The sequence below is a fragment of the Prionailurus viverrinus genome, chromosome B3, assembly GCF_022837055.1.
Source record: "Prionailurus viverrinus isolate Anna chromosome B3, UM_Priviv_1.0, whole genome shotgun sequence".
NCBI lineage: Eukaryota > Metazoa > Chordata > Mammalia > Carnivora > Felidae > Prionailurus > Prionailurus viverrinus.
The window spans coordinates 56-282,316 of NC_062566.1; the positions used below are offsets into that span (position 1 = coordinate 56).

The following is a 282,261-nucleotide window of genomic DNA, read 5'->3' on the forward strand; positions in this document are numbered from 1 at the left end:
TGGCGTGTTAGTGAAGTGAAGGGCAGGTGGTAGGGGCGGGGACAGAAGCAGGGAGAGTGGAGGAGATTCAGTGTCTGGTGAGGAGACTAGGGTGGCTTGTGGTAAAGGAGAAGGGCAGCAGGGCAGGGCTGGGACGGGGCGAGGGGGGCCAGCTGGCAGGACTTGCTGACGGGCCAGAGGCAGCCAGGAGCAAGGGAAGCAGAGGAAGGGAGGAAGGAAGGGAGGGAGGGAGGGAGGGAGGGAGGGAGGGAGGGAGGGAGGAAGGAAGGGAGGGAGGGAGGGAGGGAGGGAGGGAGGGAGGGAGGAAGGAAGGGAGGGAGGGAGGGAGGGAGGGAGGAAGGAAGGGAGGGAGGGAGGGAGGGAGGGAGGGAGGGAGGGAGGAAGGGAGGGAGGGAGGGAGGGAGGGAGGAAGGAAGGGAGGGAGGGAGGGAGGGAGGGAGGAAGGGAGGGAGGGAGGGAGGGAGGGAGGGAGGGAGGAAGGGAGGGAGGGAGGAAGGAAGGGAGGAAGGGAGGGAGGAAGGGAGGGAGGGAGGAAGGAAGGGAGGGAGGAAGGAAGGGAGGGAGGGAGGGAGGGAGGGAGGGAGGGAGGGAGGGAGGGAGGGAGGAAGGGAGGGAGGGAGGGAGGAAGGGAGGGAGGGAGGGAGGGAGGGAGGGAGGGAGGGAGGAAGGAAGGGAGGAGGAAGGAGGGAGGGAGGAAGGGAGGGAGGGAGGAAGGGAGGGAGGGAGGGAGGAAGGGAGGGAGGGAGGAAGGGAGGGAGGGAGGGAGGAAGGGAGGGAGGGAGGAAGGAAGGGAGGGAGGGAGGGAGGAAGGGAGGGAGGGAGGAAGGAAGGGAGGGAGGGAGGGAGGAAGGAAGGGAGGAAGGGAGGGAGGGAGGGAGGGAGGGAGGGAGGGAGGGAGGAAGGGAGGGAGGGAGGAAGGGAGGGAGGGAGGGAGGAAGGGAGGGAGGGAGGAAGGGAGGGAGGGAGGGAGGGAGGGAGGGAGGGAGGGAGGAAGGAAGGGAGGGAGGGAGGGAGGAAGGGAGGGAGGGAGGGAGGGAGGGAGGGAGGGAGGGAGGAAGGAAGGAAGGGAGGGAGGGAGGGAGGGAGGGAGGGAGGGAGGAAGGGAGGGAGGGAGGAAGGGAGGGAGGGAGGGAGGGAGGGAGGGAGGGAGGGAGGAAGGGAGGGAGGGAGGGAGGGAGGGAGGGAGGGAGGGAGGAAGGAAGGGAGGGAGGAAGGGAGGGAGGGAGGAAGGGAGGGAGGGAGGAAGGGAGGGAGGGAGGGAGGAAGGGAGGGAGGGAGGAAGGAGGGAGGGAGGGAGGAAGGGAGGGAGGGAGGAAGGAAGGGAGGGAGGGAGGGAGGGAGGGAGGGAGGGAGGAAGGAAGGGAGGGAGGGAGGGAGGAAGGAAGGGAGGAAGGGAGGGAGGGAGGGAGGGAGGGAGGGAGGAAGGGAGGGAGGGAGGAAGGGAGGGAGGGAGGAAGGGAGGGAGGGAGGGAGGAAGGGAGGGAGGGAGGAAGGGAGGGAGGGAGGGAGGGAGGGAGGGAGGGAGGAAGGGAGGGAGGGAGGGAGGGAGGAAGGGAGGGAGGGAGGGAGGGAGGGAGGGAGGGAGGGAGGGAGGAAGGGAGGGAGGAAGGGAGGGAGGGAGGGAGGGAGGGAGGGAGGGAGGGAGGGAGGAAGGGAGGGAGGGAGGGAGGGAGGGAGGAAGGGAGGGAGGGAGGGAGGGAGGAAGGGAGGGAGGGAGGGAGGGAGGGAGGGAGGAAGGGAGGGAGGAAGGGAGGAAGGGAGGGAGGAAGGGAGGGAGGGAGGGAGGGAGGGAGGGAGGGAGGAAGGGAGGGAGGGAGGGAGGAAGGAAGGGAGGGAGGGAGGAAGGGAGGGAGGGAGGAAGGGAGGGAGGGAGGGAGGAAGGGAGGGAGGGAGGGAGGGAGGGAGGGAGGGAGGGAGGAAGGGAGGGAGGGAGGAAGGGAGGGAGGGAGGAAGGGAGGGAGGGAGGGAGGAAGGGAGGGAGGGAGGGAGGGAGGGAGGGAGGGAGGAAGGGAGGGAGGAAGGAAGGGAGGGAGGAAGGGAGGGAGGGAGGGAGGGAGGGAGGGAGGGAGGGAGGAAGGGAGGGAGGGAGGGAGGGAGGGAGGAAGGAAGGGAGGGAGGGAGGAAGGGAGGGAGGGAGGAAGGGAGGGAGGGAGGAAGGGAGGGAGGGAGGGAGGAAGGGAGGGAGGGAGGGAGGGAGGGAGGGAGGGAGGAAGGGAGGGAGGAAGGAAGGGAGGAAGGAAGGGAGGGAGGGAGGGAGGGAGGGAGGAAGGGAGGGAGGAAGGGAGGGAGGGAGGGAGGAAGGGAGGGAGGAGGGAGGGAGGGAGGGAGGGAGGGAGGGAGGGAGGGAGGAAGGGAGGGAGGGAGGGAGGGAGGGAGGGAGGAAGGGAGGGAGGGAGGGAGGGAGGGAGGGAGGGAGGAAGGGAGGGAGGGAGGAGGAAGGAAGGGAGGGAGGGAGGGAGGGGAGGGAGGGAGGAAGGGAGGGAGGGAGGGAGGGAGGGAGGGAGGGAGGGAGGAAGGGAGGGAGGAAGGAAGGGAGGAAGGAGGGAGGGAGGGAGGGAGGGAGGGAGGGAGGAAGGAGGGAGGGAGGGAGGGAGGGAGGGGAGGGAGGGGAGGAAGGAAGGGAGGAAGGAAGGAAGGGAGGAGGGAGGGAGGGAGGGAGGAAGGAAGGAAGGAAGATTCCTGAGTTTTGTCTGAACACTTCATGGAAGACGATGGTACCATTTCCTGAGAAAGGGAAGAATCAGAAGCAACCAGGAGGGCGTCAGGGCTTGGTGTGATGGGTTTGAGATGCCCCTTAGGCACCCGAGTGAAAGAAAGGTCAAGGCGGCAGTTGGATGGGTCAGACTGGAGTTTGGGGCGAGGTCAGGACTGCAGCACGGGGTCTGGGTGACACATAAAACATTTAAGCAACAGGGCTGGTGCGACGCCCCCCAGAAGAGGGCCCAGGCTGCCAACATGGAGGCTGAAATGATGTCGATAATCCTCAAAGATTATCCCCTTGGGGAAAACGAGGCAAAGAGCCAGGGGTCTAGGTCAATGTGCCCATCAGCCTGCTCAAAGTCAGTTCACCTTAGGCAGCTCAGGGCTCCATTCACCTAAATTTGTACTTTCTCAGCAAAAACGCATGGAGCACATTTGCCACATTTCGTTTAAATAAATGCTTTTGTGTTTCAGCATTCCTTTCTCTTTGGTCTCATCTTAAACATCTTAAGGGATTTGAGACAATTTATCGGAGAGCACATTGTCTTAATTGGCTTTAAAAAAAAAAAACACCTTTGGGGCGCCTGGGTGGCGCAGTCGGTTAAGCGTCCGACTTCAGCCAGGTCACAATCTCGCGGTCCGTGAGTTCGAGCCCCGCGTCAGGCTCTGGGCTGATGGCTCAGAGCCTGGAGCCTGCTTCCGATTCTGTGTCTCCCTCTCTCTCTGCCCCTCCCCCGTTCATGCTCTGTCTCTCTCTGTCCCAAAAATAAACGTTGAAAAAAAAATTAAAAAAAAAAAACACCTTTGAAATCAACACACTGATATTATAACCAAAAAGATGCAAATATTCCCCAGTTTCCTAAGCTGTCCAGTGAAACGTGGCAAACCGCGGCAAGCATGTCTTTTGGTGACTCTAGTGTTGGTCCGATGGGCTAGGACCTTGGAACGGGCTCTGGAACCCAGGAGTGCTGGGCCTTCTGGAAGGAGCTCAGGACTGATGGGTGCCTTAGAGTCACGTTTACTTTGGAAAATACATTTCAGATATAGGGAGGTGGGTGGCGGTCGCAGGGGTGGGGCGGGAGATAAGATGATGTCGTGTAAGGAACCCTGACCAGGAAAGAAGAAACTTGGATTCTAAGTCCTGATTTATGCTGCGGGGTCCTGGCAAGCTATTCCCACTCTCAAGCCTGTTTCTACGTGAAGGGAGAGAGGTGGACCATCTGTAGATTTTGTGAGTCTCTAAGCTGATAAAGACCCCGAGGCCTCGGGAGGTAGAAGGTGCCCGACAGAGGCCACCCTCCCTGGCACGACCCAGGCAAAGAGCGCGTCCCCGAAGGGAGCGTCTCTGGGACAGCGGCCTTTGGTGACCGTGGGAGAAGTGCCGCGCGTCTCTTTTTCTGACTGAATAGGAGCCACGGGGACCCAGGACACCCGCCCTCCTTGGAGATGCTGCTGGTGAGCGTGGGGGCAGGGCGCTGCAGGACCTACCTGGCTCACAAAGATGTTTCCAGCCACACTCAGGGTCTCAGTGGCCATGGTGCCCATGGTGGCCTGCATCAGCCAGCTGATCTAGGAGGCAGAGTGCTCTTTGTGGGCAGACGTCGGCAAACCCCAGAGTTGGAGAGAGTCAGGGGCGGGGTGGAAATACCGGATAAGTCTTCCTCCCAACTCCCAGCCCAGCATAGCCACCCCTCACCTACATTTCTCCTTCCACACCTCCACTGATGGGGGCTCTCCTCTTCCCGAGGCCACCCATCCACCCGCGAGTAGCTCCGATTATCACAGCAGTGCCTTTAAAAAGCTGTCTCCATACAAAAAGAGTCCCTGGACGAATATATCTGAGAGTTGCTGGACACACACATCGTGGAGGATACCAAATACGTATCAGCTTAGTAAAGACTCTGAGAAGCCCTGTACGAAACTTATTTACGTTCGTCCGGTCCAGCTTCGCAAAAGTATTTGACCACAGGATCCCTGTACCCAGTGACATGTGTTAACCTGCGGTGGAGCAGGAATTTGGGAAAAAGGCTCTGGAAAACATTGTATTAGAGACGGTGTAGACCCTGGGAGCAGGGGATTCTGGGAGGGTGTAGACTCTCGGAGCAGGATTCTGGGAAGGTCCCGGCCCTCAGAGAAGGGGAGTTGGGGGGATTTCGGGGTTGGGTTTGGAAGCAAGGCATTCTGGGAGAGCATGAGCCCAGTGAGTAGGCAGGCGTGGGAGAGCCCGGCCGTGGCATTGGGAACTCACCTTCTGGATCACCCACTGCATGAGGCCCACATAGTAGAGAACCGACATGACACAGCTGAAGAAGATAACGATGGGCAGAACCTGCCAGGCAAGAGCACAGGCCCCAGGGTTAGAGGCAGGTAGACCCCAGACAACCCACTTTGTCCAGGGCCGTGCCGCTCAGGGACCTGACAGGGTCCAGGAGGAAGCTCTGAATTCACTGCCTGAGGACACATTCGGGGCCTCCTTGGAGGCACTTTCTGTCCTCTCTGTTCCGCTCGGAACATCCCCCCGGCCCCCTCCCCCCACAGACGAGGCCTGTGCCATGGAGGAGAAGCAGGACTCGAGTTCACCCCTTTTATTACCTCCTCGTCTGTAAGGTGGGGATAAATGCCTGTTTCTCAGGTTCTCGCGAGGGTTAGAGGAGCTGGCTCAGGGCCTAGCACCTTGCACAGCGTGCACCCCCTTCACGAGCGCGGTCCCTGGCCCACGAGGACCCCTCCGGTGCTTTGGGCCCGAGTGACAGTCTCTCCGGCACAGCACTTCCACTCAGGACCGACGAGCTCAGAGCCAGACCCACGTGGGCCCGGCAGCCGGTCCCTCACGCTGTCACCACCTCTCTCTGCCAACTCCAGGCCTCGTCAACTCTGCCTTCGAAACTTCCCTCGCAGTCCTTCCCTCCTCGCCAGGGCCCCGGCCCCCAGCCCGGCGCCTCTGCCCTGCGGTCTGATTTATCTCAGCGAGGCCTACAACCACTCGGATGTCTCTCGGTGGAGGACGGGTTTCAGGACCACGGGATGACCACGAAGCAGCACACGGAAAGTCTGGAAACGAGACTGAGGGGCTCTCCGTGGGCAGTTAGGGAGAGATTTCCGAGCGAGAAGAGGGAAGGCGTGACCAGGCGTGTGCTGTGCTATCCGGTGTCCAGGGGAGCACGGGGATGGCATTGTGCGTGGGCCTGTGTGGGCACGGAGTGTCACTAAAAGGGTGTGCAAGGGAGGCAGTGGCCTTGGGGCGGGAACTAGGTGACTGTCCGTGTGGGAGGGAGACTTGCTTTTTACCGCCTCCCCCTTTTGTGCTGTTGGGATGTGTTCTCTGTTCCAAACGGTTCTAAAATAGGTTATGCAGAAGGGCGCCTGGGTGGCTCAGTCAGCTGAGTGACTGACTCTTCATTTCGGCTCGGGTCATGATCTCGTGGTTCGTGAGATCGAGCCCCACGTCTGGCTATGCGCTGACAGCGTGGAGCCTGCTTGGGATTCTCTCTCTCTCCCTCTCTCTCTCTCTCTCTCTGCCTCCCTCCTGTTGGTGCTCTCTCTCTCTCTCAGAATAAATAAATAAGCATTAAAACAATGAGTTACGCAGAATTGGTAATGGTGGGCGCACCCTACGCCGAAACGTTAGGTGGGGAAGCTAGAGCATCGAAAGTGTAGAAAGGCTGGGAGACGGCGTGCCCGAAAAGCTGCTCTGTGTGCTGGGACTGCAGAAAGTTGGGTTCTTCCTTCCGTATTTCCCATTTCTCTTCTACTCCTGTAATTTTCTGTGATAGGTGGCCTCTTCTCGAGGCGGGGAGCCTGGGCGGAGGGGGGGTCTGGGCCAGCTCAGCAGCGGGGTTTGGGACTTGCTGGGTGTGAGATGCCTCTGGGGCAGCCACGGGGTGGGGTGGGGGGGCAGATGGATAAAAGGGTCAGGAGCTCAGGGGGGAAGGTCTGGGCCAGGGATGGATTGGGATGCATCTGCACGGAAGTGTAGGTTGAGACCATGGGATAGATGCGATTCACCGAGGAAACGTCCCTGAGTGAGGAGAGCAGTGAGGACAGAAGACAGGGGCCTGGGGTCAGCATGGGAGGGGGGAAGGGTAAGAGGGGGCGCAGGGAGGGGACCGAGAAGAAACAGAGAGGTTGGAGGACCTCCAGGCGAGGCGTGTGTTGGAAACCGAGGACGGCTGATCAAGAAGGGTGGTCGATCAGCCGTGCCAGACGTGTCAGAGAATTCCAGAAAGGTGAGGCGCGCGATGGACCACTGGCACCTAGCAATTCAGGGGTCGCGGTGGAGATAGTGAGTGCAGGCAGCTGTTTCTAGAAGCTTAGCCGTGCCGGAAGGAAAGGTGCCCTCGGGAGAGGTGAGGGTGCAGGGAGAGTTGTTTTTGTTTTTAATACGGAAAGTCTCGTGTGATCACATTCAGGCTCTAGCTCAAAATGAATCAGGAGTGCGGGATGGCCCCCGAAGAAGACAGAGGCTCCACCCCGGGCAGCCCCCCTAGAGACGAGAACAGGCCCCAAGGTGTCCCCCCTCCCTTCCCAGATGGAGGCTGCGGCTGGATGTGGACCAGCTCCCCTCCGTGGGCCTCACCGCGGTGGGGGCTGTCACCTGACAGGGAACGCAGGCTCTGGAGGTCCTCCTGTCCCGTGACTCGTGCTGACTGCCCAGTGCCGGGCACACCCCCAACACGAGGCTGCTGACGTCATCCGCCCTCCCTCGCGGGGAGACACAGAGACAGTCACGTACTGTCTAGACTGCTTGTCCAATTTATCATGAGGGACTGCTCGGCAGCCTGGCAGGGCGGCGGCCGTGGCTCAAACCAGGAAGGACCTGACTGCAGAATTGGGACTTTCTCCGGGCAGCCACCAAGAGACATTGCCTACCCGTGAGATGCGGGTCTTTGGTGGAAGGGAAGCTGGGTTTTGCATGAGGCGGCGGCTCTCCGGGGAGGGAAGATAAATAGGAGAGAAGACAGGTGGCCTCCCAATTTTCTAAGGTGGCACAATTCGTCCTAAATAAGGTCCCCGGGACCCATCCGATCTCCCAGCCTGGGAGACGACTGTGGGGCCTGTAGCCTGCAAGGAGGCGGAAGGCAGGATGGGCAGCTGAAGACGGCGATGCCGCGGTCGGGTGGAGGGGGGGAGTGCCATCGGGTCCTACTACGTGTCCACACGCGGTCCTACTCTGCGGCAGGTGCAGTGCCCAGCCTGTGGTGATTCGTCGATCCTCAAACCAACGGAGGTACTTGTAAATCCGCTTCACCAAAGGGGACACTGAGACCGTGAGACGTTGGCTGCCCGCCCAAGGTCACACGCCTGCAAAAACAGAGCGCTGCCCGGCCGCTGAGCTGGTTGCCAAGGCCCTGCCATGAGCCTGCGGACGTCTGCCCTGTTGCCTATTCTGGAAGCCCCACTTCTCTGTCTCAGGAGAGGCATTCATCTCCGGGAGCGAGGGTATAGCAGCCATACACACGTCCTCACCGCCACACGGTGGAACCCAGAGCCGGCTGGTCCCTCTAGTGTGACTGCTCACCCATAACCGAAGGAAGAAGGGGCCTCCAGTTTGCCGAGGCCAGTGGTTCTCAAAGCGCGGTCCCTGGACCAGTAGCATCACCGGAGAATTGGCGAGAGATGCAAATTTCGAGCCCCACATCTGGAGTTTCAGTTTCAGCAGGTCGGGGGTGGGCCTGAGAATTTGGGCCTGAGCGTTTCCAGAAGCTGTTGGTGATACAGGTCTGTGCCACTCTGAGAACCACTGGTCTAGAGTTTAGATCATACGCTCGGAGCAAATGTCAACTTGTTATCAGGAAACGGGGTTCGAAGGCAGGACCAGACCCACTGAGGACACGGCCCTGATGCTTCCTCTTCCTGGAGGAAGCTGAGCCAGGCTTTCGATGACTTCCTGATAATGAACCCTCACAGTCCAAGCTCCAAAGGCCTAAGCACTGCAGACCGGGTCCTGTCGCCAACCCCACAAAACCCCACAAAAATCCCGAACCACAGAATCTAAAGTCGGTCAACAATGCATTAAAAGGATCACATACCATCAGGGCGCCTGGGTGGCTCAGTCGGTTGAGTGACTTCAGCTCAGGTCATGATCTTGTGATTCATGAGTTAGAACCCCACATCGGGCTCGCTGCTGTCAGCACAGAGCCCGCTTCAGATCCTCTGTCCTCTCCTCTGCACCCTCCCCCCCGGCCCCCACCTCTCAAAAATAAGTGGCTCAGTCAGTTAAGCATCTGACTTTGGCTCAGGTCATGATCTCACGGCTCGTGGGTTTGAGTCCCGTGTTGGGCTGACAGCTCAGAGCCTGGATTCTGTGTCTCCCTCTCTCTGCTCCTCCCCCAGCTCAGGCTCTGTCTCTCTCTCTCAGGAAATGAATAAAACCATTAAAACAATAAAAAAAAAATAAACATTTTAGAAGGATCATACACCATCATCATTTGGGATTTATTCTAGAGAAGCAACGATGGTTCAGCATCCACAAGTCCATCAACATGATAATACGCCACATTAACAAGACCAAGGATAAAAATCCCCCCCCCCCCGCCCCCATCATCTCAGTAGGTGCAGGAAAAGCATTTGACAAAATCCAACATCCATTCATGACAAAGCTCTCAGCCAAGTGGATGTAGAAGGAATGTACCTCAACATAATAAAGGCCACATATGACAAACCCACAGTTAACCTCATCCTCAATGGTGGAAGGCGGAAAGGTTTTCCTCTGAGATCAGGAGCAGGATAAGGAGGTCCTCTCTCTTACCACTTCTATTCAACATAGTATTGGAAGCCTTAGCCAGAGCAATGAGTCAAGAAAAAAAGAAATCAAAGTTATCCAAATTGGAAAGGAAGAAGTAAAACTGTCCCTATTTGCAGATGACATGATACTACGTATAGAAAAACCCTAAAGGCTCCACCAGACAGCCATTAGAACTGACAAATGAATCAGTAAAGTTGCAAGATACAAAATTAACGTACACAAATCAGTTGTGTTTCTGTATACTAATAATGAGCTATCAGCAAGGGGAATTTTTAAAAATCCCGTTTACAACTACATCAAAAAGAATAAAATACCTAGGAACGAACTTAACCAAGGAGGTCACCTGTACGATGAAAATTATAAGACGCTGGTGAAAGAAACTAAAGATGACAGAACTAAATGGAAAGATAGCCCATGCACATGGCCTGGAAGAATTGATACTCGTAAAAGGTCCATGCTACCCAAAGCAATCTACAAACCCGATGCAGTCTCCACCAAAATACCAGTGGCATTTTTCACAGAACTAGAACAAATCATCCTAAAACTTGTGTAGAACCACAAAAGACCCCGAATAGCCAAAGCAGTCCTGAGAAAGAACAAAGCTGGAGATCACAGGCTCCCTTATTTCAAACTATACTGCAAACCGGAGTAATCCAAACAGTATGGTACAGATGCCCATGCCACCACCGTTACAGAAAGGCAGAGGGGACTTCCTCCAAGGCCACGTAAAGCGGACATGCCTCCTGATTTCCGACTCCCTTGGTCCCTTGCCCAGAGGCCCTCACCACTCTGCCCCTCGTGGTCATGGCCAACTGGCTGTCAAAGTGTCATTCAGAGACCTCTGCAGATACCGGATTCTCCTAAGATCTCTCCTGGTCCCCTCGTCCCATCTCTTTCTTTCTCCCTCCTTCCAGCACCACGCCCCAGCTTTCACTTACTCACACACTTCCCACTCCCTTCCCTGCTGATCATGATCACTGAGCTCACGAGTGACCCCTTAATTACTAACTCCAATGGCACCTCTCCCTCGTCTTTTTTTTTTTTAACATTTATTTATTTTTGAGAGAGACAGAGCATGAGCGGGGGAAATGCAGAGAGAGAGGGAGACACAGAATTCAAAGCAGGCCCCAGGCTCTGAGCTGTCAGCACAGAGCCCAACGTGGGGCTCGAACCCACGAACCAAGGGATCATGACCTGAGCCACAGTCGGACGCTTAACTGACTGAGCCACCCAGGCGCCCCGTCCTTTTCTTATTTGATTTTTTGGGGCCAAACTTGGCATTGTTGACCATCGCGGATGGCCGAGGCTGCGTCAGGCAGACACCCCAAAACCTTGGGAGATGGAAGCATTGTCTTTCACCCAGATGTTCCTCAGGGAGAACATGTGAGCAGCACTCCTGGGCGCAGTATGTGGATGCCCGTTCCAGAGGCCGGAACAGTGGTGAAGGAACAAGTAAACACAAGCTACTGGTCAGCCAGACCCAGGAAGGATGCAGGAGCCTCGGGGGAGGCGGCTGTGTGGGTGGGATGTTACCAGAAGGGAGGCGGAGCCAAGGCAGAATGAGTAACCAAGACGATGCAGCTAAGAGGTGGCTGCCGCGTCCAGTTCATGGCGCTGGACTCCAGGCCAGGAGAGGGGGGCGGCCAAGAAGCCCCAGGCAGAGGCTCGACTTCCTGGACAAGGGACGGGCTGGACCGTGGCCCAGCAGGAAGCAGCTTGGACTCTGAAAATCTGAGTGAGCTCAGAGAAGACTTCCCCGGGGCCAGCATGAACCAAAGGCCTTGGACTAGGTCCACATGATCCAGGGAAAGAAGGTGAGGAAGGCTCCTGCGTCTTCCGCTGGACTTAGCACCAGCAAATCCACCCCAGCTCGAGGACCCGTCCTAAGCTTAGGAAGTGCTGTGCTTATGTGTGTGTGTGTACATGTGAGTGTGCATGTGTGTGAGCATGTGTGCATGTGAGTGTGCGAGTGTGAGTGTGCGCACGAGCTGTTGTGTGCGTGCGTGAGTGGGCTGTGTGCACGTGTGTGCATGTGTGTGCACGTGTGAGTACATGTGAGTGAGCGTGTGTGCATGTGTGAGCATGTGAGTGTGCGTGTGTGTGCATAAGTGTGCACGTGTGCATGAGCGTTTGTGGGCGTGTGTGTGCATGTGACTGTGTATTGTGAGCACGTGTGCATGGGAGTGTGAGTGCATGAGCATTTGTGTGCATGTGTGTACGTGTGTGCGTGTAAGTGTGCATGCGTGCGCGTGTATGTGAGCGTGCGCGTGTGTGCATGTGTGCGTGTAAACGTGTGTGCATGTGTGAATGTGAGCGTGCATGTGTGTGAGCATGCGCATGTGTGTGTGTGCGTGTACGTGCACATGACACAGGGAGGGAGTGGGGAAGCTGAGTAAATTTTGTGATTAATGAATCTTGTGAAGAGGGAAGTCAGTTCCATGGCCATGGAGCATGTAAGTCCTCCCTGATCTGGTCTGTCTTCGCCAAGGAAGCCACTGCCTAATGCACTAACGCTGAGGTTGGCCCAAGGACAGGGCCTCCCAGGGTCCCAAGGACAGTTAGCGTGTGACTGGGAAATGCTGGGGCTGCCTATTGATAAACCCACCTCTCTTGTTTCTTCTTTCTTGACGGGATATCCAAACTCAAAGTCTTTAGCAGCCACTTAATATGTTTTAAATTTAACATTATCGTTATTAGGGCTCCTTTCTGTATTTGGAAGGGAGACGGGATGTCACTGACTTCAACTTACAGGATGAGGCCGAAAACGCCAGTGTCCAGTCAACCTGTTCCAGCCCCGGCTCTGCCCTTACTCACCGGGTGACTGTGCCCATGTCACTGCTCCTCTCTGGGGTGTGGCCTGACCATCCGTAGGGACCCAAAGATCAGTCAGCTCCCTTCCAGCCCGACAGTCTATGAAAGCGTGGTTGTAAAGGGTGATGTGGGGACAGAGACGGGCAGCAGTTGCGCCCACAATCTTCTGGAAAGGGAGAGAAGGTGGAGGACACACAGCTGACTCTGGCGGGAAGATGGGCAGAGCAGCAAGCAAGGTGACCGTTTCGGCGCTAGTCTGTGGGACAGGCAGGGCGGGGACGCCGGCAGACAGCGGCTGTCTGGTCTGCCTCGCGCCCCTTCCTCCGCTCCTTCTGGTGACAAAGATTCAGCATCCCTTTGGGAAACCACGCCCTCCTCCACTCTCCCCCGACGGGCTTCAGGTTTGGCAGATCAAAGCCAATTATTCTCCCTGGTTACAGTTCAGAGACGGCATCTACTCCAAGCCAGGCCAAGAAGGGCCCCCTCGCGGGTTTCCTGCTAGAGCTAGTGGAAATCGGGCTCTCTCTCTCTTTCTCTCTCTCTCTCCTCAGGTTGGTTGGATGTAAGCCACCCCCTCGAGGGAGCCTACCCACGACTAAGACTAACACCAGTACCCAGAACACAGAGCCAGGATACAGGCCAGGTGGATCCCAGCTGATGTTCGGTACCCTGGACTTTTCAGTTACAGAAATTAATCTTGATTTCTGGAGGTTCTGTTTCATTTCCGTGTTGGCTTAAGACAAATTTGAGTTGTGCTTCTGTCACTTACCACTGACTAAGTCAGGAGCTAAGCACCCAGGTCAGGAAGTACAGCCGAGACTCCCAAATGTGGCCCCAGTTATGGCTGGGAGGGACCGTCGATGGAAGGATCTGTGCCATCACTTTTTCTCCCGGGGAGGTATGCCAGCTGTCACCTGGGCCCTGCTCCTCTACCAGACCACAAACGCTCGCTTGGAAAACGACAGCCCCCTGAAAATGTAGCTAATCACAGGGAGCTGCCTGCCTTGTTTGCTATAATGGAGGTTAGCAGAACCACTCTCCTGGGCAATGCCTCTTGGAACGATGGCCTTCTGAGGGTGGCTCGCACTCAATCAGGCCACCTGACCCCCTGGCTGTGGGTGGGAACGCAAGACCCCCGGCGTTCCAATGGCAGGCTCCCACGCCCCGGCCTCGGTGATTGGTCCCAGGATGGTCACGTGACTGAGGCTGACCAATCTGAAGACCGCTCCTAATGCACTCTAACTCAGGCTGGCAGAGAAGAGTTCCCTTCACTTGGGTGGGGGGGGGACCATGCTGTAAGCCTGAGCATCTGTTACTGCTGAGGGCCAGGGGAAGATGGGGTGCTCAAGAGTAAAGCTGACGCCCTGGCGTCTCTGGGGCCCGGGGTCCAGCTTGCACCAGCTCAACCTTGCCTTCTAGTGTGTAAGCCAAGAAACAGCTTCCCTCTCTCCTCCCTTTAAAGCAATATTTTTTTCAAGTTTATTTTGAGAGAGAGAGAGAATACATGCACACACGAGGGAGGGACACAGAGAGAGAGAGGCAGGGAGGGAGGGAGGGAGGGAGGGAGAGAATCCCAAGCAGACTCCTGTCAGCACAGAACCTGATGGGCGGCAGAGGAGGAGGCTAGAACTCACATACCAGTGAGATCATGACCTGAGCCGAGATCAAGAGTCAGACACTGACTAAGGGGGTGTCTGGGTGGCTCAGTTGGCTAAGCATCCGACTCTTGATTTTGGTTCAGGTCACGATCCCACATCAAGCCCCACATCGGGCTCTGCGCTGACAGCATGGAGTCTGCTTGGGATTCTCCCCCTGTCTCTGCTCTTCCCTTGCTTGCACTCTCCCTCTCCCTCTCTTAAAATAAATAAACTTAAAAAAAAATAGACACTCAACCAACTGAACCACCAGTCACCACCCCCCCCTTTAAAGCAAGGGTTTTTTTTTTAATTTTTTTTTCCAACGTTTGTTTATTTTTGGGACAGAGAGAGACAGAGCATGAACGGGGGAGGGGCAGAGAGAGAGGGAGACACAGAATCTGAAACCGGCTCCAGGCTCTGAGCCATCAGCCCAGAGCCCGACACGGGGCTCGAACTCACGGACCGTGAGATCGTGACCTGAGCCGAAGTCGGACGCTCAACCGACTGAGCCACCCAGGTGCCCCACCCCCCCACTTTAAAGCAAGTTTTAAATGGGTTTCTGTTACTTGCAACCAAAGAGTCCCAAAGAATACTCTTTTCTTCTAAGCCAGGGGGCAAACAAACATCTAAGGCCCCTTTGTCACCACTGCCTACTAAGGCAAGTGCTCTGATATCAAGGCACAGAAGCCAATAAGCAAGAGCTTCGGTCCTGGGTTCCAGTCTTGATCCCAGCCCTCCCTAACTTTGACACTTCGCAAGCAACGACCGCTCCGAACCTCAGTGTCCCCATCTGTGAAAAGGGGGTAATGATAGCACCGCCACGGGTGGTCGTGAGGGTGAAGCGAGGGCCAGGCACACGTGCTGGCTGCGTACCTAGTGGCCGTTATTATGATTTCCTTCTCCCTGCACTTTTCTTCTCTGTTCCCCCGAGACCTTGGGTCTAGAGGGCGACAAAATGGTTTCCGGTGGCCCTGGGGCTTGCTGCAAAGCTTGTGTGTAGCTCTTGGCTTCCCTCTGGTTGGGAAGGTCCGGGCCCTGCCGGGGAGGTTTGGAGAAAAAGGAGTTCAGCGGTGGTCTCGGGCCACCGGGAAAGCCGCTCAGGACCACGGTCATGGGAACGGTGGCCCAGCCGGGGACGGGGGCCTGGACTTCCCAGCAGGCACAGGGGGACTTCGGAGAGCGGTGTCCGGGCACTGGGCGGGGCTCTGTAGGGCTCAGGGTCAGTTCAGGGACACAGGATGAGTAAGACCCAGGCCTCTCCTCCTGCAGGTCCCCTCAGCCTCCGTTCCCCACGGTGACCTCTCTCCTGCCCTGTGACAGCCTGGTGGCCCCGGGTCATCATGTGGGTATGAGGCAGCCTCCTCAGGTCCTCTATTCCAAGCCTCCTGGCTACAACCCTTCCTACCCACTATTTTCTTTAAAATGTTTATTTACTTGACATAGAGACAGAGAGAGCGTGAGCAGGGAAGCGGCCGAGAGAGAGGGAGACACAGAATCCAAAGCAGCTCCAGGTTCTGAGCTGTCCGCACAGAGCCCGACGCGGGGCTCGAACCCACGAACTGTGAGATGGTGACCGGGGCCAAAGTCGGACGCTCAGCCCACTGAGCCCCCCAGGCGCCCCTCTTCCTGCCCACTATTGACATGACGACCATCCCAAATCTCCAAAAAATCCCTGCCTGCTCAAAACTCTTTGATAGCTCTGTTTCCTGGGGACCAAACCCAGGTGCCTCCTCCTGGCATTTAGGGCCCTTCAAGCTTCAGCCCCACCACGCTAGCCGTTCGCGCCCCCGCCTGTGCCCCCCCGCCGGCAAAGGGAGCTTCGCCCTGTAGACGACACGCCCGCACTTTCTCCCCTCGGTGCTCATCCCAGGGGCTCCTTCTTCTTGCCTATCTGCGCGTCCAAAACTCCCGTCCTGCATGTCCCGTGGTTCCACGTCAAACACCACCTCCCTGGGGGAGTCCTCCTCACTGTCCCTAGTTTAAACAACCCCCCCCCCCCATGGACGCTTTCGTTTGTGCCAACTGCACTTGAACCTGGCCGCCCGGGGAGGTCGGACTGCAGAGTGTCGTGTGCTTGTCCCTGCAGGGTGACAAGATGCTGGCTGCTGTCTGTCTGTCTATCTGGTGAACGTAAGACGTCATGCCGGAGCCAGTCTTCACGACTCCTCCCTGAAACCTGGGAGGCCCCTACTTGGAAATAGGACTGGGAGGGAGCAGCCCTCCCCAGCCCTACAGGATGGTGTCAGGGGGCCTCTGGAGGGCCCCCCCCGTCCCCCTGTAAAACTGCTCTCAGAGCAACGTGATGGACAAGTTCGTCCCAGGCCACACAAGACTCCGAGAGGACAGGAACCCCGTCCCCTCGCTCCTTCCTCCCATAACTGACATTATTTGAACCACTTGGATAAAGTGGACGCTTCCCCGAGGGTCGCTGACACCAACAGACGCTGTGCGGACCCTCACCACAAGCTGGTGGTGGGGACAGAGGGGCTGGAGACGACTAGACTCGCAGCCTGGCCCAACGTCAGCCCAGAAGTGCATCGCCGAGCCCGTGGCTCAGGCTGGAAGCCTCCGGGGGCCCCAACAGCCCCCACGGGGTGGGAAGGCTCTGGAAACAATGGTCAGAGGCACAAAAGGCAAAAACCTCCAGGAGCTACACATGGGCCCCTGCACAGCAGCCCCGGGGGGGGGGGGGGGGGGCAGGCAGGGAGGGCGCCCTGGAGGAGGCAGCACGGATTCCCGTGGCAGTGCCGTGGCAACGGTGGCAGGAAATCACCCCCCCTCCGCCTAGCACTGGAAGTGGAGCTGAAGCCCAGAGAGGGTCTTTTGACAGCTTGGGCGTGAGGCCAGCAGAGGGGAGCCCCTGAAGGAAGCGCGTGGGTCCGCATTTCCAAACTCAGAATGGTGACGTGGCCACACCACGGCAGACCCGGCACGGGCTGCACCGTCTAAACTCAGGGTTGGGGCTCTACTGTACACAGTAAGGCCTTTGAGTCTCTACGTCGGTTTCCTCTGCAGCAGGGGTGCAATAAACCGTCCGCAGGACGGAAGGAAGGAAAGAGGGAGGGAGGGAGGGGCTGTAGGTCCAGAAAAGTCCAGAGAAGGGAGTCACAGTGTACAGCTGGGTGACAAGGGCCGGCCTCCTGCAGAGGTGACCCTCGAGGGCCTCGATGTAGAAGCAGCCTGAGAGGGTCCTGTGGGCTTAAGAGTTCCCGGGAAGTGTCCCTCAGAGGCCTCGGGGCCCCTGCGGCACATCGGGGGCTGAGGTGAAGGCAGGCGCCGTCCCCGTGCCCCTGCCCTCTCTTCTTGTCTCACGGCAATTCTATCGTTTGGGGATTCGTCTTTAAGGAAAAGAATACAGATACCTCTTACTTGGCAAATGTTACAAAGCACACTGACGACATGCCGGCGGGTGAACGGTGTCGGGGCCCCTCTCGGCACCCCGAGCCCGGAGCTTCGTGGACCTCAAGCGCACGGCCCTCCCCCGACCCGGACCTGGCCCGCGCAGCTTGCCCAGACGTGCCCCGGCCACAGGTACCGGGCAGCCGCTGCTAAGGCCCTCGCGGGCCAGGAGTTGGGCTGACCTGAAAGGCAAAGACTCCCTTGACCATGGCCTCCCCAAACACGAAGCTGGAGCCCGCGTCCGTGTAGCTCAGGAAGATCTGAAAGCAAAAGACAAAACAATGCAAAAACCCGGAGTGAGGCCAGGAGGGGAAGGGGCACAAACAGTGGCCAGAAAGCCAGGCCGGGTGAGCCGGAGGGACGTCGCCTGCCGTGGGCCCATCCAGCAGCCCGTCCAGCAGCCCAGTGCGGGGGAGAGAGGGTCACCGGGCCTCCCGGGCCTTGCGGGGGTCGGGCACCACCCAGCAGTGCACTTCGTGAACACACGTTCACAGGGGTTTGCTCCCCTGAGCACATTCTCCCCGGGAGACACCTTTTCTGGACACTTTAAGGGAGCACCCTCAGGGGCGCCCGGGTGGCTCAGTCGGTCAGGCGTCCGACTTCAGCTCAGGTCATGATCTCATGGTTCGTGGGTTCGAGCCCCGCGTCGGGCTCTGTGCGGACAGCTCAGAACCTGGAGCCTGCTATGGATTCTGTGTCTCCCTCTCTCTCTCTCTCTCTGCTCGTCCCCGCTCACACTCTCTCTTTCAAAAATAAATAAACATTAAAAAAAATAGGTGCAAATGATCAGTTTTGTGGTATGTGAATCTACTACAACAAACAACGGAGAAAACAACTTCAAGAGGCACCTGGGTGGCTCAGTCGGTTGAGTGACCGACCTCGGCTCAGGTCATGATCTCATGGTCCGTGAGTTCGAGCTGCGCGTCAGGCTCAGAGCCCGGAGCCTGCTTCAGATTCTGTGTTCTCCCTCTCTCTCTGCCCCTCCCCAATCACACTCTGTCTGTCTGTCTCTCTCTCTCAAAGATAAACATTAAAAACTTAAAAAAAACACATAACTTCAAGAAACAACATTATTTTTAAATGCACACATACGACAAAGTAAATCAGTTGTAATTTTTTTTAGCACTTTTAACTGTCACGTGTTCCACGTCACTCATGACTGCTGAGGGCCACATGCCTTGAGCCCTCAGTACCCAAGAACCCTCCTGTGCTGAGATTCTTTTCCGCATCAGACCAGCCGCTGGAAGGACAGCTGTCTGCAGGTGGCCCCGGGCCTGGGGGAAGGAGTGGCCACACCGCCCAGCCCCTGCTGCTCACGTGGCCTGGGGCCCAGCGCACCCCCACCGTCCCGATCCCAAGCCCCTCCTTACGGCCCCACCCTCCCCTTCCCCCAGTACAGCGGCTTTTCCCTGGCAACCCGAGTTCCCCTTGTGCGCACCTGGATCTGGTTGCCCATCCACTGGAATGCAATAAATCCTGGCTCTGTTCTGATGACGAAGAGTCCAAGTGCAAACTGTAGTCCGAGGCCCCAGGACACAGTCCTCCAGGATACCTGGCACCCGAGAGAAAGGTCCTGGTGAGCTCAGCTCCTTAGGGGATGCACAGGGAACGGCAGGCGGAAAGGGCAGAGAGCACAGTGCTGCTGAGGGGCTTGGGAGTCTTGGCCTCGTCTGCAGGATAGGACTGGACCCAGCCATGACCCTGGGCCTGTTGCCGATGGTCCCATCCACCCTGCGGTCAGAATAGGCCACACTCTTGGCAGTAATGGGCCTGGGGCAGTGGGCAGGGGTGGGGCACGGTCTAAGGACCCATTGCAAGACTCGAGCCGCCTCGAGCAGGCCATAGCGCTCGGTCCCGGTTCTCACCGGGCGGCTGTGGCCTCCGATTCCAGTGTCAGTGTAGCCTCTGTCTGCCCGGACCTCCCCCCATCTCTCCTCCCCAGGCAGGGCTCCCAGCTGCCCTGACCCCCCGCTCCCCGGACGCCCCACCCCCGGCAGAGGACTGCTTCTGCTTCTCAGCATTTAAGGACTCCTCAGCGGTGACCTTCGAATGCAGGTGCGTGAGGATCTCTGGGAGGCCTGGCTGGAGCCTGCGGGGAGATGTCGGCCACACCGTGAAGTGGGGAGGGATCCTGGTTTCGGGAGGCAGGGAGGGAAGGGGCTGCGGCGCACTCTGGGCCTGACGACTGAGGACTCACTGTGCGGTGATGCTTTGAGCAGGCGAAGAGGAGGCAGATGAACACGCAGATTCCTGCAAAGGACACTAGCTGCTCGGGTCGCTGGCAGGTGTCCAGAACCAGCCACGAGACCAGGCCCAGGAAAGCAGCGAGGGCCAGAGTCCTGCGGGGGAGAGGCAGAAAGCCATCACCCTCAGCATCTTCCCCACCCCTACACAAGGGCACCCAGGGCTCCAGGGGAAGGGTGCTCAGGGCTGGGGGGAGGAGAGAGCTGTGTGACCTCACACGGACCACCTAGCCTCTCTGGGTCTGGCATCCTCATTGGGCAAATGAAGCCGAAGCCCCACACTTCTCCTGGTTGCCAGGAGGACTAAAGAAGAGAATGTGTGTGCTGAGCTTTGCACGGTGCCGAGCACATGGCTCCATCAAGGGCAGGAATTCTCACAGATGCAACGATGCTCAGCCCAGCCTCTGACCTTGCCAGGGTGAGGTGGGGCCTGTGGGGCCCAGGGCTCTGCTTCCCAGAAGCAGTAATGTCAGTCTGGGCAGGTGAGCCGAGCTCCTAGGACCAAGGCTGGGAAGCGACGATTTGTTTTTTATTTATTTTTTTTAATGTTCATTCATTTTCAAGAGAGAAAGAGACAGCATGAGCGGGGAGGGGCAGGGAGAGAGGGAGACACAGAATCCGAAACGGGTTCCAGGCTCTGAGCTGTCAGCACCGAGCCTGACATGGGGCTCAAACCCAGCAACCACGAGATCATGACCTGAGCTGAAATTGGACGCTTAACGGACTGAGCCACCCAGGCACCCCTGGAAGCAACATTTACAGCCCTGCTTCCCTCCCTGGGGCTGGAGTTGGCTCACCTGGTGGGGGGGAGGGTCTGGGCCTTGGGTGCTCTAGGTCCACCCCCGACCCAGTCACTGACTCACCTGGTCCTACTAATAACAGCAAATGTTCACTGAGCACCTATTATGCGCCAGGAACTACACCCAGTGCTGGGAGACATACCGTCCCCGCCCTCATTGTACACACGAAGAAACTGAGGCACAGCAAGGTGAAATGACTTGCCCACGGCCACCCATCTGACAAGTAGCAGATTTGAGACTTGAAGCCAGGCACCCGGCAGAAGTTTATTCTTTTCACTAGCTCTGTGCACGACCACTGGTGAGGGGTGGACCCAGGACCAGAACTCACACAGGCCAAGCCCAGAGTTCACTGCTCACTTCTGCCCGTGTTTCTAAGCGGCTAACACCACTGGTCTGCTGCACAGTTTCTGCCCGTCTCTGTGCCACTTGCCTTACTTACTTACTATTTCTGTTTATAAAACTTTATAAAACCTTAAGTGCAGGGGCACCTGGCTGGCTCCTTCAGCAGAGCGTGCAGCTCTTCGTCTCGGGGTCGCGAGTTCAAGCCCTACATGGGGTGTGGAGACTACTTAAAATAAAATAAATTAAATTTTAAAAAAAGTCAGTGCATGTTTTGGGTTGGGTTTCTGTTGTCATTTGTTTTTTTTTTTTTAAGTTTATTTATGTATCCTGAGAGAGAGAGAAAGCGCAAGTGGGGAAGGGGCAGAGAGAGAGAGAGAGAGAGAAAGAATCCAAAGCAGGCTCCTCACTGCCAGTGCAAAGCCTGATGCGGGGCTCCATCTCATGAATCATGAGATCATGACCTGAGCCGAAACCAAGAGTCGGACGCTCAACCGACTGAGCCACCGGGTGCCCCTGTCATTTGTTTCTTAATGCCTTTATAGAGGTACGACTGGCATATAATAAATAGATGTTGAAAGTGAACAATTTGGTAAGTCTTGATGTGTGTACTTACGTACCTTGAGACCGTCACCACAGTTAAGACACCCAAAACGTTCTTCGTGCCCCTCTGTAATTCCTGGCCCCCTCCTCGTCCCCAGGCAACAACTGATCCATTCTCTGTCACTAGATTAGTTTGCATTTTCTAGGATTTTATATAAATGGGATCATAGAGCACATATCCTTTTTTTATCTGACTGCTCTCACTCGACATAACTATTTTGAGATTCATCCATATTTTTTCATCTATCAGGAACTGGTCTCTTTTTATTGCTGTGCAGTATTCCATTGCGTGGATGGACCATGCTTGGCTTATCCGTTCGCCTGCTGATGGGCATTTCGGTGGTTTCCAGCCTTTGGCTATGACAGACAAAGCTGCTAAGAACATTCAAATAGGTACGCGCAGGTCTTTGTGCAGATTTACGCTTTCATTTTCCTTGGGTCAATACTACTTGGGTGATGCTTTGGTAAGTGGAATGGGTGAATCATGGTAAGTCTAACTCTTTAGGAGACCGCCAAACTATTTCCCAAAATTATTGCACAATTTTACACACCCCCGAGCAGGATGTTGGCGTTCCGCTTCCTTTACATCTTTGCCAACACTTCGTAACGTCTATCTTCCGAATTCTAGTCATTTCCAACAGACATAGAGCAGTACCTCTTTGTGATTTTAATTTGCAATTCTCTAATAACTAATGCTGTTGAGCATCTTTCCATGTGCTTATTCACCACTTACATATCTTCTTGAAAGAATTGTCTGCTCACATCTTGAGCCCATTCTTAAATTGGGGTGTTTTTCTTATTATCGAGCTTTGAGAGTGCTTAATATATTCTGGATACAAGTCCTCGCTCAGATGTGTGATTTGTAAAACTTTTCTCGGAGTCGTGCCTTGTCTTTTTTCTTCTCTTAAGCATGTATTTTGAAGAGAAGTTCTTAATTCTGATGAAATTCACTTTGTCAAAAATTTTAATAGATTGTGATTTTGGTTTTGTTTCTAAGAAATTTACTCAACTCAAGGGTCACAAAGATTTTCTCCTATGTCTCCTTATATTCATTTTATAGTTTTAGGCTTTCAATTTAGGTTTATGATTTCCCGTTGTCAGTTAATTTCCCAAGTACTGTGAGGCGTGGGTTATTATGTCATTATTTTGTTTTTCCTCTTCTTCCTTCTGCCTATGAATATACCACGGTTTTAGCATAATTTGTCAGTATGATTATGTCTCCTTTGAATTGCCTCAGCACCCTTGTCATGAGTCAATTGGCCATATACATGTGGATCTATCTGGACTGTCTATTCTATTCCTATTTGGTCTCTCTTGTCTGTTTTGATTCAGATACCATATTGTCTTGATTACTGTAGCTTTACAGTAAGTCTTAAAGACACATAGTATAAATTCATCAAGCTTATTCATCTTTTTTACAGTTGTTTTGGCTATTCTAGGTTCTTTGCATTTCTATATGAATTTTTAAATCACCTTACCAATTTCTACCCCAAAAGCCCATGATAATTTTGATTGGGATATTAATAAGAATTTATAGATTAATTTGAGAAGAACTGATATGCTGACAATACTGAGTCTTTTGATCCATGAACCTGGTATATTGCCCCATTCTTTAAGTTTTCTTTAATTTCTCTCAGCAGTGTTTTGTAGGTTTCAATGTACAAGTCTGCACATCTTTTTCAGATTTTTCCTTAAGTAATTTACGTTTCATGCTATTCTAAACGGCATTTATAATTTAATTCATTATTGTTTATTGTTGGCGCCTCAAAATACGATTTTTTTTGTATGTTGATCTTGTATCCTGCAACCTTGTTAAACTGACCTGTTAGTTCTATTAGCTTTTTTGCTAGATTCCATAGGATTTTCTGTGTAGACAATGTTGTCTGTGAACAAAGACAGATTTACTTCTTTTTCAATCTGTATGTCTTTCATTTCTTTTTCTTACCTTATCACACAAGCTAGAACCTCTAGTACAATGTTGAATAAAAGTGCCAAGAAGGGACATTCTTATATTCTTGATCTCGGTGGAAAATCATTCAGTCTTTCCCAGTTACGTATGATGCCAGTTATAGATTTTTGTTATTTTGTTAATTCTACTTTGCTCAGAATTCATATCAGGAATGGACGCTGAATTATGTCAAATGCTTTCTCTGAATCTATTGGCATAATAATATGTTCATTTTCTTTTTAATCTATTAATGTGACCTATGATAATTTTTTAGTGTTAAACCAACTTTGGATTCCTGGGATAAACCCCATTCATTCATGTATTATTCCTTTTATATTTTGTCACACTTGGTTTTACAAAATTTTGTTAATAATTTTTTACCTCCTTATTCATGAGGGATACCGGCCTGTACATTTACTGCGATTACTGGTTTGGGAGGAGGGTTTCATCTACCATCTTGCTATTTATTTTCTATTTGTGCCATCTGTTCTTTGTCCCCTTTTCCAATTTTTCTACCTCCTTGCAGATTGACTATTTTAAAATGAGTCTCTTTTACCTCTCTCACTCTCTTTTTTAACTTGTTAGCTATAACTCCTTGTCATGTTATTTTAGTGGTTGCTTTAGCATCATAGGATATCTTTTTTTTTTTTTTTTTTTTTTTTTTTTTTTTTTTTTTCCAAAACGTTTATTTATTTTTGGGACAGAGAGAGACAGAGCATGAACGGGGGAGGGGCAGAGAGAGAGGGAGACACAGAATCGGAAACAGGCTCCAGGCTCTGAACCATCAGCCCAGAGCCCGACGCGGGGCTCGAACTCACGGACCGCGAGATCGTGACCTGGCTGAAGTCGGACGCTTAACCGACTGCGCCACCCAGGCGCCCCTAGGATATCTTTAACTTATCACAATCTACCCTTAAGTCATATTACACTACTTCACGTGCAGTATAAAAACTGCCTAGCAACAGAATTTCACTTCTTCCCTCCTAGCCCTTGTGCTATTGGTGTTTACTTCTACATATCATATAAACTCCACAATACATTATTCTTATTCTTGGTTTATAAGTTGACTACCTTTGAAAGAGATTTAAATAATAATAGCCATTATTTTTACCTATGTAGTTGCCATTTCAATGCTCTTCACTCTTTTGCGTCAATATAGATTTCCCTCTGATATCGTTTTCCTTCTTTTTGAAGAATTTCCTTTAGCATTTCCTGTAGTGCAGGTCTACTTTTTTAGGTCTGAAAACCTCTCTCAGCTTTTACATACATAAAAAAAGTCCTATTTCTCCTTTTTTGAATGATGTTTCACTGGTAAATGATTCTAGATTGACACACATTTGTCGTTTGACTGTTCCATTGCTTTTTCATTTGTGTTGCTTTCGAGAAGGAATCTGCTGCCATCCACATCTTTGCACATATTTTCTTCTCTAGCTGTTTTTAGAATTTCTTCTTTTATCACCAGTTTTAAGCAATTTGAGAAAAAATTTTTAATGTTTATTTACTTTTGAGAGAGAGAGGAAAAGAGACAGAGCATGAGCAGGGAAGGGGCAGAGAGAGAGGGAGACACAGAATCTGAAGCAGGTTCCAGGCTCTGAGCTGTCAGCACAGAGCCTGACGTGGGGCTCGATCTCACGGACTGCAAGATCATGACCTGAGCCGAAGTCGGACGTTAAGCAATTTGATTATGATTTCTTGTTTCTTGCACTGAAGATTTGTGGAGCTTCTTGGATCTAAGGGTTTATAATGTTTATCAGATTGGAAATTTTTTGGACATGATTTCTCCGAGTATATTTTTTCTTCCCTCTTTCTCCTCTGGAGACTTCAATTACATGTTTCCACTTAATGTGGTGCCATGGTTTACTGACATTGTGTTTGACTCTTTCAAGTTTTGTTTTTAAGATTTGTTAGGGAAAGCCTGAGCAGGGTTTATTCTATGGTTAATTTTTCTGTACTACTGTCCCAAGATCTTTAGTACTGTAAACAATGCCCCGTGAAATTATGAAGTTTCCACTCTGACTGTCGAAAATAAACACTATTTCTGGCCCTGTGTGGTTTCCAGGCATTCTTCCTCTAATCCTTGTGGATGGGTCTTTCCCAGGCCTTGGATAGTTTTCTCATATGCATTCACTGACCAGAACTCAAATTCTCAGGGAAGACCCTCTGTAGATTTCTGGAGTTTTCTCTCTGTGCCATTGTCTTCACTGGTATTCTGCATTACCAACTCTGACCACCTTCGCTTCCCTGGATTCCCAGCTCTGTATCTTCAACCCAGAACATATGCTGGCCCACCTTCATTCCCTTTCCCTGCACTGTGGCCTGGAAACTCTCTCTGTGCAGTAAGGTGTGGGCTTACTCATAGGGCTCATCTCCTCTGTTCCCTGTTTCTCCAGGATCACTGTCTTCTGGTGCTTGATGTTGAGTTTCTTAAGGGCTATTGTTTCATATATACCTGTCCCAGTTCTTCAGTTGTTTCAAGTGGAAGGATAAACATGGTCTCTGTTATTCCATCTTGACTGGAAGCCAATATCAAATACATGTATTTTTTAAGTTGAAACAAAATTCACATATCACCCAATTTGCCCATTTAAAGTACACAGTTTAATGGCCCTCAGTATATTCACAGAGTTGTATGACCATTATAACCATCAACTTTAGAATATTTTCATCATCCCAGAGAATAACCTAGCACCTCTAGCCATCACCCCCCAATCTTTCCATCCATCCCCCCCAACCTTAGTCAAGGTTTAGATTTGTCACTTTGGACATTTCATGTAAATGGAATCCTATGATACGTTGTTCTTTGTGACTGGTTTCTTTCACTTAGTATAATATTTTCAAGCTTCATCATTATTGTAGTATGTAGCTTTCCTTTCTGTGCCAAATAATATTCCATTATATGGATATACATATTTGACTTACCCACTTATCTGTTGATGGACATTTGGGTTGTTTCCACCTTTTGGCTATTATAAACAATGTTACGGGCTGCCTGGGTGGCTCAGTCGGTTGAGCATCTAACTCCAGATTTTGGCTCAGGTCATGATCCCAGGGTCATGGGATTGAGCCCCAATGTCAGGCTCCATGCCTAAGATTCTCTCTCCCCACCTCCCCCCTCTCCCCTGCTTGCGCTCTCTCTTCCTCTCGGCTCCAAAATAAAATAAAAATAAAAAGAGAAATAAATAATGTTGCCATGAACATTTGTGTACAAGTTTTTGTACGGACATATGTTTTCATTTCTCTTAGGTATATACCTAGGAGTGGAATTGCTGTGGATGCCAACTCCAGTTCCCACATGATAACTGAATGTATAGTATTTTGAGGAACTAATTAATTTCTAACGCAGCAACAGTATTTCACATTTCTATCAGCAGTGGATGAGGGTTCCAAGGCTTCAACATCTGGACCAACGCTTGTTATTATCTGTCTTTTTTGTTATCATCCCAGTAAATGTGAAGTGATATCTCATTGCGGTTTTTAATTGCATTTTTATGACGGCTAATGATGTGGAGCATGTTTTCATGTATTTACTGGCTATTTGTATATCTTTGGAGGAATCTCCATTCAAGTCTTTTTCCCAGCCTTCAATTGGGTTATTTGCCTTTTTATCGTTGGGTTGTAATTCTAGATACACATCCCTTATCAGATACATAATTTGCAAATATTTTCCTCTGTAGTGTGGGTTGTCTTTTTACTTCCTTGATGGTGTCCTTTGAATCCAAGTTTTTACTTTTCATGAAGTCTAATTAATCTAATTAATTATTGATTAATAAGAATGTGTATTTTAAAATATTTATTTACTTACTTATTTATTTTTAAGTAATCTCTATACCCAACATGGGGCTTGAACTCACAACCCCAAGTAGCATGCTCTACTGACTGAGCCAGCCAGGTACCCCTAAAGGAAATTTTATATCAATACTTCAAAAGGAAAACCAGTATCAATGATTTGTCACAAACAGATGACTGTAAAAATAAATCCCTTTATAAATCTATTTATAAATTTAATTATTAAAAAGGATAAATTTTTTATTTTATTTCTTTAAGATTTATTTATTTTTGACAGAGAGACTATAACACGGGAAGGGGCAGAGGATCTGAAGCGGGCTCTGTGCAGACAGCAGAGAGCCCAATGAAGGGCTCAAACTGACAAAGCGTGAGATCATGACCTGAGCCGAACTTGGACACTCAACCAACTGAGCCACCCAGGTACCCCAATGATACATTTAAAAAATTTTACTCACATTTTAATTTATTCATCTTTAAATTTTATTTAATTTATTTAAAGTGATACTATTATAAAGAATAATGATTATTACTATATATTTATTGATAAATAAAATGAAAAAATGTGTTCATCCATAGGCTGGCTCAAATAGTTAGTCTGTGGTACCTCCATAGCTTAGTCACTGGAGACCTTTGAATGCCAGTTTCTTTATCTACAAAACGGAGTCCTGATATAGACTGGGGGGTCTTCAGATTTTTTTTAAGTCATAGAAACATTTTTTCCAGCTCCCCCCCACCCCAAACCTTAGTTTATAAAACAGGTAAAATAGGGTTTACTGGTTGAAATGGGCATTTGGGGGAGGGAGGTCTGATATTTCCATCTCCAATTTCTCCCTCCTGCCCTACGGCACCTCCAAGGTCTCCAGAACCCTAAGGAACCCAGTCTGAAAATGAGGAGATCCCAAACTGTCCGGGAACATGGCTGGCTACAGGAGAACCCTCTGGGGGCTACCCAAATTCACTGCCACCCGGCCCCCAATCCTGCCTGCTGAGTCTGACCCCAGGCGTGGCCCCAGCAGCTGTCTCACACATGCCCCAAAGGATCTGATAGAGGCCCTGCCTCTCTGGATGGGCTGGAATCCCTGAATTTAGGAAACTGTGGAGTCCTGTTCTCAGTTCCTGATCTCAGTCACCTGTCGTAACTGGACAGAGAACCAGGCGGAAATGGCAAACCATCACAGAGAGGGCTGCGGCCGTTGAAGCCACCCAGCCACACCTGCCCGGGCCCCCCCGGGTGGAATGTCCCCCATTGCCCAGGAACTGTCTGGGGCAGATCAGGACTGAGGCCCTGCTCACCCAGGCCTGGTGCCGAGCCAGAGCTGACTCAGAGGCGTCAGCCGGCGGCCATGAGCTCACTCACCTCTCAAACCAGACGTTCAGGCGGCAATGCCCCAGAGGCTTGAAACACCTCAGCAGTTTGGGCCCCAGCAGCCTCTTCAGCAGGCTGTGGGCCAGGAAGGCGAGGACCACACCGGTGAGGACGAACAGTGCCAGGGCCCTCTGGAAATCCAGGAGGCCGGCGACCAGCAGGAAGGCAGCGAACGCTGGGTGGGAGTGAAACAGAGAGAGGTCACTGACGATGACGTGGGCCTGCCGCGGTGCCCTCCAGCTCCACCTTGCGCCACCCAGGGCACAGAGGGCAGGGGAGTCGCCCCACCTCTCTGAGGTTAGGGTTAGGGTTAGGGTGGGCGCGAGACAACGTGCGTCTCTGAGCACCTGCGGAGGGCCTGCTGCGTCCCAGACTACACTCCGCTCCATGGCGGGCAGAGATGGGCACATCAGTCACTCCAGGAAGGAGTTTGCTCGTGTGTCCAGCATCCTGCTCTGAAAATACGGGCCATTTTCTTCCTAGACTCGCCTTTTCCCTGCCTGCTCCTCGCCTCTTGTGCAGTTAAGCCAGTGTGTGCTCTGCCTCAAGAAAGGGATGGGATCGTGGAGAGCAGAGGGGGAAGTCTCTCCCCGGCTCATGAATTTCAGAAGCCAGGGCCCTTGAAGAATGGAAAGAACTTAGAGGTTTTCCACCAGGCAAAACATGCGAGCTGCAACCTCATGCGTAAGTGTAGGTCCTACGCTGCCCACCCTGCCGCCAGACTGGTTAGAAGACACTGGCTGGAAGACAGACGTTTCGGGGACGGACTAGCTGGAGGACGCTGGTGGAGCCAGGGGGAAGGGATCCGGCCTGGGGACAGAGGAGCCCTGATTCCTCTGTCCCCTGATTCCTGGGGACAGAGGAGCCGCAAGATTCCAAAGAGGGGGCACCCGGGCAGTGTGTGGGCAGGCAGATCATAGAAAGCTTCTGAGGTTCTGCACCCCAAGGCAGGTGCCAAGGCCGCAGGAGTCATCTCTGAGTAGCCCGGAAGCAGAGAGGGGAGAGGAGTCCAGGAGAGGCCCCCGATGGAGACTGGAGACGGGGACGTCTCCATGGCTACCTGCAAGGGCGGAGAACCTGGGAGCAGTTGCAGGAGTGGGCAGGTCTGTCCACACCTGAGGACAGACAAGCCCCACTGGGGCCTCCTGGGGAAAAGGCGGAAGGGCTATTTCACACTGACTGAAGGTAGGTTCATATTGCTCGGTTGGGATGTTGAAATTGGAGTAGAGTTCTGAGAAATGAAGCTACCTTGCTCTCACACAGATGATCGTGGGCTGGGCCTCAGACCTGCACGGGTGTCACTGAGAGGCACGCAGGTGTGGCCCTGCAGGGGTGCCAGGGACGCGGGCATAGGGCCACGGGAGGCCGAGGCAGGGGCCAGGGGCGCACACTCGGCCCTTCCTGGGCCTCCCAGGGCTACTGCTCATAACCACCGACAGCTGGGTCTGCACTGATCCCATTTAGAGACGGAGCACCTGAGGATTCACACCGGGAGGAAACTGGGCTAAAATTCCTACCCAGGTCTGTCTTGGGGTCTGTGACTCGGGGGACTGGCACACTGTGCAGGACAGGAGGCAGTGTAGACGACTCCCCCAGATAGGGCATGGAGAAACGTGTCTTAGGAGTTGTTTGTATTCTTCTAGGATCTGTTCACCCCTCTGGTGACAGGACTTGTCTGTTCCTTTTGGGCACGTCCCCACTCTAAGCCCATGTTTTCCAGTGGAGTCTGGGCTACATTAGCAGTGGGAGACCAGAACGGGCACAGGACCCCCGCCAGGCCAGGCACCTCTGGCGACTTGGCCGGAAATGTGGGCAAGAGGCACACCGTTCTTCCGAGACTGGAAACACCAAGGCCCTCCGTGGCGGCCAGCGGCCAGGGCTGTCTGGGCACCTATGGAGAAAGCCCACCTAACATGGGGACACCATTGCTGTGGCCCAGGCCCAGAGCGCTGAGAACGTGGGCTTCCTTTCTCTGCCGTACCTACTCTCAGAAGGTGCGCGAAGGGCCCCACAGAAGACATGATACAATAATATTATCAAAGAGCCACAGGAAATCAAAACCACGCAAACATGGAGGAAATGGAGAGTGGCCATTGTAAAGGATAATTGACAGACTGACAGCCACCACAAAGGCAGAGACAGGATGAGATAAGTGATTTTCATCATCTCCTAGGAGGAGTTCAGTCATTTCTACAAACGAAACCAATGTGGGTCTGAGTGAGTGTGGAAGCGAGGGGAACGGAGAAGGCCCAGGCTCAGATCCAGCCAGAGGAAGACTTCACCGTCTCAGACATCTCTAGAAGGAAGCTGCAGGGACCATGAGCCAGCCCATCTCAGCCTTCAGCCCTGCTTTCGCTTTCAAACATGAAGACCGGGGCCATTGCCGTCACGGCTCTCGGTGTCCTCACCTGCGGTGACCCTCCTTCCCTGGGCTTAGGGGTGCCCCCTGCACCTGCCATCTGTCCCCATGTCCTTCCCCTCCTCTACCACCTCTCCACCCCACTCACAAACACAGTCCAAGTGTCTCCTGTCACAAACACACCCCTTCCTCGACACTGTCACACCCTCCTTGTTAATATTCCCACCTGTCCTCATAAAAAAATCCTTCCAAAGAGCTGTCTACACTTGCTGTCTACACTGCCTCTCCTCGCATCCATTCCAATCCAGCTTTTCACCCGTGCCCTAAGTTGCTAGTGACTTCCTTGGCTCTAAATCCCCCGGGACGCCGCTCAGTCCCTGTTCCGCTGCTCCCCTTACCACAGAGATGCTGCTGTTCACCTCTCCCTCCTCCTTGAACTGGTGCTCCCTGGTCTCCACCCCTCCCCCCCATCTCCATGCCCCCTCGGGCTCTCTCTGCCCCTTCCTCTGCCAGCTCCCTTGGTGTGGCTGGTCCCAGGATGCTGTCACTGACCTACCTCTCGATTCATTCTCCAGGCGTCCCTGGAGAGGCCCCTGCCCTTCTCGATGGCCTGGCAGACATACCTCCAGCATCCCATCCCAGACAACTGGCCATCCCTCTCCCCTCCAAGCCTTCCTCCTCCCGCGCTCCCTAGCCACGGAGGCACCATCATGCACCCCGTTGCCTGAACAGAGCCCCGAGGCACCCCAGATTCCAGGGTGTCCTTTGTCCTGCACACTGGCTCGGCTCCCAAGTTTGGTTGGTGATGCTTCCCGAGGGTCACTCCAAGCCGCCCCTGTCCGTCCCCTACTCTTCGTCTTCTCACACATGTACTGCCACCCTGCCTGCCTCTTCCAGGCTCCCACAGTGCGAATCTGGCCTCAAGGCTTGCCTGTTAATTCCTTCAGTGGCTCTCTCTGGCTTTGAGGGCAAAATTCAAGTCCCTGAGCTGCCTGCCCACACCATGCCAGGTTTCACCTTTGCTCCCATGGTTCCTACCTGGAAGTGCCTTCTCACTCCGTCCTGTCCTTCGGATCCAGCTGGCTACCTCCTGCTCAACCTGTGAGGCCTGAATGTCACCTCCTCCTGGAAGTCCTCCCTGATCACTTCCATCCCTCCTTGGTGTTCCCAGATGGCTCACTGCCTTACGTGAAAATATTGTTCCCCTCTCCCTTACTGATCAGAGACAGCTTTGGGAAGAAGATCTGGTCTGACTTTATTCTGATGTCCCAGCTTCCTCCATGGAGCTGGCTCTGAGATGATTGTTGGATTATTGGATAAGTGAACGCCCTGGGACATGGATGGCCGGGGCTGAGGTGGCTGAAACCCGGGTGGTGGTAGCTGGGGTGGGAACGGCGGTCTCCCAGGAGGGCTGGGCCCCAGGCTCACCAGTACAGAGCAGGCCCGTGCAGATCCATCGAAACAGCTGTGTGTGCTCCCGGCAGAAGCGTCTGGCCCTCAGAGCAGGCTGCAGGCTCTTCCTGGGGAGAGCGCCAGTGGGGTCCGCGAGTCAACTCCCACCGTCAACAGCTCCAGGTAGAAGCTACTCGGGTACCGCCCCCCCCCCCCCCAGGGCACTGGCCTTGGCATCACAGGACTAGGGCAACCCCAGCCCAGAACAAACTAAGGGTCGGCTCAGGCCACCCCCCTTCCAGCATCACCACTGCCCTTGAGTCCATTCTGCCCTTGGGCTTGGGAAGGACTTAACTGAGATGATGAGTAAGAACCCAACCAAATGCAGAAATGCACGAACCATGATGGCTGCCTCCCTCCCCTGTCCCCGTGTCCCCCCTGTCTGTGGGGCCGGGTGGAGAGCTCCTAGCTCTGCCTTGTTCCCCGGGGACCCGGAGACTTACCCTCCGAGTCAGCAGCTCCCCCTGCAAGAGAGCGTGTACACAGCCCACCCCCTGCCCGGCGGTCACCACCTGCCCCCCACCTTCCCGCTGGTGCCAATGCCATTCTTGCCTGGTCTTTTGGTCGCTTGTCTATCCCTGGAGAAAAGGCTGGCACTTGGCCTCTGGGGACCCACAGGCCACACTTGTAGGAGCTTCTGTTTCAAGGAATGCCTCTGCCCCTCTCTGGCCCCAACACCTGCCCCCCTAAGGGAGGCTCTTCCCCAATCTCCCATCCAGAGAGACAGATGGACTCCCTCCCCTCCACCACCCCTCCTCTCCTTGCCGTCCTCGGCTCAGGATCTGGCCAGCGGGGACCCCCAGTGAGCCTGGGCATCAGCTCTGGGTCACCAGCCTCCCCGTGGGAAACAAGGGGACTGGACCGCTCTAGGGGTTTTCAAACTAAGCCTCGAGGATCCCTGAGGTGCCCCAGGGACTGACTGGGGTAGAAGGCAGATGGGGAGGTGGAGAGGGGGGTCAGGCTGGTTCAGGACCCCCTCCATCCAGCTTTAGTCAGAACAGACCCCCTGTACACATTGGGGCTCCTGACGTGGTTGCCTTCTGGCTGCTTCAGAGCAGGCTGGCCGCCCCTCGCCCGGCTCACCCCGAGGCAGAGGCCAGCAGAGCTCCCTAGTCGGCTAACACGTTTGTTCCTTTCTTCGACCAAGGTTCCGGGAGCCCCTTCTCTGTTGTCAGGGGCCCAGCTTCCCTGTCCCTGCTCCCCACGGTGGCCTCCTCCCCGGGCCAACGCACGTCCCTCCTGGAGAGCACCTACTGTCCTGACAGGGGCTCCGGGCTGGCCTCGGTCCAGATGTCCCCACCCTCCGCACGGCTTGAGTCGTTGCCAGGGGTCCGGCCTTCCTCCTAGAGCGACCAGAGAGTGACCAGAGGGTGCCTGCGGCCCCGAGTGAGAGCGGAGGGAGACCCTGGCTGCCGCCAGTGTGCCCACGGGCACCTCGGGAGTGGGCTGGGGTGGGAGGGCGGGGCTTTTGCCCAGGAAATAATTAGAGGGCGACTTAGTTAAGTTCCGCAAACCACACACCGAGCACCCACAGTGTGCTGGACTCAGTGCTGGGTACGCCCTGCCCTCGGGGTCCTCCTGGCCTGCATTGGGAAGGGACGCCGGAGCCTCAGCTGTGGCTGGTTGGAGAAGGCCCAGGCGGGACCACCTCGTCGCATTTGCCCTCCGTTGGTCTATGCAGTCGTGTTTGGGTGGGCAGGGGGTTATTCTTGCAGATCACAGAGAGAAAGGCGCACCCTGGGGCTGTGCAGTGTGGTGAAGGGGCAGGAGCTTTGTCGGGGGAGGCTGGGCGGGAAAAGGGGGTCACATTAGGCTCCAGAGTTCTGGGTGGAGGGCCTCTCCTTGAGCCGTTCCAGAGCAAGGACGAGAACGCCAGCCCCTTGAAGGCTGAGACCTCACCAGAGATCCACCCCTCCCCTCCTCCAGCCATGTGGTTCCTCCTTCCTATTTTTTAAGTCGCAGCTCAAACGTCACTTCCGGGTTGAGCCTTTTTTTTCCCTGACCCCTCAGACTAGCGCGGGCTATCCTGGCACATCACAGGTGCACAGCAAACGGTTGCTGAGCCAAATAAAGGGGCTGCTCTGTGTCGAGGAGGCCAACACGTTTGGGGGGGGGTCCCTAATTTTTCAAGCAAAGAGGTAGAGGGGGTGAAGGAAGGAGGCGAACAAAGGGCCCTCCCACCAGGGGGCCAAAATGAGGATGGGGAAGGGGACAGACCAGACTTTCCAAGAGCTCGGCCCCCATGTTCTCCAGACCATTGGCCACAGGTGTGAGAGAGATGAACTCTCTTCCTTTCGGGCTGTTGCCCTCCATGTGCCGGACCTCGCGGCTGAAAGACAAAATCAGGGCCCACAGCTGAAAGCAGAGGCGGCACAGGACCCAGGAGAGGCCCCTGGAGAAGGGGGGAGGATGGGAGAGGGCCGGAAGGGGGTGCCTGGCACAGCTTTTCCCATCCCGGAGCTCAACCCTCCTTGAACTTGGCTGCCTCAGAGCAAGGCGCCCCTTCCTGCACCCACCAGCGCTCGGCCTGGTAAGTCTGGGAGGCCCAGGCAGGCACAGGGCAAATTCTGTCCGCCTCGCAGGGAAGGCAAGGCAGGAACTACGTACCACACATGTAGATACCTGGTCCCGGAGTTTTCCTGAAAAGAGGCCCTAGCTTTTGTCACTCCTACAGCAAATGAAAGCCAGTGCCGTTGAGTGATATTTTCATGGCATTATACTTTCCCACCTCCAAAAGAGGGGAAACTAATCTCCTGAAGACTCTTCTAGTCCCTGGATCCACCTGGACCTAAAACCAGTCCTGCTACTGGAGTTTTCAATTCTAAGAGCCAATATAGTCCTTTTTTTTTCTTTCTTTCTTTCTTTTGCTGAAGTCCATAGGCCTAAGTCCTCTGAATAAGAACCCCATCCCTCCCCACGCCTGTTTCCTGTTTCTTCCCCCGTGGAGCACCCTAGGGGGGGTGCTTTCCAAACCCCGGCCTGATTAAGCTCACGCGTTCAGAGGCACATACACACGTGTGCACACACGAGCGAGGAGACAGGTGGAAACACATACACACAGGGGAGGAGGCCGGGAACGCCCGCTACCTGTGCACACACACCCACAGACGCGCGGCTGCACGGAGAGAGGCAGGACCCCCTTCCTGCTCACATATTTGTGGTCAACAAGTCACCCTCGAGGGTGGGCAGAAGCACGTATTTCCACAGGGACAAAATGAATTCGACCCGCTTGCCCTTTGGCCAGTCTTCTCCTTCCAGTGCAAACTCCTGGGCAGAGTCCAAGTTGGGATAGGTTGGGCCTCCCACCCAGCTGTGTCCGGCACCCCTGCCAGAGGGCCACGGCCGGGACAGGGACCCCAGCCCCTCTCAGGGAAGAAGGCTCCTGCCTTCTAACTTAATCGGCCTTCCTTGGCCAAGATGCCCTTCTCTCCACTCTCCCCTGCTCCTAGACGAGCCCACCCCTTCCAGGAAGCCTGCCTTCAGTATTCTCACCCCCTCCCCGTCCCCTCCTGTGCCCTCCCTTTCCACCCGCCGTCAAGGTTACCCAGTCTCTAGGATCCTGCACATTAGCTTTCGATTTGCATCTTACCGGTCTTCTTCCCTCACGGAATCAGGAGTTATTACAGCAACGTCTCTTCCCGAGTTCGAAGGTTAAGGAAACCAGTACAGCTGTCACACGTGGCCAAGGTGTTTCACGCCTGAGCCTCAGTGGTCAGGACAACAGAGCAAAACCGCAGTTTGTCCCTTTGTTGCTGCTGCTGCTTCTTCTTTTTAACATATAAGTAATTTACCTTTTATTTTTTTCTTTTGTCAAGTTTTTGTTTAAATTCCGGTCAGTTTCTTCTTTTTTTTAACCCACACCTGAGCATCGGTGTGCAGAGTCAAGGGACAAACACTTTCGTGTTTCAGTCCTCCAACTAAACATTAAACTACACTGACAGGGTGGACAACATCTCTTTAATAATTAATAATGTGCACTCAGGACAGGACCCCATATGATGCATAAACATTTCCTGGTAACACAGGCTGTGGGGTTACCTACACACGCTGGTTGTTCTGGAAGTTTGGAGAGGATGATGGATAGAGGGTGTGGGGCTTCCCTTCTCTTTAAAATCATTTTTTTTTTTGTCTGTCAGAATACCAAAGCATTAGGGGCGCCTGGGTGGCGCAGTCGGTTAAGCGTCCGACTTCAGCCAGGTCACGATCTCGCGGTCCGTGAGTTCGAGCCCCGCGTCGGGCTCTGGGCTGATGGCTCAGAGCCTGGAGCCTGCTTCCGATTCTGTGTCTCCCTCTCTCTCTCTGCCCCTCCCCCGTTCATGCTCTGTCTCTCTCTGTCCCAAAAATAAAAAATAAAAAAAAAAAAAAAAAAAAAAAGAATACCAAAGCATTACACATGCTTCATGAAACATTTAAACATTATACAAATAGAACACAGCGAGTTAAAAACCCCTCTAAGCTGAGCCCCCCGGAGACAACCACCACTGACTTTGTGGAATTGTTCTCCAGACTTTGTCTTTTTTTTAAATGTTTATTCATTTTTGAGTTGCGGGAGGGGGGGGGTGGTGCAGAGAGAAAGGGAGACCCAGAATCCAAAGCAGGCTCCAGGCTCTGAGCTGTCAGCACAGAACCCGACACGGGCCTCGAACCCACAGACCGCGAGATCGTGACCTGAGCCAAAGTTGGACGCTCAACCGACCGAGCCACCCAGGTGCCCCAAGACCTTGCCTTTATGTGATTCCTTTTACAAAGGGGCTCACCCTACACCAGCTTTGCTTTTGCAATTTGGGGCAGAGATCCACACCCTGCCTCACTCACGCCGTCGGGGACCCCTGTGCTGCCTTGACTGTAAACTCAATGTCCACGGTGTCACCTGTTTTATCCTGAAAGGACCCCCGCCTCCGTGTGCGGCCCCTACAGGGATGGGCTTGGAGCCGCCCTGGCAGAGGACCCGTCAGGCCCCAGTGAGGCCTCCTCCACCTCCCCTCCCTCTCCCCCCTCCCCCTCCCCGCTGCCTGCCCCTTCCCCTTCCCTCCTCCCGTCTCCCCTCCTCCCTCAGTTTCTCCTGGAGCCCAGAGGGAGGCCAGGGGGCATAACACATCCAGTGGCAGCCAGGCGTGTTTCAAAACATTCGCTGTGTTCACCTTAAACCCTTGGCGGTCTTGTGGGCCCTGATCTAAACCACGGGTTTAATAGGCTGTGTGTCACTGAACCCTGAGCTAGCGCTTAAAGGTCTGAATTTAGTTCTGACTCTGAAAGTTAACTTGTTTCCTTCAAGTTAACCGGGTGGGGGTGGGGGTAACAGTGCCTACCTCGTAAATAAATATTTATGGGGATTAAAGGCGCTAACGCAGGTAAGGCGTTCGGCAGAGAGCCGGGCACCATCGGGCTGGCAGGCGTTACCGCTGTCACGAGGTCCAACTCAGGGATGTCTTCATACTGCTCTCCTCCTCCAGGCCGGGAAAGGCTGTGTTCCTCCCCTGCTCCTCCCCTCGGAGTGACCCCGGATCCCCTCAAGTGCTCCTGGACCCCAGGAGCCAAATGCTTTTTTAGGTGGAGCTTGGTTGAGAGCCACAGGCTGGTGGTTGGGAGGCTGGGTGGGTGAGGACGAGCCGCCCCCACACAGACACTCATCTCCTGTTGTGACTCTACCATTTGGGCATGCATGGCAAAGGCCAGGAGTGTCCTTCATCTGCATGGGTGGCGTCTCCTGAGGCTGAGTGTGTGGTATAGCTACTATTCCTCAAGGAAGGAGCCATTTGTGATCCACGTCAGTTCTGAGGTCAGAGGACAGTGCCTCTGGTGTCATTGGGGGCAGGGGGGAGCGCCTCCTACCCTGAGCAACTCCAGCTAGGCAACCACACCTCCTGCACACAGATACTCCCGGGGGCTGATTTCCACCAATGTCATGTTTAGCATCATAATCCAACAGTGGAAATCAAAGTTGCCCGGCTGGATGGGATATGATCCAATTTTTGATAGGCGGTTCCTGAGGCAGAAGGAGTTGGGGTCCCTCTGCAGGCACTTTTGTGTCAGGTAAGAGCCACATTAATGACCAACAGAGTTAATTTAAAGGAAGGTCACCACCGGACAGTCTCAGGGGGACCAGTGCCACCCCACCCCCACCCCAGACAACTGCAGACAGACCGTCCTTGTCTATTCACGTCTGGTAGCAACGTCTATGAATAAAATAGGTGAATGATAGATAAATGAATGGGTAGATGGATAGATAGATGATTGACCGATAAAAGTATATAGATGCTATTTTTTATTTTCGATTTCAGACAGTCTCTGTTGACTCTGCTATAGAAAACCCAGATTCAGCTCTCCGATGCTTGACGGCTGCATTACCATTTTGATTCTTCCATTCATGCCGTTGCACTTGGGGTCAATTACTACTGCTTGAGTTAGCAGGGCAGAGAGCTGGAGGAGCCTTGGCTTTGACATCATCCTACAGCTTCCATGCCAGCCCCAGGTGGACCGTGTCCAGATCTCCTAATGCCCACGGCCTTCTTCCTGAGGAAGAAGTTGTCTTGCTTAGGACTGCTGTCACACGAGGCCTTCTCTGTTGTGTCCATAACAGCGGATCCTAACCGATGTACCACTGCTCTCGGCGTCCAGTGCAAATGTCCCTCCCTGGCTTGGCCCTGCCCCTCTCGGAGCCTCATATCGCAATACCACAGTCCTCTTTACCAGGCACTAGCCACATGAGCTTTCACTCCACGCCTCTGATACGCGCCGACGAGGAACTACCAAGCCACTCAGAGTGGCTCCGGAGAGCCACAGTCTCATTTGGGTCCCACATCCTGCTGGCATTCTCTTCCATTCTTCTGCTTGGTAGTTCTCCACACATATATTCGCCATTATACATTTATTGGTGGGTTTGTTGAAGGTTTGCCTCCCCCACTAGACCGTAAGCTCTCTCGGGGAGGAGTCTAGGTCTGTTTTGTTCACTATGATGTGCCCAGAACATAGAATTGTCGCATACGATTGGCAGTCTCTAAGCACTAGTAAAACGACTCAAACAACAATGAGGAGCTCAGTTCAGAGAATTTAAGCAAGAAGCTCCAACCCCTATGGCTAGGAAAGCTGGATTTGAACTGAACTTTGTCTTACTTGTTTGTTCTAAGCCTGTCAAGCAACTTCTGGGAATCTGGTTTCCCTTGAGCGACTTTTCCTTTCAGAAGAAGGGAAGAATTCGCTTTTCAGCTTACCACAAGTGTCCCGTCTCCCGGATGGTTAAATTTCTCATTAAAAATTAGCGAGGGGCACCTGGGTGGCTCAGTTGGTTAAAGTGTCAGGCTCTTGGTTTCAGCTCAGGGCATGATCTCATAGTTCATGCATTTGAGCCCCGCCGGGGACTTTGTGCTGACAGCGGGAGCCTGCTTGGGATTCTCTCTCTCTCCCTTTGTCTGCCCCTCTCCCTGCTCGTGCACGCTCTCTCTCAAAAATTAATAAACTTTAAAAAAGTTAGTGAGATGGGTTTTCAGTGTGCAAATCTCCCTTTCCCATAAATGAGACAGCCTCCCTGAGTTTTATCTCAAGTCACTGAGACCCAAACCCTGCCTCACATTACACTGTCGATCTGCCAATAACCAGAATGCACGCTCAACATAGCTCCGGGGACGCGCAGCAGAGTCCGGTCGGGAAAAAGAAGAGATATCCCCAGAAGAAACTGTATGAACTAGCTAATACGCCTTGTCAAAAACCATAGGGAAAATCTATGGGGACTTGTAAAAGCCTTTTGGACCAAGAGAGGTGGAATATAATTGTGGTTCAGGTGATATTTATTGATATGTTTGCTCACCGGAGATTCTACATTGCATGTAGGAGCCCACACAGCTTGATACGGTTTTTATCCTTGGGGGGTGGTGGAGGTGGGGGGTGAATAATCCAAGTCTGGACCAAATGTTGAGCCATGCTGAATTATATTTTTTAAAAGACCAAATACCCGAGAAAGCAGGAAATCACAGATCTCAGGAAACAAGAATGCTTTATTGGGTCCCTTGCATGCCTCCAGCCCATCCACCCTCTCACTGTCCCCTGACAGGCCCCAGAAGATGGTCTCGCTCCTTGCCATGAGAAATACATGTGTGAGGCGCTCCTGGCTTTCCTCTCTAGTCTGGAAGGCTGGTTGGAAGAGATGCTGTGAAAACGAGCTTCCTGATCTCAGCAGCAGAGATAGATACAAGGAACAAAGTAGATGAGTCATCAAAATGGTCATGGGCATGGAAGCCAGATCCCTGGCTGTGGCTAATCGATCACCGGGTCCCAGGAATGAAAAAGACCAGACAGTCCCTAAGATATCACCTAGTTGTTACCGTAACCAAAGACTTCTGGTTGGGCAGACAGGTCTGTCTCAAGCTGCCAAGGTCACGTCAAAACCTCCTACTAATTTCCAGACCTTCAATGGAGAGCAAGTCAAACATCTTGGAAGGGAAACCTTACTTTGACACTTAGATATATATTGCGAACCTTCCTTGGCCTTCCCCAAAGGGATCTGTGTCCATTTATCTGGGAACTAGACAAGGAAAGGGAAAATATCCAAACGTGGGGAGAGGGGTTCTGTAAGACACTGGCTCCAAGCCATGGCCATTTTCTGGGGACAACAGAAAAGTATGCGACCTGTCAACCAATGGGGATGATTACTAAACCAAATTTGCACCAGAGTAAACACACTGGAACCTCAAAGGCAACCAAGGATTATTTTGAGTGAAGAGTTGAAAGGGATATGTTTTTGAAATAGGCATCGCTCCCACACTGGCGCTCTGATGTGTGGGGTGAGAGCAACAGAATAGGACAGGACAAGCACAAGCCATTGGAATCCCCCTCTCTACCAGAACAGTAAATCGAAAGCAGGACCGCATTCCTAGGGGCAATGTAGAAATTAGTGTAGCTATCAAAACCTTGAGGGGGAAGTCATAGCAATGCCTACCACAGGTCAGCTGGGCCAGTGCACAACACCGAGAGGTCTCCGGATTGCCTCAAGTTTTAAAAATTGACGTCTCCAATGGCAGGTGCTGTTCCAGAGACGGTCTTCCTGCTAAAGCAAGTTCATCCAGCACTTGGTATGAATCCTTTGATCTAGTGAATTCATGTTTTTCTTCTACTTTGATGAACAAAGAACGTCAGAAACGATTCATCTTCACTTGGCCTGGGGTATATTGCTCTGCTGTCCTGGCTTAAAGGTACAGAACATCTCAGCCGTCCAGCTCTGTGGCTCAGCCGGCTCACAGGGACGCTGCCCTCACCGCCACCACATTCCCTCACACTGATGGCATCACGCTGATAGAGCCTGGAGGTCAGCAGTGTCCCTACGTGCCTTGAGAAGACATATGTGAATCAGAGGTGGGAGACAAATCACGTGAAAAAAAAAAAAGGTCTTGATAAAGTTCCTGGGGGTGAAGGGGTCTGATTAGGTCAGAATATTTTCCCCCATAGTGTAGAACAAGTGACTGCGTTTCGAATCCCTTAACACGAAGACCCAATTCCAGGCAAAAATGCCATGTTAGGGCATCTTGCTCCAACCCACGTGCTCACTGACCCAGAAGGCCACCAGCTTTGGGGTGGGCCCCGAGCACGTTCTCCGGTGGGGAGAGTCTTTAGTACAAATGGTTCTCCTACCAGGCCACGTGACAGGACAAATGTCGTGCCTGAGGTATCTGTGCGTCTGTGGTGTATTGGGGAAGCATGTGGGGCCTGTGGCCCAGCACAGCATAATGATGCTTCTGGCAAGTCCTAACAAGCATGGCAGGGGAACCCAGGGTTCAGAACCAAGTGTTGCTCTGGCCAATAAGTAACTCTTATCCTTTTGAGACAGGGTCCTCCGGCTGGCCACCGGGCTCTGGGGCAGCCTAAATGCTCAGCTACAGCATAGCAAGTGGCCTCACGAACCGGGTTATCCGAAGCACCCAGCCATAGTGAGCCATGTCCAGAAGCACTCCATCATTAAGGGGATGCTCTGAAGGCACAAGTGTGGCCGCGTGTGTGAGTGCCTCACTCATCCTTCCACGATGCCCCCTCCCGCCCTGCTCCTCAGCCCCCCCCCCCCCCGGTCTATACCTATCACCTCAAGGGGGCAGGGTTTGTCTTGACCACTATGGGTCCTTCATATCCGGCTTTGCATTGACTTTCCTTCTCCAACATGCCTCTCCCACCATCATCACCCATGGAATTCTCGAATGCTGTAAACGTCACTGTGGTATCCCCACACAGTGCATTCAACCCAAGGATGCACTTTACAGCAAAAGTAAAGTAATGGGTTGATGCCTGTGGCATTCCCTCATCTTGTCAGGGTCCCCACAGTCCAGAAGCAGTCAGCTTCATGATATGGTGAGATAGTTTGCCGAAAACTCAGTGATGGCCCGGGTTGAGAAACGATACCTTGAAAGGTTGGGCCAGACCCGCAGGATGTCGCATAGGCTCTGAACTGGCAACCGACTCATGGTATTAGGTCGCTCTCACAGGCTGGGAAGCAGGGTGGAGATGTGCTGTCACCACATCTCATTACTCTTCACATACCTGAGCTTTGGGATGAGGCTTTAGTCTCCAAGGAGACACATCCTCAAAATGTCATAATAATAAGCTGAATTAGAAGCTAAGGCACCTGATCATTTCAGGCTCCTTAAACCTCTGAGAACACATAACAAGAGGTCGTGGGAGTCGTAAGATGGTTAATGTTATCGAGGGAAAATATTGTCGCTACATAAAAGGAGGCGGGGGCACAGGTGGATGTGGGGTGAGTCCTAGGGTGCCCCCCCACTACTGCCAGGTCCTATGGTAAATAAATGCCCACCACGCAGGCAGGACCACCGAGGATTTGGACTTCTGAAGTTTTGGGTCACGCCAACGGGCAAAGCATCCCTCGTCATGAACACTAGTTCTCATGACCTATTCTGGAAATGGACTGCAGCCTTTACCCATGCTTCCTTTCTTGCTGAGTCCAAGGATTTGGGTTGAATACAGTTACTTTCACCACTTAATCCACAGGTCACAGAATTTCAAAATGGAATTATATAAAAGAGAGAAGAGTGTCACTAGTGACGCTGGACTTGGGACAATGGTAGCCCTGGTCACTACCCCTTGGACTTAGTCATCGGATGTGACCTTGAATGGTCTCCCCAAGCAGAGAGGAACTTGTTCTTGGTTGTATGTGAGAGAGTCGTGATACATCGGGTGGGGAAGAACAGTGTGTGTGTGTGTGTGTGTGTGTGTGTGTGTATCCTTGTTGCTGCCACCAAGCCTTTCCTACCGTTCCATTCTCCACCATCCTTCTGGTAAGTATCCCTATGCTTTGGGAAACTGCCACTGCCCTGCTCCATGATGCCCTGAGCTCTAGGACAGGAATCTGAATCTTGCATGAAGGGAATCCCATTGGAACCAATGGGTGGTTGGTGAGTAGAGTAGCTCTGAAGCTACTCCTCAAAGCCAATCATCAGCTATTCCTTTGGTTCTTGGAGCTGCCCCAACACCTTTCCCACAAGCCCCTTCTCCTTGCTTAAGTTGGTCAGAGTCCATTTCTGTGGCGCAAAATCCAAGAAACCTAACGCAAAGAGGCTCCTCTGATACCCCCTCATGTATCTTTGCCTCCAACAGCGGTCAACTCAGGGTCTGGCACAAAGCAGGTGCTCAGTGTACGTCTGTTGAATGAATGGATGAATGAATAATATTCCAACTCTCAGTTCACCAAGGCGGTCTGGATATGCAGACTGGGAGGGTTGGGGGCACACTGGGACAAGAGGAAAAGGTGGGGAGAGTCACCTGAGCACAAGACGAGGTAGAGAGGTCAGAAATGTCAAAACGGAGGGGCACAAATGACAGGCAAGGAAAGGCCTGGGTGGTGGCATGGGGTTGTTTGAGAACAAGAAGTCTCTGCACCTGGGGAAGCAGGAAACGGTCAGCGGGCGGCTGAGAGGGGGATGCTGGTTGTGCCCTGAGCTGGCCTCGTTGCCGTGGAGAGAGCCAGACACACTGGGCATCTCCCCAAGGCCTCCAGCTCTGTTCTTCCTTCCTGGGTTCCTTCCTTTGTGTTCCTCTTCCAAAGGAAGGAACAATTCCAAAGGCCTCTGTCCCCAGGACCCTGTTCAGGGACACAGCCATCAGCCTCGCCGTGCAAGAAGCACAGACTGTCTAGCCGTGGCCACAAAAGGCTGAGACTGAACGTCAATCCAGGAGCCAAAACCTGGTTTTATCATTCCAGAGGGCCCAGGGGCTGCAGGATCCCCTCAGAGCACCTGCCTGGGGAGAGGGGACCCTGACTCCGTATACCCACAACCACACCAGATAAGGGCAAGCGGGGTACACAGTTGCTGCCTTTATTGCATTCCAAGGGGAGCAGACTAGCACCAGACCCATCCCGCCCCAGGCCTCAAGGAGGGGCCCTCGGGAAGGACCCAGGGTGCTGGGCCGAGCACAGCAGTTCCTCGGGGGCCCCTATGTGAAGCCCAGAGCTGGAGCCCCAGGATCGAGAGCTAATGGCTGGGGGCACACGTCCTGATTCCCAGGCACAGAGACTCCCCTCCACCCCAGCACGCGGGTGGGCTTCGCCCTTCCTACAACTCCCAAGGGCGTTCCCCCCACCCCACCCCCCAGAGAAGAGCCTAGCCCTCCGGCCCCCGTCTAGAGGGGATGTGAAATTCACTGTGACTGCGTCTCCTTTCCGTATGGAGCACAAGGTCCCTCCAAGTCAACACCTTCCCTCTGGCCACAGCCGATGACACAACCCTCATGCCACTTCTCGCCTCACAGGCAAGGGGTCTGGGAGAGGCTGGGGAGGAATCTGGCTGGTGGAGCCCCTGGGCATGGGGACGCGCAGGGAGGCAGCAGAGGCAGGACGGGCGGGCTGTGACAGGGCTCAAAGCTGGGGATGGAGATCGGGGTGCGGGAGCAGAGGATCCAGGGGAGTGAGTGTCTGCGTGCTGGGAGAAGGAAGGGCATGAACACACGTCACCAAAGACCACGGCACAGGAACACGACAGGCTCTGGAAGGGCACTGAGCCCCACGTGGGCTCAGTGACCGGTTAGTTGTAGGGCAAGCTGGGAAGAATGAAGCCACGTAGCTGGAAAGGGAGTCACCAGGCCACACACGGCTGGGGCAGTCTGGAGCCCCGAGGACAGATCGGGGCCAAGCAAAGGAGAAGGGTAAAGGCTGGCCTGCGTGCCCCCAGGGTACAACATTCACCGCAGGGTCCGGCAGGGCGGGGGGCTGGGTGCGGAGCTCATGCAGAGGACTCGGGAGCCTCCGGCAGTGGCCAGTGTAAACTTCAAGAAGGGCCTGGGCCGCCAGACACTTGGGGCTGCGGTCCGGGAGCCCCGGGTGACGCTGGCACCAGGAGAGGCCACTGGGTGCCACGCACAAAAGCCGTCTGCTGAGGAGCGGATCGAGGAGAGGCTGCCCAGAGAGGCCCCCGAGTGGTGCCTCCCCGGTGCACCTTCCCTGGTTAGTTCCGTATTGGGCAAGTCTCCATCAGTTCAAGCTGCTTCCTTGTTGGTCTGCTGCTGGGCGGAGGCCCCGAGCCTCCCGTGGGGGGCTACCGCATGCCCTGGGCCTTGAGGCCGCCCTCTTGGATGGGAGGCTGTCCCAATAACTGGGCGGTGAGTGCCTCTGAGGCCTGAGGGGTGGCCTTGGAGCTTGGAGTATTCTTCCGGGTGCCCTGGGGACTGGGGGGGCCTTTCCTCTGGGGCTGAGGACTCAGCTGGGCACCCTTCCTGCCAGTAGATGGACTCTTGGAGCCTTTGGCCTTGGCTTGAGGGTGGGCGGCCTCGGGGCCCTTGAGGGGTTTTAGCCCCAGCATCTCACAGAAGGTGTTGCACTGGTGGGAAGAGGCAAACTGGTCCAGCAGGGCCGGGAAGCAGCTCTCCTTGAGGCCTTGGTATCTGCAGCCAAACAGGAAGAGCTGAGTGGGAGCTCCCCCCAGAGTGAGAGCCCTTGGGGGGCCTACTCTGGGGTGGCCAGGGCCAGGGTCACGCCCTACCCTTTCAGGGGGGCTGGGAGTCCAGCTGGGCACTACCTCACGGGGCAGCATCCCAAACCTCAATTTTAAACTGAGGCCTCCTTACGCCGCGGCCCAGGAACTCATCACATCCACGCTAATCGGTGTGCGGATGACCTACCTTTTCAGTATTAAGTAGAGCAGACTCCACATCACCACTTTCCTCCCAGGGCCCTGCTCATCTGCACCCCGATGAGCTTTCTCAAGCGAGAAGAAAGAGGAGCCCAGGGCTGCAGGTGAGCAGGTGAGCCTGTGTGCGGGCGTCAGTACTTCTGGTCCAGGGGCGCCTGGGGGGCTTAGTCGGTTAAAGTGTCCGACTTCAGCTCAGGTCATGAGCTCATGGTTCATGGGTCCAAGCCCCATATCGGGCTCTGTGCTGACAGCTCAGAGCCTGGAGCCTGCTTCCGATTCTGTCTCCCTTCTCTCTGCCCCTCCCCCACTCATGCTCTGTCTCTCTCTCTCTCAAAAATAAAATAAACATTAAAAATAAGTTAAAAAAATAAATTTAAAAAATGCTTCTGGTCCAGACCTGGGGTCAGGGGCACGGGGGTGGGGGACGGTCAGCAGTCCCTGGGACATTACTATACGTCCGCCAGGGCAGCTAGGACCATTCGGCCACAGGCCCAGTACCTCAGGGATGGAGAACCAGAAGACCTTTGACAATTTCACACCCCGAGAAGATTCTCAGAGGGCCTCCTGTCCCCAAGAACCACTCACCCTCGTAGTTTGGTAGCAATCTGCACATCAGTCATCTTCCAATCAACCCCTGGAAAGAGAGAGAGCTGGGAGTTGAGCAGCCCGGGCCGGTTCCAGGGCCCCCACCTCTCCAAGATGGGTATCATTGAGCAGGAACTTGCCAGGGTTCAGGGCACGCCATCACCTCTGACCTGTATCACAGGTGGTGTGGGCAACTCTATGTTTTTCGTGGCAATAATAACCCATTCTCACGGGTGAGGAGATAGGCTCAGAGGTAAGGGACCGAAGCAAGGTCACATTCATTCATTCATTTGACAACTGAGCACTGACCATGGGCCTTGGCCACTGAGTCAAAGTAAAAGTTCAGTTTTTCTTACTCCTAGATCCCAAACTCTTCCAGCTGTTCAATCCTGCCTCTGTTGGATCACACTAGGCCACAAACTGGGCTGGCCTCTGGCTTTGAGCTAACCTTTGCTCCTTCCTCTTACCAGATTAGCCTATCTGGGCAAGAGCGAGGAGGCGGAACATGAAAGTCAGTCAGGCTGGACCAGCAGAAAAGTAACACTGGATGAGACTGGGTTCCACGTACTCACACAGACAGCAGGCAAGCATCCACACAGGACTAGAGGAAGGCAGTGTTGGGAGAACAGACACGGAGGAACGGTCCCCACCCTGGTCAGTCCACCCAGCATCCCAGCGTCCAACGTTAGAGTAGGAACCTCTCCCCACTTTCCAACTGTCTGGTCACACCCTTGTGGGAACCCGCCTGTCACTAGCAGGGCTCAGTGCTGCATGTGACAGAGGGACACACGCGTGGGCCTGAGAGGCGGGCACACCCGGACTGATTTCAGCCCCGTCCCTTCCAAGCTGCGAGAACTACCCCCGACCCTCAGCTGTAAGAGTGGGGCAACCCTGCCCACCTCGCTGGGGTATTGAGAGCATCATGGGGAGTGCAGGGCTCTGATTTAGTGTCTGAAGCACAGAGGTCATACAGGAGACGTTAATCTGTCTGTCATTTCTCTCTCAGGGCCATCACCTTGCACTCTGCCCCACACTAGCCATGATCCCTTACGTTGGCACAGAATTTCAGTTTGCAGAAGGTGCCCGTGGACACCACCTCACTCAGGCCTCGCAGCCAGTCTGGGAGGCAAGGAGGATACTGTCACCCCTTGGGGGGGAAAGGGTGGTGAAACTCGGGGAGATTAAGGGGCCCACTCTGTCTGTGCTTTGGCTTTCCCTTGGGTTTACAGAGACCAGCAGAAAAGCCATGAGATGTAGACTAAAGCCTAATTTCTCCAACCCCCAGCTCTTCCTACTACATTGCATGATCATCTCGTACTAGAAACTGCTATACTTATCACAGCTTCCTGAGGACAGTAACGATTCCCCATTCGCCTTTTTAGCTTCCCGATGTTGGGTAGATGTTGGATGGATGGAAGGAAGGATGGATGGAGTCAACAAACAGAATGAATGACAATAGCTTAATGTGCTACCGGTTCCCCCCCCCCCCAATATACAGAATTATATATACAATATTTGCGTGCAGTTCAATCCCAACGAAAAGCACACTTGAGCCGGTTTTCTGTCTCCGACCCTTGGTTTTCTCACTAATGCACACTGGGGACTAGATGAGGTCGTGTGCGATATTCCCAGCATCCCTCTCCTCCCACTGTAGAGAAAATCTCTTTTCCTCCCCCCTGCCTGGTTCTGGTTAGAGAGTAAGTAGGCCTGGGAAGGACTGATCAGGAAAAGGAGGAGGGTTTGTGCTTTGCTGGCCTTTGTTGGAGGGGGAAGTCTGAGTAATGGGAGAGATAGAAATAAAAGGAAGCCAGAGAGACTAAGTTGGTTCATGTAATACAGAGCTAACAAAGTAGAGGAGGAAGAGGAGGAGGAGGAAAGGAAGAGAGAAAGGAGGAGGATAGGATGAGGGGAGGAGGGAGAGGGAAAGGAAGAGGAAGAGAGGAAAGGAAAGAGGAGGGGGAGGAGGAGGGGAAGAGGAGGAGGGGAAGGAGGAGGAAGAGAGAAGAGGAAGAAAGGAGAGGAAGGAGGAGTAGGGTAAGGAGGAGGAGGGAAGGGGAAGAGGAAGCGAGGAGAGGAAGGAAGAGGGGAGGAGGAAGAAGAGAGTGGGGTAGGAGGATAAGGGAGAGAAAGAGAGGAGAGGAAGAGGAGGGGAGGGAAGGAGGAGGGGAGGAAGAGGAAAAGTGAAGGAGGAGAGGAGGTGAGGGGGAGAGGGGGAAGGGTAAGAGGAAGGGAGGAAAGGATGGTGGAGGGGGAAGAAAAGGAAGAGGAAGGAAGGAGAGGAAGGAGAAGTAGGGAGGAGGGGGAAGAGGAAGGGAGAGGAAGGAGGGCAGGGGGGAGGAGGAGGAGGAAGGAGGGGAAGGAAGAGGAAGGAGGAGGGGAAGGAAGAGGAAGAGATGAGAGGGAAGAGCCGGGGGAGGAGGGGGCAAGGGGAGGAGGGGAAGGCAGGAGAGGAGGGAGAAGGGGCAGTAAGCTAGTGAGCGAGGATGGAGGGGAGAGTTTGGGAAGTAGGAAGAGGGGGAAAGTCCAGAGCAAAGCTGGAGGGAAAGGAGGAGGGGAGATTCTGAAAAGGTGGCTGTGGCGTTTTAATTAGCCCCCACATAACGTTCTTTGAAATCCATTCCTTTTTCATTTTAACGGGAGCCTGGAGCCTGCTCCTTTACGCCCCTGCCGTTACAGAGCAGGCCGCGCGAGGCCCGCCGGGTGTCAGGGCCGCCCACAACACGGCGCCTGCCTCCTCGACCCCACGAGGTCGCGGTGAAAAGCCAAGGCGAAGAAATAGGAGAGCGCATGCGCCGGCCCCGCCCCCCCGCCCGCCCTCTTGCACCCGCGCAGGCGCACCCCCCGCGCGCTCTCGTACCTGCCAGATCCGTGACGAGGAAGCTGCCGTTCGTCCACAGGTAGAGCCAGTGCTGGAAGGTCTGGCATTTCTGCCTGACCTCAGAGCCGCTAGGTGCCTCCGGAGCCGCGGCCGGAGCCGCGGCGCAGCCCCATTCCCGCGAGCAGTAGGGCTGCAGGGGCTTGCCCAGATCCTCCTCCAGGGTGGCATACGGGATATTGTTTGCGGGCCGGTAGATGAGATACAGTGGGAGGATCCTAAACATAGTTCCGCTGTGCTGTGAGCAGGAAGTATGGCCCGAGAGACTCCTCCCTCCATCTCAGCTATCTCTACCCTTGGATCGCAAAGGAGGGCCCTTCCGAGAAGGGAATTGTCAGCCCTGACGCCAAAGGACAGAAAGAGAGCGGAGCTCCGCCGAGTTCAGGAAGGGAAACGGGGGCCGTTGGCTTCAGAGTCCTGTCCGTTCTCCGAGGTCAGTGGCGTTAGAACCCAACGGTGCCATGGCCCCGGGAGGACGGGCTTGGGTGAGGGACCAAGACCAGCATGTGTCAAACGGAAAGGATCACCTCCAGAGAGGATTCGGCCAGACTGCTCAGCGCCAACCAGACCCCGGTATTCGAGTCAAGAGTTCAGGCCTCAACATGGAAACGATGACCATTTCTAGCTGACTCCTACGAGGCCCTGCACTGACGCTGTCTGCCCACCCAACAGTCCTGGCCAGGGTGCCTGGAAGTCTGGCCTACCATCTCCCCTTCCGAGAGTCCCAGAATCTGCTGTGTGGAATTCTGCAACCCAGCCAACACTGAGCTAAGGGGTGGGGAGTTCCTCAGAAGAGCAAGCAGAGGCTTTTCTAAAGTGGGCAGTTAATCTGGAGGTGTTTATTTCTAGACTTCGTGGGACCATTGAGCAGAGCGTGGGGTTAGATGAGGGCCCATTTGCACAAGCCCCCCACCCCCACCCCCCAGGGGCTGTGAAGTCACTGTTCTGGGCCGAAGCTCCAGTCAACGGGTCTGAGACTGCATGACCCCCTCTCTGTGCACTTACTCGGGCACCTCCCCAAAGCCGGGTGCCGCCTGGGCTTCGGCCGCAAAGATCTTGCAGTACTCCCGACTCATGTTCTGGATCTTGCATCCCTGTGGATTGAGGAGAACCCAATCTGGTCAGCAAGGAAGCTCTCCTGTTCTCCATCATGTCCGGCTCTAAGCGGGAGGGCCGCCCACCAGAGGACTGCAGGGAGGATTCCAGACCTGGGGAGGGGGGTGGTTCATGCCTCCCCTGCTCCCTACTCTGCAGCTCATTGTTCTCGTTTGCAAAACAAGAGGCCTCAGGCTTGTTTTCAAAGTGGTTTCCAGACTGCGTTTCCTGGAGCCCCAGCCAAAGGTGGCAGGGCCCCGTAGGCCACGCTTTGGGGAGTGAGGGAGACCTAGACTGTCCACCCCACCCAGTCACTCTCCTTTCACCTCACACACAGGCTCCCATGCAAGATATGTGTGAGGGTAACAGGAAAGGTTTCTGCTCCAAAACTATGGTTTGAAAACAATGGCCCCAAAGACAGAGCCTGGGCTAAGTCTCAGGCTCTCCTCAAGACCCATCCCAGGAGCCTCGTGAAGTTGACGCTGAGATGGTCTGTGCCCCACACTGGGCCTCCCAACAGGACCTGAGCCGGGAGGGGGAGGGGGGGGAAGAGCGGAAGGAGGGAAGGGGGATGGGGCGCAGTACCTGGATGGTGACGTCGTAGTTTCTGCCCAGGAGAGAAGTCTCGCTGCTGGGCCCAAACACAAGCAGGCTGGACACCTTGATGATGCACGTGCGGCCTGACTCGAAGATGGGCTCCAGCCCATAGATGACCTTGGCCTGGGAGGCCTTCCGAAGGCCATACCCGTGTCCACCCCCTCGTAGCTCCTCGCTCACCAGGCGCCCAAAGAGTTTGTCCCCCCAGCAGCCCGAGTCGGCCAGACCCTTCGCAAACACCATGGGGGTCATCTCAATCTCCTCTCCAACTGAAGGGGAACAGGAAACGTGGAAAACTGGAAGTTCCTGCCCAACTGAGGTTGCCCTCTTCTGCAGGGCAGGAAGAAGCCAGAACCGTCTCCTGCCCACCACGCTGGCACGCCCACTCTCCGTGCATTCCTGCTCTTGAGGTGTATGCACACCACGGGTCCCAAACCGGACCGTGAACCCCCGAGGGCAGGACTGTGTCTGACACAACCCCCATTGTGTAACAGTGCCTGCGTGTACCCACACATCACAAGGACTCTGTCAGTGTCTGGAGGGGAGGGGGGGTTCCGTGGACATCACAATTGGTACACGACACCAGAATTCCTTTATCTTGGAATTAGGTGTTTTGCTCAAATGAAGAAATGTCTCCATCTCAAGCAACATGTTTGACTAGAACAGAAAGTCTGCAGGACCAATCCAGCCCTGGCGCTCAAACTGTGATCCCTGAAAACCATTTCCCTCTAAAAGGAACCAGAGCTCCCTAAAGAAACAGTTGATTCCAGGTCTGTGGCAGGAAGTATACTCGACGGACATACCTTGTCGGACCAGAGAGCAAAGAAGCTACAAAAATGACCAGAGGCCAACCTCCAAGAAGGACACAGGAGCCAACCTCCCAAAGGGGCTTCCATTGGCCCAAATCAGACAATCTTACCAACTAAACACAATGGTTTGTACAATGTGGTGAACGTACCAAATATGTTTTAAAAATATTCATAATTGTAGTTTAAGAAATACTCATTCCTCCCTCAAAAAACCCCTCGATCTCACTGGTGACCTTTGGGGGATGCTAGGACACCGTCTCAGGGCAACCAAGTAACAGAAGAAATCAACTGATGAATGAAGAAGTGACAGAATTAAGATACTCTAGCTGTAAATCCTAACGAAATAATGGATTTAGGTAATAATTGGTAACTGCAAAAACCCCTAGGTAACAAGTATCGGGTACAGTTTTTAAACTCTTCCAAAGGACAGATCAGGCAGAAACAACTGAATGAAGGCAGGAATCAATCTTAATGTTACTAAAGTATGACAAGCTTTCTGTGCCTCCAGAGAGGATGCGAAAGGAAAGACACGGCACGTCTGTGAAGTGTTCTTACCCCCTCCCCCCAAAAGTGCACCTGAATCTGACCAAGCTCTTGCTCTAATTACAAGTTGTTGTTTTTTTTTTAATGTTTATTTTTCAGAGAGAGAGAGACAGAGTATGAGTGGGGGAGGGGCAAAGGGAGGAAGACACAGAATCTGAAGCAGGCTCCGGGCTCTGAGCTGTTAGCACAGAGCCCGATGCGGGGCTCGAACCCACAGACCAAGAGATCATGACCTGAGCCAAAGTCGGGACGCTTAACCGACTGAGCCATCCAGGCGTCCTGATCTAATTATAAGTTTAAGGGAAGCACATGAGTAGAAGAATGTGTGAAATGGTGTTAAATCAACAAAATCTAGAGCATAAGCAACTCTACACATCAAGCAACTTCAACAAATAAATGGCAAAAAAAGGGGAACGATGAAGAACAGTCATATATTAGAGGCTTAACATAGATCAGCCCAAAGTGGTGAGTGGTTCCTAATCCAAGTAAACCAACACCTGGGAGACAGCTGGGGAAACGCAATTGGATGTTTGAGGACATTAAAGAACTACTACGAAGCTTTTAGGTGTGGGGTTATATTTGGTATCAAATAAACTTGACAACTGAACAGAGGCACTAGTTCAGTCACTGGCTGATCAAATGAGTGAATGAATGAATGAATGAATGAATGAATGAATGAATGAATGAGTGCACTCGTTGGCAGTGAAGCTCTAAACATCTACCATCAGCTGCCTTCGCAGTCCTGACCCTTAGTGCGTCTCGGACAGAAGCCTCACAGACTCTTCCCCTCATGTTTGGGGAAATGCCTTATAACTTGGGGACGTCACAATCACCAGAGAGCCTACTGAAAATGCAGTTTTCCCAGGTCCTTCCCCAGACGTTACGGTTAAGGGTATCTGCGGCAGGGCCCAAGAAACTGCATTGTTAGCAGCCGTGCCGTGTGCATCTGATGCAGGAACCCACAGAGCACCGTGAGAAGCTCTGGGAAGGGAGCAAGCAGGGTAAAGTGTGTCCTAGCGGCCAGTCCCGCCCTTGATCAAGGGCTCCGACGTGGGCCAAGGGCACAAGGCTGGATTAATTTCCTGTGCAAGGGCCTCTTAGCCACTCCTCCTCCCCACCCCATCTTCCCCAACCCCCCCTCCTGAGCCCTATCCTAAACTAGGAGGCAAAGGGCAGCTGGTGTGGAGGTAAACTTGGCATTTGGAATGGATCCCGTGTCCTTAAAAGAAGGCCCTCCCTGTGGACCGCAGGGGTAGGGGTGAAGGCCCGCCCGCTCCTCCCCTGGGGTGGGGTTGGGGGGGGCACCATACCTTCGCCTTCTTCTCTGGAGACAAATCCTGACAACACTGTGGAGAAAAAGAAGAGGAAGCAGCCACCCTTAGGCTGGCTGCCTGCACCGTCTCTACAGAGATGCCCGTCGCCCTCCCGCAGGGGACGCACCGGGCGGGGAGCCCGGGAGGGGCGCGCTCACCCTCGGGGCTGAGGCAGAAGTCCGTAGAGGCCGAGCCGTGCTCATTGTGGATGGTGCATCGGTACACGCCGCAGTCCACGGGGGACGCCTGCACGATGGCCAAGGCCGCCGGGCCCTCATCCCCTGCACTGCAGGGAGGGAGACCCTCCCCGTGAGGACCATGGCCACGTGCAGCCCAGGGCCAGACTGTGGTCCCCGGGACCCTCCCACCCTGCCCTCAGACGCTGCCGGGGATCCCGGCACCGAGAGCTCGAGCAGGTGGCCAGACGTGCTGAGGTTAAGAGCTGGGCCTGGGTCACACAGGTCTGGTCCGCAGTCCTGATCCTCGCTAGCTGCGTGACTATGGGCAAGTGACTTAATACTTCTGAGCCTCAATTTTCTCCTCTCTGCTAAGGAAATACTAGAACCCCCCCCGCCACTGGGTTACTGTGAGCAGAAGATGGGGGGCACAGACCCAAAGTGTGAGGACGATGCCCCACTCTGTTAGCGCCATAACCAGGGAGTTGGTCAGTGGAGGCACTACCCAGCCGGCTCACCTCCTGCCCACCTCGCCCACTGGGCGCTGATCCTTGGCCCAAGTCAAGACGGAGTCACTCAGGATGTTGAAAAACTGACACCAGAGCTTCAGGCTGCCGGAGGCATCAGGAAACTGCTCTACCCGAATCTTCCGGATCACCTGTGGGGCTGAGAGCAGGGGCCCAGTTGAGAGAGACAAGCCACTTCCCCTCGGTCTTGTGCCCTCGCTGGCCCTACGCCAGCTTCCCTGGTTGTTCCTGGTGGGACAGGTGAGGGAAAACAGGATTCAGGCTTCCACACAAACACACTGCTTCCTGGTCCCCAGCTGCGTCCCTCCCCTCCTCCCCCCCCACCCCGCCCCCATATTGCTCTGACTCCGAATCACACAGCCGAGCTGGAAAGTTCCCACTTCTGTGCTCCTCCCCCAGGCCTGGGGGAGCCTCAGAGCGGAGGACACACACAGCAGTTAGGAGAGGACCCCGCCCTCGTGGGGTGCACAGCATAATGTGCATTCTTGAATCACTGCCTCATATACCTGAAACTCATGTATCGGCGTGTGTCAACTAAAATTACAAAAAAATTTTTTTTAAGTTTATTTATTTTGAGAGAGACAGCGTGAGCTGTAGTGGGGAGGGGCAAGAGAAAGAATTCCAAGCAGGCTCCACGGTGTCAGCGTGCAGCCCGATGTGGGGCTTGAACCCACGAACTGGGAGACGGCGACCTGAGCCGAAACCACGAGTCGGACACTGAACCAACCGGGCCACCCAGGCGCCCCAGGTGTCAACTAAAATTTAAAAAAATGAAAAAACAGAAAACAAAATCCATGAGAGATTAAACAGATGAATGGAAAGCAGAAACAGAGAACCCAGATTACCAGAATCGGCAATTGTCATACCAGAATCATGTCCGTACAGAGCCATCAGATGGTAAACGTATTGTGGAGGACGCTATGGCAACTGTCTGTCTGACAGGTGAAAAGGGAGAATTCACTGGAGGGACACTAGCTGGGAAAGCCCACTCAAGAAGAAACAGATTTTACACGAATGGCCTTAATATCTCTTAGAGGAACTGAGTTCACTAAAAACAGCAAAGAAACAAAACAAAACACAAAGTTTTTTTCTCAAAAGGCTCTTGTGGCATTAAAAAAAGAGAGAGGGGGGCACCTGGGTGGCTCAGATGGCCCAGCGTCCAACTCCTGATTTCAGCTCAGGTCACGATCTCACGGTTCATGAGTTCGAGCTCTGAGTTGGGCTCCATGCTGACAGCATGGAGCCTGCTTGGGATTCCCTCTCTCCCTCTCTCTCTCTGCCCCTCCCCCACTTGTGATCTCTCTCTTAAAATAAATAAACTTTTTTAAAAAGAGAGAGAGAGAGAAGAACTTCAGTGTGGGCTCTAGGCCCGCCTCTGAGTCCCACCCCTCCTGTTCAGGACTCATGTGACAATTCTGCACAGAGGGGACGGTGGGGATGTTGGCGCTCCACCTAGAGCACCGTGGGAGCCAGGCCCCATCTGAGGACCTGATTTCTTCTATCCCACTTCCCTCTCGATGGTCCACAGCTGGTGCTATTCCCAATCCTGAGGGGCAGAGCCAGGACAAGAACGAGGCCTCTAGGACTCCACGACCGGTGGGGTCATTACAGGAGAACGCCCTCAGTAACCCCTCTCGGGCTCGTGTCCCCCCACCCCTGCAGGGCACTCTCCCCGCATCACTCTCCTGGGAGGTCGGCCCCCACCCTCCCCACTGCTCACCTTTTAGCAGCTCTTTGGCTTTCCTGGCTTTGGCCGGGGTGTCCTGCTTGCCTTCCTCCGGGGCCAGCTCTGCGTCCAGGCCGCTGGCCTCCTCGGGCCGCGGCACCTCCAGCATGCCTGCCTTCCTGCCCTGGGTAGGGGAGCGTTTCTCCCGCCCGGGAGTCCCCGGGGACCCGGGCGCGAGGCCCTTCCTGAGCCCCCGGGGGGAGACTGTGGGGCTCTCCCTTTCTTCAGGTTTGGCCGCCTCCCCATCTCCTACCGCTCTGACCTTGGGGAGAAATCTCTTCCTCCGGGCCCCCAGAGCTAGTTCCTCGGGTGTGGCTGCAGGGAGACCTGTCAGAGCCTCCCCTGGGGCCTCCTCCTCTCGGAAGGCTTCCTGGGCCCCTCTGTCTGCTGAGAGTGGTCCCTGACCAGAGGCCGTGGGCCCACCTGCCTCCCCCAGCGGCCCCCCCATGCTGCTCTCCTGGGACGTCCCCAGGAGCCCAGGCCCCTCGAGGGAAACCTCTCCCTCGCCCTCACTGGATCCTTCTGAGGCCAGCCCAGGGCCCTCCTCCTCGCCCACCACGATGGCAGGGACGGTGAGGGTGCTGGGCGCAGGGCCCCGGGCTGCGGCCAGGGCCTGGCGGCCGGCCTGCACCTCGCGGTCCAGGAGGCCGGTGAGGCGGCGGGAGGTGCAGGGGCTCAGCAGCAGGGTCTGTGCGCTCTGCACGAGATGGTTGTTCTCCACGCGCTCCAGGATGCGTCTGGACGTCCTGGGGCTCAGACCAGCCACTTCCACGTTGGGGACCAGAGTGGGTGAGGGCACCGGAGCCCCGCTGGCAGCCCCCTCCTGGGACTCTGCGCCCCCGCCCCCCGTCTCTGTGCTGGATAGCTTCAGCAGCAGGAGCAAGTAGTTCTTCAGGGAGTCTATGAGGCCAGGGTCGCAGCTGCGGGGTCCTGGGGGCCTCCCCTCCACATCTGGCCCCTGGGCGCAGGCCCCCTCACTGTCGGCTGCCGCGGTTGCTTGTGGGTGACTCTGGGCGGGGGTCCCTGGCCCCAGGTGCAGTGGCGGGGCTGACCTCAGCAAGGCCTGGTCCCCAGAGGGCGGGAAGGCAGTGGCACTTATGTGCTGAGAGGTCGGAGTGCTGGGCCGTGCCTCCTGAGAGCTCTGGGTCAGGCCCGGCCCCGGGAGAGAGGGCAGAGTGGGCGCCTCTGGGCTCCTGCCAGCCAGAGGACAGCCACCCACATCCACTGCCCCCGGCTGCTCCTCCTTGGGGCACGGGATGAGACCATCCTCTGGCTTGCCCTTGACCGGGCCCGACCACTCAGGCCCTTGGCATCTCACCCCTCCCCGCTGCTCCAAACCCCCCTGGGGAGGCTGCTGTGCTGGGAGCTTGGGGCCGCCTGCTGGGGCACCCGGCACAGCCGTCTCCTCAGATCTGAGCACAAGACCAGGTTCTTCTGGGACAGAGGACCCTTCTGGGATCTGTTCAAAACACTCAATAATCTGGGGAGACTGCGGACCCTCTGAAGGTGGGCGTTCAGGGGCTCTGGACTGTGGGCTGAGGCTGGTCACGGATCCCTTCTCTGACTGACCTTTTATGGCTGCGGACATGCTCCCCTCTGACCGTGTCCCCTTGTCTTCCTGGATCCTTCTCTCTTCCTGCGTCCTCTCATCTGCCTGCGTCCTTTCCACCTGCGTTCCTTCCCTTCCCTGTGCCACCACATCCTCCTGGGAACTCCTGGCTGACGCCGTCCTCTCACTGTCTCGTGGCTCAGTGTCCACCTGTGGCTCCCTATCTGCCTGCGTCCTCTGGGTCGTTTGTGTTCTGTCTCCCTGGGTCCTCCTAGCCACCTGCCTCTTCCCGTCCGCCTCTGTATTCTTCTTGCCTCCGGCTTGCTGGTCAGCAGATGTCATCCTCTGATCCGCCCGGGTCTCTGTGTCCATGGGCTCGATGACGCCCTGGCTTCTGGAGGAGACCGTACTGGCGCTGTTACTGGCCAGCATGGTAGGAGCCGGGTTTGCCTGGGATTCCGGGACCTGAGCGACACGGACAAAAGCAAGAACTTGGCTACATGTGCCTTAGGATCCCTTTCACCCTGGCCTCCCAGCCTGCTCTGACCTCATCCAGAAGTGCCCTGACGGGAATCCCGCCACCTGCTTCCTCAGGCCTGCTAAGCACACGTGACCAAAGTCCCAAGCCCGCCCACCCCGATCCCTGATGCCAAGAGTCTGGACCAAGGAGTATCCAGAATCCAGGTCTCGCTCTGGCCCTTCCCACCTGTCCCCAAAGAAACCCTGCCTTTCCCGAAAGACCTTGCTCATGTATCATCCCACCCCTCACTCCTGCCATTTGGAGGAGGGGATCCTCTCTCCAGGGCTTCTGAGCAATCGATCTGCCCCTCTTTTTTGGCACTAACGGCCAGCGAATAGAATTATGGGAAAAATGGGAGGGAGCCAAAGGGTCTCCCCATAGTGGCCTCAGTGACAGCATCCACCATTAACGCTGAGCGAGTGACATCCAGACAGAGAAGGTGAAAGTAATTATGAATGCCACCTGTGGCGGAAAAGTCAGTGAAACATTGTGCTATTGCCCTTTTGAACACCCACTATTCGCAAAGCACTCTGCTAGGTCCCTACTTATTATATACATATTGCCTCACTCCTCACAGTATGAAACTGTTGTGAGCATTATTTCCATTTTAGAGATAAGAATACTAATGGCTGAGGGAGAAAGTGATCGTCCACTGTCAGAGAGTGAGCAGGACAGGTTAGCTGAGAAGGCGCGTCTAGCTTCAAATCCCACATTCTCTGCTGCGAGACTAGAATGGTGCCCAAATATAATTGAAGGGTTTCTGGTCCAAACATGGTGGCATCAGACAGTAATTTGCCTCTTTTCCTCCTGATTACGATCAAAATCAACAACGTGAACAAGAAAATAAAAGCAAACTTCGTGCTGATTCATAGGGGCACATGTACCCCAATGTCTCTAGCAGCACTTTCAACAATAGCCAAATGATGGAAAGAGCCTAAATGTCCATCAACTGACGAACGGATAAAGAAGATGTGGTTTAGGGGCGCCTGGGTGGCGCAGTCGGTTAAGCGTCCGACTTCAGCCAGGTCACGATCTTGCGGTCCGTGAGTTCGAGCCCCGCGTCGGGCTCTGGGCTGATGGCTCAGAGCCTGGAGCCTGTTTCCGATTCTGTGTCTCCCTCTCTCTCTGCCCCTCCCCCGTTCATGCTCAGTCTCTCTCTGTCCCAAAAAAAATAAATAAACGTTGAAAAAAAATAAATAAATAAATAAATAAAAAGAAGATGTGGTTTATATACACGATGGGATACTACTCGGCAATGAGAAAGAATGAAATCCTGCCATTTGCAGCAACGTGGATGGAACTGAAGGATATTATGCTGAGTGAAATAAGTCAGGCAGAGAAGGACAGATATCATATGTTTTCACTCATATGTGGAACTTGAGAAACTTAACAGAAGACCATGGGGGAAGGGACGAGGAAAAAAATAGTTTCAAACAGAGAGGGAGGCAAACCATAAGAGACTCTTAAATACAGAGAACAAACAGAGGGTTTATGGGGGGGGGGCAAGGGAGAGAGGAAAATGGGTCGTGGGCATTAAGGAGGGCACTTGTTGGGATGAGCACCGGGTGTTGTATGTAAGCGATGAATCACGAGAATCTACCCCCAAAACCAAGAGCACACTGTATACACAGGAAAGGAGAGTAGAACACCCCATAGCAGCAATCTCAGACAACACCAGCAAAAACAGGCTGCTGAAGCAGAATCCTGAACATCTCTAAGTTCGGAGAATGGCTTTTGCACATACAGGGATTTAAGGAATATCGTTCCCATGAGCTCCACTGAAGGAAACTACCGGAGAACACACTGCAAACCAAAAGGTGATTAGGGAAACAACTGGCGGGGAGCATCAAATACTTATTAACCATAGAACCGAGACGAAAACCGGAGGGGCTTAGAGTAACAGAGCAAAATGTGAGTGCTGTATGCCCAGACCCGGCAGAGATTATATAACGAGTACAAAAATGGAAGGAGGAAGAAGGTGAGTGGATAAGCTCCTTGACTGTATCACCTACACAAACCAGGAGCCAAAGGTTTGCTCAGAGCTGAAAAGCCAGGTGATAGTAATAGAGGATTTTTAACTAAACAGAGATAATCACCACAATAAAATGTGGGGGCTAATACAAGATAGCAAATGACAGGGGGAAAGGGTAATGGAAACACTTTATCATAGCTCATCGTAAAAAAATTAAGACACCGGGGAATGCCTGGGTGGCTCAGTCAGTTAAGCGTCCAACTTGGGCTCAGGTCATGATCTCGTGGTCCATGGGTTTGAGCCCCGCATCGGGCTCTGTGCTGACAGCTCGGAGCCTGGAGCCTGCTTCTGAGTCTGTGTCTCCCTCTTTCTCTGCCCCTGCCCTACTCACGCTGTCTCTCTCTGTCTCTCAAAAATAAATAAATGTAAAAATAAGAAAGAAAGAACGAAAGAAAGAAAGAAAGAAAGAAAGGACCTTCAGTTAATTCCTGGTGCTCTAGGAATTAGGAACCACTAACATGACATGAAAACTATAAAGAAAACGCCAACTTCTCACACAAGACTGATGAGAACAGAGCTTTCATGTTTTTTAGAACAGATTTTATTTTTTGGTAATCTCTACACCCAACATGGGGCCTGAACTCACAACCCCAAGCCCAAAAATCGCACGCTCCACCAGCTGAGCCAACCAGGTACCCCCAGAGGTTTTGATTAAAGTTATCTTCACTCCCCCATCCCCGAGCCTGATCAGTCCCTGAGTCCCAGTGAACCTACTTCCTCGGTGTCCCAATATCCATCACCTTCTCTGTCTCCACTGCCGACTGCCTAAACCACACTGCCAACAATTCTGTCTTGCCTAGACACCTGCGAAGCCTCCTGACTGGCATTCGTGACCCTCGCCTTTGCCTCTGCTCAACACCTACCCTCACTGCAGCCCAAGTGATCTTACCAAAATACAAATCTGATTGTGACACTCCCCTGCTTAAACACCTCTCAAGGGCTTATCATCATTTACAGGATAAAGCCTAAAAGCCCGAGCCTCAAAGAGCAAAAAGTTTAAGAACATTCTGTTGGCCAGGGAATGGGGAAACAGGTGTCAGCACAGCCTCTACGGACAGTGATTTGGCATCATCGAATAAAACTAAAAATGCTTATACTCTTTTAAATTGCTTTTTGATCTTTATTTGTTTTTGAGAGAGAGAGACAGAGAGCGAGTGGGGGAAGACATAGAATCTAAAGCAGGCTCCAGGCTCTGAGGTGTCAGCACAGAGCCTGACACGGGGCTTGAACTCACGAACCGTGAGATCATGACCTGAGCTGAAGTCGGATGCTTAACCGACTGAGCCACCCAGGCACCCCGAAACACTTATACTCTTTGACCCAACAGTTCCATTATGAGGAATTTATCCTATAGCTATACAAGATAGATACATAAATGCAGACGGACTTATATACAAGGATATTCACTGCAGCACAGTTTATAACAGCAAAAGACTAGAAATTACCTAAATTCCATCCACACAGAACAGATCCAGTGAATGATGGTACATCCATATTCCAAATAAATAAATATCCAAGTAGAGGGGTGTCTGGCTGGCTCAGACAGTTGAGTGTCTGACTTCTCGTTTCAGCTCAAGTCATGATCTGGCAGTTCATGAGTTCAAGCCCCACATGGGGCCCTATGCTGTCAGTGCGGAGCCTGCTTTGGACCCTCAGTCCCCCTCTCCCTGCCCCTCCCCTGCTTGTGCTGTCTCAAAAATAAATGAACATTTTTTTAAAAACAAAAAAATATGGGCATCTGGATGGCTCAGTCGGTTAAGCATCTGACTCTTGGTTTCAGCTCAGGTCATGATCTCACGGTTTGTGAGTCTGAGTCCCACATTGGGCTCTGTGCTGACAGTGCAGAACTTGCTTGGGATTCTCTCTCTCTGCCCCTTCCCTGCTATGCTCACTCTCTCTCCCTCTCTCTCTCTCTCTCTCTCTCTCTCTCTCTCTCTCACTCTCTCCCTCTCCCTTTCCCTCTCTCTCTCCCCCTCTCCCTCTCTCGAAATAAATAAACTTAAATAAATAAATAAATAAACATCCAAATAGGAAAGCAAGGTGTGGACAGAAGGTACAATATGCAATCGTTTTGCAGCAAATATACAGACACACACATATTTTTAAATGCATAGAAAATAGTTCTGGAAGGATGCCCAAGAAACCAGTTCTGGCAACTAACTTCGGGAAGAGGAACAGGTGGGGGGTGGGGTGGCGAGGCAGGGAATTGAGGAAGACCATATTCTCCATATACCTTTTCTACTTTTAAAATTTCATACCATGTGCACACGACACGTATTTCAGCAATTTTCAATTTAAAGCCAAAATAAGTAAATAAAACCTCGCGTGATCAACGATGCCCCTCCTTCCACAAGGATCCCATCTCTCTCTCTGCGTTCATCTCTTGGGTCCCTCTGCCCAACATCAAGTTACTGTACTGACTACAGGGTGGTTTTGTAACTACTTTGTGTATTTTCTCTCTAGGGGACAGTCTCAGCCTTCTCCTCACTCACCTGAAGGACTTCTCATCCTTGAAGACCGCGCTCAAGTTTCTTCTCTTCTTTGAACACTGTGAGTTCCCTCCTCCACCTCACCCCACCCTCCAAAAAGTTAGTGGCTTCCTACCCTAAGCACCCATGGCAAATGTACCTAATTTATCAGCATGCCCTCATTCTGCGTCGTAGTTATTTGTTTCATGCACGTGTCACCTGCTAATGTGTAAACTCTTCCCCTCTGAAGAGGTGGACCCAGCAGGGTCTCAGAGTTAGAGACTCGGTGCTCAGTAACTATATGATGAATGATCAGTTGGATACTTTCTGAACACTTCTGCAAAGGCTGACCTCTCTAAACACTGTGGGGTGTGTGTGTGTGTGTGTGTGTGTGTGTGTGTGTGTGTGTGTCTACATTTGGAACTATGTGGAGATACAAGACTCTTGTGTATTCCTTTAAAATAACCACTGTGTGAGCAGTGGCGAACCCAGCTGGTTCTGTGTGAGCTTCTTCACCACAAAGAACATCCGTAGGTTTAATTTTCCATCCTTACCGTCTTCCTCATAAATTCTCAGAGATTAAGGACTCAGTCTGATTCACCTTTGCATCCTGCACAGACTCAAGCACATTGGAGGATCCAGGAATCAACTACTGACTGAGAAATACTATAGATTCTAACCCTCAAGAAGGGGCGTGGCCCTGGAGCGATGGTTTGGGGAAGCCAAGGGCCGGGGGTGGGGGGTGGGGGTGCAGAGCACAACCAGAAGGTTAACAGGAATGGTGAGGGCAGGGCCTAGGATCTGGAATCTCCTTCTCCTGAAACCCAGACCCAGAGCTGATACTGAGGTTTCATCATTTTTAAACGTTTGGTAGAATTGCCAATAAAACTATCTGGCCCTAACAATTTCTTTTTTTCTGGAAGATTTTTGACTACAAATTTTATTTCTGTAACAGTTGTAGGGTTATTCAAGTTGTCTCATCGTTTGCATGAGTTTGGGTAGTTTGTGGTTTTTAAAGAACTGGTCTATTGCATCTAAGTTTTTGAACTATGTGCACAGTTTTTCATAGTAGCCCTTTATTATCTTTTTAATAGCTGCAGGGTCTCTCGTGATACCACCTGTCATTCTTTTATTATTATTATTATTAGAGAGAGAGCACACACAAGCAAGCCCGGGAGAGGTGCAGATGGAAAGAGAGAGAGAACCTCAAGCAGGCTCCAAGCTCAGTATAGAGCATGCCACAGGGCTCAATCCCACATCCCTGGGATCATGACCTGAGCCGAAATCAAGAATCGGACGCTCAACCCGACTGAGCCACCCAAGCATCCTGACCTTTCATTCTTTTTTTTAAAAAATCTTTATTGAGGTATTAATTGACAAAAATGCTATAATTTAAGGTGTACAGCTTGATGTTTTGATACACCTGCATACAGCGAAAGGATCACCAGTCAATCAAGCCTTTCTTTCATTCTTGGTGCTGGTCATTTGTGTCTTCTCCCATTTTTTTTCTTTGTGAGTCTTGCTAGAAGTTTATCAATATTACTGATTTTTTTTTCAAATAACCAGATTTTGGTTTAATTTATTTTCTCCACAGCTTTTCTGTTTTCAATGTCATCATTTTTCTGCTCTTTTCTTTATTATCTCTTTCCTTCTTGTTTCGGGTTTACTTTAATCTTCTCTTTCTAGTTTCTCAACATGGGAGTTTAGATTTTGCCTTTAGACCTTTCTTCTTTTCTAATATAAATATTTAATGCTATAAATTTTCCTCAAAACACTGATTTAGTGGCATCCAAAATTTTGATGTGTTGTATTTTCGTTTTGGTTCAGTTAAAAATATTTTCCGAGGTGCCTGGGTGGCTTAGTCAGTTAACTTTCCGACTCTGACTCAGGTCATGAGCTCACAGTTTGTGGGTTCAAGCCTTGAATTGGGGTCTGTGCTGACAGCTCAGAGCCTGGAGCCTGCTTTGGATTCTGTGTCTCCCTCTCTCTCTGTCCCTCCCCAGCTCATGCACATGCTCTCTCTCTCTCTCTCTCTCTCTCTCTCTCTCTCTCTCTCTCCCCCTTCTCTCTCTCTCAAAAATAAATAAACATTTACAAAAATGTTTGATATTTTCCAATTGTCCTTAAGACTTTCCACTTTGCTGTGAGAGTGTATCGTAAATATTTTAAAGTGTTTGGAGATTTTCCTATTATCTTTCTGTCCTTGACCTGTAACTTAATTCCATTTTGGTCAGAGAACATACTTTGTATGATTTCAATTATTTTATATTTGTTAAGTTTTGCTTATGATCCAGGATATGATCTACTTTGGTAAATGTTTTACATTCACTTGAAAAGCATGAGTATTCTGTTGTCACATGGAGTATTCTAGGAGTCTGTTAAACCCAGTTGGTTGATAATGCTGTTCATCCTCTGTTCTTATTCTTACGGATTTTCTGTCTACTGTGATTACTGAGAGAATGTTTAAGTTTCCAACTGTAATGGCCGATTTGTTTGTTTTTCCTTCCAGTTCTTCATATATTTGGTAGGTCTGTTGTTAGAGGCAAACACATTTTTTTAAAATTATGTTTTCTTGAATGGACCTTTTTCTCATTATGTAATTCACTATTTTGCCCCAGTAATTTTCTTTGCTCTGGAGTCTATTTTGTCTGAAATTAATATGGTCACTCCAGTTTTCAACTGATTACTGTTTGTGTAGTGTATATTTTCTATTATTTTACTTTTGACTTACCTATATCATTATAATTGAAGTCAATTTCTTATAAAAAGCATAGAGCTGGGAATGTTTTCGACCCATTCTCCCAATGTCTTTGTGTGTTTAGACCACTTATATTTAATATAATTATTTATATGTTTGCATTTAGGTCAACTATGTTATTATTTGTTTTCTATTTGTTTCCTCTGCTCTTTCCTTCCTCTGTTTCCCCCTTCCTATCTTCTTTTAGATTATTTGAAAATTTTTAGCATTCCACTTTAATTTATATACTGTGAATTTTTTTTTTTTTAAGTAGGCTCCCTGCCCAGCATGGAGCCCAATACAGGGCATGAACTCACAACCCTGAGATCAAGACCCGAGCTGAGATCGAGAGTCAGATGCTCAACCAACTGAGCCAGTCAGTCACCTCTATTGTGGTTTTTACTATATTTCTTTGTACAGTACTTTAATTGCTGCCCTAGGGCTAACAATATAGATACTTAACTTCTCAGAGGCTAGAGTCAGTATTTTACCTCTTCAAGTGAGATGTAGTGATTTTGCCACCATATAGGTCCCTTACGTCTCCTGTTTCTGTTGTATGTCTACCCAGACATTTAGCATTTCTGTTATTCTTCTTTCTTTCCTGATGATACACGTTCCCTTCTGGTATCATTTCCCTTCCATAGGAAAAATGTACTTTAGCAATTCTTTTAGAACAGGTGTGTCAGTGAGTTAGTCTTGTAGCTTTCTCTTATCTGGTACTCTTTACTTCACCTCCAATACTGAAAGACATTTTGACTGAATGTAGACTTATAGAATGAAAGTCTTCTCATTCAGCAGGTCTATTATTCCACTTCCTTTTGACCTCCATGGTTCCTGATGAGAAATCTGTAGTCATTTCAATCATTGTTCCCCTACAAATAATGTGTTTTCATTGATTACTTTCAAGATTTTTGCATTGTCTTCACTTCTCAGCAATCTGATTACTGTTTCTCAGCAGGGAATTCTGTGGGCATATCTTTTTTTTAATGTTTATTTATTTTTGAAGGAAAGAGACACAGAGTGTGAGTGGGGGAGGGGCAGAGAGAGACGGAGACACAGAATCCGAAGCAGGCTCCAGGCTCCGAGCTGTCAGCACAGAGCCCGACACGGGGCTTGAACTCACAAACCGCAAGATCATGGTCTGAACCAAAGTTGGACGCTCAACCAACTGAGCCACCCAGGCGCCCCTGCGGGCATACCTTATTTGGGATTAGCTGAACTTCTTGCCTGTAGATTTGTGTCTTTTGCCAAATTTGGGAAGTTCTCAACCATTTTTTATTCTTTTTTTTTTTTTTTTTTTTTTTTATGTACCACACTTTCTTCTCTCCTTGGTTTCCAATGACACAAACATTAGATGTTTTGATATTGTACCACAGGTCCCTGAAGCTCTATTTGTTTCTTTTTCCTATCTTTTCCCCTGCTCTGTCATTCACATTAAATAATTTCTGTTGATGTATCTTCAAGGTCACTGGCCTTTTCCTGTCATCTTCACTCTGCTATTATGCCCAGCCAGGAAGTGTCTTCATTTCAGTTATTGCACTTTTCTGCTCTGAAATCAGAATTTGGTTCTTTGTACCCTGTATTTCTTCGCAGACACTTTCTATGTTCCCATTTATTTCCAGAGTATTTACCCTTACATTTTGTCACATTTTTATAGTAGCTGATTTTAAGTCAGATAATTCCAACAGTGCTGCCATCTTGACATTGGCATTCTGTAACTGTCTTTTCCCAGGCAAGGTGAGATTTCCAGGCTTTTCATAGGCCAAGTAATTTTCATTGTATCCTAGACATTTTGAATATCATGAGACGCTGGTTCTTATATAAACCCTATGGATAATGTTAATATTTGTGTCTTATCAGATGATCAATCTACTTGGTTGTGTTCAGGCTGCAAGTTCCATTCAGCCTTTTGAAGTTCTAGTGTCAATGCCAGTTCCATTTATCAAAGCCTTTGCAGGGCTATTCAGATCTATCTGGTGGGTATGCCACCCAGTGGCCAGTCTGGGATTTGAATGATAGTTTTTTAGTTCCACTGTCAAAGTTTTTGATACATGGGCCAAAACTAGATCCATGCATGCACGAATAGCTTGGGAAAAAGCCCAGGAACTTATAAACAGCTTAAGAAGTCACTTCCCAAATGTTCCTTCTCCATGATTTCCCCTGTACTTTCTGAGTCGATAGGGCCCCCTTTTTCAGTCTTCTGGCCAGATAGCTGGGCCTTCATTTTCTCCTCTCTGTCACATATTTGCACAAAGGAACCTGTGTCCTAGGCCAGGAAGAGACTCAAAAGAGAGCAAGAGGGAGAGCGAGAGAGAAAGCAACAGAAATTCATCCTACCCTCTTGGGGACCACAGCTTCTCTGAATAAAGGAAAGATTCCCCTCCCTCAAAGTTTGACACCTATGGCCTCTTACTGTCACTACCAGCAGATTCCTTTCCTATTCCTCAAGCCTGATCTAGAGTAGAGGGCTTCTCCTAAAGTAAAGCTGATGCTTACTTCTGAGCTTCTGATTGCATTAAGACCAGGCCAGAGAATAGTCGATTTAAGAAACAAACAAACAATCAAACAAAACAGTAAACACTGCTGGTTCTGGGGTACTTTGAATTCTGGTCTTCTTCCCCAATCTACCTGTTCCTGTTTGCTTATCAAAGTCATCAAATGGTCCCACCATGCATTCTGTCCAAGTTGTTAACTGTATTCAAGGGGAGACACGGGGTGAGTGTGTTTGCTCCGTCTCATTCAGAACTGGAAGTGCTATACCCATAACAACTAGCTTCATACTAGTCATTGTATTTTTCAGTTCTGGATTTCTAGTTGGTTGGTTTTTAAGTCTATGCCACTTTTTAAAGTTTCTAGGGGCGCCTGGGTGGCTCAGTCAGTTAAGCGTCCGACTTCAGCTCAGGTCACGATCTCATGGTCTGTGAGTTCGAGCCCCGCGTCGGGCTCTGGGCTGATGATGGCCCGGAGCCTGGAGCCTGCTTCCTATTCTGTGTCTCCCTCTCTCTCTGACCCTCCCCCGTTCATGCTCTGCCTCTCTCTGTCTCAAAAATAAATAAACGTTAAAAAAAATTTTTTTTAAATAAATAAATAAAATAAAGTTTCTAGTTCTCTGAAATTTTCAAACTGGTTTTTTTTTTTTTACCTTCTTTGAATACAGGAAAAAGAGTTTTAGTTTTATAGTTCATGTCTAATAATTCCAAACGTTAGAATAGTTGGAACCCCCATGGACACATTATATTATCTGCTGGTTTTGCTACTTCTTTTTCACATTTTCCTCTCTTGGTGTGCCTGCTTATCTTCATTTGGATGCCAAGTGTTAATTTTTTTAACATGTATTCATTTTTGAGAGTGAGAGAGACAATGCATGAGCAGGGGAGGGGCAGACAGCGAGGGAGACACAGAATCAGAAACAGGCTCCAGGCTCCGAGCTGTCAGCACAGAGCCTGACGCGGGGCTCGAACTCACAGACTGCGAGATCATGGCCTGAGCTGAAGTTGGACTCTTAACCGACTGAGCCACCCAGGCACCCTAGATGCCAAATATTATATTTGAAGTGCTTTTTAAAAATAATTAGAGGCCAGGGGTGCCTGGATGGCTCAGCCAGTTAAGCATCTGACTCTTGATTTTGGCTTAGGTCATGCTCTCACAGCTTGTGGGATTGAGCACCGTGTAGGGCTGCACACTGATGGCACAAAGCCTGCTTGGGATTCTCTCTCCTTCTCTCTCTGCCCCTCCCCTGCTTGTGCTCGCTCTCTCTCAAAATAAATAAATGAACTTTAAAAAATAATTTGAGTCTTAAAGTGACACTATCGTCCTCCAGATGATTTTCGCTTCTTCCAGGTGCTTGAAGGCACCAGGTGTCTTGAATCACCTTAACCTAACTTCAGGGATTGGGATATGTGTTTGTCACCTGGGTAACTTAGAGCTAAACCTCAATCCCTGTGTGGGTAATTTACTTCTGGCTCACTATTCCTTCAGGGTCCCAACCCAAAGACCAGGGGGTTGACCAGGGCTACTACTCTTGAGACCACAGATGCCAACCTTTGTGTCCCTAGTCCCATAAGGCTGTGTCTAAAACACTGCTGAGTCTCTCATTCTCCTCTCCTGGAGTGGCAAACAGCTGCTATGACAAACACTGGGTTTGTCACCATTCTGGATTTCCATTTTGTCCCATATCCCGGGCTGCTAACCCTTCACTTTGTCCTTTACTTGCTGTCCTCTGTAGGGAAACTGGTCTGAACTATCTAACCTAGCACTACTGGAAGCTGATATTCAATAAATGTTAGTTCCCCCTCCTTTCCGTCTCATGCTCGAGCCTAGGTGATGTTACAGTTCATGCTAAACCAACCAAAGCAGAATACAAGACATAGAAGAGAAGAAAAAGTGTTGAGATGCTTTGAAAGCATCTGGGCATTAAGACTAGGACAGGCAGGGTTGCATTCCTGGGCTAGCCCACCATCTTACTTTTGCTTCATGCTCCCTGTCCTTCCCAGAATGGCTTCCTTCCTCTCTCCCACCTATCTGAACTCTTTCAACCTGGGGATATCATGGACACTCTTCCAGATCAGAAAAATTCGAGCTGATGCTTTTCTACGATGGTATTTCCAGCAATGAATCCTGTACCTGCTGCCAACCAGCCTGGCCACGTCCCAGATGCCTTCCCTGGTCACTGTGGACTACTTCACCCTCCTTCCCTGGAAACCTACTGCAGTAACCATTCACCACACCCTCTGTCCTTGTGGTTTGGTGTAGGTCTAATGCCCTCGATTCACCAGAGAATTCCTTGAGGCAAGGATCATGCCCCTCCTCAAGTCCCCCCTCTCAGAAAATACTTGTATTCACGTATTCTCTGAAAACCAAAGATGCCTGGTTATGGGAGGGGAGTTTCCAAATCTCGGTATGATCATCCCCAAGTCTGAGATCGCAAGGCGTTCAGCAGCGCTCTCCCATGTCTACACTGTCCCCTCCAGAGACCTGGGAAGATGGGGCATTCCACCATGTCCCCACACTCCAGTACCTCAGCTCCAGAGATCTAAGCCAGTCTCAGGAAGATCTCAGGTTAGAGCACTAACAAGCAGCCTTTGAGGATACTGGAGGCCAGTTCCCACTCATTAAGTACCTTCAGGGAAGACTGCTTCTGCCTGGGGAAAGAGCTGTCTACACAGCATTACTGGGCTTAGGGGCAGGGGAGCATGATGTCTAGACATTCTTAACAACCCAAGAGGCCTCAGTCCCAGCACCTGCTCCTCATCCATATCCAATATGGAAGCCTCATCTAAACTGTCAGAGATGTCCCCTATCTCCAGGAAAGGAAATCAAGACAAAGAAGGGAGCAGTGGCATCAGAGCCCTGAGTCAAGATCCTTCAAGTATAACCCTAACAAGAGACATGCTGAGCCCGTATGAAGGAAGCATCAGAACTTAAAAAGAGGTATGAAAGAGGCTTGAATAGTGGAAAGGAATACCATGCCGTCAGGTGAGAAAGCTAAATATTAAGATATGGATTTTTCCAAATTAATTCTTCTACTTACTATAATCCCAATCAGAATACCCATGATATAGAGACAGAAAGCACGTTAGTGGTTGCCCGGGTCTGGGGGTGGGGACACGGGTAAGCTGCAAAAAGGAACAGGGATCTTTTTGGGCTGATGGAAATGCTCGAAAATGGGATTGTGGTAATGCCTGCATAACTGTAAGTTGTGTATATTAAATTGCACATTTGAACTAGGTGAATGTTATAGTATATATATGACATCCCAATAATGCTGATTAAAATATATATCTAGCAAGTTTTACTAAAAGATCGTTCCAAATGCAAATTGCACTTCCGTTTTCCAAGATTTAATAGGCTTTTGATCTTGTTGAAAACAGCTTACCACTTTTTTAAATGTGATTTAAAAAAAAAAAAAAGGTAAATATAGAGGTACCAAAAAACTAGTATGTGGGAATTTAAAGAATTTCAAATAGTGATTCTATAGTTTTCCTAGAGGAATGAACAAGAGAGAATAGCTAAGAAAAATTTAAAAGACATCTAAGAGGGTTGCTTTGCCAGAAATTAAAGCTACGATCATTCAAACAAGGCCATTCTGTTGTAAGAATCAACAAACACATTAACAGATTAAGATGAGTATATATACAGGAACCAAAATCGGCCTTAATGTGTATAAAAATTAGTATGTCAAGAAAGAATCACAAACTAATAGCTAAGAATTAAATATTCCACAAATGATACTGGGGGAATTACCTACTTGCTAACTAAAAGTCAAGCTGGAAACTGATGCTATATTATATACTCAAATCAATTCCGGGTTAATTTAAAAGTCAAATGAAGACATTCAAAAAACAAAAAATTACTTAAAATGTAGACGAATACTTAATGAACCTTAGAACAGGGAAGGAATGCATAAACTATGAAAGAAATGGTTAAAATATCCATATGGTGGCACCTTATTGCAACCATTAAAGTTTTCTGGATAATTTTTAGAAACCATGAGAAGATGCTCATGAAATACTCAGAAGTGAAGAAACCAGGTTATAAAACTGACTCAGAAGAACAGCACACATTACATTTTAAAAACAATAGGGGCGCCTGGGTGGCGCAGTCGGTTAAGCGTCCGACTTCAGCCAGGTCACGATCTCGCGGTCCGTGAGTTTGAGCCCCGCGTCGGGCTCTGGGCTGACTGTTCAGAGCCTGGAGCCTGTTTCCGATTCTGTGTCTCCCTCTCTCTCTGCCCCTCCCCCGTTCACGCTCTGTCTCTCTCTGTCCCAAAAATAAATAAACGTTGAAAAAAAAAATTTTAAAAAAAAACCAATAAAACTACATATACGGAAAGGTTGGTACATACACCAAGAGGCTTCTGGGTGGTAGAACTATTGTTACTTTCTCCATCAAACTTGGAGGGCTCCCCCCTCCCCATATTTTTCACCATGACCGTGGGTTTCTTTCATAATCAGAAAAATAAGGGGTTTTTTTTTCAGACTTGGGAGAATAAGAATATGAAAAAACATGGGGCGCCTGGGTGGCTCAGTCGGTTAAGCAACCGACTTTGGCTCAGGTCATGATCTTGCAGTTCATGGATTTGAGCCCTGCATGGGGTTCTGTGCAGACAGCTCGGAGCCTGGAGCCTGCTTGGGATTCTGTGTCTCCCTCTCTCTCTCTCTGCCCCTCCCCAGCTCATGCTCTCTCTCTCTCTCTCAAAAATAAACACACATAAAGACAAACAAACAAAAAGAATATGAAAAAACAATCAAATTCGGCCACTAAAAAGCAGCAGCTTCAACATGCACATAGATGTTAAATGTGTTTCTCACATGTGTGATCTATTTCATGAATTTTTAGAGCACAGAAGAATGAAAGACACACAAGCATTTTGTGGGAACAGTGGGACTGGTGCACCTGTCCCTCCTGAGAGGCAAGGAGGGCCCTGCCAGGAGGTGCAGCCGGCCCGGCTGTGGCGTCCCCACCCCTGTGGGCGGGGAGGCCACCTTCACTCAGACTTGGCTGCGGGCCTGGTCACTTCCCAAACGAGCTCCCTCGGGGCCCATGAGGGCCATCCCTGCAGCAAGGCCCTCCTGTCCAGCCTGAGGACTGTCAGGCACACAGAGTAGCCCTGGCTGGGCCACTAGGAAGTCACCACACCGGCTGCCAACATCTCCAGAGACCAAGAGTGAGGGGTGAGTCATGAACAGACTGAGTCTGGTTTGAGGTTCACTCCACCCCAAACCCTCTGAACTACTGTCCCCACAGACTCACTCAGCACCACTGGAAGAAAACCAGTTCCCCTGATCACCCTTAAAACTGATCTCTCCCTGGGGTGCCTGGGTGGTTCAGTCTGTTGGGCATCTGACTCTCGATTTCAGCTCAGGTCATGATCTCACGCTTCATGAGTTGGAGCCCGAGTCAGGCTCTGCGTTGACAGCATGGAGCCTGCTTGAGATTCTCTCTCTCCCTCTCTCTCTGCCCCTCCCATGCACTCTCTCTCTCTCAAAATAAATAAATAACTTAAAAAAAAACAAACCTGTCTCTCCCTCCTTTCCCAATGGAAGTTCTCTCCATGGGAAAGGCAGCCCCCCCCCAACCCCGTTGTCCGTGAAGCACCCCTTCCCTGTGCCCTCCATGAGGTCTGGGGGCAGGTGGCTTGTCCCTTCTGTCGTCTGCCCTGGGTTTTGAAACGCCCTTCCTTTCTGCCACTCAGAAGGAATACTGTTCACTATAAAACCGCCTGCCGAAACTCCTGTGAAATAGTAATTGCCCTCTGCTCCCTGAAACAAGATTAGCACGGACCAAATGGGACAGTTTCTTCTGTCGTGCCTCTCAACCCTGCCCTCCCCAGTCCCCAAACTCCTTAATGCTGTCGCCCCCCTGCCTCTCTCTTTGAAGAGTGGATATCCCCATCCCTACCTCCACACAAAACATCAACTTCCCTCTCTCTGCTGGCTACCCGACCCCTGAAAATGATGGCACTCCTGTTCCCACATGGAAGAGTTAGCATCTATATCCCTGGTAGTAGTTATCTTTTGTCTCCTGCCATTTATTTAGTTCTTAATATGCATCCGGCCCTGTGCTGAGCACAGACTCTCAGTAGCCTTATGAAGCAGGTAGTATTTTTATTCTGATTTTACAACGTGCCCAAATCACAAAATGTTAAGCATATAGTCAGCTTAAACCAGAATTTCCTGGACAGTTGCTATATGTTTTTTAAGTTTATTTACTTATTTTGAGAGACAGCAAGCAGGGGGAGGGGCAGAGAGAGGGAGAGAGAGAATCCCAAGCAGGCTCTGCTCTGTCAGCACAGAGCCCAGTGCGGGGCTTGAACTCACCAACTGTGAGATCGTGACCTGAGCCGAAGTCGGACACTTAACCGACTGAGCCACCCAGGCGCCTCTGACATATATTTTTTTAATGTTTTTTTTTAAGTTTATTTATTTATTTTTGAGAGAGACAGAACAGTGCAAGTGGGGGAGGAGCTGAGGGAGAGAGGGGGAGGGAGAGAGAGACAGAGAGAGAGAATCCCAAGCAGGCTCCGAGCTGCCAGCACCTATGCAGGGCTCGAACCCACCAACAGTTGATATTTTTAAAAATCTTCTGCTAAGCATCCAGGTCGAGACCCCCTGCACACTACAGTGCGCTCCTGTTCCTCAGTCTCCCCACGAAACGCTGCTGCCTCAGTATAGCCCACAGAAAACTCTCCACGGGCTCTTTCCCCACCAAAGAACATCATTTTCCTCTCCCTCCCTCTGGGACACGGTCCCTTGGCCCTGAGCCCCCATGCTGTCAGAGGAGAGGGTCAGAGTCAAGCTGTGCTGCCCTCAGGCCTGGCATCTGGAGATTGGCTGGAGTGAGGGCCAGGCCTGTGGTCCCCTGCTCCTGGCGGGTACTCCATCACCACCTCACCCCCTTCTATAAATAGCCCACTGCTCGCTGGCCGCCGAGCTGCTGGAGCAGGAGTTTCCATGAGGTCAGCTTCCCAGAGCAGCCTCTAGGCACCCAACACCCACACTTACCTCTCCTGGAGTCCTGTGGCCTCCTCGCCCCTGCAGGGGGCTGTCCCGGGTGCCGTGTCTCCGCCGGGCAGGGGGTGTGGGCACTTGGGCAGAGGCCTGAGGTGAGGCCTTGCCTAAGGGCTCTGGAGCCTGGCCCAGCGAGGAATCGGGCATGCTGTCGGTGGCAGGCTCCTCTTTGGGCTTTGGCGGAGCAAATCTCCTCCTGTTGAAAGGCCTAGCCGGCTGGGGGGCTGAGGATGGGGGCTGGCCAGGGGCAGCAGGCCCCCTTTCACCCCCGGCCTCGCTGGGTACCTTCCCCGAGGACGTCTCTCCGGGCGCCCGGCCACTTGGGGTCTGGGGCCCCTCCTTCCCCTGAGGCCTGCCCCCCCGGGTGCTCTCCAGATACATGTCCTTCAGGGAGAAATACGCTTCCCGGTCTGCACCTGGGGCGGGGGCCTTCTGGGCCCGGTCCGGAGTGCCCACAGCCGCGCCTGGCTTCCTGGGGCCATCCACTCCCGAGGACGCAGGCCCCCGTGCAGCCCTGCCTCCGGGCCGGGTCTCTACCTGCTCCACATTCACGGGCCCCTGTGTCCCCGGGGGCTCAGGCTTGTCTGAACTCGGGGCACGGTTTTCAGAAGAACGGTGGCTTCGAGCTGCCTTCTCTAACTCTGGCTTCCGCAGACCTTGCTTAGGTTCCTCGTCTTTCTTTTTCTTCTTGGCCCCAGACTCCTTCTGGGGGGCTCTTTGAGGCGCCAGCTCCATGGCCTCATAGATGTACGTCAACAGGCCGTGCTCCCCATCCTCCCCGTTCTCCGGGACAGCCTCCCCGTTGGTGGTCACCTCTCCGGGCACAAAGCTGTTGATCAGCCCCAAACCGGGGTGCCCACCAGGCTCGGTCTCTTCCACCTGCCACGCCGCCGGGGTCCCGTCCTCAGCCTCCTCGGTCGGGCCCGGGGGCGCAGGCACCTCAGCCCCGCTCAGCCGCCGCTTCCGCTGGAAGCGGTCGGGGCTGAGCTTCCGCAGGGTGTCGGCATCTCCCGCCACCTCCTTCCTGGGCTTCCAGCTCTGCTCGATCTCCCGCAACTTTGCCGCAGCCTTGCGCTTCAGCTTGGCGAACCAGCGCTGGTGGATCTTGTACTCGGTCATGGTGCCCACCTCCAGGACCCCCGAGCAGGACACGATGCCCTTGGTGTTCCGGGCAGACGCCTGGTAGATGGCCGCATCTTCCTCCTGACACCTAGACGTAGGAGCAGGAGATGCCGACCCGGCCCTCCTGCCAGGCGAGAGGCCCCACGCCCCACAGCCAGCGCCTCCTGGAGCTGAGCACGCTGCCCCGCCCCCCACGGGTCCCGCCCTGAGCGCCACCCCCCACCCCCAGACATCACCGTGTCATCCAACGTACAGATGGGGAAACCGAGGCCGGCACCAGGGAGGGAGCTGGCCCAGGTCATGCTGTTCCGGGAGGGGATTAGACTTGGGGCCTAGGAGAGCTCCCTTCAGAAGCAGGTGACCCGCATAGCCCCCTTGTGAAGTAAGGATGACACAGGAGCCTTTTTTTGGCAGCTGACCTCATGGAAAATGTTTCTACGGGGCGGGACCTCCTCTGGTTGTGCTCCACTCTCGGGCTGTCAGAAACGCTCCCACCCCGGCCAGAGGGGATCCCAGGCACTGGCGGGCAGACACGCCTCGCCAGCAGCGGGTTCGACTCCGCAGCAGAAACCAGCCCCACCCTCCTCCACCCCTGGACCCCGCCTGGGCATCCGCGTCCCGGTGGGCCCACTTCTGACGGGGCCACGGGACCCTCAGGCGACCAGAGAGGCGGCTTTCCCCTCACCTGTAGAGCTGCAGCGTGTGACGGTTGCCCTGATGCATGATCTCGTATTTCGGCAAGCCACAGTAGCGGTCTAGCTGGACATCATCCTTGTACCAGGTCACCTCCGGCTCTGGGTATCCTACGAAGGGGGCAGGAGACCGGGTTGCGGGAAGGCCAGTTCCAAAGCAGCGGAAGGGGAGCGCAGAATGCCCCGGCTTCCCGGGACCACCGGAAGCACCTGGGCTGGCCCGCCTGCCCCACCCGCCGGAAGAGAAGGGCTATCATTTGGCTCAACTCATTTGCAGAAGCCAGGCCACGTCAGGGCTGAAAACTGTGCCCCCTTCAGCAGCTGGAAGGCAAAGAGGGAGGAGAAACTTCCTCGCTTCCTGGTAAGAAGGGAAGCAAGAAGTTTCCAGAAAGCCTTGGCTGGTAGAAATAAGCCTCCTTCCTTCAGCGTCCTGTTCCACATCCTCAACCGTGGTCACAGTTCTATCCTCAGAGACGCCCCCACCAGTACCCCAGCACCAAGAGCCCTCTACTTCCTGCCCAGGTTGCTGAGCTGCTGGTATTTTTTGATGACATGGCTAAAACACACCCATCCACCCATCCATCCACTCATCTATCATCCATCCATCCCTAACTCCCTACCCGCTCCCACTGCCGTGAGGCTGACCAAGGTGTCTCCCCAGCCCCTCTCCCGGGGTGGGGGTGGGGGCTTCTGGGAGAGCTTCCAACTGTCAGAGTCACGGTCCCTGCCTCCATCCCCACGTGGCTGAGGGGTCCAGTGATGGACACCAATCAGCTAATCCAATCCAGTTACTTGACCTAGGTCTTAGGAATCAATATCTCGAGACACTCTACCCTTGGGTCTGGAACTGTAACCTCAAAGGAGGGGGCAGCCCTGTTGTTCTCACGGACCAGCCTAGAGCAAGATGGAAAGACGAAGCTCGTATTCAGAACAGAATAAGGGATCAGAGACAGACAGACAGTCTCAACACCCTTCCACATATTGAGTCCACGCCTTGCGTGGACACAGCTGCACTCCTCAGTCCCACAAGAAGCCCGTCTAGCCTTCCAGTGAACTCGGCTTCATTTTTTTTTTTTTTAATTTTGTTTAAAGAGACAGAGTGTGAGTGGGGAAGGGGCAGAGAGACAGAGAGACACACAGAATCTGAAACAGACTCCAGGCTCCAAGCTGTCAGCACAGAGCCTGAGACGGAGCTTGAACCCACGAACCGAGAGATCATGACCTGAGCCAAAGTCAGACGCTTAAAAAACTGAGCCACCAGGCGCCCCGCCTGCTTCATTTCTTAAGCTAACGCCAAATGATTTCCACTATTTATGAGAACTCAGAGACCCCTAACACACACGCCCTCCAACATATGTATTCTGTGTGTGCTGACTGCCAAGCGAGGATTATAAAGATATAGAACGTCACCACCAGGGTCTCTGCTCTCCGGGAACCCACCGAACAGTAGAAAAGATCACACGGGGGGCGCCTGGGTGGCGCAGTCGGTTGAGCGTCCGACTTCAGCCAGGTCACGATCTCGCGGTCCGTGAGTTCGAGCCCCGCGTCGGGCTCTGGGCTGATGGCTCGGAGCCTGGAGCCTGTTTCTGATTCTGTGTCTCCCTCTCTCTCTGCCCCTCCCCTGTTCATGCTCTGTCTCTCTCTGTCCCAAAAATAAATAAACGTTGAAAAAAAAAATTAAAAAAAAAAAAAAAAAAAAAAAAAAAAAAAAAGAAAAGATCACACGGGGCTCACCTGCTCTGTCTGCCCTGCCGTCTCCGGGTAAACTGCCCACACTCCTACCTCCAGCCGACCCCACTGGATCCCATCTCCTCCTGCCTCGTCAAGGACATCTCTCCAACAGTCGCTCCTGCCCCCTCCTGTGTCATCGAACCATTCCCCTCCACTACATGACTCCCGGAGGCATGCAAGCCTGCTGTATGGATTTCACAGAAAAGTGCTTCAGAAGTGCCATCCGCACTCTGTCTCCTCTCCCTCCCCATCCAGTTGGGCTTCTGTGCTCCCAGGCAGCAGCAGAACTGTTCCTGTCGAGGTCGCTCACGACTCACACATTGGCCAAATCTACGGGCAATTCTTTTTTTTTTTTTTTTAATGTTTATTTATTTTTGAGAGAGAGAGAGACAGAGCAGGGGAGGGGCAGAGAGGGAGACACAGAATCCGAAGCAGGGTCCAGAGCCCAAAGCGGGGCTTGAACTCACGAACCGTGAGATGGCGACCTGAGCCGGTCGGACGCTGAACCCACTGAGCCCCCCAGCCGCCCCCAACTGGCAATTCTCATGCCTCATCTACCGAATCTGTCAGCATTGTCCCCCCACCAACCCCGCTCCATTTCCTGAAAACTTTTCCTCACTCTTATGGAGTGCTCTTCCTCTTTCCTCGTCTGTCTCTTCTCCTAGACCCATGTCCCATGAGGGCAGGAATCCTATCCTCTTTACTGCTATATCACCGCCACCTAAGATCGTGCCTGGCACGTAGTAGTTACTTAATAAAACCCTGCTGGATGAGTGAGTAAAGGAGTGAGTAAGGACACGAGCAAACAAACAAGCAAGGGACAGATGGGGAGGGTGTGCCTGACGTAGGAACCGTAACAGTACGGTGTGGGGGTGGAAAGTAGAGGACACGCCGGGGAACGTACAGGAACAGGGAGCAAGGGAGGCGAGGCGGCAGCTGAGGCGGCCAGGAACAAACTCTGGGCAACCCTGACTGTAAAGTGAACCCCATGTTTCCACTGTGAGCTAAAGTCCCTGGTTACATCACCGCGTGTGGCCGGGGCCAGCACAGGTGTCCTCACCATCCTGTGTGATGATCTCATCCCTCCGAGAGCCCGGCTCAGAGCCTCCCTGCCCCATGATCTGCCCAGTAGGGCCTCAGAGTCCAGGGCACCTGAGTCCAGTCAAGCTGGGGCAAGGAGGGAGATACTGAATGGGCCTCACAGCCCGAAGGCGGAGGCCTCAGCCCCCGTGCCATCCGCGGGGTGCCTCTTCGAAACACGGGGGCCAACCTGACAGCTTAGGGCTCCGTGGCAACAACGGGTTTGGATGGAAAACATCTCCTTGTCCCCTGGATGATACGAACTGTGTTCCAAAACACACAAAGGCAGGAAAGGTCCTTCCTTCCGAGCGGCACACGCGTGTGCCCACGGGCAGGCATGCGCACACGGATACAAGCTGTAGCCAGGGACACCCCCCCTCCCCCCGTGGTGCTGCAGGCCGGGACCTCTGCCTCACAGCCGGCAGGCCCGAGTCTGGGACACCAGCCCGGGGACTTGCAACCTTGTCCCCACCATCCCCAGTTTGAGAAGCTCAGATTGAAGAGAGAAATAACGACAGATGTCAATGTAGAGTTTTCAAAGAGCTTTCAAATGTAGTTTCGTTTGGCCCTCCCGTGAAAACAACTGCCAAACATTTATGGAGGACTTTCTCTGTGCCAGCTACTGAGCTGAACGTTCTTCGTGCGTCATCTCGTCGGATCCTACACAGATCCTACGGGAACGTACTGTTATTAATCCCAGGTGTAAAAGATGAGGCAATCCAGGCCGACGAAATTAAGGCTTCTGCCCCAAACCATCCAGCTGATACGCAGAAGACCCAAAGTCAAATCCCTCTTTTGTACAAGACAGGCGGGTCAGGTGTTTCAACCCCTGTTTTCCACAAGAGGAAGGTGAGGCTCTGGGAAGCAAAGGAACTTAGCCAAGGTCACAAAGTTGGCACATGACAAGGCACGTGGCTTTTCCGTTTCCCTCTACCAGCGCCCTTTCCAGTGAGGACTGCGGGACCAATATGTAAGTGTTTATCCCCAGTAATCATTACACTGGACTCATTTCTCTACGAAAGGGCCTTTTTCAGGAATGTAGTTCTGTCTAAAGGCTCAGTCTTCTTCCTCCTCCTGCCCCAACGTTTGTGCATGCACACACACACACACCAACATAAAATCCACAGAGTCGGGGCGCCTGGGTGGCTCAGTTGGTTAAGCACCTGACTTTGGCTCAGGTCAAGATCTCACGGTCAGTGAGTTCGAGCCGCCCCGTGTGGGGCTCTGTGCTGACAGCTCAGACGACGATGGACAACCTCAAGGACACCAGCATTCTAGCCAGAGGGGCCCTGGGGGAGACAGCAGCCAGAAGGCCGAGTCAAGGCGAGCTAACCCCCCATATGCCCACTCTGAGGGGGAAGAGCCTCAGGGCTGTCCATCCCTTCTCCAGGACCCCGAGGGCTTCCCTCAGAGCTCCACGAGCAGGACAACCGGCACAGACCCCTCTCCCTCACGTGCTGTTAGGTTCGGACCCACCGGAAAGTATCACCTGTCCCTGGCAGGGCCCTGGCGGGGCTGACTCATCACCACCTAGCTCAGGGGATGCTAGCAGCAGGGTGGGAGGCAGACAAGCACGTGTGGTCACTCCTTCCCCACACACACCAGCCGGGAGCACCACACGAGTCCCACAGGGAGGCCAGTCTCAGCCATAGGTCTATCCACCATCTACCTCTCCAGGTTGGGAGACCCAGCCCCTGTCTCCTTTGTTCTCTGATTTTTCTGCATCCCCCTTTGCCCTCCCCTTTCTTCCCCATACAGTCCACATTTTCTCCTTGCTCACTGGAAATGGCTTACCTACTACGGTGATCGCAGAGACCCCTTCCCTAATCTGCTACATAAAATTCAGGTGACCTGAGATTGCTTGGCGGGGGGGGAAGGGGCAACAGCGGGGAGGAGGAAGTTAGTTACAATAGAGGACTGAGGCATGGATGTTAGACACAGCTAGAGCCCTGGAAATCCCACAGCCCCAAGTGGGAGTCCTGTAGACCCGAGCACGGCAGGGGCTCCCGAGCAGAAAGGAGACCACGGTCATCTGGTGGTCTCATGAGACATGGATGTTGTCTCAACTGAGGGGATAAAAGTTTGCTCCTTTGCGTGGGGCTTAAAACAGGGCAAAGCCTCGTGATGACATCGGAGGCACTTAATAAAATGCCCCAGGAGTCTGTAAGTCAGGATCCTGTCTGGCTTCTCCACTTTGCTCTCAGAGTCCGTGGCTCCGAAGGGCAGAATGGAAGAGGGAGAGGAGGGAGAGCCGTCCCTGGTGCCAGCCCCTCTCCGGTGGCCCAAGCCTCGCAAAGGAATGGGCATCCGGGCTTGCTCCAGAGAGACCCGGTGTGCTAGCTTTGTGCTCTACCCTCTCAGATCTCACAGGCTTCTTGGAGGGAGAGATGTGCGAGCAGGAAAACAGATATCGCGAGAGCTCTCCGTGGATGTACTGGAGATGACGTCCTAGAGGAGAAGCCTTTTGGGCTGGACTTGGAAAGATGAGAAGGAATTTTCCAGGCAAAGGAGTAGGCTTCTAGGTAAAAAGACAGAGTGAAAACTCTGTCTACAAAACCCACTACAAGTACTCTAAAGAGATTTTGTATTAAAAGATGTGAGACCACAGGGACGGGGAGAACAGGTGAGGCCAGCAGAAGGAGGAACAATAGTTTGAAGGTCGGAAAGCAGATGGACAAGCAGAAACAGACCCGGGACAGCTGGCCTCTTAGGCCGCGGCGGGGCCACTGAGAGCTACCCTTTGAACATGGGCGCATAAGTGCTGGCAACCACTTGCGGGGAAGGGGAAGGAGGAGAGATTATAAGTTGCTTGAAAAGTGATCAGATCTCTGGATCCCCTCACCCCGTCCATACCACCCAAGTAACGGCTCCTCCCCCCTACGCATGGCCAAAGGTGAGGTTGATTATCTGGAAAGGTAAAACTTTAGCCTGAGGGTAAGCCAGCACTGCTGAGGGCAGGACTACTCCAGGGAAAACAGAAAAATGTGATGACTGTGCATAAAATAAATGCTCTCTGGTGACAGCCCACCCAACCCTCTAATCTGAATCCGCACAGTTCCCAGAACATCTTTACCCTCCGGGCAAGATACGGGAAGAGCATTCACTAGGGACTCTAGCCAGTCCACGATGAAGGAATTAAAGAAACTCACTTTGTCAGTTCCAATGCTGCCAGATCACCCACCCTACAACGAAGCCCCAAGTTTTCAGGCCCCTCCCACTTGCTCAGAACTACCAGCTTTTTAGTCTCCACTCTTAACCACTACCTGACAGCCAAAGACCCCTAGGTATCTAGGAAAGCCTATACATAGAAGATGAAGGACCAAAACCATTAAGTTAAATTTTAAAAAAGCAAATTGGAAGAAACCCAAGCTATGCAGGGAGAAGGAAACTTTTAGAAAGCCATCATTACTAGTCTCAGAGATCTAAAAGAAGACATTACATTCATAAAGAAAACAGGATACCACAGTAAGAAAATTTTTTTTTTAATTTTTTTTTTTCAACATTTATTTATTTTTTTTAGGACAGAGAGAGACAGAGCATGAACGGGGGAGGGGCAGAGAGAGAGGGAGACACAGAATCAGAAACAGGCTCCAGGCTCTGAGCCATCAGCCCAGAGCCTGACGCGGGGCTCGAACTCACGGACCGCGAGATCGTGACCTGGCTGAAGTCGGACGCTTAACCGACTGCGCCACCCAGGCGCCCCAGAAAATTTTTAAGGAGCTCTTAGAAATTAAAAACCCAGTGAAAGGGGTGCCTGGGTGGCTCAGTCAGTTGACCGTCAACTTTGGCTCAGGTCATGATCTGGTGGTTCTTGAGTTCGAGCCCCACGTCGGGCTCTGTGGTGACAGCTCAGAGACTAGAACCTGCTTCAGACTCTGTGTGTGTGTCTCTCTCTCTGCCCCTCCCCTGTTTGCATTCTTTCTCTCTCTCTCTCTCTCTTTCTCTCTCACTCAAAAATAAATTCAAATAAGTAAACATTAAAAAATTATAAACATTCAAAAAAACAGTGGAAGAGTTGAAAGATAACACTGAGGCAATCTGGAAAGTGGAGCAAAAAAGACAAATCAATAAAAGGAGGAAGAAAGAATAAGAAAAGAAGAGAATGAGTCTAGAGAAGCAGATATTCACATAACAAGAGTTCCAGAAAGAAAGAACAGAGAAAACAGGAGGAAGAAACCAACATCACAGTAATCTCAAATTTCCCAGAACTAGAGGCCATTGGTTACCAGATTGAAAGTGTCCAAGCACGCTCCAGGATGAAAAGACACCCATATCAAGATACATCATTATGAAATGCCAGAACATTCTTACAAGCCTCCAGAGAGGAAAAATAAGTTTCCTGCAAAGAGTGAGGAGTAAGAACCGTCTTCCTGCTCTGAATGGTAACACTGGGAGCAAGAAGGCAATGCAGCAATGTCTTCAAAATTCTGAAGGACAATTATTTTCAACTTAGAATCTAGACCCAGCCTGTTAAGTTTCTCAGGACCCATGATGGGGGGGTGGGAGGGAAGGGAGGGTGGGTGATGGGCATTGAGGAGGGCACCTGTTGGGATGAGCACTGGGTGTTCTATGGAAACCAATTTGACAATAAATTTCATATATTAAAAAATAATAATAATAAAAATAAATTGAGAGTTTAGACCATAAAAAAAAAAAAAAAGAATCTAGACCCAGCCAAACTCCCCATCAAAAGTAAAATAAAAGAGGGGCGCCTGGGTGGCGCAGTCGGTTAAGCGTCCGACTTCAGCCAGGTCACGATCTCACACTCCATGAGTTCGAGCCCCGCGTCGGGCTCTGGGCTGATGGCTCGGAGCCTGGAGCCTGCTTCTGATTCTGTGTCTCCCCCTCTCTCTGCCCCTCCCCCACTCACATTCTGTCTCTCTCTGCCTCTCAAAAAATAAATGTTGAAAAAAATTTTATTTAAAAAGAGTAAAATATAAAGAGGGAAGAAAAAAAAAACCATCCTCAGACAGAAGTTGTCTAACATTTACTTCCCACATACTCTGCCTAGGAAGCTACCAAAACAAGAATGCAAGTCAAGAAAAAGAAAAACATGGAATAATATAGAAAACGGGAAACCCATCACAGGAGAGAGGTAAAGGGAATGTGTAGGATGATGGTAAAGGGAGATCCCAGGATGCCAACTGCGTCAGACGCCCGGAACAATGGTATCAGCCTGGAGCAGAATGGCTCAAACGAGAGGCAGGTGGAGGGCTCGCCATCACCATGCCTCCCACTGTCGTGCCACCTGGGGTGGAATGGCTTTTTCACCTGATGAATCTACTGGAGGATGTAGGTCAGTAAAGCCGGAGAGTAAACCCAGAAAAAAGGACGACATGGGATCCAGGAACCTGACTCAAACCCAGGAGAAAGGCCAAGGGAAACCCCGGGATAACAGCTGGGTATGGGACCTAAAAGGCCGCCAGTTCAGACAGAAGAACGGTGATCTCCAAAAGGGGTGTCCCCAAGGAAAGCAGCTAACAAGAGTACCGATGGCACTGACCTTGCAGAAAAGTGGTTTTTTTTGTTTTTGTTTTTTTTTTTTGGCAGAAAAGTGTTTTAAGAGGCTATCGGATGGGATAAGAAAAAGCAGCAATACACAGCAAAAAACCAATTCGGTGAAAAATTAAAGAAAGTACTAACTTGAATAAAGACAAAAGAAAGTAACATAGTATACTACAACGTTGGTATGAATAATATCTCATAGAAACAAGATAAACAGTAAATATTCACTCAAACAAAAATCATGATACGACCATATTGAGAAGGTAAGTGAAGAGAAACAGAAGGAATGAAGATAGAGAGAGCCAACTCGCTATCTACCATAACAGGAAGACCAGACAGCAGGAAACTCCGAAGTCCCCAAAGTAAGCCGTGGTCACATACTATTCAGCATCGTGGAAATGCAGACACCAGAAGAAACAGCTGAAAGGTGAAAATGGTTGCTTCTGGGAAGACAAGTTGGGGCGGGGCGGGGAGGGATCTTCTGTATTTTGATACGTGCCTTTTAGTATAACGCGAACACTTAAACTATGTGCTTGTATTAATTTGATCAAATAAAAATTAATTTCTTTTGAAAGGAAGGATTAAGGACTTTCTGGAGGGGGAAAACAGCGCATGTAAAAGCACAGATCTGTGAAAGAGTCGGGTTTTTCAGAACACCGTCAGGATCACGGTCACGTAGCAGGCATCAGTCAGATGCCTTAGAGAGCAGTAGTTACCTCCTCCTTGCACGTCACCTAACCTACTTTGGCTTCCTTCTCCGTAAAACTTGACTAATAATAGCACTTACTTCACCAGGTTTTGTCAGAATCCAATGACAATGGAAACAGATGAATGTTGCAAAATGTGTTACGCTGTACAAAGGTAAGGAATAGATGCACACCTCTGTGTCCCCTGGAACAGACAGTGTTCTCAGCCTGGCACTCGGAGGGTTCTGGGTAAGGGTGGGAACTGCCCAGAAGAAGCCGATCCCAGAGAAGCTGTTTAGCTGCTGGCTGGGCCAGACAGGTGCCCCGGAATCAGGGCACGTCACAGTTGGAAACCACCAATGCCCTTGATTTACTGGAAAAAAAAAAAAATGGGCTCTCAGAGGGAACCTTGACCTGGGCCCGTTGGCAGACGGCTGCACAGCTGGGAGGGGTAGTCCTGCAGGCCCGCCAGCAGGTCAAGGTGGTGCAACAGGAGACCCTGCTGGGAGGTCTGGAGGAGAGGCACTCCTCAGAGCCGGCTTTCCAGTACTATCACTCCACCAGCCTCCTCTTCCAAGGAGTATCACTCTACTCCCTGTTCTGCCAAGTCCCGCCATGGAGCTCAGAGAAACGCAAATAATAATAGGCTTAATTTCCAACACTTGTATGGTACTAACTGTAGCCAGGCGCCATTCCAAAGATCTCGCAGGTCTTGACGCATTCGGCCCCACAATAACCCTAGGAGGTTCGCGCTGTGGTCATCCCTGCCTCACAGATGAGGCGCTGAGAGGTCACGCGAGGTTAGGCAACCTCTTCGGTATCACATAACTGGAAAGGGGATGAGCCAGCATCCCAGCCAGCCGGTCCCTCTCCAGGGTCTGCAGTCAGAATCATGATACACCACCGTCTCTCAGGCTTGAGATTCACAAGCCTCAGACCACTCAGCTTAAAATGGGGATCTTTGGGAAGATGGCCTCCAAAACCTCTTTTGGGGCATCTGGGTGGCTCAGTCGGTTGAGCGTCCCTCTCTTGATTTTGGTTCAGGTCATGATCTCACAGTTTGTGGGGTCGAGCCTCACATTGGGCTCTGTGTTGGCAGCGTGGAGCCTGCTTGGGATTCTCTTTCTCTCTCTCTCTCTCTCTCTGCCCTCCCCTTCTCTCACTCTCTAAATAAATAAATAAATAAATAAATAAATAAATAAATAAATAAATAAATAAATAACCAACCTCAGGGCACCCTGGTGGCTCAGTTGGTTAAGCATCTGAGTTCGGCTCAGGTCATGATCTTGCAGTTCTTGAGTTCGAGCCCCACATCAGGCTCCCTCGCTCACACACTCACTCACTCTCTTTCTCTTAAAAATAAACATTTTTGGGGGCGTCTGGGTGGTTCAGTCAGTTAAGCGACCGACTTCGGTCGAGATCAGGTCATGATCTCACGGTCCATGAGTTCGAGCCCCACGTCGGGCTCTGTGCGGACAGCTCAGAGCCTGGATCCTGTTTCAGATTCTGTGTCTCCCTCTCTCTGACCCTCCCCCATTCATGCTCTGTCTCTCTCTGTCTCAAAAATAAATAATTGTTAAAAAAATTTTTTTAAAAAAACGAAAAAATAAAAATAAACATTTTTTAAACATTAAAAAAAAAACTCTTTCAATTGGACAGCTTCTTTCCTTGGAGCTAAGATTCATTAATCATATGTCTAAGGGTAACGAACTACACTGAAGGTAGGCTTTTGAAGAGAAGCAGGCTGTAGATGTGGCTCCAGAATGGGAGGAAAAAGGGACCCCAGCCCACGCAGGGAGACTAAGCTGGAGAGAAAGCTAAGAAACAAATGTCAACTTGCACAGTTTTGGGCACACAGCCAACCCCCTCCATGCCGGTCCCCACAGCCCCTTTGGACCCTCCTGTGTGCTGTGACCCTGGTGTGGCTCGTACGGATGGCCTCATTACCTGTGACGATGCAGGTGAACCTGACGTCGCTGTCCTCGGACACAGCCCGGGACTTGAGCGTGGTCTCGAACAGCGGCTGGGTCTCCTCTGTTAGCTGCGCGATGATGGAGCAGAAGGTGCTCCTACGAAAGGCAAAGAACGATTCAGAGCGGCTCTCCCCCCGCCAGCATCTCCGCTGGTGTCCAATCTGGACCGGTGTTGTCCAAAGCAGCTTAAATCTTACCACGTCCATCCACCATCCTGTGGCCACGGCCCCAGTACCTGAGCAAGTCTTTCTTCAAGGGAGCCAGATCTCTTGGCCACACTGGGGGCAGGGGTGGTACCAAGGGGCTGAACAGAATCCCGATACAGACCCATTCCAATAGGCAGGCTTCTGACCATGGGCCAGGATCCTAAGCATGCCAAACCACCAGCCCTGCCGTCCCCTTCCCATCCTTATCGGAAGGCCTTGCTTCACCCTCGACCATCTATCTCCAGGAAAGCTCGCACACGGGGGAGGCACACATATGGATAGGTCCGGCCTCAGAGACGGGGACCCCAGCACAGCAGAGCTTCCATTCATGCTAAAGAGGGAAAAGCCAGTCAACTCTCAAGGACACACAGCTCAGGGGCCTCTCCTAAACGTTGCGCTCAGAAGAAAAGGCCCTGAATTTATGAGCAAAGACCGGAGTAGAGGAAGAAGAAGCCAGCCAATTCCAGGGGTCTAGACCCAAAGGTAGACTCTAATTCACAGGGGTGTCAGGAAAGAGAGTCTGCTCTTGGGGTCCATCCCCGGACACCACGTGCTCAGGTGAATACATGGCGGCCAGCTCCAAGACCGACCAGCACGACCGCCAAACCATCAACAGATCCGTTCCCGCAAAAGCCAGGACTTGTAGTTCCATAGGGACAATCCGCCTCCCAAAATTCAAGGGCATTTGCGGGCTCGCTGAGTCCAGCACAGACTCACCGACGCTGCTCAGCATGTACAGTCCTCTCCTTCCTGGGCACGGGAAGCAAACCACCATGCCAAACCCTTTCACGGGCCAGCAGAGACACAACGCGTCCCGAGGCGTGAAGCGTAACCACACGGCCGGGTTGTGTGGTGCACAAGCCGTGCCCAGCCCCCCTCCCCCTCCCCACTCACACACCCCGTGGTGAGCAGCAGTGAGGACCAGGAGGGGAGAAGTGAAGAGAAGCAGGGGGAACTGGAGACACACAGACAAAACATTCAAAGCTGCCTTTCTCTGTGCCTCGGAGGAGGGGCGGCCACCTGGGCAATGCGTCTGCCCGTGACCTCTCCGCCAGGGGCAGGGGAGCGTCCGTGGGAACACGGCAAAGAGGACTTTTGCGGGGAGGGCGTCCACATTCAATTCATCATTTCTGTGGGTGGCATTCTGGAGTAGAGTTTGAGGAGAAAGGTGATATCCCAGGAAGAGCGTCCGGGATCAGGTAAGATTCTGGATCAACAGGGGTCCAGCCGTGGTGTCTCCAGGGGCATGCAGACACCTGGGCCTCCAGGGAACTGACGGGAGCCCTCGCCCACAAAGACTGCCCAGAAAGGGGACCCTAAGCGCTCACGCACCTGAACGCTTGAACTGGGCGTGTGGTCGGGGTTCCATAACACCCGCTGTGATACTCTCATCTGGACCTCCTCTATCGTGCTCTGCCTTTGCCTTTACCCCACTCAGATACAGAGGGCCCTTCAACTCCCTGACACTCAGGAGACACAACATCTGAACACGTTTCTTGCTTGTACTCATACCGACCGCATATTTCTGGCTGGGGAATACCAAATCGCAACCAACCGTTTCCAGAGGAAAGCGCCGTGCCAAAAGGCATCGGGCTTCCAGGCTTCTGCAGCTAATTCAGAACATCCCTAATTACGTCCTCCCTGCAAAACCAGAATCCTATCTTACTCAGAAGCACGAGCCTGGATCTAATACTCAGCTTAGGCTCTTAAGGATGAAGCTACTTGGGCAAGTCTAAGGAAATAAGCTACAGGAAAGAGAAAAGGAGGAAATGATGCTTCAAGGAAATTTTCTTCGGGTGTTCATGCTAGATATTCAGTAGCAGGTAGTTATTTGATTCCATTACTTCTCTTGACTGGGAAAGTACACTCATCTTCCCAAAGCCACTAGGTTTTAAGTTATATTATAGAAAATGCTTGCATTGGAAACTCATGCATAACTGCCAAAAGGCATGACTAGATGAACACCCTCTGCGGGGTGGGGCTGGGGTGCGTTAGGGCAGGGAGAGTCACTGCATATGCGGTCAAGGTCCACCCGCTTTCTGTCCCCATCCTCCAGACCACTTGGATAGACTCTGAGCAGGGCTGCTTCCAGTCTCCTGGAAAGCCAGAAGTCCACACATCTGGAAACAGTCTGGTCCCACCCTGACACCTCCAAGTCCTTCCAACTCTGTGACTTCATAAGGAGAGCACAGCCTAACTAATCGCGTGTTTCTAAAGAACACCAGAACCGTGGGCTTATCACAATGCGCAAAGGACCCTAACTGTGCCCTTAGACTTGGTTCTTTACCGTGCTTTAAAGAAACTTCCAAGATCCTTTCTCTGTTAGCACTCACTGCTCCCCTCTGAGTTGGCTGTGATCCCCTCCCCTCCACCCCCTCCAGATCATCAACCAACCCAGAACAAAGGCTCTTTGATGTTCTCCTATATCAAAGGAAACGTACAGGGTAGGCGCTAATCATGTCAGTAGACATGATTAGCTACTCAGAGACCAGTTGCCTTCTCAGAAACCTTTCTCTGTGTAAAGAAACCATAGGCGACTCTCCCCAGACCTACCAGAGTCTGGGATGGGGCCCAAGGGGTGGGAGATATCCAGGAAATGTTCCGACTTTTATGATAGAAGTCAGTTCAGCCCGCGGGAGAAAGCTGTCCCCAGCTCGGGAGGCAAGAGAACAGGCACTCGATGGGCGAACCCCGACTGTGAGCCTGATGCTCAGGTCCTGCCTGGCTCTGGAGCAGATTCCGAGACCATGCGAAGGCAGGCATACGCTAGCGTGTTATTCCCGGACCTCAAAGAGTTCATAGTTTCGCAGGGATGGAGAGAGCCCAAAGGGAGGGAAATTGGAGAAAGAGGCGGTAGAAAAGAGAAGATACTGAGAAGGAAACGCTGAAGTCATTAACCTTGCGTCAGAAGATAGACAATGAGGTGTCAAATCTAGACAGGGGATCACAAACACCGCAGACACCTAGGATGGGTCAGTGGGTCACATGGCTGGTGGCTGTCTGTCCTGGCCCCATGGTGCCTCTCCAGGGGGCACAGACATACAGTAACAGGCATCTGGGGAAGCCTTGCTATTTCTGGGTCCCAGGAAGCCTTTCAGCGGTCCATGCAGGCGTCAACTCTGGCCCCTGTGAGACCCACGCTCACGTGAGTGCCCTCTCACACCTCCCCCCCTTCCCGCCCTCCGGCCCTCCCCTCACCCCATGCAGCCCCATTAGTGCACAAGCAGTCACCCGGAGGCCCTTCCGTGCCCAGACCCGAGAGAAAAAGGCAGTCAGAGAAATGTAATGCAATGTGCGTTTACCTTCCAGAGCTGGGGTGAGACAACCGGTTGCTTGATAAGCTAAGCGAAAACAGCAAATGGAATCATTAGGCCAGAAGAGCAAGGAGAGGAGGCAAAACCAACAACAGTTTGCAGGGTATTAATTGGCCACCATCTGGGGCCCGGAGGCCTTTCTATTAAAAGGGACCAGCTGTCTTAGTTGGCCTGCTCCAGTTAGCAAGTGGCCTCACCACCAGGCACACCGGTGTATCTGAAACGGAGAGCTCGTTAAATGCGGCAGAGTCCAGGGGAATGGTTAGGCAGGAAGGAAGGCCCCGTGGGGCTGCGCTTGGAGAAAAATGTGTCCCAGGCCACTTGGGTCACTGCCCCCAAGAGAGGGGCTCACGGCTGCCTGGCGCGTGTCCCCACCCCACAGCACACCAGCCTGGGGGCAGCTCCCACTTTGGCTTTTGGGGGGAGCAGAGCCCCCATTCCTCGAAATCCCCTAACGGGCTAGGAAGGAGACAGGTGGCTTGGAGGACGCCCATTAATAGGTTAAAGTACAGTTAAAGGGGCCACACAAGGCAAACCAGCTGGAAGAGAGAAGAGGAGAAAAACAAAGCGGTTAATTCAGCAGGAGCCAGGAGGCACCCAGCTCGGTCAGACCAGCACAAGGGCCCATTATGTCTAGGGGCCCTGATCACCCCTCCTGCCCCGGGTGGCTGAAAGGGGACACTAGCTGGGGGCTACGGATCCATCCAGGGAGGCCACCCCACCCGCCCCTCCCTCCACCTTTCTTCACACAGACACCTCCAGGCGAGGCCACCCCCTCCACTCTTACTCCCTTCAGCTGCCCCTATGAGGACAGGGATGGTCTGTCCCTTTATAACCCAAAACCCAACCTCAACCTCTACCCCAAAACACGGCTTCCTCTCAGGGGCTCCTGGGTGTGTGGCCACCTCCAGCATCCTCCCAAACTCCAAACCGTAAATGTGCCATTTTGGACCCCTCCCTCTCCTCCAGGTCCCAAATCCAGCCGGTCAACAATTCTCGGCCCTGCTTTCTTCCTTTCGCTCTACCCCTGCTGTCGTGTTCTGATCGAGACCCCCACGGCTCCAAATCCGATGACCACCTCAGCCCCCTTCTCCTTCGCCCCGCAGATCACACCACTTCCCTGAAAAAAATGTGACAGTCCCCGCCCCCCCCCCCCCCCCCATTGTACATGACACTGAGTCTCAACTCCCTAACTGGGCGGGCAAGGCCCTCCCTGATCTGTTCACACACCCCCTATGACTACCGTTCTCTCCTTCCCAATACCATGTTCCACTGGAACCAGACCTGTCCCTAACTGCCATGGACATGTCCACGCCCGGCCTCTGAGCCCATCCTTCTGGCCTCCTTGCTTGGAAAGCCCTCCCTCCTTCCTGCTGCCCACCCAGCCTTCAGACCTAGCTCCTTTTGTAGCTTCCATACTCCTGGCACAGTGCTCAGCTGACCGCAGCCATTCAACAGCTGCTTTGTGGAAGGGAGAGAGAGGGAAAGAAGGTAGAGAGAGGGAAGGCAAACGCATCTCTCAAAAAGGAAGGGTGCCGCCCCCCAGAGGGAGCTGCTGCTCCAGAAAAGATGGAAAGAGGGAGAACGCAGCTGCCTCTGCTCAGAGCTTTAAAAATCCTCTGGAGGCCGCGTGGGCAGAACCTCTCATGGTTCCCAGACACTGGCCAAGTCCATCCTTTCCTGACCATGAACTTCCTTTGCCTTTCACCTCGTAATTGAGAGATTTGTCCTCTGGTGGGTCTGGATTTCTTCCCTGGGAAGGAGAGGGAGAGAATCAGCTCTCTAATTCCAAGAGGAGAATGACAGGTGCCACCTGCAAGGAGATAAGGGACTGAGCTGCGATGGTGACCCCCTCCCTGGCTCTCTCTAGGGCTGCTCTGTTCCCTGTCCTGCGCTCTCCGGGCTTCACCCCTACGCTGTCAGCCAGATCCGGCAGGAGGAATCCTGTGCCACGGAGGCAGCTTATCTTCAGAAAGTGGGAGCGCTGCCCGTGCCCTGCCAACTGGGCCAAAGCTAGGCTTAGGGCCCCATCCAGGCAGGAAACTCTCCCTTTACCGCCTGTGAGGAGGTCAGAATCAGGGGCACCAAACGCTGGTGCAGAAAGCCCTGGAACAGTTCTTAGTGCCACCTTCATTTTACAGGATGGGAATTCAGGGCCCAAGAAGGAAAGGCCTCATGGTAAAGAAGGAAAAGTGAGCCTGGAGGGAGCCAGGACTGGCTGTGGAACCCGGGGCCTCCCATTCTTCTTGGCTTTCACATGTTCTGGGATGTAAAAGGCCCTTGGAAAGTCCTAGCCTGATGCCTCAGTTTCCCTGAAAGCCTGAGACAACCTGCCTGACCTAAGCGGGACAGAAGAGGTGTTCCAAAGATGTCTGTAGCAAACACCATAGCTTCTGCTGTTCCTCTGAGCCCCCTTGGGCCAGGGTCTCCAAGAAACGGGGGGACAGAGACTCCTAAAGCTCCTGAGTGTCCCTCGGAAGGTAGTTAGTCATAACTAGACCCACCCGACTATACCTCCTTACCCTGCTCCAGCCTACCCCAGCCCCGTCTTCTACAGGGGTGAGGCCCTAGGGGCTGGACGCCCTAGGAGGCTGGGCCTATAGTTTGCGGGGACCGTCCACATGCTGGAACTCTGCCCCCAGCGGGCGTTACAAATATCCTTGAGCTGACTACTGACTGGAAACCACTTCAGGGCTGTGGATTCAGGGGAGGGGAGGTATGCGCAGGGATCCAGGCTCTAGACCTGGGCCAAAGCTTCCCATGGCCCAGGCCCCAGCCCAGCTGTCCATCGGTCCCCAAGGGGCAGCCCGTCCTCACAAGGGCCCGTGAGAACAACGCCTCGTGAGCTCCATGCATAGAGGGAGACCCAGAAAATGGTGGAGCCAAGAGTGAGTGGAACAGAACTTGCCTCTCAGTCAGGACTCTGGGATAGTCAGGGTTCATCTGGGCTGGAGCCAAGGACAGCTGGCAAAGTCCTCAAGGGACCCTCTTTCTCCTTCATGTCTTGGGCCCTCTTCCCATCCCCACAGGCAGTCAGGCTGTTCTGAGGGACAGAAGACTGCATGGCCGCCTGCTCTAACGCAAGAGTCAGGCCTCGCTAGAGAAGTGGGAACTGCCGCCCCTCCTCTCCCCAACACAGCCCCATTCACATCCACACTCTCCCCTCTTTGGCCAGAGGCTTTTCCGGAGGTGAGATCAGTCTGGCCCTCCTTGTCCCTCAGGACCTGTCGGGGTCTGTAGCCAGCCGGCAGGGGCAAAACCGGGTCCACAGGCCCGGACTAGAAAACCCTCTCTCACACCGCCCCAGCCCTGCCTCCTCCAAATGCTTGATGCAAAGAGTATCCTTTTAAGAGCATTCTCATTTAGGTTCAGGGGACTTGAACCAGTCACTCCCATCCCACCTGCAGTTCTCAGGCCGGCCCACTGCTTTGTGCTCATGGGTTAGGCAATTAAAATGTATCTACCATCAAGGTAGGTGTCCTCTCTCCAGCTTTTTCTCGAACAGTCCAGATCCACTGTCTTCCCCATTCTGCCTGGTTTTCAAGCCGCCCCTGCTTCCCTCCCTCCATCACTGCCTCTCTTCTATTTGTTCTGCCGTATTGACAAAGGCCAGATGCAGGAGGCAAAGCCCAGGCAAGTCACTGTGACAAGTGGGAGACAAGAGTGACGCTCCTACAAGCAAGTCAGCTTCCCCCCACAGGCTGGAGTAAATGTCCCAGGTTCATTCCAGCTTTTCGGTAGAGTCAATGGTTCGGAGGAAGGGGCATTCTTTCCTGGCAGCCAGGGGCCTTGTCCAGTCTGACTCAGTCACCGATGCCAGCCCTCAGCCCTGCCCCAGACATGTGACACCATTTGACGAGTTTTATGCAGAAACCGGTTCCGGTTACATTTGAACTTTTCCAACTCCAAGGTCAACAGAACTCAGCCAATTCACGAGGAAGTGCCTGGGACTTTTCCTGAACGTCCTTGATGCCTGTTTTGGTGCTGTTTTAGGAACGGAGGACAAGAGGTCCCCAGACAGCTTCTCAGAGGAGTGGCTGTTTTCTGCATAACCCACAACAAGCCAAGTTCTGGGGCTGTGACACAGCCACTGTCCCAACAGCCAACCATCACGGTTCCCTTTGGAGAACAGGCTCCAGAGTTGGAGGGAAACTGACCTGCCCAGAGGGGGCAGGAAATGTCCGTCTCCATGGCAGTACATGTGTCCCTGGGTGTCCACCTGCCATGTAGTGCTCGTATGCCTCTCTACTGACCGACCGTGTGTCTTTGTCTGTGGGTAGTCTAGCTCCTAAAACAAAGAGAGCAGCCACACCTCTCACTCTTGACAGAGGAGCAAAGGGCTCATGGCCGGACTCCTCCCTTGGCATCCCGCTCCCCCAACCTGGGCAGGGCAACTGGCTCCCCTGGGAACCCCAAGCTCTGACTCTTCAGACAAGGCCAACCTCACCCCACCTCATCCCCCCGCCCCCCTTCACCTCACCAGCCCCACAGAGATCCTGGGGAAGACCACAGCCCCGGGCCCAGAGGAAGAACCCATCTGCCCAAAAAGAAGAACCTTAATTTTTTCCTGGTGAACACCACCCCCAACACCACCACCCTGAGCTAAGTATCCCCCACTGCAGGGGTCCCCCTAGCGCCCCCTCCCATCTCTCCGGTCCCCCCACCCCCTGAATACTCTCCCCTCCCTTCTAGCCAGGGAGGAATTTCAGCCACTCCGGTCCCTTATCCCCTTATCGCTCACTGTGGAATCCGAGGCCAGGGAGGAGCCGCTGCCGGGTGAGGGTGCGGGTGGGACCGTGGGCCCCGAGGGAGGAAGGGAGGGGACAGAAGGGAGGCCTTTGGGGCCCCGCGAGACCTCCCCCTGAGTGGGGCCCTGCTCCTCTCTCTGCCCGAGGCCTGTGGGCCCTGAGGGGTCAGGACAAGAGGAGCCGCGAGGGGCCTCAGGGCCACTGCGCCTGGACCCGAGAGGCGGGCGCCCGGGTGCCATCGAGGGTCCCGCCGCCGGCCCCCCACCAACCACCCCACCCCCACCCCCCGGCGCGCCGCTCACCTGGTCTCGGGCCTCACGCTGAGCAGGTAGCTGCGGCTGGCCGGGCTGGGGATCCACACCGGCCCGTCGTCCTCGCCGTCGCCGCCCGCCCCGGAGCGCCAGCCCGCGCCCCAGCCGTGGCCGGGGTCCCTGCGCGACCCCATCCCGCCGCCGGCCCCTGCAGTGCCCCGCTCGCCAGGCCCCTGCCCCGCCGGCCGCCGCTCCCGCCCGCGGCTGACGCGCGCCCCTATTTATAGCCCCGCGGCCCGGCCGTCGTCACCTGCTGCTGTCCCTCCCCCGGCCCCGGGCCGGCGAGCACGGCCTCCGAGGCGCAGGGGGGCGCCGGGCCTCGCCCGAGGGCCCGACGCCTCCCCGCCCGTCCGCTCCCCGGGCCCCGGCCCCGCGCGCCCCACCCCCCCAGCCGCCCCGGCGTCGTCGGGGCCCGGCCCCGGGAGGCCTCCCGCTGTGCCCCCGCTCCCACGCCCCGGGACCCCGGCTTCCCGCCAACCCTCCTTCCCCGCCCCACCCCCGCCCCTTCGCAACCCTGCAAGCGCGGGCTCCGCCGAAGGTGCGGACGCCCCCGGGGAGCTGCGGGCCCGGCAAGCGGCGTGGGCGCCCAGGGGGTCCGGGACCGGCCCCCTTCTCTTTGCTGACAGCCCGGCTGCCCCTCGCCTCGCCTCGCCGGGGACTGCAGTTCCCCCCCCCCCCCCCCTTAGGCAGACCCACCTGTCTCCGTCGAGTGACCCAGGGAGGTCAGAGCTCCCCCGGGTGCGTCTTGTGTTCCCGTCCATTATCCAGCAAGGACGAAGGGCTCAAAACCCACTGGCAGAATAATTGCAGCTCCTTCTCCACCCAGCCTCGGTTTCCCAGCACCCGTGGGGGGAATGGCTGCGTCCTGACGCCCAGAACACAATTGAACCGGGCGGGGATTCCCAGAGCAAGGTTGTAAGCACTGCCTAAATCTGGTTCTAAATGTTGGGAGTGACCAACATTTATCCATCCTTCTTTCTCCTTTTTCCATGAAAGCACTTTATGGGGGAAGTGCCTGGAGCTGGATGGCTACGGTCATTAGGAACTTAGAGCAAAGGAGAGGGGCACCTGGGTGGCTCATTCTGTCAAGCGTCAGGCTTCCGCTCGGGTCATGACCTGATGGTTCATACTTCAGCTCAGGTCATGACCTGACGGTTCATACTTCAGCTCAGGTCATGACCTGATGGTTCATACTTCAGTTCAGGTCATGACCTCACAGCTCATGAGTCTGAGCCCCACGTAGGGCTCTGTGCTGATAGCTCAGAGCCTGGAGCCTGCTTTGATTTCTGTGTCTCCCTCTCTCTCTCTACCCTTCCCCTCCCCCAGTTGTGCGCGCTCTTGCTCTCTCTCTCTCTCTCTCTCTCTCTCAAAAATAAACACTTAAAAAATTAAAATAAATTTTAAAAAGAAGTTTGGAACAAAGGAGTACAACCCCTCTGTCCTAGAAGCTGCATCCATGTACCTTCCCAGTCCTTTTGGAAATGGCCCTTCCCCCACTCTCACTGTGTGATTCCGAGATGAACCCATCCCTGGCCTCAATCGGCTGACTCAAGCCACCCTATTCATGGTACCTATCTCCCTGACCACAAAGGGAAGCATCACACCCAAGCCAAGTCAAGCCAATCAGAGTTCTTCACGAAAATGTTTTTAACTGGAATTGGGAGAGAAAAGCAGTCTCTCTGTGCTGGGAAGCTGGGAGCTGGGAGGTCTCTGACAGAGAGAAGCAAAGCAAGGGGCTCAGAGTCCTGGCGACTTCCAGGTACATTGTGTTCCTGAGATCCGGCTTTGTCTCTGACCTTCTTGTGGGTTGGCAGTTCAAACATTTCACGGACTCGGGGTACCCAGAAAGTTCTTCCTTTGCTCACGCCCCTTCAAATGAGGCTTCCGTTGGTGGAATGTGAGTCCTGACCAACACTAAGGCAGTTTCTCCTCGTGAGCCCAAATCCATCTCCAGCCACATGTCCCCATTTATCCTTGTTGTTGGCTCTCTCTGCAGGTGCACATATCAGAATCTCTTCAGGCAGCTACGGACGCTCCTCCAAGTCTTTGGAAGCTTGCTGGAAGTTTTGGGTCATTTGTTTAAGCTGTGTGAACACCCATGGATCAGGCTAGGGCAGTGTGATGCAGGCAGAAGCCACAGGATCTGTGATTCCAGGAACCTTTTGTCAAATAGGAAAGACTGGCATATGAACAAAATGCGGTGAAGGTGAAATGCACAATTATAAAACTAGGTAGAGGGGGAGCATAAAAATATAGAGCAAAGAATGGGCTGCCAGGGGTTTTGGTTGGGACAGTTTACGAGGCAGTAAGCTTGAGGATTTTGAAAACTGCATCGGTGCTCACGAAGTCGACTGGGGGACGGGAAAAGGATAGACAGACTAGTCCAGATGGAGGGACTAGTGTGGACAAAGATAGGGAGGTGCACAATAACCCGGTGGGCATGTTGCTCAAGTGTAAAGGAGATGGGGGAAATGGACAATTAGGCAGGGCCAGTTCCAGAAGGTTTCGTCTGGTACACTGAGGAACCTAGACTTCCCTTCGAGCCCATCTCTCACAGGACCACGGATGTGGTCCCACTAGTCACCCTGGTGGCCCTCCAATTTATCAATTTCCTTTTGAAGATGTGACCCACACAGAGGTCACCCCACAGCAGCCTAGAATTGAATTAGCACCTCTCTGGGTGTGTGCCCCACGCCCTAGCAACGGCTTTGCCGCAGCCAAATGATTTCATTGATCCTGAGCCCGTGCATGTTCAGCGTGAACCACCGCTCACCTAAGTCCTTCCCACTCCTGCTTGTAAAGCCTTTTTTACCCTAAGGGCAAACTTGTACCTTTTTCCAGTTAAAGCTCACCTTCTTATTCTTAATCTCGCACTCCCTCTCCTCCTTGTCTGAACCGTTTCGGGTTCTGTTCCTGCCATCTGGTGTCCTTCCAGCTTCTTGTGGCTGTCTGCCAATTTAATAAGCAAGACTTTCATGAGGATGGGGGCAGAGCCGAGGAAGGGGCGCTGAGACACCCAGGGATGGAGAGGTCAGAAAGGCACAATCTCTTTCCTCTCTAAGTTTACAGTCTAGCCGGAGAGAGAAAGGGCACGTCGAGCGGTGTCAACCAAGTCCAAGGCTGGGAGTCCAGCCTCTCTCTAGCCGGGAGGCTGGAGACTCAGGTTCTAATTCTCCTCCGCTGCTGAGTGTGACCTTGGGCAATGGCTCCCCATCCCTGAGTGTGAGCTTTCCCCTTTGGAAAGAGGAGTGAGGCGTTCCCTTTATGATCCTGGAGGTCGTAGGTGTTCATTCAGCAAGTGTTTGCTAAGTACATGCTGACTCCTGCACTCCAGGCATCGTGCCAGGCGCTGAGGGTACAGGGATGAATGTTCTAGTCTGGACCCTGGAGAACCTCTCCAGCGGAAGAAAGATAGAACCTCTGATAGAAGTTTGCACGTGGTGCTGAAAGAGCACAGAGAAGCTCATGCCGTGGTTTTGCATTTGGAAATAACTGCCATCCAAGGTTTGCTATTGGATGCGCCCTGATGAAGTGTTGCAGGAATCTGTTAGTGGTGCCAGGATCCTCTCACCCGGTTGTTTTGAACTTCCCAGGGCCCTAGAGTAACCGGGTGCTTGCAGTAGGAAAATCTTGGGCTACTGCTTTTTTTGTTTGTGTTTTTAAAGGTGTTTTGTTTTTTTTTTCATTTTGAGAAAGAGAGAATGCAAGTGGGGAAGAGGCAGAGAGAGAGGGAGAGAGAATCCCGAGCAAGCTCCACACTGACAGCGCAGAGCCCGACGCGGGGCTTGATCTCACAAACCACGAGATCATAACCTGAGCCGAAGTCGAGAGTCGGGTGCTTAACCGACTGAGCCACCCAGGCGCCCCTTGGGCTACTGATAATTAACGTATTTAGCTCAGCAATGACGGGGGAAGTTGTTCCCTGTCCAAGAATGGCAGGGTCTCCCAGGACACTCTGACCCAATTACATTAGCCCCTCTCATCGAGGCGTAGAAGAGTTTGAACACACCTTTTGTTCCGACTTAGTTCCACTTCTTCCCCTTCTTACTCAGCTCTCTTTCTTCCAACACTGACAAAAGTCAGAGAGAACAATCCACTCTCCTTTGAAGCACTGGCCAAAAGCACACATCACCCAACATTTATTAGCTATCAGGACACCATTCCACACTCCTCACCATCTTCCCCCTGAACTTACTGAGCTCGGGCCACCGCACGTTGAGCGTCACTGTGTACCAGGCTCCGGTCCCCTGCCATCATCCCTGCCTTTCTAATAACTCAGCCAACACACTGGCAGCAGGTCCGCCTCGCTCATCCCCTCAGAGACCTTCACCCTCACTTCCTGTAGCAACCCAATCAAATGCCATCCCTTGAACCCAGTCAGAGGAATTTCTCCAGCTCTAAAATGCCATTTTGTTATCATCTTTCCACCTACGAAGCCTGCCCTCTGCCTTAGGGCGACTCCAGACTCCCAGCCCCCCCCCCCCGACTTCTCCACTCATGAGTTTCTTCTTGGCTTCTTTATCCTCCTCACACCATCCCCGTCGACACACAGGCATAGCGTGGGGTAGACAATAACTTCAACTACAACTACACTGTCCTCAGGGATCCCCTTTCCCTTGCCCCTTGACCTTCTACTCACTCTCCCTTGCTGGTTCCCAACCTGGGATCTGGCCGCGGCTTCTTGCTCCCAGTCTGGCCAAACTTCCTGGTGTCCAACCTGAGTCTGATCTCAGGCAACTTGGCAATCCCTTCCCAATTCCCCAAGCTGACCTTCTCCTTTCCCTACAGCCACGGTTCCAAACAAGCTCCAACCTCCCCATCCCCCTCCTCGCTTGCAATGGTCAGCAGGGAAAAGTGGGAGCATCGGACAAGAACTTCAGCTTTGAAGGAGGACAGGCTATCTCCATCATCTCTGAGTCATAGTAACCTCTGCTTCAAAACGTCTATTGTTCTTTCCAGGGCTCTCGAACTTCTGCTCCGTCAGCTCTCCCTGCCCTCCCCCTGCCCGGCCTCCTTCCTCACCACCCACAAGGGCGACAAAATGTTTGCTTTTCCTGGACATGTTCACCCCAACTCTCCCTTCCCTCCCTGCCTCCGCATCTCAAAAGAGCTCGAAGGAAATCAGGCGCGTCATCAAGCAGTAATGAGTTGCCAGAATTGGGTTATAAAGTGCAAGCTTTGGCCTTCTGGAGCAGACACAGACCAATGGCCGGAGCCAGGCCCGCCCAGCAAGAGTGGCCAGATGCCAGTCCCTGAGTGCGACAGTGGTGCTCCTGGGGGTCAGAGCCGGCTCCCTGGCCTGGAGCAGGGACACGTCTGAGTGGCAGAACATGTGGCCCCAGCCATGTGGAGGGGAGGAAACGAGGGAGTGGGGGCAGGGGGTGGGGCGGGGATTACCCAGAGTCGGCAGGAAGGGGACCGGGTCATCCTGTAGTAACCCCTCCACCTCTCACTGGGAATAAATACGCTACTTCTCAGGCAGCCCGTTTCATTTTCAAGAGGATTTTCCTTTTATCGAGTCTAATTCTGTTCTGCCCTCTGAGGCCACACAGAGGAAATGCGACTGGTCACAGAACACTTCTTTTCTTGATGAGATTTCGAGTTCCTTCAATAGCTCCTTGAATGAGATGGCACCGAGGGCCCTACACCAGACTGGATGCTCCACGCTGCGAACACGTCCGCTTTGCCAGTGTCCGCCTTAAGCTACTGTGCCGTTAACCTTACGCCGCACACGTGAGCTCTTCCGGGCTCCGTACCACCATCACCAATGTCATTCTGCTCAATAGACTGTCAAGATCTTATTTTGCTGTGTGGACTCAGGCTGAAGTAGCCTTTTCCACAAGCCATGGCACAGGGATTGAGTTCAGAGGTCAGTGAGACCTTCCTTATGAAGCCACGTCAGCTTCCACGCCGTGCTTCCGAGCCCCCCAGGCCTGTGGCCCCTCTTCAGGGCAAGTCGTTAATAGCACGGTAGGTTAATCGAACACATGTCCACCCCTCCAGTTTCTTCTTTCTGTTTTTCCTTCCTTTGATTCCATTCATTTTAAAGGTCTTAGCCCTGAGCTCAACAAAGCCCTGGGTTGTGGCTGGTCCTGCCCTCCCGTGAGGCCCTATAGCTGAAGCTGTCCTTCCGGCAAGCCAATCTGCAGTGCTCTCTGGATGGCTTGTCTGGCCTTCCCCCAAGGGCCCTCAGAGCTCCCATCTCAGGCAGCTGAGCCCCTGACCCTGGAGGGTGGAGATCCTGGGCCCTCCCTTCCTGGGTGAGCTGGCCACTCTGGCTGGCACTCCAGGGACTGGAGAAGTGGCCACATCTGCGCTGGAGTAAGTGGACACCAATTAGAGGATTCCTGGCTACAAGAAGCCACTCCTGATTCTGGTTTGATTGGGAGGGGAATTTGGGACCTGGGTAGAGCTGCCCCAGCCGGGTGCCCTCCCCAATGCACCTACTCTCATTCCACAGCAGCCCTGTCCAGAATAAGGCAATCACGAGATGAGAGGGTGACTCTGTGGTCAGGGGGCAGGTCACTCAGGCCCAGGACACAAACGCCACACCCTCAGAGAGACCAGGAGAGCCATCGCGTTCCCCCCCCCCACCTCCAGCCCAGGCCTGTCCTGGTCTTCTTACAGCAGGAGCAGGTAGGTCCTTCTCCTCCCCTTCAAGTCTTTCTCTAAGGAACCTCGTGTGTCTCAGCCAGCCCTCCATTCCACAGCAGCCACATCTCACCGTCCATTCACAACTCTCAGCAACAGCAGCCGCCAGGACCGCTCACCCACGGGACACCGCCAATCATTTTTAAGATCATTTTCCAGCTTGCTGGCACCCACCATGTTTGCCTGTAATGGACCACTCCTAGTGTGTGAGCCCGTCACGACCACCACCCTTGCCCACCCGCAAAGTCAAGTGCCATCTCCAGGCTCTAAACCCTCCAGCTGCCCAAACTCTCCTGCCTGACCTCCACAACTTTCTGCCCTTTCCTTGCCAGCCCCTCCCCCTTCCCCTCCTCAGCTGCCACTCCCCACCCCTCCCAACCCCACTTGGAAATCATATTCAAAGTCCTCCTCCATAGAGCATAGAGCTTCTCAGGAAGCAAAACCTACCCTCCTCCTCAGATACAAAAAATATTCAGCCCTGTCTATGCACCATGGGTCCTAGGGAGAAATTCCAAGCAAATTGGTGTGAGGACCAGAAAGTCCCAGAGGAAAATGGGAATTGTATACACAGTGTGCCGTGGGCTATAACTGAAAGAGGGGGGCTGAGAAACAGTGGAGCTTCTCAGTTTCATAAATGAATGTCCCATCAAGGAGCAGTCGAACCACTCTGCAAGCATCAAAGGCATGAACTATCCCCATCTTCACAGAAAATAGAGGCAAAAGACACACACACACACACACACACACACGTGTATATATGTACATAAACACACACATATATATACACTACACACATACACACGTGTATAAATACATACACACACGCGTGTATATGAATACGTATATACACAAACGCATACACACACGTATATATACACACATACACATGTATGTGTACATACAGACACACGTGCGTATGAATACATATATACACGCATGTATATGAATACATATATACACACGTGTATATACACACATGCATACACACGTATACATATACACGCGCATGCACACGTGTATATATATACATGTGTATACATATACACACATATATACATACGTATACACACACGTGTATATAGGTACATATACACACACAAATACCACGGCCACCTATGAAACGATGGTGCTGCCGGACCTCTGTCATGTGAGCACATGCCAGGATGGGGGCTTTTCCCAATCAGAACTAACCTAAATGGCTTTACCATCCCTTTGCCCCATTCTCCATACAATCAATCATATAGATATTGACTTTTTTAGTATTCATGCATTAAAAACTCAATTTCAATTTGCAATAATAAATATAAAAATAAGAGCATTTTCAAAGGCCAATGCACTACACAATGAACTAGCTCAAGAACTCATCTGCACCTAGGTCCCTAATGAAAAGAGGGATCTGAAGATGCTTCTGAATTATCACGTGAATGGTTCAAACTTGGAAAGGCCTGACAAAAGCCCAAAGAAAGATACTTAGAGAAGAGCCAGACTCTGTCTGAAAAAGCATAAATCTGATGGAAATGATAATAGAAACAAATGCAAACAAGTGATACTGCCTTTGAGGGGAGGGGGTGGAGAGGGATCATTTCCATTTTTTGTGTGTGACTAAGGACCAAAAGTCAATAAATAAACAAAACAATTGAAAAGGAGAAGAAATGCAGTTAAGAGTTCTTGCCTTTAGGGAGGTCTCCTCTCTTTGATATAAACCTATAAGGAACAAGAAGGTAAAATCTAGCCCAGCTCAGGATCCTCAGAGATTTAAGCCACCACCCCCTCCCCCCATTTGACAGATGGGAGTATTGAGGCCATGAAAGATCAAACAACTTAGTTATAGAGCTTCTGGTTTCTAGTCACTGGCTTTCTTCATTCTAGCACATTGCCAGGGGGTTCAGTCAAGGAAGTAGGGGTAACCCCCTGAGGAAATAATTCTGCAGAAGCAGAAGTCTGTATGCCCGAGACTCTTCCTTGCACTGACGAAGAGGGAGATTTATTAAATGTTAAACAGGAAACGGGTTAAGTAAATTATGTTGATTTGAAAATGATTACAATGATTGAAAATGAGGATTTAAGGGCTATGTAGAAACACGGAAAATGCCCAGATACAATGTTAAGTAGAAAAAAGTAGGGTACAGAATCAGAGGCAATGTGGTGCTCCTCGCACCTGAGTGAATCCCAGCGTTGCCCGCAACGAGCTCTGTGGCCTTAGGGAAATTACTCAACCATTCTGAACCTCCAAAGAATCCTAGTGTTTTGAGTTTTGAGCCTACATAAGAGAATGAATGGAAGAATAACGTCTGTCATATGGAAATTTTCAATTTCCGGTTGTTACCATAATCATATCATATTCAGCTATGAGCTGAACAAGAGTCCAGTTGGAAAAGCGGTTGGAAAGAACTGGAAACTGATAAGGCAGTAATAAAAACAAATGCAAAAGTAAGATGGGATTATAAATACACATGTTTTTTATTTTCTCTAACAATGTGATGTCATTTTCCAATAAGAAAAATGCATTTAAAAAAAAGAAAGAAAGAAAGAAAAGATAAAAGCATTTTAAATAGGGACCTCAAAAAAAAAATCCTATTCTTGGGACCTGGCTCCCAGTTTGCTCCTTCCTCCAGAGGGGCCCAGGGTTCCCAGCACCTGGTTCCTAAGGCTGCTGTGGCATCTGTTCATGGAAAAGGTCAAGAATGGCCTGGATCCCTTGGAAAACACGGCTGGGGAAGGGGGGCGGGTAATTGAAGGGGTGATGACACGGCACATCCTAGAATCTAGAACATTCTGTCTTGCTCAGAGTAGACCCTGAGACAACTTTGTAGCGACCAGTTGAATCAGACTCTTTCATTCCCACGTGCATACGTGCGTGCACTCACTCACTCACTCACTCGAACACTCTTGGGACCGCTACGGTTTGCAAGGAACCGTGTGAGGAGCTTTCAAAGAATTAGACTGACCCACTGGATGAATTTGAAACAATCTCCATTGCAGAAGTGGAAAAAAAAAAAAAAGCAAGCTTCAGAACACTGAATAGAATGCTACCATTTGTATTAAAAATAGATATATAAATATACATATTTATAAACTTGTAAATGCATAGAATTGCTCAGAAAGGGTACACAGGATCTAGGTAACAGTGATTAGTTCTGGAGGCGGGCTGGGGAACTGAAGGCTGACCTCCGATAGGAAGCTTACTTTCCATTGTATACTCACTCTTTTGTATTGTTTGGATGTCTTACCGTGTAAATGTATTAATTTTTCAAAACAACAACAAAAAATTTAAAAACGAGTTAAAGAAAGTGCGCCCAGAGCGGAATATACAGTGGTGAACAGGGCAACCAGGGGTTCCTCTGTCTCAGGGAAGGCAGAGTGTGTCGAGAACTCGCTAAGCCACAACTGTGAAGTTTTCAAAACCAGACTGTTTACATAAGTTAAGGGCACAGTTCTTTCTACACCAATTATAGTAATTCAGCACATCATTTTACAGAGATAAAGCAGTTGGAAAATAAATACGAGTCATTTGTCAAGCCTTAGAGTGTATTAAGTTGTAGTTTCTACAAGGGTGGGATCTTATCTGTTTAACTTGATCAGCAGAGTGTTCACTCCGGCTAATGTGCAGATAAGTGCTTGTTACAGCAAGCGTTTTCTGATGATAACAAACGATATGATAGCACACCCATTAAAAACATCTGAAAAAAAGAAAAGATCGGAAGATATTGGACCCTGAGGGAACCATGTTTTCTGGGATGGTCCCCCCCGCCCCCGCCCCGAAAAACAGTCTTCAAATGCAAGATATACCCCAATGTGAATGGAAGGTCGGGGAAACACTGCCCGGGCTGCAGAACATCACGCACGGAAGTTTCGCGCAGGGCTCTCCTTGGGGTGACTTGGCACAGACTGACTGCAAAGAGAACCTGGCGCTCCGTGGGCTACCCGACCACAGGGGAGGTAGGAAGGCAGGTGTGTGGGTGGCTGCGGAGTGCCACTGAGCTGGTGGCCAGCCAAAGCAGCCGGGGCACTGAGGAGGCACAGGGATTGACACCGTGGACTTGAGGATCCCGCGGGTTTGACTCGGCACCAGCACTTACAGGCGGCCCAGCGGGTTATCTGACCTCTCGGAGCCTCGGTTTTCTTTCTGTGAGATCCTCGTGAGGACTAAATGGAAACCACCGGCAAGTATTTAGCAAGATGCAGGGCGCGCTAGCAGGGTCTGAAGTGCCATCGCCATCACTGTTGCTACATGATGGATACGTGTCCCGGGCAAGTTATCACTGACCATCCGCATCCAAACCTGAACAGCCGGTGGGGTGCGCCCCACCCTCCATGCCCTAAAGGCAAGAATCCTTTACGTTCATATAGTGTTTCACAAACTTAGAAAAGGTCCCACACTCCTCATCCCACAAAAGCCTGTGAAGCGAGATGGAGGGGAGTCACCAGGACTATCTGGAAGGGGGGTGGGTTTGCTAAGAGCCGATTAGGGGCGGAACCCAGGCTGTGGCCCAGGCTTCCTGGCGAGGAGCTCGGTCTTTTCACCCCACACCGCTCCCGGGAAAGAGAGCTGGATGTGGGTCAGGACAGGTGGTCGTCGAGGCTGCGAGGTCACTACCCCCTCCCCCACTCCACCCACCGCTATTTCTGAGCAGGAAGAGAGGCAACAATCCATGTCAAACCCTTCTCAGGGCCTCCTCTGTGATCCGTCCCTGCGAATGGACCATGGGGGGCAGGGCGGGCCCCGCAGTGGAACCAGGAAAGGGATGACAGCCCACGTGGGGTGGCCTCAGCGTCTGCAGGTGGCCAGATAGGGCCGAGCTTGCCTCACTGCCTGCCTGGGAAGCAGGGACGGTAGGGTCTGAAACGGAGGCGGGCTCTTAGCGGTGCCCCGTGCCGTTCGCATTTCCACTGGGATCTGACAGAAAATGTACTTTTTTTCAATTGTGAAAAGGTCAGGCGTGTTTATCTGACAACTGATAGTGCCTCCCTTGAAAGAGCACCTGTAAGAACTCAGCCAGCACCCGCCTCCCTCTGCTGCAATGGACGCCGCCGGACCAGCCCCACACCCCGGCCATGCAGGGCTGCAGCCACGGCTTGGGTCAGAGCTCAGAGGTCACCTCCACAGGGCCCCGACTCTGCCAGCAGTGAAGACGGCCCAGCCTCCCGTCTGATCCCGAATCTCCACACCAGAGAGGTCCCTGTGGCAGCAGCAACAGCAAGGCCTCCCGAACACAAGATAACTACAGAACATCCCCCCACCCCTCCGCCCCGCCCCGCCCCACGGCCACCGGTTTGTAGGAAAGAGAGAGGCGCCTGGAACATTTCAGTGGGCCCTAATGCCAAGGCTGCTGACCCCGGGGAGGCCTTGCAGATGATGCTTGACCAGTACAAAGACCCTCCCCTCACGCCCTTGCAAGGTTTCTAGAGGACCAAGTTCCGAGCCGCTGGTTTCCTAACCACGGCTCCAAGAATCTGGGGAGGACCTTCCTGGGACGGCAGGACACTGCTCTCCCCTAGAGATGGGACAGTGACAGAAGTGTGGGAGAGACTCTTACACGCAGCAGGGTAGGGCCAGGCTCACCTGAAGAGGAATACAAGAGCCCACCTGCATGGTAAGAAGAGTTTTTATTTGAAATATAGTCTGAGCAACATGAGAATAGCCAGGAGGAGGAGGGGCCGGCCTGCCCGGAGCGGCGGCCTCTCTAATGGCACAGGAGCGAGAGTACAAAGATCCCAGTGTCCGTGTGCCCCCAAGCCCACTTGTCAGGAAAGGCGGAACAGCAGCAGAACAGGGGCGCACGGCTCCTTCTGAAGGGGGTGTGCCTCTCGGTGCCTGCCTGCCTGGGCCGCGGCGCCTGCCCTCCCGGGGTCCAAACACCAGTGTGCTGCACAACCTTCTCCCACCCGCACAGACAGGAGGGGCCCGGGTGACAATTCTCCAGGACCGTTTTTGGGGGAAAAGAATCCGAGAAGACAGGAAGGAAGGGCAGGGTGATTGAGGGCCCTCCGCAGGCCAGCCCGGGCGGAGCTCCCCAGGAAGGACCGCGCCGGCAGCCTCACCCCCTTCTCCGGCTCCGCTGGCAGGAAGCAGAGCAGCCCGTCTGCAGCCCGCGAGAGCTCCCAGGAGAGCCCTGGCTGCAGGCAGCGGGCGGGGACCTCCCGGAAGAGCACAGCGCCCAGGGGTTTCGGGCCAAGACGACGGCGCTGGGGCCGGGCCACGTACGCGGCCTGGGGTTGGAAGGACACAGACAAGAGCTGGGGTACCAAGAAGCAGCACAAAGCCATAAATAACAGAAGCAAATTCAGAGCTGTCAGGGTCCCGGGTGACCGCACACTGCCCGGGGCTGGGGGACACCCAGACCCCACAGCTCAGGGCGGGCACTGCTCCAGGGCACACCGGGGCAGAGCCTCGTATCTCCCACCGTCCCCATGGCACGCGGAGGACGCCCGGGGCACCCCTCCGGCCACGCACGCTGCCACACCTCCGGTCACACCTGAGGGGGCGGAGCGTGGCTGTCCTGGTCCTGAGAGGCCTGTGGTTGACTCTGAGCGTCCTGGGCTCCGTCCTCCTCAGGAGCCGGGCCTGGCGACCTCGCCTCTGTGTCGCCCAACAAAGGCTCTCCAGCACCTTCTTCCAGTCCGTTCTCCCTGGTCTCCATGGACACTTCCTCCCCGGAGCCCTCCTCTGGCTCCGCGGCCTCCGCGGCCTCCGCCACCGCCTCCGCGTCCTCCTCCTCCTCCTCCTCCTCCTCCTCCTCCTCCTCCTGGTCTCTCACCTTGTGGACGATGTAGAGGTGGCGGCTGAGGGAGCTGGCAGAGGTGTAGCACAGGCCGCAGAGGAGACACTGGGCCGTGGAGCTGTCCGCCTGGTGCTGAGGTATGTGGCTCTGAAACTCGAGCCCCGAGTCTGTGGCAAAGCTACATTTCGCACACTGGAACAGGGACTTGTGCCTTTTGGTGGAAGAGACGGCCGCGCCATTGCTGGTGCCCGGAGCGTCCCCGGCTCCGCTGCCCGGTCTTTTCAGATGGCTCACCTGGAGGGGGAGGCAGGGTGAGTGGGGTCCCAGCCCAGCCCAGGCCCCAGAGCTGAGCCGCACACCTGAACGGTGCAGCCCCTGCACTCGCAGAATCACCCCGCGCCCCCCCACACGTCCCCCCCCAGGCCAGGCTCGCCCTGGCCCCGAACCGGGTTTAGATCTGGTTTCTTTCAGGTTTTTCTGTTGGCTGGTGCTTTGTCTAATGTAACGTATGTGTGCGGCCCCACATTCCAAAGACACGGGACGGGCATGTTCTCTGCTCTCCACAGAACACCCTGCCACCTGGCTTCTGAGGCCCCTCCAAGAGAGAGTCTCTGTGTGCACAAAGATAAAACTGTCATCTTTGGGGCACCTGGGTGGCTCAGTCAGCTAAGCATCAACTCTTGGTTTCTGCCCAGGCCATGATCTCAAGGTTCATGAGATGGAGCCCCACGTCGATCTCTCCCTCTCTGTCCCCTCCCCCCCTCCACGTGCTCTCTCTCTGTCTCTCTCTCCCTCTCTTTCAAAACAAATGAACATTACAAAAAGTTTTTTAAAAAGACTGTTGTTTTCTACAAAATGATAGCGCTACATGCACACTCTTTCTCCCCCTTTTTCTACTTAATGACATGCGTTGGCCATCGTCTGCATGAGGGCATACACAGAGGCTTCCTTCCTCTAACACTGGCAATGACGAAGCATCCCCGCTGGCAGACATTCAGTTGTGTTCTGTCATTATCACTGCACACAGCCCCGCAGCAAATATCCTTGCACACACCTCCTCAGGCGCGAGGCCGAAGCTACAGGGCAGACAAACCCTAGGGACGGAATGATGGCTCCAAGGGCACGTGCATTTGGAGGGGGGTGTGCGTTTTAATCACAGGCAGATGTTGCCAGAATGTCAACTGACACTCCACCTGCTCTGTGCGGAAGGGCCTGCCGACCAACGCCCTCCCTGAGTGGCTGAGAAGGAACGCCCTGGAAGTCCAGGAGGCTCTCAAATTCCCCGGAACATGCCTGACCCTCTGAGAAGCAGCCCTCCCCACCATGGAGCAGGAAGGGCCTACAGTGGAGGGGAACCAAGCAGTTCTAGAAGTTCAGCAGAAATAATGGGAATAGGGCACGAAATGGGGGCAAGGTCACGGGACGAGGGCCCAGGCTAGCAGGGGTCTGCACCCAGCCCCTCCCACAACGACTGTGTGTGTGTGTGTGTGTGTGTGTGTAAGAGAGACACTCACTGCCGTCCTCGCCTGACAGGCAGCCCTGCCCTTCCCCCTGACCCAGGACTAGTGGGGCAGAAACAGGACAGTGAGTGTGAACGCACTCCAGTGTCCACACAACATGACACACAGCTGAGGAAAGCATCCCAGTGACAGGGAAACCACAGGAACAAAAGGCTGATGGGCCGTCTCACAGATCTTTGTCCCTGTCCTTTACCTGCATGCAGTCCCCAGGTGGGTCACGCGTGACTAGAGAATGGCCTACATTGAGGGAAGCTGTGGCTGCTGGTTGCTCCCCGGAGCCCTCCTGCCGGCCCTGCAGCTCAGGGGGCTCACTGAGCAGGCGCCTCCAGGGGCAGGGGCCCCCGCACTCACCTGAGGGGAATGTCCACCCGGAGGTCTGACTTTGGACGTCTGGCTCAAATCAGGGTTTCTGATACCGTGCATAAGGCTGATATGGCTCTCCAGAAGGGAGGGCCGAGGAAAGCTGGGGCTGTCCTCTGTGCAGTACCTGCAGCCGAAGAGACTACGTAAGAGGACAGGCTCCGAGCACCCCTGGCAGGAGCTGAAGCTGCTCCTGGCTCCAGGGGACAGTCTGGAGCAGGCAGAGAGCTGGCTGGGTGGTCATCGGGCTGGCTGGGCGGTGCTGGGCTCCCAGAGAAGGTCAGCTGACGAGCCGGCCAAGGTGGCAGACAACAACAGCAGGTCTCACAATATCTGTGCTGGCCCTAAGCCAGGTCAGCAAGGAAGAGGCCAGGCTATGTCCCGAAGCACAGACACGATGCGGAAGCCTCTCGGCCAGACGGGGCACAGTGACACCGCCAGCCCTCCGTCAGAGCAGCGGGCAGTGCAGCCCAGGGTCAGGGAGGTATGAAGGGGGAGGGCTCAGGGGCCAGCAGGTTCTAGAAGCTGGTTCCCTACCAGCCCTGCCTTCTGACTTAGCCACAGCGTTTTCCCATTAGAAACCCGCTCGTATCATCTTGCTTCCGACCCCTGATCTCACAGCAGAGAACAGCCCTGGACGGACTTTGTGAATTTCAGGCCTCCCGGCTCCCACCTCCAGGGACTCACCCGCAAGTGTAGACTTTCTTCACGGTGTCGTGGTTGTTGCGGATGTGTTTGCGCAGGCTGTTGGGGGTGTGGAAGGACTGCTCACACTGCCGACACGGGTACCGCTTCAACGTCTACGGGAGATGACGGGATGCAAAGCATCAGAACCGTAAGACGGTTCTGGGTGTATCTTTCTACTCGGGTGACGCAGGCAGAAAGGGGGTGCCCCAAAGACCTCGGGATCTGTGGTACCCACCCTGCCCCAAGCACCAGGAACCCTAAGGGGTCAGCCACACAAGGGGGCTCTGAGCCCACAGACGTCCAGAGAGTCTGGCACTGCACTGTGACGACGTGACGACACTGACCCGACCGTGGCTCTTCTTCATGTGGGACACGTAGTTCTCCCGATCAGGAACCCACTCCTGACACTCCTGGCAGGTCCAGCCAGTGTTCCTCAGCCGGGGCCTGGCCTCGGTCCTGCGATGGGCCTCGGGCCTGCCCCAGCGGCCGGAGGGCAGGGAGCTGCCCCGAGCGGCCACGCTGGCGGCCGGGGGCTCGGTGGGAACTCGAGAGCCAGGCCGGCTCGAGGCCGTGTCCGACGAAGACTGGAGGCTGGACAGCTCGTCCACGTTTCGGGGAACACCGTGGGTGCTCTGGGGATGGGGAGAGCGATTACTGACTGGGCGAGGGGAAAGGTGCACAGAATCAGACCCCCCGGCCTGAGGCGCGCGTCCTCCTCCCCAGCCTCCTTCCCTAGGGCACCCCACCTTGACGTGCTGCATCAACTCCGGCTTCTGCAGGAACAGCAGTGGGCACTCAGGGCACTTGAAGACGCCCACCTGCGTCTTGCTGGCATTCTGATAAAAATGCTGCTGAATGTGTCTCTTCTTGTTGAAGACCATTTCACAGGAGCACTTATAAATGAGCCTGACGAGACAAGCCCCAGGGCGTGAGGTGGCCAGGCTCTTGTGGGCACAACCTCCACCCCGACTCTGCTCTCTCTGAAACGGGGTCCACTCCGGGGAAACACTACTCTGAGCCGATGTGGATACTCCCCTGCCTCAGGATGTCTTCAGTGACCTCCAGGCACCTCTTCCGCCAGCCCCGGCTCCCTGGTCCGTCCCGGAACCTCCCCCCCGCCCGTAGCACCTAGGCCACTGAGCTCCACCCCACGGGCCTGCTGACCCTGGAGCTGCACTCACTGGGAGGGTCTGTGGGGCTGGGTGGGGTGCTGAGAGGCGCTGTGGTCCGCAGTGCTGCTGGCAGTCTTGAAGGCCATGGGGCAGAATGCACATTTGTGGAAAACCTGGCAGTGTCGCTCCTGGATGTGGCTTTTCAGCAAGGCCAAGGTCAGGTGGACGACCCCGCAGTGGATGCACCTGGATGACAGGAGGGGGCGGGGGTGTCAGACCCAGAAGCAGCGCTGGTAAGGGAGGGATGGAGAGCAGGGACAGAGCCATCTCCGGGACTCTCTGTGTCCCCCTCCCTTGGGCACTGTCTTCCATCCTCCACACCTATGTCCTGAGAGCCTGCCTGCTGCCATCTGGCACAGTGCGGTCACCCAGGACACCCAAGCCCAAGGCTATGCCTGGTAGAGAAGGGGGGAGAAACCCGCCCCTCCCCTCACCGGCCACAGGCTATGCTTCTGCAAACCAAACATCTGAGCCCAGCTGAGAGAAGCTGGCGGGAACGGAGAGGGAGAGGAATGGTTCCAAAATGACACAAGCAGCATCCTTTGACGTGTGACACGATGGCAGGGGTCCAAGGGAAACTCCGGGAGGAGGCTACAGGAAGCCTGTGCCTTCCCACAGGCTGGTACCCAACGTGCAGGGACGGCCACTTAATAAAAAGTGCAGCTAGAAATGCGGCGCTCAGCACGGCAACAAGCACATTCAAACACACAGCCCTCAAAGCCCAGGACGGAACCGGCCAGAGCCTGTCCGGGGAGCTTCAGTGGCGGCGGGAACGCTCTACGCTGTACTGGCCACATGGCAAGCGGATCTAAATAAAATAAAATAAGACACAGTGGCCAGTCATGCTGGCCACACGTCAAGGGCTCCACAGCCAGATGTAGGGGGTACCATTCTGCGCTGTGGGGCTCATGACTGTCGCAGTGTCTCCTGGGTGGCACAGTGGATAACTTTTTACTTCTTCTCCCAGGTTGTATTTCCTGAGCTTTGTTGGGTGAATGTATCACTTTTCTAATGTATGAACAGTCTTAGGCCATTTTTTCTGAAATGGAGGCATTCTGAAACTTTCAACTTCAAAACCTCTCTCTATAAACACCGCCTTTTCTTTTCTCGGGATCACAGGACCATGTGACCTGCATGGCATCCTGCATCCATTCCAGTCCCTAGACACACACCCAGGTCTCCCCTCCATGAGAAAACATCTTCCCTGCTCCTAGCCACTCCTCTCAAGATAACTTCTTTCCTCCTTTCGTTGCAGTATTACCTGACCCCATAACCCTGACATCCCAGTAAGCACTAGAAGAGAGGCTATTGCTTTACTGAAAAAAAGGACATGGCTTCACTTAAAAATTCTTTGGCTCCCAAATACAACCCCTCAATTCGGTACGTGAGCCCATTTTCACAGTCCACATAAATCATCACAGAATCCTTTTCTGTGCGTTTAGGGGGGTGGGCGGGAGATGGGACCACCTTTGCGAGCTTAATCAGTTACGAGAAGCAACCCAAAGAACCAGAAAGCTGTTGGCAGTGATCTCTGAGGTGCGCTCACTAGTAAATCTGTACATTCTTTAAATTAAGTGTTTCTAATGCAAACTACTTAATTATATTTTCTTTTCTCTCCTGCTAAACAAAATAGTGACCAACTTCTAGCACACAGAAGTACTTCCATACCATAAGGCATCATGAGGAAAAAAGGCCACACATTTCCAAATTCATCCAAAGTGGCCGAGTACACCTGACATGTGGAAAGGATCTTAAGTAACCATATTTGTGCAGTTTGACCAAACTTCAGCAGGGGGAATATACTCTTCAAAAATGCAAGGGAAAATCCATTCTATTTACCTTACAGACATTCTTCAAAGAAACCTCAATGAAAGTAAAAACATGAAGGTTTAAAGGGACATACATCAGCTTCAGTGAAAGACTGAATCAAGTAGGGTTTACAAATTGATGAAAAAGCACTCAGAAGACAAATGTGACCCCACAACACAGCTCTTCACCAATTTTTTAAGAGAACATAGATAATTATGGAATCATATGTTGCGAAATATGTAAAATTTTAGAAAAAATAGTAAAATACTTAATTGTCCTAATAATCACAAATAAGAAAATGACATATCATTAAGAACAATCTAAATTTGCTCCTTTATGACATCATTGGTCGCTCTCCAAATTTTCAACAAAGAGCAGAATAATTTATATAATTCTAAAATATGTATATAATGTATATACCCCTTTTACATAAAATACATACACATAAAACACATACAAAATGTACAGGACTTTGACAATGTCTTCAAGAAAAAGCAGAAATAATACAAAACAAAGTAATATTGTAAAACCCAATGAAATGGAACATAGGTACATTTTCAGAATTTACTAAAAAATATAATACCCACACGATGGGAGAAAATATTTGCAAATCATGTATCTGACAAGGGACTTTTACCCAGAGTATACAAAGAACTCTTATAACTCAACAGTAAGACAATTAATAATCCAATTTAAAAATGTGAAAAACGACATTTCTCCAAAGAAGATACGCAAATACCAAACAGAAAAGATGCTCAACACCACGAGCCATTAGGAAAATGCAAATCAAAACCATAACGAGACACCACTTTATACCCACAGGGATGGCTATCAGAAGTCAGACCATAACAAATGCTGGTGAGGATGCAGAGAAACCAAAAATCTCCTACCCTGCTGGCAGGAAGATAAAAATGGTGCAACCATTTTTTAAAACAATCTGGCAGCTCCTCAAAAAGTTAAACGTAGAGTTAGCAGTTGACCCAGGTATTCTAGTCCTAGGTATATACCCAAAAGAACTGAAAACATATGTCCACACAATAACTTACAAGTGAATGTTCATCAGCGGCATTATTCGTAACAGCCAAAAGGTGGAAACCCAAGTACCCATCAACTGGTAAACGGATGAACAAACTGTGGTGTATATACATATACAATGGAACACCGTTCAGCCACACAAAAAAAGAATGAAATGCTGATATATTACAATATGCATGAATCTTGGCTAAGACTACATATTATATGATTCCATTTCTATGAAATGTCCCAAAGAAGCAAATATAGGAGGCAGAAAATAAATTAGTGTTAGGGGTGGGGGAATGGAAGGGTTATGAATATAGAGTTTCTTTTTGGATGATAAAAATGTTCTAAAATCTGTGGTGGTGACTGTACAGCTCTGTAAATATACTAAAAACCATTGAGTTGTACCCTTTAAAATGGGTGAATTGTATGGTGTGTGAATTATGTCTAAATAACGCTAATACAAAAAATATACGTGAATAGTTGAAGATCTTAAGTGCCACGAATACTATGTTAGCATACACATCTTCTGAGTTCAACCACGGATCACTGAAGATTTTACTGTCAAAACCGTCAGTAAGCCATCTGGCTGAATCGCATTACATTTGTGTCTGATGTTCCTTACAAGAAGGCTTGATAAACTGAATTGCTTTTGAGACACTATGTTTCCTTTTAGTCTTACAGAAGAAAGTAAAACAAAACATTGAATTAAGAGACAAAAAAAAAAAAAAAAGCCATGAATCCATATGCTATTAGAAATGCCTTGGATTTAAAATTCAGGGGCGCCTGGGTGGCTCAGTCGGTTAAGCGTCCGACTTCGGCTCAGGTCACGATCTTGCGGTCCGTGAGTTCGAGCCCCGTGTCGGGCTCTGTGCTGACAGCTCAGAGCCTGGAGCCTGTTTCGGATTCTGTGTCTCCCTCTCCCTCTCACCCTCCCCTGTTCATGCTCTGTCTGTCTCTGTCTCAAAAATAAATAAAACGTTAAAAAAAAAAAAAATTTTTTTTTAAAAAATTCAAGGACAAAAACCCAAGCATTGCTTGCATTTTTATTGGGCTGGATTTGATCTTGGAGCAAGCAGCACACGCTTAAGTCAAAGTTGGAAAGGTGTTTTCAAATGTTACACCACACTGTAAAAACACACATTCAGGTGTTTAGTTTAACAATGTGGCCCGGGGGGTGCCTGCCTGGCTGGCTCATTGGGTGGAGCACACAACTCTTGATCTTGGGGTCGCGAGTTGGAGCCCCACGTTGGGAGCAGAGATTACTTATAAGAACAAAAAAGGACTGGGAGCTGCCGAGCACTGCTCCTCTGCAGCATGGTGGTGAGGGCTGTGTGACCCCTGCTCTGTCCTGCTCCTCCGGCACAGCAGCTTCTCCACTTCCCTAACGTGCACGAGAAACTAGTCCACATTTCAACATGCTTCCACCAAGACAGAAGCCTGGGAGTCGCCACTCGCCCCTCCCCACTCTCAGCCTGGTCTACCAGCTCCCATCAAGCTCTAATGCTTTACTCCCTAAAGCCTTCCCAGACCCATCTTCTCTCTGTCCCCACAGCCAGAGTGCTGGGTGCTTCATCTGGACTATCACACTCGCCCCTCAGCCAGCCTCCGGGCTCTCCCCTCTCGAGCACACGCATCAGCTCCCCAGAGTGATCTTCCTGAAGCACAGGCCTGCAGGGACCACTGCCCTGTTACAAATCTATCTGTAGCCCCTCACTGTCCCCTGGAGAAAGTCTAAACGTCTGCCAAGGAATACAAGGTCTTGCCTCGGCCTGGCCCTTCCAATGCCCTAGTCTCTTTTCTCTCCCCCTCCCCCGCCCAGTTCATCTCCACCCCCCCTCTACAGAAATGCCCTCTACAGGGCACATGGTCCCTGTAACCTTCTCTGTGCTGGATAACACACAGAGACACTCTCCCCTTTTCTTTGGCCTGAAAACCTCCTAATACCTCCACTCTGAGGCTGTCCTGACCGCTCCTCTCCTGGGGCACTTCCCATTCTGAGTTATAGTCACCTGGGCAGCTTTGTGACCCATCAGACAGAAGCCCCTGGATCCTGAGTGTCTGGCATGCTAGTAAAGGCAATAATAAGTACTCAGAAAGAAAGTTACTAAATTAACTAAATCAATATTTTTTTTTTACTACCAAAGAGAAGAAAACCTTGCTAAATTGGTGCCGAATTAACTTTCAGATGTGAAAGTTATTAAGTAAACACATCAGAAGATGTAGAAACTCTCAAATGCAATAAATCAGTAAAGGGGGCCCGACTGAGCTGATGTAGAAGTTACAGACCGATGAGTCTGGGAGGGAGTGTTCTTCCCCATTTTGATCTTTTTCCTGAAAATGACTTCTTGCCTACATTTATTTGACACATGGGGAGGAGATTCAGTTTAAAATAGAGTTTTCTTGGTTTTACTTTGAGACTGATCACTTTTTCCATCGTCAGGTTTTGCTGGTTTCTAACAAACTGACAAAAACTAGTCAACATAAAGACACCAGAGGTCTTTGGGTTTGGTGTCTTGCAGTTCCATTTGGTAATGGAAACTGAGAACATCTGAAGTACGACAATTAGGAAATGTATTATCATGATGGTACTGTAAATTTAATATGCCAAACACAGAAGCTTTATCAGCAAATCAACTTTATATACTTTTAAAAAGCAAACGAGGGGCTCCTGGGTGGCTCAGTCAGTTGGGCGTCCAACTTCCGCTCAGGTCATGATCTCGCGGTTCATGAGTTCGAGCCCCGTGTCGGGCTCTGTGCTGACAGCTCGGAGCCTGGAGCCTGTTTCGGATTCTGGGTGTCCCTCTCTCTCTGCCCCTCCCCTGCTCACTCTCTCTCTCTCTCTCTCCCTCGAAAAATAAATAAACATTAAAAAATAAATAAAAGTCAAACTAATCTCGCCAAAACTTCTCCTTTAAAGCTACATTTTAATGTTTAATTTTAGCTCTTTATTCTTGTCCCCCTTTCTCTTCTTGTTCTCTACCACATGAAAATGCCTGTCTCTATTCCAATCAACATCACTGTCTGATGAGGTGGGATCCCAGGCCCCTGAAGACCGAAGGTCATGCTGGAGCACGCTCTGGCCCAGGAGCAGGACCAGCGCGGGGCAGCACCCACCTGTAGCCCACCTTGCGGGCATAGTGCAAGCAGTTCTCCTTCACGTGGGTCTGGAAGTAGGCCGAGCGACAGAGGGCCCCGCACTCCGGGCAGCAGTAGGGGGACTTGTGGGCGTGGATCCGCTGGTGGGCACAGAAGCTGCACTGATTGGGCAGCAGCATCTGGCACACCTGGCAAGTCTAAGAGAAAACACCAAGAAAGCCGTTCACGCAGGTGCCGCAGGCTCACGGCTCTCCAAGCCCCGCGGTCTGGCTCCCCTGCAGCGAGGGTCAGAACAGCCCCCTCCTCCCGCCAGGCTCTCCTCCCACCCTCCTAGGACACTCGGGGCCCCTGGGCCTCGTGACAGGTGTCCACCTGTCACCCAAGCAAGCTTCGCCTCTCACCTTATTCGTCAGAGACAGGACTGACGCTACATCCCCACAGACCAGTCCCGCTTCTAGGACTGCGAGTGTTTCTTCCCTCAGGCTGAGCAGAAGACCAGCTTTTCCCCTCCAGAGGCCAAAGGCGCTTCCCGAAGCCTCAGACCCCACTAGCTCCCAGAACCGCCAGGGCCTCAGCCCTTGCTCAGCAGAGGCAGTTCCTGCGTGACACCGCTAGCCCGTTCAGGGACTTCCAGAGCAGACCCGATTGGCTCTCGGAAGCCCCGGGGCCAGGCGGCCGAGTGGCCTTGCCAGCGCCCACTCCCTCGGCCGGGTTTGCCCGCTCAGGGGTGTCCTGAGCCACAGCCGACCACACACACCTGCAGGAAAGGGCAGGACGGGCAACGGCTCCTTCGCTCCCAGACTCGGGAGAGAACCTGGGGGGAGAAAAGTCCTGCGGCCGCCCCCTGACGCCCTCGTGGGCACAGCCCCTCTAGTGGGCACAGCCCGGGGGAAGCAGCAGACTGAGCTGGCGCCCGAGGCAGGGGCCCTTCTGGGTCGGAAGGAAAGCGCAGCACTCGCTCCTCGCTGCGGCGGCCACTGACCTGGGCCCAGAGCTGTTCAGAGGGCCAGGTCGTTGGGGAAGACAGGAAAAGCAAAATCCAGAACGTGGAGCCTCGACAGGACATACCACCCAGTTTTTTCAACAAATAGATTTCAAGGGAAAAACAGAGAGAGAAAGGGAAGTTACAGATCAAAAGAAGTTTAAGAGAAATTTTCAAATCGCAATGTAGAGCACTTATTTGGATCCTGATTCAAGCAAGCCAACTGTAAAAGAAATGAGACAATCAGAGATACTTGAACACTAACTCGGTGATAATACTGGGAAGTTTGACATTTAATACTAAAGTCTGATAAGAAGAAATTACCATTATGATTAATTTTGAGATGTGATGATATGTCTATGGTTTTGGGGGAGGAACCTCATATTTTATAGATACATACTGAACTATTATAGATATCGTGATGCTGGGATTTGTTTAAAAATAATCCGGGGGGGGGGGGGGTTAGAAAATACATAAAACAAGATGGACCAGGAGTTGATAATTGTTAATACAGGGTTCGTTATGCCATTCTGTCCACTTTTATATGTGTTTGGGACATTCCATAATAAAAAGGCTTTAAAATTTTTTTTTAAGTATTACTTTAGATGTAGAACAGTAAATAAGTAAGCTGCACCCTTCTGTGTAAGAGACGGAGGAAGATGACCTCACACACACACACACACACACACACACACACACATAGGCACGCACATGCACACGCACAGACATACTGATACGTATTTGTAAAACAGAGCCATGGAGAGATAAACCGAAAGTGAACAGAAATGGTTACATATGGGGCAGGAGGGAACAGAGTGAAAGGGACAGAGACAGAAGCAAGACTTCAGAGTGGACTCTGTCATACAGTTTTTAAGTTTGGAATCACAAAAATGTTTCACATAGTTTTAAAATAATAAAAAATTAAACTAAGTAAACAAAAGCATTCCCTAAAAATTGAAAATCAGAAACTAAATAATCTAACAATGTATCAAGCTGGTGACATAACCACATAGAAAAAAATAACTGTTCCCAGTATGACCTTTAAAACACAGCATTGGGGCGCTTGGGTGGCTCAGTGGGGTAAGCATCCAACTTCGGCTCAGGCCGTGATCTCACAGTTCGTGAGTTTGAGCCCCGCGTCAGGCTCTGCACTGATAGCTCGGAGCCTGGAGCCCGCTTCGGATTCTGTGTCTCCCGCTCTCTCTGCCCCTCCCCCCCAAAAAAAAACAAATGTCAAAAAAATTTTAAACACAGCATATTGACTTATACATCTTAATGTGATCTAAGAGCAAAAAGAACTGGAAACACATCTTCAATTTTATTCAGTTGTTCTAACATTAGAAATAATATTGGTATTAATGTTTTGAAATTTACGTGTATGTACGTGTAGTAGGCAAATCTGAGGAACCAAGATTTTCCGTATAAAATCAGTTACGTAAAAACTCTAATTTGGGGCACCTGGCCAGCTCAGTCGGTAGAGCACACGACTCAATCTCGGGGTCATGACTTCAAGTCCCATGTGGAGTGTAGAGACTACTTAAAGAAATAAAACTTTAAAAATACATACATACTAACAACCGTACAGTAAAAAAAACATACACTTCTTAGCTCAGGCCACAGCAAAAGCCTAGTAGCAGATGAACCCAGTGAGCACCTCTGGCGTCCAGAAGGGGCCTCCTAAGCATCATTCCTCACTTCAAGAACCCTGGTTCCTCAGAAGGACGGCCGACTCCTAGTTTAGCACAAGAAACGCGCCCAGTACATCTTTTGGGGGCTGAAAGTAAGGAAGCTTCTCAGGCTTTACGAGTTCACGTCCAGAGGGTGCAGGAACCAGCCTGACGGGGCCCCACAACCAAAGACGTGGAAAAGTGACTGACCCCAACATACCAAACATGTGAAAACCACTGCTTCCATGACAACGGCAGGGGAGGCCACCTCACACCCACTAGGATGCCTCCCGTCAAAGGCAAACAGACGCACAAACAAAACAGAAAAAGGTGTTGGTGAGGATGTGGAGAAACTGGAACCCTCGTGCTCTGTTGGCGGGAACGTGAAATGATGCAGCCGCCATGGAAAATGGCATTGGGGGGGAGGGGGCGGGGATCCGTAAAAATTCTGAAAGAGAGTTTGCCCCTGGTCGAACCATTCTACTTCTTTATTTTTATTTTTATTTTTAATGTTTATTTATTTTTGAGAGGCAGAGAGAGACAGAGAATGAGTGAGGGAGGGGTAGAGAGAGAGGGAGACAAAGAATCTCAAGCAGGCTCCAGACTCGAGCTGTCAGCATAGAGCCTGATGTGGGGCTTGAACTCATGAGCTGTGAGATCACGACCTGAGCCGAGGTCAGACGTCCAACTGACTGAGTCACCCAGGTGCCCCCTCGCCATTCTACTTCTGTGTACACACCGAAAAGAACTGAAAGCAAGATCCCCGAAAGATGTGTGTGCACCATGTTCACGGCCGCGTTCTTGACAATAGCCAAGAGGTGGAAGCGGCCCAAGCGGCCCAAGCGGCCGTCAGGGGATGAACGCAGAGACGGAGGTGGTCTAAACACACAGTGGAGGGCCAGGCAGCCTCAAAAAGGAAGGAAACGCCGTCACGTGCTACAATACAGCCGAGCCTTGAGGACACCATGCTAAGGGCAGTAAGTCAGTTGGGTAACTGACAAAACCAGTACTGTGTGATTCCATTTGTACGAGGGACAGAGTAGTCGAATTCATAGAAACAGAAAATAGAAGGGTGGTTGCGAGGGGCAGGTGGGAGGGGGGAAGGTGGAGTTGTTTCATGGGTATAGAGTTTCAGTTTTGCAAGATGAAAAGAGTTCTGGAAATTGATTGCACAACAGTGTGAATGTACTCAATGCTACCGAACTGCACACTTAGAAAAGGGTGAAGATGGTAAACTTTAGGCTATGTGTGTTTTACCACAATTTTTTAAAAGAACAGAAAATCGTGGGGCGCCTGGGTGGCTCAGTAGGCTGAGCATCTGACTTCAGCTCAAGTCATCATCTCACGGTTTGTGAGTTTGAGCCCCGTGTCGGGTTCTGTGCTGACAGCTCAGAGCCCGGAGCCTGCTTCACATTCTGTGTCTCCCCCAACCTCTCTCCCTCTCTCTCTCTGCCCCTCCCCCGCTCACACTCTGTCTCTCCCCCTCTCTCTCAAAAATAAACAAACATTAAAAAAATAAAAACCAGAAAATCTTAACACACTACTTGAGATTGTTTGGGCATCAACTCACTACTGCAAATACTGTTAACTAAGGGAAACAAATTAAGCATATATCCCATTTTCCAGCATAAACTATATTTCAAGGTAACCAAATAGCCCTCATCAAAGAGGAAAAGATACTTTATACAGAACTCCAGCTAACAATGGAGAAAGAAATAATAAAATTACAAAACACCCTTACGCAACTCCTAATAAAATGACTGACTCAAGGAGCAGTTATTAATGGATACTAAAATAATAACACGAAGTATAGGGAACGTTACAATGAAGGGATCAGAACATCACCACCTGGACTCACTGGTCATACTGAGCATCGTCAAAACAGAGACAGGCAAGGACTCTGTGCCTCCCTGAAGTCAAGAAGTACAAAAGGCGCGGTAGTCCCCCTCCTCAAAACTGCCAATTTCTAGTCTACCCCATAAGATATGGCATATTGAAGAACACGTTAATTGTATGAGGAAGCACAGGTCAAAGCCAGAATTGTCCTGGAAAATTCCCAGGGCCCAGGGACCTGTTTCTTTAGGAAATCAGGGACATGAAAAGTAAGTGGGGGAGGGGGTCTGGTGGGGTGGAGTGGGAAACGGTGCTGTTCTAGAGTGAGAAATGTAAAAGACGTAAACGAATGTTAACACGTGGGTCCACGTTTGGATCCCCATTCAAAACGAGCCCAACTATAAAAAGATAGTTTTCGATACAAAAGGAAAATTCGCATATGGACTTGTATTAGACAACATGAAAGAATTGTCATTCATTTTGTTAGAGGTGACAATGATACTATAGCTGCATAAAAGCTTAAGACCAAGAAAAAATAGTCTCTCTGTGCTGACATCCTGCCCAACAAGGCCACGTGGAACACCAGAAGCCCTCTGGCCCCTGCAGAGGCCGGCACACCCAGGGAGAGCTCGCAAGGCCCTCCTGCTGCTCCTGCACCAGAGTGAAGCCCGTCTCCCCCCTCCCCGCATGTGGCCTGAAGCCTGGCTACTGTCTCGGGAGACTCAAGTCCCCCAGCCAACAAGGCTAGGTTTGGATCCCAGACCTCAAACCTTACCCTTTGCCTAAGACTCGGAGACCACACTTAACGGCGGGACTCCTCGTGAGGGATTTGAGCTGGGCTGAGAGAAGCCCGACAGCCTTCCTGGGTACCCTCTCCCTTCTTGTCCGGGGGACCTCTGGTCCAGCTCCCACCAGAGGAGAGCGACACACAGAAGAAGCAGGATGGGAAGGGTGTCAGCCGGGGATCCTATACCCTGACGTCTTCCTGCACGGATTTTAGAAGGCGGGTGAAGAACAGTGTGGAAAAACACCAAGCATCAGAACTCTGCGGAAAATGGTTCTGATCACACGACCTAGAAGAAGAGGTCCTGGCCCGAGTCAGCCATGTGGGGACAGCCAGAAGACCAAAGCCCCCGGGGAAAGGGGCCGGGGTCGCCCCACTCCATCGGACTCACCAGAAGCAGAATGCAAACTGAGGGGAAAAGGCGCAGAGGAGAGACAACAGCCACCCCACAGCACCTCGCTGGCCCCGCCCCGGGGGCTGCAGAAGGTCGACAGGCCACCAAACTCCGCCACTCCTCTCCTCCGGCCACTGAGCCGAGCGCACTTTGCACTTTCCCGCACCTTTGTTCCCGGTACTCGGAACACCCCGGCCCCTCCCCCTCCTCCAGACTCTTCTCCAGGGTCCAACTCAATCATCCTGTCATTCCCCACGGCCCCCCGCCCTCTGCCTGGCGCCTCCTCGCGTCAGTCCCTCTCAGGCACTCTGTGCCACCTCGTCTACAAGCCTGTCAGCCCCAACCTCCGTCTGCCTCTGCCTCACATTGTAGCAGGGGTGAGCCCTGCCCCCGCTGAGCCGCGGGAAGCCCTGGAGGAGGGGTGTGACTCCCTCCCCACCCCCTACAGCACCCCTGTGCTCCGCGGGGGGACCGGGCACTGCGGGCACACAGTGCGCACAGGAACACCTGTGGAGAGCTCGTGGGCCACCAAACAGGTGTGCGGCCCCTGCTGGACTAAAGTAGAAAGAGCTGCTTTTTCTCCTCCCAGGCCTCGGTGGCCCTGGCTCAGGGAGGCTGGGTGAGGGGCTGGGCTTGGCTAGGTCGTGAAGGGAGTCACCTGGAGGAGGAAGGAGAGAGCCTTCTGGAGGCACGTCTGGAGGCCTGCTTTCACAGGGCCTCGTGAACACAGACAGCCACCAACACAGCCCAGACAAACACGACTCTCGTCAAGAGCTGGAACACGCACGTACGCGTGGCTGCTCTCCTGGAGTGGGAGGACACAGAAGGGAGAGGCCCCAGAAGCTTCTGCCACGGCCTGCATTCCGGGCCACTCTCCTTCCTCAGCCCGACCCTGGGGAACAGCTCAGGGGTGACGTGGTTCCGAGAGCACTGGCCGTGGTACCGGGCGGCGAGGCCCCCCACTCGCGTCCCCAAGCTCTCCGGGCACGTGAGAACACTGTGTGGACCCCTCCCAGGGACCTGGGGGCCGCCAGCAGAGACCCACCCAGCGGAGGGGGGGCTGAGTGGCCACAGATACAGCGGGCAAACCTTCAGAGTCTCCCCGGGGTGGGGGGGAGGACCCTTCCCCCAATAAACACCAAGCACTATGCATTCAGGAGGGTCACTAACCATCAGGCCAGACGTCCTCTTCTAAGACTCCTAAGATGCCACCAGTGCCCCCGCATCAATGAGCTTTCCTCCATGCCCAATCATGGAGCTCGTGTAAACCAGGGGCCGACGGCCAGCGCAGGAAGGGTCTGCTTACCAGCCCCTCGGTCTCCTCCGTCGTTCTCTGGAAATGCGCAGCCATGGCCATGTAGTCGCGTATCTGCCTGTGACACTCGAGACACTTGATCCCGTGCCGGATGAGCCTCACGGGGTCCGGGTAGAGCGGCAGAGCCGGAAGGGCCGGGCCCGCACCGCCCGGAGCCGGGCCGTGTTTGGGGGAAGCGGGGGCAGCGGGGGCGGCGGGGGCGGCGGGGGCGGCCAGGGCCGGGGAGTTCGCGGGGGCGGCCGCGAACATCTGGTCCACAGAGATGGGCTTCACGAGCAGCTGTGAGCACTGCATGACGAGCCCCTTGCTCTTGTGGTCGCGGGCGTGCCGGAGCAGGCTGCACTTGTTGAAGAAGAGAAGCGTCTGGGAGCACAGCGTGCACAGCACCTCGATGTGGACGCTCCGCCGGCCGTAGTGCTGGCTCAGGCTCTTCTCTAAGGCAAACGCGTCCCCACACTCCAGGCAGCAGTACCCGCTGGCCGGCACGTGGATCCTGCTGTCCGCGGGCGGGCTGAGATTGGGCGCATAGAGGGGCACGGGGTTGGAGCTGTGGAGGACCTTGTTGAAGACCTCCACGGCCAGCGGGGCGGCCTTCTTCACCTGGTGGACCAGGGGCACGGACATCTGGGTGAGCTGCGGCTGGCTCCGCCGCTGCGCGGAGGACTTGGCCGTGACTGACGCGGCGACGCTGTGGGGGACCAGGTTCAGGTTGGCCAGGTGCACGGCCTTGGGCAGGAGGCTGGCGGGGGCCGGCGCGGACACCTGAGGCGCCGCGCTCTGCTGCTGCTTCCTGCCCGTCTGCGGGCCGGGGGCAGCCCCCTTGGGGGCCCGAGACCCGGAGCTGCAGCAGGAAGACGAAGATTCGCTGGCCTTCGGCGCGCTCTCGTCCCCCTTCTTGTCACCCTGGGGGCTCCCGGCGTTTGCGCCCGCCTCAGGAGAGCGCTCCACCGCGGGCAAGGCCGTGACCTCATCCTCTGGCACCTCGCTCGGGGCCTCAGCGACGGCACTCCCTAGAGGGGACCCAACGGGGGACTTACTGGGATCGTCAGGGTCCGGCAGGATCCTCGTGACGGTCCGTTTGATTTCCCCCGATGACGTCTTAATGGTTTTGATCCTGACTTTGGGAATTGCTGGTGGGGAGCTGGCAGCCACCGAAGGGGAGCCTTTGCTGCTGCTGTCACTGCAGATGCTCCGAGGGCTGTCCGAGGGCTTGATACTCTTTCTAGTGGCCTCCAGGGGGCTCCGGGGACTCTTTGGTGACTTGGGCATTTTGGGGCTGCCTTTGGAGCCCTCTTTAGTGGGCCCTGAGGGTTCCTTTGTGTGGCCAGGCTGATCCTCCTTGGTGACACTGGCCACTCTTTTGGCCTGCAGGGCCACCAAGGCTGCGACACAAGAGGACAGCTTGGAATGAGCTGGCTTCAGACGTTGCCTAGGGGGGACTGACGAGCAGGTGCCGAGCTCCAGGGCAAGCCCCTTAGGCTCTCCAATACTGTTGCTGGGGTGGCTGTTGAATTCCAAAGCTTCCCCAAAGAATCGACTGGCATCCAGCTCCTTGTGAGGCTCCCCCACCTTCTGCCCACCTCGCTCGTGTTCCTGCTGACTCCCCAAGGGCAGAGGTTCTGGCTTGGGCTCTTTCTTACAAAAGTGATCAAACATATGCAGCTCTGGGACCGGAAACTTTGCCAGAGCCTCCAGGACTGGGCCCCCCACAGGCCCACACCCAGGAGGGGGTGGAAAATAACCGTCAGAGTGCTTGGGCTTCATTCCAAACCCATTATCTTTGATGGCATCCTCAGGTTCTGGGCTGGAGATTGGACTGAACTGGTTAAAGGTCGGTAACGGCTCTGACTTGGAAGGTTCTAGCTTGCCGGGGAAACTCCTGGCACTGTCTCCATTCATGAAAGTTGAATCAAATTTCCCACAGTTGTGACCCAGGTTGTGGGGATCTGGAGGCAGGTCTGAGCCCCGGAATCCATTGTGGAGGAGGCTGGGAGCGATGTGGTCCTTCTCCGCTTCGAACGACTCCTGGCGGCTGGTGTTCTTGACGATGACACTCACGGCCGGCACATCTGAGGCTGATCCTGAGTGAGACAAGGACACGCTCTCATCCATACACATGCCTGCGGGTTTGAGGGGACTCTCATTGTCCTCACTGGGGGTCTGGATGGCCTCCTTGGCATCAAGGCTGGTGGGGTCTGGGATGTCAAAGGCAGCCAGAAGGTCATCAAAATCTGGAGTTTTCATATCCCCCATGGCTGGATGCTGGCAGGGGCTACAACAGAAGCAGAACAGGATCAGTGATCCCCGGGGTCCCCCTGGACTCTGTTCGGCATCATCTTCATCACACGCCCATCACACTAACACACACGCACACAGCCGGGGTGCACGCTCGTGAACCCCACGGCTGAGTTTTACCCCAACAGGTTTCCAAAATGCTGGGGACATTGGGGGACGGATGGAAAGAGAAGTTTACACGCAGTGACAAGGCCACCTGGCCGACCCTAAACATCAATACCTGGAAATTCCTAGCTGGTTGCATAGCCAAAAGGAGAAAGCACTCGTATCGTGCCCCCTCAATTTCTCAGGGACTAGCATGACTCCCTAAGCACGTGCGCTAGTAAAAACCCAATCACCGAGAACTAAAAACAAACTAAAACAAAAAACAAGAAAACAAAGGTATGGCTCAGCGCCTCCTTTCTTTAGAAATCTTCCGATTCATATATGAGACTTGGCGAGGACTTCTGCTAATTTGCCTCCCACTATTTAATCATGAATTTTGTATAGCTTTGTGTTTTTTGTTGCATGAATTCAGTCAAATCTAAGATGATTTGCTACTGCCAGGATGTATGCTGTCTCATATATAAACTAAACTCCAGCAAATTGTATCACCTCTCAGGCCCTTTTTTCTCTAGTCAGTGTCTGCTTGCCGTAATTTTCACCTAAAACTGTTATTGGCTGGTAAGTGGACCACTAATGTGAGGTGCAGGATGACTCTCAAAACGGCAACCACATGGTCATCAGATGGGCTGGAGAACGGTCTTGGGGAAGCCCCAAATTTCATTTTAACTTACTACTCAAAGACAAGATCCACCTGTCTCCTTCATGCTCTGGAGAAGGAGAACTACGGCCCTGCTGTGACAGGAAACCCGGGGCCCTAGGAAAGAGGCCCTCTGTCAGGACATCACTGTGACACTCACACTCAGATGAAACAGAAGCTAGCTGCTTCCCACCTGCTGGAAAGAGGAAGGAAAACCCCACCATCTCCCTTGTTCAGCCCACAACTCCCGCGTCTGCTTCGGCATCCCAGAGCCTCGCTTGCCTGCACATTTCTTACACGTTTATACTGAAAACCTGTCTGGATGAAGAAAGACATGACTCTTAGCAAGCAGGAGAGCAGCTGCACAGAACCAGTTACGTGACAAATCCTCGGGTCCAGGGACCCCAAGGCCCATGGTCTTATCCTAACAACAAAAATTCCCAAAAGCTGTATACGGAAATATGCAGTATGATTAAAACAACACAAAAGGGACAAACACGCACAAAAGAATCTAAATGTCCGAGAACAGAGAATGATTAAATCATTGACAGACTACTATGGCAGCCAATAAAAATCCTAATTATGAAATTCATATAGCAACATGGAAAACTAGTGATAGTGTTGGAGCCCCTGTCTGGCTCAGTCAGGGGAGAGTGCAACTCTTGATCTCAGAGTTGTGAGTTCAAGCCCCATGGTGGGTGTAAAGATTACTTAAAAAGAAAAAATCTTAAAAAAAAATTACTTGGGGCACCTGGGTGGCTCGGTCAGTTCTAAGTGTCCAGCTCTTGATTTTGGCTCAGGTCATGATCTCACGGTTCATGAGTTCAAGCCCCACAACGGGCTCTGCGCTCACAGCAAGGAGCCTGCTTGGAATTCTCTCTCTCCCCCTCTCTCTGCCTCTCTCTCCCTCCCTCCCTCCCCCAACTCTCTCTCAAAATAGATAAATATACTTCTAAAAAATTACTTACAGTGTTGTTAAAAAATTAATAGAAAATGCTATTAATACAAAGTTGAAGTTAAAAACTTAATACAAAAGTGCTGCTAGACTATAGCCAAGTAAAACTAAGTATGCAGTTGAGCCAAGATTAAAAGAAAGAGAAAAATAATTTGCAGGGTGGTGGGATTACTGGCGGGTTATTTTTTCAAAACTCTTTTTTGTGCTGATAGATTGCTTTTATAATTTTAAAAGTGGGATATAAACACGGCAGCGGGTGATGGGGGGGGAATACTTAGAACCATGAGGGAGCAGGTGGCATAGCACAGGTGTATCTGTTCCCACCTCCTGGGACCCACAGGTTCGCAGCTTTGGTCTCTTGCCCCTCCCCCAACCCCCAACAAAACATATCTGCCTACTTGAGAGTTCTTGCAGAAAATGAAAAATACCTTCCGCTCTGGGAATATATCTAATTATGGTAGATAATAATAAAGTGAAATACCAATTATCTACACTAAATATGGGTTGGCAGAATATCTCTTTGAAATGTGATATAAAGTTCCTGGACACAAACGACTGTCTCCTGGAAATAGGAGCCCATAAGCAAGGGGAACGGACTGGGTACTGTGCAAAGCACTGGCACCCCAATACCAAGTCACCCACTATGCAGGCTAGTGCTAACTGTAAGGAAACACCTCTGTGATGTCTGTGTGCGTTTATTTCCTTCCCCCTCCCACTCCCACCCCCACTTTTTACAGTCTAGAGGGAAAAAAAAAAAAAAGAGATGGAAGGAGAAGGGCAGAATAGACCAGTCTTTTTACGGAGCTGAGACCAGCACATGAGGGAGGAGAGGAAGTGGTTGGTGGTGTGTGTGAGGATAACGTGAGGTCACAGGAGCTTAAAGCAGAGAGAGGTTACATCAGAAGAAAGCCAGGTCCTCCACATCGGGGAATCTCAGAGACGGGCTGAGATCGGTCAGGAGGAAGGTGAGGTAACTTTTGCAGGGAAATGGGGTGGCTGCTCGACAGCAGAAGCAGGAAAAACCTTTATAACCTTTGGACCTTAAACACCAAAGCTGACACTTTTAAAAGCCAAAGACCAGGCCCTGTTTTCTATTTACTTGTAGTAGGGAAACCAAAACCAGCAGCGATCAGTAACGGTGAATAAGGGGCTAACGGCGTACCTGTTCCCATTTCTCTAAACCTTGCTCTAAAGTAAGCATCACATTGCTTATAAGTAGAATATAGAAACTAAGCAAAATGTAACCTATTATAAAAGCAAAGGAAGAAAAAGACTACCAACAAAAAGTTCTACTCGTCAAAAACCTGCCAGCACAAGGTTCAAAGACAAACAACAAACCAGCAGGAATACGTGCAACACAACAGTTACCATCATTAATGTCTTTACTACAGAAAAGGCTCTTACGAAGCAGTAAGTAAGAGATAAGCAGCCCACTTAGAAAATGAGCAAAGGTGGCGAGCACATAATGAAGAAAAACACAAGTGGACAGCTATTCCATAAAAAAAAGCTGCTACCTCCCAAGAAATTAGAGGAATACAAATTAAAATAATGAGAAGCCATTTTGGCTTACCAAATTGACCCAAGTTTTAAAAAATAATAATCCCCAATATTGGCAGAGATGTAGCAAAAGAGGCATTCTGAAGGAAGTATAAATTGATACAATTTGTCTTAGCAGCAAGTTAGCGATGCCTACGTAAGCCTCAATAGTTCCACTCCCAGGGGCGCCTGGGTGGCTCAGATGAGTGTCCGAATTCAGCTCAGGTCATTATCTCGCGGTTTGTGAGTTCAAGCCCCGCGTCGGGCTTGGAGCCTGGAGCCTGCTTCGGATTCTGTGTCTCCCTCTCTCTGCCCCTCCCCTGCTCATGCTCTGTCTCTGTCCCTGTCTCTGTCTCTGTCTCTCTCTCTCTGTCAAAAATAAATAAATATTTTTTAAAATAAAAAAAAAAATAGTTCTACTCCCAGAAATGTGATATTTGCATGTCGCAAAGATAATCATTGCAGAATTTTTTATAACAAAAGTATTTCAGGACAAAAAATGAGACACAACCAAAGTTCCAACAATAGAAAGCTGGTTCAATAAGTTATGGTATATTAACACAATTAAATACTAGACATCATAAGACAATATTTATGTCTATGAGAAATGCTCCTGATACAACGTGGAGGCAGGAGGACGCTGTAGTGTATACATGGTACAATCTCTATTTAAAACAAAAAATTTTAATGTACGGTTTTTATGTAAAGGGCTAGAGAAACACTCTAAAATCTTAAAAGTGTCTCAATAGATGATGAGATTCTTTTCTTTCTCTGCATTTTCAAATTATTTATTCAAACTATTTCATGTTGTACTGCTTATATAGTTTCATTAAATTATATTTTTTAATATAAAAAGAAGAAAAGGGACACCTGGGTGGCTCAGTAGGCTGACCGCCCAACTCTTGACTTCGTCTCAGGTCATGATCCCAGGGTCGTGGGACTGAGCCCCGTGTGGGGCTCTGCGCTGAGTGTGGGGCCTGTTTGAGATTCCCTCTCCCTCCCTCTCCCCACTCACACATGCACTCTAAGCAAAAATAAAAAATAGGGGCGCCTGGGTGGCTCAGTCAGTTGAACGTCTGACTTCGGCTCAGGTCATGATCTCGCAGTTTGTGAGCTCGAGCCCCGCGTTGGGCTCTGTGCTGACAGCTCAGAGCCTGGAGCCTGCTTCAGGTTCTGTGTCCCCCTCTCTCTCTTCCCCTCCCTCGCTCGTGCTCTGTCTCCCTCTGTCTCAAAAATAAGTAAACATTAAAAAAAATTTTAAAGGAAAGATAAAAAATAAAGAAAGAAGAAGAAATTAGAGAGGCCAAAACACTTGAGAAGCTTCTTACAGAGGACTCCAAAAATCACTAATATAAAATTCTCGAAGCACACCTGGCATGACTCAGCAAGGGACTGCCAGCTAGAAAATTGGTGAAACAACTTAATTAAAATAAAAAGTGTGGTCAAGACGTAAAGCATCAGCGTGCCGGCGTCTGCAGCCCATCGCGGGCTGGGAAGCGCAAACCTCAGACCTGCTCTGCCGGGGGACAGCCTTTGGGACCGGAGCCTGGTTATGGCCTCTGCCCCGTGTCCACCAACACCAGCCCAGACACCTGGCGCAGCCCAGAGAGCACCGGCTGGGCTCACCGCGCAGCATCTGGACGGGCTAACGCCAGGCGTGGTGAGCCCGCCAGTTCTCTGTGGCCTAGGCTAACCGTGCGACATTATGTGCAATCCCGTGCGGGTAAAGAGCAAGTCCAGGACTGTCAGACTGACGCTATGTCCTCTCTAAAGAAGTTTCTCCTCAGGAAAGTAAATATAAATCCCCATTTTTTTTTTTTTATTATAGGGTCTACTACTTGACCAAGAAATTTCATCAAACACTTAAATATGTCAGTGGATGAGAGGGGGGGGAACACCTTAACTCTGGAAGGGCCTCAGGAGGCCTGATCAGCCTATTAGAATTCTTTGAGGGGATATAAACAATATGATTATGGCAGAACTAGTAGGCAGAACCCCTATAGACTTTAAACACCATATTTCACCAAAAACAATTTTAAAAACTGAATGCCATAGAACTTGGGTGAATGAATGTTGTATGCGTGTGTGCTGTGTTTGTGATTGTCATTTATGAGGAACCATGAACAGTGGAGTTTCTAACCCACTGACCAGTTCAAGACAAGCTTAATGCTTTCATAAATTACCTAGAATGGTAGATCCCAACCCATAGGTAGTCCCAATGACCACCCATTAAAAACACCACTATGGAGCGCCTGGGTGGCTCAGTCTGTTAAGCATCCAACTTCAGCTCAAATCATGATCTTGTGGTTCATGGGTTTGAGCCTCACATTAAGCTCTGTGCTGACAGCTCAGAGCCTGGAGTCTGCTTCAGATTCCGTGCCTCCCTCTCTCTCTGCCCTCCCCTGCTCACACTCTGTCTCTCTCTCTCTTTCTCAAAAATAAACATAAAAAATAAAATTAAATTAAATTAAAATAAAATAAAATAAACACCACTACTGAATGAGGGTCTGTAAAAAATTAATTTTTTTTAACTTCATTTATTTATTTTGAGAGAGAGAGAGAGAGAGAGAGAGAGAGAGAGAGAGAGAGAATCCCAAGCAGGCTCCACACTATCAGCACAGAGCTCAACATGGGCCTTGATCTCATGAACCATGAGACAAAATCAAGAATCAGATGCTGAATTAAGCCACCAAGGAGCCCTGAAAAAGTTAATTTAAAAAGGAGGTCTCAAATTAAAAATAGACCTACCCTATGACCCAGCAGTAGCACTGCTAGGAATTTACCCAAGGGATACAGGAGTGCTGATGCACAGGGGCACGTGTACCCTAGTGTTTATAGCAGCACTTTCAACAATAGCCAAATTACAGAAGGATCCTAGATGTCCATCAACTGACACGTGGACAAAGAAATTGTGGTTTATATACACAATGGAGTACTACGTGGCAATGAGAAAGAAATGAAATCTGGCCATTTGCAGCAATGTGGATGGAACTGGAGGGTATTATGCTGAGTGAAATAAGTCAGGCAGAGAAAGACAGACACCATATGTTTTCACTCATACGTGGATTCTGAAAAACTCAGCAGAGGACCAGCGGGGAGGGGAAGGGGGAAAGAAAAAGTTACAGAGAGGGAAGGAGGCAAACCATAAGAGACTCTGGAAGGGCCTCAGGAGGCCTGATCAGCCTATTAGAGTGGGAGGGAGGGGAGGTGGGTGCTGGGCACGGAGGAGGGCACCTGTTGGGATGAGCACTGGGTGTTGTATGGGAACCAATTTGACAAGAAATTTCATGAAAAAAAGAAGAAGAAAAAAAAAAGAAAAGAAAAGGGACATCTCAGTGCAGCGCCTGGGGAGCTCAGTCAGTTAAGCATGCAACTCTTGATTTCAGTTCAGGTCATGAGCTCACAGTTCATGGGATCGAGCCCTCCATCAGGCTCTGTGCTGATGGCGAAGTGTGCTTGGGATTCTCTCTCTCCTTTCCCTCTGACCCTCCCCTGCTCATGCCCGCTCCCCCCCACCCCGCACTCTCTCTCTCTCTCTCTCTCTCTCTCTCTCTCAAAATAAATAAATAAATAAACATTTTTAAAAATTTCTAAAGGAGGTCTTAGGGCACCTGGATGGCTCAGTTAAGCATCCAACTCTTGATTTCAGCTCAGATTATGATCTCACAGTTTGTGAGTTCAAGCCCCAGCATCGGGCTCTGTACTGATGGTGTGGAGCCTGCTTGGGATTCTCTCTCTCCCTGTCTCTCTGCCTGTGCCCTGTCTCTCTCCCTCTCTCAAAATAAATGAATAAACCTGAAAGAAATAAAAAGGAGGCCTCATATTCAAAATGCTTTGGGAACCAATGACCTAGCAGAATATTAGGCTATAAGCTTCAGGAGGGAAGACGCCTGTCTCATTAATCACGGCATTCTCCATTAGGTACTCAATAAATATATTGTGAAGCAATAAAGTGAAACCTTCAAGATTGTAAATAGCCTTAAAACTGTTCCAGAAATCAAAATCAAAATTAAAAGACAACAAGTTCTCAGGAGGCTGTATGAATGGGTGAAATTATGGCAAAGGAGCATCACTGGAGGCCAATTTGGTGAAGGGACATTTAGGAAAATGCAACCTTAATGACACTTTTAGAATAATGGGTTCTGAGCTAAGCAGTTCGATAAAGAGGCTTGGCCATCAGCTCAGACTCCTCCCTGAAGACACCACGTTGCGTGTTTTCTCACCAAATGCCCAGAAAACATGGGGCTTTATTAGGAAGAATACTGGGAACAACACACAACTTGTGATCTTGCACTTTTTCAGAACCGCCCGGTGTCCATAGCTACATGTGCCGTTCAGTTGTGGTTCCCTTTCTTAAGAAAGGCATACCAGAGTCGGAAAAGGTCCTAAGAAACAAGAACGAAGTTATCAAGTAGATACAAGAGCCTTCTAGTAAGAGCTTACAGATTAGAACTCTTTAATTCTGGAGAGACGAAGGTTTGGGGAAAGGGGGAGGATAGGTCACATACAGATTTGTTCATCAAACCTTAAGATACTACAGAGGAGAGGGGCCCCTGGGTGGCTCAGTCAGTGAAGCATCTGATTTCCGCTCAGGTCACGATCTCACAGTTCATGAGTTTGAGCCCCACTTTGGGTGAGCCCCACTTCTCTCTCTCTCTCTCTCTCTCTCTGCCCTTCACTCACTTGTGCCCTCTCTCTCTCTCTCTCTTTCACAAATAAATAAAATACTAGAGAGAAAAGAGAAGCATTCTGAAGTTTGAAATAAAAGATATAGACAGACAAGAAATAACTTTGCCCACTAGTCAGAAACATACTGAAGTTGTTATAGGTAAAATATATAAATGTAGTAACATCCATACTTCTTTGGATCTAGAAATTAAAAAAAAAAAAAAAAGGCTCTGAGGAACTAAGAAGAAGGGATTGTCACTAAACCTATGAGCTTCCTTTCCCTCAGCACCGAAGCTTTTGAATTTCAAATTAACATTAAACTCGGTCATCTGTTTCTTTTAACAACACTAAGTTCAGTAATGGTAGATTAATAAAAGTTCAGAAACAGGACACCCAGGGGGCAGAGGCACTCCAAAAGCATTACGAAAAACTGGATCTCGGGACACCTGTGTGGCTCAGTCGGTTGGGCCTCCAACTCTTGGTTTCGGCTCAGATCATGATCTCACACTTCGTGAGATCTGTGCTGACAGAGAGGAGCCCTGTGTGGGATTCTCTCTCTCCCTCTCTCTCTGCCCCTCCCCTACTGACACACACACACACACACACACACACACACACACACACACTCTCTCTCTCTCTCTCTCTCTCTCTCTCTTTCTCTGTCTCTCTCAAAATAAACAAACTTTAAAAAAAAAAAAGAAAAGAAAAATTGGATCTCTAGTCAGTATATTGTTTAATGAGCCAAGGAAGCAAATAACATGTTCCAGATTTATACAATGAAAGTTAAAGGCAGCAAGATTCAAGGAACATTGGACTGGGAATCACAAATTCAGTTTCCTCGAATTTGCCACCGCTTGTCGGATGATGTCTAGAAGGACGGATGTGTGCATGTTTTCCAACCTGTGGGTAAACTCTCTATCCTGCTCCCACATGACTGAATGTGGCTTACACGCTGATATAATCTGTGTTCAATCACTGTTATAATGGTTTAGAGTTTACAAAGGGGTAAGTGGAAGTTACCCTCAGCTTTCTACTTTAGAAGGAGTATTCCAGAGGAAACGGAGCAAAGACTAATTAATCCAAGCTGTCCGATGCACAGAGAAAGTGCGTGCGGCCATGCTTACTCAGGACAGGCTGAGACCAGAAGGTACCTGAGCTGGTTGCCAGACGGGGGAAGTTCTGTCGCAGGAAAGGAAGCCGGGCAAGGGGAAAGAGAACGAGCGAGAGAGCGAGCGAGCGAGCGAGCGAGCTGCTGCTCCTGGGGTTGTCAGAAGCTTTAGTCTGGACTCAGGTTAAACGGTGATGAGAGAAAGACACTGAGCCCATGGGAGGTAGAGAAGGGAACTCAGTGAAATCTAATGACCTGGGAAAGGTCCCACGTTCCTGGACCCAGAATGAAGCCCCGGGCCAGGAACGGGAGAGCTAAAAGAGGAACAAACTGGGAAGCATGAGAAGGGCTTTCACCCCTATCCCGTCACAGTCACCCAGGAGGAGATCTCAGGCAGGCTTCAGTTTATGATGTAAAATTAAACTAACTCGAAGATCTCTGAGTCCCCTACAACTACTGGATTTCTACACAAAACTTAGCTCCTAAAGTGGACCAGTGACTCTCTACCATAGACCTGTCACTGCCCTCCCGAACACGGGTCTCAGCAATCCCAAGGCACAGACGTTCTGAGTCAGTCAGCAGCCAGCGTCTCATTTCACGAGACACCTGGTATTTGAATCATCAGCAAAGCACAGCCCAAAGAGATGCTCAGCAGTAAAAGAAAGCAGGTGCCAGCGGACGGTGGACCCAGGCGAAATGGCAAAGCTTTTCACTTGTCTTCTTCTTCATCTGGTCTTAGCCCCCTTCAATGCACACTCCACCACAGCGGTTGCTGTGAAACATCTATCTGATCACAGAGACGTCCTGCTCACGGTGCCGGTCACCTGCAGGAGAGAGCTCCAAGCCTCCGCCCAGAGGGAGAGCCCACTCCCATCTGGTCTGCGCCCACCTCTCCAGCCACTTCCCAGGGTGGTTCTCGCAGACTCCCTCCCGACGACAGAATACCTGATGGTCCACCACACTGGCCCCAGACAGTGCCTGAGCACTGCTCTGCCCCAGGAGCCCCTCCTCTGCCCGCCTCCTCTGAGAGCTGTGACTCCAGGCCTCTGCCCTCCTCCTCCTCCTCCACCCTCCTTCCGCCATGGCGGCACTTCCCGCAGCGGGATGGGGTCCTGGGTTTACTCATCGGTCTGTAAGCCTCTCCAGAGCTAGGGTCATGTCCTTCACCTCTATTTCTGAGACCCCAACACAGCTGGTCCGCAGGGACAAGCAAGCTGTCACTGCTCGCTCCGGCCCAGGACAGGTCCTCAGCGCCTCCCCAAACCCCGCTGGCCCTGCCCCGAGGCAGCTTCCCCTCCCCCTCCAGGCCCTTCCGCCCAAGCAAAACTCCCACTTCCCGGGGAGAGAGTCATATCGCAAACATTCTAACAGGACTCACAGGATGTTAGAGCTGAAGGGGACCTCAGAAATGATCTGGTCCAGTGGCTTCCAAATACACGTCTGCAGATTGCTCCTGGACTGACTGCAAAAGAATAACATGGGGAGTGACTTTAACACAGAGTCCCAGGCTCCTACTAGGAGACTGCGACTCAGCAAGTCTGGGAGGGATCCCCGCGTGTTTGTGAAGCCTCCCGGTTGACTCCAGCGCCCTGGCCTCTTCCACCCTCTTCATCTTTACGTGGACAACCTGGGCTCCGAAAGGAAAAGCTCAGGGCGCCCAGCTGGCTCAGTGGAGCAGGCGACTCTCCACCTCGGGGCTGTGAGCTGAGCCCCAGGTTGGGTGTACAGATTGCTTAAAAATAAAATCTTAAGGAAGGAAGGAAGGAAGGAAGGAAGGAAGGAAGGAAGGGGAGAGAAAGAGAGAGAGGGAGGGAGGGAGGGAGGGAGGGAGGGAGGGAGGGAGGAGAGAAGGAGAAGTTCACGCACCAAACATTGACCCAATGCCAGGAATGGTGCCTGGCACTGAGGACACAAAGGGAAAGCCCAGACCCTGCTCTTGAGTGCCCCCACACACGACCCACTGGAAAGTCCAGCCGCCACGAAACTGGGGGTGCCACGGAAGGCCAACAAGGGCACTGCTTTCCCACAGGCAAGGAAGGGAGAGGGACCTTGTCTGAGTGGGGTCACCTCAGTGAGCTCCCCTGGGCTCCCTTCTGTGTCCCTCACTCCTTTGAGGGCACAATTTACTTTTGCTGTAGTTATTTCAGTAAATATTCCCTCTTCCGCTGTCTTATAAGCCCCCCAACAGGCACTCACTAAATTATTAAACCAATATCCCCTCAATTCAAGGTTTGGGTTTCTCCTTGCATAGGCATGTCAAAGATAATATGTCCAGAGTCTAACTCTCAATTTCCCGTGGCTTAGGCTGGGCATCCGTGAGTCCTCTCACCACCAGACCCTGCAACCAATCCAAGAGCAAATCCCGTCAAGTGTTCCTTCAAAACATCTCCAAATGCAACCGTTTCCTGCCTCCAGCCGTCACCACCTCTCCCTCCTGGGTCCCCGCAAAAGTCTGCTACCCTCGCCTCCACTGCTCATTCCCAACACAGCAGCCAGATTGCTGCTCTAGAAACACCCACCAGGGGCGCCTGGGTGGCTCAGTCAGTGAAGCATCTGCTTCAGCTCAGGTCATGATCTCAGGGTTCGTGAGTTCGAACCCCACATCAGGCTCACTGCTGTCAGCACAGAGCCCGCTTCAGATCCTCTGTCTCCCTCTCTCTCTGCCCCTCCCCTGCTGGCGCATGCACTCTCTCTCAAAAATAAACATTAAAAAAAAAAAAACCACCCATCAGATCACATTCCTCCTGTCCTTGAACCCCTTCAACACGGTCCCATCTCACACAGAGCGAGCTCCGGCCATCACCGCAGCCTCTGTGCCAGGAGGGTCTAAGTGCCCCGTCTCCCACACCTGTCTCTGTCACCCAGTTGGCTCGGGCGCACACAGGCCTCTGCCCTGTTCCTCAAACGCACCCCTGCTCAGAGCCTTTTAGTCTACTGTTCCCTCTGCTAGGACTGCCCTTCCCCTCAGATCTTGAGGGGCTCACTGCTCACTTCCACCCAGTCTTCACTCAAATGTCTTTTTGTCAGAAGCCTCCTGTGACCAGTGTATGTAACATCCCAGTCCCCACCCTCACGGTCACACCATCAATCTCTGTCCTTTACTTGTTTTTTCTTCAAAGCCCCTCCCACCACCTGACACATTGCATAATTGCTCATGTCTTCATTGTCTCTTTTTAAGCTCCAGCGTGTTTACTGGAAGGTAATCCACCATTAGAAAGGGGGAATGATTTGACAGGCTCATCCGTCCAGAACTCAGATTGCTCAAGGAGAGCCATGGAATCCTAAGCAGGTTTGTTACTAGTCAAGCAGTTGGCAAGTTTGCAACGTTATTTGTGTTTCACTTTGTAAAATTCCTTCATAAACAGACAGACCTTGAGTGGTCGGTGGGGCCTTGCCAGGGGGAAGGGGTCTGCCCAGAGTAGCACGTGGCCATGAATCCTGGGCTCCTACATGGCTGATTAAGTGAAAATGCTGGATCGGTGGAAGGGGTCTACGGGCCAACATCCCCACAATAAGGTCACTCATCTTGAGGATGGAAACAGTGTGACATCAGTAGAAACGGAGGGCTACCTCTGAGCAGGGCACAGGGTAGACTTAAGTCTTAAGAAAAGGGGATACAACTCTGTGAATATACTAAAAATCATTCAGTTGTGTGCTTTAAATGGGTGAATTGCATGGGGCGCCTGGGTGGCTCAGTCAGTTGAGCATCCGACTTCGGCTCAGGTCATGATCTCGCGGTGTGTGAGTTCGAGCCCCGCGTCGGGCTCTGTGCTGACAGCTCGGAGCCTGGAGCCTGCTTCGGATTCTGTGTCTCCCTCTCTCTCTGCCCCTCCCCTGCTCATGCTCTGTCTCTCTCTGTCTCAAAAATAAATAGAGACATTTAAAAAAAAATTTTTTTAATAAATAAATAAATGGGTGAATTGCATGGCATGTGAATCTTATCTCAAAAAAACTGTGTTTTTTTGTTTTTTGTTTTTTTAAGATAAAAAGAGAGGATAAAACTGGAGGGAGTTGGGATTAGCCAGCACCCGACAGCTCATTGAGATGATAGAAATGGAAACTAGGTATAGACAAAAACAAAGTTTAAACGGAGCTGAGAACTGAGACAAAAACTGATACTCTGTAACCTGCACCCCCTTTCCCTTTCATTACTTGCAAACAGATCTCAGCACTAACTGGGCACTGCATTTTGTTAGAAAGGAACAGAACAGAGACTAAGAAGCAAGAGGGACAGGACTCCTCCTTGATCACACGGCCTCCTCCTCAAGGAGTCCCTCGCACTGAGTTTTGTAAAAGCATCATCTCCTAGTAGTAGGGACGCCCAAAATTAAACAAAGAGCTGGTAGCCTCAGACCTGTTGGGAACCAAGCCTCCACTCCCTGAACAAAAGGGCCCCAGCCAAGAAAACGTGGCCATTCCGCAGAATTACTTTTTCCTCATTTCTGGCACCCTCGTGTTTGGGGGCTCTGTGTATATTCTGGGTCTCATCTACCACAAGCAAAGTGAGGTCCCAGAGATTCCAAAACCAAAAGGTTTTCGGGGGGCAGGGGTGAGGAGGTGGGAGCAAGGAACATGCTATTACTCTTGGGGTATCTCTGTGGTTCCCTTCTCTCTCTCTCCCTCTCTCTCTCTCTCTCTCTCTCTCTCTCTCTCTCACACACACACACACACACACACACACACACACACACACACACACACACACCCCTTCTTCCTCCCTCTTCTCTCCTTCCCCTCTCAACAGAGACCAGGTGGGGGCGCCTGGGTGGCCCAGTCGGTTAAGCGGCCGACTTCGGCCCAGGTCATGATCTCACAGTTCATGGGTTCCAGCCCCGCGTCGGGCTCTGTGCTGACAGCTCAGAGCCTGGAGCCTGCTCCAGATGCTGTGTCTCCCCCTCTCTCCCCCTTCTCTCTCCCCTCCCCTGCTCATTCTCTCTCTCAAAAATAAATAAAAACATTAATAAATAAACAAACAGAGACTGGGTGGGCTCTTTCACCATGGCTCCTCAGACCAAGGGCAGTCAGCCTTCTTCAGGAAAGCGAGGCACCAGCCAAGGCAGCTTTTTACCAACAAGGCAATATGGCAACAGATCCGACATCCGGGTGCCCAACGGTGTGCCTGCTGTATGTGCCCCTGACATTCCAAAGGGACAGCAGAGAACAGGTATCTAAAGAAACACCTCTGTGTGCCTTTCTACCACCAGACAAAATGGAATATTAAAATTCCTTATCTTTTTAAGACACGTAATAAAATATTTACAGACAGAATGATGTGATATCTGGGATTTGTCTCGAAATGACACAGAGCAGGAGGAAAGGGCAGGGAGGGTTTTTATGAATGAAACAAGATTTGCCACAAACAACTCCTGGACGTGGGCGAGGAGCACGTGGACGTTTATCCGTTATTGTCTCTATGTGTGTATACTTTTGCCCTCTCAGGACCAGACCCTTGCCTAGTGGACCCTGTGAGTCCAGCTAGATAACCACCAATGTCACACCCACTAGGATGGCCATTATTTTAAAAAAGAAGGAAAGAACAAGGGTCGGCGAGGGCGTGGAGAAGTTAGAACCCTTGTGCGTTGCCGGTAGGAATAAAAAAAGGTGCAGCCGCTATGGAAAACAATATGGTGGTTCCTGATGAAAATTAAACATAGAATTACCATGCGATTTATCAACTCCGCCTCTGGGTATATACCCAAAAGAACTGAACGCAGGGTCTCAAGGAGTAATCTTTATACCCACGTTCACAGCAGCATTGTTCATGATACCCAGAAAATGAAAGCAACCGTGTCCATCAATAGATGAATGGATAAACCAAATGTGATATAAACAGGCAATGGAATATTATTCAGCCTTAAAAAGGCTTAAAGTCCTGACACATGCTACAGCATGGATGAACCCTGAGGACATCATGCTAAGTGAAAACAGCCAGGCGTAAAAGGACAAATAGTGTATGATTTCGCCTAGGAATACAGGCTCCCTAGAGTAGTCAAGGTCATGAAGGCAGAAAGTATGACAGTGCGTACCAGGGGTTGAGGGGAGAGAGGACAGGGAGTTAGTGTTTCATGGGTACAGGGTTTCATTCTGGGATGATGAAAGATTCTGGAGGGTGGTGATGGCTGTACCATCGTGAACGTACTGGAGGCTACCGAACAGTGCACTGAAAAATGGTTAAAATGGTCAGTGTCTTTACATATATCTGGCCACGGTTTAAAAAACAAAACACAACACCGAGGAACATAAAGACGTCACTTGTGTCTCTTCAAGGCCAGCTCAGGTCAGCCTAGACATCATACCTCAGAGAGGTTCTCAAAACAAGGGTGTGGTGAGCGTTGCTGGGAGTGTGGAGCTATGGAGAAAGGCATAACATCTGCCTAGGCACATGGTTTCCAAACACTACCTAAGGAAAGAAACAAAAGAAGATGTTTTTTAATAGGCCTGATGGCAAATGTCTCAGTTAAGGTGCTAATCACAATAATAAAAGTCTAGGTCAGACCCTGAGAAAACTCTCCAAACGTAAACTCAAAGCCCCATTCTCAAAGATAAAACTTCTGCGGGCCCCAGACCATCTGCCCTCCCCGGCCATGATGTGGTGGTTCAGAGCACAGACTCTGCCCGGGTTCCAACCTCAGCCACGCTCACTAGCCATTTGACCTACGGAGGTTTGCTCACATCTGTGTCTCAGTTTCCCCATATGTAAAACGGGAAACTGTCGTAGGGACTCAGTGAGTTAACATTTGTAAAGTTCTTACAACACTGCCTTCAACACAGCAAATGCATGTGTTTGTTAAGTATTATGCCACAACGTCAGAGTGCCCCAGCAGGCTGCCGGATCCCCACATGTCAGGCTGCTTGGAAGCACACACAGGGGACAGAGACAAGGGAAGGGAAGGCCGGCTACCCCTCCACACAGCCCAGGAGGCCTGCTGGAGCGGAGGAAGAGGGCCCAGGAGTGGGCAGAGGGACCGCAGCAGATACGGGGGGTGGGGGGGGGGGGGGGTGGGGGGGGGCAGTCACAGGTGGGGAGGAGCAGGAAGGGCAAGCACTGGGCAGGGGGAAAGAGTGACAGAAGATACCAAAAAGCTGGCAGAACCCATTTTTTTTAAACTCGGTGATCTTCACGGTCACCGAGCATCAGAACCACCTCAGAACTTTAGAAACCCCTTCACGCTCGGCCACAACACCCTGAAACGTGGGTTTAATTGGCCAGCGGGGAGACACTGGGTACTGGCCCCTCAGCTCTGTGAGCCCACAAACGACAGAACCAAAAGTCACATTTCAAATTCTGCTCACGTGCACTCTTAATTCTGCATTCCCTCGCTTGACTTCATTTCTGTCTTAACTTTGAAAGGCTAGCATTTACTTGGGATTCTAAAGAGAGATAGAGCCAATATTAATGGAAAAATTTAGAAGGGAAAGGAGGGACACGCACGGTCCCAATTCTACAGAAGGGAAACAAAAAACTTTTCCCCCCTGAACTTTCCTTTTCTTATTGGAACATCACAGTTCAAAACGTAAGCTGAGAAGCAAACACGGCGCTACCCCAATGAGGACAAAGGTCAGAGACCGGGGCGCCGGGTAGGTGGGTGTTTTACACAAGATGTCCCAAGCAAGTTAGGTCCGGGGTGCCCCCGGCAACGTGCCCGGTCATTCACTCCAGGTTAACCTTAGCCGCAGCCACTGGGTTCTGTCAGGTTACTCAAACTGTCCCCTGTAGCCAGGAACACAGTTGGCTACAGAGAGAGGCCGGCAAACCTCAGCATCAGGCTTCGCTGACCCAGGCTGGCTGCCCCCTCCGCCCCACCCCAGTCACCCCACAACCCTTGGATTTACAGAAGCTTTACGGTTTATAAACCATGATTCCCACTTCACAAGGAACCCACCAGTGAGTGGCAGAGCCAAGAAAAACGCTCAGGCTCCCGTCCGCCCCCCAAGGACCAAGCTGTCCTTCCACCAGGAACTCTGAACTGGGAGGTCAGACTTCACATTTAAATTTTCCATCACCCTCTCTTCCCAGGGTGCCACTGGAGATGGCGCACGTCTCCCTTCAATCTGCCATCGAGACATTCGCTACGACCCTTGCCGTAATTATGGCGCACCTGAGGGTGTTGTAAGACCCGGATCAGAAAACAGTGTCCTAGAACATCGTTCTCATTAGAGGGTCGTCCAACACCTGAAAGATTAGGAACTGCCAGAGCCAGAGAGACTCCAGAAAACCATTAAATTTAAGCCACTGACTCTACAAGCAAGGAAACCGAGGCCAGAGAGGTAAGGTAATGAAATGAGATAAAGTGCATAAACCGAGGAGTTTTTATTACTGTGAAAGACTTTTGTTGTTCCTGGCAAGGGGACCGGCCCTCCGTCCCAGAGGGGCTCGAGTCTCTCACTCACAGTTACCCGTTCCAATGTCTCCATCAAGTGCCAGGGACAAGGCTTATTTAAATATCCTTAAAGGAGTGATTCTGGGCCTGGATGCACATTGGGAGCACTGCTAATACTAAAGCCCACATCAGGCCAATTCAATCAGAAGCTTTAGGGGCGGGGCCAGGCATTTTTTAAAACCACCACAGGGTGACAGGTGTTTCCGGGACTGAGAACCATGGTCTGTGGACCAAAGCATGGTCCAGACTTCTGGGCCTACCTGGAAATGGACTACTAGCAGTGGAGTGAGCCCAGGAACCTGGAGCTGTGACAGTTACCTGGTGGTTACAGAGCAATGGCATCGGCCTCACATGAGTCCTAGAAATGGCACATGTGCTCCAGGTGACCCCAGAGTCCTAGACGGACGAGACGCTGGCCCGAGAGAGGCTTCCAGATGATTCAGACCCCCAACACCCACTCTTAGCCAAGAGCCACTGCAGAAGCCCCCCAGCCTCAATACTGGCAGTGAGGGTGATGCTTCCAGAAAGAAGGGGGAGTCCACCGTGGTTCTGCACAGCTACTCCAGGCCTCCCATCTCATTCAGGTCCCCAGTAGGATTTACAAGCCCAGTAGGACCACTCAGGCCTCCTCTCCCATACTGTCCCCACCTCACTCTGGCCCCAGCCACCCTGCCCTCCTTGCTACTCATCCTGAACCCCCTCAAGCTTTCTGGGGCTTCAAGGACTTTGTCTCTTGTTCTTCTCTCTACCCTGCTTGCTCTTCCCTCAGATATCTGCATGGTCCTCTCTCCCGCTCCTGCAGATCTCTACTCAGGTGTCTTTTTATCAGTGAGACGTCCCTGACTTCTGTATTTAAAACAGAAAATCTGCCTCCACACCCAAACCTCCATCCCTGCTTTGTTTTTCTCCGTAAGACTTTTCACCCTCTCTCATACTTTATTTTTAATTGTTATCTTTATTTTTACTTGCTACTTGCTTACACACACTAGAATATGAGCCCCATGAAGGTAAGATTTTTGTTTGTTTCCCAGGGCCTAAGATAGTGCCTGGCACATAGCAGGCACTCAAATACTTATTCTAGGAATGAACACACCAGAAACGCCAATCTCAAAACGTAACTTGTACCAAAAGATCACAGAGAAGCTGATGATACCAAAATCACTTCTCCACTGATCTCATCTTGGCAAAAGCCTTTTTAAAAACAGGCTAGAGGCCTAATGAAACAGAAACCATTTAGAAATAAGTATTTCCAGTCAATTAATTCAATCCAAATGGGTTTGTGAGTCAAAGACAATTTGTTTTGAGAAACAGATAAAACTATGGAGACAGAAAATGAACTTGAAAGAAGGTGATCGAACAAATGGATTTCAGATACTCCTCTGGTATGTGTGTAGTTTCGGAAGAAAAGCCAGGAGTACGGACAGCCGCTCTCAGACAGCAGAGCAGGAAGAGAAGAAAGGCCCCAGTCCCGGGTCATAGCCTGTGAGCGCAGGCCCGGTGCAGGATACGACCTCCCACCACCAGGCCCATCGGCCTCCTGAACCTAAGGAGGTCCCTTCCCTTCCCCTTTCTCCGACTTACACCCATCTGCTTCCAAAACTCATCTGAAGCCACGGACAATACTTTGAGCTCTACCAAGTCGGGAGTGCTGGACGCCCTTGTCAGGGCAGCCACACAGAAGCTGGGGAGCATCCTGCCATGGCCACGTCTCCCTGAGGTCATCTGCTCCACATCCTTACACTTGTCGCCTCTTTCCTCACCCCCTCAGACTCTCCCAACGGTCGTCCCACGTGTCTCCCGAAGACCAGTCTTCCCCAAACACCACTTTCCTCAGGTCACTCACTTTTCTCAACAGCCTCATGTGGTTTCCTCTAGCCTACCACAGCTCCAGCCTCGGGCCAGGCTTTTGACAACGTTCACATGCTAGGCCGAGGCCAAGTCGACTGACTTTATATTTCACCAGGTGCTTCTGCACCTGCCTCAAACCACCAAATCACGGCCTTCCCCTTCAACGCAGCAGTAAGAGAGAAGATCGCAGAGACCGATCAACCTGAATCAAGTCTCTAATCAACGTCCCCGCCGAGAGCATCCCCACTCTCCACACCATCCACGCCCGTTCTTTCCCTCCGGCTTCTAGCCACACCGTCCTTTCCCGCTCCATTTCCACAACACACACACACACACACACACACACACACACACACACACACACACACTGGGCTCACGCATGCACACATATTCATTCCGTAATAATAACTGTGCACCTGCTATGTGCCAGGTCCCTGCCCATGAGGTGCTGACATTCCACAGGATGGAGACACACAGACACTGACAGGCAGATGCATGATGTCAACGAGTCCTACAACCTTCCTCAACAGGAGCTCCTCAACTGAAATCAGAAATCAGAGTAACTGCTTTTTCAATTCTGAAAAAAGTGAGAGAGCAAGCCAGGTGAACAGTGGGGAGAAGAGGTTTGAGGCAGACAGAAGAGCAGGTGGAAAGGCCCTGAAGCAGGAAAGTGCCTGGCGCAGGCAAGGAGCCCACACCAGAGTAGAGGGAGCCAGAGGAGACGGGGGAGGAGGCAGACCACGGAGGGCCCACGGCAAGGGCTGACTCTTGCGCTTAGAAGGAAGGTTTCGGGAGGACGTGGGAAGAGGAAACACACTCTGACTTACACTGGAAAAGAATTACCCCCCCCCCCCCACCGCTGCCTCTCATTTCAGCCATCTATCACGAGGAATGAAATTATGGCAGATTTGTTCTCCCCTTGAACGTTCCAAAATTTTCCAGTGAGTATTGTATTATTTTTTAAATGAAGGAAAAAACAATCTTCCCAACCCTTTAAGACTCGGCCCAAAGTCCACGTCTGCCTCAAGGCCCCCCTGGCCCAGGGCTAGGACTGTGCCCATGCTGCCCCCTCGGCCCCAGGCAGCAGGACGACCGGGGTGACCCCATAGTTAGCGGAAGCTGCGCGCAGCAACTCATGTGCATGGAAGATTCCGGTGCTGCCCTCGCTGCTCTCCTGCCATGTGGGAGTCTGTCCCTTCGGACACTCTTGCCCCCAAGTGCCTGCCTGGGTCCCAGTCTTTCTCTCAGTTGACTTAATTAATTCTTGGTAATTAAAGCTACTATTTGGTGATGAACTGCTAAGAGTCTGACCTCTCCCAGGGGGGTGTAAATATTTTAAAAGGGGAGTCCAAGTGGAAATGCAAAAGCCTTAGACTCAGAGGCCTGGGGCCGTAATGATGGGACGACAGCACTGGGTGCATATTTTGTGGGTAGCTGGCTACCTTCTCCTGAAGGGTTCAGGTGCTTGGAGAAGCAGCAAAGGGAGACCAGGGAAGAAATGAAAGATGAGACTACATCATCGCCGCCACCTCCCTCCTCCCAGAGGGCCATCCAATCCATTCTGGGTACCAGAGAATGTTCCCCAGAGGTAACCCCAGCCATCTCAGAGGGGTGGCCTGTGTGAAAGTAACCACCACCCTCAGAAAGAAAAGCCCCCTTAAGACACGTCTGGTCTGGAAGCAAAGTGTTCTCTAATTGCTTTCAGTGGGGGAAGTCCTTGAGGGCAAAGTTCATCTCACATGAGTCTTTTATGTGCCACAGGGCACCCAGCTGCGGGTTGGACCCAGGGTAGGCCTTTCATAAGCAACTGGAGATTACTGATCGATGATGGCCCAGTTGCAGGAAGACTCCACAGGATTTTAAATACAAGTAAACATTCTAATTAAGAATAATGGTAGAATTAATCACACATCTAATATTTTTAAGGGCCTGAAGATTTATAGCCTTAATGAAGTCTCAGACAGTGAAGTGGTTTTTACAACTCGGCCGGTTCAGCTCAGGTCTGCAGAGTCTGTGTAACAAGGCAGAGAGCAGCCCCTGCCCATGCAGACGAGAGCCTCAACTGGGCCAAGCCCCAGAAGCATCTGAACAGCTGCTCACTGCCCACCCCTGGGCTCCCGTCTCCTCTGAAAATGCCAAACCTCTGCCTCAGACGTGTTCTCAGGCCCTGGAATAACCCTGAGAGGACTGCAGTTACAATGGACACCTGCCTTCAAAACCTCTCTCGGGTCTCACTCTGCCCTTTGGCTTGCTAAGAAACAACTTCAACTTGAGCAGGTGAATTGGCAGGGAGGAGTAGAACGCTGTAAACCGCAGCAAGCCGGGGAACACAGGTGGAGCCAGAACCCACTCCACCAGCTCACGTTCAACTCCAACCTGCCAAGGGCAGGGTCAGTAAGATGCTCCTATGCCCAAAAACTGGATGAAAATGAGGAAGAAGAAGCCACCCCTCCCCCGCGTCACACCCAGAATGACCTGACCCCCCAGAAGCAGGGAAATCCTAGGAATGCACGTGAGGCTCACACACGGGAACCCCTGTCTTTACAGTTCCATGACCCCCCCCCCCCCCCCACCGCCGGCCCCGGTCGTAACACCAAGGCCGCCTCGAGCATCCCCCCCCATGTAGACATGCGGGAGACTGAGCCCGTGGACCACGGAAGAAGGCCTGGGGGCCGCGCCCAGAGGAGTGATTTCTACAAAAGCATTCCTGGGGGCGCCTGGGTGGCGCAGTCGGTTAAGCGTCCGACCTCAGCCAGGTCACGATCTCGCAGTCCGTGAGTACGAGCCCCGCGTCGGGCTCTGGGCTGATGGCTCGGAGCCTGGAGCCTGTTTCCGATTCTGTGTCTCCCTCTCTCTCTGCCCCTCCCCCGTTCATGCTCTGTCTCTCTCTGTCCCAAAAATAAATAAACGTTGAAAAAAAAAAAATTAAAAAAAAAAAGCATTCCTGAAGAGGGGACTCCCTCCTTTCCTTTCCGAATCTCCTGGACACTCACTCCGTCTGTTAATTGTGCTCTATCTTCAATAAACTCTTTCACCTCCAAAAAAATAAAAATAAAAATAAGAAAATAAAAGCCCTCGTGAAGAAAACACCCAGCCAAGTCACCCTCCAATCACTCCTCCCAGATGGCGCAGCCCTGGCCCTCAGGGCTCAGGGCCCCTCCCAGTCAGAGGTCCCAGCCCAGTTCACCTCCCCTCTAACAGAGGCACCTGCCCCGAAGTGAGCGGGGAGGAGGGGCTTGGAGGGACACAGCCCCAGGGAGTGTGAGTTTTTGCTTTAGGGCCTTCAACGTTTATCTCCCAAATGAAAACAGACTCACCAATTATTTGTTTTTGTAAAGATGATCTGTAAATCTGTAGAAAATTCAAGTGACAGGCAAAACTAGAAAGAAAAGTAAAAAAACGCCAGACCCCACACCACTCAGAGGGAAGGAGATCTCACAGTAAACTCTCCTCTGCGGACAGGAGGGGGGTCCATTCTGAGGCAAACTAGAGGGTGGTAGGTCTTGATTCTCTGGAGAAGCCTGGAGATTTAGTTGTGCCCAAGGCCCTTAACGCCACCTCTGGACTTCTCAGAGCATTTTCCCGGGGCAGGTGGGGAGGGCGCCCTCCAATCACGGTAGAGCCCGCACAAATAGAGGTAACAAAGTTATGCAGACCTGAACCCCCCATCCCCACATGCTGATTGGAGGCCTGGAGTTAATCTGTTCAGCAGAGGTACTCCTTTTTCTCACCCAATATTGTGGCAGTCTCTCCACAATCAATCACCAGCATAGACAACATCAGCCTTCTCGTCCCCTGGAATGTGTTAATGAGGAAAGCGGCCACGATGCCTACTTGATACAACACCTTCAGAATCTCAAGCGGAGAGTGTAAAGGACTTACCCAAAGTCATACAGTGAACAGAGGACAGCCCAGAAGTGCTGATGGGTTTGAAGAATGACTCTGTGGTGACACCAAACTTGAAAGGTGTTCATTAACTTTTCTTTGAGTCATAAAAAGGATCAGATATGTCATTTCAACACACATACACACTTCCCACTTCAAATAAAAGTGAACGGTTGGCTGAGGCAGCACTCTCATGTCCTAAAACATTTCTTAAAATTAATTAGCTAATGGATCTCACGCCCAACACTCCTAGAACATGAAGGGGGAGGACACTGGACCAGATGCCCAGAAATGGAAACAGACACAGATTTTCGTGTACATGCAATCACTTCACCTCATGGATGTCAACACTCAGAATTCTCTCCTATTCAGGATGTTCCTAATTTTGTAGCCAAAGAAAAAGTCAAAACCAAGTTACATAGAAAGACAGAGTTGGAGACAAAGATCTAATACAAACACTAAATTATTCAAATGTTAACAGTGGTTCTAGGTAATAGGATTTATCAGTCGGTTCTGTTTCTTTTGTATACCTGCGGCCCCTAAATTTTCTACATGAAAGTGCTTGTGTAATTATTTTTAGAGTTTTAAAATAAAAATAATTAGTCCACAATCTAGGTTAGTCTATTTGGGTTTTATTTTTCACTACAGAAAAGCACAAACTCAAAACTTCTAGGAGATCCACCACTCTTCCCAGTTTTGCACAAGTAGAGACAAGTGTGAGGATGAAACCCAAACCCCGCGAAGACTCACTCCAGTCCAGTAGGAAAGCTCACCGTGACCAGGCTGAGTAGAGGGCAGGCATTACTACTTTCTTTTCCGTCTCCAACGTGTAGGGAAGATGAACATTCTAAACTAATCTCTCCTCAAGTGCAACCAAGAGTTCACAGACCTCTGCCCCCAGAACAATTTCCAATGCATCTGTCCACAACCACCCTTTAGCTTCAAGACTACCCACACCACTTAGAATCTGCATACCGCTTCTAAGGAACCCCCTTTTCCAGTATTTTATTTCTAAAAAAGTTATTCCTCCTCTTCCTTAAGATGCACAAACATATGATCCAACCCACAGGATACAGAATCATCCATTCTATCAATGAATAATCATGGTTGGCCATGCTGTATGGAGCTTAAGTAAAGATTATGTTAACAAAAAGGATGGGTTTTCATGGGCCTGAGGAAAACAGACAGGAATTGAGGAGCAAGATTTTGTTAAAATGTCTCAGCCCTGGCCAGAGGGGGTGGGGTGCGGTGGTGAGGGAGATGGCCAGAGGACAGAACATCTGTCATTCTGCAGTTTCATTTCTCATGGCCAGTTAATACCCTGAGTTTATGCATCAGTCTCTTCCAAGTTTGGTTAGTGAGTCAGTCTGCCTGGATCCAATCAGCTCCAAGTGCCTTACAAAACTGAATTTCGGGTCTACAAAACTGAGAACCAGATCCTGAAACATAGTGATCCCACCAAAATAAAGCCACCCCCAGGATGACATCTGTCTCCACTCTCTAACTCCAACACCCGTCATGGTGTGTATTTGATGTGTCTAATACTCTCTGATGTATCTAATACTCATCTAATACCCTCCAGGGCTTGTAGGATAAAATCCAAACTTGACCCGCCTTTCACAGCTCCAACTCAGCTTTCCAGCCTCCTACCCAAACAAGCCAAGCCTCTCAAGGCTCCATGCTTTCATATATAGCTCTCTCTACCTAGAATGTCCTTTGGCCGGTCTTACTTGCCTACAAAACTCCTCTGCTTCCTCCAAAGCCCAGTTCAAAATTCACTTCTGCCCTGAAGCCTTCCCTACTCCCCCAGGCATTTAGTTCTTACAGCTTATAACAGCTAACTACAGGTGCATTAGAGAACTTAAGTACATTGTGCTTCATCCGTTTCAATATCTGACCTACCTCTGGATACCCTGAACTTCTGCAGAGAAGAAACTCACTTTGTATCCATAAGTCCTAGCACAGTGTCAAGAATGAAAGGTGAGATCAATGTTGAAAGGTTGATCAGGTGGAACACTGGCATTAAGTCCTTTGGAGGAAAAGGGAGGAGAAAAGAGTCTCACAAAATCTGAGAATTAAATTATCCATATATTGAATCTCATCCAGAGTGACCGCAATATGGTTAAGAGGCAACATGAAAGTTTTAAAAATTTAAGTAATAATAGCAACTAACATTCCAGGTGAGCGCTATGGCTTGGTTAATTTGATGCACACAACAGTCCTGTGAGGTAGGTACTTCTATCTGCATTTAAGCTGGGTAAAGCTTGAGGCCTTTCCAAAAAGGAAACTGAGGCACACAAGAGATCAAACTCAAAATCATTCCCTTAGCAAGTGGCAGAAGCAACCGGTAGTCTGGTTCCAGAGCCACTGGGCTCTGGGATCAGGAAGACCTGGGTTTGAATTCAGATTATGTTACAAATGTGGTTTCTGCATAAGTCATCTAACCCCTCAGGACTTGTTTCCTATCCCTTCTGCGCTCGTGTCTGTAAAGGGGCAGGACAAGCCCTTTCTCTCAAACTGCAGAGGAGTAAGTCAAATATGATGTTTGCCAAAGTCTCCCAAATTGTTTCTCCCGTCTAGCAGGCGCTCCATAAATGCTAACTCGTCTTCCTTTCCCTTCCTAAAAGCTGCACAAATTAGACTCTGAGGGAAAAGCTCTCTCCTAAACTACTCTCAAGGCTTTTCGCTTTTCTGAGGCAGGTCAAATAGTTAGGCCCTCAACACAGAAAAAGCCTCGCCTTACCTGCTTATCTCAAAGTCCATTCCCCAGACAGAGGCCAGAGACCTTTTAGAATGTAAATGTCATCATGTCAATCACTTAAAACCCTCCAAAGGTTCCTAATTTCACTGGAGATACAAACCAGAGTTAGAGGGGGGAGGCATTCTGTCCGCAGGGCCCCCTGTGATCTCCCTCACCTCTCTACAGACTTACCTCCCCTCTCCTTTTCCCCCTCCAGCCACACAGGCCTCTTTCGCTTCCTCCAACTTGCCAAGCTCCGTGCTGCTCCACACACGGTTAACTCTCAACCCTCCTTCGGGTCTCACCCCAGACGTCACTTCCTCAGGGAAGCCCTCCCTAAGCCCCCAAATCAAATCAAGGCCCATTACTCTGACCACTCTCTTCATCTTTCCTTCCTTGTGCTCATCACTGTTTGAAATGATTAGTTTACCACTTCCTTCAGAGTTGTATTCAAAAGACACCTTCTTAGAAGGCCTTCCCAGGCTACTTGAATGCAAATTCAACCCCCACCCAACATCTCATATCCTCCTTCCCTATTTTCTTTTTATCCTTTAGCATTTAGCCCCTTTTAACAGGCTTTTTTTTTTTTTGAACTATATCCTTTACTTTCCTGTCCTCCCTCCCCCTCTCCCCTCTCTGCCCTGAAATGAAAGCTCCAGAAGGGCAGTTATTTCTGCTTGCTTTCTTCACAGCATCGAAAACAATGCCCGGCACATGTTTGTTGACAAACATTTGGTGCTGAATGAAATTTCAAGATTACTTATTACTGGCCTTTCTCATTAGGCTACGAGCTCAAGCTACAACATACCTTTCTGCTTTACCACCATCCTCCCAACACCTAGTCCCATGCCCGGCACGTAATAAGTGCTCAATAAAAATTTACTGAGTGAATCAAAGCCACGACCACTGGGGAAAAATGGGCAAAATGTGTGTGCTAGCACCATTAGCTTCCTCCTCTCTTTCACTGTGTGATGTACCTGTGAGTTTGAGGAAACAGACCCATGAAATCCCAGCAGGCACCCACCAGGCCAGGCATCTGTCTGTCCACATCCTGTATGCTCAGCCACACTGTACACACAAGCAGATGCACCCTACAGGCCGTACATGAACACAGAGCTGAAGGCAAGGGGGCCAACCCTAGGCCCAGCACCCATCTCACCCCCAAGTCCTATTCTAGGCTAGTCCTGGGTGCCAGACATGCTTCCCTGGGTGGGCTGGTGGATTTATTCCAATCCAGGACTTTTAATGCCACCTCTGGCCTACTCAAAAAAAAAAAAAAAAAAGTTAAAAATCCCTGAGCAGCTCCAATAATCCTGGGGTTCTGAGGAACAGACATACCTAAGGTCGTATGGACCCCTCCCCCTCACACACGCTGATCCAAGGCCAGGAGGCCATCTGTCCAGCAGACGCTCCCCTGTCCTCCCTCGGGTCACATTGAGCCTCCCCCCCCCCCCCCCAAACGCGCGCGCACACACACACACACACACACACACACACACACACACACAGGTTGGCAGGAAGAGCCCCTGCAGAGAGATAATTTCCACCCTGATCAACAGGCCTGGTCGCCCCTTGAGGACCCCCAACTCTGGAGCAGGAATACCTGTCTGCTCCCGGAGAAGCCTCCCCCAGGGTCAGAACTTGGGCGGAGGTGGGGGGGCAGGGACTGCGGGGCGCCCCAGAGGGTCGGTCCCCGAAGTGTCCGCCCCAGGACGGCGCCGGCTCTCGGCGCGGCGGGGACGGAAGGGCTGACAGGGCGTCCCGGCGGGGCGAAGCGGCACCGTTATCCGCGCCCGGGCGGGGGGCCGCGGGCTGTGGCCGAGGGCGGCCGCCCGTCCCGCGCAGGGGAGGGCAGCGGCCGTGCCCGGGGCGGCGGCGCGGCGGCGGCGGCGGCGGCGGCGGCGGGTCGCGGCGGCAGGGGGCAGGCGGCCCCGTCGGCCGGGGGCGGGGTGGGGTGGCGGCCGCGGCCCGCCAGGCGGCGGTCGGGGGAAGTGGCTGCCTGCCTCGCCTCGGGCGGCGCGCAGGGTCCGCCCGGCTGCAGGGCCGCGGCGCGGGCGCGGGCTCGGCCCCCGGCTCGGCGCGGCCCCGGGCGCGGGCTGGGGCGGCCTCGGCGGCGGCGGCGGCCCCGGCCCGCAGGCTCCCCGCCCGGCCCGGCCCGCGGGGGGCGCTTACCTGGCGGCGGCGGCGGCGGCGGCTGCAGGCCCCGGGCTCGGCCGCGCGCGTCGCCAGCGCCGGCTGCGGGAGCCACAACATGGCGACGGCGGTGGCGGGCGGGGCTGCGGCTCCGGGGGCGGAGCGGGGGCGGGAGCCGGCCTGGCGGCGGGACCCGGCTGGGGCCGCGGGCGGGGAGGGGGGGGGGGTGGGGAGCGGGCGGAAGGCGGCTCGGACCTGGGCGCCGGCCCAGGGCGGCGCGGCTGCGGGGGCTGCCCGGGCCTGGGCCCGGCCTCCGGCCTCCCGCTCCCGCCCCGCGCTCCCGCCTGAGGCGGGCTGCGCGGCGCGGGCCCGACGGCGGCTGCGGGGCGGGCGGGGCGGGGGCGGCGCCAAGCGGGGCCGGACCCCCGACCCCGCGCGCCCAGGCCGGGCCCCCCCCCCCCCGGCCCGCCCGCCCAGCCGAGCACCGGGGAGGCCGCTCCCCGCGCCCTGGGCCTCTCGGCCTCCGCCGCGCCTCCCGGGCGGGGGCCTTGGGCAGGCGCCGCCGTCTCCCGCTAGAGGGACCCGGGCTGCCTCCGCGGCCGTGTCGCCCCAGCGGACGGCGAGCGCCTCCGGAGCCGGGACGGCGTCCTCGTCACTTGGGTCTGGCACGGAGTGGGGCCTAGCGAGGGGCTGCACATGGAGGGACGCCGCGGTGGCGCGGGCCAGGCGCTCAGCGGGTGCGCCCCAAGGGTCTGCGGGCCGCGGGGACTTGCTGGCGGGCCTGGAGGCGGGGGGGGGGGGGGGCAGGCTGACGCGTCGCCTCTGGGAGAACCGGGAGACCCGCGGCGAGCAGAGTTGAGGACCGGCCAGCGGGGCGTCCCGGGGCTAGACCTGGGAGATGTCCGAGTGACTGGGGGAGCCCCGGCCGTGCAAGGTGAGACAACTCAGAGAAGCGGGCGGAAGGCCAGGCGGGTGACCGGCGGGACCTTCCCAGAGCCCAGCGCACCTGGGAACAGGCGGCGTTGAGGTGGCAGCTGGGTCAGGGTGCCTCCGACCGCGGACACCCACTGCTGAGCATGGAGACATTCCTTCTGAAGAACCAGGAAAGAGGTGCCAGTTTGCGAGAGGGGCGGAACTAACTTCCAGCCAGGGCCCGCTGTGCGCCAGGCACCGAGCTGAGCGCTCGGATAAGGAGTGCGCGGCGGCGAAGCGGCCAAGGCAGTAAAGAGTGATCTTTCCAGACGTTTGGCAGTGAGCCGGAGAGGCCTGCAGTTCAAGAGGTAGTAAGAGTAACGGAGACAGGTGATTTCTTTCTCTTTCCCCCACCCCAGCCCCCTCACCCAGCATGAGGTGGAGCTCTCAAAAGAGCTGGGGGGGGGGGGGGGATAAGAGATGGGGTAATTAACGGCGCAAGATCTCAGAAAAGGAAAATGAGGAAGAGGTGGTGGAGACGGAGGAAGAAATCAGAGAAGGGACACACCTCTTCCTACAAGACCTCAAGGATGCATGCATAAACAGAAATATTTTGAGATGGGGAGGAGGCCTACTGAGCCCTGCATGTTTCCATGCATCAGCTGCCTAGATGCCCTTAAAGTCATCCATAGGCCTTCTGAGGTTACTGCCCTTTCAGACTTCAGCGCAACTGGCTCAGATCCCTATTCCTCTGAAAGTGGGAAACCCTGCCTACCTGCCAACATTTCCAATTCTCCTAATTATCCTATTGCTCCAATTATTTCTCCTAATTTACAGTTCTCGTAATTATCCTATTGGCCCCAATTTTCTATTCCCGGTATTCCACTGCGCGCTTTTAGGAAATTTGTCACTATAGCCTGGATACCACCCCATCTATATTCCCCCCAAATATAGCACCATATGTGAAAACAAAGCACCCAGTGTTATATGACTGTTAAATAAATTATGGTTTATTTGTAACCATTAAAAATCATGTTGAAGAAAAAGATCGATGGTACGGAAAATATCAGCAATTGAAAAGCACATCATAAGATAATACTAGCTTGTAATATATACACACATATGCATATCACGTATAGATATCATGCTAGATTAAAAAAATGGGATTTTATTTTCTGTGATGTCTTCTTTTTCTTGTTTTTACAGTACATTACTATTTCTCTTTAAATCAGGAAAAATGATATTTTAAAGCATTTTTAAGAAAGTTTGTTTTTTTTTTTTTTTTTAAGATCTTTGCGGAGTTGAAAAGAGTTATTAGGAATCAAGAAAGGAAGGGAACCTGGCTGGCTCAATCGGTAGAGTATGTGACTATCCATCTGAGGGTCATGAGTTCAAGCCCTACCTTGGGCATAGAGTCTACTTTAAAAAAAAAAAATGAAAAGAGGAATCAAGGAGATTGGAAAGGGATCTTTGAAGGATGGAAGGGACTTAGGTCAGCACAGATGGGCTAGTTGAGGAGGCTGCCTTAGGCAGGAGGGACACAAAGTGAGAACTGGAGGGAATAGTCCAGTAACAGTAGCAGGTCAGTTTCGTTGAAGCATAGGATTCAAGGGAGAGAAAAGTAGGAGACCCAGTCTGGAAAAATAAGATGGGACCATAGTCCTAAATGCCAAGCTGAACCCTTTGTGATTTGTGGCTGGCAAGAACCACTGGCCCTTGAGCTGTGCAGGTGATAAACGTCAAAGTAAATTTTCCTGTAACCTCTTACTTAATGAGGTTCTGGATCTCAGCCCTTCTATCGTAATGATAGTTGGACATGTGATTGACTCAGAGCAGTGAGGCAGGGGCAACCGTACTTTGCATTCCAGCCGCTTACAGAATGAGAATTGGCCCTTGCTTCTCTGCCTGTTAATCACTACAATTTTTATTCACACGGCACCAGATTTTCAGAGAGAACAGATTGGCAAAGAGCGAAGCTGAAAGGAAGAAATGTGCACCTTAAACCAGAGCTTTTAAAAAAAAAAAGTTTTTTAGAACTTTCTGTGAGTTCCACAGATAAATGAGATCACACAGTATTTATCTTTTTCTCTGACTTATTTCACTTAGCATAATGCCCTCAAGGTCCATCCATGTTGTCACAAATGACAGTATTTCCTTCTCATATTGCTGAATAATGTTCTTTGCCAACGTTTTTGACTCTGACCTTCTATACGAAATATATTGCACATCTCAACCCAGAATATACACACACACGTACACACCTCCGAGAAGTTTCATGAAGTATTACTGTTACTTTATGCACCGCTGGCTGAGACTTTCAACTTCATGATTTTTATTTCTTTTGAAATACCGGTCAGAACCTACTACATTGATTTTATAACCCACTATAGGGTTACAAAATGCTTCAAAGGATGTTGAAAAGAGGCTAGGCTATTCCCTGCTATGTTTGCAGTTCTCATTTAACTAGCCATACAGACTGTGACCTTAAGTTTGCCATGTTTACATGTCCCAGAAATCAACAGGACAGGTGAGACTCTCGGGATGTGGTGGGGGTCAGGATAGAAGGATTGGCACAAGCCATGTTTGTGTTCCTCTTCCCTTCTTAGCAAATATTTCCTGACACCAGCATCTCTCAGCAGCTGTAAATGTGTTCTTCTTTGTCTAGCTTGAGATACAGATTGAACTTCAGACAAGGCCGGACTACCCTGTAAACGAGAGACAACTTTTCATCTGAATGAACAGAATCACAGACTACAATGAAAGGGGGAAAAAAATGTATCTTGACTGTGACAGTCCATAGAAGCTGTCTTACTCACCACTGTTGGAATATCATAGAGACAGTAAGTAACACCCCTTTCTTCAAAGTCCAGAACCAATGAGGAGATGAAAATAACTCCATCACCAACAGAGCTGAACTGAAGAATGTGGCTTAGCTGATGACCCGTAGGCTTTTTAAGATTCCCTGAATTAAAATTCTCTCCCCCAAAACTCCAACCTTCACCTTGAGGGGCCCTAGCCACTTTAACTGTGTCTGCTTAGAGAAGATTGCACTCTCTGAGGGCAGGCAGATCCAAATTCACCAATTAGGTAAGTCGCTCCTCGTGGAAGACCCAGGATACATTCTCTCCTACCTGACCTCCTATGAAAACAAACAAGCAAACAAAGTTGGGGAATAAGGATTTATCCCTGCCCAAACAAACTGGATCTGACTCATTAGTTTGGCAGTTGAATGGGAAAGTGTATTAACGCAGCGAATTATAAAAAATGGCAAATACATGCCTTAACATTTCATTTTCACTTAAAACCTATAAGGAACACCCATTTGCCAATCTTTTGATGCGAGCCAAACCTTTTCTTTGAGGAACAGTGCTGATTACAGTTTTCTTGAGCCCTATCTCACATAAAACCTATCTGTGGTATATTTTCTGTGCTTTCCAATTTGTTTCTTTAAAGTTGACTAAGGACTTGGGACGCCTGGGTGGCTCGATCTGTTAAGCGTCTGACTTCTGCTCAGGTCATGATCTCACAGTTCATGGGTTTGAGCCCTGCCTTGGGCTCTGTACGGACAGCTCAGAATCTGGAGCCTGCTTCAGATTCTGTCCCTCCCCTGCCTCTCTCTCTCTCTCTCTCTCTCTCTCTCTCTCTCTCTCTCTCTCTCTCCTCTCAAAAATAGATAAACATTAAGAAATAATTTAAAGTTGCCTAAGGACTTAAAACATCTTGAAAAGCAATATAAGTGGAGGCTTCTTCTTTTAAAAAAAAAAAAAATCCTTTGTAATTGTCTCACCCACACCTGGTTTGACAGTTTTCAACTGGTCATTAGCTAAACCTTCAACTGACATTTCATAGAAACAACTCTTTCTTTTTATACACATGCTCATCAGTTTGTGTAACTAAAATTAATTACACTCTGGCATACAGTTGTCATAAGCAAGTTTGGGACCAAACACAACAGACTCCCGTTAGGCGTCTAACTCAACTAGTAGGAAGAAGTGTGTTGGAATTCCACAGATGAACTCATTAATCCAAAGCGTTCAGCAGGTCACAGGTAGTAGTCATTATGTTTAATCAGAGGGAATGGAACGTGTTGATTCCAGAGAGTCCATTAAGAGAGCCATTAATGCTCATAGACCAGTATGACCGACTCTGTCTGCGTATATCTTAACATTCTTCTTCCGTCATGGATCCATTTTATAATCCCCTCAAAATCACTGTCCCTCCACTCCCATTTGGCTAAACACGGCTTTAAATGGTTTAAGATTGGAATGGCTATCAAAGAAATTCAAATGGTAACATCACATACTGCATTAGCAAAATATATGTATCTTAAAACACTTTCCAGTGCTAATAAGATGGTGTGATTGTATTCAGAAAAAGCTGTTGCAATGTGAATTGGTATAATCCTTTTAAGAAGCAGTTGACGCTACTTCTGAAGCGCCTTAAAAGAGATATGGCTCCCTTTTGATTCATCAATACCACTCCTAGAAACTTTTCCTTGGGAAGTAATCCTCCCCCAAAGAGAACGTCCACACTCACAATATGTGCTACTGCCTTTTTGTGATAGTGAAAGTTGACGTGATTTACGGTGTGTAACATTGTGTAACTTACCACTGAGTAAGCAGAAAGGGGTAACTTGGAAAACGCTTAATGACATATTATTTGGAAAAAAGATACAATTTGTTCTACCACACTAAGAACCTGAAACGGAATTGTATACTTTAACCGGGTGAATTCTGTGAATCATATCTCAACTTTAAAAAAAAAAAATACAAGGGGCGCCTGGGTGGCGCAGTCGGTTAAGCGTCCGACTTCAGCCAGGTCACGATCTCGCGGTCCGTGAGTTCGAGCCCCGCGTCGGGCTCTGGGCTGATGGCTCAGAGCCTGGAGCCTGTTTCCGATTCTGTGTCTCCCTCTCTCTCTGCCCCTCCCCCGTTCATGCTCTGTCTCTCTCTGTCCCCAAAATAAATAAACGTTGAAAAAAAAAATTAAAAAAAAAATACAATTCTGTATTTTTGCTTTTGTATCAGCCAAGATCAGCAGGAAACAGATGGCCTACCCTGAAATGTGTAACTGAAGAGAGTTAATGAAGGGACAGTGTGCAAAGATGTGGGCACGTTTGAGGGAAGCCAACAAGGGGTAATGAAGCACCCCAGGGCTAGCAAAGAGAGGAAACCCAGGGCTAAGTGAGAACAATAGCTGATGGAAAGGGAAGGCCACTAGGAACGTACAGGAATACAGCCCTACCCCTGTCTCTCTCTTGCCCTCAGATCTCCTGTGCTGCCTCCCACTGGCTGAACCCAAGAGGAAGCCTAAGGGCAAGTGAGCCCTGATGACGTTGTCCTTCAAGGCCAGCCTCCGGAAAATGATGGAGGGTAGATCTGGAAGGACAGAGGCACAATATCTAGCAGGTATGTGATCCTATAACAACATAAGAACTGTCTAAGCATATGACCAAGGGTCTTAAGGGAACCCAGAAAACCAAGGATTCCAGAGATAAAAAGTGAAGGTAGCTAGAGAGCAGGGAGGGTAGGTGGAGGGAAGAGGAAAGGTTGTTAACTGAGGCTGAGACAAGGATGAGAGGCAGAAGCAGGCACATCTTCTTTTTATTTTATTTTTTTTGCCAAATACTTAGCTGGAGACTGAGCTCTGGAAGAGATTAAAAGGAGAGACAGGAGCTAAATTAGACTAGAGTGCTGGAAATTCTTCCCCTATTGGCTATTACCCTGTATTTCTCCTTCCTAGCTAAACTCCATGCCTTCAACAAATAATTGTTTAGTACCCATCATGTGCCGGGAACTGTTAGGCCCTGGGGATTGAGGAGGGAACAAAATTAACATCCTTGCTCTCCTGCAGTTTACATCCTGGTGGGGAGGAAAACAGACCATAGATAAGTAAATATGTCACGAGTGTAAGTGTCATAAAGAAAAACATGGGAGAGCAGGGAAATAAAATTCTGCCCATTCCACATCTGAAAAACCTCTTGGTTTAGACCACACACACCCCTCCACACACACCAGAGCTCCTGAGTTTATTAAGCCGTGCACATCTCTCACCTGGACAAAGATCCTGACACCTTCCTGCCCCCAGCACCTTCCAAGCAGTCCTCCACTGCGCCGTGAGAATCTTCCTGAAATGAATCACGTCAGTATCCCGCTTAAAACCCTCCAAGGCTCCTGTTTGCTTACAATGTGGAAAACCATCTCACCTCCTTAGGACGACGGACCTTTCTGAACCTTCTCGGTCCTTCACGCGCCTCTCCCTCTCCCGCTGTCCTTTTCTACCCACACTAATTGTCTGTAGTTTACTGGCCACGCCACACTGTCTCTCATTCCCACGTCTTTGTTCATGCTGCTCTTTCCGCTCACAGTGCCCTGCCATGCCCTCCACCTTCTCCCAAATTTGGCAACCCTGTCCTGATTCTTTTAACCCCATTAGCTGTCACGTCTTTGGTCAAACTTCCCTGCCCTTCCCAGGTGTGAGGGAGCATCTCCTAGCTCCCTCCTTCCTGTTATCAGTGTATCTTATAGGTACCTATGAATATATTTATTATACCATATAATCTTATTTCTTAGACTTCAAGATGCTTTGGTTTAAATATAATCCATGGGTCGAACCCCTTCATTGGTTCATGCCTGACCCTCTTTTGTTACTGATCATCCACTGTAAAAGTTAAAATTGACAACTTACACATATCCCCCCCCCCAAGCCCAACGGTTAATCTTGTGTTTATTATTTTCTTGCTCCTAAAAATAGTTTTATCTAGAAAATAAATATATTATCAAAAATTAATTTTAAAAATTACCCTGACGCTGATATCATGTCTATGTGAAATCTAAAAAACAATAGATGAACAGGGGCGCCTGGGTGCCTCAGTTGGTTAAGCATCCAACTTCGGCTCAGGTCGTGATCTCACAGTTTGCGAGTTCAAGCCCCATGTCGGGCTCTGTGCTGACGGCTCAGAGCCTGGCGCCTGCTTCAGATTCTGTGTCTCACCCTCTCTCTGCCCCTCCCCTGCTCATGCTCTGTGTCTCTGTGTCTCTCAAGAATAAATAAATGTTTAAAAAATTTATTTAAAAAAATAGATGAACAAACAAAAAGCAGAAACAGACCCCTAAATATAGAGAAGGAACCAGTGGTTGTCAGTAGGGTGGGGGGAGGAAGATGGGCAAAATAGATGAAGGGGAGAGAGAGGGCCAGGCTTTCAGCTGCGGGATGAATAAGTCATGGGGATGAAAGGGACATAGTCAATGGCATTGTAATAGCCTTGTGTGGTGACAGATGGTAGCTACATATTTGTGCCGAGTGGAGTGAAGTATAGAGCTGTTGAATCACTATGTTGTCCACCTGAAATTAATTTAACACGGTGCACCAGCTACACTTCAATTTTAAAAATCACCCCAGCTTTATAAAAATTTAAAGTTAAAAAGTCTTGCTTTGGGGCGCCTGGGTGGCTCAGTCGGTTAGGCAGCCGACTTCGGCTCAGGTCATGATCTCACGGTCTGTGAGTTCGAGCCCCATGTCGAGCTCTGTGCTGACAGCTCAGAGCCTGGAGCCTGTTTCGGATTCTGTGTCTCCCTCTCTCTGACCCTCCCCCATTCATGCTCTGTCTCTCTCTGTCTCAAAAATAAATAAACGTTAAAAAAAAAAAAAAAAAGTCTTGCATTTTACAAAGGTTGAAGGGCGCCTGGATGGCTCAGTCAGTTAAGCATCCAACTTCGGCTCAGGTCATGATCTTATGGCTCTTGCGTTCCAGCCCCTCCTCAGGCTCCCTCTTGTCAACATGGAGCCTGCTTCGGATCCTCTGTCTCCCCCCCTCTCTTTCAAAACTAAATAAACATTAAAAACATTTTTTAAAGTTGAGATTGAATGTGTTTATATATACTTAACAGCTATATATATTTCCTCTTGTGAAATATCTGTTCGTATCTTTCTGTCCATTTTCTTTTTTTTTTTTGTCCTTTTCTCATTAACTTTCCGGATTTCCTGATGTGTTCTTTTAATAATCCTTTGCAGTTTCTTTCCCCCTTAGAATTCAAGTACACAGAACAAGTTTAATTTCTAGAAATTTATGTCTATATATTTACATAAACACTTAAGTATATATTTTTGTGTATGCAAACCTGCATGCATATTCCCAAAACATGTATTTTAGTTATTTTCTTTACTTTTTTAAATTTTTTTTTCAACGTTTATTTATTTTTGGGACAGAGAGAGACAGAGCATGAACGGGGGAGAGGCAGAGAGAGAGGGAGACACAGAATCGGAAACAGGCTCCAGGCTCTGAGCCATCAGCCCAGAGCCCGACGCGGGGCTCGAACTCACGGACCACGAGATCGTGACCTGGCTGAAGTCGGACGCTTAACCGACTGCGCCACCCAGGCGCCCCTCCTTTTTTTAATTTTTAAAAATGTTTATTTATTTTGAGAGAGACAGAGACAGAGCGCAAGCGGGGGAGGGGCAGAGAGAGGGGGAGACACAGAATCCGAAGCAGGCCCCAGGCTCCAAGCTGTCAGCACAGAGCCCCATGCGGTGCTTGAACCCACAAACCCTGAGATCATGACCTGAGCCACCCTGGTGCCCCTAGTTGGTTTCTTCATTAAAGAGCATTGTGCCCTACATAATATCCTGGGACTTCTTTTTCACTTTCCGTGTTATTTTGTTAAGATTTATCTGGGCCTGCTGCATGTAACCGAGTTTATTTGCATTGTGGCCGCTGTAGATTGTTCTGGAGTGTGAATATACTAGTATGACTTTGCCTCTCGATGCAGAGGCTCTTAGCACCCTGTGTTCTTCCCCTTGGCCCGTCTCAGGTCTTAGGCAAACATGTGGTGGCCAGTTTCGTGAGCTCCCAACACTGACAATTCCCGATGCGAGCGGTAGGCCTTGGGCGTCTCCAGTTTCTGCTTCAGGCCCTTCTGTGCCACCAACCTTCTCGGCAGCCCGGCAGGCACAGCCTGAAAGTGAGGAGAGCTAACCCTCGACCAAAGGGGGATGTGAGCCAAGAGATAAATGCCCCAGGCTCCCATCCTTCGGATGAACAATTCTGGGAGGCATTCTGTACACCTCTCAGAGGCGTCCGTGGAATCTCATGCCCCGTGTCAGCCTCCCTTCCTGCTCTGCCTCACCCTTCTCTCCTTCCCTCCCGAGGCCCGAGATCACTTCCCAGATAAACAACCTGCACCCGAGTCCTCGACCCCATCTTTGCTTTTGAGGAACTCAAGCTAATACAACCGATGCTCTGATCATGGACGTTCGCATCGTTGCAGGTTTTTGCTTTCGCAAAAGTGCTGCCAAGAAGATGTGTGTAAAACCCACGGGTGCACAAGTGCAGGAACTTCTCTTGTGTATTTATGTAAAGTAGAAATGCTGGGTCAAAGGCTAAAGTCAACTTTCGACTCTGCAGTTTCAATTCCAAACTGTTTACCAAAGTGCTTTTTACCGATTCATAGTTTCATCGTCATCTATGGCAGCCCATTGTTCCCCCACATCCTCGCCAACACTTGGGATTGTCAGATTTCTTAATCTTCACCACCCAAGTGGATATCAAGTGCAATCGCATTGCGGTCTCAATTTTTACTTCTCGACGATTCATGAGATTGAACCTGTCTTCATATATTTATTGACCATAAATGTTTCATCTTCCGGGAAATGTCTATTGTGCCCACTTTTCTACTGGTTGATTGTCCCTTCCTCCTTAATTTGACTAATTCTTTTTTTGTTTTGTTTGTTTTTATCTGCTGACGTAATCTCTACCCCCAACGTGGGACTCGAACTCACAATCCTGAGATCAAGAGCCACACGTGCCACAGGCTGAGCCAGCCAGGTGCCCCTAATTTTACTAATTCTTGGACAGTTACAGTCCCCCCCTTGGCACTCAGGTGCTCCCAATTGAATTAATCATAGTCTTTACCTGATAAGACCTTTTTCCTGGTTACAAAATTAAGGCATGCTTGTTGGAAAAGAAACATGTAAAGAATACAGACACGTTGAGCTTAGAGAAAGTCTGCTTTGTATTGGCTCCACCCCACCTCTAAGTGGGAATAACTCCCACAAATGTGTCATCCCTTATTTTGGGGACTTTGTTTTCACATATGTCTCCCAAACTAGACAGTTTCCCACAAGTAAGGACTCTGTTGTAGTCATCGCTGTATTCTCAGCCCCAGGCAAAGTCCTGGCTTAGATCAGGAATGTAACACATCCTTGTCGGAGGAGCTGCCGAAAGGTGTGTCCGGACAGAAGTTTTAAAGGTACAAGACTTCAGCTTGGCTGGACAGATGATTCAAGTCGGAGAAAAATGGAAGGGAGGTACTGGTAAAATGTCCTGGGGTTTGATTACTTAAAGTCTCAGCCGTTGGGCCGAAGTGTTTGATTCTTATCTTGGAGGCAGCCAGCTGAGGAAGCACCCAAGGCTTCTTCAGGTGCAGGGAAGTTATTTGTTCTTATGTTTTTATCAGCAGCAGAATTAAAACATTGACAATTGAGTCATCTAACGGCAGTGCACCAGACATAAGGGAGGAGTTTGGGGAAAATAAAACCAAAGACAGAGAAATGAATGAATCAAGAAGTTATGAACTTTTTTTTGGGGGGGGGGGGAGGACAAAGATTCCTATGAAAAATTCACGAAAACTACACCTTCTTTCAGAAAAATAGACATAGACCTCAGCCCCTGCCCTTTAAAAAAAAAATAAGAGGGGCGCCTGGGTGGCTCGGTCGGTTAAGCATCCGATTTCGGCTCAGGTCATGATCTCACGGCCCGTGGGTTCGAGCCCCGCGTCGGGCTCTGTGCTGACAGCTCAGAGCCTGGAGCCTGTTTCGGATTCTGTGTCTCCCTCCCTCTGTGACCCTCCCCCGTTCATGCTCTGTCTCTCTCTGTCTCAAAAATAAATAAATGTCAAAAAAAAATTTTTTTTTAAATAAGATTTTATTTTTAAGTAATCTCCACATCCAATGTGGGGCTTGAACTCACAACCCCAAGATCAAAAGTCGCACGCTTCACCAACTGAGCCAGCCAGGTGCCCCTGGCCCCTGCACTTGATAAGAACCTTTAATCAGTGGGTGATTTTTTTTTTTAATGTTTATTTATTTTTGAGGGGGGAGGGGCCAGGGAGTGGGGAGAGAGAATCTGAAGCGGGTTCCACGATGATAGCACCGAGCCCGAAGCGGGACTGGAACTCACGAACTGTGATACCCATGACCTGAGCTGAAGTCGGATGCTTCACTGATGGACCCACCCAGGCGCCCGATGATTAGTTGGTTATTCTCAGAGCGAGAGATTAAGAACCTGAACCATGGCGACAGTATGTGTCCATTCATTCAAACATGGTGGTCCGTCTCCTACTATATGCGAGGCACCGTAGTGTGCTGGGCACACGCACCATCCAGTTTGAGGCATGGAGTAGCGTGGCATGGGGGTCAGCAGCACAGACTCTGAGCCCCGCTGGCTGGTTTCAAACCCCTGCCCGGTGACCTTGGCTAATTTGCTAAATCCACCTGCACCCTGCAGGTGTTTCACAGAGATGGTACTATCTTCACCCTCATCATTAAGAGAATCCTACATCCCAATAAAACACTTAGAATTCAAGGCATGGAGGGAGCCCTCGGCAGAGCCTTAAGGCAGAAACCAGAGCGGAGAGCAAAAGGAGGAAGCACAGAGCATGGGCTCGAATTCAAGATCTTTGGCCAAAATGGAGGAAGGAAGAGAAAGCAGTAACTAGAGGGGGAAGTGAGGGCAAGGAAGAATTTTTTTTTTTTTTTTTTAAGATGGGCGAGATCCTAAATGCTGCCAGGAGGAAATAGTGGAGTGGGAGAGGCTGAAGCCAAATCACTGATAATCTGTTCTTTCCCCTAAAGGTGCCCAGGTGGCAGAGAGGAAGGTTCCAGGGCAGAGGTGGAGGGTCTGGCTTTAGCTGGGAAGCCACTTCCGCTCATGTGCTGGAGGGGAGGAGTTTACTGCGGTGTGGCTGCAGGTGCAGGCTCGGCCTGGGAGGAGGAGTGTCACCATACCACCTGTGGGGGAGGGGAGGGGAGGGGAGAAGGGGCTGGCGGGAGGTCTGAGGACAGAGGACAAGTCGTGACTTTATTTTAAAGAGGGGACAGGCAGTGAGCAGAGCAGGTGACAAGATTGCCAGAGATCATTCAGGGCTCATGACTTTATAGGGATTCTGATCTGCCTGGTTGGGAAACTTCGGGAGGTCATCAGAGCTCCCGGGGCAAGAAATGCATCTAAAGAAGGAGCGGCGAGGGGCGCCTGGGTGGCTCGGTTGGTTAAGCGTCCGACTTGGGCTCAGGTCACCATCTCACAGCTCATGAGTTCAAGCCCCACATCAGGCTCAGCGCTGACAGCTCAGAGCTTGGAGCCTGCTTTGGATTCTGCGTCCCCCTTTCTCTTTCTGCCCCTCCCTCGTTCATGCTCTGTCTCTCAAAAACAAACATTAAAAAAAATATTAGAAAGAAGGGGCGGTGGGTGCTGAGTGAAGTCAGGAAGAACGGGACGGACAGGCGACCGCTGGATTTGCCAACCGACCGGTCGCTGCTCAAGCAGTGTCTTGAGGGTCACTATAGCGTCAGAGCACATGACACATGACAGAGAAGAAAAGAAAGAAGAGCAAGGCAGTAAACTACCCGCGATCCAAGAACTGACGCTGAAATGAAGGGGAAAGTAAGACATTAACCAGAGAAAGAGTCAAATGAGGCATATTTTTCTTTCTAAAAGTCAGGAAAGGTACACATGTTATATACATATATATATGTATTTTATATACATATACATATATATAATTTTTTAAGACAGCTATTGTAGGTGCTGGCAGGAGAGGGAGGAACAAGGTCCCAGGTCCCAGAGGTATGATCAAGCATAATATGTTAATAAACAGCTCCTCTGGGCCAGGTGTTTTTTGTAAGACCATGTTACCCACCGCCCCTCCCCCCCCCCATACAGAGGCTCAGAGAAGTTAAAGGCTCCCCTTGGATCGGGGAGAAACAGAGTCTCGAAGTTATTCACCCCCAATCACACTGCTAGCGTGTGACAGAGCCAGGATTTAAACCCAGGTCATATGACTCCAAAGTGCCAACGCTTACTGACCCTACACCACAGACAGGAAGAAAAGCTGAGACTCCTGAAGAGGAGGAGTTATTTCTGCCAGCGCCGAGGAAAGGAAAAGACTTGGAAGAGAGGTGTGTGCTTGAGATTTGTGTTTATTTAGAATTCTTCTCCTTCCCACTCACATGGAGAAGCATAGAAGCATATGGACTTTTAAAGTTGGCACGATTGAAAAAGCCTCGCTTTATACATAGAGGAAAACTTGAGCCAGAGAACTGAGCCGACCTTTCTGTAGCGAGAGAATTCGTTGGCTGTGGCCAAGAAAGTTACAGTTGAAGACCCAGGACAGTTGTGTGACCAACTGATTCACCCAACCCTCTACCTAGGTGGTTGCTTCGTGGAAGAAGCGATCCTCCCTTAATTTGGGAGAACGAAGGGGAAACAGTTTGCATATGCTGACAGGCTGTTTATTACAGTTACCGACTTGAGGCATTTTGTGGTGTCTTTTTCATCTATCAATATTTTCTGATAGGTGATTTCAAAGTAACTGCCTAAAGGACAGACCTCGTTTCTTTTTTTTTTTTAAAGCTTTTTTTTTTTTTTAACATTTATTTATTTTTGGGACAGAGAGAGACAGAGCATGAACGGGGGAAGGGCAGAGAGAGAGGGAGACACACAATCGGAAACAGGCTCCAGGCTCCGAGCCATCAGCCCAGAGCCTGACGCGGGGCTCGAACTCACGGACCGCGAGATCGTGACCTGGCTGAAGTCGGACGCTTAACCGACTGCGCCACCCAGGTGCCCCAGACCTCGTTTCTTTTTGCCGAACTTCCACACGCGGGGAACACGGAGAAAACCAAAAACAAGCCAGAGCCCAGAGGGAAGTGTGTAGAGTTATGTTCAGGTCGCAAGTCAGGGCCAGAGACAGAAACTGAGAGCTGTGGTAAGTATCTGGGCAAACAGGACCCAAGGTCAGGACACAGGGAGCAGACCCTGCTGCCTCACCACAGTGCTAGCCCCAGAGGTCACACCAAAGGCAGTGGAGAAAACGCCAGGGTTCAAAGGCATCTAGCAAACCAGGAAAGCACTGAAAAAAACAGCTCTGAGCAGAAAGGAGGTAGCCGCCCGACCCCGCTTGCAAACTAACCTCTATATGCCCACAAATGCAATTTAACGAAAAAGGTTTTTTTAATGTTTATTTTTGAGACAGAGACAGAGAGAGAGAGCATGAGTGGGAGAGGGTAGAGAAAGAGGGAAACAAGCTCCAGGCTGAAGCAGGCTCCAGGCTCCAAGCTATCAGCACAGAGCCCGACACGGGGCTCGATCGAACCCACAGACTGTGAGATCATGACCTGAGCCCAAGTCGGACGCTTAACCTACTGAGCTACCCAGGCACCCCACAAATGCAATTTTAAATCATCTAGAAGCCCTATTAAAACCAGTAAAAAGAAACAAGTGAAATCAAATTTAATATATTTTCTTTAACTTAACATATCAGAATTACTATTGTTTCAACTCATAATCAATATGACCAATAGTTTAAATTCCTTTTGTCATGCTAACTCCTCAAGATCCAGAATGTGCCTTGTACTAGTACATCTCAATCCAAACTAGCCCCCCTTTGAGTGCTCAGTGACCCACGTGGCTACTGGCCTTTGTGTCAATGAACACAGGGTTAGAGAAAACCGTACTTAACATTCTGGCATTGACATATTTTGCCTATATCGTGTTTTTTTGTTTGTTTGCTTGTTTGTTTGTTTTTTTTACCTTTCTTTCCTTTAAAACATGTTGAATTGGGGAAGGGCTGGGTTTTTTCTAAGTCTATATAATTTGAGAGATAGAGAACATGCACAAGTTGGGGAGGGGCAGAGAGTGAGAGGGAGAGAGCGAGAATCCCAAGTAGGCTCTGCACCATCGGCAAGGAGCTAGATGTAGGGCTTAAACTCACGAACCGTAAGGCTGTGACCAGAGCTGAAGTTAGATGCTTAGCCACGTAACCGACTGAGCCACCCAGGCACCCCAGGGCTGGATTTTTAAGGAAGTGGGAGAAAACTTAGATCCTGAGAGTCTCTAGTTTGAAAATTTTTTTTAATGTTTATTTTTGAGAGAGAGCATGCGTGAGCAGGGGAGAGACAGAGAAGGAGGGAGTCACAGAATCTGAAGCAGGCTCCAGGCTCTGAGCTGTCAGCACAAAGCTGGACACGGGGCTCAAGCTCACGAACCATGAGATGGTGACCTGAGCTGAAGTCAGAAGCTTAACCGCCACCCAGGCGCCCCTCTAGTTTGAAATTTTAAATGTTTCCATTATGGCTCTCCTAATCCATTTCCATCCTATCCTTGAGAGATGACTTCTTTTTTTTTTAAGCCCCATGGTGCAGTGAACTCCTTAGAAAGATAAAAAGACAGGAAATGTCATGCAGGTGGATACCTGCTACCAAGCATTCATTCCTTCTGTTCATTCACTAGTTCACATTCGTTCTTAACAGTTACTACACATCAACTATAGGTCAGGGACTGTGCCCGGGGTTAGTCTTCCAGGCATAGCCCCTGGCTTGTGAGAGAGACAGTTTAGCAGAAAACCCAGAGAAAACATTACAGTAAAAGGTGCTAAGTGTTGGGGCTCCTGGGTGGCCCAGTCGGTTAAGCATCCGACTTCGGCTCAGGTCACGATCTCGTGGTCTGTGAGTTCGAGCCCCGCGTCGGGCTCTGGGCCGACAGCTCGGAGCCTGGAGCCTGCTTCGGATTCTGTGTCTCCCTTTCTCTCTGCCCCTCCCCCACTCATGCTCTGTCTGTCTGTGTCTCAAAAATAAAGAAACATTAAAAAAAAATTTTTTTTTTTGACGTAGTGAGCATTGTGAAAGGGGAAGTATGAGGAGCTGAGTGGCCGCCTGGGAGAATAATGGACTCCGTCTCCGGAGATAAGGGAAGGCTTCAGGGGTGGAGGAAGGAAGGAAGATTGAAGGAGCAACAGGTAAGCAACAGGGAGAAGGGAGGGCTGAAAAATGCTCGGGACTGAAAGAGCAGCTGTAGGGAAGGCCCAGAGGCCTTCTGTGGAACCGAAAGCGGTTCCCTGTGGCTGGGGCCTCTGGGGTGAGAGGGGACACTGGCATCAGGCATTACTCCTCGGGGCTGTGCGGTTAATGGTGGGAGCTACGAGGCAGGATGTTGACCAATTGGGAATAGGCCGGCCCAAGACAGGAAGTACTCCTCCCTGAAAATATTCCTTCACCAGTTCAGTTCAAGTTCACTGGTTACACACTCAAATGGGTTAATGAGCTATTCTTTCTTTCTTCTTCTTCTTTTTTTTTTTTTACTCTTTGTTTTTTCAATTCCAGTATAGTTAACATACAGTGTGATATTAATTTCAGGTGTGCAATAGAGTGATTCAGTACTTTCATCCATCACTCAGTGCTCACCATGATACGTGTACTCTTTTTTTTCTTTTAAGTTTATTTATTTAGTCAGAGAGAGAGCGAACAGGGGTAAGGGCAGAGAGAGGGAGAGAGAGAATCGCAAGCAGACTCCACATGGACAGTGTGGAGCCCAATGCGAGGCTTGAACTCACGAACTGTGAGATTACAATCTGAGCCAAAACCCAGAGTTGAACGCTTAACCAACTGAGCCATCTAAGCACCCCTCTTTTTTTTTAATGTTTATTTATTTTGAGAGAGAGAGAGAAGGAGGGGGGAGGAGCAGAGAGAGAGAGAGAGAGAAAGAGAATCTTAAGCAGGCTCTGTGCTGACAGTGCAGAGCCCGACACAGGACTCGATCTCACAAACCATGAGATCATGACCTGAACAGAAATCAAGAGTTGGATACCTAACTGAGCCACACGATACACGTACTCTTAATCTCCTTAACTATTTCCCCCACTCCTGCCACCCCCCTCCCCTCTGGTGACCACCCGTTTATTCTCTACAGTGAAGAGTCTGTTTTCTGGTGAGCTGTTCTTTATAAAAGCAAGAGTCTCTCGTACAGCGATTACTCTCTTTTCAGATTATGTCAGGCTATGAAGACTTCTTCTTGATTCAGAAAACTGAACACGGTTGAAGTTCCATGTAATAGAAGTCATATAAAAGTGCATATAAAATACAGGCGTGGAACAATGAACGGGTGTTAGCTCTGCCCCGGGGAGGTCTGGCTAAGCTTCCCACAACAGATGACACTTAAACAGGGTCTGGAAGAAGAAGAAGCATAGTCAGGCCTCCAAATGGACGGACATTCTGATAATGACAACAGTATTTACTAAGTGTCAGGAACTATTCTTGTGGTTTACATTCTAAGCTTACTCTACCTCCAAAATAATAATAATATAATAATAATAATAATAAAACACTAGATACCACCATCCCTGTTTACAGGTGAAGAAACTGAGGCACAGAGACGTAAAGACCCTCTAACGTGACTTGTCCAGAGTCACACAGTTTGGAAGGGGTATAGCGTGGCTCCAGAGTTTACCTCATTAACCAACCCCCCCCCCTCCCATCGTATTTGAACATGCCTGGATTATAGGGTGAGGGATTAGCAAGGAACGTCAGATCAAACCGGTGAGGGAAGCAGTGGCCGCATCAGGCAGAGTTTCAGCAGCAGCCCCTTGAAGACAGGTTACATAGCAGCCTTTAGGTAAATGGTTTTTTTTTTTTTATGACTTGAGTGCATATATAAATGATTGCTAATGATCATATTTTTGAATGTGGTTGCATTAAGAAAACATTATATCCAAATCCAGATTTACACAAACCACATTTCCAGTGGTGAATCACTGCCTCAACAGATTCCCATAGGATCCTTTAAAACATCAAGAGGATGTAGGCAGGCCGGATCGAAGGATGCAGAGTGGGTCCCGCAGGACCAGCCAAGAGGGTCTCTGGCTTTGTGGAGGATAGAAAACAAACACAGGCCGGGAGGAAGTAAGAGCAGAGTTTACTGAATAGCGTAAATGACAGAGTATAGCAGACGAAGGTCTGGGAGAGGCAGGAAGGAAAGGAGAGGGAGTCTCTTCCTCGCTTGGGTTTAGGGGTTTAGATTGGAAAGGGGTCCGGGGCACATGTTCCTTCAGGAATCCATGGAAGGGACCGCTCGAAGCCAAGTGCAGGTGGACAATAGGTGTTATTTCATAAATAACTGGAGGTAGGGGGTGTGGATGCCACCATGGGCTGAGGTTTGTTCGAAGCTAATGTCCTGGAACGTGTTTGGGATCCAGGCTTTTAGATGTTATCAGGCGTTTGGGGGCCTAGGACAAAACTCAGAAAATGATTAACTTTCTTGCTTCCCTCTCCGAGTGGGAACACAGCTTCTTTGGTTGATTCGGACGCAAGGTGAGATATAGAACATGAATAAATAGGGGCTAGCAGAAAAACAGCAGAGGGAGAGCCTTTCTAAACATGGAGTCCCTCTGGTTTCCCCATGATTAACTGTAAAACTGCAGAAGCTCAAAAGGCAGCTCATCAGCGAGGGAGGAGGTGTGAGCCCTCCTTAGAGGAGAGGGGCTCAGGTCGTCCCCACACTCTCAAATCTTCACCCGCAGGACCTCCACAGTCACAACACACGCTCTCCTATCTGAGAACCAATAGAACAAACAGCAAGCTCCCTTTCCTCGTTTAGCCAGGGCACAATGGCCAAACAGGAAACTGGTGTCCCCCCACCCCCGCCCCCACAGCATATACACGCCTACCAACTCAGAAGGCTGGCATTTCCTTCTCCCAGCTGCCCCAGCAGCTGTCCAGGACTTTTTAAAGAGAGCTCTCCAAAAGCCTCCCAGGGAGATGTGACTGACTCTAGTAATCTCTCTGCATAGAAGGCACCTTTAATTCGGGGGCATGAGATTTCTTCCCAACAGCCCATGTTGCCCAGAACCGCTGCATCTTTTAAAACCAGGCTTTCTGATGTCCAGAGCCACCAAGCAGAAAGTCTCCTCTCTTTAGCCCCTGACTTGACCTAGAAGAGGCTGGCTGGGTGTGTCCTTCCAGCAAACCCAGAGAGATCCTTTCGGGAGGTGGCACCAGGGAAGAGCCAGGCCACACCGAAAAGTGTGGCCTGTGCACTGGTTTGTCTAGATACTCCCAGACCACTTCCTATCCTGACAGGGCTATACAGGAACCTTCTCCTTCCACCCACCATTTCCTTCATTGGGAAGGTCGAGGAGAAACTGGTAAGATCATGGTTATTTTGGGTGGTGGCCTCGGAGGGGGGCTCAATCAGTTGAGCGTCCGACCTCGGCTCAGGTCACGATCTCACGGTTTGTGGGCCGGAGCCCCACGTCGGGCTCTGTGCTGACAGCTCGGAGCCTGGAGCCTGCTTCGGATTCTGTGTCTCCTGCTCTCTCTGCCCCTCCCCCATTCATGCTGTCTCTCTCTCTCTCTCTCTCAAAAATAAATACACATTAAAAAAAGAGAGAGAGTTAACTTGGGGCACATGGCTGGCTCAGATGGAAGACCATGAGACTCTTGATCTCAGGGTTGTGAGTTCGAGCCCCACTTTTGGTACAGAGATTACTTAAATAAATACAAATAAACTTAAAACAAAACAAAAAAAAGACTTAACTCATTGGCCCAAATCACACAGCTAGTGAGTGGTTGATCTGTGATTTAAAGCCAAGTGGGTCTAACTCAACTTCTATAAGAAGATGTTTCCTTCAGGCAGGCCAGCAGGCTATATATGAAAGAAAATACCGGCCATGCCCTTGTGATTGATGGGGTCTAAAAGACTTTTATGTTGGGAAGACGTGCAGCCCAGTGAGGAGCGAACATAGCATGTCAGAGTCCCTCATTTGGAAAATTTAATGCCTTAGGCTTTATGTCTTCATCTCCTCTGGAATCATCTGTCCTAAATATCTGAATCATTTTCATAAGACACACTGTTTCCACTGTAACACTGCAGGGAAACTCCATGAAGCATTTCCATACCCACTCAGTTTATATTATTCTGTCTAGGTCCTGTTCCTCCTTACCGCATTCTTTTCATCCCAATTACTTGTTGCTCAGTCTGTCTGAGCAACAGACTCAAGACCGTAAGCTCCCAGGAAGAAAGCACCCCACACCTAACCCCATTTCTGGTTTGTGCTGGACATTATGTTTCCCCTTCCACGTGTGATGCCGGCCCAACTGTGGCCCAGTTGGAAGTCTCCTTTGACCAAAGCAGTGTCTAAAAGATCCTTTCTCCTCTCTGACTTTCTACAGAATGTACAGGCTGACCGTTATGCCTTAACTTTTTGTTTCCTTTCTTTTTTTTTAAATCTTTATTTATTTTTGAGAGAGAGAGAGAGAGAGAGAGAGAGAAAGAGAGAGAGAATGCACACAAACAGGGAAGGGGCAAAAAGACAGGCAGAAAGACACAGAATCCTAAGCAGGCTCCAGGCTCTGAGATGTCAGCACAGAGCCCGACATGGGGCTCAGACCCACGACCCGTGAGATCATGACCTGAGCCAAAGTCAAACGCTTAACAGACTGAGCCACCCAGGGGCCCCTTGTTTCCTTTCTTAAAGATACCTTTTATTTTTACCTTTTTTTTTTTTTCCTGCTGCAAATGATACTGAAAGTTCTTCAAGGACTAGGACTATGTCTTCTGCTTTTCACTTTCATAAACCCTCTCTCAGCCTTGACCACACGTTGTGAGCCAACATCTCCATCTATCTGAGGGAAGGTGATCTTATCCTTAGAGTCTGGCTTGATCCACCTGTCTCTGGGTGAGCTGAGCCTCCTGGGCCTTAACATCTCCATTCATCATTTGACAATTCTTTTGTGTGTTTATTTCGCGTAATATTCTGGGGGTAAAAAGATAGGTTAGAAGGCCCTTGCCCCCAGGAAACTCAGAGTCTGGTGAGAGCGACAGGTACATAATTAGATGGTGAGTATGCAGGTAGAAGTGCCATGAAGGCTTCCGGGAGGACATGATGCACGAGCTCAACTTGAAAGGCGAGGAGGAATAAGAAGTGTTGGGTGAGATAGAAGACTTTTCAGGCGGAGGAAGCCGAGGACACAAAAGCAAGAGTATGCAGCATTCGGGGAAGTGCATACTCTCAATTGTGAGGAGAGTGAGACCAGAGGGAAAGGTAGGCAGGGGCCAGAACACAAAGTGCCCTTTGTAGCATGCTAAGGAATTTGACCATATCCTGAAAGTCAGGAAGATCTACCGAAAGGTTTTATGTGAGGAAGTAACATCATCAAACTTACGGTTTGAATAAAGGACCCTGGCCGCAGTGTGGAGAAGAGATTGGAGTGAGGCAAGACAGGGGGGCAAGACTTCAGGCTGAAAGACTGGTTAGGGGTTCATCGCAACCGTCAGGACGAGTAGAATGAACCAAGGTAGTGACAGTGGAGTTGGAGAAAGTGGATGAATAAGAGAGATATTCAGAAAGTAGAATAACAAGATTGGTGACTAACTGGATTTGGCAAGTGAGTGAGAAGGAAGAATCAAGGATGACAATTCGATTTCTTACTTTTGTGATTGGGTGGTGCCCAAGAACAGGTCTTTTTTTTTGAGAGAGAGAGAGAGACAGAGAGCACGAGCGAGGGAGGGGCAGAGAGAGAGAGAGAGAGAGAGAGAGAGAGAGAGAGAGAGAGACAGAATCTGCAGCACGCTTCAGGCTCTGAGCTGTCAGCACAGAGCCCGACGTGGGGCTCGAATTATAAACTGCGAGATCATGACCTGAGCCGAAGCCGGACGCTTAACCGCCTGAGCCACCCAGGTGCCCCAAGAACAGGTCTTTTGTGGGAGAGTAGTGAGGATGGGAAGATGTGACATTTGGCACACAGTGAGTTTGAAGTGTATGTTGGACACCCAAGCGCAGATGTCCAGAAGCAGTTGACATAAAAAGTTGACATCCAGGAGGAGATCAGAGCTATGGATATTGGAGACGTGAATGCATAGAGAAAGTAACTGGAGTCATGAGAACAGATAAAATCACCCAGAGGCGTCGTAGGCTGAGAAGTGGTGCAGAATTTCACCGTCAAAGGAGTAAGCTAAAGAGTCCATGAAGGAGACTGAGAACAACAAGCCAGAGGGGCAGGAGGCAAACTGAAAGGGGGACCCAACAGGCCGAAAGGCATCTTAAAAGGTTCTTTTATGGCGTTCAGTCACAGGATGGGGGCAGAAACCAGGTTTCAGTGAATTGAAGAAGAATATACATGATGAAAGGATATGCGTATCCTTTGAAATTCATCAAGCTGTATGCATACTGTTTCACGTTTTACTATAGATAAGTTATACCTCCATAAAGCATTCGGCCTAAAAGTCTTTTAAGATATATGTGAACATGATCATATACTAGGAAAATAGAAAGTTAAGGGGAAGAAATTGAGGGAGAGAAGGAGTGATTAAGGGGGACAAGTTTTGAGGAGGTGGAAGAGATAAACTCTGGCCGGTGGAAAGATTAGCTTTAGACAGGAGGAGGGATGCCTCTTTCACTGACAGAGAAAAGAGGAGGAAGGGGTGTTACGGAAGCAGAGAAGTTGGATAGGGAGTATGTTAGGAAGTCGGGTTTCTCTGTAATACTTTCTTTTCCGCATGAAACTGGACTCCAGATGTGATGGTTTAAAAAATATGCCCACAAATTCTTTGATACTCTTCCCTTCAAAAGTAGAACTTAATTCCCCTTCCTTTGGGTCTGTATTGGACTCACTGAATAGGGAAGAAATGATGCTATGTCACTTCAGAGATTAGGCTACAAAAAACACTATGACTTTTGTCGTGATAGAGCAACCAACCATCCTGCTTTACCTGGGACCAAAGATGCAGGAATTTCAATGCAAAATCAGGATGTGTTGGTGATCCTGGTCTTGAGCCGGTTCTTTCTCTCTTAGATCATTCGCTCTGATGGAAGCCAGCTGCCATGTTGCAAGCTGCCCTAAAGAGAGGTCCCCATGGCAAGAAGCTGAGGGAGATCTCGAGTCAACAGCCAGCTAGGAACTGGGGCTTCAATCCAATAACCCAAGAACAATTGAGACCTACCAACAGCCACAGGAGTGGAGCTTGGAAGCAGAACGTTCTTCAGTTAAGCCTTCAGATGAGACTGCAGTCCCTCTGGACGGTTTGACTATAACTTCATGAGAGACTTTGAGTCCAAACCACCCAACCATGATGGCCCCAAATTTCTGACCCATAGAAATTGTGAGATATTTGTTGTAATTTTGTTTTTTTTTAATTTTTTTTAACGTTTATTTATTTTTGAGACAGAGAGAGACAGAGCATGAACGGGGGAGGGTCAGAGAGAGGGAGACACAGAATCTGAAACAGGCTCCAGGCTCTGAGCTGTCAGCACAGAGTCCGACTCTGGGCTCGAACTCACGGACCGCGAGATCATGACCTGAGCCGAAGTCGGACGCTTAACCGACTGAGCCACCCAAGCGCCCCTGTTGTGTTAATTTTCTAAGTTTGGGGGGTAATTTGTTAGGCAGAAATAGACAACTAATTCATCAGATCACTGAAAATGAGGGGGAAATAATGAGAAAGGTTTCCAGGCCCTAGCATGGTTGGATGACTTTCTCCAGCAGCCCTCGACAACTCCACACAATGTGCTCATCCACTTTCTATACCATCGATATTATGCAATGTCCAACAGTATCTTTTTCCCCCAATGATATCTTTTGATAAAGGAATTTTGCCAAAAGTTTATTTAGCTTTCTTACCAAGCAAATTTATCATTATTAACATTATGACTGACTGTAAAAGCTTCTTAGCCAGAATGTGACTGTTTTGGCTTTAAAAAATACAACCTTAAAGGATGCCTTTATAGTTTTGACCACTTCTCCTTATGTTTAGGGGTAAATGTTATCAATGTCATTAGGAAGCACTATTCTGTGAGCTCTTCTTCCAGAAAAATTTGTTTTGATTATCAGATTGGCCACTGAGGTTTTCTTAACAATGGCACTACAGGGCACCTGGGTGGCTCAGTTGGTTGAGCTGCCGACTTCAGCTCAGGTCATGATCTCATAGCTCGTGGGTTCGAGCCCTGCCTCGGGCTCTGTGCTGACAGCTCAGAACCTGGAGCCTGCTTCGGGTTCTTTGTCTCCCTCTCTCTCTGCCCCTATCCTGCTCATGCTCTGTCTCTGTCTCTCTGTCTCTCAAAAATAAATAAACATTAAGAAAAATTTTTTTAAAATAAGTAAGTAAATATTTAAAAAAAATTTTTTTTAATGGCACTATGACTTCATTGGCTTTGTGCCACTATTTGACCAAGGCTTATAGCATAATATACTGGGAACCAGGGCAAAATAGATTACCAGTTTAATAAAACATATGTCTTAGAGGTTTATCATATTTCTTATTAGCAATTTTCCCATTCAGCTGCTCATCATAATTCATCATGTTTGTGGATTACCCAATCCCAGCATAGACAGAGTCACGCTGTGTATTTATTTGCACTGGATTCCTGGTTAATGTTTCACTTACAACGTTCTTTTCCCCCCCGAGTTTAAAAGTATTCAGCATACTGATTTAATTAACTTTCAGCTAACTAATTGAATTCCTGAATTGTATTACTGATCTACTTTTGCGAATTTAAAATACAACATAACACAATACATTTCAAATTTAACACATAAACAATAACACATATTGTGAAACAACATGTCCACACCCTACTAATTGCACATTACCTGAGACAAACTGTAGAGCTAACGCAACCTAAACCTTAAGAGCAAAATGATTATTGAGAGTATAACAGGATTTCTGAGAAAATCATACTTAACATGACATCTAAAGTTTGTGAAATAGGTGTGAATAAAGCTTCTCATCCCAATAAAATAGCCTGTAGACAACTTAATGGGCCCCTGGGTCCAGAGACCACATATTGGAAGAAGGCTGATAGATGGGGAAGGAAAAAAAAAAAAAAAAAAAAAAAATATATATATATATATATATATATATATATATATATATTGCAGAGTCACGTGACCAGAGGACTCATTGAAATAAAAAAATGTAAATGGATGAAAAGGCGAAAAATTGAAAGGAAATGTACAGTATGATCCCATTTATGTAAAAAAGTGAGTGTAAATTTTAAGTACATAGGAAGAAAGCACTGGAAGGAAAAATTATCAGTGATCAGCCTAGGGAGGGGAGGGGCTAGGAGAGCAAAGGGAACCTTCATGTTCTACTCTCTATATGCGTATCTTTTTTTTTAATGTTTATTATTTATTTTTGAGAGAGAGAGAGAGAGGAAGAATGCTCAGCAGGCCCTGCACTGTCAGCACAGAGCCTGCCACGGGGCTTGAACCCACGATCCATGAAATCATGACCTGAGCCAAAATCAGGAGTCAGACTTATAACCAGCTGAGCCACCCAGGTGCCCCATGTATGCCTCTTATTAATTTCAAATTGTGGTCAAATACACACAACACAAAATTTACTAAACTACCTTTAAGTATAGAGTTCAACAGTGTTAAGTATATTCACATTGTTGTGCAACCAATCTCTAGAACTCTATCATCTGAAAAAGTTGAAACTCTTTACCAATTAAATAGCAACTTCCAATTTCCTTCTTCCCCCAACCCCTGGTGACCATTTTTCCACTTTCTGTCTCTATGAATTTGACTATTCTAGCTCCCTCGTATAAGTGGTATCATTTCAATATTTGTCCATTTGTATCTGGTTTATTTCACTTAACATAATGTCTTCAAGGTTCATTCATGTTGTAGCCTTTATCAGAAATTCATTTCTTTTTAAGCCTGAATGATATTCCATTGCATGTTTATTCCACATTTTGTTCATTCATTCATGGACACTTAAGTTGCTTCCACCTTTTGGGTGTTGTGAATAGTGCTCCTCTGAACACAGGCGTGCAAATACCTCTTCAAGACCCTTTCAGTTCTTTTCGGTATGTACCCAGAAGTGGGATGGCTGGAATTGCCTGCCTTGTTCTGATCTTTTATGATGAGAATGTACTTGTGTATTATTCATATAGTTCAAACATACAGAGAAATGAAAAAGAAGCCACCATCAGAGTGTGAGTGGCATACAAGGGTTTCAGAGGTAGAGTAGTACCTGAACGTGGCCCAAGGACGAATTGTGTATATCCAACAAATGACGTCTTAGGCTTGCTCAAATTTCCTCTGTGGTAAGAGAGCACCTACAGAGCCAGCTAACCCAGTTCCTTAAGGTATGGGCAAAGTTGGAAAAACCAAACTGGATTATTCAAATGTATTTTTCAGTTTCCTGCCCCTACACCTTTATTGCCTCAATTCCCTCCACTGGGTATATCCTTCACCTGCCAACTTGACCCAAATGTCCTCTCCCTTCTGAGGCCCCTTTTAACCTCCCCAACGAAATTGACTCTTGCTACATCTGAAGCCCCACAGGGCTTTGTGCCTCTTTTAGGGCTCTTTTCTTCACAACACAAAGATTAAGTGAGGCTCATACCCATTAAAATGGTTATAGAGCCTCATCTTTCGACTTGAATTCAACATTCACAAGCGTAGGCCAAACACTGTATTAGCCAGAATTTAAGTTAGAACCCATAGTCAACATTTATTGACAAATACTTAATAAGTATTTGCTATGAGTTTGGCACTATTATGCAGTCCCTGCCCTCATGGGGTTTATGTGTATTTTCTTCCACAGGCCTTCCTATTTTGGAAAAATCGGAAATTCATTTTCAACTCAACAAGTATGGGTGCTAAGGGCAGCAGTTGGAGATGACACATGTACACATCCATACATTTTAAATTCAACAAATATTTACTGGGTATCTAATACGTGCCAGGTTGTACGTTCGCCACTGGGAATTTAACAATGAACAAATCATCAATGCTTTTTCTTTCTTTTTCTTTCTCATAACAGCTTTATTGTAGTATAACTCAGACACCATACAGTACCCCAATTGAAGTGTACAATTCAGTGGTTTTTAGTGTATTCACAAAGTAGTACAATTATCACCAGTATTTTCAACACCCTTCAAAAGAAACCCCCTAACCAGTAGCAATCACTCCCCGTTTCTCCCAACCCTCAGCAACCATTTCATTCTATTTTTGCCTATTCGGACATTTTGTATAAATGGAATCATACAGTTCACGGTCTTTTGTGACTTTTTTCACTAAGCCTAACATTATCAAGGTTCATCTGTGTTGCTGTATTTCTCTTTACTGACAAATAATATTCCATTTTATGGCTAGACCACATTTTGCTTATCCCTTCATTGGGTAACGCATATTTGGGTTATTTGCACTTTTTGGTTTTTATGAATAATGCTGTCACGAGCATTCGTGTACAAGTTTTTGTGTGGACATATGTTTTCAATTCTCTTGGATATATACCCAGGCGTGGACCTGCTGGTGAGTATGGTTAATGTAATAATTCTATAGTTCCTCCTTTTGAGGAACTACCAGTCTATCTTCCAAAATGGCTGTCCCATTTCACATTCCCACTAGCAGCCTATGAGGCTTCCATTCTCCCCTAAACTTGCTATTATCTTTTTCATTATAGCCATCCTCCAAAATATTTAACTTTTTATCATGAGATCATCTTCGATGCATAGAATTGCAAAGATAGTGCAAAGTAGATCCTGCACGCAGGTTCCCCTAATGTGAGATCACCAATCTTTTGGAAAAGATAGAAATAATAGTTAAGAGGCCAGCTCTGCCCCTTCTCGTCCTAGGTGCATATCAGCAGCTTGGACAAGTCAAGGCAAACTTTGTACAGAGTCAGGGTCAGCGAGAAGAGGGTCACATTCAGGTGCCCACGGTAACAAAAGCAGGAGGCAGAGTTTGAAGGAGCCAGCAGATCCTGTTAACGGGGTCACGTTCGGGGCGGGGAGACCGGGAGCAAGGGGCTTCCTGACACCCCGCACGCCTGGTGGTCTCATCACACTGTAGCACGCTTTGGTTGTTTTCTCTTGCACCGAGTCTTCTGAACTCCGGAGAGCTTGAGGCCGTGCTTTGAAGGGCTCTCATATCCTCCGCCCTTACCCGTAAAACACTTAACGAAACCACCTCGGCCGCCACCTCCCGTAGCGCGGGAGACCAACCTCGCACCCCCCCGCCCCAGAGACGGCAAAGCCTGGCCACAAGTCCAGTGCCACACCCAGACCCGGGGCCCGGCTGCAGCCGCCGGCCCCTCAAGGGCCGCCGCTGCCCCCGGACGCCGGAGCCCGGCTCCCGATTGGCCAGGCGTGCACGAGAGCCCGCCCTCCGGAGGTTGCCGGGAGGCCTCTCGGCTCCCCCGGGTCGCCGCCTCCGCTAGGGGCCGGTAGCGAAGTGCGGGCACAGGGCTCCGGTAGGTTCTGTGCAGGCGAGGTCGGGCGTGGGAGCGCCCTGTTACCGCCACACCAGGCCGGGAGGCTACATTAGGAGAGACGAGAGTCCCTTTGTCTGCTCTCCGCAGCGACGCGCCGGGCGCGGGGAGGGAGCGCCGGTTCCCGCCCCGGAAGCGGAAGTGCGGACGCCTCGGGGTCCCGTCCAGTGCGAGCCCGGCCGGTGCGCCAGCCATTCCGCCCGCCGGTCACATCGCGCCCTCCCCGCTGCCCGTTTCCCCCGCTCGAAGGCCTCGCCATGCTGTCTCTAGATTTTTTGGACGATGTGCGGCGAATGAACAAGCGGCAGGTGAGGATGGCCTCCCACTCTTTCCTGGGGCTCCCCTCTTTGACGCTGCCACTGCGGGGCCGGGCGGACCTCTGGCCCCCAGTGAGAGGGCCTGAGGAGGTCTGACGCCTGGATCATTCCTTCTCTTGGTGGAGCGTGTGGCCAGAGGTCGCTTTGTCCGCCCCCTATTTTTAGCCCCTGGCTGCGTCTGGGCCTGCTAGGGGCGAAGCGGGAAGCCGGGGCTTCACGTTCCATTCCTGCTATCGAGGCAGGAGAGCGGGTGGAAACCGCAGGGCGCTAAGTGGGAGTTGGGGTTGCCTGCTATTTTAGACTTGGGAAGGCGGCAAACTCGTGTTTTCTGCGATCGCAGCGACTCCTGGTCAATTCCGGCGACTGGGTTTAGCAGTTCAGTCCTGCTCCTGGCTTCTGGAATGCTCGGGAGGGCGGCTGTAGGCCCCCCAAGAGCCGTTTGGCTGCTCTCAGCCCGAGGCAACCCTCCTGCTGCAGCCGGACCCCAGCGGGCTGCAGGGCCTTTCCCTGGAGCGCCTCTGAGCTCAGAGTTGGAGCAACAGTAATACTTGCCCTTGAGTCCTCTTAGCAGTAAGGTGGCAGCTCTCAGAATCCTCGGATTTGCTGCCCAATAGTAGTGGCACAGGGATCTTGAAATTGAGATCTTGTGATTTTTGTCCCTTAAACCTTACTCCATCTTGAACTTCTAGACCTTTTGCCAGATGGTCCTGGCAACACTGTTGTAATTATTTAGTCATTAGGAAAGGTCGCTCCTTTTTGTCTTCTGCACGAAGTGTGTTTGTAGAGCCTAGTTTTGCTTGCCTTGGACCTTTTTTTAAATGGTATTTTGCTTTTAAGAATATAACGTGTCACTATTTTTTTTTTAACTTTTAAAAAATGTTTATTTATTTATTTATTTTGAAAGAGAGCGGAGTGGGGGTGGGGCAGAGAGAGAGGGAGAGAGAGAATCCCAAGCAGGCTCTGTGCCGTCAGCGCAGAGCGGAATGTGGGGCTCGAACCCACAGACGGGGAGATCCTGACCCCAGCCGAAATCAAGAGTTGGTCCCTTAACGGACTGAACCACCCAGGCGCCCCTAACGTGTCACTGTTAAAGATGCTCTTTTGGACTTGTATTCTACAGTATTCATAGTTACCGTCTAAGGAAGTGGATATGTACCCTTCACTTAGTCCACTTCAGACTTTTCCTAGCTCAGTGTCACCTCTTAAACACGTTTCCTAATTCCCTCAGTCATAATTGATCATTCTTTTCAAGTTGCACGAAGTGCTGGTCTTTATGGCAACACTTCAGTGTCTCACTTGTACAGTGCTGTCGTCTTCATATCTGGATTTCTAGGTGCCATAGACATTTCTCCGGAGAAATACTTAGTTTGGACCTACTGGTTTTGTTTTGTTGTTTTGTTTTTGTTTTGACTTATGCCAGGAATCAGACGCGAAGGTCAATGAGACAGACAATGGCTTCGAGGAGCATAAGTGTGTAGAAAATGACTAAGGCAAATAATAACTATTTTGCACTCTTGCTGTGTGTGATGTGTTTATTTACCTGAGAGGTAGGTAACGTCACTCCCATACTGAAGATGAAGAAAATGAGCAAACTCCCAGAGGTTGTTGGGGGGACGTGGCAAGGACTGAATAGCATGGCAGTGAGGCGAGGGCAAGTAATGAAATGAGGCTTTACCCGTACATGATATCTGGGGAAAATAGTTGACAGTGGCTCTAGATACTGAGAGCTAATCGGACGAAAAGGGTAACTCGAAGTTTGGTTCTTCTCTTCTAAAATTGCTGTCGTTTGCATAACTTTTCCACTTATCCTTAAATATCATCAAATGTCTGGTTAATTTGTTTGAGTTCTCATTGTTCTTTTTTCTTATCAGGTTCATAGAGGAATACTTAGTGCAATAAATTTCATCCATTTAATTTTTTTTTTTTTTTTTACATTTATTTATTTTTGAGAGCCAGAGAGAGATAGCATGAACAGGGGAGGGGCAGAGAGAGAGGGAGACACAGAATGAGAAGCAGGCTCCAGGCTCCGAGCTGTCCTCACAGAGCCTGATGCGGGGATCGATCCCACGAACCGTGAGAGCATGACCTGAGCTGAAGTCGGACGCTTAGCCAACTGAGCCACCCAGGCACCCCAAATTTCATCCATTTAAAGTGTACCGTTTGATAAACTTCCAGTTAACTACGCCCGTCACAGTCAAGATAACTGAACATTTCTGTCACCCGCAAGATCCCTTGTGCCCCTTTCTGTTTCGTCTGTTAGCAGCTGGCAACTACTGATTTGCTTTTTGTTAGTATAGATGGACTTGCATTGTATTTTTATTTTATTTTTATTTTTAATTTTGGACTTGCAGTTTATATTCTTTTGAGCTTTGAGTTTTGATTTTTTAACACCTTACTCAAGACTTTTGTTTGTTATATGTAATGCAGTTTTTTTGGTCAGCCTCACAGTTGCCAGAAGTAAAGTGTTTACCTTCCCTGACTCCTATACATTGTTGCCAGATTAAAGGCCTCTCTCCTGCCCTCAGACCTTCAGCTCCTCATTGCCTTGTAGGTAGTGGCCTAGACCCTTAGAATGGCATTTGCAGTAAGCCACAGTCGTGTTACAGTCGCTGTTTCTCACCGCTTCAGTTTACTTTTTCTACCTGTCTCGTCATTGTCTCTGAACATTGTTCCATTCAAACCTTATGTACTCTGCTGCCTTAAAACTCCTCTTGTATTCTTTCCGAGTCTTTGTGGACTGGCCCAGAGCATTCAGTGATCTCTACAGCCCTGTTAGCAGTTATATACTATTTTATTTGTCTTCTTCCCTTTGGAGTATGGCTCCTTTACTGAAGTACCAGATTGCTGTTTTCCTGCAGCTTTTCTTAATCCATGAAGACCTGATCAATAGAGTTTGACTGTTTCTGCGGTGTAAATACACCCAACATGGCTGATTTCATGCTACCAACATGACATCTCTCAATGTGGAATTAAGAAGAGCTGTGGTAGCAGGCACCTGTTATTTCCACTTTACAGATAAAATAGAAAAACGTAATCTCAAGAACACAGATAACGAGGGGAAGAACAAACATAGATAACGAGGGGATGCCTGGGTGGTTCAGTAAGTAGGTTGAGCTTCATGCTCTCGGTTTCAGCTCAGGTCATTATCTCACAGTTCATGGGTTCATGGGGCTCTGCTGATAGCATGAGGCCTGCTGGGGATTCTCTCTTTCCCTCTCTCTCCACCCATCCCTTGCTTGCTCTCTAGCTCTTTCTCTGTCTCTCTCTCTCTAAATAAATAAATAAATAAATAAACAAACATTTTAAAAAAGGACATAGATAATGATAAAATGTAGTAAAACAGTCGGGAACTGATGAATTTAGATTATTTCTTTGTTGTTGTTTTTTTTAATTGAATTTAATTGTACTGATTTTCAATAACACTGTGCTTGACACCCAGCTTGCAAAACTCCTGAGAAGTTAGCAAATTGGCTCCAGCACACTGCTGGTATAGGTTAGGTTTTTTATTTTAGTTTTTAGTTTTTAAATTTTTATTTAGTTTTGAGAGTGTGGGTGAGTGTGGGGGGAGGGCAGAGAGAAAGGGAGACAGAGGATCTGAAGGGAGCTCCAGGATGACAGCAGAGAGCCCGATGTGAGGTTTGAACCCACAGACCATGAGATCATGACCTGAGCTGAAGTCTGACACTTAACTGACTGAGCCACCCAGGTGCCCCAGTTTTTTTTTGTTTGTTTGTTTCTTAAATGATTTTATCTTTAAGTAATCACACCCATTGTGGGGCTCAGATAAGTTCAAATGCTGTATCAACTGAGCCAGCCAGGGGACCCTGGATATAGGTTCGTTTTTTGATGCCCATTGAGATGGCCTTTATGTCCAGAAAGGCCTCTTTAAAATTATCTTTTATTTTAAAAAATAATGTTCAGCTTGTAAAAGCTAAAACTTTAAAACTGAGTTCTTAAGCTTCTAGAATGAGTGTACAAATGTTATTTAAAGCCTAGGAAATTAAAAAAAAAATAAATTCTAGGAAATTTTAACAGACTTTTTTAAGGCCCTTTGAATATTTGGGCTAATTTACAAACAAACACCTTACAAATATTATAAATTTAAAAATTGCTTTTGTAAAGGGTGCCTGAATGGCTCAGTTGGTTGAGCATTCGACTCTTGGTTTCAGCTCAGGCCCTTATCTCATGGGTTGTGGGTTCAAGCCCCACATCGGGCTCTGTGCTGCTAGTGTGGAGCCTTCTTGGGACTCTCTCCCTCTCTCTCTGCCCCTTCCTCTCTCATGCTTCTGCACACACGCTCTCTCCCAAAATAAGTAAGTAAACTTTAAAATTTTCCTTTTTAAGAACATCATTCTTCGGGCGCCTGGGTGGCGCAGTCGGTTAAGCGTCCGACTTCAGCCCGGTCACGATCTCGCGGTCCGTGAGTTCGAGCCCCGCGTCGGGCTCTGGGCTGATGGCTCGGAGCCTGGAGCCTGTTTCCGATTCTGTGTCTCCCTCTCTCTCTGCCCCTCCCCCATTCATGCTCTGTCTCTCTCTGTCCCAAAAATAAATAAACGTTGAAAAAAAAAAAATTAAAAAAAAAAAAAAAAAAAAAAAGAACATCATTCAGCAAACATCATTGCATACTTACATCATTTGTATATGTCTGGGACTACTTAAGTTCTCTGAAATGTTTCAACACTGTGTAAATAGTAAGCTTTCTGCTTAAAATCCTAAATCTGCAACAGTTGATTATATATTACAAATTGAAACTACAAACCTGACCTATTACTTTAATGGGCCAAGTTCTTTTAAATTTTATAAATACTTAAAATACCAAATATGCACAGAGCTTTTAACATAAAAATATTAACACTATACGTAATTTCCTTTAAGAATTTTTGTTCTTAATTATAAATTTTACTGGGGTCAAAAGTTGTTTACCCACTGAGAAAAGAAATATGTCCTGCCAAGTAGTTTTCATGCTACTTTCACATGTAAAATTTGAGATTGTCCCTGTTTGCCAAGAATTCTTTCTTAATGACCAGAGGGTATTGGCCAGGATATGACTAGATCCATATTTGAGCCCGGATGGGATTGGTCCAGCTTCCACAGCATTTGCTTATTAGCTCCTCCTTAGGCCTCTTACATTACTCGGTTTGAGTATTGCATTTCCTTGGGTTTTAATTATCTGTATGTCTTCTTGCCTAAATCTGAAGATCTTAGGACTTGGCAGAATCCTTGTCGTTTTATTTCTTCTTATCTCCTAGGGTCACTCAGCTCCTAATGGCTGTGGTAAGGATATCTGATTGAACTCTAGATACCTGTGATGATTTTTGTTTAAATGAATTGGTCCCCCAGTGAGGCACACAGAAGCCAAGGAGATTTTTCTTAGTCTTCGACCTAAGGTCAGTAAGTGTGCAGCAAATAGGAGGTACATATAGCACAGAGAACGGATCTAGCCAGATTTTTGAAAACTCATATAGTCTTGTTTAGGATGAGGAAAATGTTACTGACAAGGTGTCCACATTCAGTAGTTAGTTGCCAAGTTTCAGTGTAGAAATACTAACATCAGGGGCACCTGGGTGATTCAGTCGGTTAAGCACCCGACTTCGGCTCAGGTTGTAATCTTGTTCGTGGGTTTGAGCCCCATGTCGGGCTCTGGGCCAACAGCTCAGGGCCTGGAGCCTGCTTCGGATTCTGTGTCTCCCTCTCTGCCCCTCCCCTGCTTGTACTCTGTCCCTCTCTCTCTCAAAAACAAATACTAAAAAAAAATTAAAACTGAGACATGGTGAATCAGCGAGATGTCACTAGCCAGCACAGTTATGGGTGGACAAATCCAAGCTTTCCATGGCATCCGCGGCTGGAGTCCACGTCTGGTTGATGGATTGGGACCACACCAAAGGAGAGTAGATGCAGTGTGTGGAAAGCTGTTGCTTCTCCAGCTAGGCTCTGTTGGTCAGCCAGAAGAGCTAGACATGGAACAGAAGAGAGCAAGGACAGACTGCATCCAGCCAGGCCCTTGATTTCTCGCCCCCTCTAACCACAGCGACCTCCAGCATAATAGCAGGTCCTTCCTTTTGACCTTCTAGATCTTGGGCACATTTCTCTTTTTGGCCAACTTTAACCCAGAACCCTAGAGAGAGGGGATTTGGGGATGCCTAGTTGTAGCTTATCCAGGTTGGCAAAGTGCAAAATTACCGTAGTCAACTCGACAACTATACACACATCTTCTAATTGTATTTAATTTTTTTTAATGTTTATTGATTTTAGGGCGGGGGGGGGAGGTGGGAGGGGTAGAAAGAGAAAGCGAGACAGAGGATCCAAAGGGGGCTCTGCACTGACAGCAGAGAGTCTGCTGTGGGGCTCTGACTCATGAGCTGTGAGATCATGACCCGAGCCGAAGTTGGACACTTAACCCACTGAGCCATCCAGGCACCCTTGTATTTAATTTTTCAAATAAAACAAAATTATGCTTCTGTCTACTATGTAGCTATCCTTTGTTTTTGTAATTGTTCATGTGGTTGCAGCTGTATTCTTTCTTCCATTAGCCATTCCATAGTCCTGCTCTCAGCCAGAACCCAAGTTGGTCATACTTTCTTGCCTGGTGGAGTGACCCAAACTTCATTACTAAAGGGTTAATGTCAAGAGTAGTCCTGCCTGAATTGGACTGTCGTGGTTTTCACTAACTTTTATCACAGAGCATAAGAGAACTTAGAGAACTTCTTTGTATAGTCCAGGATTCTATATATAATCCAATTATACTCACTTCCCTCATTATGTAGAAACAACCCTGTCTTCTTCTGAACGTCAGGATCAGTCACCCTTGCCAATAAGTAACCCTCTATTCTTTGCATTTTGGTTCACTGGCATGAGGAGCCCAAAGTGGCCAGGTAGTGCTCTCAACTTCCGGTTTCATGGAATCATCGTGTCCCCTAATGGAAGGATATCTCCTGTGGAAATGAAAATGTCTAAGCCAGCAGAATCCAAAGTTGTGAGAATGGAAAGCAGAAATTTCACTAGCAGATTGTTAGGGGTAGTAGTGAGAGCTCGCTCCCATTCTCATCCTTTTATTCTGGACGAATGAGTAGTACCTATAGAAGGGATAATCTCACATATTGGTTGCTGATTCAGAGCATGGACCACATACCGGAAGGCAGTAGACATTATCCCAGCCCCGCAGAGTGTTGCTGGTGACTAACTGGTGCGCTAAGGCCATCTGTGTCACTCGGAAGATAGAAACCATACCAGTAACTGAACGGGGAAAAGTTTAAGATGAAGAACTGTTAACTAGTAAAAGATGTCCAACTACTAAAAATGGGTAAAAGAGCACTCAGAAGTTCAGAAATGTCATATGCAGAAAACTGCTACACCCTCTAGGATGAGGGAGTGAACGAGGAAAGAACCGCCCTCCCAAGCCTGAGATTCAGGACCTCTTTTGAGAGGGTGTGGCTCCACAGGAGCATGCAGTCTGCCATGGCAGTGACATTTGCCAGAGCAGTGAGCTGGGGCTGCTCCATAGAACTGGCCTGCTGGGCAGCTGAGAAGTTTGCCAGAGATCACGTGGGCAGGAGCCAGTCTGTGATGGCCAGTGACGAACACTACCAGACCTGCACACAGATCCGCTCACTGCCATGTGAAATAAAAACATGGAACGGAGGAGAGAAGCCCCTTCCTCCCTCACTTTGCAGTGGCCCTCTCGTGCCTTTTATTAATAAATCCAAACATGACTGAGCCAGTTGGAAAAGGAGAATTTGTGTAGGTAACACAAGAATGGATTTGGAGCTCGGAGGCAATACACTGATAACTGGCCTACTGTTCCACTGTTATTTCCGGCCAGCCACTTCCAGACGAGGGGAGACCGAGTAAGACCAGTGAATTCCATGACCTGTATGGCCACTGCTGTACTTTAATTATCCATGAAATAAGTTCCCTCATCACAGTGTTGTATGGAATACCATGATGAGGAACTAAGGCATTCTGTAAGTTCACGGATGGTGGTTTTGACAGAAATACCAAGGAGAGGGAAGACATCCCTATCTAGAATATAGTCTAGTAAGGAGAAATTGCTGTCCGTCCCATGACAGAAGTAAACCAGTATCAGCAATGGTATCGTTGTTGATTTTTTTGCTGTTGGCAGAGTAGACACTCATCATTGGCCAGAAGCAAATTGGTTTTGGTGAGTGAAAATCCACATTGCTAACCATCAGCTTGGCTGCTTACAGACAGCCACTTTGACCATGAGCCCGTTGGGCAAGACGAGGGTAGCTGGATGTCTGACTGACATCCAGAGAGTAGGTAATTTTATTTAACTGATTGTTTTAGTATGTGCTGCCGAAACGAGCACTGCTTAACTGATTATTAAGATAACTCCTCTGCTGGGACACCTGGATGGCTCCGTTGGTTAAGCGTCCAACTCTTGATCTCAGCTCAGGTCATGATCTCACAGTTGGTGAGAGGGAGCGCTGTGTTGGGCTCTGTGCCAACTTGCGGATCATGCTTGGGATTCTGTCTCCCCCTCTCTGCCTGCCTCTCTCTCTCTCTCTCTCTCTCTCTCTCTCTCTCTCCCTCTCCCTCCCTCCCTCCCTCCCTCCCTCAAAAAAAAAAAAAAAGACTTCTCTGATGATATAATTCTTTGGTGAACATTTATATGGGACACAGACATATCTTCACATTCTAAATACCTGCTTGGAGAGTTCCCTCAACATACCACTGACCCAAATGCCTTGTCTCCGGCTTTTCGATAATGTCCCTTCCAGTCCCCAGCCAGCCAGCCAGCCAAACTGCTGTTCACTTTTGAATCAGTGTAAATCCACACCTGTGGCCACCTCTCCCTCCAGGCAAAAGGAACCACTTCTATCACTCAAAGTTCTGCCCAATGGGGAGATTTCCCTTAATCACGGTCCCTCGTGGTCAACCCTGAATGGGCATGCAGTGCCACAGCCGTCTGTTTTCAGCTGGTGCTAGGTGGTTGGTGTAGAACCGTCTAAAAACCAGGCCCGACGTCGTCCTTAGTCAGCTGGTCAAAGGGAGCTCCCGTGAGGCAGTAGGTATGAGAGAAGTGAAGCAGTTTAACCTGAGTAGAAACCATGAGTATCTGAGTCACTTGCTCGTACAGTTGTGTCTTCAGACCTGCCTGAGCCCGGCCTTAAGTAGCCTGCTTCTGCTTGGTTGGTGGAGTACTTCCGCGAGCTGACGCACAGCTTCGTGGCTTGGTGTATCTGGCAGTTCAAGCTGGGGAGTTCAGGTCACGTGGTAATTTGGTGACCCCCCCCCCCCCCCCCCGGTCAAGTGTTTGGTCTCTGCCAGAACCCAATAGACGCCAGAAGCTGTTACTTCAGAGAACAGTTCTCCAAAGTATAGCATAGCTTTGCCCCCAGATCCACAGGTGTGTGCTGTCATTCACCCCTAGAGAATGGCCAGAGGCTCCCCATCTGTCACAAACACTTCAGTCACCGTCTGGGTCTGATGGCCCAATTGCTAGAACAGCTTTCATGGCAGCTTGGACCTGTTGTGGAGCCTTGCTCAAGACTGGCTCAAAATGGGTTTACTAGATATGGAGATTGGACTGGCTCACCCACATGAGGTATATGTTGCCTCCAAAATCCCAGGAGGCCCGCTAGGCTTCAAGTTTCTTAGTGGTGTCGGGAACCAGATGCAGCAACTTCCTCTTCGTCTTGGAGGAGATGTTTTAGCAGGGACCGTTGGACACCAAGAGTTTTCATCAGGATGGGGATTTTTGTGGGATTTATTTCCCACACTCTGGCCACTTGTGTATTTTTCTTTTTATGTTTATTCTTGGAGAGAGAGAAAGAGGAAGACACAGAATCCAAAGCAGGCTCTAGGCTCCGAGCTGTCAGCCCAGAGCCCGACACAGGACTTGAACTCACGACCCGTGAGATCATGATCTGAGCCGAAGTCAGACGCTTAACCGACTGAGCCACCCTTGGTATTTTACCAAGGGGTCTAGGTCACAAGGTTCAACTACCAAGTGCAGTCAGCACTATATTGATGTCATCAACATAGTAAACAAGTTTACTCTGGAATGGAGGGCCAATCAAGGTCCCTGTGGCTAGATTACGATCAAAAGCTCTAGAATTGATGTAGCCCTCAAGTAGACCCTGTCACCAAAAGCATACCTAGTGGTCTTATTTCTCTTGCTGCAGGGGTCCTCAGAGACAGGAAATTGTCAGGAAAACATGCAACGAGCCTCTTTTAAGTTGATGTTGGCTAGAAACTGATGATTGTCTTGCTAAGACAGGGTACTCAACCCCTGATTTTCATCATTCAGACTCATTAAGGATGTGTACCTTTTAGTTCTGATTATGGCTACGTGTAACATTGTTAAGGGACTGTGACATACAGCATTTTTTTATGGTTATGGGCCTGGAATATCACTTGTAGCAAGAAATAAGATTGGAGAGGTCAGCAGGGCCCAAATCATGGAAGGCCTTGTATACGGAGGAGTTCAGACGTGGTCAGTTGTGAGAAGAAATTTGGAGCAGACAGTACGGTAATTTCACTTTCACTTTATAAAAGTAATATACAGGCAGATGAGTTACATGGATGCAAATCTAGAGGTAGAACTGTCAGATTATTTTCATAGTCTTGGTGAGAGGAAACGGGACCTGAATTCAGGCAGTAGCCGCAGGAGTAAAGCCGACAGGCTGGATGTTAGAGATGTTGGGGAGGTGAACTCTAGAGGCCCCATGGCGGATGTTGGGACCACACTGGAGAGTGTGGAAAGAGGAAGCAATTTGAGGAAAAGGGTTGAGTTCAGCTTTGGACATGGGTGATTTTCAGAAGGTAACTGAATATATTTACCTAGAGGATATAAATGGTGTGATACAAAGAGATTTCAGTGTCATCAGCGTAGAAGTTATAATTGAAGCCGTGAAGAGACAAGATTGCGTGCAGAATGGGGAAGGACAGGGGCAAAGACGATCCTAGAACACCTGTCTTTCAGGGTCTGGCGTAACAAACCAAGGGATGAGTGGGTTATAAGAAAGTTAATCAAGTGCTAAATGCCTCAGAAAGACAAGTAAGGTGGTTGAAATAAGTTTATGGGCTCACCCTCCCCCCCATAATGAAACAATGAATAGTTTAAATAGGTGTTGTATTTACATTGCTCAAAAATTTAAAAAGGGAAAGTGACTTTCCTATAGCTTTGCCAGCATTGTATGTTTCCAGACTTTTAGATTTTTGTCATTCTAGTAAGTGAAGACTGGTATCCCAGGATAGTTTTACTTTATATGTCCGTTATTATGAGTTTGGCCGAGCATATTTTCATGTGATTTTGGAGTTGTTTTTACTTCATTTTCCAAGAACTGGCAGTTCATAATCCTTTGCCTATTTTCTTTTTTGGGTTATTTTCTTATTGATTGCCAGGAGCTGTTTCTAGGAAGATTAGTCTTTTGAATGTATATATGGTAAATACTCTCTCATAGTTTATCATTTGTCTTTTGACTTATAATTTGCCATGCATAGTTGTGGGATTTTTTTAGTTATTGTTTGCTTTTTTGTTTTGTTTTGGTAGTTACCTTTACCTAGATTTGCTTCATAGCTTCTGGATTTCAGGTCAATTAAATAAGACCGTCTTTACTCTGAGGCCTTTCCTACTCTGTTTGCTTCTATTTTGTGTGCTTGTGCTTAAAAAAAAACAACAAAACTTTATTGACATATAATTTATAAAATATACCCATTTGAAGTGTACAGTTCATGTTTTTCAGTAAATTTATCCTTAGCTGGATAGTTTATGTAAATGTAATCATCCAAAATGTAGTCTTTTGCAGCTGGCTACTTTCATTTAGCATATAATTTTTTAATTGTAAAATACCCATAAAATTTATTGACTCATCCATTTTTTTTATGTTTATTTATTTTTGAGAGAGAGAGAGAGCGCGCGCACATGAGCAAGGGAGGGGCAGAGAGAGGGGGAGAGAGAGAATCCCGAGCAGACTCCACGCTGTCAGCACACAGCCTGATGCAGGGCTCGAACTCAGGAACCATGAGATCTGTGAGAACTGTGAGACCAACCATTTTTTAAGTGTAGAGTTCAGTCAGGGTGCCTGGGCGGCTCAGTTGGTTAAGCAGCTGACTCTTAATCTCACCTCAGGTCTTGATCTTAGGGTCGTGAGTTCAAGCACTGCATTGTAGGTGTGGAGCCTACTTAAAAAAAAAAAAAAAAAAAAGTGTAGCGTTCAGTAGTGTTAAGTACATTAACACTAATGTACAACCAATCTCCAGGACTCTTTTCACCTTGTAAAATTAAAATTCTGTGCTCATTAAAAACTCCCCATTCTCGGGGCGCCTGGGTGGCGCAGTCGGTTAAGCGTCCGACTTCAGCCAGGTCACGATCTCGCGGTCCGGGAGTTCGAGCCCCGCGTCAGGCTCTGGGCTGACGGCTCAGAGCCTGGAGCCTGTTTCCGATTCTGTGTCTCCCTCTCTCTCTGCCCCTCCCCCGTTCATGCTCTGTCTCTCTCTGTCCCAAAAATAAATAAACATTGAAAAAAAATTTTTTTTTAAAAACAAAAAAACTCCCCATTCTCCCCTCAGCCCATCCTCTGGCAACCACCCTTCTACTTTCTATCTCTATGAATTTGACTTTTATTGATTTTTTTGTTTGTTTATATATTTTCTGTCTTATTGATTTGTGCTCTAAACTGTATTTCCTTCCTCAGTTGCTTTGTGTTTAGTTTGCTATTTTGGTGTGGTTTCTTAAAGTGGAGTCTTGGGTTATTGATTTAAGATCTTTTCTGCAGCGCCTGGGTGGCTCAGTCAGTTAAGCACTCGACTGTCGATTTCAGCTCAGGTCATGATCCCACAGTTAGTGAGTTCGAGACCCGTGTTCGGCTCTGCACTGACAGCGTGGAACCTGCTTGGGATTCTCTCACTGCCCCCCTCTCTCTGCCCCTCCCCTGTTTGCACACACGCGCTCTGTCTCTCTCTCTCTCTCTCTCTCTGAAAATACTTAAAATTTTTTTTAAATCTTTTCTAATATATGTATTAAAAGCTATAAATTTCCTTCCAAGCAGTGCTTTAGCTACACTCCATAAATTTTGATGTATTGTGGTTTCGTTTACACTCAGTTCTCACAATATTTTATGATTTCCTTCTGACCTGTGGGTGATTTATAAAAATGTTTAATTTCCAGGTATCTGTGGATTTTCTAAATTTCTTTCAGTGCCGATTTCTAATTGAATTCCATTGTGGGTGGAGAGCATAGTTTGTGTGATTATAGTCTTTTAAAACTTGAGGCTCTTTTTTATTTGCCAAGGGCTGGATCTCTGGAGAATGTTTCATGTGTGTTTGAAAAGAATATGTATTCTGCTGTATTGGGTGGAGTGCCCTATAGATGTTTAGTTGGTTGATGGTATTCAATTTTTTATACCGTTGATGATTGTCTGTGTCATTCTATCAACTATTGAGAAAGGGATATTGAAGTCTCAAACTTTTTATCTTGGAATAAATCCTACGTGGGTATGCAGTGTAAGTATTTTTGGATCTGATTCGCTAAAATGTTGCACATAATTTTTATATCAGTGTCAACGATCTGTTCAGTGGTTTACTTAAAAACAACAGCAACAACAACAATTATTTTTTTTTGGAGAGGGGTGGCTGCATGGCTCATTCGGTTGAATATCCTTATTTCTTCTCAGGTCATGATTTCGTGGTTGGTGAGTTTGAGCCTCACTTGGGACTTGATGGCTGCTCTCCACACGAGCCTGCTTCGGATCCTCTGTGGCCCTCTCTCTGGCCCTCCCCATGCACTCTGTCTCTCTTTCAAAATAAATAAATAAACATTAAAAAAAAATTTTAAAGCTAGTTTTTTTTTAAGTTTATTTATTTATTTTAAGAGAGAGAGAGTACGCTTGCATTGGGGAGGGGCTGAGAGAGGGAGAGAGAGAATCCTAAACAGACTCTGTGCTGTCAGTGTGGAGCCCAATGCAGGGCTTGAGTTCACAAACTGAGAAATCATGACAGCCAAGATCAAGAGTTGGTCTCTTAAGCAACTGAGTCACACAGGCGCCCTTGTTAATAGTTTTCTCAAACCGTGTTTGGTCTGGTTTGGTAATGCTGGTCTCATAGAATGAATTGGAGAGTATTCCCTCTTCTGCGATTTTCTGGAAGAGTTGGCATAGAATTGTTAATGATTTTTTCATTAAGTGCTTGGTAGAATTCACCAGTGCATGCCATTTAAGCCTGGAGTTTTTCTTTTTGGAATGTTTTTAAACCATAAATCCAGTTTCTTTAATAGATATTGATCCATTCAAGTTATCTTTCTTCAGTGAGCATTGGTAACTGTCTTTCAAGGAATTGGAAATATATTAGCATAAAGGTTTTCATAATACTTATTATCCCTATAATGTTTGTATATTAATACAAATGAATAGGTATTACTCTAGTGATGTCATCCTTCCTGATACTAGTAATCCATATCCTCTCTCCCTCTCTCTCTCTCTCTCTCTTTTTCCTGATTAGTCTGGCTAATCGATCTTCTTGAGGAACCAACTTTTGATTTGATTGATTTTCCTTATTGTTTTCCTGTCTTCTGTTTCATTTATTTCTCCTCTTATTTTTATTTCTGTGAGTTACTTTGGGTTTCATTTGCTTTTCCTAGTGTTTTAAGGTAGAAGCTTAAAAAATATAAATATTTTTATATTTATTTCTGTGAATTACTTTGGGTTTCATTTGCTTTTCCTAGTGTTTTAAGGTAGAAGCTTAATTTAGGAAATTCACAAATATTTGGAAATTAAACAATTTCTAAATAACCCATGGGTCAAAGGAGAATCAGGAGAGAAATTACGAAATATTTTGAACTGTGTAAGCAAAAATACAACATATAATTTGAGACTTTTCTGTTTTAATTTTACTGCTATAAAATTCTTCTGTGTAGTATTTTAAATGCATCCCACAGATTTTGATGTATTTCCATTTTTATCCAGTTCAAAATACTTTCAATTTCTTTTTTGAGTTCTTCCTTTACCATGGGTTATTTAGAAGCCTGTTATTTGATTTTGAAATATTGGAGGGAGTTTTCAGATACCTTTCTGTTACTGATTTCTATTTTCATAACATTGTGATTGGAGAATGCAATTGGCATAATTCAAATCCTTTTCTATTTACTAAGACTTGTTCTGTGGTCCTGAATATGGTCTATCTTGGTAAACTTCCTATGTATACTTAAAAGGAATGTGTATCTGTTGTTGTTGGGCAGAATGTTCTGTAAATATTAAGTCAAAGTGGTTGGAAGTGCTGTTCAAATTTTCTCTAATCTTACTAATTTTCTACTTTCTTCCTGTATCAATTATTGATAGAAGGATTTAAAAATTAGTAACTTAACAGCTTTGGATTTGTCTGTTTCTCTTGTAGTTCTGTCAGTATTTGCTTCCTGTATTTTGAAGCTAAGTTATTAGTTGCATAAATGTTTAGGATTATGTCCTCATAGTGAACTCACTTGTTTATCATTATGAAATGACCCTCATATCCCTTGTAATATTATTTGCTATAAAATCTGCTTTGTGTGATACTAACATAGCCACTCCATCCATCCATCCCTCCATCTGTCTTATCTTCAATTTTCTTTTGAGCACGATTAGCATGATATGTTTTCCTGTCTTTTTACTTTTAACAACATTTGTATCTATATTTAGAGTACATTTTTTGTAGGCAACATATAATCGGGCATTTTTTTTTTTCTAATTCAATTGGTATAGTATATAGGTAGTTTACATTTTATGTGATTATTATGGTTGTGTTCAGGAATCTCCATCTTAATTTTTTTATTTCTCCCATTTGTTTATTATTTGTCATTCCTCTTTTTTCATCTTATTTTGGATTAGTTGAGTTGTGTTTTTTAGGTTTTTTTAGATTTTTTTTAAGTTTCCATTTTATTCCTTTGTTAGCTTGTGAGGCATACCTTATTTGTTTGTTTGCTTTAAGATTTATCATGTGTTTTTTTTTAACTCATCTCAGTCTATCTTCAATTTATATTTTATGACTTCATGTATAGTATGAGAGCATTCCAATAATACATTTCCATTTCCCCTCCTCTGCCTTTGGGTTCTTGTTATATATTTTACTTCTGTATATTTTGCCACAATACTTTATTGTTATTTTTGCTTTAAATAGTCTATTGTCTTTAAAAATTTTATTTGAAGGGGCACCTGGGTGGCTCAGTCGGTTAAGCATCCAACTCTTGATTTCGGCTCAGGTCATGATCTCACAGTTCGTGAGTTTGAGCCCTGTGTCCAGCTCTGCACTGGCAGCTCAGAGCCTGCTTGGGATTCTCTCTCTCTCTCTCTCTCTCTCTCTCTCTGCCCCTTCCCCCACTTGTGCACACACTCAAAATAAATAAAGTTTAAAAATATTGAAATAAAAATTGTTTTAAAAAGAAAAGGTGTATATGTATTTACTGACATCTGCTCTTATTCCTTTGTGTTGATCTAGATTTTATTTGGTACTTCTCCTGGAGGACTTTTTTTTTTTTCTTTTACTTTTTAATTTACATCCAAGTTAGTTAGCATATAGTGCAATAGTGATTTCAGGAGTAGAATCCAGTGATTCATTCCCTACATGTAACACCCAGTGCTCATCCCAGCAAGTATCCTCCTCAATGCCCCTTGCCCATTTAGCCCATCCCCCCTCCCAGGACCCCTCCAGCAACCCTCAGTTTGTTCTCTATATTTAAGAGTCTCTTGTGATTTGTCCCCCTCCCTATTTTTATATTGTTTTTGTTTCCCTTCCCTTATGTTCATCTGTTTCGTATCTTAACTTCCACAAATGAGTGAAGTCATATGATATTTGTCTTTTTCTGACTAATGTAGCTCAGCATAATACACTCTAGTTCCATCCATGTTGCAAATGGCAAGATTTCATTCTTTTTGATCGCCCAGTAATACTCCCTTGTATATATATACACATCTTCTTTATCCATTCATTTGTCGATGGACATTTGGGCTCTCTTTCCATACCTTGGCTATTGTTGATAGTGCTGGTATAAACATTGGGGTGCATGTGCCCCTTCGAAACGGCACATCTGTATCCTTTGGATAAATACCTAGCAGTGCATTTGCTGTGTCATAGGGTAGTTCTGTTTTTAATTTTTTGAGGGACTGGTATTTTTGCGTGGAGGACTTTTTAAAACATTTTTTGTGGTGTAGGTCTGCTCACGATGAAGAAGTATTTTTTAGGGGTGCTTGGGTGGTTCAGTCGGTTAAGTGCCCAACTCTTGGTTTTGGCTTAGTTCATGATCTCATGGCTTCGTGGGTTCGAGCCCCTCATTGGGCTCTGTGCTGGCAGTGTGGAGGTTGCTTAGGATTTTCTCTCTCTCTCTCTCTCTCTCTCTGTCTGTCTCTCTCTCTCTCTCTGTCTCTCTCTCTGCCCTTCCCCACTCGTGCTGTCTCTGTCTCTCTCAAATAAATAAACTAGAAAAAATTTTAAGGAAGAAGTATTTTTTAATTTTTGTATGTTTGGAAGGCTTTATTTTGCCTTCATTTTTGAAAGAAATTTCTCAGATAGAATTTTAGGTTGATGATTTTCCTTTTAGTACTTTTAAGATGTTGCTTCAGTGACTTCTGGCATGTGTTATTTTCAAAGAGAAGTCTGCTGTGATCTTTGTTCCTCTTTACATAATGTCTTTTTTAAATCTGGCTGCTTTTACAGTTTTCTCTTTCTCATTGGTTTTAAGCAGTTTGATGATTATTTTAATTTTGTTGTAGTTTTCTTCAAGTTTCTTTTGCTTGGAGTTTGTTCTGGTTCTTGGATGTACAAGTTTATAGATTTAATCAGATTTGGAAAAATTTTGGCCATTATTCAGGTTTTTCCTGTCTTCCCCTTCCTCCTGACAAATCCCATTACTTGTATGCTAGATTGCTTGATGTTATTCCTCTTCTGCAATTTTTCTAGAAGAGTTGTCATTGAATCGTTAGGATTTTTCATTAAATGCTTGGTAAAATTCACCAGTGAATGCCATTTGAAACTGGAGTTTTTCCTTGTTGGAAGGCTTTAAACTATAAATTCAATTTCTTTAACAGACATCGATCTGTTCACATTATCTGTTTCATGTTCAGTGAGCTTTGGTAGCTTATGTCTTTCAGTGATGAGAAGATAATGTATATCGGTATAAAGGTATGTTTGTAAAGATATGTTTTCTGTGTCAGATTTTTTATCATTTTTTTAAGTTGTATTTATTTAGGTAATCTCTACATCCAACATGGGGCTCAAACTCATGACCCCAAGATCAAGAGTCGCTTGCTCTTCTGACTGAGCCAGCCAAGTGTCCCATGTGTCAGATTTTTAAAAGATATAATGGGTTTGTCTTAAATGAAACTTACCTTACTGTTATTAATATTATGCCTGTTTAGACTATTCCAGATCTTTTGTTATCATCATTTAAGGTCATCACTGGGACTGTCAGTGACTTTACTGGACCATAATAACAGCATCTATTCTGAACACGTTCAATTTTTCCGGCACCATCTGTATGACTTCTAGCTGCTGTCAGGATATTTGCCTCTAATACCCCAGCTTCTAAGCACTTCCTCTTTCGTGAGTTAGACAGCAGGAGAATTGTGGTTATGGACTGATGAGTCTGTTAGTTTGAGGTCTTAAGAGGAATTGAAGACTTAGGCCAACTGTAATTTTGTAGCCCTGAGACACATTTTGCTTCCATGGTCACTTCTGTCTTTGCTGGAGATTGCTAGAAGTGTGACTTCTATGAAAATACCCTATGTGTTGAACTTTCAAATCTCTTTTGGAAGAATAAGAAATACACTGTGTCTTTGATAACTATAACAGATAAACGCACACACTATCTAAACGCACTATCTTCTAGATAGATTATGGCTGTTAAAAAATTTACCAGCTTTTATTTTGCCGAATTTTCTTGAACTCTTGTTATGTATTACTTACAGTGTATTTTATTTGCTTGTTTATTTAAGTTTATTTCTTTTTGAGAGAGTGCTCATGTGCGTGCCCACAAGTTGACACCGTTTACCGACTGAGCCACCCAGGCGCCTCCAAGTGTCTTTTTGTTAATAAAAATCTTTCCATTGTCATCTTTCCATTTTCAAAAGGGCACCAGTGCAGCATTGTCAGAACAGGTGCGGGGTATCTAATAAAGTATTCTTTAAAAGAAACATGAAAGACAAAAATTACAATTTCCTTTGTCCCTGCAAGGTCACTGTTCCACCCATAACCACCCTTCCCTTTTTCCTCAGACTTGTAATACTGCCTTTCACCATAGAGTCATTGTTGGGAAATTTATCTAATCACCAAAGTCACCCCCATCGTTCTTATTAAGGAGGAAAAGGTTAAAAGTCCCCCGCTGTGTATAACTGGCATGTCCCTTAAAAGGCTCGTGTACAGCTAAGTCAGTCTGTGGCCGAAACGAGGCAGAAGCACACTATCTGAGCAAAAATTTGAAAACTGTCATGTTCTTCTCCCTTTCTTTTCTCGCCTCTTTTTCCTACCAACAGCCTTACTCAAAAGAGTAAAATAAAAGAGCCTCCCTAGCTCCTGCTTGGGATTTGCTGCCTCTCCCTCTCTTTTTCTGCCCTTACGTGTGTGCACTCACGCGCTCTCTCTCAAAATAAGTAAACATTAAAAAAAAAAACTCATTAAAAAAGATACTTGAACTGATAGACATGGCTATTTTTAGATTTTATTTGTTTCAGTGTGAATTGTTTAAGTTTTGCCACAGAAATATTAACATGCTTGATCTGGGGATATTGCCATAGACCCTGCTAGGGGTGTTATGTAAATGTATGGTTCTCGCAAGGATTACCTTTTCAAAATTTGGCCGATTTTGAAATATGACACCTTTCTGACTCCTGAATAAGGGATAATAGAACCGTATTTTACATTTGGTAGTTTGTGTGGAATCTCACAGAAATTCGGGATTGGGGCGTAGAATCTATTGTTCTAAGCAGTACTGTGGGTGATTTTTTTAGTATCAAAAATTTGGAAAATACAGCCTTTAGCTGCATTCCTGACTGTTTACCCACTGGTTGACGATAATCACTTCTTAGAAACTAGTTTTCCTACTTCTAGCCTCTCCTCCATTTCCTCAATTCTGTTTTCTGAATCAAAGGACCATTTTTTTGGTCTTTTCAGAAGCTACCCTCTCAAAGAGGTAGAGTTTAGGAGACCTGAGTTGTAGTTACTACTCTGCCTGCCAACAGCTGTACAGCCATGAGCACATCACATAACCTCTCTGTGCCTCAGTTTCCCTACCTGTAAATGGGAGTGTCAAACTAGGTGTCAGGTTGTACCTGTATGCTCGTATTACGCCAGTACTCAAAGAATAGCAAATATTTGTGTCTGTTAGAAAATGTTCATATTTTCTTCTTTGAGGATGATGTTAATGGTATCCACAGAGCACATCATATTTCATAGGGGTGCCAGAATTTAAGTCATATTTGAGTTTCCCCAATTGATCCCAAAATGCCTTTTGAAAATCATCTCTACGTCTAGTGTGGGGCTCAAAGTCACGACCCCAAGATCAAGAGTCACATGCTATACCGACTAAGCCAGCCAGGCACCCCCCAAAATGGCTTGAATAGTTGGGATTTTTTCTTACAAGCATTTTTTTGTTTTGAACAAAGATCCAGTCAGAATGCATTGAATGCATTTGGTTGTGTCTCCTTAGTCCTTTTTAATCTAGAACAGTCTCCCACCTTTGTTTTCATGATGTTGAGTTTTTAAAGACTAGACCCGTTGTCTTGCAGCATGTCCACACGCACATACATGTTTTTAAGGAACAAAAATGAGTCAATCATCCTCTCTGCTTTTACCCATTATCCTGTCTCAGTCCGACACAGTTAGCTCACATTATTTCCCTCACATGAAACGCCTTTTTGGTGTTGTATCTGCTTCTTCAAGTCCTAGAATTTGACGATTTGTCAAGTAGTGGCCTAACACTTCGAGTCCTAGCTGTGTGACTGACGAGCTGTATGACTTTGGCGAAGTCATTTCCTCCCTCTGAGACTAGGTTTCCTCAACCATAAAATGAGGAGGGCAGTCACGTGCCATCAAATAGCCCACGGTTATCAAGAGGTAAGTGCTGTGGGGAAGTACGTCCTGAAGGGGTTCAGGAGCACTGGTATGTTACTTTCGGCTGGTGTGTATCATGGATGAAATTGAACTTGAGGGGAACTGTCCTGTAGCCTAAATGAAATAACGTCTGTTGAAAGTTCTGAACAGAAGTTTCCTGTAAGGGTAGCGTGTTTAGCAAACGAAAAGGAGACAGGTTGTTGGGTGGTAGGAGGGCTGTTCCGGGATGCTGATGTATAATCATGACAGTATTTTAAAGAACGTTTCAGAACTTCGGCTGCCCTGATGGCACTGCGTGAAATGTTTTAAATTGATACTACTCTCGGTCGCTTTCTTGAGCGGGGATAATTATGGATCTGACTTTCCTCTCTTTTGTTTTTACAGCTGTATTATCAAGTCCTAAATTTTGGAATGATAGTTTCCTCGGCACTAATGATCTGGAAGGGGTTAATGGTCATAACCGGAAGTGAAAGTCCGATCGTAGTGGTGCTCAGGTAACAACTTCTTTTCACGGCATAGGGTTGCACGGCATTACTTGAGAGAAAAATGGACTGACTGAATAACCGTTGTATTATTGTTCTAGAAACTACATTTTCCCAGAAGAGGGCCTGAAAGAAAGTTAGTTCCTATTTTTCAACTGAGAAATGCACAGCCCTGTTAGGCACTTACCATTCAGACCCCAAAGGGCTCATGACTTTTCTATAAAACAATTACTCTGTTGTGAGTTTTCTTTTGGGCACATCTCTTAAGAAAGTGTTTCAATGTACTGTGTTTTCCTGAAATTCTTCTGTCTTGGTACGCTCTTCATTCTGATAAGTCAAGACTGATACTTAGTTGTTAGTTTACTAGATTATGTATCCTCTCCACGAATTACGAGTTTTTCTGCTGTGGCACTCAGTGTCAGTACAGAAGCATCACTGATTATTTCCGTGTTTCCTGCTGACCTTTAAATATCACTTCTAAATAGACTTCAGGATTTTGAAGATACCAATGCTGTCTCTTAAAGTGACAGATAGTACTGATTTTTTTTCCACCGTTCCTCCTTCTCTACCCTCGTATTCATACTCTAGTGCTTTAAAAAAAAAAAAAAAACTAATTTAGTAACTAACTCCTTCTGGGAGAATTACCACTTGGTTGTTGAATTGAATCATTATAGTTCTGTCTTACTTGGGGTTTAATTATGTAAGCTGTTTTCAAGTCTTTTCTGGAGATAATGGTGTGTTAATATGAAATAAATCACTAATGTGTAAATTCTAGGTACTAGTACATTACTGTTAACAAGATCAATTTGATTCCTTCATTGTCATATTAGGATATATGAATTTCAGGGGCGCCTGGGCGGCTCAGTCAGTTAAGTGTCCGACTTTGGCTCAGGTCATGATCTTGCGGTCCGTGAGTTTGAGCCCCACATTGGGCTCTGTGCTGATAGCTCAGAGCCTGGAGCCTGCTTCGGATTCTGTGCCTCCTTCTCTCCCTGCACTTCCCCCACTTGCTCTCTCTCTCTCTCTCTCTCTCTCTCTCCCAAAAATAAATAAACATTAAAGAAAACTTTAAAAGAAAGAAAAGGATGTACAAATTTCAGCAACAAGTGGTTCCAGCACCAGGGCGCTGGGTCTCCACTGTCTCACTCTTACCTTACTTGCTCTTACGCATACCTTTGTTCTGTGTTTCTTAACAGTCACACGGAACTGTAATTCTAGAGATCCAAAGGCATGGATTTTATTAGCTGGGAAAGCATTTAATGTACTAGTCTGGGAGTATAGAGACTTCGCCCCAAGTTCCCAGACAGTTTTAGACTCAGTGGAGAGCTTCAGTTTCAAACACTGACAGGAGAAACCACACTAATTGGCGCTGTGGGGAAAAGATGTAGAGAGAGAGCCCGGGGAGGCTTCTTTTCGAGAGTCTTCTGGGATTCTTTCGTATTGAGTTCCCTTCAGTGGAGCTGCTTAAGGACAGTCTCATGACCCTTAAAATGGAGATGTTGGATGAACAGGGGATTCAACTAAGGCCCTGCTCGACACAGTGGTGGTCCTGCAGCTAGAAAATTTGTAATATCATTTGGGGCTTAATATTATTATTTTTTTTTTAACGTTTATTTATTTTTGAGACAGAGAGAGACAGAGCATGAACGGGGGAGGGGCAGAGAGAGACGGAGACACAGAATCGGAAACAGGCTCCAGGCTCCGAGCCATCAGCCCAGAGCCCGACGCGGGGCTCGAACTAACGGACCGCGAGATCGTGACCTGGCTGAAGTCGGACGCTTAACCGACTGCGCCACCCAGGCGCCCCTCATTTGGGGCTTAAAAGTGGCATTGGGATAAGTTATTTTGCAGCGAGGTTTATTTATATACTAAGCTTTTCCGATTACCAGTGTGAAATAAGGAAAGGAAATTAAAAGAGACCAGGTCCTATTGGAAGAGAATTTGATCAAGGCTGGAAGGAACAGTCACTAGAGAAAGGTCATGTATGTGATTGGGTGGCCAAGTAAAAGCAGGTGGCCCAGGTTTCATGTAACTTCGAGGAATATAATTTTTACGTGGAACCAAATATGCCTCAAAGGACTCAGGCTAACCGAGAACCCGCCTTTAAGACTTTTGTGAAGTCATTGGGGATAAAGACAAATAACTTTTCTTTGTTAATAATTTTTTATTTATTTTTTAAATTCCAATATAATTAACACGCAGTGTTATGTTAGTTTCAGGTGAAGACAAATACTTTCATTAACTGAGTTTCAGGGAACTTTCAAAACTTTTTTTCCCCTTTAATAGAGCTGAAGTCCATTTTAAAATATTTCAGTGGTTTATATATAACTTTTTATAAAGTTTATGATTGATGTATTAAATTTTTTTTAATGTTTATTTCTGAGACAGAGAGAGACAGAGCACAAGTGGGGGAGGGGCAGAGAGAGGGGGTGACACAGAATCCAAAGCAGGCTCCAGGCTCTGGGTTGTCAGCACAGAGCCCGACGCGGGGCTCGAACCCACGAGCTGTGAGATCATGACCTGAGCCGAAGTCTAGATTTCTAGATTTTTCTCTCTGATATCTAGACTTGTTTTCACCCTACCCTGGACATCTCCATCTGAATGTTGACCAGGCACTTGAAACTCCACGTAATAAAAGTAAAATTCATCTCCTTTCCCACACACCTGTTCTTCTTCCCCCTGTTTCTGTGACCGTCACTGCCATCTGCTCCATTGCCATTGTTGAAAACCCCGGAGTCATCCTTGCACACCCTTTTCTGTCATATCCGATTGGCCATCAAATTTGTTGTTTTCCCTCTCTCTTCTACTCTTTTATAATTGTCTCCCCTGCTGTTGTTCTATTTCAGGCCCTCAGCATTTCCTGCCTGGGCTGTTGTGGTGACCTTTAAAAATATGCTTTTATAATCAGAAAAAGTTAACATATTTTCATTGTATGAAACATTGAAAACACAAAGAATCTAGATGACGTGAAGTCACCGTAGTTTGGGATATAATGAATATTACCATTTTAGTCTCTTTTTTCATGTATATTACTTCCTACATAATTGAAGTAATTCTGTATGTGCATCCTTTTCTTTATTTGTCCCCTTGTGATTCTCCCGTGTCCATATTTTTTTTTTTTTAATTTTTTTTTCAACGTTTATTTATTTTTGGGACCGAGAGAGACAGAGCATGAACGGGGGAGGGGCAGAGAGAATGGGAGACACAGAATCGGAAACAGGCTCCAGGCTCTGAGCCATCAGCCCAGAGCCCGACGCGGGGCTCAAACTCACGGACCGCGAGATCGTGACCTGGCTGAAGTCAGATGCTCAACCGACTGCGCCACCCAGGCGCCCCTCCCGTGTCCATATTTTTAGTAACACTTTTAATGGTTGCCAAGTAATAGTTTGGACGACTGGTCTCCCAGTCTACCTTCTGGTCTTTTCTAGTTTACTCATTATTTCAGTAAATATTTGAATGTCCTGGGGCGCCTGGATGGCTCAGTTGGTTAGGCATCCGACTTCGGCTCAGGTTATGATCTCACCATTCGTGGGTTCGAGCCCTGCATCAGGCTCTGTGCTGACAGCTCAGAGCCTGCAGCCTGCTTCCGATTCTGTGTCTCCCTTTCTCTAACCCTCCCCCACTCACATTCTGTCTCTTTGTCTCTCTCTCAAAAATAAACATTAAAAAAATTAATATTTAAATATCCTTTACTCTGTAGCTTCTGAAGTGATGTTTCTTTTTTTTTTTAATTTTTTTTTAATGTTTATTTATTTTTGAGACAGAGAGAGACAGAGCATGAGCAGGGAAGGGGCAGAGAGAGAGGGAGACACAGAATCAGAAGCAGGCTCCAGGCGCCGAGCTGTCAGCACAGAGCCCGACGCGGGGCTCGAACTCACGAACTGTGAGATCATGACCTGAGCCGAAGTCGGCCGCTTAACCGACTGAGCCACCCAGGTGCCCCAGAAGTGACGTTTCTTAAATGCAGTATGATTATAATACTCCCTAAAATTCTAGTGTGGTTCAGAGGCAGTTTAGCACAGTGAGAGTAGATTCTGTTGGACTCCCTGTTCAAATCTCCTCTTTATAATTTTTTTGGCTGATAACTTTCTACTTTTCTTAGCCTCAATCTCTTTATCTATAAAGTTGGGGTAATAATAATATCTAAATCAGGGGCGCCTGGGTGGCTCCATCGGTTGAGCATACAGCTTTGGCTCAGGTCATGATCTCACAGTTCGTGGGTTCAAGACCACATTGGGCTCTGTGCTGACAGCTCAGAGCCTGGAGCCTGCTTCAGATTCTGTGTCTCCCTCTCTCTTTGCCCCTCCCCCACTCATTCTCTCTCTCTCTCTCTCTCTCTCAAAAAAAAATAAGTGTTAAAAAATTTAATAAAAAATATCTACATCATAGAGTTGTTCTGAAGATTATTTAAAAGAAACAGAATAGCACTTTGTATACAGTAAATGCTCAATAAAAATGAACTATTAAACCATAGCAACTCAGCTTTATTCTGTTTTATTTATATAATTTTCAAGCAAGGTTTTATTTGAACAAAGGATGTCACTGATTTTAAAAAGCAATCAGTAAAACCTTGAAACTACATGTCTAGAATACTTTCTCTAACGTTTTCACCAAACACCTGTCCTGTCTTCTGCCTGAACATCTGAAAAAGGGAACACTCATAAGGTTCCCCTGAGGAACCTTAACAAAAGTGTTGAGAATAAACATGTCCCGGAAAATCCATGTACGTAGCGGTTCCCAGATTTTACTATACGTTGGAATCACCTGGGGTCTTTACAGAATACTGCTGCCTGCCTCCCATTCCCAGGGATTCTGCTTTATATTGGCCAGAGATACGACCTAGAGTGTGGAATTTTTTTAAAAGTTCCCCGGGTGATTCTAATATGCAGCAAAGTTTGGGAACCACTGCTATATTCTCTTATGAGGTCCCAGAATCTCCATAAAGACATGTTTGGACTTTGTCATTATTCTTATATTAGATTTTAATCCTTATCTATTTTTCTCTTACTAAATCTATTGTTACTGAGCACTGGAGTTCGAGTTTCAGAAAATAATACTGATGGGCTATTTCTTCATAGCAAGAAAAGGTTCGTTAATTAGTACAAATATCATAGGACCTTTGAAGAACTTGGTACAGGGTGGACCAGAGGAGAGGTGAGAAGACGCTCTAGAAGTTTGTCTTCACTAATCACCATGGCATTGAATCCTTTACTCGTTTCTGAAATTCTTAGACAAAAATCCCTGCTCTTGTTCTTGGTTTTCTTTCTTGTGTCTCTTTTTAAAATAAATAAGTGGAGAACAGAAGCATTATCTTTGTAGCTGACTGTTCTTTGACTTGATGGGCTGTTTTTCCTTCTAAATGGGTCGAAACCGTAAGGTCATCTTGGTCTATATCTTTATAAATGGCAGAAGATGACCCAGTTCTCATTTGAATATATTTTGAATAATGTTTAGCGTTTTCAGATGAGGTGGGAATAAGGGCAGTGTTTATAAAGTTCATTCTTTTATATTCCATTTGTCACTTGAAATTTTAAAAGGTTAAGGAATTAGTAACATTGCCCTTTTCAAGATTTAAGCTCCTTTGAATAGTAATGCTTGAAATGGATCTAGTTAGTAAAGGCTAAAAACTAAAGAAAGCTTTGTGTAACTCATTAGTCCTTGGAAACCATATTTTGAGAGTATACATTGATGTTGATATATTTGTTAAGGTATTGAGTATATTCCAAGGGTGGTACTTTTGATTGTTTTGTTGAGTATCTAATTTTGAAAGTAATTTTAATCTCACACTTTCTTTTTACTAACTTCTTTCCCTCATAGTGGCAGCATGGAACCTGCATTTCATAGAGGAGATCTTCTCTTTTTAACAAACCGAGTTGAAGATCCCATCCGAGTGGGAGAAATTGTTGTTTTTAGGATAGAAGGAAGAGAGATTCCTATAGTTCATCGAGTCTTGAAGATTCATGAAAAGTATGTGCAAACTATATTTTCTCTGTTTTAAAATGTTTTCATGTTTTAGTGTTTTGAGTATTTAATTTTGATGGCCTGAAGATTAAGAAGTGTAGGGAGCACCTACGTACTTCTTCCAGTCCATTTTTATGAACACCTGAAGGTTTGGTAGACATTTGGAAAACTAAGTAATTTATTAATTCATTTATCTCTCTGAAGTTTTTTCTGGAAGTTTTTCTTGGTTGCCTTTTTTTTTTTTTTTTTAATTTTTTTTTTTTTTTTTTTTCAACGTTTATTTATTTTTGGGACAGAGAGAGACAGAGCATGAATGGGGGAGGGGCAGAGAGAGAGAGGGAGACACAGAATCGGAAACAGGCTCCAGGCTCTGAGCCATCAGCCCAGAGCCTGACGCGGGGCTCGAACTCCCGGACCGAGAGATCGTGACCTGGCTGAAGTCGGACACTTAACTGACTGCGCCACCCAGGCGCCCCTTGGTTGCCTTTTACTTCACAATCAGATCCATAGCCCTGTATATCATCCCCCAGAGCACATGACATAACAGATGGTCCCAAATAGAATCTTCTTTTTTTTTTTTAATGTTTATTTTCGAGAGAGAGAGAGCACGCAAGCACAGGAGGGGCAGAGAGAGAGGACGACACAGAATCCGAAGCAGGCTCCAGACTCTGAGCTGTCAGCACAGAGCCCGACACGGGACTTGTACTCACAAACCGCGAGATCATGACCCGAGCCGAAGTCGGATGCTTAACCCACTGAGCCACCCAGGCACCCCCCCAAAATAGAATTTTCTAATGTAATTGATGAAGTAGCCCTCCTTAATCTTTTGAAAAAAAATCTTTAAGGCAATCTAATAGACAATGTCTAACAAGAATAAATTTATCAACTTTTTCAAATTCCAAAGAAACTTTCTGAAATATAATTACTCTTTTAAACATAGACCCTTCTTGCATTTCAGAATTAGAACGGGGTGGGGTGGGGGGCACCTGGGTGGCTCAGTCGGTTAAGCATTGACTTGAGCTCAGGTCATGATCTCACAGTTCGTGAGTTCAAGCCCCGCGTCTGTGCTGACAGCTCCGAGCCTGGAGCCTGCTTCAGATTTTGTGTCTTCCTCTCTGTCTGACCCTCTCCCACCCTCACTCTGTCTCTCTCTCTCTCTCTCTCTGTCTCTCAAAAATAAATAAACATTAAAATTAAAAAAAATTTTTTTTAAAGATTTAGAATTAGAAACGACATATGTAAAACCTTTAGAATCACCTGGAGGTAGAGGTGGGGCATAACAATGAGCAAAAAACTTTACCTCTCTTGGTGGGCTTCTTTATCTGTAATATTAAGAGGTTTTGGAAGATGAATTACAAGATCTGTGAGTTCTGAGCCTGTGCTTCCCTGTCCAGCTCTGTATTCCTCACCCCCTCCCTTCTAAATCTATGGTACTTCTAGCTTAGGAATCATTCAGGAGGGAAGGAAAGAAAAAAATGAAGGAAAAAGTAGGTGTCCTGGAGGACACACAGAGGACAAGTAGAATGGTGAGCAGGTGATTTAGGCTCTTGGGAATGAGGGGGAGCCCTAAAGAAATATTATCTTATTCTTACCCCACCCTCTAGGGTAATTTTTTTCTCCACTTAAAGAAGAAGGACCTGGGGCGCCTGGGTGGCACAGTCGGTTAAGCGTCCGACTTCAGTCAGGTCACGATCTCGTGGTCCGTGAGTTCGAGCCCCGCGTCGGGCTCTGGGCTGATGGCTCAGAGCCTGGAACCTGCTTCCGATTCTGTGTCTCCCTCTCTCTCTGCCCCTCCCCCGTTCATGCTCTGTCTCTCTCTGTCCCAAAAAATAAATAAATGTTGAAAAAAAAAAAAAAGAAGAAGAAGGACCTGTCAACTGTTGCTTTTCGACAATCCCCTAAACATTCTAGTTTAAGAGAATTCCTTCTTCACTGATGAAATGAAGATCTGACTGCTCTTTTTTTTCAAACTTCAGTCTGTATTTTGAAAGATTATAATTTTAAAACAGCATTCTGCTATTGACTAGAAAGGAATGACTGAATTTTTTTAGAAATTTAGTTTGGGGGCGCCTGGGTGGCTCAGTCACTTAAGCGTCCGACTTCGGCTCAGGTCGTGATCTCACGGCTCATGGGTTCAAGCCTGTGTCAGGTTCACGCTGATAGTGCAGAACCTGCTTGGGATTCTGTCTCTCTCTCTGCTCCTCCCCCTCTTGGGTTTTCTCTCTCTCAAAATAAATTTTAAAAATTAAAAAAATAACTTTAGTGTGGAATTACGAAGGTTTATTCCGTACAGGTAGTGTTTTCCAGAGTCTCAGAGTTAATTTGCGGCGTTTGTTCTTAGCGTTGCCTTTTGTAAGCAAAGCAGAACCAACTGAACTTAGCAGAGAAAATCAAATTAAACTCAGGCCCTGCTTTGGGTAGAGCAAAATTTGTCCATTTTCATATGCAGTCCCTCAAAATTGATTGAGTTTTTTTATTTTAAACAGTTCATCTTGTTTTAGGACAGGTTCATTGACAGATATTACATCAATTGCAGTCCTTAAAGTTTAAAAATAATTTTAACAGAATGCTGAATATTTTAAGGTTGGTGATTCATTTTGGATTCTGGAGATGCCTCCAAGTTGAAGTCCTGTTTAGATAACAGATCCAGCTAATATTCTGAAGCTTCCAATTTCCTTTTTTCTTTTGGGGAGACTAAAATACTGATTGTGATAATCATTTAAATATTTTTCTTAAATTTTTTTTTTTTTTTTTTTTTTTTGAGAGAGAGACAGAGCGGGAGTGACAGAGGGGCAGAAAGAGAGAGGGAGACACAGAATCCAAGGCAGGCTGTAGGCTCTGAGCTGATGGCACAGAGCCCAACGTGGGGCTCAAACTCCCGAACTGGCAGATCATGACCTGAGCCAAAGTTGGATGCTCAACCGATTGAGCCACCTGGGCACCCTGTTAATCGTTTGATTTAATAGTGTTAATACTGTTATTAAATGTGGGACCAAATGACACCAGAATGGATTGTTTGTGGTAAATGTGCCCTGAACCTTTTCAGGCTGATTTTTGTACTGTTACTCATTTCTTTCATCCCAACATTATTTTAAGAAATAAAATCCTGGGGCACCTGGGTGGTTCAGTCGGTTAAGCATCCAACTTCAGCTCAGGTCACGATCTCGTGGTCCGTGAGTTCGAGCCCCGCGTCGGGCTCTGGGCTGATGGCTCAGAGCCTGGAGCCTGCTTCCGATTCTGTGTCTCCCTCTCTCTCTGCCCCTCCCCGTTCATGCTCTGTCTCTCTCTGTCTCAAAAATAAATAAAAACGTTAAAAAAATAATAATAATAAAATAAAATAAAATCCTGAGCTTTGAGAAGGATAGAGGTGAGAATTGTTCAGCTGACCTCTTTCTTTTATCTCATTCCTCCTTCTCCACCTGCTCCTTGTGTGCTGTGCCTTTGTAAATTTGTAAATATCATATAAAGCTCTTTTTTTTCATATATTGACTCTCCGTCTTGTGAACACTCTTATTACATGTATACACACGATCCTGTATAAATTTAGGAAAGACAGCAAACAAAATCACCTGTAACCCTAGCACCCGGAGAGAATGTCAAATTTGGAGTCATCTTCTCTTTGTGTTATAAACACACATTTTCTCCCCCGTACAGCACTGGGATCTACTCTACTATCTTTTGTAATGTGATGATCTCATGAACATATGGTGGAATATACTGGTGTTACCCCGTATGCAAAGAATCCCTAAACTAAAAGACCAGCTGGCCAAGTACCGCTTAATATGTTGGTATTGGGTCCATGAATTTGAATCCGTTCTTTGTGCCCTGCGTAGTTCTTCCCTAGCCCTACCTGTTCTCGGGATGACACGAACCGCGTGCGCCGAGCTGTGTGACCGGGCAGTGGGAAAGCACACATAAGCCAGTGCGCTGCTGAGCTCAGGCAGGAACTCTTGTAAAAAACGTTAAGAAACTTCCAGTATTTAGAATAGAAGGTCGTTTGGAAAATAGCGTGTTGCGAAAAGGTGGTCGGTGGTGGTCTTTGAAGACTCCGCCACCTCCCGCGTTGACTGTGATTACTGTGTCTTAATCAAGCGAAACGAGGGGGGTTCTCACGCCTCATTCCTGCACGAGGGCTGGGAGATACGCTTGCTGAGGCAAACGGTGCCACAGCTCTTCTTTGAATACCCCTCTCTCCCCCTACTCTTCTCTTGTTTTCCATTTTCTTCCAGGTTACATGAGTCCCGAAAGAGCTAGCTCGTAATGATGGTTGTGTTTCCATGTAAAGAGGTGACACTGCTTTTAATTATCATCAGTCGACTTAATTCTCTTGAACAGTTCCTCATGTTAGCCTGTTAGTCGCCCTGAATGCTTATGTTTTTCTCACATACAAATTCCCACTCTGTCTTATTTCGTAGCGTACTCTCATGCGCATTTAGCGAGTGTAGCCTATTACAGAAGGTATAATTTGATGATGTTGAATACCGGCGTGTGGTCAGGTGTTCGGAAGGAGAAATTTTTGCAGTTGGGACGACGAGCTTTGCTTTTTCTGTGCAGAGAGATTGTTTTGCACCCCTTTGGCTTCTGGGGTCTTTTTCTTATCTAGAAAGTGATTCAGTCCCCCGCCCCAGCATCACGGTATTAGGCTGGTTGAATTCAGCCGCACACACACCAAGCTCCTCGGAGAGACAGCATGCTAACTATTCGGTCCCTGTGCTAGTGAGGGACAAGCCTCCGCGACTGTGTCTCCGGTCAGTGTTTGGGCCCGTGAGCCGTGAGGCGCTGGAGTGAGTCTTGACGGCCAGTGGGTCAGGAGCCAGCCGCCACCACTCCCATCAGGTCGAAGGGGACCCCTGCTTTTCAAGACCCCTCCAGCAGTCCCTGCGGACGGCACCTTGGACCCGGGAGCTCGGGTCTGTTTGTGTGTTTTGTTGGTAAGTTGGGTCTTTCAGAAGAGCCCGCATCTGCTGTAGCATCCCTTTCCTTTCCTGGGGAGCTTTCCCGTTCCGCCGTTCTCCTTTCCTCGAACTTGACTTTACTCCTCTGCCTCTGTGGGCTTGCTGCTGTTTTCGTGGTTGAGTGGACTCTTCCTTTCTGCGCTCCCGACTTTGACTCTTGCGACGGCCCCTCTCAGCACCTGCCTTCTTTCACTTTCCAGATTGTTTCAGACATTCTTTCGCTCACCGACTTGTCAGCTACACGTTATTTTTTTTCTCTGTATATATTTGCATTTTTTCTAACCAGAATCTCATTTTTAGCATGTCTGTTTGCACTTAACTAGTTTTGGTGTTTTGCAGCACCTTCCAATTTAGTTTCATCTGCACATTTAGTGTCTAGTAAGCTAGTTTTTGGCTTAGCGTCTAAGTGGCTATCAGTCAATAGGAGGCTGAGGCTAATTTTCTTCTTTCTAATACAGTAGTTAACTCACTTGAATTAATTTTAAGATAGTCTTTATCAAACTGTGAAATGTACTTTGCTTTCAATTAAATTTTAAAATTAGTGGCAACCTCCTGTTCTTTAGCAGAATTAAACTAATAATTCCCTGATCAAGTAAAATGCTTTTCCTATAAACCCTGACATGTAAAAGCAATGTATGTTTGTTGGAGAAAGAAATAGAAGAAAAAGGTAAGCTAAAGAAAGCCATAGATGGCCACTGCTTTTACCTTGGGTATATCACTTCAGATCTCTTTTATATCGTTTGTTTTTTTTTTTCTTTCGTTTTATTTTTTAAATGTGGAGCATTTCTGGGGCTCCCGGCTGGCTCAGTCAGTGAATCCAAGGGTCGTGAATCCAAGCCCCACATTGAGTGTGGAGCCTACTTAAAACTAAAATTAAAATTAATTAATTAATTATGGAGACTGTCTAATGTGCGCAGAAGTATACAACACTGTATAATGAACTCCCATGTACCTGTCAGCTAGTCCCAGTAATTACTAATCTGTGGTCAGTTCGGCCCCACCTACACTACCTCTTCCCACTGTCCTGCCTGTGTGACTTAAATCAGATCCTAATGTCATGTCGTGTCATATGTACATATTTTAGCAAGTGTCTATAAAGCATAAGCAATGAGCTTTTAAAAAACGTAACTACAGTCAGCATGGTTATACCCCAAAAAGGAACAACTGTATGTTTGCATCATTATGTGTCCAGTCTTTGTTCAGATTCCCAATTGTGTCATAACTTTTTTTTTTTTAGCAGTTTGTTTGACTTTTTGATTCAAATAAGGTCCTCGGTTGCAGTTGGCTTATATGCTATGGCTTTATAGTCTCTTACATTTAACCTGTAAATTCTTTCTCCTGCTTCCTTTGTCCCTCACAGCTTGTTGAAGAAAGTCGGTTATTCTGTAGTTTCCCCTACTGGTTACTGCCGATTATGTCCTGTGAGGTAGTTTAATGTGTTCCTTTGCTCTTTGTGTTTACAGAAAATTGGTGGCTTGTGTTTATTTTAATATTTTTATGAGACTATACTGTCGATGCTATTATGTAATCTTTTCTTCATGTAATAAAATTTGTATGATCTTCCAGTGTCATTAACTGTCCTTGTATAACGTCGTTCTCAATGCTTGCTTATTTCAACTCCTGAATGTTAGACCTTAGCCTGTTTCCAGTTTTTCCCTCTCGTAAACACAGTTGTGAACATCCTTTTAGCTACATAGGTAATTATTTTGATATTAGGAATGACGGTCAAATACCACGGCTCCATTGGCGATTTAGTTAACAAAAGCAGATTTGGTGCTTGCAGATGGCATGAAGGTATTTGATAATTTGGGTCTCCCGTACTCTTTTAAGGCAAAATGGACATATCAAGTTTTTGACCAAAGGAGATAATAATGCGGTTGATGACCGAGGCCTCTATAAACAAGGACAACACTGGCTGGAGAAGAAGGATGTCGTGGGGAGAGCGAGGGGGTGAGTACAGAGGGAGGCGTTTATTGAGATATCCGTGTCACATGAGACGTGGCCCTCTTTCCAGTCGTCTGATCACACACAATTGAGTGTAATGTTTTGATGCTGGTTTTACCAAATCACCCTGTGTCCTTTGAAAAAGTATTCTTAGACTACATCTACAACTTGAGGTACATTGCTCCAGAGGGGAGGAAATGGGGTCCAGTGAAAGAATATTAGTGATGAGATGATGATTGGGGTGACAGTTTTAAAAATTCATCTTTCATTTAATTTGTTCAAGAAACATTACTGGACAGCTCCCATGTACTCTGATGTCTACACTGTCTAGTCTCTGGGGGTCCAGAGCAGTGTTCATCCTGCTTCATGAAACGTATTTCTTAAGTAGTTTCTTAAGTCAGCAACTTAAAGTATCCATCTAGATTAATTTTGTCATGTTTATTTCATGCTGTTTTATTTCTAGTCTTAAAACCATTGAGGTCAACTGAAATTAAAAAGTTATATGAAGCCTGTTTATTTCAGATTTTATCAGGAGAACAGATCAGTGGAGGACAGGAATTGTAAGTTGTTGATGTGAGGACATACGGAATTGTTACTACCCTCATGTTATTAATAGTATTAACGATAACTCACATTTACCAGGGCTTACTATGTGCCAGAGACTCATTCTAAAATCTTTACAAGTATTACCTCATTTTAACCTCAGAGCAACCCTAATATTTCCATTCTACAGATGAGGAAACACAGACAAGTTAGGCTGCTTATCCAAGGCCACGCTGACGATGGGAGGCGTCTGGCCAACTCTCGAACCCACCCTCTGGACCATCCCACCAAAAGTCCTGGCATAATGCTTCTGAAGTGGATAGCTGCCGGTTCTCACTATTTAGATGACCCATGGGGCTCTGACCCCTGTCAGAACGTCCCCTCCTTCTATAGACACTGGGTTCACAGTGATTCCGCTGGAGATCAGCCACCACGCTGAGGAGTTCCCTTCCCACAGAGAACGCAGCGTGAGAGAGCTGCCTCAGCTGTAGCGTGAGAGGTGTTGGTTTGGGGCCAGAGAGATTGGAGCAGCACAAGCACTGGTGTGTTTTGTCTCTTGTAAAGCTGTTTGTGTGCATGCCTCCAGTTCGAGGGAACTCCTTTTCCTATGTTGGAGCTAAGTATACCTTTTTTTAAAAAAGATTTTATTTACTTTTAAGTAATCTCTACACCCGGGGCGCCTGGGTGGCTCAGTCGGTTAAGCGGCCGACTTCGGCTCAGGTCGTGATCTCACGGTTCGTGGGCTCGAGCCCCGCATCAGGCTCTGTGCTGACGGCTCGGAGCCTGGAGCCTGCTTCGAATTCTCTGTCTCCGTCTCTCTTTCTCTGCCCCTCCCTCACTCACACTCTCTCTCTCTCTCTCTCTCAAAAAATAAACATTTTAAAACATGCTTTAATTAATCTCTACACCAACATAGGGCTTGAACTCACAACTCTGAGATCAAGAATCGCCTGCTTCACCGACTGAACCAATCAGGTACCCCTACACATGCTTAAAGTAGGTCTTTCTGAAGAATTTTTTTAAAATCTTTATATACAGTGTTATTTCTAAAATCCCAACATTGAGGGGCACCTGGCTAGTTCGGAGATTACTTAAAAGAGATTAAAGAGATTACTTAAAAGTACAATCTTTTTTTAATTTTACTTATTTATTTTTTAAGTAGGCTCTGTGCTCAGCATGAGCCCAACACAAGGCTTGAACTCGTGACACTGAAATCCAGAGCCAGACGCTCAACTGACTGAGCCACCCAGGCTCCCCCAAAAAAGACAACCTTTAAAAAAATAAAATAAAATCCCAACATTGAAAATACGGACCTTTTTGTAGCTTTTAATTAAGAAAAGTAATAGCCTGGCAATTTCTGAACTAAATAACTTTCCACCAAGTATACACATCTGGGACACAGCAGGCGCACAGACCCTTAGCTGTACAGATTTACTTGGCGTTGATTATACTGACACCTTGACACAGTGGGCAGGGCACCGCCTTTTGTGGAAATTTGTTTATAAAACACTAAACTGATAATTCAAAGTCAGACTGTACCCAAACCTTGAGGATAACTTTTTTTCAGGTCAGTCAGTGACTGGTGCAAATGTCTTTATGCAATTAAAAAAAAAAAAAAAAAAAAAAAAAATTTTTTTTTTTTCAAATAGTTGCCCAGTAAAAAGTTGTACGCTGAGGCCTAAGGCCCTAAATAAAAAGGTAAATCACTTTTATTGAGATAGAATTCACATATATTAGAAAATAAAGTTCACCCTGTAGAAGTGCGCAGCTCAGTGGGTTTTATTATATCCACAAAGTTACACAGCCGTCACCACTGTCTAATCTCAGAGCCCGGCCACACTCCCAAAAGAAAACTCCATACTCCTCGGCAGCCAGTCCCTGTCCCCTTTCCCCGCAGCCCCTGGCAACCGCTAATCTACTTTGTGTCTCAATGCATCGCCTGTTCTGAATGTTTTATGTAAACCGAATCTTACAATATGTGGTCTTCGTTTATGTCTGGCTTCTCTCACCTAGCAGAATGTTTTCAAGCCTTATTCATGTTATAACATGTAATGAAAACAACGCATAGAAAGTGAAACTAATACTGAACCAACCAAGTATCTAGTAGGAGTGATTTCTGCCTAAATTCAGGATGTTGAAAAACACAAGAGGACCTTCGCCGTAAGAGTAGAGCAAGACAAAAGACAGGCAGAAGCTGAGCAGTGGGATGTAGTGACAATGAAGAGAGACATAAACAGAAAGGAGCAGAGTGATTTAGCTCTCGGTTCACTAAAGTCAGTTTTAAGGACGAGGCTTTTCAAATGTACTTTTTCCTTAACTCGAAACGTCATTCTGGGGTAGAAACAATGACCCTTTTAAAGTCAGCTCCCAGATAGAGACCTCCCTTTTGACAGCTGACAGAATCATTTTCTCCCGAGTGTGAGCAGCTAGTTCGTCCCTCCCCAGCACCTCTGGTCCCAGGAACCCCAGGGACATGTGTTTATCCGTCCTCTACCTCCTGGTTGTTAACCTGGCACCAGCCGCTCTTGGAGGTGGCTTTCTGGGCGGCACTTGTCTCACTTCTTTTAAACCTTCTTCTGCTTATTATCAACTCAGCCTGAGCAGAGTTTCTCTGAGCAGAGTAGGGAAACGTGCGCCTGATGTGAATTTAAGACGACCGAGAGGGGCGCCTGGGTGGCGCAGTCGGTTAAGCGTCCGACTTCAGCCAGGTCACGATCTCGCGGTCCGTGAGTTCGAGCCCCACGTCAGGCTCTGGGCTGATGGCTCGGAGCCTGGAGCCTGTTTCCGATTCTGCATCTCCCTCTCTCTCTGCCCCTCCCCCATTCATGCTCTGTCTCTATCTGTCCCAAAAATAAATTAAAAAAAAAACGTTGAAAAAAAAAAAATTTAAGACGACCGAGAATGGTAGCGTTGTGCACTTGATCTGCACCTTTGGTGCCTCTGTCCGTGGAGGGAACCAGTGAGATGAAGAATGAAATCTTTTGTTTGACTTTGGGCTGCCTGACATATTATTTGCTTCCATTGCTCCTAAAGTCCAAGTTGCTGCCATTTCACTTGTGTTGGGGCAAGGAAAAAACCAGCCTTAGGGGGGAAAGACACTTCCACGGGTAACCCATAAACAGGCTGTATGATCACTGGGAGCCGAAAGCTCTTGGAGCATGGATAATGCGTGGAGGGAACAGCAAAAGTCTTGTCTGTGAGAATGGCTGCTGATTAATCATCAGACCAGAATAAGCAGCCTGGTCCTGGTTTAGTAGAAATCACAGGTGCTTTTATCGCATTTAGTCTGCATTTGACTGTGAGGCATCTGTCTTTCCATCCTTTTTTTTTTTGTAAGCTTATTTATTTATTCTGAGAGATACAGAGACAGTGTGAGTGGAGGAGGGGCAGAGGGAGAGGGAGAGCGAGAATCCCAACCAGGTTTCGTGCTGCCAGCATAGAGCCCGACGTGGGGCCCAAGCTCACGAAAACATGAGATCGTGGCCTGAGCCGAAACCAAGTCAGATGCTTAACCGACTGAGCCACCAGGCACCCCTGTCTTCACATTCTTAAATTAGATGATTCACCCCACAGAAAGCTATTGCTTTTATGAAGATGCTATAAATGAGACAAAATAATAACAGTTAAAACATTAAAAAGAAAAAATACGTATTAAAACTATAGAAAACCTGAATCTACCCTCCTGGAACTCAGCTCTGCCATCCTGGAGGGACTGTGAATTTTCAGCTCTTAGAGGTCCCAGGGGTTGAAACTAAAGCCTGGGCCCTAGGAGGGGTATTATTTGCCTCCACATGCCAGGTCCAGGCATCTCACTAGCTAGAACTGAGTCTCTGCTACCCGAGAGTGCAGAAGCACTATCTGGGCCCCACCCTCCATAGATGCTCTGACCCCACAAATCTGGGGAAGATCCACCACGTTTTAACAGGCTATCCACGTGATTCTGACAAGGAGACCTAGGTCTTAGGAAACACCAACTTATGGAATAAGAGTTTGGGAATGGGGAGAGAGAGGGATGGGTCTGGTAATGCTGCCAGGACGGGGTGAGGACCGGAGACAGGAAGTAAGAGGAGTTCTTCAAAGGAAGTGAAGTGCACCGAAGACAGAACTTCTGCTTTTCAAGCTTGCCTTAAGGCTTCGATAGGGAGGGGTGATGTCAGAGGTCGTTGCCCATTGTGCACCTTTGGCATGGTGCACAGTCCTGAATAGTAGAAGCATCTGGACTGTTTTAAAAAGTATGCAAAGTTCAGTCTCCACCTCAGTCCAGCCTCCCTTCTCTAGGACAGGCTCTGGGTCAGTATCATGGAGCCCACCCTGGAATAAAAGTGGAGGCGGTAAAACAGGAGGAGAAAGAAGAAAGCTGTTCATTTGCTAACTGCCATCTCCCTCCACGTTGACGGCCCCTGCTGACCTTTTCTTTCTCCCCTGAATTCTTAGGAAGTTGAGTATTTTGCATCGAGGGGAGAAGTGAAGTCCTGGAGCAAATGAGGTCTCCAAGGGAAAGGGGAAAAAAGAGGCCTGGACATGCAAACATTCAGTCGGGCAGTATTTACTAGATGCCCACGACCGGTGCAAGGTGTTATGTTTGGCCTTGAGGATACACTGGGGAGCAAGACTGGCATCGTTTTTGCGCTTACAGAGCTTAGAGTCTAGTAGGAGAGACAGACGCTATACAGCTAGTTGTGTAGCTAGTTACATAATAAAAAAAAACTGGGGGGCTCAGTCTGTTAAGCGTTCGACTCTTGATGTCAGCTCAGATCATGATCACGTGGTTCATGGATTCGAGCCCCATGTTGGGCTCAGCGCTGACCGTGCAGAGCCTGCTTGAGATTCTCTCTCACTCTGCCCGCCCCCCAAATAAATAAATAAACTTTAAAAATATTGTGGTAAAGACTTCAAAGGAAATATATCAGGTCTGTGAGGTTATTTAACAGTGGTTTTACCTAGTTTTCAGGGGATAAACTTTAGGGGCGAGGGGAAAGAAAGACTAGTGAAAAAACACCAAAGGGATAGCAGCCGAGAGGTAGGTAGAGAAATAGATTTGTGGTGTGTTAGAGAAACCACGGAGGAAGGGGTTTCAGGGAAAGTTTGTGGTCCTCAAAGTCCGCTTCTGCAGACATGTGAAGGAAGATGGTTGGTGAGACTGGTCTGCTGCATATGGTGATTTGAACTGTTCTGGGAAAAGGTTCAGGATTAAGAGAGCCAGAGTACGGGTGGCGAACAAATGAGAGGGTGCTGAAATCTTCAGTACTGTAATGGAGCTCTTTTGCTCTCTTTTTGGACATTTACTATGAAGTACCTTATAACAATCTGGCTGTGTTTGCCTTGTCTCCCCAGAGATGCTGACCACTCCCTGAAGGTTATGACCACAAACCCAGCCCCTAGCACTGAGTCCGCATGTGGCCTGAGAGCCACCATGTAGAGGCCTGAGACCTTAGATCTGGTTCTGGTTCTTGGCCACAGAAGCCATGGACCTCAAGCACGAGCATCTGTTTCCTCATCTATAAAATGGTGATATTCCTAACTTCCCTGTCACATGAGTGTTGAAAGGATCTTCTAGGACAGTCTGTGCGAATGGACTTTGTGAACTGAAAAATTAGTTTTCTGTGGAAGATAATTGAGAATATTTGGTTAATGAGAATGGCTGCTTGGGGAGTTCTGTGATGATCAGTTTTTTGTTTGTTTGTTTAGATTTGTTCCTTATATTGGGATTGTGACGATCCTCATGAATGACTACCCTAAATTTAAGGTAAGAGCCTACACTGTTTGTTTCATTAAAAATGTGATCTTTTGGGGCTCCTGGGTGGCTCAGTTGGTTGAGCGTCTGACTCCTGATTTCGGCTCAGCTCATGATCCCAGAGTAGTGGGATCGAGCCCCGCGTTGGGCTCTGTGCTGAGCATAGAGCCTACTTGAGATTTTCTCTGTCTCTGTCCCTCTGCCCCTCTCCCCACTCACACTCTCTCTCTTTTTTGCTCTCTAATAAATATGTATATATGATCTTTTGTTTAATTTTGGAAAACTGTTAAATGGATTACCAGCTAGTTGGATAATTTAGTAATTTATCGTGGCCACCAAGACCCGCTTATTCATGAACTCTGAGGACCTGTAAACTTTTAAAAGCTCCTCTGACTTGTGACGTTCTGTGTTTATTTTCCAGTACGCGGTACTCTTTTTGCTGGGTTTATTTGTGCTGGTCCATCGTGAGTAAGAAGTCTGCCTTGCTGTCCCCGGAAGATGCCGTACTTTTCGTTACTGAATGTTCGGAGTAGATACTGGTCTGTGATTGGTGGAGTGGAGAACGCTCATGTCGGCGCTTCTTGGTAGCAATGGTTTGCATTAGCTTCTGTTTCCACGCCAGGGTATGTGTGGGCGGGTGCACGGGCACCATGGCGCGCTCTCGAGGGGACTCTCAATCACAGGATTTCATATGTTGTCATTGTCACACTTTCACATTTTTGTACATCAGTGAATTTTTTATATTAAAAGGTTGAGCCAAAGCCCCCAGTGTTTGTATTTTGAAGCCAAGCTTCACTTCTAAAGTGCCTACAGAGTTCTGTAAATTCATGCAGCTCTGCACGAGTCTGAACCCGCCATTCCTCCCTATGAGGTGGGAATGGCGTAGACTGAGGTGGTCGTAAGTCTTAACTTTTCAAATTTTAAATAAAAGACTTTGCATATCGAACCCCTTATCCCTGACTTGTGTTTGTCGGGAAAGCTTTGCCTTCCTCTGCCGGTTCTTAGCACCCTTGGGGAGGTACAGACTTTGATGTGAACAGTCCTTCAGCTAAGAAGGTTGTCCTGATACCAACAACTGTTTCTTGTTTGTGTGTGTGTTTTGTTTTTGTTTTTGTGGAGCAGCAATGCCCGTTGACATTCGTAGGAAATCTCTTAGCCATGAAATTGATTCTTCACTGGGGTGTGATCCAGATGGGTAGAGACGCGGTTTGTGTTGCTGGAAGGTTCAGAAAACCCTCACTGTGCTGTAAAGGCTCCTGCCCTTTTCTTCACTTGAGACTCTTCAGCCCTTTCTACACGGTGGCAGTGTGTTTCGGCATCTGGAGGAAGCCAGAGGAAGGTGCTGGAGGCCAGGCATGCTCCTTGCTTTTTAAAAACTACTTTGCCTGAACCTGTTCTCTTAAGTGCCTGGCTTCGCTTTTCTCTGATGCAGACTTCAGGGAGGCAGGGTTTTAAAGCGGTGAATGCCAGGCCCGGTTGTGTTTTTCTTCTTCTAATATGGAGGCAGTTCGGGAAATGGCTAGCGTAGGGTAAGCCAGTGTGTTTTAAGTACAAAGTACTCTTGATTCTTTTTGTTCTCTTCTTGTATTAATGTGAAACCTGAAAGTAAGCAAATTTTCTGTGTGGGGTAAATGAGCAGGTTCCATTATTTGCTCAGCTGAAGTAGGAATCAGTCCACACTTTAATGCTGATGGAATTACCATTAAAAAACAGAGACAGTTTAAAAATCAGAACAGTTAATCTTCTGAAGCTCTCCCGTATAGGGAGTAGTGCCTTCCTAAATCCATTAACTAGGCTTTAGCCTTAAGACTTTGGACGTGGGCTCTTAGTGATCTCAGCCGAGTATGAAACTTGGCAGATCCCTGCTAACAAGTGCTTCTTTGAATCTGCCCGTGAAGCTTATATTGTCCTTAGGTTTTCTCCTGCGCCACGAGAATGTGGCAGCAGTCTCCTGTGTGCAGAACGGGAGGAAATTGCCATTCACTCCACTTCTTCCCTCCTGATCGCCCGCAGAGGACGGGGGTTAACTGCTTGGCCTGATTGCCCAGGCTCCGTTTCTGTAGCGTCCTCTTGGGGACTACCCTGGAGAAGCAGTGTGCTTCGCTGCCCCTGGGGTGCCTTGTGATCCTAGCTTGCCTGAGTGTAAGCATCCTCGTACTTGTATCCTCAGCTGTCCAGATATCTTCTCCGTACACGCTTACGCAGTTAAGACCGTAATATTTTCCTCATTTGCATATTTTCACACCCAGTTTTGTTTTTGCTCCTGTGCTGGATGCTCTTGTTGGAGGCAACAGCTGAATTTGTCTGCGAAGCAATCAAATCATTCAGGAATATTTGAATTACTCTACCAGCCAAAAATAAAGATTATTCTGGGAGAGAGGTTTTATGTTATCCGTTTGTATATTGTCTAGTTTAGTGCTAACACCTAAGACTGACTTAAAGCTGGGCAATTGTATTATCAGTCAGCATAATGTGTTCTAAAAGCTCTTCGAGAATGGCTGACACACCAGAGATGTTCATTTTGGTGTTTTATGGAATTGTAAGCTCTTTGAGATTTGGCTAGGCTAGCGGGCAGTTCGGAGGGCTTGCCCGTTGTGAGTGTCGGGGATCCAAGAGCCATCAAGATCAATAAAACTTCAAGTGAGAATTTGATCTTGGGGTTGCCTCTCGGCTGTGACTCACCCAACTGTCACCAGCCCAGCGAGGAATTCTCTACAAGTTATTCGCAAATACCTGTCCTCACTTCTGGCCCATGTCTCTTTGTTCCCTCTGGATGCTTCCACTTGATTGTCCCCTCTTTAAACTTAAGCTCATAGCCATTCCTGCAAACTCCCCCTCCAGATTTCACCTTTTCTTCGCAGGAGTGGTCACATAGATTTTTCATTTTCCCACCATATTTATTAGTCACTTAAAAGCCCTACATTTACCCCTGTCATTCCACTTCTCATTGCCATCACCTGAATCCAGAAACACAGTCAGTGGTTCCCTCTGCTTGGTGACTTTATGTCTCAGTGTCCCTGCCGCGTGCCAGTCTGTGCCTGTTCAAGATTATTTCCACTTGTTAATTAATTTTAGTGCCCCGTTTAAAAAGTGTCTCTTTTTGGACCATAAATGATGTGTAAGTTTGTGGACATGGCTGCAAGTTCCCCCATCAAATTGCAGGCTCCTCTAATACAGGGGCGCTGTTTTACAGACGCTGTACTGTGCTGTCCCAGTAACATCTAGTAGCTTGTTCTAAATGTTCGGCGTAACCATGCATTGGAGCCAGAGGCGGTAACTTAGGGCAGCATTATTGTTGAGCTGTTATTCTGGGGCAGAGCATATGAATCATTAAAGTGATTTGCACTTTCCTGTTATTTAGTCAGTACATTATCTTGTTCTTGCCAGATTTGAATCTGAAAACTTTCTCTCCCCGTGGTTCCATTTAAACAGCATGTTCTCTTTCTAGAATTTTTTATGTTAATCCTGTTTTCTTCCCTTTTGTGTTCGTCCTTGGACTCTTCCTGCATTTTCTTTCTCCGCGGGAGAAGCATTGGTGTTTGTCACCTTTCTTAAGGAGTTTGAGGCTTCTCAGAGAGCCTAGGCTGAGAGTAAAGGCTCTGTGACCTTTAAGTGCATATTTTGGTCATTTGTTCTCGTGTGTTACCAAGTCCATACAACCTGTAAGGACAATGTGTAGGGCTATCTCAGCATCTGAGGGCACCCTTCTTATGACATTTATCACTGTTGAGCTTCTGGAATGATCCAGCTGATTCTAGCCAGTTAAATGGATTGTCCACCTTCCTCAAGATGCCCCTGTCTGTCAGGACGGCCTATTCAGACTATTTTCTGGCAAAGTATATCTTTGTTAGCATTCTCCCTTACTAGAACTATAAGTAATACCAGATAGACTTTTAGAAATAAACAACAAATATGAGCCTTAACACACAAGTGTTGAGTCTGGGCATAGAAGGAATTCTCTGTAACTGAGAAATGTTCATTAAAGACTAGAATATGCAGGAATTATTTTAAAAAAAAATAGTGAAGGGGGTGCCTGGATGGCTCGGTCGGTTAGGCGTCCGACTTCGGCTCAGGTCATGATCTCACAGTTCGTGGGTTCGAGCCCCACATCCAGCTCTGTGCTAACAGCCTGGAGCCTGCTTCGGATTCTGTGTCTCCCTCTCTCTCTGTCCCTCCCCTGCTGGCACTCTGTCTCACTTTGTCTCTCTGTCTCTCTGTCTCTCTCTCTCTCAAATAAACACTAAAAAAAAATTTTTTTTAATAGTGAAGACATTGCCTTCCGAGTGTCATATAGGACTTTTTCTCAGGTCTTCTACCCTTGACATTGGTCTCAGTGGATAGACATCTAGCCTTTGCTTATGCTGGTCGCTCCGCCTGGAGCGCCTGCTCACTTCTCCACCTGCTAACAGCTTTTGCACTCGGCAGACACTTACTGAGCATCTAGTCTGTGCCAGGTCTGGTCCTGCCCCTGGGGGTACAAAGTTGAGTAAGGCAGGGAACTGCTAGGAACTCCGTGCCTTAACCGGAGCCACATGTGAACAGTTTTCCCACAGGGCGCCCATAAGTGGGGTTACAGACGCGGAGGGAGCTCAGGGGAGGAGTGTGTTTCATTCTCTGCTAGTGCTTCTTGCTCGGTGCCGTCAGGACTTGATTTGAGCCCTCTTTTTTTCTTTTCTTTTTTTCTTGTTTTCCCAGCCCGCCCCTCCCCGTTGTCCACGTCCTCCTAAACAGCGCGCTCAGAGCGGTGCGTCATGTGTGTGTCCCACATCCCGACGGGTTCCTGAGAGGCGTGGAGGCAAGGCCAGCCTCTGGCTCATCCTTGTGTACCCTCTCCTCCCCGTCACAGTGCTTTGCACGTTTTAGATTTATTGATTCATAAATAAATTGTTCCAGAAGAGCATTATCAAGATACGCGTGGTACCCACCATGTGATTAGATATAACATAACTGAAGAGTCCAGGGTGGGACCAAGTGTGGGAGAGGAAAGGATGAAATGAGAGGTGGGTTAGTGCTCACAAGACCCGTCAGACATTCCGCCGTCTGCCAGAGGAGGTCCGTAGACTTGGTTCGCAACTCCTTCCGGCTCATGTAAACAGGGAGGCAGTCGTTTCTGTGCCTTATGGGATGGACATAAAATGGAACCACCAACAACGCCAAAAAACCTTGTAATGGTACACGAGGACCAAGACATCTCTCTTCTGGGACCCCACCACAAGGGCACTGGGTGATGTTCTGCAGTAATCTCTACGTTGAGTAGCCTCACGATTTCCATGTAACTGTTCCAGAGAACGTTCTGTAGTACAGGTATGGTCGGCCGCTTCCGCACAGAGCCACCTCGCCAAACACCGGCTACCCGTCTAACCAGCCAGGAGCCCCCGGCACCTTTCCTGTAGAACGGTGTTCCTTAACCTTTTAAAACTCATGGCCTCTTTTAAGAAACATAAAATCTCTTCCCTCTTCTCCATTCTGGCCAACTCCCCCCCAGGTCTGTTATATGCAACCTCCATCCTCTCCAGCAAAGAATATTTTCCCTTGCTTTTTCTCGTTTTTGTTGTAAAAACAAGACTGACTTCCTTCTCATATGCTGTTACATTATATTGAATCTGACTCTCATATACAGTTATATTACATTGAATATGTATACATATCATATGTGGAGGGAGAGAATATGATTTTTAAACTATAGGGGCGCCTGGGTGGCGCAGTCGGTTAAGCGTCCGACCTCAGCCAGGTCACGATCTCGCGGTCCGTGAGTTCGAGCCCCGCGTCGGGCTCTGGGCTGATGGCTCAGAGCCTGGAGCCTGTTTCTGATTCTGTTGTCTCCCTCTCTCTCTGCCCCTCCCCCGTTCATGCTCTGTCTCTCTCTGTCCCAAAAATAAATAAACGTTGAAAAAAAAAAAAAAATTTAAACTATAAATCCCTATTCTACGAATCTTAGGAGTTTCTGGAATGGTACCTACTCTTGGTTAAGAGTCATTTCCCTTTCCTTTAATTGGCCAGTTGATTTAGATTGATAAGCTGGATTCCAGCTTTAAATCAAGGAGTCTAGTTAAGAGAGTTCGTACTCTGGATTTGTGTCAGGCAGGCAACTAAATCCCTGGCATGAGACTTGATCCAAGTGGTCAGCCTGACGACTCATTTAAGCGAAAAAAGAGAAATCGCTCTAGCACTTGTCTCTTGGAATGGGCCAAAAGCTGAGGTCAATATGCTAGCCTTTTTAGTCTACCAGACAGCTTGCAGTGTAACAGGCATTTTGCTGACTGTGGTGTCAACACACTTTGAGAGGCTACCCAGGGACCCCTCCCTCCCCTGTAATGGGCTTCAGATGTGAGGCAGGCTCTGCTTTTCCCAGGACCCAGCTAATAAGACAGGGTACTTAGAGTCTGCCATGTGCTCGGCTAAGTGCTTTTGAATCTGTGACAGATTTTTATTTTCTCTCATTCAGTCTTCAGAATAAACTTGCATTTTACATAAGAGAAACCAGAAGTTAAGAGATCTGCCTGTTGCTGTTTTCATGTCACGCTGTTAGGGGTCATCACCCTGTCCTTGTACCTCTGTCACATCTGATGAGACCCTTTCATTTGGAATAGATCCCACGCCTACAGGGCTCGTGGGAATTCTTCAGAGGCTCTAGGCTGTCGTGTGGGCTTTGCTCAGATGAGCGAATCGCTCAGAAATAGTGAGGCGCTCTGGACCTTAAGGGGTATTTATTTCAGTTACTGAAATGTCCCCTGAAGTACATGGTGGTTCCACCCAGGTAACATGAGTGCTGGGCCTGGGGCCGCCCCCTCTCTCGGGTTTTCGGGACGTCCCTGAGCAGCAGCTGCTTTGCCCCCTTAGCCACCGTTGGGATTGCCCTCACTTTGTCAGATGGAGGGATTTTCTCTTTTTCTGAATATTGCCTTTAAAAACCACTTTGTGTTTTGGCAGTTTCGGTTTCTGCAGTATTTCCTTACTAACGGTTAGTGTTCTGATTTTCTAGCTAATCTTTATGTGCTCCCTCTGGCTGAGAACTTGTATCCTCCGTCCCTGAGTCTCCTCTCCTCTCTTAAGGATTCTGCTGTTTCCCTGATTCTACACGGCTTTCCTGAGCAGGACCTGAGATACAGCTCAGTGTGCTTCTCTTCAGCCTCCCGGCCCACACGGGCACAGATCTGTGCTCAAGAGTGTGCCACCAGTGCTCCTACAGCGTCCTTTTCTGAGCAGCTCTGGGTTTACTGTCCTTCCTTTTCACCAGACTCGTGTGTGTCCGAGTTTCTGCTTTTCCCTTCCCCCGTTGTCCTCCGCACCTTTCGCGTGTGTGAAGTGCACTCTGGTTTTCTCCATTTGTTTATTAGTTTCTGTGTGACTGACTCGCTTTGTCCTTGCGTTAACCCATCTATAAAACAGGCGTCATACCGGTCTTTGCTACGTCAAAATAGTGTCGGTGATCAAAGGAACGTGCGTGTAAGTACCTTTGGAAAACAACAACAGAGAAGATGCAGTTGTGAAAAGATGTAACTTGTAATTGATCCTAATTTAATGAAAATATAGCAAAGAGTAATACATGTGTCCTTTGTTCAAAGCCATCTCTGATTAAAAACCATGGTGCAGTTTAAATGTTTCGTCGGCATTGGTTATAAGAGGATTTGCCGTGTATCGTTCACCCCTCAATCATCTTTTGGATTGTCCTATGAATCTTCTCTGCGCCTTCGGATATCCTTGAATGTTGTAGAAACCTGGGAAGGGCCAAGTGTGAGCACTGAAGAGCTTCTCCACGAGCCTCCAGATGATTCACTGTCCGTCTTCCCAGTGGGATGGCGGCCCTTAGACTTCCCTTGCCGTCACAGTAGACTTGGGGAACAGGCAGCGGGCACTCGAGGTCCTCGTTCTAAACTCAGAGCCTAGCACACTCACTGGGGCATCGAGCTTGGAATTGTGGTCTTGGGCAAGCCACCCTCTCTGCTTGCCTAGTGCTGCTCATCCCTGGGACAGTGTTTTATGGCTGGCGGTGGGGCTGCTACCCTGCTTCTTTCTGCAGGGTTCTCAGGCCCCCGTGCTTGCCGTGCTAGCCTGACAGATAAAATGATCTCCCCGGTGGCACCTGGGGACAGTCTTGGAGCTGTGGACCCATGCTGTGACAGAGGAGGCTTGTCTGGAGTGTAAACGAACCTGTCGGAGCAGAACCCACGGTCCCAGGGTCACCTTTAGAAGCGAGGGCAAACTCTAAATTCAGTGCCTGCCCCCTTTCTCCCCTGAGAAATCCAGACCAGCTTTGAGATGGTTACACTTTGATGGTAAAATGGGAGTGGGTGTGGTTTAGGGAAATAGCATCTGCCCCGCATGACTTTGGGGGCCTGACAGAGTGATCCAAGCGGACCCGAAGTCTGATTCTGGTGTGACGTCTGGGCGAGTGACTCAACCTCTGAGCCTGTTTCCAGTTATAAAATGAGAGAGAAACCTACCAAATAAGGTTCCTCGTGTGTGTTCCCACTAATTTCTACATCCGTGGGCCAGAGGAGAGGGAGGGGGTCACAGAGGGAGTTGTGATGGGAAGGTGATAAGAGCTATATCTGTACCCCACAGCTAAACAGTGACAAGAATGCAGAGAGGTGTAAATGCCAGGGTGGGGGGTGAGAAGCAAGGAGATTGGGGGAAAAGCCAGGGCCAGAAATGGAGTGTCCCTGTCCTGTATGTCATGCTCCTGGGAATTCAGCATGACAACCAGCCTCTCATACACACTTCCCCGTTTAGGATGGTGATCCATAGAGTTAGCAGCCCGTGCTGCGCTGGATACGTGTGAGATTAATAATACGAAGCAGCATTACTGAGCCACACTGGGGCGTAGGTTCTGTCACAGCCACACTGTGCAGTGTTTCAGGGAAGAGCCCAGAACCCCGGGTTGGTCTGCACTCACGCTCCCCCATCATTCACTCCTTTGGTGCTCTGTTTCTCCAATGAGACGGTAAACTCCCTTGGCAGCTGGGAATTACCCTCTGTCTCCCTACTGTGCCTACCTTGATGCTCCCGAACATTGGTGTTTAGTGAACCTTTAAGCAAAAATAAAAGTATTATTCTGGAGCACAGTGTCTTACTCATTAAGTGATGCCACTGACCCAAAAGTTCTTTCCAAGACAGGTGTGGACTTGGGAGGAGGAGAGTGCTGGCTGTGAGAGGGCCGTCTGCAGGACTGCTGCTTCCTGCCACAACGTGACTGTGCTAAGAAATGTAAAATTATTAAAAACGGGGCAACGTGGTTATTACTGTTTTACAGCCGAAGAAAGTGAGCTTCAACGAGGTCACACGGTTTGCATATGAACTCTTGGTCTGGTGCTCTTTCTACTTCCCTGACCCAGAGATCCGCTTTCGGCCGAAGTGATAGGCTGGTCGCCCCCCAAGTAGAGCGTCCGTTCCTGGGGCGAGGGGTGTTCACTATCCCCCCATCCATTGTTCTGCATTGCCCACCCCAGCACCTGCTGTGGTTTCGACATCACCTCTGGTGAGCTGGCGGTGAGAGGGCCGAGAGTAGGGTGAACACGGGTCGTATTCCCGAAGAGGGAAGGGCTGGCAGGCATTTTATGGCTCGCCTGGTGCCCGGGACTTTGCTGGGCACTGCAGCGCCAGTGTCCTCGCCCCCACTTCTACCCTTATAAATGAGAGACTCCAAGAAGTAACCACTCGTGGCCCAAAAGCCAGTGGGAGAGGCGAGGGGGCGGCCAGGGGAACGGGCTTCGCCCCGCCCCCCCTCCCCGTAGTGGGGGGTCCTCTGCGTGAAGATAGTGGGCTTGGGCGCCCGCCGCCCTGCGGACGCGGTACCCAGGCGGTGGCCGAAGCGACGGGCGCGGCGCCTCGCATCTTGCGGGGGCGGGGCGACCGCGAGCGCGCCAGGGGCGGGTTCCTCGGAGCAGGCTCCGCCCCCCCCCCAGGAGCGCGGGTTTAAAAGGAGGGAAGGCTGGGGCCCCGGCCGTAGTGGCTGCGAAGCGCGCCGGGGCGGAGGCTCGGTGAGGGCACAGCCATGACCCTGCGGGCGGGGGGCGCTCGGCTGCTAGGCGGCCTCCTCCTCTTCGCTCTGCTCGCTGCGGGCGCCGCGCCGCTCAGCTGGGATTCTCCGGAGCCCCGCAGCAGGGCCAGCAAGATCCGAGTGCACCCGCGGGGCAACCTCTGGGCCACCGGTAAGTCTTCGGGACCCGCGCAAGCGCCCTTCTCCGTGCTCTGATCCCATTTCCCTTCTCAGGCCGTTCCTCAGCCACGGACTCTGGTGTCTGTGCAGATGAGGACCCTGGAACCCGTCTAATTTAATAGATGGAAAACTTGAGACCCAGACAGTTCAGTGACTTGGCTGAGATCGCTCAGCCAGTTAAAGCAAAACTGGGGCTGGATGCTAGATCTGCCTGCCAGCCGGTGCCCCTGGCCTTAGGCAAGAGTCTACTGAATCCTCTTCTGTCCTCTGGTGTGTCTTCTCTGCCCCTGCACCTGGCAGACACTTCTTCCTTCTCCGCTTTCCTCCTTGCCCTCTCCCGGCCCCTGGAAAGCAGGCAGCACAGCTGGCAGAGTTTCCCTCCTTCCAGCTGTGCCATCCTCTCCTGTTCAGGAAAAGCGGAGGTGGGCTTTGCTACCAACCCCGGGGTGTTTGTGGCTCCTTGGTGAGGAGGAGAGGGAGGAGGAAGGTTGCCCGTGGGTCTTCCTGCCATGAGAACTGAAAGTTGGGAGAGATGGGGAACTTTCCCACTGAGATGGGATCCTCTCTCCCCACCTTCCTTGTGCCTTGGCACCTCCTTTCTAGGTCACTTCATGGGCAAGAAGAGCCTGGAAACCCCCAGCCCATTCCTCTTGGGAACAGCTCCCCACATCTCCCTGAGGGACCAGAGACGGCAGCTGAGTCACGATCTGCCCAGGATCCTCCTGCTAAAGAAAGTTCTGGGCGTGAGCCTTAGCAGCCCAGCACCTCACCCCCAGGTGAGCCAGGCTCCCACCTCAGGACCAGGAGAGACCCAGCTGCTCCTGGTTCCAGCCCGGGGCTTAGGGTGTGACTTCTCCCCAAGGTATGATGGGCCCCAGAAAGCCAGGGATTCCAGGCTCTCCCCATGATCCAGAGTTCAAAGGGAGAAGACTTTGAAGAAAGGAAGCTGACCTTCCCAGTAGGGAAGAAGTTCCCCCTCACCGAGTCCTCAGTCTAAAGTCACAGCCTAGGATTAGCCAGCCTCTTGCAGCAGGACGTGCCCCCCACCCCCAGGCCTGCCCCACCCCAGCTGTCCACGTTTGCCGTGCCTCGGGGATACTTACGGCTACAGTTGGGACCCTGAGGCCCAGAGAGGAGGAGAGTCAGCATCCAAGACGGAGTCCAGACCTTGTTCGCCCTGACCAGTGCTCTTCCCAGTCACTCGTCTGCCTCAGTGACCCTCAGTGCAGGGTTTCTCAACCTCAGGACTCTTGACATCCTGGGCTGCATAATTCTTTGTTGTGGGGGCTGTCTTGTGCATTGTAGGAAGTTTGTAGTATCCCTTGTCTCTATCCACTAGAGCATCCTCCCCTGCTCAGTTGTGACAACAGAAAAACAGGTTTTTCCAGACATTGCCAGAGGCCTTCTTGTGAGGGGGTCGGGGGAGGGAGCCAGATTACCTTTGGTCATAAACCACTGACCTATGAGATCCAAGACCCCAAAGTAGAGCCAGGCCAGCTTTGGTCTCTGGCCTGGTGGAAGGGCAGCTCTTCATTCCCTGCTCCTGAGGCGGTCCCCACCCCACACAACCTTCCCGGTACTTTGTTACTGTGGGCAGAAGGCAGTGTAATGTGGTAGAATGTGGGTTCTGGGGACAGCGTGCTAGGCTCCTAACCTAACTAGTAGCTGTGTGACCTTAAAAATGTCACTTAACCCCTCTAAGCCTCATCTTCCTCATTTATAAAATGGGATTGATAGCGCCCATCTCATATTAAACAAGACCTTTTGTGTCACATGCTCAGCATGAACTCTGGCACATAGAAAGCACTTCGTAAACAGGAGCTATCAGCAGTACCTGTTACAGACTCACCTTCATACCTCCACTGTGCCCAGCATATAGTGCACACTTTTTGAAGGAAGGGAGGGGGCATTCCCTAGAGAAGGTCTAACCCCAGCCCCAGTCAGCATGCCTGGTCCTCCTCATGCACAGAATTGCCAGCCCCTGGGGACCTCAGATGTAAGGGCCAGGAGCTTGGGCTGGCTGAGTCTGAACGGAGATGATGTCACCTCTGGCTGGGGCTGTTGGTCTCGAAGGCCTAAAGCATGCAGACCAACTAGCAAGTCTCAGAGGAAGCAGTACCTAGCACTAGAGGATGGGGCTTCAGAAGTGAGGTCTGGGGCAGAGCTGAGGGCGGGGGAGGGAAAACGTTGACACTGGCCCAGGGCCAGGCACGCACATGGACTTCACTTCTGTGATCTCCTTGACTGTCATGATCACTCTGAGGTTGGGCTGTCACCCTGGGAAAACCACCACCCCGACCCCTCCCACCTCTTCTTCTGGGAGAAAGGCGCTAGGGGGAGGCTGCCTAGGCTAAGAGCCTGCCCCTGCCTGCCTCTGTGGACGCCTAGCACTTAGGAATGGCAGGACGCCCCTGTCATTTCCCCGCTCCGCCCAGGTCAGTTCTTCTGTGTGTTCCCCTTCGGTACAGGAGGCTGCTGGTGCGAGCGGTGCAGAAGTGACACCATTAATGAGGAAGATACGACGACGTGGCTTGGACCGTGCCCTCCCAGGGGAGGAGCTGAACGGGACCCTGGCAGTGGCCCCATCTGGACGTAAAACCTGGCCTCAAATCTCTGTGACTCCATTAGTGTGATTTCTGGTTGTGTCGCCAGGAATATTGCCAATGCAGACACAAATTACGTCCCTGCTGTGTTTCTTGCTTCCCTGTTGAAGTTGTGAATAAAACCCAGCTCTTTATGAAGCATGTCTGATCCTCTCCTTCCAGCTATGTTTGAGGGCATGGGAGGGAAAGGGGGGCCGCAAGACTGGAGGACAGGATGCTCAGTAAGATGGAGCTGGCTCCAAAAAGCCAAGAAAACTTCACGACACCAGCCTCCTGAGGACTCCTAAGTCAGTCGCTCATTCAGCAAGCAGGTACTCAGGGCCTGTTCTATATGCCTGGTCCTGTGCCAGGCGCTGGGTTCTTACTCACCTCTGCCACCTGCTGGCACAGGCAGGTCTCATGTTTCCTCTCCTGTAAAAGGGAGCTGCCTACACTGCAAGATGGGGTTTTGCTTACCGCATTTCATTTCATTCCCACGCCAAGCTTCGAGGGGAGTGCTCAGAACATGCAAGAGAGTGAGCCGAGCTAGGATCCAGCCCTCGCTGTCTGCTTACTCTCTTCTCTGGCCTTTGGTAGAGTTGCCAGAGGTACCAAATAAAAATAGAGGACACCCAGTTAAATTCTGATTTCATTTAAATAATAGTTTTTTCATATGAGATGTCCTAAAGACTGCATGGACATACTTATAAGAAAAAAAACTTGTTTATCTAAAATTCGAATTTCACCGGGCATCCTGTATTTTCTCTGGCCTTGACACTTTGCTCTGCAAATATCCTGTCGTAAAACGGGCGGGTATTAGGTCCCTGAGGCCCCGCCCGGAACTGACATCCTGGGAACCCCGGATTTTACGTCATTTTCCCCGGAGCTTTTGCCGGGAGAACCCCGGACCCAGCCGGTCAAGGGCACCGAGCGCTGGTGTCGGCGGTCGGACACCTCTCGGCCCCGTCCCGCTGGCGTGAGCCACGCCCCCAGCCCGAGCCGGCCGCGCCCACTTCTCGCGAGAGGTTCGCGCCTGCCCGGGAAGGTTCTCAGAGGCGGAAGTGGGGTAGCGGAAGCGGCGTTGCCATGGAGTCAGCGGAGGACTGGCTGGTGGAATCCTTGCGCTTGTAAATCCTGTGGGCCTGGGACGTGGGACCCGGGCCTGCAGCTGGCCGCGCGGGGGGACGGGTGCGGGCTGGAGCGCGTGAAGAACCCTGGAGTGGGCGGGGGGGGGGGGGCCGACACCGAGGACTCCGCCTGGAAGTCGGCTCCCGCGTCTAGGAAGCGGCACCCGCCTATGTGCGCCGTTGTGTGGGGTACTAGGAAGCGCAGTGCACTAGGAAGCGCAGTGCTTGCGGAGGAGAATTAATCACACGAGCCACCAATTATTTTGCGCCAGCCGGAGTGGATCTCTGAACAGATTATCTGTCTCTCTGCTTCCTCACATCAACCTTGGGAAGGAAGTCTGAGTACTCTGGGAATCCCATTTTATAGATGAGGACCGAGGCTCAGGGATATTGTGACTGGCCTGGGCCCAGTCACACGGGGGTTAAAATGTGCAACAAGACCTGCTCCCAGGTCTGCCTCACTCCAGAGCCTGGGTCCCTTACCCACCGGATCACACCGCCCTCTCAGAGTTGTTGAACAGCTGTAGAGTGGTGCGCACCATGTGACATTGTGTCTTTATCATGCAGGTACCAAGATTTCCATGCATTCGACCTTTCCGAAGCCACACGAGTCCTTGAATGGATTGATGACAAAGGTGATGTGCCCTACCTGGCCCTGAAGGAGATGGAATCTTCCTTCTCAGGCTGGGACTCTGAAGCTCAGCCCAGAGGGACCCAGTCCACACTTCTGGGAATCTGAGGCCTCTTCTTGGTCTCCGTCAGCGCTTATATTCCTCTTATTAAGGTCTAAGTCTCTTCCATTCCCCAGTACAAGGCTGCATACCAATGGCAGAGGAATTTGTCTTTGCTTTGGGGGATTTGCCGGAATTTCTAGATCCCAGCCATGGTCCAGGATCTTCCTAGCAGTTTGTCACAGCTCCTTCTTCTTTTTCCAGGAGTCTGTGTTGCTGGCTATGAAAGCCTGAAAAAAAATGAGATTCTTCATCTGTTATTACCTCTCAGACTTTCTGTAAAAGAAAACCAGGTAACTAGAAATATAAATGCTGAGCATGTGTGTCTCCTTTTGTTAAACCTTTAGGGAGTTCCTGTTGTCTACTAGGTATTGCCCTGGACACCAGAAAGAGAGAGGGACAAACACCGGTTCTCCCCTTCTAGTCTAATAGAGGGAGGCAAGTACCCACAGAGAGGAGTGCTACAGAATGTCTGAAATTTACGGGGGCTCCCAGAGGAAGAGGGCAGTTTAACGTCATCAAAAAGAGATCCAGGGGCACCTGGGTGGCTCAGTCAGTTGGCAGTGTGACTTCGGCTCGCGTCATGATCTCACAGTTCGTGGGTTTGGGCCCCACATCGGGCTTTGCACTGACAGCATGGAGCCTGCTTCCAATTCTGTCTCCCACTCTCCCTGCCCCTCCCCTGCTCACACATTCAAAAATAAACATGAAACCAAATTTTCTTTTTTTTTTAAATAGATCTAGAGAGCCATTAGGGTATAGAGGGTGGTGGAAGCCCTTAGAATGGTTGAGATCACCTAGGATGACTGTAGTGTCTCAGGAATAAAAGCAGAAGATGTCCAAAGATGAAACTTCAGGGAATACACGTAAGGAACGGTTAGAGGAAGACGAACCCACAGCACCTACTCAGAAGGAATAATAGTCTTCAAAGTAGGAGGGGTGTCAGAAAAGGTCAGTGTTTCAGAAGCAAAGAGAAGAGAACATGTGAAGAAGAAAAGAGGTAGTAGCTGCCCAGGGTTGCTGTGGAATCTCTCAGACCCATCTCATAGGGCAGCCTGACCTTTGTTTCCCTGGGGGGAAGCTTCCTGCCTAGTGCTCCTGATGCCCACCCCCCCCCCCCCATCCCCACCACTCAAGCTTGAGCCGGGAGCTCGCTCACCCATCCTGAGCCTTGATGAGAGGCCTTATTTACCTCCTACCTCACCCCTGGCTTCTTTTGCTTGTGGCCACCTCCCTTCCCTCTGCTTCCGGTTGCTCACGGGGAGATAGTGGAGATAGTGGAGATAGTGGCGTCTGGTGGCCGAGAGCATGAACTTTGGTCAGACAGACTTGGGTGCAGATTCGCAGCGTAATCCCTGTGTGACCTTAGAAAAGTTGCTCAAGCGCCCTGTGCCCGAGTGTTGTCATTTTCGAATCGGAGTGATTACAAGAACCTACGTGACGGGGTGGTTGTAAGAATTCAATGTGATGATGTAGAAAAAACACTAAACACAGTGCCTGACACGGCGAACACTGGACAATTGGTGGCTGTTGCATTTTTATCGTTAGAAGAACCGGGGCGCCTGGGTGGCTCTGGTGGCTAAGGTGCCCCACTGGCTCAGGTCACAATCTCACGCTTTGTGGGTTTGAGCCCTGAGTTGGACTGCCAGCACAGAGCCTGCTTGGGATTCTCTCTCTCTTTACCTCTCTTTCTCTCTCTCTCTCTCTCTCTCTCTCTCTCTGTCCGTACCCCCCCCCCCCCCCCCCCCCCAGAGTTCATCTGAAACGTTCCTTGGGAAAGCAGGCTCTCTGACCAGCCACCCCTTTGCATTTCAGGGCTTATTCCCAGAAAGAGATTTCAAGGTACGCCACGGAGGATTTTCAGACACGTCTGTCTTTGATCTGAAGCACGTGCTGGACACAAGGTATGGTCAGCTCCGTGACCCAGCCCTTCCATTTGGGGTGGAGCGGCTAGAAATGTCCGGGGCGTCCTGCCTCTTGATCGCCACCTCTGCCCCTACCCTCTCAGCACACAGGCGCGCCCACACATCCGGATTCACAATATTAAAAAACCATTGTTCTGGTACCTTCATGTCCCTCGCAGACCTGGGGACGAATGTTCCCCACAGAGCACCAGAGCTGTTCCAGGGACTGCAGTTTGTCAAAGAGCTGGTGCTGGGTAGCAGGGACTAATAGCCCCAGTCGGCGGGGGCAGAGAGTCTCTGGGTCAGGGCTGCGTGTTCCGGCTCCGTGCTGGTGTTCTGTGAGGACCCACCAGGCCACGTAGAAGCCTGGGCTCAGTCCCGTGACTCCCGTGAGCTCTGGGGCTGTCCCTCATCTGTTACATGGGGGTGACTGGTCTTGCTGACCCCTTCCTGCAGGAAGCTCTCCCGGTGTGGGGAATGTAGGGATCCCAAGCTGAGGGTGCGTGTGGGGGGTGGGGAGGTAGGCGGGGGAGCGCCCCACCGTCTGGACTGATACTTCCTATCTGGTTTGAATAGGTTGCTGGTAACCAGTGGTCTTCCAGGTTGTCACCTGCATGTGTGGAAGGTGACAGAGGACAGTGGTGAGTGAATTTGACGTGGTGGGGGCTGGGCTGATACTCCTACACCCCTGCCCCGAATGTAAGCCAGTTAAGAAGAGCCTCAGGGGAGCCTGGGCGGTTCAGTCGGTTGAGCACCCAACTTCGGCCCATGATCTCACAGTTCGTGAGTTTGAGCCCCGCGTCAGGCTCTGTGCTGACAGCGCGCCTCAGGTCCTCCATCCGCCTCTCTCTGCCCCTGCCCCGCTTGCGTTCTATCAAAAATAAATGCTAAAAAAGAAAAAAAGCATTCTCGGAGCCAGGCGGGAATGAAAATGCAGTATCTACTTGGTCACGGGCAAAGATGCATTAGCTACCAGAGTCCGGCTTACAGCTCCAAATGGAGCTTCCTGTAGCTCGCTCCAGGAACTGAGTTGGCCGACCCAGTCGGGAGCAGAGCACCTAGTGAAGCGGCGCCTCTCCCCCCGGCAGGGGCGGCTGCGAGGGCAGAGCTGGGGTCGCTCAGGTGAGCTCGCCTCTTGCAGGAGGTGGCGGCGGGGGCAAAGAGGTCCCCTTTCTTCGTGGCCATGGAAACTTAAGGAGCGAGCAGGAGGCGAGGCGGGGCTGACCGGTCTCCCTCTTAGGTCACTCTGCTCCCTGGCGGCAACAGGAAAAGGAGCTGGGAGTGCTGATCCCGTTCCCTCACGCGGAATAGGGCTCCTTCCGGCAGTGGGTCTGCGGGTTCCCATCCGGGAGGCGCCAAGAGCTTGCAGCCCTGATCCAGCCCCTTCCATCCTTCCACCGTCGGCCAGAATGGAGACGAGCCTCGGGGGCTCAGGACCACTGTTGGAACCGGCCCTTTGCTTGTGTGACCCTCTGTCCCCGGCCCCACGCCGCCTCGCTTAGACGCTTCCCAGAAACTGGCTGGCAGCTGTCGGCTTCTCCCCAAGTTTCACTGGTACAGAACGGCCGCTCTTGTGCTCATTTGCTTTTCGAAGTTGCTGACTCAGAGGGCTTTTCCCTCGTTGTTTGTCACTTGTCACTTGTCTAATGTTGTAGCTGCCAGTTTGTATCGTTTCCTTGTACCTATGATGATTTTTTTACAATTTTATTGAAATTCACACATTGTAAGTGGACGGTTCTGTGATTTGTAGTACATTTAAGAGCTGTGCAGCCATCACTATAAATCAGTTTTAGGACATTTTCATAACCCCAGTAACATCTCTTGTGCCGTTTACTGCTAATCCCCATGCCCACACCTGCCCCAGGCAACCACTAACCTACTTCCTGTCTCTATAGTTGGTTCGCCTTTTCTGAACATGTCCTGTCAGTGGAATCGTACAGTATGCAGTCTGTTGTATGTGGCCTCTTTCGCTTCTCACAGTGCTTTGAGGTCTTCTGTGTCACACCTGGTGGCACCTGGTGCCCCAGACACTGTCAGGACGAACGGCAGTGATACATTGTGAATCAGTGGTTCCTTTTTGTGGCCGATTAGTATTCCACTGCGTGGATCTATTCTGTTGGGCCAGCCTTCACCAGTTGATGGATCTGATTTTTGGCTATTATGAAGAATGCCGCCAAGAACATTCATCTACGGGTCTCCGTGTGGACATAAGTTTTCATTTCCCTTGGATAGACAGGAGTGGAATTGCTGGGTCAGGTGGTAAATTTATGTTTGATTTTTTAAAGAAACTTCCAAAGTGTTTTCCAAAATGGCTTCATTGTTTACATTCCCCTCAACAGTGTGTGAGGGTTTCTATTTTTCCATGTCCTCATTAACATTTGTTTTTGTCTTTTTTGTTAAAGCCATCCTATTGAGCGTGAAATTGTTTCTGCTTGTGGCTTTCATTTACATCTTTTTTTTTTTTTAATTTCTTTAACGTTTATTTATTTTTGAGACAGAGAGAGACAGAGCATTAACGGGGGGAGGGTCAGAGAGAGAGGGAGACACAGAATCCAAAACAAGCTCCAGGCTCTGAGCTGTCAGCACAGAGCCCGACATGGGGCTTGAACTCACGGACTGTGAGATCATGACCCGAGCTCAAGTCGGACGCCCAACTGACGGAGCCACCCAGGTGCCCCTCATTTACATCTTTTTAATGACTAATAATATTGAGCATCTTTTCATGGGCTTATCAGCCATTCATATATCTTCTTTGGTGAAATGCCTATTCAGATCTTCATGAGGCAGTTTTGTTGTTTTTTTCCCCCACCCCCAGCAGGCTGAGATGGCATGCTGTCCCAGGCCCTTTGATGTCCTGGTTTCGCTGTACGTTTAATAGATACTTGCTCAAATTAACCAATAATCTGTACAAGGTGACAGTAATATTAATAAGCGTATTATACTCCAGGCACTGTACCAAGTACTTTCCATGCATGATATCATTATATTCTCAGAAGTCTGAGAACAGAGTCTGTCCCAGAGAAGCTAACTTGTTGAAAGTTACAAAGATAGTAACACGACCTGGTCATGGGTCTAGTCTAACTTCAGGGTCTGCTCAGAACCATGTCAGGGTCTAAGTATAGTTAGATGATAATAATTGATCTCAGTACAGGTGTACGGGCTCTGAAAAAAAGTGGTAGGGTACTTACTGAGCAGCAATGTGGTCCTTGCCTCCATTTTGCTTTGAGCTGGTTCCTGGAGGCAGATTTGTCAATGAAAGGGAACATTTACGGGGGTACCAGCTGCCTCAGTTTGTGGAGTCTGTGACTCTTGATCTTGGGGCGATGAGTTTGAGCCCCACGTTGAGCGTAGAGATCACTTTGAAAAAAAGAAAGAAAGAAAGGGGCACCTGGGTGGCTCAGTCGGTTAAGCGTCCAACTCTTGGTTTCAGCTCAGGTCATGATCTCACGGTTTATGAGTTTCAGCCCCATGTCAAGCTCTGTGCTGGCAGCACGGAGCCTGCTTGGGATTCTCTGTCTCCCTCTCTCTCTCTCTGCCCCTATCACATCTCTCACTCTCAGAATAAACTTTTTAAAGGGGAACAGTTATGATAATTACTGTTACTATTATTTGTAGCAGTAGCTAACATCTCCTCATTCAGTCAACAATTCCTCTTTGTGCTCTTTGGATGTGTCCAGCTGGGGATACAACAGCAAAGCAAAAACATAGATGCTTCTTCTTTTCTTGGTGCTCATATTTGGTCACATATTTTGCCCAGTTTTTGATTTACTTTTTTGTCTTCATTGAGTTGTAAGAGTCCTCTGTACGTCCCACATACAAATTACTCGCCCAGTACGTGTTTTGCTAATATTTTCCCCCAGTCTGTAGCTTGTTTTTTCACGTTCTTAAGAGTGTTTTGGGGGCGCCTGGGTGGCGCAGTCGGTTAAGCGTCCGACTTCAGCCAGGTCACGATCTCGCGGTCCGGGAGTTCGAGCCCCACGTCAGGCTCTGGGCTGATGGCTCAGAGCCTGGAGCCTGTTTCCGATTCTGTGTCTCCCTCTCTCTCTGCCCCTCCCCCGTTCATGCTCTGTCTCTCTCTGTCCCAAAAATAAATAAACGTTGAAAAAAAAAAAAAAACTAAGTGTTTTGAAGCATAAGAGGTCTACATTTTAATGAGGTCCAGTTGGTCAGTGTTTTCTCTTAAGGACTGTACTCTCAGGGTCCTATTTAGGAAATCTTTACCTAACCCACAGATTGTCCCCTCTGCTTTGTTTTATTTTTCTCCCAGAGTTTGTTTTAGCACCAGCATTTAAGCCTGTGATCTCTTTAGTGTTCCCTTTTGTGTATGGCTTGAAGTAACAGTCGAAGTTCATCTTTTTGCGTGGAAATATCCAGTTGTCTCTTCCCTGTTTGTCAAAAAGCCTCACCTTTCTCCGCTGATTTGTCTTGATGCCTGTGTTGAAAGTTGCTTAACCATAAATACGAGGATTTATTTCTGGACTCTCAGTTCTGTTCCACTGATCTTTCTGTCTGTCCATAATTATGCCAGTAACTTTTAGTTGTTTCTTTATCTTTGCCTAAAAATAGGCCATGTGGGGTGGCAGTTGTTTAGAGACGAGTGGGAGAGGAGTCTCACCGTGTGGAGGCACCTGTTTGGGACCAGGTACCAAATAGGACCTAAAGCCCCAGGCCCAGGAGAGCTACTAGCCGAAGGGGGCTTGCTTTGACATTCATGTGGGAATGGGAAATCAGATCAAGACTTACCTTCCCCTAGATATTAGAGCAGAACATTCCAGAGCCTAGGGAAGATTGGCCAGCTGTTTGCCTAGAAGCCTAAAAGCGTAGCATTACCTAGGTGAATGTTCCAAGGTCCAGGTTTTGACCCCCAGCTTTGTTGTCTCAAAAACTTGATATTGTTACCACGTCCTAAACTAATCTGTTTATAGAGGCAGACGTACTCAGCAGACTCAAAAGACTGCCATGAGTATCCCTAAACATGGAATATTCCAGGTCCTTATTCTTTGCCTATAGAAGATGGAATGTAATCAAAGACTGCGTGCTAAATGAAACCGTAACAAGAGGAATCAGCTGAGAAGTTTCCAGATTGTGTTTTTGCAAGTTGTCTTAGGCAGAAAGTATAAAACTTGAGAAGGCTCTGCTGGCCAGGCCTCACTGCCGTCCGTGCCCCTGGTGAGCGCCCGAGGCCTCTTTTTTCACTAGGGCTGGGGAAACCATTGAGCTGGATGAATACATTTCGAAAGGTCTCAGCTGAATTTCACCTGCTGTATCCACTCTGAAGTTCAATATTCAGTCTGGCGTGGCCCCTCCTGCCCTGGACAGACCCCAGTGTTTTCTTTGTTCCCATGGCTAGACAGCCCCCTCTCAGGGACACCACCGTCCTTTAGATCACCGTTCATCCATTTGCTCAGTGTTGCAGGTGAGGGCGCCATTCTGACTCCTTAGGAGTGTGCCTACCTCTACTCTGACCTACTCTGTGTTGGGTTAATCCTCAGCCACAGCCTTCTTTTATTGCCAAGTTCTTAGAGGTGCCTCACTGTGTCTTTTGCTTTGATTTTCTAGTCATTTCTCTTTTCCGTTTGGGGCTGGTTTGCTAAATGTGGTGTGGATTCCCTGGAGGAGAGCATTTTACCACTGACTAGAGAGAGGAGGAGGAGGAGGCCTGCACTTCTTTCTGAATAACTATAAAGTGATTCTCCAGTCAGGAGGCTCCGAAGCCTTGTTTCCCACCCCATCTTTGAAATAGGTCTCTGACGGCTCTCCCGTGGCCGCCTCCTCTCCCCCATCAGAGGACAGATCACATCTGAGCAGCAGGTCCTGGGGAATCTGTTCCAGGCTCCTCAGAGGGTGTGGAAAGGGAAGAGGGGCTCACACGTGGCCCAGGAGAGTCAGGCAGGCTCTCCTGGGTCTGGTTTGAATCCCATCCCCACCGGTGCTCCCCAGAGACCAACGCTGGTCCTGAGGCTCAGCTGTTGTGTCTGCTCCGAGCCTGCGTAGCTCCTGTGGAAGGAGCGATTACGTTCAATAAGTCTGGGGCAAGGCCACCCGGAGCCCGTGGGCTTGAGGAGCAACACGCAAGGGCCGTCTGCATTCTAGCCCGGCCCAGACACGGCCGTGCACCCCTGGGATGGGAACGCTCTCAGGGGGACTCGCTGCCATGTGCTCGCTTGACAAGCCACGTCAGCGTTCCTTCTTACCCGTTCCTTCCTCATGCTGGCTTTTACCTAGCCTGCGGAATTTAAAGAATAGATGGGTCTCCGTTTTCTTCAGAGAATGCGGAGACCAAATAATGAGCCTGTCTTGGAGCAAGAAAAAAAGTGGAAAATCTGCGTCCCCCATTAAGTAGTGTGTGCAGCAAACTCCTTGTTCTCAGCCGAGTCCAAAATGGCTGCCATTAAGAGAAGCAGCAACCGTAGCAGGTGGCGGTGAGAACCAAGCAGGCTGAGACAAACACAACTGAAATTTCCTTCAACTTGAGGTCCGGCGACTCTTCTGTTCACAACGTCGTGGGCCTTCCCGCCCCGTCTATGTCTGAAGACGACATCTGTGTTGTAACCGTTACTTGTTGGGCTTCAGCAGATCGCTGGAGGTCGTGGAACATGCGTCTGAAGAAATACTATTAGTTCGTGACCTCTGTACCGTTATTTTCACCTACGATGTAAATGACATCATCAGGGTGCTCTCTGCTTTCTTCTGTCTTTATTTGTTCTTTGCAAAACTATAAAAAGCCCCAACTGCTCTTGGGGTTCTGAGGTGGCTACTATGGTTCATTATCTCCCCTCTGCAGAACCGTGTGTAGGACAAATTGGAAAGAGACGGAAGCACTGGTGACCGTTTCAGAAATGGGAGCGGAACACAGTGCTCATGTCTCACATCCTCCCTTGCCACCTGTCAGCTCCCTTTCTCTTCCTTGACCTCCTAAAGGCACGAGGGAAGACTGCTGGCCGGCCCTCACTTTGTGAGGTCTGGAGACTTCCTCACCGTCCCGGGCTTCAGCCTCTCCTCCTTTCCCCCCAGACGTCATTCAGGCTGTCAGCACCATTGCCGTGCAGGAGGAGGAGGGGAGTCTCTGGCCTAGGGTGGCCATCTTCTCTTCGATGGCCCCCGGAGTCCTGCACGGGGCGAGGCTCCGCGGTCTGAAGGTTGTGGATCTGGAAACTCAGAAGACCACGTACTCCTCAGGTACCGCAGCAGCTCGGCCCTCGCCGGCCTCTCCTGGCGGCCTCCCTCAGCCGTGTGAAGAACAGAGTTCAGCCGCGTGTGCCAGGTGCCGGGGATACCAGGTGGAGGCGAGGCGGGCCCTGGCCTCGAGGGGCTCCCGCACCGGGGCTGGAGGAGGCAGGCCCGGGACCGGCACCGACCCAGCTGGGCGGAGCGTGGCGAGGTGCCTGGGGCCAGAGGGAAGCTTCCGGAGGAAGGGGCCCCTGCCCGGCCGGACTCCTGTGACTCCAGCAGCTTTTCTGTGTCACCGTGTGTCTTCCAGGGGTCGGCGACAGTGAGGAGCTGAGCAGCCTGCAGGTCCTGGACGCAGACACCTTTGCCTTCTGCTGTGCCTCGGGCCGGCTGGGGCTCGTTGACATCCGCCAGAAGTGGGCGCCGTCAGAGAATGCCGGCCCCGGCCCCGGGGCCGCTGCAAGGAGGTGGTGTGCTGAAGTTGGGGGCCGACGCCGGGGCCCTGGGCCCAGCATTGCCAGCCTTGGCTCAGACGGGCAGCTCTGTCTCCTTGATCCCCGGGATCTCTGCCACCCTGTGAGCTCGGGGCGGTGCCCCGTGTCCGCACCGAGCCCCGCCCCAGAGCTGCTGCGAGTGACCTGGGCTCCAGGCCTGGATGACTGCCTGGCCATTTCAGGTACCGCCGGGCATCCTTTCGTGTCTGTTACTTGATCCCTCTCTTCCAGAGGACCGTATGGTGCTCAGGAAGGAGCCTACAGCCCCGTAATACATCTGGCCCCGAGCTGAAAGTTCGAGGTCAGCTCTCCAGGTGCTTCTGTGGCAGGCCCTTCCCCATTCTGGCTACTAAACTTCCACATCAGTAGCAGGCCTTTCCTACCTGGGCGGGAGCTTGGAGCTGACGTTGGCCGAGAGGCCTGCAGAGAACGAGGCAGCAAGGTGGCCCCGGGACGGCTCCAGGAAGAGCTGAGGGTATGGCAAAGTGCTTCCCAGCCTGCTTGCTTTTCGAATGATAGCAGGCCACCGGGTCCGTAGGCTCCTGGGTCTGGCCTGGCAGTTTCTAGCCGGATAAGGGTGTTAGTGAGCATCTCTAAAAGTCAGTGGGAAGGATCCATTGAAGGGAGAGGTTGAGAGAATAGTCGAGAGATTAAGAAAAGATCGTTGATAATGGCAGGATCCAGAAAGAGCAGAAGGAAAGAACCGAGCTTGGTGGAGGAATTGGCTTTTTGGTAGCAAGAAGACAGTGGGCTGGAGTGAGTGTGGGTAGAGCTAAGTCATGGGGGACAGGAGGGTGCTTCTCTCTAAAGCCTTCCATATCCCTACCAAGCAGGAGGCAAGGCCATCTGCTGAGAGGGTTCACATGTGGCAGGACTGGAATTGGAGGCAAGACTCAAAAGACTCTTGAGGCCTCAGTTCCCTGGTTCCCCAGGGAATAAGAGTACCGATTTCATACAGTTCTGAGGATTAAAAGAATTCATGTCTAGGATTGGCCTCACGCCTGGCACATAATAGATGAACGACAGAAATACACCATCACATGCCCTGTGGAGCCGACACTGAGGGCAGAGGATATGTGCCCTTCGGTTGGCTTCAGGCATCTTTTCTTTTTTTAAAGTAATTTCCACTCAGTGTGGGACTCAGAGTCATGACCTTGAGATCGAAGAGTTGGATGCCATACCGACTGAGCCAGCCAGGCGCCCCTGGCCTTAAGCATCTTGTTATTTGACTTTTCATCCTATAGCCTGTTTTAGTACCACAGAGCAAACTATGAAATTACTTCAGGGGTGGGGCGCCTGGGTGGCTCAGTCGGTTAAGCAGCCGGCTCTTGGTTTCTGCTCAGGTCAGATCTCATGGTTCGTGAGTTCGAGCCCCACATTGGAGTCAGCACTGACCGTGTGGAGCCTGCTTGGGATTCTCTCTCTCCCCCTCTCTCTCTGCCCCTCCCACACACTCACGTTCTAAATAAATAAACAAACAAACAAACAAACTTTAAAAATTACTTTAGGGGTGCTTGGCTGATTCAGTCAGTAGAGCATGCGACTCTTGATCGCAGAGTCGTGAGTTCAGGCCCCACGTTGGGCATAGAGATAACTTTTTTCAAAAAAATGAAAAATTACCTTAGAGTTTCAGTGTCAATCCTCTCTTTTCTTGTTCTTCCTCAGGTTTTGATGGGACAGTCCAGGTCTATGATGCCACATCTTGGGACGGAACGGGGGGCCAAGTAGAACCTGTCTTCACTCACAGAGGTCACATCTTCCTGGAAGACAATCAGACAGATGCTGCGCCACTGGTCACTACCCACACCTGGCACCCCCACAAGCCGAGGACCTTGTTGTCGGCAGCAAGCGACGCCTCTCTGCACGTGTGGGACTGGGTGGACCACCGTGCGGCCTGCTGACTCCAGCCTCTCCCTGCCCAGGCCTCTAAGAAGAGAAGGAGCTACCGGAAAGCCAAGGTACTGCCTTAGGACTCAAGTGACCACAGGTCCCCGTTCCCAGCCCAGGGGCCTTGGGCTAATTAACCAGCTTCTCTTAGCCCCAGTTTTAGTGATAACCGCCTCCCAGGGTTGTTGGGAAAGTTAGAAGTAATGTAATGTATTAAAAAATAATTGGCAAGATGCGTGGCGCAATAAACACTTGGCAGCGACCGTTTTGCCCTCACCCCACCCCCCGTGTAGAACGGCAGTGTTTCCTCCCTGTCTGTATTCACAGTATCAGAGCGAGAACCAAAACAACAGCAAATGTTGTAAACCAGTTTTGTGAACTTTTTTACAGAACTCAAAATGTATATGGGCCAGTAAACATGAAAAAAAAAAAAAGAGTCAACCCCAGGGGCGCCTGGGTGGCTCAGTAGGTTGGGCGTCAGCTCAATGATCAGGTCACGATCTCACGGTTCGTGGGTTTGAGCCCCATGTTGGACTCTGTACCGACAGCTCAGAGCCTGGAGCCTGCTTCGGATTCTGTGTCTCTCCTCTCTCTGCCCCCCCTCTGCTTGCACTCTTTCTCCCAAAAATAAATAAAACATTTAAAAAATTAAAAAAAAATGGGAGGCAAATAGTTCTCAGGGTGCTGGGAGCCAGGGTGGGGAGACAGGCCTTGTCCCCGGTACCCCCTGCGGCCCCCGAGTTCGGGCAGAGGCTGGGACCCCACCCCCACCCCCCGGTCCACCATGGAACACAGCCTTCACCAGGGTGGCACCTTGCCAGACCAGCCCCCGCCCTCCCAGGGGAGTAGGCCCAAGGGACGTTTCTTTTTGGCAGTCCGGTCCGTAGCAGATATTAAAGTGCCGCTGCATCCCCATCACATATAATTTCTCACTGTCCCACTTGTTAAAGAATGTTCAGCCATTTTGGTTTTGAAATTAGTTGATTACTAGTCACTGTTTGGACTCTGAGTTCTTAGAAAATAGCTTTATTGACATGTAATTCGCACACCGTAGGTACAGTTCACACACCATACAATTCACCCATTGAAAGTGTACGACTGAGTGGTTTGGTATATTGTCAATTCTTAAAGATTGTGGGGAGCATCTGGGTGGCTCAGTTAAGCATATGACTTCGGCTCGGGTCATGATGTCACGGTTCGTGAGTTCAAGCCCCACGTTGGGTAAGCTTGAGCCCTGCTTCGGGTGAGCCTCCTCCTCCCTCAGTCCGCTTCTCCTCTCTGCCCCTTGCTCACTTGGGCGCTGTCGCGCGCGCGCGCGCTCTCTCTCTCTCTCTCTCTCTCTCTCTCTCTCTCTCTCAAAAAAGAAAAAGGAGAAATGATTGTGGTAAAATACGTATAACAATCTGTGGTCTTTTTTAGTTTGAAGCATACAATTGCACAGAATGAAGTACACCCACAGCATTGCACAAGCATCACCGCATCCAATTCCAGAACTTTCATCACCCCGAACAAACGGTGACCATCACGGCTCTGGTTTTCTGGCTGTGGGGAGGGCATACTTGTATTCCTCAGCTCGGGCCGCCGTAACAGAACCCCACAGACTGGGGGGCTCAAGCAGCAGAAACTCAGTACTCACAGTCTGGAGGCTGGACGTCCAAGATCCGGGTGGCGGCAACTTTCATCATGAGGCCTCTTCTCTTGGCTTGTGGGAGCCACCATCTCTGTGCTCACATGGCCTCTTTGTGTCCCTGCAGAGAGGGCTCTGGTCTCTTTCCTCTTGGAAGGACAAGAGTCCTTCAGTCCTTTCAGATTAGGGCCCCAACATTATGACCTCATTTAACTTTATTTACCTCTCCTGTTTTTTTCATGTTTATTATTTATTTTTGAGACAGCATGCACACAGGAGGGGCAGAGAGGGAGAGAAAGAATCCCAAGCAGGCTCTGCACTGTCAGCCCAGAGCCCCACGTGGGGCTCGATCTCACAAACCTTGAGATCATGACCCGAGTCAAAAACCAAGGGTCACGTGCTCACCTGATTGAGCCACCCAGGCGCCCCCTCCTTATTTATCTTTTAAAGGCTTCATCTCCAAATACAGTCACATTGGTGGTTAGGATTGCAACGTAGAAATTTGGGTTGAGGGCACAATTCAATTCATAGCACTTAGGAATTATTTTGAAGTGAGAAAAACCTAATTTTCAAATGAAATGTGTTTTTGTTTTGTTTTTTTTCAGTTTAACAGTGAAGTCGAGGGAACATTACATTTTGGAGTTTAAAATACCCAGTTTCAAGATGTGATCATTTTTACCATTTTCTGAAGTCTTCTCCTCATTTCCCCCACGCCCCCTCGAGAGCTGATTCTGTTCTCTTCTCAGCCCTGTTCAGTTATGTCACATCAGTAGTTTGAAAATGGCCAAAATGGAAATATTTAACCCCACAGAAATTGGCAAATACTGCAGCATACCACTGTCTAACCTATGTTATGTCACCAAGTAAAAGCAGAAATGAGTTATTTTAGAAAATAGTAGAGTTAATGCATGAATTGAGAAGCTGTTTTGCTGAAAAATCCTGATAAAATGCATATCAATCAGTCATCGTCCAGCCACAGGGCCAAACACCCCGAATAATTCAGTCGTGGGGATTTAGTTACGAGGCATCTGAAAGCGGCTGCGAGGGAAGGTGGGGCCCGCGACGTGAGCCACAGCAGGAAGTTACACGGAGGGTTACAGAGGGGTGGGGGGGACGGGTGACCAGAGCTGAACCGTCGGGCCTCCCAGTGGGGAGGGGAGCGCAGTAATCCTGCTGGCGGGGGCTGGAGCCACGGGGCAGGAGCGGGGACCGCCGAGGCGACCACGGGAGAATGCAGGAAGTACAGACGGGCCGAGTCCCCTGGCTCCTCTCCTTCCGCCGCCCAGCATCCTGCCTGTGCCCAGGTCCAGAGGACCAGATGTGACCGGAGCTCGTCCGTAGGGGAGCGCAGAGGGGCAGCCAGCAGGAGTCTGCACCTGCAGCATAAAGCAGAGGGGACGGAACCAGGATGGGTCTGAAGCCGGAAGGCTGGCACCACATCGAAACCTCTATGAATTAAGCAAGGAAAAGGAAAGAAAGAAAATAGGACAAAGACTGTAAAAGACTACTGTGTACAATTACATGTTAATTTGAAAATCTCAAGATACTGTTAATTTTCTTTTTTTGTGTTTATGTTTTGAGAGAGCATAAGTGGGGGAGGGGCATACAGAGGGGGAAAGAGGACCCAAAGTGGGCTCCAAGCTAACAGCGGTGAGCCCGATGTGGGGCTCGAACTCGCAAATCATGAGATCATGACCTGAGCCGAAGTCAGACTCTCGACCGACTGAGCCACCCAGGTGCCCCGATACTGTTAATTTTCTTAAAAACATAGATATTTATAAACTACTAGTTTAGTAGAAAATTTGAAATTACCCAATACTCAAGAAGGAAAAACTGGGATGCCGGGGTGGCTCAGTTGGTTAAGTGTCCGACTCTTGATCTTGGCGTAGGTCATGGTCTCACCGCTCGTGAGATCAAGCCCCACATAGGACTCTACGCTGACAGCACAGAGCCTGCTTGGGATTCTCTCTGTCCCTTTCCCACTCTGTCTTTCTCTCTCTCAATAAATAATTTTTTTTTTAAGTTTAAATAAACATTTAAAAAATAAAATGTTTTAAAAAAAAAAAACACTTCAAGGAGTAGCACCAAAAAGAATGTTGGGGGTAGGGCAATTTTGTGGGTACATTTTTTTAAACTGTATTTTTTAAAAATATTTATTTCTGAGAGAGTGAGCATGAGTGGGAGAGGGGCAGAGAGAGAGGGAGAGAGAATCCGAAGCCAGCTCCAGGCTCCAACCTGTCAGCACAGAGCCTGACGCGGGGCTCAAACCCGTGGACCGTGAGATCATGACCTGAGCTGAAGTCCGAGGCTTAACTGACTAAGCCACCCAGGCGCCCCCATTATTTTAAACTTCTAAAGAACAGCAAGTTCCCATGCCATGAAGACGGTTTCATTAAAAAACAAAAAAAACTGGAGAACTAGCCGATTCCTCTTATGAAGGTGCTATAATCATATGATACCATATATAATCCTATAATACCAACACATGGCCCAGAAACCGGGTGTGCTCACAGACATGCACACACACAGACACCCTTGCTCAAGCTCGGTCATTAACACTAGACGGTGGCCCTCAACACTGTCAGCCCCAGCATGCCTTCTGTGAGTACCCCTTTTCTGCCCTGAAATAAAATTTTACAGGGAAGATGGATTACTTACAATTTCAGACCCAGTGTGAATACAAAAGAATATGTGTTTCAATACATAAATGTTCATACGTGTGTAAAATCATCGAGAACAGGACCGCTCCAAGTACGGACCAGTACAGGTGTGTGCCGTATCTGTGACTCACGCACCAAGGAGTTGAGGACGTGACTCTTTGGAATTGGCAAAAACCTTGGAAAGTTCTGAACAAAAGAATGTGCCGTTTTCCCTAATTTACTTTTTAAGTTTATTTTGAGAGAGAGGGAGTGCGCACGTACAGGGGAGGAACGGAGAGAGAGGGAGAGAGAGAGGATCCCAAGCAGGCTCCGCGCTGTGAGCACGACGCAGGGCTCGATCCCGCGAGCCGCGAGATCATGATCTGAGCTGCAATCAAGAGTCACACGCTTAACCAACCGAGCCACCCAGGTGCCCCTATTTTCCCTTGTTTTCTATAGGAGTCGAGTTTCCGGGAAATTCGGATCTATTAAAACCGTGCAAAGCTGTCCTCCCGTAGATGTAAAAAGTTAGGGTCTAGGTCCACGTAAAAAAGGCTCCCCTCCATCACCGGTTCTCCAACTTTCACATATGTCAGAAGCACCTAGAGACCTGGTTCAGGTTGCTGGGCTCCGCTCCTGGAGTTTGTGACCAGTAAGAGTACCAGCCAGGGGTTAGTGAGAGAGGCAGGCCAGCCGGGGCTACTTCACACGCATGCGCGCACAGACCTGACCTTACGGACCTGGGGGAGCTGGGCCTGGGGCCCGCGGGCAGGCAGCTGGGAAGGGAAGGTGGGTGTAGGAGGGCAGAGCCGGGACCACCTGGAGCGGGTCAGTTCTCGCTGTCTCCAGTGTTGACGACGTGGGTCTCCTGCGGGAGGAGCTGGCACCCTTCGCCACGGAGCTAAGCCCACCCGTGGCCGAGGAGTGGGAGACGCTGGAGACAGAGCGGCCGCATGCAGACCGGCGCCGGGGTGAGCTGCAAAGGCACCGGCCCCACGGCCCAGGCATCAAAGCAAAATGGCAGCCACTTAACTTCCTCCAGGTCTCATCCCACAGTGACCCTCGTGGCTCGCTCTACCTGGAAACATACAGGGAAGGGAATTCCGGGGGGATGTGGTTCTACCTGGCCGAGTCACCACATTATAAAGCCACCTCAAGTTTGGGGGTGCGGCTGGAGAATTTGCACTTCTAGGAGGTTCCCAGGTGATGCCCTTGCTGCATGTATGTGAGCCACCCCGAGTCCCTGCACGTCCAGCAGCACGTGCGTTGGTCAGGACTGTCTCAACAATCGCATTTCGTCTGCGTGGCCCCGGCCACCAAATGCCAGTTGAGCTTCCGATTTGTGGGACAACTACACGTCCTCACCTCCGGTTTCCAGAATGCTCCTGTGGGAACCTACACAGTCCCCGGGAAGGAACTCCTGGGGTTCTCTCAGCAATTCTAGGAAGATGCTCGAGAGAATCCCTAGAGGGACCTGCAGATACCCAGTCATTTCACACTGACATCAGCACAGGACCCACTCCAGCTCTGGGCAAGGAGAGCAGAGATGCAGCAGCACGGAAGGGAGAGAATGTTCGGGAACTGTTTTGGCCTCATAGAAATTCAAGAACTAAGAGAAAGACTAAGCAGCAAAACGGAGAGAAACAAAGAAATACAGCAAATGGCACTGCAGCTAAGGTGAGTAATCCAGTTCGGGACCGCTGTGGCTCCTGCGTGAGGCTGGGTCTCGGGGGAACAAGGATGCGAGTCTGGAAGGAGCCCTGGCCCGGAGCATGGACACCTGTGCAGAGAAGACAGGGGCGAGAAGGAACCGCAGCCTGAGACAGATGGACAGGGAGGGCAAGGAAAGGGAGACAGAGACAGGGCACGGTAAGGTTTGCATGAAGGCAGGAGGCATGAACGGTCCCTCCCGTGTGTCGTTGCCGTGACCGGTTATTATGAACGGGTCCGGTCAGCGGGGCTCGCAGGTGCCCGCAGCTGTGGGAGGTGGAGGTGACGCCACAGGTTCTGGTCCTCTCCACCGCGTTTACTGAGCATCGCACCGCGATGGCCGCTGGGATATGAGATACAGAGATGTGCCAACCTGGCCCCGCTGGCGGGGGACTTGGAAGGACCCACGTGTAGGCGGAAGCAGTCGTGCGTTCTGAGGGCACAGAGGGCCGAGTATCCACCCCTGCTTGGTGAGAGACCAGGTGTGATCAGGAAAGAGGATATTTGAGTTGTATCCTTCCTTCAGGCCAAGGAGACGGTGGGGTGTTCCAGGCCGAGGGAACCACGTGGGAAGAGACAGAAGTGAGAAAAGCCACAGGCCCAGCCTGGGAGGCAAAGCAAGTTGGAAAGACAACTGAGAAAATGGGCTGTGGCCAGTCAGTAACGGCCCCGCGTGCCGGGCCGGAGAGCCGAGCCCGGAGGCTTTTGAGTGAGCAGATCCGGGCGGGGACTACGCGGCTGTCTGGATGAGGGACGTAGGCCTCCTCCAGGCCAGGAGAGCAAGGATGTGTGACAGATGCCCACCTGTGCGGCAGCCCGTCTTTATATGCTCGTTCATCGTTTGTGATACGTTTCCTCTGGGAAGTATAACCAGTCAGCGGGCGGTTTAGGTTTCCTCTGCCCAGCACCACCCCGTGGACTCGGGCAGAGTGGGCGCCAGGAGGGAAGCCAGACACGAAGGACGAATGTGTGAATCTGCTTAACATGAGGGACCTGACAGGCCAATTCACGGGGACAGAAAGTAGAACTGTGGTTGCCAGGGCCTGGGGGGAGGGGAAATGGGGAGTTGGCGGTGAACGGATATACTTTGAGTTTGGGCTGATGAAAAAGTTTTGGTCTTGGATGGTGGTGATCATTGCACAGAAATGCAAATGTCTTTGATGCCCTGAATTGTACCCTTAAACATGGGAAAATGGTAAATTTAATGTTGTGTATGTTCTACTACAGTTTTTTTTTTTCAACTTGAGTTTTAAAAATTTATTTTATTTTTTGAGAGAGAGAGAGGGCACAAGTGAGCAAGGGGCAGAGAGATAGAATCCCAGAACGGGCAGAGGGAAAGAGAGAGAAAAGTGGGGCTCACCCAAAGCGGGGCTCGAACTCACCCAAAGCAGGGCTTGAACTCATGAACTGTGAGATCGCGACCTGAGCTGAAGTCAGGTGCTTGCCACCCAGGCGCCCCCCCCCAAAAAGTTTTTTGAATGTTTCTTTATTTATTTTGAGAAAGAGACACAGAGCACGAGTAGGGGAGGGGCAGAGAGGGAGGGAGACAGAGAATCCGAAGCAGCCTCCAGGCTATCAGCGCAGAGCCTGACGTGGGGCTCGAGCCCAGGAACCATGAGATCGTGACCTGATCTGAAATAAGAGTTGGACACTTAACTGACTGAGCCAGCCAGGCACCCCTGTTTTACCACAGTTTTCAAATGTGGGTGCCAGGGCCCAGTGCTTTAGAGGGCCCAGCCCCATCCAGCCCTCCTCTAGCTGTGTCCTTCTCCGTGGCCGGGAAGTCCGCATGGCCAAGGCAGTGCGCCCACAGATCCCACGTTCCTCCTCCAGGCCATCTTCCGGGAACCCGGGACCCAGAACGTCCTGTCTGAATGGCCTCTTGTCCATTCCATCCTCTCAAGGACAGGCTAGGCAGTCAGTGTGTGCACTCTGGGCCTGAGAGGTGGCCAGAGCAGCTACTGGCGGGAGCACGGACAGAGAGGAGCACGGACAGAGCAGGGCACCTGAGCACTTGCAGGGGAGGCCTCACAGCGCAGAGCGGGCGGGGCAGGGGCGGCTCCTCCCACACCGCCAGGTTCCATCCTGGGCCTTGCAGGAGTCCGCAGTTCTTTCTTTTTTTTTCTTTTAACATATTTATTTTTTGGGAGAGCACAAGCGGGGAGGGGCAGAGACAGGGGGCAGAGGATCTGAAGCAGGCTTTGCGCTGACAGGCTGACAGCAGCGAGCCTGATATGGGGCTTGAACTCCCCAACTGGGAGATCATGACCTGAGCCAAAGTCAGGCCCTCAACCAACCGAGCTACCCAGGTGCCCCAGGAGTCCCCGGTTCTAAATTCAAAGCCTGGCTTCATCGCCTCACAGCCTCCAGGATGGCTAGAATCATAAAGACAGAACAGGGATGCCTGGCTGGCTCCGTCGGTAGAGCATGCAACTCTTGAGCTCAGGATTGTGAGTTCGAGCCCCACGTTTGGGTCTAGAGATTACTTAAAAATAAAATCTTAAAAAAAAAAAAAGAACCAACTATACCCAGTTGGGGGGGGGGGGATGTGGAGCAATGAGAACCCTCATATACTGCCAGTGTCACTGAAAAACGGTGCAGCCTCTTTGGAAAGTAAGTCTCGCAATTTCTCCAAAGGTTAAACATCAAGTTACTAGAGGACCCGGCGATTCCACTCCTAATTGGAAACGCGTCCACACAAAACGTGAAAACGTGCACATGAATGTTCACGGCAACATGATTCCCAGCAGCCAAAGGTGCAACGAGCCAATGTCCACCCGCTGATGCAGGGCTAACAAAACCTGGGCTGTATCCAGACGACGGGACGGGACGCTTCCAGGCTGGACAGGGGAGTGAAGCACTCACACCTGGCCCACGTGGATGAGCCCGGAAAACACGAAGCTGAGGGAAAGAAGCCAGTCACAAAAGGCCACTTTTTGTAGGATTCCATTTATGTGAAATGTTCACGCAGGCAAATCCGCAGAGACAGAAAGTGGATGAGTGGCTGCGAGCGGACGTGGGGCGGAGGGACTGGGGGCGACTGCTAATGGATACGGGCTTTCCTGGGGTGATGAATATGTTCTAAAATTAGATAGTGGTGACACTTGCAGAATTTTCTGAATATCCTGAAAACAGCTGCATTTTAAACTTAAAAAAAACCCACACACAAATCTGATGTTCCACGTCATACTGAAGTATACTTGTTGAGGGGAGACGCTAAGAATATCAGTCTGTTAGCTTGACTTGGAACCCTCAATATTTAGACGACTGTCATGGCCTGTACTCTGGCCAGTGTCTCACAATGTCAGGGTCCGGCCCCGGGGCTGAGCTACAGTTATGTGTTTTAAATGATGGTAGGGTGTTTGGGGCATCGGACCCCAGGGTCAGGAGTTCTGCAGATGAGAACACAGGGCACAGAGAGGGGATGTGGCCTGGACAGGAGGGCGGTCATTAGTTAAAGGGACCAGCTGTCCGGAGCGGTTTTGGGAGACGGGGTCCCGCCGCTACTTCCCGCAGGTTTTGCCCCCCACCCCCATGGGCCTTCAGCACATCAGCATCTCACAGGCCTGACAGAGACGCTGTCCTTGCTAAGGGGCTGTGGCAGGGACTCTCAAGAGTCATTCTGGGCACACACAATCGTTCCCTTACGTGCCGACGTTACAGCCCAACCCCCACAGAAGCTGTGGCTCCCAGGAGTGCACATCTCGGGACTGATATGACAGGATCATCGAGACCCCCCCCCCCCCCTGTGGTGGAGGCAGACAGATCAGGGCCGCAGTCCCAGCTCTGTGCGTCTCCCCACACCTCGGAGTGGCCGAAATGGTCGACACCCTGCAATAAAGTGCTTGGCGTGGGGCCTGCCTCACCAAATACGCAGGGAACCAGGGAACAGGGGCTGGTGTTGATTCGCTCTGCCTTCCACTAGAGGACTGGCGGAGCTGTGCAGAAGGCCTGGGGAGCCGGGGTCCTGGAGAGAAGTAAAGGGAGAGGGTGTTGTTCTCTGCAAGCCGAGCAGTCAGAGCCAGTGAGTGGGTCCCGCATCCTGGGCTGAACAGAGGGGAGGCGGGGGTCACACGCACCTCAGCGGGGTTTGGTGCTTGTGGCCGTTAGAGTCTCTTGGACTCTCCGCCCTGGGGCTGAGTCTGTGGTCACTTGATGAAAACGGCTCACCCTTTGGCCATCGCACTCACAGGATTTGCTTGGAAGTCGCTTATTTAATGGGTTAATATACTTGCATCAGCTTCGGCTACTAGGATTAGTGCCCCGAAACCCAACTCCTGTGTTTCTTGCTCTCTGTGCGTGCGAATAAGAACTGGTATTTCTGCTATGCGCCTCTTCAGTTAAAATTTTGCAATGCATAATCTGATTGTCATCTATTGCAACTTTTATAATAGAGGTGAATTTCATGCATTTCCCGCTATCACTTCGTTATTTTTCTCTTGAGGGGATTTCCAAGTGAACAGCTTCCAAAAGCCACCCTGCTTGCCTGGTTCAGAAACTCTGAAGCCGTGATTATGAGCTGGAGCTGGAGGTGAGCTAAAAACTAAAGCCCCCAGAGCTTTGCTCACGCCTCGTCCCGAGGTAGGCGAAAAGGCAAATCAGAACACTCTGGAGCAAGGGAATGGATAACTAGTTTCAAATCAAAATCCAGGCACTGTAAAAAGTACATATTACGTCGGGTGCACTGGGAAACCTCTCCACGTGATAGTGAACTGGTGAAACTCAGTGCTCTAGTCTTCCACTGAGAACTATGCCAACATCACTTAGGAGAGCCATCTCACGTGTCCCAGTGCTTCACGGACTGTGAAATCCGTATGAAATATCTACAGTCTCCAGCTCAGTTTTCCCCTTGCTTTGCTAAGGGGAAAATACACGTGAGATGGCATGGTAATGGATATTACATCTGAATCTCCGTGTTCCATTCCAGAAGTTTCCAAAAGGGAATGTGGTTATTTCCAAACTCTTTTTATAATGCACAGCTATGTTCATTTTAGTATCGTGAATTTCCACCCAAGTAAAGATTTTCTCATTCAAAAGAGTAAAATGATTTAAAAGAATACATTATCAGATTTATTTCCTGGCCGTATAAAAAAAATTCTGAACTCAGATTTCTGGGATACCTCTTTGAAAACGATCTCCAAAAACAGGCTCTCCAAAGTGTCCTCAGTGGCAGCAAACTGACATCCTTCGAAGGACTTCTGGTTCCAGATAGCAGATACTGGGCAGAGACAAGTCTCACAGATAAGAGAGGTGACCGGGCCAGATAATAAACACGCTGTTCTTTCTGCCAGTGTTTATTAAGCCTTTCTTCCATGCCCGACACTACTCTGTGCTAGAACTACATCGATAGGAGGCCTTCTAAGGTGGTCTGAAGACAATTCTCAGAGGAAAACTCAATGTTTTCAGTAATGGCAACAACAGAGTTCACAGCCCGTCAGAACGGCTGCTTTTGACGGACAACACTTACTTGAATAGGTTCTTTTATGTTCGTTAGAAAAGACTCCTTACTTAATCGTATTCTATAAATCCAACGATATGAAACCGTGACATGTGTAGACTGTGCTTTGTTTTATAACTGGTGGGTTTCTGGAAGGTTGGGGGAAAATATTTTCAAGCCAAATGCACGAAGGAGAAACTAAGAGCAAGAAACCGTATTCCATTTCTTTCTAAGCACCATTTGCTGCGTGTGTCAGAGTCCCTCCAGGGGCTGTGCTCTGCTCACTCAGAGACACCCCAGATCTCCAGGACCTGTTCACCGGCACGCGGCCTCCCCTGAGGCCGGGGATGGAGCGGCGGCTCCTCCAACCCGGCCTCCTTACCGCTGCCAAGGTTAGTGGTCGTTGCTCCGGACGTACTTGCAAACGGAAAAGGCTTTCCCCATTTCATCATCCTGTTCGTGATCTCCTAGACCCAGTGTTATATTTTTAGGGCACCGCATGGGCTGTAGGGCTCGCTGGCAGCACTGCTGGCAATTTGGAGCGGTTCTACCCTGCGAGACGTCTGCTTAGGTCGAGTCCTATTAATTGCTGGTTCTATACCTCAAAGATGCCAGTCTCCTATGGCTCAACCTAACATGTCGAGAGGAAGAGTAGGTCATGGTTTAGAAAGCCAACCTGGAGCACTGACCTTTCCTCCTCCAAATGACACGACAGAGTGCTCTCCTCTTGGGTAAGAAGCACGTAGAGAAATGGAGACGGTTCGCGGGCCCCACCCTCCACAGGGAGAACCGTGGAAGACCTTGAAAAATGTGCTCAGTTAATAAATCCCCGTCTAGCTGCCCAGTGCTGAGAAGAAAGAGCTCAGCCACTACCGGCCCTGTGGCGGAGCCGGCCACCGTTAATGCCACGAGCACCGCGGGGCGGACCTCCTCTGTCCTTGAAGGGGGGTCTTGGGGACAAGAGTCTCACCCTCATATTACCAAGCTGTGGAAGTTAAGGCACAGAATCCTAACGGAGACCTATCGTGATGGTGGTACAGTCCAATTCAGAATGAGTCTCTGAATTCTCTGGAAATTAGCTTCCATTTCCATAGCGCGGATAAGCAAGCCCTGAGTAGTATTCCGTAAGCCAGCTGAGTTTTCAGTGAGAGAAACACAATGACCTCTACCGAACTGGGACCTAAATCCCTGGTCTCCCATCTCCTGTGGGGGTCGTGGTATAGAATCAAGGACCATACAGACCTTTCTTAGAACAGATTCTGTGGTGCTTCTAGATTTGATGCTTCTTAAAAGACATTTAGAGCCTCTCGCCCACATGGGTTCTCCGATGCGCGCTAAAATGCGAACTGTTGTTAAATCGCCTCCCACAGGCACCGCATTCGTAGGGCTTCTCTCCCGTGTGGGTCCTCTGGTGTATGATGAGACTTGAGCTCTGATTAAAGCTCTTCCCACATTCGCCACACTTGTAGGGCCTCTCTCCAGTGTGAATTCGCCGGTGGGTAATGAGGTTTGAGCGGTCACTGAAACTTTTGCCACACTCGAGACACTCATAGGGCTTCTCTCCTGTGTGGATCCTCTGGTGGCTGGTGAGCGTGGAACTCTTACTGAACTTCTTCCCGCACTCAGGGCACTGGTAGGGCTTTTCGCCAGTGTGCGTTCGCCAGTGCGCACTGAAGCGCGAGCTATTGGTGAAACTCTTTCCACACTCACTGCACTTGTGGGGTTTCTCTCCTGTGTGGACTCTCTGGTGCATCAGGAGGCTGGAGCTCTGGTTGAAGCTTTTCCAGCACTCTCCACATTTATAGGGCTTTTCTCCAGTGTGGGTTCTCTGGTGTGCTGTGAGGTTAGAATGATCACTGAAGCCTTTCCCACATTCGGGGCATTTGTAGGGCTTCTCCCCGGTGTGGGTTCTCTGGTGGCAGACCAGGTGTGAGCTTCGGCCAAAGCTTTTCCCACAACGGCCACACCTAAAAGGTTTCTTTTCTCCGATGTGGGCTAACCGGTGGACAGCTAGGTGGGAGCTCTGGCTGAAATTTTCCCCATATTCACAGCATGGATAGGATTTTTCTCCTACGTAGGTTCCCTGAGGACCTATGAATTTCCCTGCGTCTCTTTCTGGAGGGGAGAGTGACCCTCGTCCATCTTCTAAGGGTACCTCCCATTGCTTTTCTGCCCCATATTTGCCTTCCCAGTCTCTCCTCCAGGCAAGGTACTGGGAAACATCCACTTCGGGTCTTTCTAATAATGCCCCCGGCAGTTCTGCTTCCTCTGAAATGTTCTGGCTTGAATTCTCCTCATTCTCTGTCCTTGTTTCAAGATCTGAAAGAATGAGGTGAAACTGCAAATGTAGCGTGTTTTCTGAGCTTAGAAGAACAGAACCGATGAGAAAGCGGCCCTACCGGACAGTCGGAAACAAACTCTTGCCGGTGACACACAGAACACAGTCAGTTTGCCATTAACCAGAAACCTATCATCTGGAACAGGGCTGAACCTCGTTCAAGACAGCAGACTTCCAGATCTCACTCCCTCTCCCAGCTTCTGAACAAGAAGGTGGTGGGGAGGAAGGCTGAGGAAAGGGAGGAGGGCAGGACCCAGGCCCATTTCTTCTTCTCCCCGCCAATCAGATGCTCTGCCCCCAGGCATGGCCCCTCTTCTCCCCACCCACCTGTGCTGGCAATCGGTACTAAAAGGCTACCTTTCTCTTCCAGGCAGAGGGACGAGCCTGAGAGTGATTCTGGTCTCTCTCCGTCCCCTTCCTTGCAATTGGGAGGGAGGACTTCTTTGATGAACGAGGAGCTGGGCCCCGTGGCTCAGAAGACCAGCAGTGAAGCCTCTATCCCTGCGGGGCGAGGCTGTGGCCGTCCCCTGCTGCCTGTGGCTCCAACTGGGGTTCAGTGAGGAAGCCCACCGTGGCCACCCATCTGAGCCACACTGCCCAACGGCTCTACAGTTATAAAGCTGTCATTTGATCTCAGCGTCTTACTCTTAGGTTTCTTGGTTGGTCTGGAATCTGAGCGGGGGAAGAGCAGTACTATTTATCAGATCTCCTAAACTTCCAACAAAATGACTGAGCCCAACCAAGGAGGGAAGCTCATCTTAACCATGAGAAATTCACCCCTGCAATAAGCTAAGGCTGACTGTTGTTTAATTTGGGGTTGCCAGGGCTCACTTTTTCTATTAGTCTAGTTAAGTGATAGTTAATTATAGTTAAAACTCTGATAGAAACTTAAGAGGGAGGGGAGCCTGGCTGGCTCAGTTGGTAGAGCATGTGACTGTTTATCTTGGGGTCATTAATTCGAGCCCCACATTGGGGGTAGATGTTTACTTAATAAATAAAGAGGGCATTAAAAAAAAAGAAATGTAGAGGTGCCTGGGTGGCTCAGTCAGTTAAGCCTCCAACTTTGGCTCAGGTCACGATCTCACGGTTCATGGGTTCGAGCCCCGCCTGGGGTTCTGTGCTGACAGCTTAGAGCCTGGAGCCTGCTTCGGATTCTGTGTCTCCCTCTCTCTCTTTCTGCCCCTCCCCGGCTCGCTCCTGTCTGTCTGTCTCTGTTTCTCTCTCTCTCTCTCAAAAAGAAACATTAAAAAAGAAATTTAGGAGGGAAATCATCAACACTAAGGATTTGTTTATATCTATCTAGAAGCCACGGTAACTCAGGAGAGCAGGCTTTCCTGGCTGCCACCTGCTTTTCTGTTCTCCCACATCCTGTGGCTTCAGCACCCCTGCATAATAAACCGGGAAGGCCAAGTGAGTGGGTTCCTCTCCCAGCCCTCGCCCAGTGCTGCCTTGTCCATGTTCGGAATTCCAGATCTGACTTCCTTGTTGGTGCAATACTAGCTTTTGCTCGTTTTCATTCATGTCCCACCTGCACAGGAAGTTTTCCGGAAGTCCCGGGGATCGTCATTCCAAAGCTCTTCACTTCTCTCTGGCCTCGAGACCCCGTCTGGCTGGCGGACTGGAAGTCCTACTCGAGGAAAATCAAGAAGGGACATGGAGTTCTTATGCAATTTGCCTTCTGTTCTTATATCTGGACGTGGTGGGTGAAATGAGAATGGAAACACCTACCAGAAAGATCTGGTTTTCAGAAGAAATCGTTTAGTGAATGACTCAGGAAACGTGCCCCCTTAAGTGAGGAGTACAGGGCAAGGTGTTCATCTATCTTGACAGTAAGTACAATGATGGCGACAATGAAAAGGAACATTTGCTGAGGGCCAGCAATGTACCAGGATCCTCATAACAGCCCAGTGAGCTAGATACTCTGTCCATTTTACAGATGAGACAGTGGAGGCCTAGGTGTTTAACCAGTTTGCCCAAGAACAGAGAAGTCTTTCAGTGGCAGACTGTTGTATGTAATACGCACAGGCTATGTTAGATGGAAACAAACAACTGGAACTTTACATCACTCGGACCTCTCTTTCCTCCTATAATGGTTACTAATATTATTTCTAGGATGTTGTTACTAAAAGCAGACAGGGAGCAGGCAAGACCCTCAACGTTGTCTTTGTGAGTCACCCTGCACTACTGGCTAAGAAATCGGTCTTAACCTGAGGAGGTCACTCCAGAGTGATAGACAAGAAGCATCTCTCCCGCTTCACAGTCCCTAATGCTTCCCTCGGGCCCTCGTCTCTCCCACTGTCTGTGGCCGCTGTGGGGAGGAGAGCTTACCACTGGGATTCCCCCTCAGAGCCTGGGGGCCACGGCTCTTGGGCTCCTCTCGGGGCTTCTCTGCCAGTTCGCTACCGTCTCCCATCACACCTTCCAGCACGGCCTTCCGGTTCTCTTCGGAGCCCCCTCTATTCCGCAGGAGGCCTCCTGCCACCTCAAAGGCATCAAAGGTGCTGGCAAGGGTCCAGGGGCTCATGAGGGCGTCCATCTCACGATAGAAGGGGCAGGTGCCCGGGGCGTGCGTGCTCCTGGCTTTGCGGTAGTGGGTCTGGAGGTTTTTGAACCGGTAGCGACACTGTTCCAGGGTCCGCGGGAAGCCGCGCTCCCGCAGCCGCTCGGCCACCAGCCGGTACACCTGGCGGTTCCGATGGCAGGTGCGCAGTTTCTCGTGAATGTAGGGCTCACCGAGAATCCCCAGGAAAATTTTGGTTTCTTCGTAGCCCCAGTGCACACCTGGAGGAGAGGTACAGAGGTGAGCTGAGACGGTGCTGCTGGTTGTGCGGAGGACAGCAGGAGACCCCCCCACTCCCGCCACAGCATCTCGGTGATTTCCGGAGAAACAGTTTTCCTCTGTGATGGGACTCGATCCGACAATATGCACACGTTTATTTTTACACTCATACACATGACTCTTACATAATGGTTCTTCCTTTTTCTCGACTGCACACAAGAACAAAGGGCTGTCCCATTTGTACATAAAAATAGCCTTTCCTTGCCCTTTCCAGACGACTACAGTGTGCCCTGAATCTCCACGGCACCCCCGAAATAACCGGTCGCGGCGAGCTTTTCTCCAAACCCCGCTGACAGCGAGGGCCCTCCCAGCTTGCTCATGACAAGGACTTACCAGCCGGACTCCGAAACAGGGCTGGGATTCCAGGGCTTCCAGACACTTCTTCGACCCCCAGTTCTTCCCCCTCAGAATCCTCTGTGACGGCTCCTAAAGGCCCTTCTTCTACAGCTGCTGTTGTGTGGCCGGGGTCCGGCCCCTGCTTCTCTGCCCTGCCTTCCAACACAGCCTCAGCCAGCACTGCCTCCTCCTGTCCCCAGCGGCGCCCCTGAAGCTCTGCGTGCTCCACATCACAGGCCCTGTGCCCGAGAAGAGCCCCTGCCACCTCTGGAAGGGGGGTGGCGGCCCGTGGGCACATCAGGGCGTCCATCTCACGATAGAAGGGGCAGGTGCCCGGGGCGTGCGTGCTCCTGGCTTTGCGGTAGTGGGTCTGGAGGTTTTTGAACCGGTAGCGACACTGTTCCAGGGTCCGCGGGAAGCCGCGCTCCCGCAGCCGCTCGGCCACCAGCCGGTACACCTGGCGGTTCCGATGGCAGGTGCGCAGTTTCTCGTGTATCCAAGACTCACTGAGAATTCCCAAAAAAGTCTTGGTTTCCTCATAGCCCCAGTGCACCCCTGCCACCTTCTCATCCTCCAGGCCCTGCAACTCCAGCTCGTCCCACATCTTGGCTTTTCTCAGGACGGGCACGCGGCCAGGCTGGCCTCTCCCCCCGCCCACTGCGGAGTCGCTGGCGTTCTCCTCTCCGGGACACTGAAGATCACGCCTCTGTGGGTCCTCCTCCTGCTCCACGTGGGAGCTGACACTGGGTAGGGGGGTTGGCAAATCTGTTTGCAGAGGGAGACACACAGAAGATACAGTGGTTTGGTGACTCTCATCCCAACCACCTTATATGCCAGGGAGGGGAGATACTATTCATTTTTTTTTTAAATCTGAAGGGATTCTCGGGAAGCCTCAGTAAAAGTAGTATTCAGGCTGTGAGGGAACAGTAAGAAAAAACTCCAGGCCCAAATCTAGACCTACACATGCATGTACACCTGTCCTGAAGCAAATAAAATTCAGGCTCCCACCAGAGGCTTTACTGACCGTCTTCCTAAGATGGTCAGTAAATGTCAATACAATATTCTCTCTGGGTTCTAGAAACTCATCCTTGAGAGCACTGACTTTGGTATTAGATTATGGGTCTCTTTTCAAGCAGAATTGAGGGCTTTGAACAATATGGTCCCAAAAAGGTCTGGGGTAGTGAACACTACAGATAACGCCACGGCTAACTTTGTACAGGAAAACGGCGCTCTTACCCGGCGAGACCTCACTTGCAGATTTCTCCCAACTTCTTTCCAGGTGGTTCCTCCATCCAGGTCCTGGCTGCCTCCGCGCCGCCTGGGAGATGTACACGGCCACATCGCCGAATGTCACCAACTCCTGGGAAAACATAACACCCTGTTCAAAAGGTGCCGCCTTGGGACAAAATGCCTCCCTATACGGCCTTCATCAGAGGGCAGGTGACAAAAAAGGCTGAGGAGAAACTAAAAAGTGAGTTTTCTTTGACTTTTAAAGGCAATAAAGGACAGGGAGGGAGCGGGGGAGAGAAAGAAAAGCCAGAAAGAAGCTAACATTTACGGAACGCCAGGTGCGCTGTGTCAGAGAGTTTCACACTTGCTCAGTTATACAGTCAGTATGTGGCAGAGCCAGGATTTGAACGCAGGACTCTCTGACCCTGAGGCTTTTGTTCCCTCCACGCCCCCACAGTCCTGCACACCATGTGGGCAAGACTCGGATACGGAAAGAAGGAAGTAACTATTCCTTTTAAGGCAAACGTGCCAATCAGCATGATCTTACAATCTCGGGCTCAAGGAAAAGAACGACTTAATACCATTCCTCACCTTCCAGACGGAGGGGGTGTTCAGCAACATTTTTCTGGCTGGTGAAATTCTGGAGCCTAATCTACAAAGTTACGGAGAACCCCCTCCACCACCGCTGGGTAAAATTCTCTTGGCATTTCTGCTGAGCAAAAGAGTTGGCGGCAAAGGGCCCCCACTTGGATAGTGAAAGGCGTCCTAAGTAAGAGAAAGATCTGGCTCACCTGGGGGCTGTGCATCATCCCCTGCTCACTGCCGCCCTCCTCCACAGAAAGACCCAGAGTTCCAGGACCAGGCGGGCCTGTGGGGAAGAGAAAGGAGCCGTGAGGAGACCACGTTTCTCAACTCCTCCTGAGGACGGGCCCAACTTAGTTCTGAAACAGAAGAGTCTTCCCCCTTCTCTTGGTGTCTGCTCTGTCCCAGCAAAGAAAGTTGGTGAAAAACCAAAGTGAGGAGAGTTCCCAATTTTCCCCTTCCATATCCATCCAGGTTACTGATGCAGTTTCATGATTTTCTTCTTCAGTTCTGATAACACATCTGCCTCATCCAAATTGGTCTGGGACACATGTACCTGTCCTGAGAATTTCTGTGCTTGGATTTGACCCCACCTTGCGCTTTCTCCACCAGCCAGACCTAAAATCTGTGCCCAACCTACTGGGACAGTAACCTCACTCACACAAGGAGAGGTACCACAGGCTCCGCTGGGTACTTTTACAAAACATGCCAACCAAGGCCCTTCCTCCCTTCGGAGGTACCTGCTGAGGATCCCCCAAGCCTCACTTCACCTGCCCCATCCTCCCACCTTCGGCACTCTGAGGGAACTTACCCACCCTCTCCCCAGACTGCTGCTTCTTACCGGTCCTGTGCAAGGCTGGGAGTTCCTCTTCGGGACTGTGATGCCACTGTTCTTCCGGTTCCGGCTGTGAGTTCTTCACCACTGCCTGTGACAGACACATGAATCCTGTCTGTGCTTGCTTGAGATGGATGTCTTGGGAAGCTAGTACTGATCCTAAGCGTTCCTTCTCCTCTGAGCATACCTCCTGTCCCTGTTCAAGGACTAGAGGGGTCGAAATTCCGTAGGCACTAAAACTTAACTATCCCAAGATGCAAAGAAGCAAAGGAGGAAATCAGTCTCCTGCAAATCACTGCAGTCCAGTAAGGAGTGTGGATGTGCAAAAGACTAACAGATAAGGTCTGGATCCCAGGCTCACTGCAATCTGCCCACCAGCTCTCCTGAGGCAAGACTCAGCCAACCAAAAATATAGCTGTTTTTCAATAGGACCCAAAGGTGCAATACTGGCCATAAAGACCAGTGAAGCCACTTGTGTCAGGCTGGCTGCTGACGAATGAGAGCTGTTCTCCAAAAAGAAACCAAAAACCAACCCACCCACCCACAAACCCTAGCTTTTCTGTCCTTCTGTGTGCTCCTCCTCGCCCGGAGTGGTGTTCAAGCCATTTTAAGCAATTCTCTTACTTAACGGCAGGGCCCCACACTCAGAGCAAGCGCTGTTACGCATTCTCCGAAGAGTCCGTCTGAGCGTGGAAGGAAAGCCGTAGCCACCAGGCCCAGGGAATGAGCAAATGCCACTTTGCCACGAACAGCAAAGTACGGCACATCACCCACACTGCTGGCAAACCAAGGGCGCTCTCCCACTTCCCCCTGCTTTACCCAGAACAAGGTGCTCGCTTTTCACCTGGAGCCCCCGTCTCCCGGGCTCTTTCTGCAAGTCTTCCACCAGGGCCACGGCCTCCTCTCCACTCTCTGGATGCTTCTGTCTAACCCAGAACTGGATCTCCCGAGGAAGGACAGCCAGGAACTGTTCCAGCACTAGCAACTCCAGGATCTGCTCTTTCGTACACTTCTCTGGTCTCAGCCACTGATGACAGAGCTTCCGGAGTTGGATGAGGGCCTCCCGGGGTCCTGATGCTTGTTGATAGCAGAAATGCCAAAACCGCCGGCAGGAGGTCTCTGGTCCAGGGTCGCTCCTTTGGGAAATTTCCTGCTCCCAGTGGGAATCGTCTTCCAGCTTCACTCTTTGAAGCTCTTCTCGCGCTCGAGGAGTCTGGACTTGTGGGTCCCCAGCTACAGCCATCGTTCAGCTCACGGAAGAACCTTGCCACTGGGCTCTGAAGCTCAGAGCTCTTCCTTTACCTCAACGGGGAGCTACCATCAGATAGGAGTCACTAAGGAGAACTCGAAATTCTAGAGCCACGGATAATACATTACAGAGTGAATGCTAGTGACCATCACAAGTGTCAGCCCAGCAGGACTGAGGTGAAGAAAAGAGCCTTTGTATCCTCGCCTCCCCATGTCCTGGTGCCCGTGGAGTCTGGCCCTGTGTCACCGGGGAAGCAGCTCCAGAAGTTTAAGAGGAGGGTCAAGAGCGGGTGATCTGATTGGAAAGTAGGGGGGCTTGAGGCTGTGTTTGCACAGCAATTTACTTGAGGCCGAGAAGATGTCACTCATCCACACTGACGAGTGAGGATGGACTGGAGAAGACAATGGGGACAACAAGCCGCCCACCCTCCCAAGCCACCGGTCTTCGGAACTAGGGTGTGACAAAGTCAATGTGGCAGGACAAGTACGAGAGGGCGCACAAGGTAGCAGCACCTTGGAGAGCAGCAGCCGGGTGGAGCTGGCTCTAACCTTTCAGAGATTCAAAGGGTCCAACCTCTAAACTGCCCTCACCTCTGGCTGGTCACCCCACTCGGGATTCCTCAGCCCTGGAATAACTCTCTCCCAAACAGGGAGATTTACCCTGGTTACGATTACAAGCTTTAAGAGCAGAGATACTAAAAACAGACCCATACGGGATGTCAGGGCTGGCAGGAAAGTTAAGAAATACTTGGACTTCAACTCCCTCAAAGCTGGGCAATCGTGGCTCAGAGACCCCCAGAGACTTGCCCAAGGTCACATGGCTGGTGTCTGGCAGGAAATAAACAGGGGCTCAGCCCCTTGACCGTGGACTGGGGGACTGGCCCGCAGAGCGTGACTTACACCGGAAGGTTACTCTGCTCCGCGGGCGACCTTCTCTGGAAGCCTTATGGGGTAAATGCGGGCCCTGGGGACGGGGTCGCCTCGGCGGCTACAAGGCCAGAGTCCTCCCCGCCGAGTCCGGTGGGCGGCGCGAAGGAGGGCGCCGCCAGCACGAGGGCCGCATCTCGCCCGGGGGCCGCTCGCGGGGCGACGGGGCCTGGGCCCGAGACGGCGGGACCCTGGGTTTCGGTCCGGCCACGCCCACCCGACGAGGGCGGCTAGGGCCCGAGGTGACAGCGGCGCGCGCCAGCCGAGGCTCTGCGACGCCGGGGGGCCGGGGCCCGTGGCACCTTCTCCGCGGCCGCACAACGTCCCCAAACGACCCTCGAACCCCCAGCCCGGACCCGGAGTCCTGGCGTTCGGACTTCCACTAAACACCGGAAGCGGAAACGCGATCCCCAGAAGGACTGGGTTTTGCCAGACTCCATTTCCCATAGGCCTCCGTGCCCGCAGACTGACAACAGCACTAGCCAATAAAATGTGAGAACGGCCTAGACGTCTGTGTTTCAGACGAATCACTGATGAGGGGTGGGACTTTACTGCACGCGGGATCTGGGAGTTCAGAGCCACAGCCTGGAGCAGACCCAGCGGAGGTGATGTGGTTCTACCCGCTCCCCGACTGCCGGGGGCCCTGAGAGAGAGGGAGAGCCTTTGGGGGCCCGGGGTCTGTGAGTGCACCGCCGAGACTCCAATTCAGATTTTTCGCCACTTAAGAAAGTACTTTTCCGTCATGGTTGTCCACTATGGCAATGCTTTACCACCACCACCACCACCACCACCCCTCCACACACACACACGTCCACCACACACGCTCATTTCCTGCGTGCACAGCCCTGGGAGATTTAAGGTGAATACTTTGACAAGATGAATACTATTGACGCTTATTCATTCCAACAATCAGCCGTGGAACATTAACTTTGGCCCAAGCCAAACACTCCCTCCTCCTAAGGAATGCAGGCCAGCAGAGGATGCATTTTTATGTATTTATTTTTTAATTTATTTTTTGTATTTCTAGGTCCAACTTGGGACTCAAACTCATGACCCAAGATCAAGAGTGGCATGCTCCAATGACTGAGCCAGCCAGGCGCCTCTGGTGGATGCAATTTTAAAATGCTGCCCTGAACAACCCACATATCTCCAATGCAGTGTGGTAAGTGCTAAAAGGTGCCTTCAAAGAATGTGGCTGGAAAGAAATACTGGAGAGTGACTGGGAGAGCCCAAGAGGGTAGAAGGTGTGGCCTCAGGGGAAGGGGGCAGGAAACTGCATTTTATTGAGCACTTACATTGCATATTTTCTCTGGTTTGGATCTGATAATGAATCCTGCATAGTAGGCCTCACTCCCTCTTTAACAGATGAAAGGTCCAAAATTCAATTAAAGGTGGGTGAAGCTGTGATTATTCCCACAGAAGGGGCAGCCTTGGGGGGGGGGGAGGGGCAGGCAAGGGAAACACAGGATGGCAAGAGGGGCTTTCCAGAAAGCCCTAAGTCCAATTGTGAATCTGGGCCAGGAGAAGGCTTTGGGTTCCCACCATCAAGTCACGGAGAAGCTTTGCTTTTACGCATTTTCTATTAGTTTAAGATTTCCCTTGAAAAGAGGTTCCTCTGTTGTTGTTGGTTTTTTTTAACGTTTATTTATTTTTTGAGACAGAGAGAGACAGAGCATGAACGGGGGAGGGTCAGAGAGAGGGAGACACAGAATCTGAAACAGGCTCCAGGCTCTGAGCTGTCAGCACAGAGCCCGACGCGGGGCTGAACTCACGGACCACGAGACCATGACCTGAGCCGAAGTCGGCTGCTTAACCGACTGAGCCACCCAGGCACCCCTCCTCTGTTTAAAAAAAAAGGAATAAAATTTAAAATTACTAATCCACGTCCCTGCCCTATTACCTTAACTCAGGGAGCTCCTGAGCACATGGAACTTCCACTGGAAGCAAAATCAAGCAGGGAGAGTGTAGCCCCAAACACAAGTCATATCGACCATCAACACCAAATCCAGTTCTTGAAGGGAGAAGACACGCATACATGTCCTCAAGCTGTGGGCCACGCCCCTCAAAGAATGGGACTAAAGGACCCCCAAAAGTCTACACACATCAGATACTTTCCCACTTGTGGCCTCCTGGTCCCTCAGAGGACAGTTGTCCTCAGAAACCTAGGCAGGTGCATTTTTTGGTGAAAGCAGGCTACGTCTAGGTCAGAGTTAGCAATACTACCACGGATAGGGTTTTAGTGTTCTCTGCCATACAGAGTGATCGACCTCCTCTGAGCAGCCTTCTGGAGTGGGCGCAGCAAGCACTGTCATCAGTTTTGCAGATGTGGAAAATGAGGCTTCCGGAAGTGATTTGCCTCATCATAATGCTGGTTAGTGGCACAGGTGTGTCTAGAACCAGATCTGGCAGGTCTCTAGGTTTTTTAAGTTTATTTTGAGAGAGAGAGAGAGAAAGAGCATGCTTTGGGGGGAGGGGCAGAGAGAGGGGGAGAGAGAGAGAGAACCCCAAGCAGGCTCCACGCTGTCCGTGCAGAACCAGAAGTGAGGCCTGATCCCGAGAATGGCGAGATCACGGCCTGAGCCAAAATCAAGAGTCCGTCATTCGACCAGCTGAGCCACCCAGACGCCCAACAGGTCTCTTTGGCTCGCAACCCACCATCCACTATGTCACAGATGCCAGGACACGAGTGGGAGGGAGACACAGGAGCCAGCAACTCTGAAGGCAGCGCCATTTGGGACAGCTAGGAGCGGCAAATGTCTGCACGTCAGTTTCAGCAAGCGTTTGGTTTCTGGATCCCTGATGTATTTAGAAAAACATTGCACAGAGGTGTTTAGAAGCAGTGCATAAGGGGACAAGGATTTCCAGGTGAAGGAGATAAAAGCTTATCCTCCAGGAATTCGACAGATGACAGCCACATATAATGAGTGGAGACTATGTTCCCTAGGCCCACTGGACCATCCATCCAACTCATTTAACCAGTGATACTAACTTACCTGCGCAAGGAGACCTGTCCAACAGGGAAACCTGGCAGAGTTAACAAGGCCATCTTGGGCACTGAGCAGACAGCATGGGGGGACACGGATAACAAGTGGTTTTGAAGCCCAGCATCTGTCCCTGGAGGGGCTCGTGACTGGCGTCTGCCTATCCCTCACATGACCGCTTCCTTTCATGTCCGGCTGCTCAAGCACTCTCTAATCACAAAGCCACCATTGCAGTCACTCAAGACCAGGAATAAGGGGTGCTCTGAAGGAGGCTTGTGATAGGAGATCCCCCACCATAAATTAATAACTGGAGTTCTAGATTCTCTTGGTCTCTTGGAAGTTGAGTTAGCAGGAGCCTGCCACCCAGGGTCCGGTCACCTCTGGGTAGCTGGGGAAATCCAGTCTCTGCACCAGAAAGGCCGGGGACCAGAACTCTGCGGTCAATTGGCCAAAGGTGCCCCCGCTGAGGCCTCCTGGCAGGCACGCCTGCCCTCAGACGCCAACAGTGTAAACAGGCAGTGGAGACGCTGTGTCTGCCAGGGCCTGGGAGCTCTGGGGGCCCGGGTGGTGTTTCCTTGGAGCCGGACTCCCCACCCCACAGCCGTTCCACAGCTGGCTCGGGCCTGCGAAGGGATGGAAAGTTATCAGAGCTGGGACACTGGGAAGAGCCAGCAGGAGAGGGGGAACCGGGGGCAGGTAGGCCCTAGAGCCACAGCCCCTGCTGACACCAGAGGCATGAGCTCAGTTGCACCAGTGGCTGGGTGGAGAGCCAAAGGGGATTCGCCACCAGCCGTCACCCCCCACCAGGCGAGGAAATCCTCTGTCTCAAAATCTGACCATTGTCCATACAATCCTACTTCCACTTCCTCTGGGGCCTGGGGCTGTGTTATCAAATCATTCGAGTGGAAAAAGGAAGGGCCCTAATATTCTGTCCAGAAATTTGAAATAGCTTAACGGGGCCCGCCCGGGCAACAGGAGAGGTTAAAATGGCCGTGCGTGTGAAAAAAACTCCAGGACTGTCCGGGAGGGACTGTGAGTGCGAGCCCAGCATCCTGGGTCCCTGCCGAGCTCCCTGTGAGGAGACAGGACTGCAAAGTCAGGGATAAGGGGCTGGGAAGAGCCACCACGGGTCACGTGGCCCCGTGCAAGGCAGGACCAATTCCAGTTGTGGGATCTTCTTGCTACCAGCTACAGGGAAGCCTCGTAGCCAGTGTTGTTTGCATTTCAGTGTTTGGTTCTTTTCTCCATTTTTTCCCATGGGTACTTCTCAGGGCTTTAATAACACAGTGAAATAAAGCAGCAGGTGCCGGGCAGGTTACGCACCGGACTCCCCTCTGAGCCTCCACTCCCCCAGCCCCGAAGCGGGGATACGGACCTGCCTCACAGGGTTGTCAAGATCAAGTGAGGCATATGCACAGAGCCGGTGCACAGCAGCTGCTCCCTGGGTTGTTACTGTAGGCTAGTGTGGCTTATCATAAAGTATAAAAATGCAACCCAAAGGGAGGAAAAATTCCATGAAAAAAGAAGTCTCTTTATGACTTGCCTCATACTGTAAAATGTCTACTAAAAGTCAAGGGGCGGGGGGTGACTGGTGGCCCAAGTGTCTAGAACCAGGTCTGTCCAGCTCCCAACACTCCCTCTACTGTGCCAAACGTGAGAACAGGGACAGGGTGACAAAGTACTGCTGGGCGTGGACCTGAGGGGCCTCTGGGATGTGGCGGTGCTGTTTCTCGGTCTGGGTGCTGGTTACATGGGTGTGTCCAGTTTGTAAGAGTGCCGTGAGCATACACTTTTGTGCACTTACCTGTGTTTTGTATTTTAAAATGTATATATTAGGGGCGCCTGGGCGGCTCAGTCGGTTAAGCGTCCAACTTCATCTCAGGTCATGATCTCGTGGTCCGTGAGTTAGAGTCCAGCATGGGGCTCTATGCTGACAGCTCGGAGCCTGGAGCCTGCTTTGGATTCTGTGTCTCCCTCTCTCTCTGCCCCTCCCCTGCTCACATTCTGTCTCTCTCTCAAAAATAAATGAACATTAAAAAAAAAATTTTTTTAAACGTATATCTTAAAACAAAGGGGGGTCTCAGGATATGTCATATGAACGCACTAGGATCAAAGGGTAAGAGTGAGATGAGATACAGTCTCCAAGTCCCATTGCTTGTCCAGACAAGAGAAACATTGCGTACTAGACTCAGCTACAGGAAAGAACATGCCTAGTTTCCCACTGGCTTCTGACATCAGTACAGGTGTGATCATAACACATAGAAGGCAGAGGGGCAGAATCATGTCTGAGGCTCTGAGGTTGGACAGTGCTTGGGTGCAGGACGCAGGGTGAGGACTGCCAGAGAAGAGCAGGGAAGGCCTCATGAAGGAGACGGTACCCAGACTGAGTTTTCAGAAATGTGCAGGTGTGCCCTCGGGAGGCCAGGCATCCCGGAACAGGGGACAGCGGGAGGACAAGGCAGGCCCTGTGGAGCACATTCAAGGGGAGCGGCCAGGGGGTGAGGATGGTCAGGGTACAGAGGTTCCTCAGAGGCCCGTCGGGAAGGCTTCATCTGCGCTCCAAGGAACACAGCCTTTCTGTAGGAAGGGGAGCCCTGGGGGGGTTAAACTGGGTTGTGAAGGGCTCACACTCAGGCTGGCTACAGTTGAGGATGAAGGAGGAGGCAGGGAGGGAGCCTGTGGGCTACTGCAAGCATAAGGGTATGAACTATGCCCTGGGGTGGGGTGAGGCGGGAGCCGGGAGAGATGTTGAAAAGGCAGAACTTGCAGGGTTTGGGTCCTGAAGGGCTCTGAGGGAGGGAGGGAGGAAGGAGTCTTGGGTGACTCCCAGGTTTGGGGTTGAGTGGGGCCACGCGATGGCAGTGCTACTCACAGAGCGAACACAAGGGAGGCCGGCAGGGAGGGGGCCTCCTGGACATGCTGAGTCTAAGGCTGTAGGAGACTGGAAAGCAGGGGTGGGGGAGTGACGGAGGGGGCAAGGCCCTGACCGGGAGAGAAGCGGCCGCTGGCGCAGGTGGAGATGGCTTACTGCTACCCTGAACGGTGGCTCTCGGCTGAGCCTGGAGGAAGTGAGGGTGCCACGGACAAGCTTGTTGCTCTGGGGCCGGACGCTGAGGGAGGCCACACCGGACAGGTTCGGGGTTCTCAGGGAAGGTGAGCCAAGCTGGGTTCTGGGAACGGCCAAAGCATGCAAGGAGGCCCCTGAGGGCCCAGGAGAGGGGAGTGAGCAAGTCACGGAGAGGACCTGCTGAGTTGGACACGGGGGACTCCCCGAGGGTGAAGCAATTGCTTTTTTTTTTCCACCATTTATTCTAAATTTGAAATTTGTCCCTAAATTTGTAACTGTCCCAAGGCTGTTTCCATGAAACAAACATGATAAAACCTCAATCCCTAGATGCATGTACATTTAGGGGAAACAGCCTTTGTTACAGAGGTGTGACTGAATCACAGGCAAAGACCTGGCCGAAGGAAATCTGCTGGGGGGCCGAAGTAGTCCCCCTCAAGGGGCCTGGGGCTTCCTGACGTCTTCCAGGGAAGAAGGCTGTGCCCTTGCCTCCCGCACGGAGCCGCACGAAGGCCAGTGCATGCTGAGCGCCCCCTGCCTCCACAGACCCGCTCCAGGGGCAGGCAGGACAGGAAGTGACGGACTCTCAACCTTTCTAGGACCACAGACTGTCATCTCCCAACCTGATCTTCTGTCCCTTTTTTTCCTAAGATATTTTGTGTCCCTACTAGGTAGACAGGAGTAAAAAAAAAAAAAGTTTTGCAAAGCTTAATATCAGCTCTTTTCTTGAGACTTAGAGGAAGAGAGCGCTAGTATCTTCTATGACCCAAATCCCAGAATTTGGTATCAGCTGGAAAACCACCCTACCCATCCAGACAGGTGGGATTATTCCTCCTACGAAAACTTCATGGAGTTTTCCTAGAACCTAGTACCCAACACCGTGATGGTACTTAAGTCCTCAATGTTTGCCAAATAAATGAATGATGGGGATTTCATGGCCTACGTGGCTTGGTTTAACAACCATCACTGCCTAGTTTAGAAACATCCCCCTTGTGTCTAAACTAGTTGATTCTGGATAGAGATGATTCCCAACGGCCTCCTTAGGAGGCCGCTGGCTTCTTAGCCAAACCTGCCACTCCATCTTGGTTGACAGACTGGATGCAGAGTCGGCAAAGGACGGTGGACAGGTGTGTGCACCAGTCAAGCACACAGATCTTGGTTCACCCAAAGGTGTGTTCTTTGAAGCCACTGACTTTGACTCCCTGAAGGTCTTGGGCCACTTTTGGCCT

General features: G+C 50.0%; 7 protein-coding genes and 1 long non-coding RNA gene across 25 annotated transcripts; 4 read left to right on the forward strand and 4 right to left on the reverse strand.

The window, feature by feature from the left end:
• Positions 1-4,188: 4,188 nt before the first annotated feature.
• Positions 4,189-34,501, reverse strand: SLC28A1 (solute carrier family 28 member 1; the record flags this gene model as incomplete). Its single annotated transcript, XM_047861619.1, has 9 exons — positions 34,406-34,501; positions 33,443-33,531; positions 32,165-32,256; positions 28,369-28,552; positions 19,490-19,631; positions 18,731-18,844; positions 17,475-17,552; positions 4,949-5,029; positions 4,189-4,269 (listed from the first exon to the last, which is right to left on the reverse strand). Coding segments are annotated over exons 1-9 (957 nt in total), but the record flags the coding sequence as incomplete, so codon positions are not given.
• A 10,303-nt stretch (positions 34,502-44,804) lies between these two features.
• Positions 44,805-96,886, reverse strand: ALPK3 (alpha kinase 3). The gene is made up of 14 exons (XM_047864353.1): positions 96,729-96,886; positions 91,667-91,705; positions 88,133-88,254; positions 77,177-77,294; positions 75,364-76,579; positions 56,549-58,568; positions 54,820-54,967; positions 54,284-54,411; positions 54,123-54,158; positions 51,449-51,729; positions 50,774-50,862; positions 49,751-49,986; positions 46,894-46,942; positions 44,805-46,060 (listed from the first exon to the last, which is right to left on the reverse strand). Exons 1-14 carry the CDS (start codon positions 96,869-96,871, stop codon positions 45,715-45,717), a joined length of 4,971 nt encoding a protein of 1,656 aa, XP_047720309.1. The 5' UTR covers positions 96,872-96,886; the 3' UTR covers positions 44,805-45,714.
• Positions 96,887-98,120: 1,234 nt separating this feature from the next.
• On the reverse strand, positions 98,121-157,188 carry ZNF592 (zinc finger protein 592). 6 transcript variants are annotated; one of them, XM_047863867.1, is made up of 13 exons: positions 154,070-154,210; positions 144,350-144,453; positions 139,432-139,515; positions 126,741-129,021; positions 119,793-119,971; positions 113,859-114,035; positions 113,424-113,583; positions 113,022-113,309; positions 112,678-112,790; positions 111,982-112,117; positions 110,147-110,404; positions 99,590-99,686; positions 98,121-98,896 (listed from the first exon to the last, which is right to left on the reverse strand). In XM_047863867.1, exons 4-12 carry the CDS (start codon positions 129,000-129,002, stop codon positions 99,600-99,602), a joined length of 3,660 nt encoding a protein of 1,219 aa, XP_047719823.1. In that variant the 5' UTR covers positions 129,003-129,021; positions 139,432-139,515; positions 144,350-144,453; positions 154,070-154,210; the 3' UTR covers positions 98,121-98,896; positions 99,590-99,599. The 6 variants fall into 6 exon arrangements, with proteins under 6 accessions (XP_047719823.1, XP_047719824.1, XP_047719821.1 ...); XM_047863868.1 differs by lacking the exons at positions 98,121-98,896; positions 99,590-99,686 and adding an exon at positions 106,091-107,068; XM_047863865.1 differs by lacking the exons at positions 98,121-98,896; positions 99,590-99,686; positions 154,070-154,210 and adding an exon at positions 157,080-157,175 and having other exon boundaries at positions 106,091-110,404.
• A 324-nt stretch (positions 157,189-157,512) lies between these two features.
• SEC11A (SEC11 homolog A, signal peptidase complex subunit) lies at positions 157,513-228,131 on the forward strand. 9 transcript variants are annotated; one of them, XM_047863870.1, is made up of 10 exons: positions 157,829-158,342; positions 159,242-159,312; positions 160,618-160,792; positions 163,220-163,360; positions 173,838-173,962; positions 207,951-208,060; positions 213,866-214,015; positions 220,795-220,914; positions 227,140-227,197; positions 227,607-228,131. In XM_047863870.1, the coding sequence occupies exons 5-10, from the start codon at positions 173,891-173,893 to the stop codon at positions 227,655-227,657; spliced, it is 561 nt and encodes a 186-aa protein (XP_047719826.1). In that variant the 5' UTR covers positions 157,829-158,342; positions 159,242-159,312; positions 160,618-160,792; positions 163,220-163,360; positions 173,838-173,890; the 3' UTR covers positions 227,658-228,131. The 9 variants fall into 9 exon arrangements, with proteins under 9 accessions (XP_047719834.1, XP_047719836.1, XP_047719827.1 ...); XM_047863872.1 differs by having other exon boundaries at positions 159,242-159,307; XM_047863876.1 differs by having other exon boundaries at positions 157,835-157,974.
• LOC125168667 (uncharacterized) lies at positions 182,017-184,996 on the forward strand. The gene is made up of 2 exons (XR_007153245.1): positions 182,017-183,805; positions 184,549-184,996. It is a non-coding gene; the product is annotated as an uncharacterized LOC125168667 (long non-coding RNA).
• Positions 228,132-237,023: 8,892 nt separating the features above from the next.
• Positions 237,024-240,085, forward strand: NMB (neuromedin B). The gene is made up of 3 exons (XM_047863670.1): positions 237,024-237,336; positions 237,948-238,120; positions 239,813-240,085. The coding sequence occupies exons 1-3, from the start codon at positions 237,180-237,182 to the stop codon at positions 239,975-239,977; spliced, it is 495 nt and encodes a 164-aa protein (XP_047719626.1). The 5' UTR covers positions 237,024-237,179; the 3' UTR covers positions 239,978-240,085.
• Positions 240,086-240,992: 907 nt separating this feature from the next.
• Positions 240,993-256,487, forward strand: WDR73 (WD repeat domain 73). 3 transcript variants are annotated; one of them, XR_007153199.1, is made up of 9 exons: positions 240,993-241,053; positions 241,621-241,688; positions 241,989-242,077; positions 243,600-243,688; positions 244,265-244,329; positions 250,703-250,867; positions 251,169-251,534; positions 253,018-253,310; positions 254,659-256,487. XR_007153199.1 is itself a non-coding variant. In XM_047863669.1 (8 exons), the coding sequence occupies exons 1-8, from the start codon at positions 241,013-241,015 to the stop codon at positions 253,251-253,253; spliced, it is 1,119 nt and encodes a 372-aa protein (XP_047719625.1). In that variant the 5' UTR covers positions 240,993-241,012; the 3' UTR covers positions 253,254-253,742. The 3 variants fall into 3 exon arrangements, 1 of the variants encoding a protein (XP_047719625.1); XR_007153198.1 differs by having other exon boundaries at positions 255,472-256,487; XM_047863669.1 differs by lacking the exon at positions 254,659-256,487 and having other exon boundaries at positions 253,018-253,742.
• A 7,775-nt stretch (positions 256,488-264,262) lies between these two features.
• On the reverse strand, positions 264,263-275,350 carry LOC125168207 (zinc finger and SCAN domain-containing protein 20-like). Of its 3 annotated transcripts, XM_047863132.1 has the most exons (9): positions 274,961-275,350; positions 273,657-274,126; positions 272,819-272,903; positions 272,187-272,263; positions 271,402-271,525; positions 270,163-270,930; positions 269,319-269,771; positions 268,519-268,617; positions 264,263-266,971 (listed from the first exon to the last, which is right to left on the reverse strand). In XM_047863132.1, exons 2-9 carry the CDS (start codon positions 274,053-274,055, stop codon positions 265,950-265,952), a joined length of 3,027 nt encoding a protein of 1,008 aa, XP_047719088.1. In that variant the 5' UTR covers positions 274,056-274,126; positions 274,961-275,350; the 3' UTR covers positions 264,263-265,949. The 3 variants fall into 3 exon arrangements, with proteins under 3 accessions (XP_047719088.1, XP_047719089.1, XP_047719087.1); XM_047863133.1 differs by having other exon boundaries at positions 269,319-269,526; positions 270,476-270,930; positions 273,657-275,350; XM_047863131.1 differs by having other exon boundaries at positions 273,657-275,350.
• Positions 275,351-282,261: the final 6,911 nt, after the last annotated feature.

Bases quoted from the DNA above. Each gene is read 5' to 3' on its own strand.
- NMB (XM_047863670.1), top strand. From the start codon at position 237,180: ATGACCCTGCGGGCGGGGGGCGCTCGGCTGCTAGGCGGCCTCCTCCTC. The intron at 237,337-237,947 runs GTAAGTCTTCGG...CCTCCTTTCTAG, and splicing joins GGGCAACCTCTGGGCCACCG to GTCACTTCATGGGCAAGAAG. The intron at 238,121-239,812 runs GTGAGCCAGGCT...CCTTCGGTACAG, and splicing joins GCCCAGCACCTCACCCCCAG to GAGGCTGCTGGTGCGAGCGG.
- ZNF592 (XM_047863869.1), bottom strand. From the start codon at position 129,002: ATGGGGGATATGAAAACTCCAGATTTTGATGACCTTCTGGCTGCCTTT. The intron at 113,310-113,423 runs GTGGGGTGCCCT...CCCCATCCCCAG, and splicing joins AGTTGATGCAGCACGTCAAG to AGCACCCACGGTGTTCCCCG. The intron at 110,405-111,981 runs GTGAGTGCGGGG...CTCCCCCTCCAG, and splicing joins CGGGTGGACATTCCCCTCAG to GTGAGCCATCTGAAAAGACC.
- LOC125168207 (XM_047863132.1), bottom strand. From the start codon at position 274,055: ATGGCTGTAGCTGGGGACCCACAAGTCCAGACTCCTCGAGCGCGAGAA. The intron at 272,904-273,656 runs GTGAAAAGCGAG...TGTCTGTCACAG, and splicing joins CCGGGAGACGGGGGCTCCAG to GCAGTGGTGAAGAACTCACA. The intron at 271,526-272,186 runs GTGAGCCAGATC...ATGTTTTCCCAG, and splicing joins GGATGATGCACAGCCCCCAG to GAGTTGGTGACATTCGGCGA.
- SEC11A (XM_047863878.1), top strand. From the start codon at position 173,891: ATGGACTCCGTCTCCGGAGATAAGGGAAGGCTTCAGGGGTGGAGGAAG. The intron at 173,963-207,950 runs GTAAGCAACAGG...TTGTTTTTACAG, and splicing joins GAAGATTGAAGGAGCAACAG to CTGTATTATCAAGTCCTAAA. The intron at 227,198-227,606 runs GTAAGAGCCTAC...TTTATTTTCCAG, and splicing joins ATGACTACCCTAAATTTAAG to TACGCGGTACTCTTTTTGCT.
- WDR73 (XM_047863669.1), top strand. From the start codon at position 241,013: ATGGAGTCAGCGGAGGACTGGCTGGTGGAATCCTTGCGCTT. The intron at 242,078-243,599 runs GTAACTAGAAAT...TTTGCATTTCAG, and splicing joins TTTCTGTAAAAGAAAACCAG to GGCTTATTCCCAGAAAGAGA. The intron at 250,868-251,168 runs GTACCGCAGCAG...TGTGTCTTCCAG, and splicing joins GAAGACCACGTACTCCTCAG to GGGTCGGCGACAGTGAGGAG.
- ALPK3 (XM_047864353.1), bottom strand. From the start codon at position 96,871: ATGGGGTCGCGCAGGGACCCCGGCCACGGCTGGGGCGCGGGCTGGCGC. The intron at 51,730-54,122 runs GTATGGTGCCCC...GTTCCCCTTCAG, and splicing joins CTCCAGAGAAGAAGGCGAAG to TTGGAGAGGAGATTGAGATG. The intron at 46,061-46,893 runs GTGAGTGGTTCT...GTTTGGCTGCAG, and splicing joins ATTGCTACCAAACTACGAGG to ATACCAAGGCCTCAAGGAGA.